The sequence below is a fragment of the Ranitomeya variabilis genome, chromosome 3, assembly GCF_051348905.1.
Source record: "Ranitomeya variabilis isolate aRanVar5 chromosome 3, aRanVar5.hap1, whole genome shotgun sequence".
In the NCBI taxonomy this organism is placed as follows: domain Eukaryota; kingdom Metazoa; phylum Chordata; class Amphibia; order Anura; family Dendrobatidae; genus Ranitomeya; species Ranitomeya variabilis.
Window position 1 is genome coordinate 423,546,053 of NC_135234.1, and position 242,228 is coordinate 423,788,280.

Genomic DNA, 242,228 nt, shown 5'->3' on the forward strand with positions numbered 1-242,228 from the left:
TCTTTAAGCTGCCTCATAGTGATTGCCTTTGTTATATGGAAACATTTGGGATGTTATATGCATCCCTATAGCCACCAAATCTCCATACGATACCTGCATACTTGCTGGTGCGCATGCGCGCTGACGCGCCGGATCCGATGCATCTGATGGTGTCTAATCACGTTGGCGCTCTGCCCACGGCCTGACTGCTCCACTCACGTGTCGTGGGTGGTGTCAGATGACATCGTAGCCGGTCTGCCCCGTTGATGCCCTTGGCTGTGTCTGGATTCAGGATGAAGTCGGCACTTCATGCGCTGCCACTACAGCAAGAAACAACACACCCTGATGACGTGAACAAATTAAATCGCAAACGACCCATATTGTAAAGACAGCTGTGACCTCCTCTGACGAAGGCACGTCGACGTAATGCGCGTTGAGGAAGTGGCACTATCGCTGTTACACAGTTAATTATGCATTCTGACTTTGCAGCATGGCGATATGCAGCAAAATATTCAGGCTTTCCCTGGTGCTTATGTAAGCAGGTTGCAGGATGCAGTGATGTAAGGGAGACAGAGCAGGGGTTAAGAATTTAACACAAAGGAGAAAAACTCCTCGCAGGGAGATAAACAGTTAAATTTGAAAAAAAAAGCAAATATAAGATGACAGCAGTCCAATTATCAAACTTATCGTGTCCTTATGGTTCTCCACCGCAGATGATTCGTTGAGGGTTGTAGTACGGGCAGCAACCGGAGTAGAGTCCATAAATGGGGCGCCACAGACGGCGATCCAGTTTCTGGCAGCAACGGGCAGTCTCCGGTTTTATCCGTTGAGCTCCTAGTCCATGATCCTGTACAGCCAAAGCAATGAGAGCTGCACCAATCCCAGAATCAAACGTGAGCTCAGGCGTGCTGTCCGGCATGCGGTACCGCGGCCTAATGTCATGCAACCAGTCCACACTTCTTTGCACGTGCATGGCCTTCACTGCCTCTGGGCGGGCAGCGCTCTCTATACGCACTGTCCCGCTGACATTACCCGGAGGTGTCGGCTGCCGTACGTCATAGCGCTGGGACTCGGGATGCGGAGTGTGCTTCTCACCTTGCTGCGCTGTCCCTGACGGCGGGAAACAGCTCACCACTTTGCAAGCTTTTCCCTTAACTTCCGGTTCACACGCACCCTCCCTTTCCGGGTCATGGGACTTGTCCGATCCCCTATTCCTTCCCCCGGGCAACATGGGACGCGGCCTCAACAGTTCTGGAGCTGGCTCACCGCAGGTACTGGCAGCCCGGTCTTCCTCCTTACAATTATAATATATGCACTTTTGCACTTTAGTGTAAGCATTGTAATACCAATTAGATACCAGATTTATAATGTCCTGAAATGTTACCTGTTCATTTCACATTATAATGTGCTTGCTGCTCCTGTAACGAAACTTTCTTGTAAAGCGGTGGTGCCACATTTCTGGCCCACCATTTGAATATTTTTGGCTCTCCTGCTTTTTAATGATTTTATGCTATATTTTTGTATGATATTTCAATAAAATATCCCCTTTTTGAATAGTTCCTGGTGCGCCCTCTTTTTTCCCCACGTTTCTCATTGTCCCTTTGGCGCTAAACTGTATACGCACAGCGGTCCTAACACTACTCCCTATGTGATATATTTTATACAGACTGTACTTATAATTTTGGTCATAGGGTAGATAAGATTTTAAGGGGTTAACTTGTGCTATGTCGGCTCATGAGAGACTCCTCCTCCCATCAGGCTACGTCTGCTGTCACTGATGACACTAATAGCTGGAGCCGCTGATGGGAGAAGTAGTCTTTCGGTAGATGGCGCCTGTGGTCAAACTTAAAAAAAAAGTAAAATAATTAAATACATATTCAAATAAAAATAAAAAACACATTATACACACCTAACACCAAATCCCCGATGCCCTTGTCTCCTATAAAAAAAAACAAAAAAAAAACACCTATATATATCCTAAATGGTAGCCATTGGATAGATAAATACACCTACAGAAAAAAGGCTCCACGCAAAAAATAAAAAAACTATATTTTATTATAAAAAAAGCAATAAAATGGGACCAAAGAATGGTCATAAAATACAATATAAATAACAGGTGAGGACCACATAAACAAAAACGAAGTGGATACGCCTGGACAAAATGTATATTGACAATCTAAATACAAAAGTTTGTACCAGGTAGTGAATGTTGGTTAATCATTCCCAAATAAGGGTGCTTTCACACTAGTGTCGTATGACGCACGTCGCACGTCGTCGTTTGGGAGAAAAAACGCATCCTGCAAAATTGCCCGCAGGATGCGTTTTTCTCCATAGAATTGCATTAGCGACGCATTGCGACGGATTGCCACACGTTGCATCCGTTGTGCGACGGATGCGTCGTGTTGTGGCGGACCGTTGCCACAAAAAAAGTTACATGTAACGGTTTTTGTGCGTCGTGCCTGGCATTTCCGACCGCGCATGCGCGGCCGAAACTCTGCCCCCTCTGCACCGCTGCATCTGCTGCCCCCGTTGTGTTTTTTTCACAGTATGCGTCGGTACGTCGGCACGTCGCATTGCGACGGCCCCGTACGACGCTAGTGTGAAAGTAGCCTAGCATAAACCAGCATAGTGCTGTTTATAGTGCAAGATAAACTCCTCAATAGAACAATGCACACCCATCTAGTACGCCTAAGCATGCATAATAAAATCATTTAGGCATACAAATACATAAAAATATGTGCATATAAAGGCCGATGGGGGAGTCCTACATAGTATATCTAGTCAAGAAATGAAGTACATGCGAAATAGTAAAGTATGATAAACATTCATTACCAATTGGAGTGATGGTCCAGGCGTCCACCACACCCGACGCGCATTTCGCAATGAAATGCATTTTTTTTTAAATTCACTGTTGCTGTTTGGTTACAGCCCATGTAGGTTCTTTCTGTTAATGTTCCTACATGTGTGTGTGTTTCATTACTAAGCCTAGGGCTTGGTGTCAATGACAGCTGCTGACACCAATCCCTATTCCATTACCCTGATGCTACTGAATCAGAATGAAAAAGGTGGTAGTGAACCAAGAAATTACATCACAAAACTTGAAAAAAAAAATAATTTTTTTTAGGTCAAAAAAGCCTTAATTCTTGTACAAAAACGCATGGAAAAATCGCATACAAAACCACGGCAAAAACACACCAAAGAAAGTGTCAAAACGCGTTTTTTTGCTGGAGCATTTTTGCTGTCAAGGGATGCAGATACCTTGCAGAAATTTCTGCAAGCAAATACTCAACTTGCGCACATACTCTTAGGCTAAGTGCACACGTTGCAGAATTGCCGCGGAAATTTCCACGGCAATACTGCAACTCCTGCCGCGGGTATATCGCATGTGGAATTGGCATGCATATTCCTGCTAAAAACTAGCGTTTTGCAAGCATAATTAGCTTGCAAAATGCTAGCGTTTTCCAAGCGATCTGTAGCATCGCTTGGAAAACTGATTGACAGGTTGGTCACATTTGTCAAACATAGTGTTTGACAAGTGTAACCAACTTTTTACTATTGATGCAGCCTATGCCGCATCAATAGTAAAAGATAGAATGTTAAAAATAATTTAAAAAAATGGTTATTCTCACCTTCGTCGGCTTCCGTTCCTATAGATGGTGTGTGTGCAGGACCTTCGATGACGTTGCGGTCACGTGACCGCGACGTCATCGCGGTCACGTGACCGCGACGTCATCGCAGGTCCTTCACACACACCATCTATAGGAACGGAAGCGGCCACGTGCACAGCTGAGAGGCGGGAAGACTCCGGGACCATCAGAAGGTGAGTATATCACGATTTTTTATTTTACTTCTTTTTTTTTTTAACAATTATATGGTGCCCAGTCCGTGGAGGAGAGTCTCCTCTCCTCCACCCTGGGTACCAAGCGCACATAATCTGCTTACTTCCCCACATGGTGTGCACAGCCCCGTGCGGGAAGTAAGCAGATCAATGCATTCCTAGGTGTGCGGAATCCCCGCGATTCCGCAAATTTAATGAACATGCTGCGTTTTTTTCTGGAATGCGATTCCGCTCAGGAAAACAGCGCATGTGCACAAAAAATGCAGCTTGCATTCTATTTAATGGGATGGACCGTTGCCACAAAAAAAGTTACATGTAACGGTTTTTGTGCGTCGTGCCTGGCATTTCCGACCGCGCATGCGCGGCCGAAACTCTGCCCCCTCTGCACCGCTGCATCTGCTGCCCCCGTTGTGTTTTTTTCACAGTATGCGTCGGTACGTCGGCACGTCGCATTGCGACGGCCCCGTACGACGCTAGTGTGAAAGTAGCCTAGCATAAACCAGCATAGTGCTGTTTATAGTGCAAGATAAACTCCTCAATAGAACAATGCACACCCATCTAGTACGCCTAAGCATGCATAATAAAATCATTTAGGCATACAAATACATAAAAATATGTGCATATAAAGGCCGATGGGGGAGTCCTACATAGTATATCTAGTCAAGAAATGAAGTACATGCGAAATAGTAAAGTATGATAAACATTCATTACCAATTGGAGTGATGGTCCAGGCGTCCACCACACCCGACGCGCATTTCGCAATGAAATGCATTTTTTTTTAAATTCACTGTTGCTGTTTGGTTACAGCCCATGTAGGTTCTTTCTGTTAATGTTCCTACATGTGTGTGTGTTTCATTACTAAGCCTAGGGCTTGGTGTCAATGACAGCTGCTGACACCAATCCCTATTCCATTACCCTGATGCTACTGAATCAGAATGAAAAAGGTGGTAGTGAATCAAGAAATTACATCACAAAACTTGAAAAAAAAAATAATTTTTTTTAGGTCAAAAAAGCCTTAATTCTTGTACAAAAACGCATGGAAAAATCGCATACAAAACCACGGCAAAAACACACCAAAGAAAGTGTCAAAACGCGTTTTTTTGCTGGAGCATTTTTGCTGTCAAGGGATGCAGATACCTTGCAGAAATTTCTGCAAGCAAATACTCAACTTGCGCACATACTCTTAGGCTAAGTGCACACGTTGCAGAATTGCCGCGGAAATTTCCACGGCAATACTGCAACTCCTGCCGCGGGTATATCGCATGTGGAATTGGCATGCATATTCCTGCTAAAAACTAGCGTTTTGCAAGCATAATTAGCTTGCAAAATGCTAGCGTTTTCCAAGCGATCTGTAGCATCGCTTGGAAAACTGATTGACAGGTTGGTCACATTTGTCAAACATAGTGTTTGACAAGTGTAACCAACTTTTTACTATTGATGCAGCCTATGCCGCATCAATAGTAAAAGATAGAATGTTAAAAATAATTTAAAAAAATGGTTATTCTCACCTTCGTCGGCTTCCGTTCCTATAGATGGTGTGTGTGCAGGACCTTCGATGACGTTGCGGTCACGTGACCGCGACGTCATCGCGGTCACGTGACCGCGACGTCATCGCAGGTCCTTCACACACACCATCTATAGGAACGGAAGCGGCCACGTGCACAGCTGAGAGGCGGGAAGACTCCGGGACCATCAGAAGGTGAGTATATCACGATTTTTTATTTTACTTCTTTTTTTTTTTAACAATTATATGGTGCCCAGTCCGTGGAGGAGAGTCTCCTCTCCTCCACCCTGGGTACCAAGCGCACATAATCTGCTTACTTCCCCACATGGTGTGCACAGCCCCGTGCGGGAAGTAAGCAGATCAATGCATTCCTAGGTGTGCGGAATCCCCGCGATTCCGCAAATTTAATGAACATGCTGCGTTTTTTTCTGGAATGCGATTCCGCTCAGGAAAACAGCGCATGTGCACAAAAAATGCGGCTTGCATTCTATTTAATAGGATGCTAAATGTGAGCATTTTTTTTCACGGTTTTATAGCGTTTTTATAGCGAAAAACCGCGAAAAAAAACGCTTAAAATCTGCTACGTGTGCACATAGCCTTAAGGTATGTGCAGATGATAAGTAAACGCTTCATGCTTGCGCAGGATCCAGATGTTACAGCATAGTGGATGGGATATCAAGAAATTCCATGACACCCACGGCTCACCCTCAGACATGGAAATGTGGTGCGTCTTTCCTGACCGCAGCATGTCTATTTAGCTTGCGGCAACGGGATTAATGTCACCCAAATAATGTATTGGATGTGGTGAATCCGCACGGTTCAGTGAACACATGCCGAATCACCTGCGTTCAGGGTATGTGCACACGCTGTGGATTTTGCAGCGGATCCGCAGCAGTTTCCCATGCATTTACAGTACCATGTAAAGTTATGGGAAAGAAATCCGCAGTGCACATGCTGCGGAAAAAACGCGCGGAAACGCAGCGGTTTATTTTCAGCAGCATGTCAATTCTTTGTGCGGAATCCGCAGCGGTTTTTCACCTGCTCCAATAGGAATCTGCAGGTGAAAACCCGCAGCGGAAACCACAATAAAAACCGTGATAAATCCGCAGTAAAAACCGCAGCGGTTTTGGACTGCGGATTTATCAAATCCGCTGCGGAAAATTCCGCAATGGAATCCGCAGCGTGTACACATGGCCTCAATAGCCACAGCGCTTTGGAGAGAGCGGACATGGGCTGCGTCCAAAACGTTGCCAATTCCTGACCGTCTGCACCTACCCTCATACTTCATTAGTAAAAATGCATTAAAGAAACTTGTAGACAAAAAAGTATGGTGTACTTAGCAAGAAAAAACTGCCAAACCCCTTTTCCCTTTAAAAGAAGAGTCCTGTCAGCAGCTGGCCTTACCTTGGGAAGAGCGAGGAGTAAAGGCGGGACGGAGGCAGTCCTAGCTGAGGACACATTAGTAAGACACTAAGGCGAAATATTCGGCATTGTGCGTGGACTCGTGTTCCCTGAATGTCCATACATGGCACCCAGGTGGCACTCTCACACAGCGGGTGGCACGCTGACACAGCGGCGGCCGCTCTCCTCCCCCTCCCTCGCTCTGCCCCTGTGCAGCCGGCTCCGTCTGCTGCAGCCAATCGCTTCAGTGCAGCCAGGACTCCGGCGCGGCTCGTGTGGCGCACACGGCTCGTCCCCTCCTGGCCGCCGGGGAGCGCGTCTCTGACGCCCGTACTAGCACCGCGCAAGACACGGGGCCCCAGGCCGAGCCGCAGCATGTCGGGCCCCGGGCTGCAAGGGGAGGATTCGGGGCTGCTGCTGGAGCTGCTGGGAGAGAAGCTGGTGACGGCGGAGCGGGAGGAGGTGGACGTCCAGTCTCTGGGCTCCAGGGTGTCTCTGGTCGGGCTGCTCTTCGGCTGCGGGATGAGCGCTCCCTGCCTGCAGCTGCTGCCCAGCCTCAGCGACTTCTACTGCAAGACCCGGGACCGCCTGGAGATTGTATTCATCTCTTCGGACCCCGAGCAGAAGAAATGGCAGCTCTTCCTCAAGGACATGCCCTGGCTGGCACTGCCGTACCAGGAGAAGCACAAGAAGGTGAGGGGAGGGTGACCTAGGGTGCAGTGAGCACCGCCTGACTCGCCCACCGTGCCAGGGGCACAGACGCTGCATGGCATTGTAGCTGACTTGTGCAGCAGATGGCATCAGGTACATGGCAGCCACCGAGAAACTTGCCAATACCTGGTCACACCACCAGTATCTGTACCTAACCCGCAAGTGCCCATACGCTTAGTCTATGTTCACACGTTGCGTTTTTGCTGCATTTTGTAATGCAAATTAAAAGCCTAGTTTTACAGTAGCAGCAAGGGCTGTGAGATGTCAGAAATTGAATTGAAAAACTGCTGTCTTTTAAAAATGGCGGCATTTCGCTTTCAGCGTTTTTGCAGCATTTCTTCACCCATAGAAAGCAATGAATGAGTCGGTGCAAAAATCAGCAAAATGCAGGTGTCAGGTTTTGCTGCATTTAGGCTATGTGCCCACGTTGCGGATTTGCCTGTGAATTTTCTGTGCTGATTCTGCATCTCTTTGCAGAAAACACAGTTGAAAATCTGCACTTTTTTTATGCGGATTTTGTGCGTTTTAGTTGCGGTTTTGCTGCGGATTTCTATTATGGAATGGGTGCAGAAACGCTGCAGATCTGCACAAATAAATTACATGCTCCTTCTTTTAATCGGCAGCGTTTTCCGTGCAGATTTTTCCGCACCATTAGCACAGCATTTTTTTGCCATTGATTTACATTGTACTGTAAATCACTTGCGGATCTGCAGCGTTTTTGCTCAGAAAAAACTTTGCGGATCTGCAGGAAATCTGCAACATGTGCACATAGCCTTATGGTGCAGAAAACTCAGGAATAGCACACTAAACTGTATCAGCATGAAAAACACAGCAAAAGCCTGCCTTTTTTTGTAAGCCATTTCTTTACTACCAAGAGCAGGTTTTGCCTGCAGAAAAAAACGTAACTTGTGAACATAGCTTAGGATGCCATCACAAATATTCTTCTGGCCAGTGGCATATAAAGCCGCTGTAACCAACAAGTGCTGGTGTACAGATGTGATGTGATGGCATATGCCGGAATATCTCCACGTGCCAGTGACATGGAGCAACACTTGAGGAGTTGGTGGCCCTGTGTGAAGGTTGCTTTACACAAACCTCCAGGCGGCACTTAATGGCTACCGATCAGATAATGTAAATGGACCACTATGCTTTTGCACTGAGGCCCAGGACCTACAAGCTACACTCCAATATATTGGAGTTTGTAATTCACCTATTATAGGGTCAGTCATTTTTTATTTATTTTTTTGCATTTGCTTGATAAACTAGGCTGGCAGCCGAGCTCCGGATGTCAATGAGTACACAGGTTTGCAGCAACACTTCTAGGCTACATAGCTTGAAAGAAGACATTTGATCCATCATATTAAAATTTTCTGGGCAGTTATCTTTCTGTAATATATTTATAACCTACAATGCCATTGGTTATTAGAAATGCAGCCAGCCCTTATTTTAAATCAGGGGTGGGGAACCTCAGGGCCATTTACGGCCCTCAATGACCTTTTATCAGGCCCTCGAGAAGATTCTCAGGGACCGCATTCTTGGGCAGGGAGCTGTATTTTGATTACAATCAGCTCATTAATTTCTTCTTGCTCTGTTAGCACACACACACACAGTGTTCACTGCTGAACATTGAAGGGCATGCAGTGAAAGATTACATCCTGACACCAGTGCCAGAGTCAGGATGTACTTTGTGGGCAGAGTTTGTACGGCCCCCGAAGGATGGTATAAATATCCAAATGGTCTTGGCAGAAAAAAGATTCATCACCCCTGTTTTAAATGATAGTACACAATCTGCTGCAGTGCAATCCACGGTCTGCCTACTCTAACTATAAAGACCAGGGTTGTCCAGCCGTAGGCTACAAGTCTGCAGTCAATTTGTGTGACTGCAGACTTGTGAATCTTCACATCGCACACCTTGCACACTATGAGGATTCTTCAGTGCCAGCAGCTGGTAGTCATGTGATTGCAAGTTTGTGATTTGCATGCTTTCGGCCACACTCCGAATAGACTGGGAGCGGCCTCTCTCAGTACATTTAGGCCGGCGTCACACTAGGCGTAAGACAATACGGTCCGTTTTTTACAGCCGTAATACGCAGAAAAGTCCCCAAAATAGTGATCCGTATGTCATCCGTAGGCAGGGTGTGTCAGCGTATTTTGCGCATGGCATCCTCCGTATGTAATCCGTATGGCATCCGTACTGCGATATTTTCTCGCAGGCTTGCAAAACCAACATCTAATGGATTTATGTGCTAAATGTTCGGTAAAACATATATACAGTGTATGTATATATGTATGTGTGTGTGTGTATATATATATATATATATATATATATATATATATATATATATATATATATATATATATATATATATATATATATATATATATATATATATATATATATATCCTTCTCAAAAAATTAGCATATAGTGTAAAATTTCATTATTTACCATAATGTAATGATTACAATTAAACTTTCATACTTTCATATATTATAGATTCATTATCCACCAACTGAAATTTGTCAGGTCTTTTATTGTTTTAATACTGATGATTTTGGCATACAACTCCTGATAACCCAAAAAACCTGTCTCAATAAATTAGCATATTTCACCCGTCCAATCAAATAAAAGTGTTTTTTAATAACAAACAAAAAAACCATCAAATAATAATGTTCAGTTATGCACTCAATACTTGGTCGGGAATCCTTTGGCAGAAATGACTGCTTCAATGCGGCGTGGCATGGAGGCAATCAGCCTGTGACACTGCTGAGATGTTATGGAGGCCCAGGATGCTTCAATAGCGGCCTTAAGCTCATCCAGAGTGTTGGGTCTTGCGTCTCTCAACTTTCTCTTCACAATATCCCACAGATTCTCTATGGGGTTCAGGTCAGGAGAGTTGGCAGGCCAATTGAGCACAGTAATACCATGGTCAGTAAACCATTTACCAGTGGTTTTGGCACTGTGAGCAGGTGCCAGGTCGTGCTGAAAAATGAAATCTTCATCTCCATAAAGCATTTCAGCCGATGGAAGCATGAAGTGCTCCAAAATCTCCTGATAGCTAGCTGCATTGACCCTGCCCTTGATGAAACACAGTGGACCAACACCAGCAGCTGACATGGCAGCCCACACCATCACTGACTGTGGGTACTTGACACTGGACTTCAGGCATTTTGGCATTTCCTTCTCCCCAGTCTTCCTCCAGACTCTGGCACCTTGATTTCCGAATGACATGCAAAATTTGCTTTCATCAGAAAAAAGTACTTGGGACCACTTAGCAACAGTCCAGTGCTGCTTCTCTGTAGCCCAGGTCAGGCACTTCTGCCGCTGTTTATGGTTCAAAAGTGGCTTGACCCGGGGAAATGCTGAAATGCTTTATGGAGATGAAGATTTCATTTTTCAGCACGACCTGGCACCTGCTCACAGTGCCAAAACCTCTGGTAAATGGTTTACTGACCATGGTATTACTGTGCTCAATTGGCCTGCCAACGCTCCTGACCTGAACCCCATAGAGAATCTGTGGGATATTGTGAAGAGAAAGTTGAGAGACGCAAGACCCAACACTCTGGATGAGCTTAAGGCCGCTATTGAAGCATCCTGGGCCTCCATAACATCTCAGCAGTGTCACAGGCTGATTGCCTCCATGCCACGCCGCATTGAAGCAGTCATTTCTGCCAAAGGATTCCCGACCAAGTATTGAGTGCATAACTGAACATTATTATTTGATGGTTTTTTTGTTTGTTATTAAAAAACACTTTTATTTGATTGGACGGGTGAAATATGCTAATTTATTGAGACAGGTTTTTTGGGTTATCAGGAGTTGTATGCCAAAATCATCAGTATTAAAACAATAAAAGACCTGACAAATTTCAGTTGGTGGATAATGAATCTATAATATATGAAAGTTTAATTGTAATCATTACATTATGGTAAATAATGAAATTTTACACTATATGCTAATTTTTTGAGAAGGACCTGCATGTATGTATGTATGTATGTATGTGTATATATATATATATATATATATATATATATATATATATATATATATATATATATATATATATATATATATATATATATATATATATATATATATTTTTTTTTTTTTTTCTGTATTTATATTTAATCCAGCGCGATATGTGAAAAGCCGGTAATTCAATTGCCGGCTTTTCATTTCTCCTTCCCAAACCCGACATGATATGAGACATGGTTTACATACAGTAAACCATCTCATATCCCCCTTTTTTTGCATATTCCACACTACTAATGTTAGTAGTGTGTATGTGCAAAATTTGGTTGCTGTAGCTGCTAAAATAAAGGGTTAAATGGCGGAAAAAATTGGCGTGGGCTCCCGCGCAATTTTCTCCGCCGGAGTGGTAAAGCCAGTGACTGAGGGCAGATATTAATAGCCTAGAGAGGGTCCATGGTTATTGGCACCCCCCCCCCCCCCCTTCCTGGCTACATCGCGGCTTCAGCACGATTCAGGGGACAGCGCTAAACTTTAGCGCTGTCTCCTGCACACTCCGTGTGGTACCCAGTCGGCACACGGGCGGCAACGTGTGCCGCACGTATGGCCTACGTGAGCTCACGGGCACACGGACACGGAAAACTCCGGTACCGATTTTTTCCGGTACCGGAATTATCTGGACGTGTGAGACTGCCCTAAGGGTAAGTTCACACAGGGCATTTTTGCTGCTTTTTTATGCTAATTTTCAGCTGCTTTTTACAGTACCAGCAAAGCCTATGAGATTTCAGAAATCTCATGCACACACATTGGTTTTTGTGTGATCAGTATTTTGTGCTTTGCTGTGTTTTTTGGACTTAGAGCATGTCACTTTCAGCGTTTTTGCTGCATTTTTTTCAGCGTTTTTCACCCATTGACTTGAATGGGTGATGAAAAAACGCAGCAAAAATGTAGGTATAATTATTTGCTGCGTTTTTGCTGCTGAAAATTCAAGCACATTAGCATGGACAAAGAAGAAAAAAACAAAACGCACCAAATACGCAACAAAAAACGCACCAAAACCTGCGTTTTTGATGCAGCTTCTTTCCTACCAAGAAAATCTGTTTTTGCTGCAGCAAAAACCCTGTGTGAACTTACTCTAATCCTAGTGCTTAGTAGTGATGAGCGAACGTGCTAGGATAAGGCCCTGCGCTTAGTAACCCGATGTTTACCCTGGTTACAAGCGAACGCATCGCTGGATCGCTGTCACACACAACGGTCCAGCGATGACAGCGGGAGATCCAGCGACGAAAGACAGTTCCAAACGATCTGCTACGACGTACGATTCTCAGCGGGGTCCCTGATCGCTGCTGCGTGTCAGACACTGCGATATCGTAACGATATCGCTAGAACGTCACGGATCGTACCGTCGTAGCGACAAAAGTGCCACTGTGAGACGGTACCCTAATTCTACTTGGTGTCTGCAGCTTTCTAATGTTTATTAGCTTGGCACACTGCGAGGGGTGTAATTTTGCTTGCGTAGGTTTTCCACTTTGGCTAAAAGAAAGTTACCGTACTGTTCCTTCTGTGCATTTAGCAAATCATCACTTGAGTCTTCACTACTTCACAAGGAGTAAGGGATTTTCTCCTCCTATACTGTGGCTATTGGTAATGTATTTACATCAAATGGCAACATGATTCAGAATAATGATCATAGGAAGTACAAAAATATATGTAGGGTTCCAGTTTGTAGGAATAGAAAATGTCATTAGCAGGGCGGTGTAAATTGTGGTTCTGTTACTGGATATTAGAATTTAATGTTTGCCCTTGATATTTATGCTGACAGTGCTTGCTACAAGAAGCATATACATCTCGCCACCGACACAACTGACAGTTGCCATACACAGAATATTGCACGGCCTGTTACACATCAGATTTTTTTTTTTTTTAGTCAACATCTATCTATCTATCTATCTATCTATCTAGAACTTAAATATATATATATTGTCATCTAGAACTTAAATATATATATTGTCATCTAGAACTTAAATATATATATATTGTCATCTAGAACTTAAATATATATATATATTGTCATCTAGAACTTAAATATATATATATATTGTCATCTAGAACTTAAATATATATATACTAGATGGCAGCCCGATTCTAAAGAATCGGGAGTCTAGAATCCATATATACTTTATTTATTCAAATGTAAGAATAATTTGGTGGGCGGGGACCCTCGGCCTCCGATTTGGTTGGCGGGGCCCCACGGCCTCCGATTTGGTGGGCGGGGTCCCTCTGCCTCCGCTTTGGTGGGCGGGGCCGCTCGGCCTTCGATTTGGTGGGCGGGGCTCCTCGGCCTCCGATTTGGTTGGTGGGGCCCCTCGGCCTCCGATTTGGTAGGCGGGGCCCCTTATCCTCCGATTTGGTGGGCGGGGACCCTCGGCCTCCGATTTGGTGGGCGGGGACCCTCGGCCTCCGATTTGGTTGGCGGGGCCCCTCGGCCTCCGATTTGGTTGGCGGGGCCCCTCGGACTCCGATTTGGTGGGCGGGGACTCTCGGCCTCCGATTTGGTGGGCGGGGACCCTCGGCCTCCGATTTGGTGGCAGGGACCCTCGGCCTCCGATTTGGTGGTCGGGGACCCTCGGCCTCCGCTTTGGTGGGCGGGGCCTCTCGGCCTCCGATTTGGTGGGCGGGGCCCCTCGGCCTCCGATTTGGTTGGTGTGGACCCTCGGCCTCCGATTTGGTGGGCGGGGACCCTCGGCCTCCGATTTGGTGGGCGGGGACCCTCGGCCTCCGATTTGGTGGGCGGGGACCCTCGGCCTCCGATTTGGTGGGCGGGGACCCTCGGCCTCCGATTTGGTGGTCGGGGACCCTCGGCCTCCGCTTTGGTGGGCGGGGCCCCTCGGCTTCCGATTTGGTGGGCGGGGTCCCTCTGCCTCCGATTTGGTGTGCGGGGACCCTCGGCCTCTGCTTTGGTGGGCGGGGCCCCTCGGCCTTCGATTTGGTGGGCGGGGCCCCTCGGCCTCCGATTTGGTGGGCGGGGACCCTCGGCCTCCGATTTGGTGGGCGGGGACCCTCGGCCTCCGATTTGGTGGGCGGGGACCCTCGGCCTCCGATTTGGTGGGCGGGGCCCATCGGCCTCCGATTTGGTGGGCGGGGACCCTCGGCCTCCGATTTGGTGGGCGGGGACCCTCGGCCTCCGATTTGGTGGGCGGGGCCCCTCGGCCTCCAGTGTGGTGGTCGGGGCCCCTCGGCCTCCTCTTTGGTGGGCGGGGCCGGGCCCCTCGGCCTCCGCTTTGGTGGGCGAGGCCGCTCGGCCTTCGATTTGTTGGGCGGGGCTCCTCGGCCTCCGATTTGGTGGGCGGGGCCCCTCGGCCTCCGATTTGGTTGGCGGGGCCCCTCGGCCTCCGATTTGTTGGGCGGGGCTCCTCGGCCTCCAATTTGGTTGGCGGGGCCCCTCGGCCTCCGATTTGGTTGGCGGGGCCCCTTATCCTCCGATTTGGTGGGCGGGGACTCTCCGCCTCCGATTTGGTGGGCGGGGACCCTCGGCCTCCGATTTGGTGGGCGGGGCCCCTCGGCCTCCGATTTGGTTGGCGGGGCCCCTCGGCCTCCGATTTGGTGGGCGGGGACCCTCAGCCCCCGATTTGGTGGGCGGGGCCCCTCGGCCTCCGATTTGGTTGGTGGGGCCCCTCGGCCTCCGATTTGGTGGGCGGGGACCCTCGGCCTCCGATTTGGTGGGCGGGGACCCTCGGCCTCCGATTTGGTGTGTGCTCTGCCTGGGGCCACTGTGCTCTGCCTGGGGCCCCATATGCTGCCTGGGGCCCCTGTGCTCTGCCTGGGGCCCCATATGCTGCCTGGGGCCCCTGTGCTCTGCCTGGGGCCCCATATGCTTCCTGGGGCCCCTGTGCTCTGCCTGGGGCCCCTGTGCTCTGCCTGGGGCCCCATGTTCTGCCTGGGTCCCCTGTGCTCTGCCTGGGGCCACTGTGCTCTGCCTGGGGCCCCATGTTCTGCCTGGGGCCACTGTGCTCTGCCTGGGGCCCCATAAGCTGCCTGGGGCCCCTGTGCTCTGCCTGGGACCACTGTGCTCTGCCTGGGGCCCCATATGCTGCCTGGGGCCCCTGTGCTCTGCCTGGGGCCACTGTGCTCTGCCTGGGGCCCCATATGCTGCCTGGGGCCACTGTGCTCTGCCTGGGGCCCCATATGCTGCCTGGGGCCCCTGTGCTCTGCCTGGGGCCCCATATGCTGCCTGGGGCCCCTTTGCTCTGCCTGGGGCCCCATGTTCTGCCTGGGGCCCCTGTGCTCTGCCTGGGGCCCCATATGCTGCCTGGGGCCCCTGTGCTCTGCCTGGGGCCCCTGTGCTCTGCCTGGGGCCCCATATGCTGCCTGGGGCCCCTGTGCTCTGCCTGGGGCCCCATGTTCTGCCTGGGGCCCCATGTTCTGCCTGGGGCCCCGTGCTCTGCCTGGGGCCACTGTGCTCTGCCTGGGGCCCCATATGCTGTCTGGGGCCACTGTGCTCTGCCTGGGGCCCCATAGGCTGCCTGGGGCCCCTGTGCTCTGCCTGGGACCACTGTGCTCTGCCTGGGGCCCCATATGCTGCCTGGGGCCCCTGTGCTCTGCCTGGGGCCACTGTGCTCTGCCTGGGGCCCCATAGGCTGCCTGGGGCCCCTGTGCTCTGCCTGGGACCACTGTGCTCTGCCTGGGGCCCCATATGCTGCCTGGGGCCCCTGTGCTCTGCCTGGGGCCACTGTGCTCTGCCTGGGGCCCCATATGCTGCCTGGGGCCCCTGTGCTCTGCCTGGGTGTAGGACACTGGTGACTTCACTTATCTCCGGACATTAGCTCCGGACATTATCTCCGGACATTAGCTCTGGACAAAGCCACGGAAGTTGGCACAAATTGCAGGAAGTAGTATTCTAGGCAATTATATATTAGATATATTGTCATCTAGAACTTAAATATATATATATATATTGTCATCTAGAACTTAAATATATATATATATATAGTCATCTAGAACTTAAATATATATATATATATAGTCATCTAGAACTTATATATATATATATATATATATATATATATATATATTGTCATCTAGAACTTAAATATATATATATATATATATATATATATATATTGTCATCTAGAACTTTATATATATATATATATATATATATTGTCATCTAGAACTTAAATATATATATATATATATATATATATTGTCATCTAGAACTTAAATATATATATATATATATATATTGTCATCTAGAACTTAAATATATATATATATTGTCATCTAGAACTTAAATATATATATATATATTGTCATCTAGAACTTAAAAATATATATATATATATATATATATATATATATATATATATATATATATATTGTCATCTAGAACTTAAATATATATATATATATATTGTCATCTAGAACTTAAATATATATATATATAGTCATCTAGAACTTAAATATATATATATATATATGTCATCTAGAACTTAAATATATATATATATATATATATTGTCATCTAGAACTTAAATATATATATATATATATATATTGTCATCTAGAACTTAAAAGATACTTCATGCCCCTAGGATAGGTGGGGATCTTGGGTGGCTGACTTTAACCCCTTCATGACCCAGCCTGTTTTGGCCTTAATGACCTTGCCGTTTTTTGCAATTCTGACCAGTGTCCCTTTATGAGGTAATAACTCAGGAACGCTTCAACGGATCCTAGCGATTCTGAGATTGTTTTTTCGTGACATATTGGGCTTCATGTTAGTGGTAAATTTAGGTCGATAATTTCTGAGTTTATTTGTGAAAAAAACGGAAATTTTCACATTTTGAATTTTTATTCTGTTAAACCAGAGAGTTATGTGACACAAAATAGTTAATAAATAACATTTCCCACATGTCTACTTTACATCAGCACAATTTTGGAAACAAATTTTTTTTTTTTGCTAGGAAGTTATAAGGGTTAAAATTTGACCAGTGATTTCTCATTTTTACAACAAAATTTACAAAACCATTTTTTTTTAGGGACCACCTCACATTTGAAGTCATTTTGAGGGTTCTATATGGCTGAAAATACCCCAAAGTGACACCATTCTAAAAACTGCACCCCTCAAGGTGCTCAAAACCACATTCAAGAAGTTTATTAACCCTTCAGGTGTTTCACAGCAGCAGAAGCAACATGGAAGGAAAAAATGAACATTTAACTTTTTAGTCACAAAAATGATCTTTTAGCAACAATTTTTTTATTTTCCCAAGGGTAAAAGGAGAAACTGGACCAGGGACATTTTCACATGGGCAACAGGATAAAATGGATCCTAAAATTTGTTGTCCAATTTGTCCTGAGTATGCTGATACCTCATATGTGGGGGTAAACCACTGTTTGTGCGCACGGCAGGGCTCGGAAGGGAAGGAGCGCCATTTGACTTTTTGAATGAAAAATTGGCTCCAATCTTTAGCGGACACCATGTCGCGTTTGGAGAGCCCCCGTGTGCCTAAACATTGGAGCTCCCCCACAAGTGACCCCATTTTGGAAGCTAGACCCCCCCAAGGAACTTATCTAGAAGCATAGTGAGCACTTATAACCCCCAGGTGCTTCACAGAAGTTTATAACGCAGAGCCGTGAAAATAAAAAATAATTTTTCTTTCCTCAAAAATTATTTTTAGCCCAGAATTTTTTATTTTCCCAAGGGTAATAGGAGAAATTGGACCCCAAATGTTGTTGTCCAGTTTATCCTGAGTACGATGATACCCCATATGTGGGGGTAAACCACTGTTTGGGCGCACGGCAGGGCTCGGAAGGGAAGGCACGCCATTTGGCTTTTTGAATGGAAAATTAGCTCCAATCATTAGCGGACACCATGTCGCATTTGGAGAGCCCCTGTGTGCCTAAACATTGGAGCTTCCCCATAAGTGACCCCATTTTGGAAACTAGACCTCCAAAGGAACTAATCTAGATGTGTGGTGAGCACTTTGAACCCCCAAGTGCTTCACAGAAGTTTATAATGCAGAGCCGTGAAAATAAAAAATCATTTTTCTTTCCTCAAAAAAGATGTTTTAGCAAGCAATTTTTTATTTTCACAAGGGTAACAGGAGAAATTGGACCCCAATATTTGTTGCCCAGTTTGTTGTGAGTACGCTGATACCCCATATGTGGGGGTAAACCACTGTTTGGGCACACGTCAGGGCTCGGAAGGGAAGTAGTGACATTTGAAATGCAGACTTTGATGGAATGGTCTGCGGGCGTCACATTGCATTTGCAGAGCCCCTGATGTGCCTAAACAGTAGAAACACCCCACAAGTGACCCCATTTTGGAAACTAGACCCCCCAAGGAACTTATCTAGATGTGTGATGAGCACGTTCAACCCCCAAGTGCTTCACAGAAGTTTACAACACAGAGCCGTGAAAATAAAAAATAATTGTTCTTTCCTCAAAAATTATGTTTTAGCAAGTAATTTTTTATTTTTGCAAGGGTAACAGGAGAAATTGGACCCCAACAGTTGTTGCCCAGTTTGTCCTGAGTACTGTCATGATCTCAATGGCAAGAGAACATAGCATAAGCATATATAGGAACTAGCTCTTGGAAGATGGGAACTAAGCTGACCATGAACTAAACCTAACGCACAACTAGCAGTGGCCGAGTAGCATGCCTACGTTGATTCTAGATGCCCAGCCGGAGGACTAAATAAAGCTAGCAGAGGAAAATATTAGTCCTAGCTCACCTCTAGAGAAATACCCCGAAAGGAGACAGAGGCCCCCCACATGTATTGGCGGTGAGTTGAGATGAAATAACAAACGTAGTATGAAAATAGGTTTAGCAAATTTGAGGTCCACTTACTACATAGCAGAAGACAGAAAGGACACTTTCATGGTCAGCTGAAAACCCTATCAAAAACACCATCCAGAAATTACTTTAAAACTCTGGCATTAACTCATAACATCAGAGTGGCAATTCCCGTTCACAAGAGCTTTCCAGACACAGTAACGAAACTACAGCTGTGAACTGGAACAAAATGCAAAAACAAACATGGACAAGAGTCCAACTTATCTAGTAGTTGTCTAGGAGCAGGAACAAGCACAGAGAGGCTTCTGATAACATTGTTGACCGGCAAGCAACTAACAGAGCAGCAAGGTTATATAGCGACTCCCACATCTTGATGGGAACAGGTGAACAGAGAAGATGAAGACACCAGTTCAATTCCACCAGTAGCCACCGGGGGAGCCCAGAATCCAAATTCACAACAGAGTACACTGGTACCCCAAATGTGGGGGTAAACCACTGTTTGGGCGCACGTTGGGGCTTGGAAGGGAGGGAGCACCATTTGACTTTTTGAACGCAAGATTGGCTGGAATCAATGGTGGCGCCATGTTGCGTTTGGAGACCCCTGATGTGCCTAAACAGTGGAAACCCCTCAATTCTAACTTCAACACTAACCCCAACACACCCCTAACCCTAATCCCAACTGTAGCCATAACCCTAACCACAACCCTAACCGCAACACACCCGTAACCCTAATTCCAACCCTAATCCTACCCCTAATCCCAACCCTAACCCTAATCCTAACCACAACTGTAACCCCAACACACCCCTAACCCTATCCGTAACCCTAACCACAAGCCTAATCTTAACCCTATTTCCAACCCTAGCCCTAATTCCAACCCTAACCCTAAGGCTATGTGCCCACGTTGCGGATTCGTGTGAGATTTTTTCCGCACGATTTTTGAAAAATCTGCAGGTAAAAGGCACTGCGTTTTACCTGCGGATTTACAGCAGATTTCCAGTGTTTTTTTTGTGCGGATTTCACCTGCGGATTCCTATTGAGGAACAGGTGTAAAACGCTGCGGAATCCGCACAAAGAATTGACATGCTGCGGAAAATACAACGCAGCGTTTCTGCACGGAATTTTTTGCACCATGGGCACAGCGGATGGAAAACTGCTACGAATTCGCAGCGGCCAATCCGCTGCGGATCCACGGCCAATCCGCTGCGGATCCGTGGCCAGTCCGCTGCGGATCCACAGCCAAATCCGCACTGTGTGCACATGCCATAACCCTAACCCTTCCCGTAACCCTAACCCTACCCCTAGTTCTAACCCTAGTTCTAACCCTAACCCTAGTGGAAAAAGAAAAAAAAATATTTTCTTTATTTTATTATTGTCCCTACCTATGGGGGTGATAAAGGGGGGGTTTATTTATTATTTTTTTTATTTTGATCGCTGTGATAGAACCTACCACAGCGATCAAAATGTACTTTGTAATGAATCTGCCGGCCGGCAGATTCGGCGGGCGCACTGAGCATGCGCCCGCCATTTTGGAAGATGGCGGCGCCCATGGAGAAGACGGACCGACACCGGGAGCCTCGGTAAGTATAAGGGGGGGAGATCGGGGCACGGGGGGGGGGGCGTCGGAGCACGGGGGGGTGACAGGAGCACGGGGGGAGCGGACAGGAGGACGGGGGAGCGGAGCACAGGACGGAGAGGACTACGGGACAGATCGGTGGCTTGGGGGGGTGATCGGTGGGGTGGGGGGGGGTGGTCACTTCAGTATTTCAGAGCGATCGTAGCCACGGGGGGGGTGAAGCCACCCCCCTGGGCTGAAGTACCACTCCCCCTGTCCCTGCAGATCGGGTGAAATTGGAGTTAACCCTTTCACCCGATCTGCAGGGACGCGATCATTCCATGACGCCACATAGGCGTCATGGGTCGGATTGGCACGGGTTTTCATGACGCCTACGTGGCGTCATGGGTCGGGAAGGGGTTAATTTGGTTGAGAAATATTAAGTTTGATTTTTAGTACTGGGAGTAATCTTCATCTAAGGCTATGTATGTAGGAAAAGAAGTGCAGAATTCTCTGCACAAAATCCGCATCTCCGGGCAGAATCCGCAGCCGCGGATTTGCCGCTGTTTATATGCGGATTTTGTGCATTTTTTTATGCAGAATTGATGCGGATTTTCTGCGGTTTTTGCCACTGCGGATTTTTAACATGGAAGGGTGCAGAAACTCTGCAGATCCGCACAAAAGTGACATGCATTTCTTTTAAATCCGCAGCAATTCTGCACTGATCTTTCCGCACCATCTGCAAAGCTTTTTTTTCCCCAATGAATAACATTGTGCTGTACTTCACAGTGCGGATCTGCAGCATTTCTGCACGGAAAAATCCGCTGCGGATCGATCCACAGCAAATCCGCATTGTGTGCACATAACCTAAAACCATTTTTTTGCTCATTCTGACATTGAGCTTGGACAACTTAAAGGCAACCTGTCATGTAAAATATTGACCTGCTGATATGGTGTTAATGTGCAGGTCAATAGCATTATGAATTCATGTGCGCCGACACAGAGCAAACTATCTTTATTTCCCCGGCAGCGTTCAGCCTCCATTCATAGGCGTGGCGCCAGCACAGCTAATTTTGACCTTAATGACCAATCCAAATTTTTTAAGTCTGACCAGTGTCCCTTTATGTGGTAATAACTCTGGAACACTTCACCATATCCATTTATTTTTAGATTTTTTTTTTTTTAGTAACACATTGTACTTTGTTAGTGGTACATTTTCAAACTTTAAATTTTTATATCTTCAAACCTGTTTATTCATGTGGTGCAAAATAATTAATATCATTTCCCATATATCTACAGTACTTTATATCTGCATCATTTTTAAACTGTCATTTTATTTTGGTAGGATGTTAGAAGGGCTAATAGTTTAGCAGCAATTCTCTTTTTTTTTTTTTTAAATTTGAAATTTACAAAATCTGTTTCTTAATGGACTTTGAGGGGCCTATATATTGGAAACTCCCCAAAATGAATAACATTTTAAAAACCACACCCCTCAAATATTTTAAAGCTGCTGTCAGGAAATGTTAACCCTTCAGATGCTACACAAATTAGTGGGATGAAAAAAAAAAAATCACATTTGACCTCTAAAATGTTGCTTTAGCTCCAATTTTCTTTTCACCTTAACAAGGCATAGCACAACAAAATGAACATCAAAATTTCGTACCCAGTTTCTTCTGCGCGCTCAGAGATCCGACATTTGGTTAGAAATCCTTTCCTTGGAAAAACAGCAGCACTCGGAAGAGAAGGAGCACTATTTAAATTTTTGAAATTTGTCTGAAATATATTGCGGGCGCCGTGTTGCATTTGCAGGGCACCTGTTAAGGTACCTAAGCAGCCAAAAAAAACCACAAGTGACCCCATTTTGGACATTTAACCCCTCAAGGATTTTATCTAGTTATAGTGATCATTTTGAATCCATAGGTACTATACAGAATTTGATAACATTAGGTTGTCATATTGTAAATTTTCATCTTGTTTACAAAAATTAGCCCCAAATCTATCTCTTTTGCAAGAGGTAACACCAGAAAGTAGACCCTACAGTTTGTTACCCACTTTCTTACGAGCGCAGTGACACCCCCACATGTAGTCAAAATGTTCTGTTTAGACAAACAGCAGGGCGTGGAAGGGGCACTATTTGAATTTCGGAACTCAAATTTGGCTCTATTTGTAATTGTCACGTTTGCAGAGCTCGGGTGGTTCAAGAATAACAGAAAGCCCCCATAAATGTCTTTTTGGTAGGTTATACCCTTTAATATATTTATCTATGGAGGTAGTGAGTAGTTTGATACCACCATTTTTTTGGTAGTTGATGTGTGTTTTTTTTTTTTGTTTTTTTACTGTCACTTTTATGAATCTTTTTTGTACTTTTTGAGAAACACGCCTCAAATGTTATTGCACTGGTTTTTCGGCGTTCCAAAATACATCCAATATGGCACCAATGTGAGTACTGGACACACGGCTGTGCTTGGTTGGGATACCACAATGGATGGGGTACTGCAGAACTTGGTCCTGCATCTGACATTTCAGGTGATGACTGAAACCAGTTCTGCTTCAAAAAGAGACCCTGTCCCAGAACTGCAGAGGCAAGCAGGGTGTACGCTTGCTCCACTGTAAACGTTCTGCAGACCATTATTTTATTTTATGCCTGCCTATCTATAAGAACCTAAACCTAATCTAACCTGTTTTTTTATTACTTAACTCTAACCCTAGCAAAGAAAGAAAAATGATTAAAAAATAATTATGAAGTGTGTGACACGGGGGGGGGGGGGGGGGGGAAGGCTGATCAGGTGGTTGATTAGGAAATCGGGGAAGGATTTATTGAAATTTATTTAAAAAAAAAAAAAAAAAAAAAAAAAAAAAAAATTACTGACAGGATAGCCCATATGGAAAAAGAGGAGGGCTGCCGGGGGATGGCGTCCCTGGAACCGATGTACTGTGGGGGGCTTGGGGATGCCATTTCTCTCTTCTCTGAAATGATAACAGGTCAGAAAAGAGAAAAATTATTTTTTCCTGCAAATCTTATTTTTTTTTACGTGACTGCTGTTATTCGTTGAATAATGGCGATCACGTGATCCGGGACTGTATAAACTGACCCAGATCAAGTCTTCCAGGGTCTTAGCATTCCCTGGTAGCTGACACCAAGGAAATTTTCCAAATCTGGGGGGCTGTACACTTGTTTCTCTCCCCATTTTAAAACGACATTGAGGAATAAGGTCTGTAACGACTGTTGTTTTTAATACATATTGGCAGTCATTAAGAGGTTAAAAAACTTACAGAACAACTCCCAGAAACATATTTGTTCCTTAGTCTGTTTGCAGTGTGCATGTGTTCAAATACTTATCAATTTCTGCTTTCTTCCATTCTCAGTAACATTCCGATCATCCTCGCAACAGCGCAGGGAATGGGAGATGGTAATCTGTAGAAATATGAACACATGCACAGATTGTACATACATTTTAGGGGTTTAGGAATAATAAAAAAAAAATCTAAATCTTTCTTTATCTTGAAAAATATTTAGAATTGAGAGTCCTCAGTGGTTGATACCTTTTAATGGCTAACTGAAAAGATGGTAACAAATTGCAAGCTTTTGAGACTACATACGTCTGTTCATTTTTCTATCTACTGGCTAACACGGTACCAAGATATATTTCTTTCCTGTATTCTTTATCTTGAACGTTTTTCACATATGAGAGAAAAAAAAGTTTGTGTGAAACTGTCTTTATTCTGTAAAATCCCCAAGCTTGACCTCAGCTGGTTTTCTTTGGAATGTGTGGTCAGTAAATATAGGCTGGTCTAAAGGTACCTTCACACGAAACGACATTATAACGATATCGCTAGCAATCCGTGACGTTGCAGCGTCCTCGCTAGCGATATCGTTTCGTTTGACACGCAGCAGCGATCAGGATCCTGCTGTGATGTCGCTGGTCGCTGAATAAAGTCCAGAACTTTATTTGGTCGTCCGATCGCTGTGTATCGTTGTGTTTGAAAGCAAAAGCAACGATACCAGCGATATTTTACACTGGTAACCAGGGTAAACATCGGGTTACTAAGCGCAGGGCCGCGCTTAGTAACCCGATGTTTACCCTGGTTACTAGCGTAAAATGTAAAAAAAACAAACAGCACATACTCACATTGCGTCCCCTGCAGTCTGCTTCCTCCTCTGACTCAGCGCCGCAAAGTGAAAGTGAAAGCAGCACAGCGGTGACGTCACCGCTCTGCTCTCACTGTACGGCGCTCAGTCAGTCAGGAAGTGGACGCAGGGGGACGTGAATGTAAGTATGTGCTGTTTGTTTTTTTTAGATTTTACGCTGGTAACCAGGGTAAACATCGGGTTACTAAGCGCGGCCCTGCGCTTAGTTACCCGATGTTTACCCTGGTTACCAGGGGACCTCGGCATAGTTGATCGCTGGAGAGCGGTCTGTGTGACAGCTCTCCAGCGACCAAACAGCGACGCTGCAGCGATCGACATCGTTGTCGCTATCGCTGCAGCGTCGCTTCGTGTGAAGGTACCTTTAAGCAATACATCATTGACACTGGCAAGTTATTGTCACAGGTGCTCGTTTTAAAGATAAGAATTAAAGGCATACAAATTAAGAAAACCAATAGGATGCATCACTTTGTTTTCTATTTGTTTTGGAAGAAATGTTTCAATTTTATACTGTAGCATGTGAATTCTTTTGGCGTTTTTGCTGCAGATTTTGCCCATACTAATGAGTGGGGAAAATCTGCACCAAACATGCAAGTAAAAAAACAAAACAAAACGCTGTTTTTTCCTGCCATGAGATGCAAGAATTTCTGCACCAAATACTTAACTTGTGCATGTACGCTTAAGGCACGTGCACACATTGATTATTTGGCAAGTTATTAACATCAGTATTTGTAAGCCAAAAGCAGGAGTGGGGGATAAATATAGAAGTGGTGCATATGTTTGTTATACTTTTCCTCTTTCCCCTTTCTTCTCCTGGTTTTGACTTTTAAATACTGAGGTAAAAAACTCACCAAATACCTAACGTGTTCACATGGCCTAAGGCTGTGCCCACGATCCGGAACTAGCAGCACTTTGGATGCAGTGTATCTTCGCTGCCTTCTATTGAACGCAGGTAAATTTGCGTGTGTTCACTGAACCATGCGGATATACCGCGTCCAGTACATTCTATTGATGTAATTTCTCTTGTGGAGACTAGCAGTCTGGAACGACGCACCTCATGTCAGTCTCTGCGTGTGAGCTGCCAGGCATCTGTGGACACATAGTTAAGGGAAAGCTCAAAAGAATTGAGATATGGAAATTGTGTCCAGTTTACCCAAAAATCCTCTAGTCAGCATAAACTATCAACTGGCAATTATAAAATGGGCTACATCTATCATAGCAGGTCTTACTTTGTGATAGATTTTGAGTACTTCATACCATCTCTTAATTTTACACAATTTTTGCTTTGGCGCGAATCAGTAAAATTGTGTAAGCTGATTTGCGTGAAAATATGGCACAGCTTACAACAGATTTCTGACGTGACCACCTAAGTAAATGTGTGCCAATAACTAAATGAGTGAGCCCTAAGGCAGGGTCACAGTGTAAGCTTTGACAGATGATGCAGTAGAATAGAAATGATTCTGTAGTGATACAATTCAGCCAGTGCTGTATTAGATCTATTTAGCACCAACCTGTTCTGATAAATTAGTCCGGCTTGTCTACCTAAATCAAAGACTGTCTGACGAAAAATTGCAATCAATAAGAACAATATTTTATTTAACCACAGAGCATGGTGCAGTTATTTTTCATCCCAATTTGCCATACCTTTTTGTGAAGAAAAATAAAGCATGCCTTAGGATTAACTCCTGTATTAACTTTTCTGCACTAAAATTCTGTGTTCACATACTCTGTCACATATTTGGAATTTCTTTCATGTCTAGTAGGCCTCTCCAATATAAACAGAGGCAGTGTACAGTAGCCATGGTGAAGCAAGTCTCCCTATGTGATTGCTGAACTGAAATCTATTGTCATCCACATTACAACATACACATAAAATAATAAGCAGCTTCACAAATACTCTTAATAAAAAATGTAACATTTTGTGTCTCCATGGTTACAGGCTATATAATAATTTTTTTAACTGTAGCATTAACCCCTTTCTGCCAGCTGACGGAATAGTACGTCAGCTGGCAGATCCCCTGCTTTAAGGTGGGCTCCGGCGGCGAGCCCACCTTAAAGCCGCGACATGTCAGCTGTTCTGTACAGCTGACATGTGCGCGCAATGAGCGCGAGCGGAATCGCGATCCGCCCGCGCCCATTAACTAGTTAAATGCCGCTGTCAAGCGCTGACAGCGGCATTTAACTAGCGCTCCCGGCCGGAAGTGCTCGCACTGCTGACCCCGTCACATGATCGAGGGTCAGCAGTGCATCGCCATAACAACCAGAGGTCTCCTTGAGACCTCTATGGTTGTTGATGGCCGATTGCTTTGAGCGCCACCCAGTGGTCGGCGCTCAAAGTACACCTGCCTTTCTGCTACATAGAGGTGATCTGTATGTCACCTCTATATGTAGCAGAGCCGATCGAGTTGTGCATGCTTCTAGCCTCCTATGGAGGCTATTGAAGCATGCCAAAATTAAAAAAAAAAATAAAAAAAAAAGTGTTTAACCCCTTCATGACCCAGCCTATTTTGGCCTTAATGACCTGGCCATTTTTTGCAATTCTGACCAGTGTCCCTTTATGAGGTAATAACTCGGGAACGCTTCAACGGATCCTAGCGATTCTGAGATTGTTTTTTCGTGACATATTGGGCTTCATGTTAGTGGTAAATTTAGGTCGATAGTTTCTGCGTTTATTTGTGGAAAAAATGGAAATTTGGCGAAAATTTTGAAAATTTTGCAATTTTCACATTTTGAATTTTTATTCTGTTAAATCAGAGTTATGTGACACAAAATAGTTAATAAATAACATTTCCCACATGTCCTCTTTACATCAGCACAATTTTGGAACCAACTTTTTTTTTGCTAGGAAGTTATAAGGGTTAAAATTTGACCAGTGATTTCTCATTTTTACAACAAAATTTACAAAACCATTTTTTTTTAGGGACCACCTCACATTTGAAGTCAATTTGAGGGTTCTATATGGCTGAAAATACCAAAAAGTGACACCATTCTAAAAACTGCACCCCTCAAGGTGCTCAAAACCACATTCAAGACGTTTATTAACCCTTCAGGTGTTTCACAGCAGCAGAAGCAACATGGAAGTAAAAAATGAACATTTAACTTTTTAGTCACAAAAATGATCTTTTAGCAACAATTTTTTTATTTTCCCAAGGGTAAAAGGAGAAACTGGACCACGAAAGTTGTTGTCCAATTTGTTCTGAGTACGCTGATACCTCATATATGGGGGTAAACCACTGTTTGGGCGCACGGCAGAACTCGGAAGGGAAGGAGCGCCATTTGACTTTTTGAATGAAAAATTGGCTCGGGAGTCTCCAGCCATGGCAGATGCAATTGCAGCATCGGTCATGGCTTGATTGTAATATTTCACCATTTTCATAGGTGAAATATTACAAATCGCTCTGATTGGCAGTTTCACTTTCAACAGCCAATCAGAGCGATCGTAGCCACGGGGGGGTGAAGCCACCCCCCCCCCTGGGCTGAAGTACCACTCCCCCTGTCTCTGCAGATCGGGTGAAATGGGAGTTAACCCTTTCACCCGATCTGCAGGGACGCGATCATTCTGTGACACAGCATATGCGTCACAGGTCGGATTGGCACCGACTTTCATGACGCATACGCTGTCACAGGTCGGGAAGGGGTTAAAAATATTTTAAAAAATAAAAAATATATAAAAGTTCAAATCACCCCCCTTTCGCCCCAATCAAAATAAAACTATAAAAAAAAAATCAAACCTACACATATTTGGTATTGCCGCGTTCAGAATCGCCCGATCTATCAATAAAAACAAAGGATTAACCTGACAGCTAAATGGCGTAGCGAGAAAATCAAACCGCCCAAATTACGTTTTTTTGGTCGCCGCGACATTGCATTAAAATGCAATAACGGGCGATCAAAAGAACGTATCTACACCAAAATGGTATAATTAAAAACGCCAGCTTGGCACGCAAAAAACAAGCCCTCACCCGACCCCAGATCATGAAAATTGGAGACGCTACGGGTATCGGAAAATCGCGCTATTTTTTTTTTTTTTTTTTTAGCAAACTTTGGAATTTTTTTTCACCACTTAGATAAAAAATAACCTAGACGTGTTAACTAGAACTCATAATGACCTGGAGAATCATAATGGCAGGTCAGTTTTAGCATTTGGTGAACCTAGCAAAAAAGCCAAACAAAAAGCAAGTGTGAGATTGCACTTTTTTTTTTCATCACACTTGGAATTTTTTTCCCGTTTTCTGTTACACGGCATGGTAAAACCAATGGTATCATTCAAAATTACATCTCGTCCCGCAAAAAATAAGCCCTCACATGGCCATATGGACGGAAAAATAAAAAAGTTATGGCTCTGGGAAGGAGGGGAGCGAAAAACGAAAAAACGGAAAAAGCTCCGGGGGTGAAAGGGTTAAGAATACACCGTTTTTGCTTGGCTGTTTTTGTGATTCTCACAAGGGTAATGGAGACCTGAATGGCGAGTTAGTATCTCTCCTTGATGTGGTGGCTATGGCTCTAGGCAGGACAGTAGTCACTGGAGTATTGGAGACAGGGCAAGGGCAGGTTCAAGAGGAAGGACTGACATTCATCAGATATTTACAGCATATCACTTTTGAATACTTTATTTAAAGGAGATGTCCAGTCTTGTAGTGACAGTGACTGCCGGCTTCTAAACCTTTAGGCTATATTCACCCTTTGCGGTTTTCTTTTGTTTTATTTTTTTTTATGCAAAGTTTTAGCTGCTTACAAAAGGCAGGTTTTGCTTAGCTTTTGCTGCGTTTTAATTGCTGCGTTTTTGTCAGGGTACATTTTGTCTCTTGTGCATAAAAAATATGATTCAACTTCATCATTTTTTTGGCACCCAAAACGCAGCAAAACGTGATACCTGCGTTTTCAATGGTTGAAAAATGTGACATGTTGCATTTTACAAAAATGCAGCTTTTCGACTAAACAGCAAAAAAACAAGGTGTGTGCTTGAGATTTCTGAAATATCGTTGACTTTGCTAGTACTATGAAAAGCAGCTGAAAATCTGCAAAAAACACATGTGAACATAGCCTTATAGCACATGCGCAACGCCTATGCCAATTCATGCTTACACAGTCATTTGTCTGCCAATGACTTGGATCACCATCCATTTTTTTTTTTTTTTTATTCTTTCTTTTCTAAGGTTTTCAAAGCAGTAACCTAAAAGTATACATACTTTGCAGGCAGTGCTTAACGTAATGCCAAATTTTGTGCGAACTTGCTGAAGTAAAGGAGGCTATGCCCTAGCTTGTCGCCATCCTGACCATACAATTTGCACATATCTGCTATATACAGGTGCATCTCACTAAATTAGAATATCATCAAAGTTAATTTCAGTTCCTCAATATAAAAAGTGAAACTCCTATATTAGTCATTACAAACAGTGATCTATTTCAAGTGTTTATTTCTGTTAATGTTGATGATTATGGCTTACAGCCTAACATTACAGCCAATGAAAACCCAAAAGTGATTACCTCAGTAAATTAGAATACTTTATAAAACCAGCTTGAAAAATGATTTTAACATCCAAAATGTTAGTCTACTGATGTTCAGTAAATGCACTCAATACTTGGTCGGGGCTCCTTTTGCATCAACTACTGCATCAATGCAGCGTGGCATGGTGGCGATCAGCCTGTGGCACTGCTGAGGTGTTATGGAAGCCCAGGTTGCTGTGATAGCAGCCTTCAGCCAATCTGCATTGTTGGGTCTGGTGTCTCTCATCTTCCTCTTGACAATGCCCCATAGATTCTCTATGGGGTTAAGGTCAGGCGATTTTGGTGGCCAATAAAGCACAGTGATACTGTTGTTTTTAAACCAGGTATTGGTACTTTTGGCAGTATGGACAGGTGCCAATTTCCTTCTGGAGAATGAATTTTCCATCTCCAAAAAGCTTGTCGGTAGAGGGAAGCATGAAGTGCTCTAAAATTTCCTGGTAGACGGCTGCGCTGACTTTGGTTTTGATAAAACACAGTGGACCTACACCAGCAGATGACATGGCTCCCAAAACCATAATTGATTGTGGATTTTGATTGAGAAATTTAATGAATTAAAATACTTCCCATTCATTTGATTTGGGTTGTTTCCTATGTTTGGGACAGTTGCGCAAGTGTCTGCAACAAAATCTGTAGCATATGCGTTCTCCCTTAATACAAGGTCAGGAAAATGCTCTACAAGTCAGTTAGGCCATGTGCACACGTTCAGGATTTTTCAAGTTTTTTCGCTATAAAAACGCGAAAAAAAACACTCACATATGCCTCCTATTATTTACAGGGTATTCCGCAATTTTTGTGCAAATGTTGGGATTTTTTCCGCGAAAAAATCGCATCGCAGAAAAACAAGCAACATGTTCATTAAAAATGCGGATTGCGGGGATTCCGCACACCTAGGAGTGCATTGATCTGCTTACTTCCCGCACGGGGCTGTGCACACCATGCGGGAAGTAAGCAGATTATGTGCGGTTGGTACCCAGGGAGGAGGAGAGGAGACTATCCTCCACGGACTAGGCACCATATAATTGGTCAAAAAAAAGAATTAAAATAAAAAATAGTCCTATACTCACCCTCTGATGGCCCCCGAAGTGTTCCCACCTCTCCGGTGCATGCTCTCTCTTCGGTTCCTATAGATGGTGTGGTTCAGGACCTGTGATGACGTCACTGTCTTGTGATTGGTCGCGTGACCGCTCATGTGACTCACGCGACCAATCACAAGCCACGACATCATCACAGGTCCTGAACCACAACGGCATCTATAGGAACGGACGCCGCTGAGGAGATCGTCTGGGTGAGTATAACCATTTTTTTTTATTTTTTATTATTATTATTATTATTATTTTTAAACATTCTATCTTTTACTATAGATGCTGCATAAGCAGCATCTATAGTAACAAGTTGGTCACACTTGTCAAACAGTATGTTTGACAAGTGTGACCAACTTGTCAGTCAGTTTTCCAAGCGATGCTACAGATCGCTTGTAAAACTTTAGCATTCTGCAAGCTAATTACGCTTGCAGAATGCTAAAAAAACCGGAAAAAAACGCAAAAAAAAAATGCGGATTTCTTGCAGAAAATTTCTGGTTTTCTTCAGGAAATTTCTGCAAGAAATCCGGACGTGTGCACATACCCTTAGTCTGGTAATAGCTTACAAAGTCTTGATAAACTGACAGCTAGACTGGAAAACTTCAGAAAACGTTTTAATTCTGCAGAACAAAGATTAAGATTAATTTAAAGTCTGAGTAGCCAAACACTTATATGATCTAAAGATATGTTGCAACACTATCAATATATTCATTATACCGTATATACTCGAGTATAAGCCGACCCGAGTATAAGCCGACCCCCCTAATTTTGCCACAAAAAACTGGGAAAACTTATTGACTCGAGTATAAGCCTAGGGTGGAAAATGCAGCAGCTACCGGTGAATTTCAAAAATAAAAATAGATGCTCCATACCGTTCATTATGGCCCCATAGCTGTGCCATATAGTGCTCTACACCGTTCATTATTGCCCCATAGCTGTGCCATATAGTGCTCTGCACCATTATTGCCCCATAGCTGTTCCATATAGTGCTCTGCACCGTTCATAATTGCCCCATAGCTGTGCCATATAGTGCTCTGCACCGTTCATAATTGCCCCATAGCTGTGCCATATAGTGCTCTGCACCATTATTGTCCCATAGCTGTGCCATATAGTGCTCTGCACCATTATTGCCCCATAGCTGTGCCATATAGTGCTCTGCACCATTATTGTCCCATAGCTGTGCCATACAGTGCTCTGCACCATTATTGCCCCATAGCTGTGCCATATAGTGCTCTGCACCATTATTGCCCCATAGCTGTGCCATATAGTGCTCTGTACCATTATTGCCCCATAGCTGTGCCATATAGTGCTCTGCACCATTATTGTCCCATAGCTGTGCCATATAGTGCTCTGCACCATTATTGTCCCATAGCTGTGCCATACAGTGCTCTGCACCATTATTGCCCCATAGCTGTGCCATATAGTGCTCTGCACCATTCATTATTGCCCCATAGCTGTGCCATACAGTGCTCTGCACCATTCATTATTGCCCCATAGCTGTGCCATATAGTGCACTGCACCATTATTGCCCCATAGCTGTGCCATATAGTGCTCTGCACCATTATTGTCCCATAGCTGTGCCATATAGTGCTCTGCACCATTATTGCCCCATAGCTGTGCCATATAGTGCTCTGCACCATTATTGTCCCATAGCTGTGCCATACAGTGCTCTGCACCATTATTGCCCCATAGCTGTGCCATATAGTGCTCTGCACCATTATTGCCCCATAGCTGTGCCATATAGTGCTCTGTACCATTATTGCCCCATAGCTGTGCCATATAGTGCTCTGCACCATTATTGTCCCATAGCTGTGCCATATAGTGCTCTGCACCATTATTGTCCCATAGCTGTGCCATATAGTGCTCTGCACCATTATTGTCCCATAGCTGTGCCATACAGTGCTCTGCACCATTATTGCCCCATAGCTGTGCCATACAGTGCTCTGCACCATTCATTATTGCCCCATAGCTGTGCCATACAGTGCTCTGCACCATTACTGCCCCATAGCTGTGCCATACAGTGCTCTGCACCATTATTGCCCCATAGCTGTGCCATATAGTGCACTGCACCATTATTGCCCCATAGCTGTGCCATATAGTGCTCTGCACCATTATTGCCCCATAGCTGTGCCATATAGTGCTCTGCACAATTATTGCCCCATAGCTGTGCCATATAGTGCTCTGCACCATTATTGCCCCATAGCTGTGCCATATAGTGCTCTGCACCATTGCCCCATAGCTGTGCCATATAGTGCTCTGCACCGTCCATTATTGCCCCATAGCTGTGCCATATAGTGCTCTGCACCGTCCATTATTGCCCCATAGCTGTGCTGCTGCAATAAAAATAATAAAACACATACTCACCTCTCTTGCAGCTCCTCGGCGCCATCTTCCCGGCGTCTCTCCGCACTGACTGATCAGGCAGAGGGCGGCGCGCACACTATATGCGTCATCGCGCCCTCTGACCTGCACAGTCAGTGAGGAGAGACGCCGGGAAGATGGAGACAGCGCCCGGCGTGTGGAACGAGGGAAGGTAAATATGTAATACTTACCTGCTCCCGGCGTCCCGCTCCTTCCCCCGGACAGCTGGTCTTCGGTGCCGCAGCTCTTCCTCTGTCAGCGGTCACCGGCACCGCTTCATTAGAGAAATGAATAGGCGGCTCCACCCCTATGGGGGGTGGAGCAGCCTATTCATTTCTCTAATGAGCGGTCCCACGTGACCGCTCAGGGGAAGAGGCTGCGGCACCCGGAGACCGTGGGACGTGTAGGGGGGGCGACAGGAGCCCCGGAAGCAGGTGAGTATATGACAGTCCTCACCCGCCGACCCCACCACCGATCATGACTCGAGTATAAGCCGAGGGGGCACTTTCAGCCCAAAAATTTGGGCTGAAAATCTCGGCTTATACTCGAGTATATACGGTACTTCACAATTGTATGATGTTTGATAATGGTGGCTTTGGTAGGAAATGCTCAGTTTGTGGACGGAGATTAACCTTTTTTTTTTTTTTTCTTCTCCTATTTTGATTTAAAAAATTGTAGTTACTTACCGATAACGGTATTTCTCTGATCCCATGAGGGCACCACAGAGAGAGGGGTCCGCCCCCAGGGACAGGAAACCTACAGGTGAAAAAGGGCGTACCTCTCTCCCACATCAGTTGGTTTACAGAGCCTTATACAGAACTTCAGCTGCAACTCAACGTTTGTACAAATTAAACTTAATCAAATTAACTTAACAGAGGCACCGTGACTAAAGCTAATTATTAATACACTATAATGTGCACACCTGTGTGTGAAAGGGAGGGAATATACGGGTGCCATCATGGGATCAGAGAAATACTGTTATCGGTAAGTAACTACAATTTTCTCTATCCCCATGATGGCACCACGGAGAGATTTGCATAGATTGTAACTCTTAGGGAGGGACCACTGCCTCTAGAACCCTTCGCCCAAAGGTGAGATCAGAGGAGGTCAGGTCTAAACGGTAATGTTTGAAAAATGTAGACTGGGAAGACCAAGTGGCCGCTCTACATTGAAGCGCCAGCTCTCTCCGCCCAGGATGATGCCACTGCTCTGCTTGAATGAGCCTTTATATTCTCCGGTATGGCCGTCACGCCAGATGAGTAGGATAGGGCGATGGCATCTCTTATCCACCTCGCTAACGTGGCTTTCGATGCTTTTTGTCCCTTCCGTGGACCCTGGAAGCAGACAAACAGAGCCCTATCCTTCCTGTACTCCCTAGTGGCTGATAGATATTGGACCAGACACCTTTTTACATCTAGGGTATGTAGTGCTTTTTCTCCCTCATTTTTGGGGCTGGGACAAAAGGAGGGCAAGGAGATTTCTTGTGTCCTATGAAATTGTGACGCAATTTTAGGGAGGTAAGCTGGGTCAGTTTTAAGAACAACTCTGTCTTCAAGTATTTGAGTAAAGGGTGGACATGCAGATAATGCTTGTATATCGCTGACGCGACGGGCCGAGGTTAGGGCCACTAGGAGTGCGGTATTTAGAGATAAGATCTTAAAAGGGACGTCCGCCAGGGGCTCAAAGGGAGGTTTGGTTAGAGCATTTAAAACAAGGTTTAGATCCCATGGAGGAGCATTATGAAGAGGAATAGGCCTGGACCTACCTGAGGCTTTAATGAATCTCATGACCCAGCGATTTTTGGCTAGATCATGATTATACAAAGCTCCCAAGGCCGCTACCTGAACCTTTAGAGTACTTTGTAGCTAGGCCTTTTTCCAGCCCCTTCTGTAGGAACTCAAGAATCTTCCCTATTGGGATTTCCCTGGATGAATCCGCGCCCGATACTGACATGAATTTTTTCCACACTTTCCCATATATTTTAGTGGTTACGAGTTTTCTACTCTGTAATAAAGAGGACACTAGGTTGGGTGAGAACCCTTTATCACTTAGCAGCTTCCTTTCAAAAGCCAAGCTGTCATGTGTAGGCTCTTTACACTGGGGTGAAAAACTGGACCCTGGGATAAAAGATTCGGAGTGTCTGGTAGAACCCAAGGGCTTGCTATGGACATTTTTCTTAGCCAAGAAAACCATATTCTGCGGGGCCAGAATGGAGCTATTATTATCACTGTTGCTCCCTCCTGCCGAATTTTCCTCAGTACTAAGGGGATAAGGGATATCTGAGGGAACGCGTAGGCAAGGCGATAGTTCCAGGGAATTGTAAGAGCATCCAGAGCTACTGGGCCCCCCGGGGATCGATTGAGCAGAATGTTTTTACTTTCTGGATTCGACTGTTCGCAAATAGGTCTATTTCTGGCTGTCCCCAACGTTTTACGATCTGGTTGAATACCGCTTGTTTTAGCTCCCACTCCCCCTGTTTTAAGCGTGTCCTGCTCAAGAAGTCTGCCGTTTGGTTTTCTGAGCCTTTTATGTAGAGAGCTGTTAAGGACTTCAGATTGTGTTCTGCTATGTGGAAGATGGATCGGGTCACCTCCATCAGTGCTCGAGACCTGGTGCCTCCTTGGTGGTTTAGATATGCTACCACTACCTGGTTGTCTGAAAAGACTTTTACGTGATGGGAGTGAAGGAGATTTAGAAAGTGCATTAGGGCCACTTTTACCGCTAACAGTTCTTTCATGTTTGAAGAGACTAGCTCTCGACTTTTGCTCCAATTCCCTTGTGCCACTTGATCGTCTATGTGTGCCCCCCCACCCCCAGGGGCTTGCATCCGTCGTTAGGATTTTCTCCGTCGGTATTGCCCAAGCAACCCCCTTAATTAAATTGACTGGGTTTGCCCACCACCCTAGGGAGTGTATCGTGCTTGATGAAATGTTTAACTGCCCGTCTAAATTTCCACGCAGAGATAGGCTTGAATCTAAAGTCTCCCATTGTAAGTCCCGGGTATGACACTGTGCCCACTGCACGGCCGGGATACAGGCTGTCATGGAGCCCAGCAGGGACATTGCCTTTCTGAGAGTGGTGACTGGAGACATCATCAACTGTAACACAGCCTGTGTCATTTTTTGAATCTTCCCCTGAGGAAGGTAGCACGTCTGCGCGGTCGAGTCCAGGACTATCCCTAAGTACTCCTGTACCTGGGTGGGCACTACCCTGGATTTGGGCATGTTCAGTAGCCAACCTAGACTCGACAGTGAAGCCATGACCAAATCCAACTGTTGTTTGCAATGTTGGATTGAGGTCCCTACCACCAGGAGGTCGTCCAGATAGGGAACTATTAGAACATTTTGTTCTCGTATGTGGGCCATCACTTCTGACATTATCTTCGTGAATACCCGAGGTGCGATAGCTAACCCGAAGCGGAGAGCCTGGAATTGGTAATGTTTTACTTCCCCCTGGATATTCACTGCCAGTCTGAGATACTTTTGATGATCCCTGTGAATAGGCACATGGTAATATGCATCTCGTAAATCTAGAACAGTCATGAAACACAAGGGAAAGAGTATTTTCACGCAAGATTTTATTGTCTCCATTTTGAAGTGTGGAATCTCGAGGAAACTGTTTAATCTTTTGAGATTTATGATCGTCCTGTACGATCCGTCCGGTTTCTTCCGAAGGAAGAGGGGTGAGTAGAAGCCCATGCCTCTTTCCTGATATGGGACTTCTTGTAAGACTCCCTTCTGGATTAAGTTCAAAATTTCTCCCTGGAGAGCCGACTGTTCGTGTGCTTGTCTCTGTGGTGTTACCATGAAGAAATTGCCAGGTGAAATGCGGAATTTTAGTTTGAGACCTTCTCGTATTATGCCTAATATCCAGGGACTGCTTGAAATTCCTTCCCAGGCTGGAAGAAAACCGGCTAGTCTCCCTCCGACCTGGGGAACACCTTCATTGTGTTTTCTTATTATCGGGGGGAGTTTTGTTAAACAAAAATCTTCTGTTTTTATTTCTTTTGTCTTCCCATGCCTCCTTGTTCCCTTTTGGGGGTCTCCTCCGCATGAACTTTCTGTTCCGAAAGGGACGCCTGTAAGACTGGTTGGGGAACCCAGGAAAGGATTTCTTTTTATCCCCGGCTTTGTCGAGGATGTCATCTAATGTTGATCCGAACAGAAATTCGCCTTCGCAAGGTATTGAGCATAGTTTCGTTTTTGTTTGCAAATCCCCCGGCCAACACTTTAGCCACAGGGCACGTCTTGCGGCGTTCGAGAAGGAGGCTGACATGGCTGCTAATCTGACCGAATCTACCGATGCGTCAGCCAAAAAGGCTGCCGCACCTTTCATCACAGACACTGATTTTTGAATTCTCTCTCTTGCAACTTTTCCCTTTAATTGAGAATCCAAGTGCTCGAGCCATACCATCAGGGCGCGGGCCGTGCAGGTGGCCGCGATGGCTGGTTTTAGTCCCCCCCCCCCCCCCCCCCCCCGCCGCTTCCCAGGAGCTTTTCAAGAAAATCTCAGCTTTCTTATCCATTGGGTCTTTTAAGGTACCCATGTCCTCGAAGGGCAAGGTGAACTTTTTACAGGCCTTTGCTATGGCCACATCTAATTTTGGTGCCTTACTCCAGGATGAGCAGGCCGGGTCATCGAAAGGGTACTTTCTCTTGGGAGTCGAGAACTTTTTTGTCTGTTTTTTTCCACTCTCTTAGAGTGAATTTTCTCATTTATTGGGAACGCTCTTTTCCATTACGTCCCTCAGGACAGCACAATGGAGGATGTCCTTCCTTTGACCTATAGCGGGACAGGATCATAGAGAGGTTAAAAGGACCCTCCCACCTCCACCCTCCAGTGTTTTTCCTGTCCCTACAGGGGACGGTTGTATGAGAGGTTGCTCCTAGAGCGAAGATAGCCTGTGGATTCTCTCACCCCTGTCAAGTGGACCGTGGCTGACTCCTCTTTGAGAGGTTCCTCAGCCAACAGTCAGCCTGTGCAATGGGCTCAGGGGGATCGTGCGGCTGGTCCAATCCTTCCCCCTGTCAAGTAGCCCAGGGTGTAAACTCCCCGGTGGGGAGTCCCTCAGCCCCAGAGACCAGTCGAGCGGACGGGCTCCTGGGTAGAGCCGCTTCCTCCCGGTGGGGGGCTCTCGGCTCGGACGCCAACCGGCAAAACACCTCTATGTCCGAAAGTCGTGTGGTGGAGAAGGCCGTGGCGCTTACAGTGATGCCAGAGAGGAGCGCCGGCACATAGGTTTGGCGTGCGTTCCACGATGGAACACGGAAGGGGGCACAGGAGAAGAGTAATGGGGACGCCGCTTCCTTCTACGGTAGGCTTTCGGCGTTACAAGCTCCCCCTGTCTTCTAGCAGGTATGGAGCCAGCACAGGTAAGTGCATGGTTTAAATGTTGCATTGATGGCCTGGGCCTCTGGGCTGACTCTAGTCTCATGCCTTTGTGTCAAAGCTGTACCTGGAACCCATTTGCAGCTAGGCCTTGGACCTCTAGGCTATGGTAGGGCCATATGTCCAGGCTACATCTCATGACTGGACTTCAGTTAGTTGCAGGTTTTGTCTGCACAGAGCCTTATGATTGGGCTTCAGAGTGATTTTTTTTTTTTTTTGGAAGCATGCTTTCCATTTTTTGGTTCAATAAACAAGTGTTTCACTTTTCTTTGCAACTTAACTACTCCATCCGTAGGAGGACACCAGGTGTTTATTCAGCACATTGTCTTCATCAAGTCTGCCCTCCAGCTGCGGCTCATTAATTAGCTCCTTCGGGTGGAGTCAGTCTGACAAATGAGAGGTACTGTTCAGAGTGGAGATTTATCTGGACCTCTGATAGATTGCTCTTTTGCTTAAAAGTGTAGGCCTGGTCTCTTGTTTGGCACCTTCAAGCATGGCCTAGTCTTTCTGTGCATCATATCAAGTGCCTCCGTGCATAATACTGCATCATACTGCTTTTATGCATCATATGGAGGGTCTCTGTGCATGATACTGAATCATAGTACATCTATGCAACATATTGAGTGCCTCTGGGTTATCATACGGCATCATATTGCTTTATAGTTCCTATATGCATCATAGCGCTTCATAGTTACTTCGTGTATCATATTGCATCATATTGCTTCATGGTTCCTTTATGCATCAGAGTGCTTCATATTGCCTTTCTGCATCATATATTGCATCTCTGTTCCTATATGCATCATAGTGCTCATATTGCCTTTGTGTATCATATTGCTTCATGGTTCCTATATGCATCATAGCGCTTCATAGTGACTTTGTGTATTATATTACAGCATATTGCTTCATTGTTCCTATATGCACCATAGTGCTTCATATTGCCTTTGTGCATTATATTACAGCATATTGCTTCATTGTTCCTATATGCACCATTGTGCTTTATAGTTACTTCATGCATCATATTGCTTCATAGTTCCTATATGCATTATAGTGCTTCATTGTTCCTATATGCACCATAGTGCTTCATAGTTACTTCATGCATCATACTGCTTCATTATTCCTATATGCATCATATTGCTTCATTGTTCGTGTATGCATCATAGTGCTTCAGATTGCCTTTGTGCATCATATTTCTTCATAGTTGCTATATGCATTATAGCGCTTCATAGTGACTTTGCATCATATTGCATCGTATTGAATCAGATTACTTAATAGTGCCTTTGGACATCATATTGCATTATATTGCTTCATAGTTCCTATATGCATCATTTTGCATCATAGGGTTTTGGTGCCCTTTGCCTCAGGGGGTATCATTAGTGTGTCAGGCTTGGTGCTTTTTTCGCCTCTGGCGGTGAACCACTGTGTTAGACCTTCTGTCTTGTGCCTTGTGTGGCTGCACATTGTATCATCGGCCTACCACTTCACATTTTGTCTTGGGCCGCAACTCTGGATATGGAGTCCTTGTGTTTTTGGACCCAGATCCAGCTTCTGTTACTTCATTCTTTACAACAGGGCTTAGTCAAGCAAACAGATATGCTTGAATTGTCTTAGTAGAATTTGCATTTCTTCTGTTTGGAACAGATCTGTCAGGTAGATTCTACCTTGAGTGCTAAAGGCAAGTCTATTACATAATTAGCTTTAAAAGATGACATGTCATTTTGGTACATCCTATAATCCTATAAAAGGACATACTACTGTCCTGGGAATGGGAAAAATCCCACGAGTTGAAAGGAAGGATTCCTTCCTCCTTGGAATGATTTGCCCTAAAATATTAGGACCATCTACAATTTGCATAGTTTTGGGCACTCCCTCAAAACACATTTGTTCTGAGCGGCCTATCACGCTCCCTAATCAGTCATTTTGTGTGTGTGTGTGTGTGTGTGTGTGTGTGTGTGTGTGTGTGTGTGTAGCCCATTCACTATCTCCATCTATCCCCCACCCCCTAAAGATGGCTGTGCCATCATGGTTATACAACATTGTTAATACTTGTACATTGTATCTTCCCCGCCTCATTGTAGATTGAACTCTCACGAGCAGGGTCGTCTTATTTTGCTTTAATTATTATGGTTGTTTCTTATGACTGTTGCGTTTGAAACTGTCAAGCTGTAAAGCGCTGCGGAATATGTTGACTTTATACAAAGTTTATTGTTGTTGTTATTATTGATCCTTCCCAAACTCTACATTCGGCAATCAGACAGATTCTTGTCCCATAAGTCTGTTGCGTTATGTTTGCCAGGGACATCAGCACTGCCTTCTTGTACCTTGTGGTGAAGTAGCAGTACTGTCGTGTGGCAGAGGATCTCATACTCGCGGCTCTTACAGCAGTCACGGCTCCTAAGATAAATGAAACTGGATCCAGGGCTCTTACCGTTAAGACCCCATAGTCCCACTGCCTCACAGTAGATAATCTCCCTCCGTAATGGGGAAGAGACCTACTTTTTCTGTAGCCATGGAATATGGTTACTCCCACAATGGCAGTCTGGGTGTATAAAGATTCCTGAGAAGATTGCCTCTTGGGATATGTATGAGCGTAATATGCATATATGGACAAATAGTCGACATACTTATAATGTCTGGACTAATGACTCGTATAAATGCAGTTTCAAATAATTTCAAGTGTCGGAAGATTTTTAATAGCACCACCACATTTATTGATTCAGAGTCCGGACTCCCTGTGTCTAACATCAAGGAAAACAGGAGTGATGATCCACGTTTCTCTTTCAGCGCTTCTAATGAGAAGCCCGACATTGGTAATGGCAGGAGATATTACCTGCCGGATGGTGTATCCCTTAGTTTCAATAATATCCAACCCTTACTTGGGATTAGACATCTAAGGATTTGGAATAGACGTGATCTCCTTGATGAGTAATGTGCGTACATCTCAATGCTGTGCCATTATCCATGTACTAACTGTTATTGGTTTGATCTTTCCGCAGTCCAGGATCTCTGTCCTGCATGTCTCCTTGTGGTACGGTAAGCTGGTCTGTAACCAAGGCTTAACCTGAGCCCAGAAGATCTGATGAAGGAACAGTCCTGTTATAAGCACATGCAGGTTATTATTGGTCGGTAGAGTCCTCATTGTGTGGTGGCTGTGACTTTCACCATATTTTGCTGGGCAGTAAGGTTCTCTAACCATATTCTGGGGCGGTGATGTCTATAAGTATCTATCACAATAAATAACTTGCTGTGGTTCATTATTGGTATTGGAGTACAATGGGTGAATTTCCCTCTCTGTTTCTGATGCTTATTTCGTTTACCACATTCATACTGAAATTGGCCATTATAGATGTATATCAGACACTCACTACGGTGATTTTCTTTATGGATCTCTTTAGATATCTATGGTTTTTCTGATCTTTCATATCATTTATACATCTAGTCTGGTTTTAGCCTGGGACTTTGATTCCTGGGCTACTGTACCCACCCTGGGAGAGTTTCTTTGGTATTCTCCATTGTGCTGTCCTGAGGGACGTAATGGAAAAAGGGAATTAGACCTACCGGTAATTCGGTTTCCAGGTAGTCCCTCAGGACAGCACCCTTAGTTCCCTCCCTTATGTTTCTCTTTTTAGGCTTGTACGGGATTAATCTACCGGCAGATCGTTCGTCCTTTGAGTCACCATGGCTCAAAATTAAGATGAAGCCGTTAAATGGATTATAACACACGTGTTTGTAAGGGCATGTTTAGACCATTTATTTCCATCCTTCTGTGGTACTTTGAAAAAACACTGGAGGGTGGAGGTGGGAGGGTCCTTTTAACCTCTCTATGATCCTGTCCCGCTATAGGTCAAAGGAAGGACATCCTCCATTGTGCTGTCCTGAGGGACTACCTGGAAACCGAATTACCGGTAGGTCTAATTCCCTTTTTCTTTTGTTCCAACCCGCTGAACATTATATCCTGCGCCGTTTTTTTAGGACGTTCATCTACCAGACCCATTGTTTTCCTGACGGCCTTTACCAAGGCGTCTGTCTCTTCGATTGGGAAGCAACTGTGTCCCCCTTCGGAGGATAGTGAAGAGGTGTCAGAGGATGATGAATCACTAGAATCGGATATTTCGCTTTCCGACTCATCTGCACTAGATTCAGGGGATCTATGACTTGTTTTGCGTTTTTTTCTTTGACGTTTTAATGCCTTTGAGGGCACTCTCCACCTGACTCTTTATTAATGATTTTAGGTCTGAGGCAAATGCCGGAGACTCTTCCTGAATTGTCTTCTCTATGCAGGTGCTGCATAGCTTTTTTTCCCATGAGGAAGGTAACTCTTCCGGGCATATAGCACATATCCTGTGCTTTGATTTGGTTAGACATTTCTTTCCCTAGAAGAAAAGAGTGACCCTATATCAAAATCCGAACTTTCACGTAGATCACTCACCCTCCTGTGAACAAGAGATACCGTCTCGGGCCTGGGAACTATATCCACCGCTGGGTTCGTCACAGGCCGCGTAGTTTTCGCAGAAGCTCGGCTGCGTTGTGACCCTGAGCGTCCGCTGCTGCTGCGCTGCTGAGAGGAAGTACTCTTGCGCTGATGCTGTGTGCGCTGATGCTGTTGTGCTTGCGCTTGCTCAGGAGATAGCTGTATAACCTCCTGCGCATCCTGCTGCTCCTGGTCGCTCATGGTCCCGCACTGTTTAGTGAGGGTAGCCGAGCAGCGAATCCAGGCTGCTCAGCTGTTTAAATTTCCCGCTCGCAGTGTCTCACTTCCGGTTTCTGCGCTGAACCGGAAGTGCTCCCGCCGTGCCTGCGCCTTAACCTGCTGTCAGGCGCACGCGCGAGCCATGCTGGTCACCGGCTCCCGGGGTGTCGGACCTGCTGCCGCAGCCGCCGCTGTTTTGAACCGGTAATCTTTTCGGTGGCCGCTGCCGCCGTCCCCAGTGCCCCAGCCGCAGCTTCTTCTAGGGCAGGAATTTCCTGCCGGCGCCCGCCCGTACACCTACTTGGCTCCGGCGACGATGGCGCCGGCGTTCCCTCCTGTTTGGGACTCCATGGGTTGGTAGCCGCCGCTGCCCCCATGCGCTGTCGAGCAGCGGTACGGAGGCTATCTCGGTGACTGCCGTCACCTCCTCCTTCCTCCCCCACTTTTTTTTTTTTTTTTAATCTTTTGGGGAAGGCAGGCTCAATCCTCTTCACTGCCTCCCCCTCCTCACTCACCCTCTAGGTCCGCCGACCCCAGCGGTGGTGCTTCAGGGAAGGAGAAAAAACGGGGGAGAAAAAACCCGCTCAACCCAGCCGTGACAGGGCGCCCCCTGCCAGGAACCGAACTGGATCAGCCCCTGGATCTTCAGGTACATGCTGTAGGTTCCCCGTCAGGGACAGGAAACCAACTGATGTGGGAGAGAGGTACGCCCTTTTTCACCTGTAGGTTTCCTGTCCCTGGGGGCGGACCCCTCTCTCCGTGGTGCCATCATGGGGATAGAGAAAAATGGAATGCATCTTAAAGAAAGAAGTTATGCTACTAGAATTCAAAAGTGTGTACTTTTCATAGATTATGCCCCTTCTTCATGGTGGTGGAATTTTCCACTTGACTTTTTGATAACCCTAGTGGTGGCTGGCCATTGTTTCTCTAGTTACCTTCTAGGACAATCACCTTGGAGGTTGTCTCCCTGCCCTAGTGGGGGACAGGAAACACAAAGAGGTTAAATAACCCTCCCCTTCCTGTTATCTCCAGTGTTTTTCCTGTCCCCCAGTGGGGCATGAAGAGGTTCCTTCAGGTGCTGCTGTGGCCGGCGAACAGAGCACCTGGAAAAGTTCTTACCAGCTGGGCAGCCGAGGTTGGGCGGTGCTACCTCTCCTCCTCCATGCGGCTGCTCCCGTCTCCATCTGCTATGGACTCGGGACCCCCTTTCTCTCGCATCTCCACGGAAGTAAAGCGGGGCGGTGATGTGCTGCTGGGGTCCTCTGAGCTCCTCGGCGTCCTTCTCCCAGCTGCATGTAGTGGAGTTCCGGGTTTGCGCACGCCAGATGTGATGTCAGTGGCGCACTTCCGGTTCGCAGCCTGGGGCTCCACACCATCTCCTGCATTCCATGTGGGTCTAAATCGCCTGCACTATAGGGTCGTCATGGGCCTCCCTACGGACCAAGGGGAAGAGGAGCACATGATTGACGCTGGACCTCGATACCTTCATATCCTGGTTAGGAGCCTCCAGGTAAGACGCTGTGTCTCTGTGACTGTGACAGTTTGACCATGGACAGCGACAAACCCTCTGCTACATCTGCAGATCCCAGCGATCACCCTCCTACCGTGAGTAGCTGGGCTGGTCCCTTCACTGTTCGGACGTGTTAGTATGGGTCATTTAGTATACCTCTCATTTAGGGAGAAAAGGTCTCTGCCCCAAAGAACAAACCCAAGTGTGGTGTTTGTGGCTCCCAGCTACCTTCTGCATACAAGAAGACACTGTGTCAACCCTGTACGGATGACATATTACGTGCTGAACAGCCATCCCTCCTGGACAGCATTAAAACTCTGATTAAACAGGAGGTACAAACCTCCACGGCAGCCTTTTCCCAGCCCCAGGTGTCGCATCCTCCCCCCCCCCCCCCCCCCCTATAAAAAGGAAAATGGCACCGGCTGAATGTGATTCTGACTCGGTTGAGGGTCATACCTCATAGTCAGACAATAATTGGGAAAATGAGGGCTCTACATCCACCGCGGACAGAAAAAATATTATTTTTCTTCTGAGTATATGGATGAGCTTGTTTCTATAGTAAGAAGCACCATGGGGGTTGAGGAATTGGAAGAATAACATTCCGTTCAGGATGAAATGTTTGGGGGTCTGAAACCCAAAAGCAAAAAAGGGTTTCCTATTCATGAAAATGTTCAGAACCTTATTTTTAAAGAGTGGGCTTCCCCAGAGAAGGGCCTTAGCGTACCTTCAGATTTTAAGAACCGTTTTCCCCTAGAAGGTGACAATTCTAATTTGGGAGGTCCCCAGGGTGGACGTCCAGGTCTCTAAAGTTACTAAAAAGACGTCTATCCCATTTGAGGATTCCTCTCAATTAAAAGATCCAATGGATCGGAAAATAGAAAGCCACCTAAAGAAGTCCTGGGAATCCTCTACAAATTTGCTTAAAGCCAATATTGTGTCTACCTGTGTCACCAGGGCCCTAGTCCTCTGGCTTCACAAATTAGAGGAACATCTCTCCCAGGGTTCTTCCAGATGGAAATCCTGGACTCCCTACCCCTTCTTCAAAAGGCAACAGGGTTCTTAGCCGATGCCTCAGGGGAATCCGTTCGTGTGGCTGCTCTGTCCCTAGTCCTCTCTAAGGCTAGGTTCACATTGCGTTAGGGCAATCCATTTAGCGCTAGCGGATTGCGCTAACGCAATGTATTTGTAGGGGCCGCGTTTAGGGGTCGCGCTAACGTCCCCGCTCTCGCAGATCCCCGATCTGCGAGAGCGGGGAACGGACCTCGGGCGCGCCGCAGACGCTGCAAGCAGCGTCCGAGGCGCGCTCCAAAAGAACGGCACATCGCTAGCGCGAGCCGAAAAAGGCACGCGCTAGCGATGCGCTGCATGCGAAATTTACATTGCTGTCAATGGGTGCGCTAACGGACCCGTTGCACGGCGTTAATTGCGACATTTTCGCCGTGCAACGCTATCCGTTAGCGACCACCCACTAACGCAATGTGAACCTAGCCTAACTCAGCCAGGAGAGCCCTTTGGCTGAAGTCTTGAGGAGGCGACATCACCTCTAAAATCAAACTCTGCGCCATCCCTTTTCAGGGACACCATGTCTTCGGGCTAGTCTTGGATGATATCCTTGAAAAGGCATCTGATAGGGAAAAATCGCTTCCCAAACAAAAAATTGCTAGGAAGCGTTTTTTTTTCGGCCCCCTCGTGACCAGTCCTCCCAGAAGGACTTCAGGGGGTAAAGCAAAATGGGTCGATGGAGCTACCCGAAGGGGGGTAGAGGCAGGAATATCCTCGTGCCTCAACAGCAACAGACCATTGATAAACAGTGACTCTCTGGTGGGGGGGTCGACTCTCGCAGTTTCTCGCCCGATGACAGTCCATATCCACAAACCAGTGGATCCGCCACACCATACAATTCGGACTGAAATTGGAATTCGAGAGCCCCCCTCCAATGCCTAAGAATTACCCCGGAACAGTCCCCAGACTTCCAGGACTCTCTTCTCCATCAAATTCAGTATCTCTTGCAAGAAAAAGTGATCTCTCATGTACCTCAGCAGGACTTAGGCAGAGGTCATTACTCTCATCTATTCCTCATAAGAAAACCCTCCGGGAAATGCATAGTGATCATAAACTTAAAACCCCTGAACCAATTCATCAAATACCGGAGATTCAAGATGGAGTCCATCAGAACAGCAATCCCACTTATTGGGCAAAACTGGGTAATGGCCACAATAGACCTGAGAGACGCCTATTGTCATGTTCCGATCCATCCTTATCACAGGAGATTCCTCAGGTTCGCGGTCTCCCACAACCGCAGGATCACTCACTTTCAATTAAATGTGCTTCCCTTCGGAGTATCCTCAGCCCCGAGGGTATTCTCAAAAATCATGAGAGAAGCAGTCATCTTCGTTCGTCTTTAGGGAATTTGCCTTACTTAGACGACCTTCTCATCATTGCTCCATCAACATCTCGGTTGAACCAAGATGTGTCAAAGACTCTTAAGTATACTCGAGTCCCTAGGCTGGATCCCAAATCTCCAGAAGTCGGACCTACAACCGTCTACAAGGAAAAAGTTCCTGGGGATCCTCTTAGACTTGGAGGAAAGAACGTCCTTCCTTCCCGAAGATCGTCAGCGCGACCTTTGTCAAAGAATCTCTACATTCAGACAACAAAGGTCTCCAACCCTGAAAGAGTCCATGTCCATTCTGGGATCCCCAACTTCGTGTATTCAGGCGGTATCCTGGGCCCGGGCACATAAACGAACCCTCCAGACTCACATCCTCCTATACTCACGGAGGTATCGGAACACACTATCCAGGAGAATTCCACTTCCCGGACGCGTTAAGTCGGCCCTCTCGTGGTGGCCGGAATCTTCGGCGGGGGGTAAGCTGAGACCAGCCTCCCGTGAAGGTGCTTCATACAGATGCCAGCCTAAGAGGTTGGGGCGCCGTGGAGGAAGAAGCATATTTTCAGGGACTATGGTCCCCAGACATAGGCTCCAGATCTTCCAACCTGAGGGAATTGAAGCAGTGATAGCCGCTTCATCTCTCATCCAAGGCCATCATGTCCGTGTCTACTCTGACAACGTAACGACGGTGGCTTATCTTCGGCATCAAGGGGGCTCGAAGTATGCCAGTCTGAAGCTAGTTGCAGCACGGTATTTCTCTGGGCAGAGAAACACCTGCTTTCAATCTCTGTAGTACATCTGAAGGGCTCGGACAACAGCCAGGCAGATTTCCTCAGCAGGAGGGACGTCCGTCTCGGGCAATGGTGCCTGAACCCGGAGGTCTTCCTATCCCTAACCTCAAGATGGGGAAGCCCGGAGGTCAACTTATTTGCAAATGCCCAAAACGCAAAATCAAAAACACATTTCTCCCTCAGCCCCATGTGTGGGGCTCTGGGGATAGATGCTTTCGTTCATCCATGGACCTTCAACCTGGCTTATGCTTTCCCACCAATTCTGATGCTATCAAAGACTCTGCAGAAGATCCGGTCGGACAAAGTCACGACAATCCTAATTGCCCCAATGTGGCCGGGTCGGAGCTGGTACAGCGCCTTGAGGGACATGGCCGAAGAAGGTCCTATACTTCTTCCTCAAAGAACCGATCTCCTTCAAGGTCCACTAATTTACCCAGGATTCAAAAAGTTGAACCTGGCGGCCTGGCCACTGAGACCGGCATCTTAAATGCCAGGGGTCTCTCAGACAGGGTTATTCAAACTCTCCAAAAGGGTAGAAAACCCGTGACCAATGCTATCTATGGCAAAGTGTGGAAGAAGTTCTCTTCCTGGTGTCTTCCCAGTGTCCCTGACCCCTTCCATCGCAACATTGCTCAAATCCTAGACTTCCTCCAAAAGGGTTTAGATCTAGGGCTCACCCCGAGTACACTAAAGGTTCAGGTATCGGCCCTTAGTTCTTTTTTTGACCAAGACCTGGCTGGCCACCGCTGGATCAAAAAATTTATAACTTCTGCAAGCAGATTACGTCCTAGACTCCCTAGTCTGGTTCCCCCCTGGGATCTAAATTTAGTGCTCAATAGTCTAACTCTGCCACCCTTTGAGCCCTTGTCTTCATTACCCCTTTAAATCCTAACGCTTAAAACTGTATTCCTTGTGGCAATTACCACAGCTAGGCGCATAGGAGAATTGCAGGCACTGTCTGTTCAAGATCCTTTCCTATCCTTAAATTCAGATAGTATAGTCCTGTGTCTAGACCCCGCCTTTATGCCCAAAGTCGTCTTGGATTTTCATAGGGGTCAGGATGTCGTATTGCCCTCATTTTGCCCAAATCCTTCCAACACGAAGGAAGAAAGCTTCCACACCCTGGATGTCCGCAGGGTAGTCCTCCACTACCTGGAGCAATCCATGGGTTGGAGGATCGACCAGAATCTTTATCCAGTTCTAAGGACAGAATAAAGGAAGGAAAACAGCTAAGAGCACAATCGCAAACTGGATTAAGCAGGCCACCTGCCTTGCATACTTGGCAAAAGATCTCCCTCCGCCGATCTCGCTGAAAGCCCATTCTACCCAGTCAGTATCCACATCATGGGCAGCAAGAGGGAACGCCTCATCTGAGCAGATATGCAGAGCTGCCACCTGGTCTTCTGTACATTGTTTCATCCGACAGTTTACACAGTTAAATTATTTAACAAAAACTCAGCCACAATCCATAGTGCTGCTAATCAAAGGATCTTGATTAACAAACTTTTTGATTCACCAAATTTGTGTATATGTATTGTGTGTTCAGCGAATGTTCGGAATCTGTCGCCGAATCTGAATTTGCCATATTGGTACTCTATTTGTGCCGAGTTTGTTTGATCGGATCTGAACATATTCTTTAATTTCTACTCCCATTGTCTCAATGACGTTTAGCGAGTATTGAAAATACAATATTCGCCACCTATCATAATCGGAACCGAATTTTGAAAAATTCGCTCAACTCTAGTTAACCCCTTTCTGTCATCGGACATACTATTCCGTCCATGTGGGGTGGGCCCTACTTCCCAAGGACGGAATAGTACGTCCAGCGCGATCGGCCGCGCTCACGGGGGGAGCGTGGCCGATCGTGGCCGGGTGTCAGCTGACTATCGCAGCTGACATCCGGCACTATGTGCCAGGAGCGGTCCCGGACTGACCCCGGCACATTAACCCCCGGCACACTGCGATCAAGCATGATCGCAGTGTGCCGGCGGTATAGGAAAGCATCGCGCAGGGAGTTGGCTCCCTGCGGGCTTCCCTGAGACGATCGGTACAAGGCGATGTGCTCACCTTTTACCGAGCGTCTCCTCCCTGCAGTCCCCGGATCCAAAATGGCCACGGTGCTGCATCCGGGTCCTGCAGGGAGGTGGCTTCACAGCGCCTGCACAGCCTCCCTTCTGAGCTGTGTGATCGCCGATATGACACAGTGCACAGCAAAGTGTCAGATCGGCGATCTGTCACTTTACTGTGATGTCCCCCCCCCCCCCCCCCCCCGGGGCAAAGTAAAAATGTAAAAAAAAAAAATATTGTTCCACTAAATACATTCCCTTAGCTAAATAAAAAAACAATAAAAGTGGACATATTTAGTATCGCCGCGTCCGTAACGACCCGACCTATAAAACTGTCCCACTAGTTAAGCCCTTCAGTGAACACCACAAAAAAAGGCAAAAAACAACGCTTTATTATCATACCGCCGAACAAAAAGTGGAATAACATGCGATCAAAAAGATGGAAATAAATAACCATGGTACCGCTGAAAACGTCATCTTGTCCCGCATAAAACGAGCTGCCATACAGAATCAGCGAAAAAATTAAAAAGTTAGTCCTCAGAATAAAGCGATGCAAAAATAATAATTTTTTCTATAAAATAGTGTTTATCGTATAAAAGCGCCAAAACATAAAAAATGATATAAATGAGGTATCGCTGTAATCGTACTGACCCCAAGAATAAAACTGCTTTATCCATTTTACCAAACGCGGAAGCGCCCCCCCAAAAGAAATTCATGAATAGCTGGTTTTTCGTCATTCTGCCTCACAAAAATCGGAATAAAAAGTGATCAAAAAATGTCACGTGCCCGAAAATGTTACCAATAACGTCAACTCGTCCCGCAAAAAACAAGACCTCACATGACTCTGTGGACCAAAATATGGAAAAATTATAGGTCTCAAAATGTGGAGACTCAAAAACTTTTTTGCTATAAAAAGCGTCTGTGTGTGACAGCTGCCAATCATAAAAAGCCGATATAAAATAACGCTATAAAAGTAAATCAAATCACCCCCTTAGTTAGGGAAAAATAATAAAATTAAAAAAATGTATTTATTTCCATTTTCCCATTAGGGTTAAGGTTGGGGCTAAAGTTAGGGTTAGGGTTTGGATTACATTTACGGTTGGGATTAGGGTTAGGGGTGTGTCAGGGTTAGGGGTGTGGTTAGGGTTACCCTTGGGATTAGGGGTGTGTTTGGATTAGGGTTTCAGGTAGAATTGGGAAGTTTCCACTATTCAGGCACATCAGGGGCTCTCCAAACGCGACATGGCGTCCGATCTCAATTCCAGCCAATTCTGCGTTGAAAAAGTAAAACAGTGCTCCTTCCCTTCAGAGCTCTCCCGTGCACCCAAACGGGTTTACCCCAACATATGGGGTATCAGCGTACTCGGGACAAATTGGACATCAACTTTTAGGGTCCACGTTCTCTTGTTATCCTTGGGAAAATAAAAATTTGGGGGGCTAAAAATCATTTTTGTGGGGAAAAAAAAGGATTTTTTATTTTTACGGCTCTGCGTTGTAAACTGTAGTGAAACACTTGGTTCAAAGTTCTCACAACACATCTAGATAAGTTCCTTGGGAGGTCTAGTTTCTAATATGGAGTCACTTCTTGGGGGTTTCTACTGTTTGGGTACATCAGGGGCTCTGCAAATGCAACGTGACGCCTGCAGACCAATCCATCTAAGTCTGCATTCCAAATGGCGCTCCTTCCCTTCCGAGCTTTGCCATGCGCCCAAACAGTGGTTCCCTCCCACATACGGGGTATCAGCGTACTCAGGACAAATTGGACAACAACTTTTGAGGTCCAATTTCTCCTGTTACCCTTTGGAAAATACAAAACTGGGGGTTAACAAATCATTTTTGTTAAAAATAATAATAATTTTTATATTCACGTCTCTGCGTTATAAACTGTAGTGAAACACTTTGGGGTTCAAAGCTCTCAAAACACATCTAGATAAGTTCCATAGGGGGTCTACTTTCCAAAATGGTGTCAATTGTGAGGGGTTTTAATATTTAGGCACATCAGGGGCTCTCCAAACGCGACATGGTGTCCCATCTCAATTCCAGGCAATTTTGCATTGAAAACCAAACAGCGCTCCTTCCCTTCCAAGCTCTGCCATGCGCACAAACAGTTGTTTACCCCCACATATGGGGTATCAGCGTACTCGGGACAAATTGCACAACAACTTTTGGGGTCCAATTTCTTCTCTTACCCTTGGGAAAATAAAAAAAATGGGGGCGAAAAGATCATTTTTGTGAAAAAATATGATTTTTTTATTTTTACGGCTCTGCATTATAAACTTCTGTGAAGCACTTGTTGGGTCAAAGTGCTCACCACACATCTAGATAAGTTCCTTAAGGGGTCTACTTTCCAAAATGGTGTCACTTGTGGGGGGTTTCAATGTTTAGGCACATCAGGGGCTCTCCAAACGCAACATGGTGTCCCATCTCAATTCCAGTCAATTTTGCATTGAAAAGTAAAATGGCGCTCCTTCCCTTCCGAGCTCTGCTATGCGCCGAAACCGTGGTTTACCCCCACATATGGGGTATCGTCGTACTCAGGACAAATTGCACAACAATTTTTGGGGTTCATTTTCTCCTGTTACCCTTGGTAAAATAAGACAAATTGGAGCTGAAATAAATTTTGTGTGAAAAAGTTAAATGTTCATTTTTATTTAAACATTCCAAAAATTCCTGTGAAACACCAGAAGGGTTAATAAACTTATTGAATGTGGTTTTGAGCACCTTGAGGGGTGCAGTTTTTAGAATGGTGTCAAACTTGGGTATTTTCCATCATATAGACCACTCAAAATGACTTCAAAGGAGATGTGGTCCCTAAAATAAAAATGGTGTTGTAAAAATGAGAAATTGCTGGTCAACTTTTAACCCTTATAACTCCCTAACAAAAAAAAATTTGGGTTCTAAAATTGTGCTGATGTAAAGTAGACATGTGGGAATTGTTACTTAAGTATTTTGCGTGACATATCCCTGTGATTTAAGGGCATAAAAATTCAAAGTTGGAAAATTGAGAATTTTTCAAAATTCTCGCCAAATTTCCATTTTTTTCACAAATAAAAGCAAGTTATATCAAAGAATTTTTACCACTATCATGAAGTACAATATGTCACGAGAAAACAATGTCAGAATCACCAGGATCCGTTGAAGCGTTCCAGAGTTATAACCTCATAAAGGGACAGTGGTCAGAATTGTAAAAATTGGCCCTGTCATTAATGTGCAAACCACCCTCGGGGCTTAAGGGGTTAATAATCTTTATTACATTACGTACACAAATTATACGGAAAGACCTGCCAACCCCTTTAACAAATGAGCGAGCAGCCTGTTTACACTATATTATGCTGCGCTCAGTTGAAGTAGCAAAAACATAGGCTATATGCACACGTTGCAGATTTGACTGTGGAATTTTCTGTGCAGATTCTGCTTTTCTTGGCCGAAAACGCAGGTCAGAATCTGCACCTTATTTTGGTCTGTGCACACGTTGCAGATTTTTGTGCGGATTTCTTCCTTTTTTATACCTCTGCAGATTTCTATTATGGAGTGGGTGCAGAAACGCAGCAGATCTGCACAAAGAATTGACATGGTCCTTTTTTGAATCTGCTGCGTTTTCCATGCAGATTTTTCTGCACCATTAGCACAGCATTTTTTTTTTTTTTGCCATTGATTTACATTGTACTGTTAATCACTTGCAGATCTGCAGCGTTTCTGCGTGGAAAATAAAGCTGCAGATCTGCAGGAAATCTGCAACGTGTGCACATGCCCTAAATGCTTGCCTTTAAGGCAGTTGTGCATAAATGAACACAAATGTCAATGAAGATAAGGCTATATGCACATGCAGATTTTTTTTGCAGATTTCTCCTTTTTTTTAAGGGTATGTGCACATGTTGCGGTTTTCCTGCGGATCTGGAGCGTTTTTTGTGGTGCAGAAACGCTGCAGATCCGCAAGTGACTTACAGTACAATGTAAATCAATGAGAAAAAAAAAAGCTGTGCTAATGGTGCGGAAAATTCCGTGCGGAAGCGCTTCGGATTAAAAGAAGTAGCATGTCACTTATTTTTTGCAGATCTGCAGCATTTTTGTACTCCTTCGATTATAGAAATATGCAGGGGTAAAAAACGCAGTAAATCCGCAAAAAAACCACAGTGAATCTGCAGCAAATCCGCACAAAAAACGCGTCAAAACCGCACCTGCGTTTTCTGCCAATAGATGCAGAATCCGCACCAAAAATTCCTAAGCCTAATCCGCAACGTGTGCACATAGCCTTACTCCTGCAGATTTCTATTATGGAATGGGTGCAGAAGCGCAGCAGATCTGCACAGTCATGGTCCTTTTTTTAATCTGCTGCGTTTTCCGTGCAGATTTTTCCGCACCTTTAGCACTGCATTTTTTTTGCCATTACTTTACATTGTACTGTAAATCACTTGCAGATCTGCAACGTTTCTGCGCGGAAAAAAAGAAGTGATAGTACATCGAAATGATAGGGGGTAATTTTCTGATTGCTGGGTGTCTGACCCGCAGAATCCCAGGAACAGGGCTCTGCAGTCCCTTCCTGAATGGTTCTGAAGTCTCGGTCTTGCTGGGGGTCCCAGCGGTTAGACCCAAATTAGCAAGATATCCCCATCAATGGTGAATATTTTTTTTCTTTTTGGGTTGGGGGAATAAACATTTAAGAAACATTTTAGAGTTGTCCAAAATTTCTCCAGAACAGTGTGTGTGTAATATATAATATGTTATGTATTTCACATCATGACATATGGTGGTCAAAGGCTGAATAGACTTCAAGCAGCAGCATATCTACCGTATATACTCGAGTATAAGCCGAGATTTTCAGCCCACTTTTTGGGCTGAAATTGCCCCTCTCGGCTTATACTCGAGTCATACCTGGGAGTCGGCAGGGGAGGGGGAGCGGGGGCTGTCTAAAAATACTCACCTAGTCCAGGCGCGGTCCCTGGCTTCCCCGGCGCCGGCAGCAGCAGCTTCAGCGTCTTCCTGCACTGAGCGGTCACATGGTACCGCTGATTACAGTAAATGAATATGCGGCTCCACCTCCTATAGGGGTGGAGCCGCATATTCATTACTGTAATCAGCGGTACCATGTGACCGCTGAGTACAGGATGAAGCGCTGCGGCGTCGGGGAAGCAGGGACTACACAGCGCCAGGACTAGGTGAGTATAGTGGGGAGGGGAGCGCTGCGCTGCGCGATAGTCACCTGCTCCTCGTTCCGGGCGCCGCTGTCTCCAGCAGTGACGTTCAGCAGAGGGCGCGGTGACGTGGTTAGTGCGCGCCCTCTGCTGAACGTCAGTGCTGGAGACAGCGGCGCCCGGAACGAGGAGCAGGTGACTATTGAAAGTGCCGGGGGCCTGAGCCACGGAGAGGTGAGTATGTGATTTTTTTTTTTTTTTTTTTTTTTTTTTATCGCAGCAAATGGGGCAAGTGTCTGTATGGGGCATCTCTAACGTTTGAGCAGCACTATATGGGACCATAATGTTAGTGCAGCACTATATGGGGGCCATAACGTTTGAGCAGCACTATATGGGGCCATAATGTTAGTGCAGCACTATATGGGGGCCATAACGTTTGTGCAGCACTATATGGGGCCATAATGTTAGTGCAGCACTATATGGGGCCATAATGTTAGTGCAGCACTATATGGGGGCCATAATGTTAGTGCAGCACTATATGGGGGCCATAAGGGTTGTGCAGCACTATATGGGGCCATAATGTTAGTGCAGCACTATATGGGGCCATAATGTTAGTGCAGCACTATATGGGGCCCATAATGTTAGTGCAGCACTATATGGGGCCCATAACGTTTGTGCAGCACTATATGGGGCCCATAACGTTTGTGCAGCACTATATGGGGCCCATAACGTTTGTGCAGCACTATATGGGGCCATAACGTTTGTGCAGCACTATATGGGGCCATAACGTTTGTGCAGCACTATATGCGGCCATAACGTTTGTGCAGCACTATATGGGGCAAATATCTTTATAGAGCATCTTATGGGGACATAATCAGCATTTGTGCAGCATTATATTGGGCAAATGTGTCTATGGAGCATCTTATGGGGCCTTTATTAACCTTTATGCAGGATTATATGGGGCATATTTTAATATGGAGCATCTTATGGGGCCATCATGAACTGTATGGAGCATTATATGGGGCTCCTGATTCAATATGGATATTCAAAAACACTTAACCTACTGATGTCTCAATTAATTTTACTTTTATTGGTATCTATTTTTACTTTTGACATTTACCGGTAGCTGCAGCATTTTCCCCCCTAGGCTTATACTCGAGTCAATAAGTTTTCCCAGTTTTTTGTGGCAAAATTAGGGGGGTCGGCTTATACTCGGGTCGGCTTATGCTCGAGTATATACGGTAAATAATACAACTCCACGTTTTTGAAAAGGGAAAGGAAATCTTTTCTCCCACGGCAGCATCTCAAAATATATTTTATTTGATTCCTTTTTTGAAGATAAATATTACTACTTGAAATAATAGCATGTTACACTACACCACAAGTGGTTGTATGTTCTTTCTGATGTAAAATGAAGAGTAAATGGGTGCAATTTGTACTTGTGGTTGAAAATTGCACTTAAATATATTTTATTTCAGATTCCTGGTAATCTAAAAGGAGCTCATGTCTTGTTTCTTTCACTCCAGCTAACCCCTTGATTTCTGAGACAAATGACTGAGAAGCATGGTAAAAGCATTACTAGTTCTAGGAAACTAAGAAAAGCAGTCACAACCCATTTGTAATGGCTAAAGAACTCATCGTGGCTTGTTCAGCATTTTTTCTTTGGATTTTTCTTTCACTGACCGAAACTGCGTGTGAAACAAATTGCAGCATGCACAAGTTTTTTTTTCATAGTATTCCATTTTTACAGACACATTGCAATTCTACAGCATAGGAAACTGTAAATGGTCTTGCAAATGATTAATAGCGGCTGGTGTAAAAAAAAAAAAAAAGCTGTATATGGACTGCATACAGATGACAAGTGGGAAACAAATCGTCCCACTTTTCTGTATGAAACGCTGAATGATTTTTATAAGTCCTGTGAACCTACCCTTATACTGAGCTTTGTTCTATGAGAATAAGCCATGTTTATGACTAAATATGACTGAATGAATTGGGTATAAAAAAAGGTTTTTTTTTACTAAATACAAGGTCAGTAACGCAAGAGGCTTGATACATAAAGTGACCGGTTTGATTATTACTCTTCATGCGGGCACACTAACGTTGCCACAATGGTCTTGTGGCTGGAGAGAGGTCAAGTGTACAGTTTGCAGACCTGAAAATGGACATCCATCCATCCAGACTTGTTGCTTTATTGCTTCCGATGTGCTATTAATCATCTTTGTAACTGGTTTATGTGCCTCCGTATTACCTTATTATAAGAGCACATTTCTGTTTAATGAGCAGGAATGTATTTATCACAGCGTGTTGAGCACAAAGAGCACCGTGCTTTCTTCTTTCCCTTTGACTAGCCGTGACAGGACTTAATGCTGTTGACTGGAAGATGACCTATCCCATCACTCTGACTTGGGGGACAGCTGTCCAATCTGGAACTTTTGGCCAGGCAGTTGACTTCATTTTCTTCTCAGCTCGGAGAACAACAGATGGCTACCTTACAAAGATCTGGTGCCCATCTGAAACATGCCATATGTTATACAGTAGTACATTTTTGTGGGTGCTCTCACCAAAATAGACAGTTTTAATTGCTTAAAACATGAAGCAGAGAACTTTTTAATCATACATATACTAATAAAGCACAGCCTGGTAAACGTGGTTAGTGGCTCACTTGTGGATTTTGTCCCATTATTTTTATATGAATAATTTCTGGGCGTCTTTAGTCTTTTTTTTTTTTTTTCTTTACTACTTCAAAGAGGAAAGAAGCAGATGCTATCATTAACATACCCTGCTTTCACTCCTGCAAATTGCTTGAAGTGTATTGAAGTCCTTCTTGCTGTACCCAAGATGTGCGCGTAGAGATGATGATTCTACTGTTGCTAGCTATGTGATTTGTTTGCACGTTCATCTGTCCTTTAGTTTGTTGTATGTGTCTCGGTGCTTCCCTGTATCCAGCACTTTTGGTTTTTTTTTATTTGTGGAAAATAACTGTGGTGAAATGGTATAATATGACATCGTCTTTGTTCCTCATGGGACAGACACCCTTGCTTTACTGCCTGCACATCACTTTTACTAAGTCCATTTTGTGTTTCAACTCTTTTTTAATTTTTTTTTCTTTTCCAAATAGTCTTTATTATAATTTTTAGACATTTAAAGGGAACATGTCACCCCGTTTTTTCAGTATGAGATAAAAATACCGTTAAATAGGGCCTGAGCTATGCTTTACAATAGTATATTTTTTGTCCCCTGATTCCCCACCTATGCTGCCGAAATACCTTACCAAAGTCGCCGTTTTCGCCTGTCAATCACGCTGGTCTGGTCAAAAGGGCGTGGTGAAATGGCTGTTTCTCCCCCACCTCTTGCTTATCTTCCCGGCGTTGGCGTAGTGTTTTGTGCATGCGCAACTGCCGAATGCACTGCGCAGCGGCAGACAAAGAGCGCGATCTGCGCTATTCATCGGCTTTTCCATGGCGGCGGCCATCTTCCTGAGGCCGCGCGTGCGCAGATGGAGTGCTCTGCTGCCCTGGGCTTCAGGAAAATGGCCGCGGGATGCCGCGCTTGCGCAGAGGGAGATCGCGGTGGCCATTTTTCTGAAACAGAGATGTGAACTTGGCTTCAGGAAAATGGCCGCCACGATCTCCATCTGCGCACCCAGGAAGACCCCACTTCTTACCCCGAGACACAAAAAAGCCAGGCTGGAGTTTTCCAAAACTTACCTGAAAAAGCCTAAAACGTTTTGGAAAAATGTTCTCTGGTCAGATGAGACAAAAGTAGAGCTTTTTGGGCAAAGGCATCAACATAGAGTTTACAGGAGAAAAAAAGAGGCATTCAAAGAAAAGAACACGGTCCCTACAGTCAAACATGGCAGAGGTTCCCTGATGTTTTGGGGTTGCTTTGCTGCCTCTGGCACTGGACTGCTTGACCGTGTGCATGGCATTATGAAGTCTGAAGACTACTAACAAATTTTGCAGCATAATAGGGCCCAGTGTGAGAAAGCTGGGTCTCCCTCAGAGGTCATGGGTCTTCCAGCAGGACAATGACCCAAAACACACTTCAAAAAGCACTAGAAAATGGTTTGAGAGAAAGCACTGGAGACTTCTAATGTGGCCAGCAATGAGTGCAGACCTGAATCCCATAGAACACCTGTGGAGAGATCTAAAAATAGCAGCTTGGAGAAGGCACCCTTCAAATATCAGGGACCTGGAGCAGTTTGCCAAAGAAGAATGGTCTAAAATTCCAGCAGAGCATTGTAAGAAACTCATTGATGGTTACCGGAAGCGGTTGGTCGCAGTTATTTTGGCTAAAAGTTGTGCAACCAAGCATTAGGCTGAGGGTGCCAATACTTTTGTCTGGCCCATTTTTGGAGTTTTGTGTGAAATGATCAATGTTTTGCTTTTTGTTTCATTCTCTTTTGTATTTTTTCATTTAAGACAAGTTAAATGAAGATAATACAAAAGAATTTGTGTTTGCAATCATTTTCAGGAAGAAACTGAGTATTATCTGACAGAACTGCAGGGGGTGTCAATACTTTTGACCATGACTGTAGCAGCTATATTCTTAAAGGGGTGGTCCCACGAATGATATCACCAAATTATAAGTTAAAGGTCTGATCGCTGGAACCTTGATCACTAGGACTCTCTCCAATCTTTCTCACTGTATGACCCCAATAACAAGGCGATTTCATAAAGAGAGGTCGAGTATGTGCGCTGCTGCTTCATTTGGTGTTAACTGGGTTTGTGGAACCAGTGAGCGGGTGTTTGGTTCAATGGATGAGCATGTGTGTTGTTTCACCCAGTGTCCATTGGGATTCCTTGAGGCCGCTAAGCATTTTACTCTTTCACCTATCAGTCCCTTTAAAAATAGAATGGTCATGCTGTATGGAGGAATAAGGGGCTGGGGACATCCGTTCTGGTCGTGGTGGTGCCCACAGCAATCCTGTTACTAGGTGATAATTGTCATTTTTGGATATAACCCTTTTACGGGCAGATGCAGACCAAGCGTATCTTTGGTGTAAGGCTACTTTCACACTAGCGTCGTTTGTAATACGTCGCAATGCGTCGTTTATGAGAAAAAACGCATCCTTCAAAGTTGTCTGCAGGATGCGTTTTTTACCCATAGACTTTCATTAGCGACGTATGGCCACACGTCGCAACGGTCGTGCGACGGTTGCGTCGTGTTTTGGCGGACCGTCGGCACAAAAAAAGTTACATGGAACTTTTTTTGCGCGTCGTTTTCGCCATTTTCGACCGCGCATGCGTGGCCGAAACTCCACCCCCTCCTCCTCGGACCTTACAATGGGGCAGCGGAAGCGTCGTAAGACTGCTTCCGCTGCCCACATCGGGCATTACTTTCACAACGCGTGTCGGGCCGACACATAGCGACGGCCCCGTACCGACGCTAGTGTGAAAGAAGCCTAAGTGAGATCCAACAAAAACATCGGATCGCACTCTGATCAATGCTGTGCTATGGGGCTATGCACATGTCTGATGATTTTTCTGGGACAGAGCTGGTTCAGGGAAATAATTGCAGCATGCCCACGTTTGATTCAGCATTTGGATTGCATTAGGCCATGTGAGTCTGTGGAAAACATGAGACTGCATTTGAACTACATCAGAGTGGAGTCAGCTTTTCATGGACTAACACAATAGAGAACATGGATACATTTATTCTCCATATACTCATCTTCCGAGAGAATCGGATCACAATCTTCTCAAACTCTGCTATAGGCCGGAGACACACTGGTGCGAGATACGGCCGAGTCTCGCTGGTTAAAAGCAAGCTGTGGCACCTGCATTCCGTAGCGGAGCGTGCAGCTGCATAGCAATACATGGAGCCGCACGCTCCGCTCCGGAGTGCCGGTGCCACAGCTTGCTTTTAACCAGCGAGACTCGGTCGTATCTCGCACCAGTGTGTCTCCGGCCATAGTGTGATTTTCACAATCAGCCCAAATCTCTCGATCGGATGAGAGAATACATGATCGTCTGCACCTGCTCTCAGACCTGTTCATCTGCAGATCTACCTTTGTTTAATAGTCTCTTCATAGTGGTGTTTTGTGGATCCAAATTACCATCCTATCTGTGAGCACAGATAATGTACATCTACGCATGTTACATGTTGGATAGTATGTAGGGACTGATGTGATGGGTGATTTTTAAACCACCTAAAAGATGCATTTCATATGTCAAGTAAGTGTTATAGTAAGGCTCCTGCTATACACTTTATACGTGCTGGACCAGAAAACTCAGAAATAGTAAGTTAGCTATTAAAACTATTTTCTAATTTTCTTGTAAACTCTAGTCTATATATTTTTTTTTTCTGGGAGCTCTTTAAAAAATTTTTTATAGAATGCGAGACATATGTTTCTCTTGTGTTTTTATACAGTCAAATGAAATAATCTGAGTGTGGTCTCTGTTAATTATTGTCCTCTATTTCTATTAACTTGTACCACTAGAGAGATACCAATGTGCTTCCACCTCTGCCATGAAACTGCTCTTAAGGTACCGTCACACTAGGCGATATCGCCAGCGATCCGTGACGTTGCAGCGTCCTGCATAGCGATATCGCTATGTTTGGCACGCAGCAGCGATCTGGATCCTGCTGGGATATCGCTGGTTGCAGGGAGAGTGGACGAACTTTCTTTCGTCGCAACTCTCCCGCTGACACCGCTGGATCGCCGTGTGTGACGCCGATCCAGCGATGTCTTCACTGGTATCCATGGTAAACATCGGGTTACTAAGCGCAGGGCCGCGCTTAGTAACCCGATATTTACCATGGATACCATGGTAAAAGTAAAAAAAAAACACTACATACTCACCGTCTGTTGTCCGTCACGTCCCCTGGAGCTTGCCGCACTGACTGTCTCAGCGCCGTCCGGCCGTAAAGCAGAGCCCAGCGGTGAACCTGCAGTAACAGCGGTTCACCGCTGGGCACCGCTGTTAGGGCCGGACGGCGCTGAGACAGTCAGTGCGGCAAGCGCCGAGGGACATGAAGGACGACAGAAGGTGCGTATGTAGTGTTTTTTTTTTTTTTTTTACATGGGGACTTTGGCATCGCTGAAGACAGTTTCAGCGATGCCGAAGTCACTTGGTCGCTGGAGAGAGCTGTCTGTGTGACAGCTCCCCAGCGACCACGCAGCAACTTACCAGCGATCACGTCGCTGGTCGCGATCGCTGGTAAGTTGCTTAACGGTACCTTTAGCTTCCTGAAGAGTAAAACTAATTTACATAGATTAACAAACCAGTATTCCCTTTTTTTTTTTTTGTTCTTTTGTAGTACTAAACCTAACTTAACACTCGTATTTAAGTTAAGGCCCCGTCTCACACAGCGACGCTGCAGCGATACAGACAACGATGCTGATCGCTGCAGCGTCGCTGTGTGGTCGCTGGGGAGCTGTCACACAGACAGCTCTCTCCAGCGACCAACGATCAGGGGAACGACTTCGGCATCGTTGAAACTGTCTTCAACGATGCCGAAGTCCCCCTGCAGCACCCGGGTAACCAGGGTAAACATCGGGTTACTAAGCGCAGGGCCGCGCTTAGTAACCCGATGTTTACCCTGGTTACCAAAAAAAACAAACACTACATACTCACCATCTGTTGCCCGTCAGGTCCCTTGGCGTCTGCTTCCTGCTCTGACTGAGCCGCCGTACAGTGAGAGCAGAGCGCAGCGGTGACGTCACTGCTGTGCTCTCACTGTACGGCCGGATCTCAGTCAGAGCAGGAAGCAGACGCCAAGGGACCTGACGGGCAACAGATGGTGAGTATGTAGTGTTTGGTTTTTTTTACATTTACGCTGGTAACCAGGGTAAACATCGGGTTACTAAGCGCGGCCCTGCGCTTAGTAACCCGATGTTTACCCTGGTTACCAGTGAAGACATCGCTGGATCGGTGTCACACACACCGATTCAGCGATGTCAGCGGGACCTCAACGACCAAAAAAAGGTCCAGGCCATTCCGACACGACCAGCGATCTCACAGCAGGGGCCTGATCGCTGGTACGTGTCACACATAGCGAGATCGCTACTGAGGTCGCTGTTGCGTCACAAAACTAGTGACTCAGCAGCGATCTCGCTAGCGATCTCGCTATGTGAGACGGGGCCTTTATAGTAAAACGTCTAACAAAAAGCCTATTAAGCATGGACATTAAAAAAAATAAAATAAACCTCTTTGTCATGCCTTATTCTTTATAGGATTCTATAGTTGTCATGAGACCATATCTTGCTGTGAAAATCCTCTTTACAGGCTTATGGCGAGGGTCTGGAATTTGGGACTACAGTCAAGGTTGTGAACTAGGCTTACAGATGGAACACTTGCTCATCATATCGGGGTTTGGTTAGCACTGATTTTTACCTATGTTTCATGTTTGCCTACGGTTGTCAAGTGCTTGACTGCAATTCTTTGAAAAATCACTTTATAAAAACATCTGTTTGCCTGCAATCTACTATCGGGTGCCTATTTTATGTGACTTGCTGCATTTTACTTCCTTGGCAAGTGAGTCAATTGTGGCAGACAATCAAAGATATAAACATTTGTGATCCTATGTCGAAAGTGACAATATGTCGCCATGGGGATCATTAGATGTGATGTCACAATGCGTCATTTCATCATGCAGTCCTAGTCTTACTGAAAGTATGTATTTGTAGTTTAGAGTTGTGGATTACGATTTGTACTGCCATCTTGAAATCCACTTTTTGAGTGTTTTTATGTTCATTTTTTGCTATGCTACAGTGTTTGTGTTTAAAGATGGATCAGTCTTCTTGAAACAGTACAGTGCGAAGTGCTTCAGCCATTAGTGTGAATAAGAAACTGAATTTGTGAGGCAGTAAGGTTGTGATTCACATTAGATTACATGGCTCTATTTGGCGCATATATGGGAAAAATCCATAGACGTATATATTGAATGGAGATCTCAGATTTATCCTATGCTGTCATCCATCACCCATAACTCCAATATTTAAAAAAAAAAAAAGGCTGATCTGTATACATTTTTTTTTTTTCTTTACTGGATATCATTGTATGCTATCCCATAGGATACTGGCTGAAGACAAGAAAGACAAAGTTTTGCCTCTGTCAGATTAAAGCAGTTTTCCAGGCATGGGGCTCCAGTCTGCAGTCACTCTCTGCGAGACCTGTCTGGATATCCGGTATCCTATAGTTACTGCAGACTTGTGTTGTGAATCCTCACAGTGTGCACGGCTGTCTGTCAGGATACTCTGGTATCGCATAGTGACTGCAGACTTGTGTTGTGAATCCTCAGTGTGCATGCCTGTCAGGATACTCCGGTATCACATAGTGACTGCAGACTAGTGTTGTGAATCCTCACAGTGTGCACACCTGTCTGGATACTCCAGTATCACATAGTGACTGCACACTTGTGCTGCGAATCCTCAGTGTGCACACCTGTCTGGATACTCCGGTATCACATAGTGACTGCAGACTTGTGTTGTAAATCCTCACAGTGTGCACGCCTGTCTGGATACTCCAGTATCACATAGTGACTGCAGACTTGTGTTGTAAATCCTCAGTGTGCACGCCTGTCTGTATACTCCGGTATCACATAGTGACTGCAGACTAGTGTTGTGAATCCTCAGTGTGCACACCTGTCTGGATACTCCGGTATCACATAGTGACTGCACACTTGTGTTGCGAATCCTCAGTGTGCACACCTGTCTGGATACTCCGGTATCACATAGTGACTGCAGACTAGTGTTGTGAATCCTCACAGTGTGCACACCTGTCTGGATACTCCAGTATCACATAGTGACTGCAGACTTGTGTTGTAAATCCTCAGTGTGCACGCCTGTCTGTATACTCCGGTATCACATAGTGACTGCAGACTAGTGTTGTGAATCCTCAGTGTGCACACCTGTCTGGATACTCCGGTATCACATAGTGACTGCACACTTGTGTTGCGAATCCTCAGTGTGCACACCTGTCTGGATACTCCGGTATCACATAGTGACTGCAGACTAGTGTTGTGAATCCTCACAGTGTGCACACCTGTCTGGATACTCCAGTATCACATAGTGACTGCACACTTGTGCTGCGAATCCTCAGTGTGCACACCTGTCTGGATACTCCGGTATCACATAGTGACTGCAGACTTGTGTTGTAAATCCTCAGTGTGCACGCCTGTCTGGATACTCCGGAATCACATAGTGACTGCAGACTTGTGTTATAAATCCTCAGTGTGCACGCCTGTCTGGATACTCCGGTATCACATAGTGACTGCAGACTTTTGTTGTGAATCCTCAGTGTGCACGCCTGTCTGGATACTCCGGAATCACATAGTGACTGCAGACTTGTGTTGTGAATCCTCAGTGTGCACGCCTGTCTGGATACTCCAGTATCACATAGTGACTGCAGACTTGTGTTGTAAATCCTCACAGTGTGCACACTTGTCTGCATACTCCGGTATCACATAGGCGTGCACACTGTGAGGATTTACAACACAAGTCTGCAGTCACTGTGATACCGGAGTATGCAGACAAGTGTGCACACTGTGAGGATTTACAACACAAGTCTGCAGTCACTATGTGATACTGGAGTATCCAGACAGGCGTGCACACTGTGAGGATTTACAACACAAGTCTGCAGTCACTGTCTGGATACTCCGTTATCACATAGTGACTGCAGACTCCGGTATCACATAGAGTGACTGCAGAATTGAGCCCTAAGCCTGGATAACCCCTTTGAGGCTGGCTTCAACCATCTGTATTTTTTTAATGAATGCTTGGACAGGACATGTGAATAAAATATTACCCTGGATGGCGGCAAGATTTACTACAAGACCAATATTTCTATTGATACCAGTGGCCAGCTGGGGTAATTGACGGATTTAGCGACTTTGTGCTTCGTCACAGCTCTTAACAGTATGGGTGTCTTGAGAACACCGATTCTGATAACAACATAGCAGACAAGGCAGCCCATGACCAGACAGGCCCTTCTGGCATTTGCCAGAATTGCCAGATGGCCAGTCCGGCCCTGCCTGTCAGGATACTCTGGTATCACATAGTGACTGCAGACTTGTGTTGTGAAACCTCAGTGTGCACGCCTGTCAGGATACTCCGGTATCACATAGTGACTGCAGACTTGTGTTGTAAATCCTCAGTGTGCACACCTGTCTGGATACTCCAGTATCACATAGTGACTGCAGACTTGTGTTATAAATCCTCAGTGTGCACGCCTGTCTGGATACTCCGGAATCACATAGTGACTGCAGACTTGTGTTATAAATCCTCAGTGTGCATGCCTGTCTGGATACTCCTGTATCACATAGTGACTGCAGACTTGTGTTGAGAATCCTCACAGTGTGCACGCCTGTCTGGATATCCGGTATCACATAGTGACTACAGACTTGTGTTGTAAATCCTCAGTGTGCACGCCTGTCTGGATACTCCAGTATCACATAGTGACTGCAGACTTGTGTTATAAATCCTCAGTGTGCACGCCTGTCTGGATACTCCGGTATCACATAGTGACTGCAGACTCTGGTATCACATAGTGCCTGCAGACTTGTGTTGAGAATCCACAGTGTGCACGCCTGTCTGGATATCCGGTATCACAGAGTCACTGCAGACTTGAGCCCTAAGCCTGGATAACCCCTTTGAGGCTGGCTTCAACATCTGTATTTTTTTAATGAATGCTTGGACAGGACATGTGTATAAAAATCAGATGTGTGATTAGGGCCTAATGGAACCCTGTTGATACTCTTGCCTTGTATGCTGTTGTGCCTGCATAAAGGTTATTCTGACATCGTAAACCATGATGTGAACAAGGGACTAAGTTATTTGCTTTGTAGGGCTACTGTGCTTAATAGGATAGTGAGCATAGCATGTTAAAGACACTTGACCTCTTGTCATTAGTTAAGCTGCTTGGCATTTCATAGTGTGAACTTGCAAATGACCCCAAATTCTGACGTCAATAAAAGAGACGTATTGCAATATATTTACAAGGCTTCTGAGATGTGTTTGTAGATTATAGATGTACATAATGCGCATAATGTTGTAGTATTTTATATTGTATTTTCAGGCTAGTATTTATGAAGAAACTGCTTTTGTTTCCAAAGTTTTTTTTTTTGGCTGGAAATACTTTTTTTGTTTATAATTCAATATGTTTAAATAATGTAAATTAATCCAGTCACATATTTCTGTTATAAATAAAGTCACATGTCCTATTTACCATGATGTAAGGTGTATCCAGTCCACGCATGAAAAAGTTCCACTAAAAATTGTATTTTATTTTTTAGCTGAATGCGGTTTGCACATAGATTTCTGCAGTCCACAGTCAAATAGACCTGTCTGCAACCAAACTAGTATGTGTGATTATTCCATTAGGGTAGTTTCAAAAAGTGCAAGAATTACCCAACAGTTTTGGACTTGATTTTGGTCCAAAATCCAAACAAGCTTTTACTACTAAAATAAGCTTTTTAGATCAATGAGAAAACTCTTGAAGTGCACATGTGGTGGTGGGGTTTTCATTTTTTTTTTTTAACTTGAAAAAAGCAACTTGTTAATTTTTGAGGTGTGCAAGATAAATAGACATGCTGCAGTCTGGAAAGACGCACCTCATGTTCGTCTCCGCAGGTAAGCCGCGGGTGCCGGTGCACGCATAGTGGACATGGGATTTCTTGAACTCCTGTCCACTATGCTGTAACATCTGGCCCACAGCATTTACTGACCATGGGAATGTACCCTTATAGTTAATGTGAAATAATTGAGTGCATTCTTTGTGTATAAATCAATGTGATTCTTTAAACATGTGGACAACTCAGTTGTGCGTACAAAATGTGTGTGACATTTTAGATGGTTCCACCTTACCTGCTGGAACACTTACATTTTAATTCCGGGCTTTACGTTGCAGTCATAGGAGAGAAGCTCATTACATTGAAAACTGTTCAGTGTAACTCTGGGCTCAAACGAAGACAGATGTTCTACTACATTGGAACATTGTTTCAGGATATCCTCCTCAGTTCAGAACTCAAATTTGTATCCTTCTATCCTGGCTTGCTCCTAAATGGTTACAATTACATGTGAACTAACTTATTTTTGTGTTTTTTTTGTTTTTTTTTGTTTTTTTTTGTTTCCTAAACTTGCAAAATAAGTTATAGGTCAGATTACTAGAGGAGATATAGAAGAAAACCAAACAAAAAAGGCATTTATGGCATGTGTCACAAAAAAGAGAAACAGTAGTTATTGGAGCATTAGGTGGGACAAATGCTGCTGTTGTCCAGGTCCGTGTATCTCCAGTAGCCATGCTCAGTTAAGGAGGAAAGATAAATGAGATTTTCTGAAAGAAGCTCCACAGAGTGATACCGGACTTCAGATAGAGGCACAAATGGATCCCATATGGAGGATAATGGTGGCCAGGAAAATAAGTCTCAAAATGTGTTTTGTGGCTCAAAGTTAAGCAGAATAAAGATGAAAATCTTGATATTTTGTCTTGTTCCCAAATTGATGCAATTACTATGTTCTCTATCTTATTTTTGTAAGGTATGGTGTTTGATTTCCTTTAAATAAGTTATACTTGAAGTGTCAGTATAAGAAACTTGTAAAGGTAAATTGTAAAAGCTGTGCTATTCTAAATGAAAAGAAATTAAGCTTAAATACAGATTTTAGCCATTCAGTATTGATCTATCATGTCAGTATGCCCTTATTTCTGTACCATTTCTCTTAGGCCTCTTTCACACTAGCGTCATGCACTGCACGTCGCTATGCGTCGTTTTGCAGAAAAAACGTGCTTGCAGGATGCGTTTTTTTCTCCATAGACTTTTATTAGCGACTCAGTGCGACGCATTGCCACACGTCGCAACTGTCGTGCGACGGTTGCGTCGGACCGTCGCCACCAAAAAACGTTGCTTGTAACGTTTTTTGGTGCGTCGTCTGCAGCATTTCCGACCGCATGTGCATGGCCGGAACTCCGCCCCCGCCTCCCCGCACCTCACAATGGGGCAGCGGATGCGTTTGAAAACTGCATCCGCTGCCCCCGTTGTGCGGCGCTTTCACAGCTAGCGTCGGTGCGCCGCAACTTCGCATAGCGACGTGCAGTGCACGACGCTAGTGTGAAAGTAGACTTAATTGTGTACTGTCTCCAAGGAGTGTATTTTTTGTACATAATGTACCACTCTTTACAGTAGGGAAGGTGTGAGCTCTTTTAACCCTTTTTTGTAAATTTTCATCACCTATCAAAGTTTGATAAAAAAATACATTTTCAAGAAAGGGGCAAATTTCAAGGAAAGAATTGTGAAAGAGAGACAAGAAAGAATAGCTAGAGAGGAAAAGGTGGTGTTGCAGCGTAGTCTTCTTCTGATGAAGTAGATACAGAAGACTATGAAACATCAGAGGTACTGTCATCAGCAAAACAAGCCAAATGAGGAAGAGTCAGTGTAGTTGATGAAAATCTGTCAGCAATCCTTGACGTGGCTAAAGTTAGTGACAAAAATGCAGCAATAATTCTCGCACAAACCCTTCAGCACCTTGGCCATGATCCTGCAGATTTCTATGTAAAACGTTTGTAGATATAGAATAAAATGCCATTAAACATTTGCTCTAAACCTGAAACAGGAGTTTCAGCCAACGGTACCTTTTAACAATTCACCAGAATGGAAAGCTCTTAGAAGACCTCATCGGCAGGAAAGCTGTAGACGGTCTTCCCATTCTGGTATCAGGAACTGGCATTGATAAGTTAGTGGTTTGGAGTTCCAAAGCTTGCCGTATCAAAAATTGAAAATATAATTATTTGCTTGCGTTAAGGACCACCCTAATGCAGTAGGGTCATCATACTGTGTGTGTGTGGGTATCATATTGTGTTTAAAGCGAACCTGTCACCAGGTGTGGCCGATAAAAGTTATGGCCACCGCCTTTCAGGGCTTATATGCAGCATTCTATAATGCTGTATATAAGCCCCCGATCCGACCTGCAAGAGAAGAAAAATTTATTTTATTATACTCACCTGGTGGCCAGTCCGGTCCAGTGGGTGTCGTAGGTCGTGGTCCAGCACTTCCCATCTTCTTGCGATGCCACCTTCCTTCTTACTTCATGTGGTGACGCATCCATGCGCAGACATACTTCTCTGCCCTGTTGAGGACAGAGCAAAGTGCTGCAGTGCGCAGGCGCCGGGAAATGTCAGAGGCCCAGCGCCTGCGCACTGCCGTACTTTGGTCTGCCCTCAACAGGTCAGAGCGTGATGCCGGGGAGCCTGTGAAGCAAGCAGGAGGGCGGCATCGCAAGAAGATGGTAGGCGCCGGACCAGGACCTGCAATACCACTCAGACCGTACCCGCCCCCAGGTGAGTATAAGTTATTTTTCTTCTCTTTCAGGTTGGATCGGGCGCTTATATACAGCATTATAGAATGCTGTAGATAAGCCCTGAAAGGTGATGGCCGTAACACGTATCCCTTTAACCCATTAATGTCTGCCAATAGGTCTTTTAACGGCATGAATTAAGGGTATTTTTGCCTCAGCGTTGCTTTTTAACGGCGCTGAGAAATAAGCGTATAGCACCCCACAGAGTCAGAATTTTTCCAGGATCTCGGCTACCGGGGGTAGCTGAGACCCCAGAGAATATGATTGGGGTCGGCTTTTACCGACCCCCCCTCCCCAGTACCTCCGGTGTCCCTGCATCCCTCCCGTGAAGTCCCCATGCTTCAGGCGTCTTCCAGGAAGAAAATGGCTCGCGTATGCGCAGTACGCCCACCGAGATCTGCCTGCCGACGCCCGGCAACAATAGGAAATTTTTCCTATTGGTTCATTTTGTTCATTGTGATAGACCTTATCACAGTGATCAAAATAAAAAAAAATAAAAGTAAATCAAACCCCCCTTTATCATCCCCTTAGTTAGATTAAAATATTAAAATGTATTTCTTTACATTTATCCATTAGGGTTGGGCCAAAGTTAAGTGTACGGTTAGGGTTAGGTTTGTGTTTAGGGTTGGAGTTAGAATTGGGGTGGTTCCACTGTTTAGGTAGATCAGGGGGTCTCACGACAGGGCGCCACCATTGATTTCAGCCAATTTTGTGTTCAGAAAGTCAAACGGTGCTCACTCCCTTCGGAGCCCTGCCATGCACCCAAACAGTGGCGTTTCACCACATATGGAGTATCGGCGTACTCAGGAGAAATTGCGCAAGACATTTGTGGTCCATTTTCTCCTAATACCTTGTGAAAATAAAAAAAAAATTGGTTCCAAAGTAAATTTTTTTGTGAATAAACTAAAATGTTCATTTTTTCCTTCCACGTTACTTTAGTTCTTGTGAAGCGCTTGAAGGGTTAATAAACTTCTCAAATGTGGTTTTGTGCATGTTGAGGGGTGCAGATTTTAAAATGGTGTCACTTTTGGATATTTTCTGTCATATTGACCCCCCCCCCCCCAAACTCACTTCAAATGTGAGGTAGTCCCTAAAAAAAAATTGTTCTTTAAATTTTTGTTGGAAAAATGAGAAATCGCTCATTGTTTCCAAAATTGTGCTGCTGTAAAGTAGACATGTGGTAAATGTTATTTATTAACTATTTTGTGTGATACCACTCTTTGATTTAAGGGTAAAAAATGTAAAAGTTTGAAAATTCCAAAATTTTCAAATTTTTTGCCAAATTTCTGTTTCTCATTAAATAAACACAAGTTATATTGTGAAGAAATTTTACCACTAACATGAAGTACAACATGTCATGAAAAAATAGTCAGTCAGTGGGAGAGGTTGTAGCGTTCTAGAGCTATAATTTCATAAAGTGACAGTGGTCAGAATTGTAAAAAATTGGCTCTGTCACTAAGGTGTTAACCCCTTCCCGACCCATGACGCCACATAGGCGTCATGAAAACCCGTGCCAATCCGACCCATGACGCCTATGTGGCGTCATGGAATGATCGCGTCCCTGCAGATCGGGTGAAGGGGTTAACTCCTATTTTACCCGATCTGCAGGGAGAGGGGGAGTGGTGCTTCAGCCCAGGGGGGGTGGCTTCACCCCCCCGTGGCTACGATCGCTCTGATTGGCTGTTGAAAGTGAAACTGCCAATCAGAGCGATTTGTAATATTTCACCTAAAAAACAGGTGAAATATTACAATCCAGCCATGGCCGATGCTGCAATATCATCGGCCATGGCTGGAAAACCTGAAGTGACCACCCCCCACCCCACCGATCGCCCCCCCACCGCTCCGTTATGGGGTCCGGTCCCCTCCGTCCTGTGCTCCGCTGCCCCGTGCTCCTGCCCGCTCCCCCGTCCTGCTGTCCGCTCCCCCCGTCCTCCGATCACCCCCCCCTGTGCTCAGATCCACCCCCCCACCCCCCCTTCATACTTACCGATCCTCCCGGTGTCCGGCCGTCTCCTCGCTGGGCGCCGCCATCTTCCAAAATGGCGGGCGCATGCTCAGTACGCCCGCCGGCCGGCAGATTCCTTACAGGTACATTTTGATCGCTGTGGTAGGTTCTACCACAGCGATCAAAATAAAAAAAATAATAAATAAACCCCCCCCTTTATCACCCCCATAGATAGGGACAATAATAAAATAAAGAAAATATATATTTTTTTTTTCCCCACTGTGGTTAGGGTTAGAACTAGGGTTAGGGTTAGAACTAGGGTTAGGGTTACGGGTAGGGTTAGGGTTATGGCATGTGCGGATTTGGCAGCGGATCGGCCGCGGATCTGCAGCGGATCGGCGGCGGATCCGCCGCGGATCGGCCGCGGATCGGCCGCGGATCCGCAGCGGATCGGCCGCGGATCCGCAGCGGATTGGCCGCTGCGAATTCGTAGCAGTTTTCCATCAGGTTTACAGTACCGTGTACACCTATGGAAAACCAAATCCGCTGTGCCCATGGTGCGGAAAATTCCGTGCAGAAACGCTGCGTTGTATTTTCCACAGCATGTCAATTCTTTGTGCGGATTCCGCAGCGTTTTACACCTGTTCCTCAATAGGAATCCGCAGGTGAAATCCGCACAAAAAAACACTGGAAATCTGCTGTAAATCCGCAGGTAAAACGCAGTGCCTTTTACTTGCAGATTTTTCAAAAGTCGTGCGGAAAAATCTCACACGAATCCGCTACGTGGGCACATACCCTTAGGGTTAGGGTTGGAATTAGGGCTAGGGTTGGAATTAGGGTTACGGGTGTGTTGGGGTTAGGGTTGTGGTTAGGGGTGTGTTGGGGTTAGGGTTGGGATTAGGGTTATGGCTACAGTTGGGATTAGGATTAGGGGTGTGTTGGGGTTAGTGTTGAAGTTAGAAATGAGGGGTTTCCACTGTTAGGGCACATCAGGGGTCTCCAAACGCAACATGGCGCCACCATTGATTCCAGCCAATCTTGCATTCAAAAAGTCAAATGGTGCTCCCTCCCTTCCAAGCCCCGACGTGTGCCCAAACAGTGGTTTACCCCCACATTTGGGGTACCAGCGTACTCAGGACAAACTGGGCAACAACTGTTGGGGTCCAATTTCTCCTGTTACCCTTGCAAAAATAAAAAATTACTTGCTAAGACATAATTTTTGAGGAAAGAAGAATTATTTTTTATTTTCACGGCTCTGCGTTGTAAACTTCTGTGAAGCACTTGGAGGTTGAACGTGCTCATCACACATCTAGATAAGTTCCTTGGGGGGTCTAGTTTCCAAAATGGGGTCACTTGTGGGGTGTTTCTACTGTTTAGGCACATCAGGGGCTCTGCAAATGCAACGTGACGCCCGCAGACCATTCCATCAAAGTCTGCATTTCAAATGTCACTACTTCCCTTCCGAGCCCTGACGTGCGCCCAAACAGTGGTTTACCCCCACATATGGGGTATCACTGTACTCACAACAAACTGGGCAACAAACATTGGGGCCCAATTTCTCCTGTTACCCTTGTGAAAATAAAAAATTGCTTGCTAAAACATCTTTTTTGAGGAAAGAAAAATGATTTTTTATTTTCACGGCTCTGCGTTGTAAACTTCTGTGAAGCACTTGGGGGTTGAATGTGCTCATCACACATCTAGATAAGTTCCTTGGGGGGTCTAGTTTCCAAAATGGGGTCACTTGTGGGGTGTTTCTACTGTTTAGGCACATCAGGGGCTCTGCAAATGCAACGTGACGCCAGCAGACCATTCCATCAAAGTCTGCATTCCAAAACGTCACTACTTCCCTTCCGAGCCCCGGCATGTGCCCAAGTGGTTTACCCCCACATATGGGGTATCAGCGTACTCAGGAGAAACTGGACAACAACTTTTGGGGTCCAATTTCTCCTGTTACCCTTGCAAAAATAAAAAATTCTGGGCTAAAAAAATATTTTTGAGGAAAGGAAACACATTTATTATTTTCACGGCTCTGCGTTATAAACTTCTGCGAAGCACTTGGGGGTTCAAAGTGCTCACCACACATCTAGATTAGTTCCTTGGGAGGTCTAGTTTCCAAAATGGGGTCACTTGTTAGGGAGCTCCAATGTTTAGGCACACAGGGGCTCTCCAAACGTGACATGGTGTCCGCTAATGATTGGAGCTAATTTTCCATTCAAAAAGCCAAATGGCGTGCCTTCCCTTCCGAGCCCTGCCGTGTGCCCAAACAGTGGTTTACCCCCACATATGGGGTATCATCGTACTCAGGACAAACTGGACAACAACATTTGGGGTCCAATTTCTCCTATTACCCTTGGAAAATTAAAAAATCCTGGGCTAAAACTCATTTTTGAGGAAAGAAAAATTATTTTTTTATTTTCACGGCTCTGCGTTATAAACTTCTGTGAAGCACCTGGGGGTTATAAGTGCTCACTATGCATCTAGATAAGTTCCTTGGGGGGTCTAGTTTCCAAAATGGGGTCACGTGTAGGGGAGCTCCAATGTTTAGGCACACAGGGGCTCTCCAAACGCGACATGGTGTTCGCTAACGATTGGAGCTAATTTTCCATTCAAAAAGTCAAATGGCACGCCTCCCCTTCCGAGCCTTGCCGTGCACCCAAACAGTGGTTTACCCCCACATATGAGGTATCGGCATACTCAGCAGAAATTGCCCAACAAATTTTAGGATCCATTTTATCCTGTTGCCCATGTGAAAATGAAAAAATTGAGGCTAAAAGAAATTTTGTGTGAAAAAAAAAAGTACTTTTTAATTTTTACGGATCAATTTGTGAAGCACCTGAGAGTTTAAAGTGCTCACTATGCTTCTAGATAAGTTCCTTGGGGGGTCTACTTTCCAAAATGGGGTCACTTGTGGGAGCGCTCCAATGTTTAGGCACACAGGGGCTCTCCAAACGTGACATGGTCTCTGCTAGCGATGGAGATCATTTTTCATTCAAAAAGTCAAATGGCGCTCCTTCCCTTCCGAGCCTTACCATGTGCCCAAACAGTGGTTTACCCCCACATGTGAGGTATCAGTGTACTCAGGAGAAATTGTCCAACAAATTTTAGGATCCATTTTATCCTGTTGCCCATGTGAAAATGAAAAAATTGAGGCTAAAATAATTTTTTTGTGAAAAAAAAGTACTGTTTAATTTTTACGGATCAATTTGTGAAGCACCTGGGGGTTTAAAGTGCTCACTATGCTTCTAGATAAGTTCCTTGGGGGGTCTAGTTTCCAAAATGGGGTCACTTGTGGGGGAGCTCCAATGTTTAGGCACACGGGGGCTCTCCAAACGCGACATGGTGTCCGCTAAAGATTGGAGCCAATTTTTCATTCAAAAAGTCAAATGGCGCTCCTTTCCTTCCAAGCCCTGCCGTATGCCCAAACAGTGGTTTACCCCCACATATGAGGTATCAGCGTACTCAGGACAAATTGGACAACATCGTTCGTGGTCCAGTTTTTCCTTTTACCCTTGGGAAAATAAAAAAAATGTTGCTAAAAGATCATTTTTGTGACTAAAAAGTTAAATGTTCATTTTTTCCTTCCATGTTGCTTCTGCTGCTGTGAAACACCTGAAGGGTTAATAAACTTCTTGAATGTGGTTTTGAGCACCTTGAGGGGTGCAGTTTTTAGAATGGTGTCACTTTGGGGTATTTTCAGCCATATAGAACCCTCAAACTGACTTCAAATGTGAGGTGGTCCCTAAAAAAAATGGTTTTGTAAATTTTGTTGTAAAAATGAGAAATCACTGGTCAAATTTTAACCCTTATAACTTCCTAGCAAAAAAAAAATTTGTTTCCAAAATTGTGCTGATGTAAAGTAGACATGTGGGAAATGTTATTTATTAACTATTTTGTATCACATAACTCTCTGGTTTAACAGAATAAAAATTCAAAATGTGAAAATTGCGAAATTTTCAAAATTTTCGCCAAATTTCCGTTTTTTTCACAAATAAACTCAGAAATTATCGACCTAAATTTACCACTAACATGAAGCCCAATATGTCACGAAAAAACAATCTCAGAATCGCTAGGATCCGTTGAAGCGTTCCTGAGTTATTACCTCATAAAGGGACACTGGTCAGAATTGCAAAAAACGGCAAGGTCATTAAGGCCAAAATAGGCTGGGTCATGAAGGGGTTAAGGGCACTTTTCTTTGAATAATACAGATATTAAAGAATGATGCAAAGTTTGTTTTATAATTTTTTTTTTTAATTTTTTTTTTATACTTTTTCTTTAAATTGGGCCATATGCTTTTTAGTGCTCATACATAACACTATATTATTCCAATATTTTATACTACGATCTGTTAATTACAATGTACTTTGTTTCCATATGAAAAAGTTGATGTTATATTTGATGAAAAGTAAAAACTTCCTCAATTGTAGACCTTTTTATAACAAATATCAGGGTTGGGCCTGAACTTCGTCCAAGCTTTTATGTAGGCCCTCTGTGGAGCTGTGTATCTGAGTTTGACATCCCTGGTCTAAAGGGACCTGAAAACATGTTGTCAATTGCGGTGTACTGTATAAGACAATGTAACATTAAAGGGAACCTGTCACCCTCAAAATCGATGGTGAGGTAAGCTCACCATCATCAGGAGCTGATCTACAGCATTCTGTAATGCTGTAGATAAGCCCCCGATGTTACATGAAAGAGGAGAAAAAGAGGTTAGATTATACTCACCCAGGGGCGGTCCGGTCCGATGGGTGTCTCAGGTCCGCTCCGACGCCTCCTATCTACATTCCATGACGTCCTCTTCTGGTCTTCACGCCGCGGTTCCGGCACAGGCGTACTTTGTCTGCCCTGTTAAGGGCAGTGCAAAGTACTGCAGTGCGCAGGCGCCGGGAAAAGTCAGAGAGGCCAAGCGTCTGCGCACTGCAGTACTTTGCTCCACCCTCAACAGGGCAGACAAAGTACGCCTGCGCCGGAGCTGCGGCATGAAGACCACAAGAGGACGTCATGGAATGAAGATGGGAGGCGCTGTACCGGACCTGAGACACCCATCGGAGCGGGACCGCCCCTGGGGGAGTATAATCTAACATCCTTTTCTCCTCTTTCAGGTAACATTGGCGGCTTATCTACAGCATTACAGAATGCTGTAGATAAGCCCCTGATGATGGTGAGCTTACCTCACCATCAATTTTGGGGATGACAGGGTTACCTTTAATAAGCCCTATAAAGTAGAATTGTCTGCTCAGACACATAACATTTGCCGCCAGCGACTTCCTATGAGCGCCTGACTAATGAAACGAGGTTGAAATATTACTGCCTTCTTGAGAGGTATGCAAGCTTGGTCACAAGTGTTTTGCCATGTTTTAATCATGTGGAATAAAAGCAGCATGTAACAGTAGTAGCAAAGTGAATGATATTTCTGACATCTCATGCATATGCTGCTTTATTTTTTTTCCTTGCAGATTTGAAGCTTCAACATGTTTTTTCAGATCTGCAGTATGTCAATTCTTTCAGCATTTTTGCAGCATTTTTCACCTATTCAATTGAATGGGGCAAAAATGCAAATACATTTTCTGATACATTTTCCTGCCAACACTGTTTATTTGCAGCAGAAAAATCTGCAAATCCTAAATGTGTGCTCACCCTTGTGTTGTATACAAAAACACTGTAGATGTAAAAATGTGTAAATATTTTAAAAGGATTTTTTTGCTTGATCTACCCCTCATCGGATTATATGATTATGTTGTGCTCTGAAAGATAATGTTGTGTGTCTTGCGTACCTTTATTTATGCAATCTGTTGCTCCATGACTGAAAAATTGTTGTTTTAATAACAAATGTAATTTCTCTTGCTGAGACGAGCATCTACGCACGTGAAATTGACATGCTGCAGTTTGGAAAGACGTGCAGCATGTCCGTCTCCGCAGGCGTGTATAGTGGATATGAAATTTCTTGAAATCTCGCCCACAATGCTATCACAGCTGGCCGCTGCGGGTTTGGTGCTGCATAAGTACACAGTGTCCAACCCGCAGCAATTGCTGAGCGTGTTCACAAAATTAGTTTTTGAGGCTGCATTTTTTTTTGTCTGTTGGTATGTTGGGTTTTAAACAAAGCTTTTTTTTTTGTTTTTCCTGGTATTTGATTATGACAAAATGTTAGTGATATAGTCATGTGTGGATTACTTGCCTTTCTAATGCCTTTTTTTACCTGAGGATTATCTAATGCAAGTCTGTGTGAAAAATTTGCACATATAACTGTGTAGCCGCAGGAGAAATTGACATGCTGCAGATTTGAAACACGCACCAAAGGTCAATTTACTCAGAGTGAAAGAAAAAAAACAATGGCTAAGAGAGTTCTAAACCTCCCATCCATTGTGTTGGAGCTGCAAGACGCTGTCTTTCTGACTCTGAATATACGCATAGTTGAAAACCTTATTATGGCCACACAGTATTAATGTGCTTTCACATTGTGTTCTGTCTCCCCATACATCTGGACTTATGCGCCTACGAGGCCATAGACAGCGAACGTGTGCTCTGACGTGCATCATTTTCGGGAGTGTACGCCTACAGGAGGCGAGCACTCACACAGTCCACTACATCTTAGTGGCCACCTCCAGTAGGCGTTCACTTAAGAAAATTGTGCACGTCAGAGCTCATGTTCGCTGTGCCATCGCCATTACAGTCTATTTCCCTGGCAATACATACGTCTAGACCCCATTTTGTTGCAGATTCCTTACGTAAGCCCCAATGGGGACACAGAACACAATGTGAAAGCACCCTAGAGTTTTCTTTGGGGTTGTGCTCCTTCATCTCTCCCTTAAAGATGCTGATTGGCATTGTGTTGGAGGGTAGGGTGAAAGAAGCATACACCCCAGAGAAACCTGAAGAAATGACAAGTTGCACAACAAGCAGAGGTTTCACATATTGCAATCTAAAAGCAACAAATGAGTAACTTTGCAATAGAGTAAAAAGTAAAGTAGTGCCAGAATCAGGGGAGTTCATGGATTTATGCAAGGTACATGCCTACAATTTTTTTCAAGCAAGTGACGGGTCCTCGTTAAATTTTAGTAATAGCAGAAATTTAAAATTACCTGGAAGACTTTACATTATAGGGGTTTTCTGGGCTCAATAACACGCCCCCCAGCCACAGTATAAAGGAAAAAAAAAAAGATAGGGTTTTTTTCTCACTCACACTCCTCAGGGTACGTGCCCACGATCAAGAATAACAGCTGTTTGGAAGCAGCACAGTTGCGCTGCATTCAAGCCTCTACATTAGAGGTTTAGTGGATGGGACTTACCAAAATCCCATGCCCACTGTGCTTCGATTTGCGTAAACTCACCCGCAGGTTTTACGAGCCGCAGCAGAAATGTCCACTTTAGGAATGTATTGGATGCTGTAAATCCGCATTGTTCAGTGAACACATACGCGGATTTACCTGCGTGATTAGAGCGCAGCACTTTATACTCAGCAAAAATACGCTATGTCCAAAGCTGATATTTCCTGATCTTGGGTGCGTAGCCTCATGCCCAGCGCTAAGTCTCTGACGTGGTTCCCGATGTCTTTCGGTGTTTGCAGCACTGCAGCCAATAACTGAGCTCAGCGACATTTGCCCAAGTTGACAGCACAAGCTGCTCACAGCCACTTCTACGCTGGACCTGGGGAGAATGAGTAAAACACAGTTTGTTTCTTTTCTAAAACAGACTGTAGCTGGAGACCAGAGGTAGTAGAGGTGAAGTAGGAAATTTGTTTAGTAAAAAAAAAAAAATCAACATTGAGGTACATCACCCTAAAATGTAAGATATTCAGTGTAATCTTTTTTTTTAATGACTAATGTTCTCTGCATACAGTGTAATATCTTACAGGAATAAAATATTTGTAAAAAATAATCTAAATGGGGAGCAAGTGATAGTCACAGATTTTACTTTTTCTCCAATGTAAGTCTTGTGCTTGTAAATGCAGCATTTCCGTCCACTTTCTGAGGTATATTGCGCTTACAAAGAATGCCATTTTGTTTTGCTCACTGGCCTCTCTGTGAAGGTTAAGGTTTATAAACACAGCATTTGCAGTATGCATCCAATATAGACTGTGCTCAGTGGTGCTTGCCTGACAACACTTTACCCGGAAAGCAAATGACACGGCTCTTGTGGTTTGTTGTCAAGTAAATGGATGGTTGTGGAACACACTGAAGAATGCACCGCCAACCTTTTACTTTCCACTGTGAAAATAATTTTCAGAATAAAACTGCTTTTTGGAGGAAACTAAGCCACAATCACGTCATAGAAAATGCCTTTTGTTAAGCTCTGGTTTTCCAGAGGCTCAGAGTGAGATCTCAGGTCTAACTTTGACAGCAAAAGAGTTAAGCCCTGGAAATTTTTCCTCTTCCATATTTTATTTTCTTAAATAAAAATATCTTGTTCTGACATGTAAAAAAAAAGCAACATTGATGGTTTTAATTAGGCGGCTGCAGCTGTGCGGCATTTAGCAGTGAAGAAGGGAGAGCGGTAGATTCTGCTGTATATAGCTACATGGTAATGAAGGGAGTTTAGAAGAAAACCCAAAGACCCATGATGAAAACTAGAGATGAGCAAATGTGATCGGATTGCTATAGCGTTTACCGAATAAGCTGCAGAAGAAACCAGGCTTCCTGGATCTCTCTGGCTGATCAGCTGTTCAGCCTGTGTGTTGGGCTCTCCATGCTTGGGTTGTGACTGTCACATAGCAGCGACACGTGCAGCTGCGGAGCCAAACCGTTCATCAGCAGGAGCGATCCAGGTATACGGGCTCCTTCTACAGCTTCTTCTGCAAGCGCTATAGCTTGCTGAATAAGCCCTGACCCGATCAACTTCACTCATCTCTAATAAAAAAAATATATATATATATATATATATATATATATATATATATATATATATATATATATATATATATATATATATATATATATATATATAGTTTGTGTTTATAGTTTTGGCTATAAAGGATGGTAGTCAGTGTTTGGAGAAAAAAAGAATTCACGAATTCACCTGTAACAGGTGCTTCAACTATTGTGGCCACTGGCCAGTCACAGAAAATTAGCCTTGATCACGCCACATGTATGTTCCATTTCATCTATATATCTAATTGTCTAAGGGGTACTTCTGTCTGTCCCGGATATTCATTGGTCGCGGCCTCTGTCTGTCATGGAATCCAAGTCGCTGAATAGTCGCGCCATCTGCCTGTCATGGCTGCCGCAACCAATCAGCGACGGCCACAGTCCGATTAGTCTCTCCCTACTCCCCTGCAGTTACTGCCCGGCGCCCGCATACTCCCCTCCGGTCTCCCCCCGCAGACCCCGGCAGTGCCAGTCTCCTGCCCGCAAACAGCTCAGGTGGTGGGCTCCACACTCCCACCAGCTAGGCACACCGCCCTCAGCCTCCCAGGACCGTCCCCTGCTTACTGTCACCCCGTACTTGAGAGCGACGCCCTGCAGGGTGTCCCCGGGGCAGACCGGGTGCTCTATGTACCTCTCGGCCCAGGGCGCCGTCACGCTGGCCACGGCTGTAGCTCCGGGCACAGTCCCGCCATCTCCTGCGGAGGAATACACGCTCCGGTAACGGTAAGAGCACTACATGTACTGAACTGGAGCCTCCTTCCAGCAGCCGCCGGTAGGGGGCGCTCCTCTCATCCAGCACAGGGAAGCGCGGCCGTGTTATCCCGGGACCCCGGGTGTGGAGCACGTGTCCGGGAACGCTCCGCCCCTGGCGTCATCTCCAGGCTGCACGGTGTGCACGGCGGACATGCTGCGACCTCAGGACACAGTAGCATTCATCTTATTTACTCTATCAGTGCTGTTAGTATTTTATGGGCAGTATACTACGTGTGTGTGCTGTATACTACGTGATTGGGCAATATACTTTGTGTCTGGGCAATATACTACGTGTCTGTGCTGTATACTACGTAGCTGGGCAATACACTACGTGGCTGGTCAATATACTACGTTACTGGGCAATATACTACGTCGCTCTGCTGTATACTACGTCGCTGTGCAATATACTACGTGGCTGGGCAGTATACTACGTGGCTGGGCAGTATACTACGTGGCTGGGCAGTATACTACGTGGCTGGGCAATATACTACGTGGCTGGGCAATATACTACGTGGCTGGGCAATATACTACGTGGCTGGGCAATATACTACGTGGCTGGGCAATATACTACGTGGCTGGGCAATATACTACGTGGCTGGGCAATATACTACGTGGCTGGGCAATATACTACGTGGCTGGGCAATATACTACGTGGCTGGGCAATATACTACGTGGACATGCATATTCTACATGGACATGCATATTGTCACAGATATTCATTGGTCGCGGCCTCTGTCTGTCATGGAAATCCAAGTCGCTGATTGGTCGCAGCAAAACGGCCATGACCAATCAGCGATGGCCACAGTCCGGCGGCAAAATGGCCGCTCCATACTCCCCTCCAGTCAGCGCTCACACAGGGTTAATGGCAGCGGTAACGGGCCGCGGTGTAACGCACTCCGTTACCGCTGCTATTAACCCTGTGTGACCAACTTTTTACTATTGATGCTGCCTATGCGGCATCAATAGTTAAAAGATCTAATGTTAAAAATAATTTTAAAAAAATAAAAAATCGTTATATACTCACATCCGTCGCCACCTCGGATCCAGAACCGGCCTTTCCCGCTCCTCGCGACGCCTCTGTGACCGCTCCATGCATTGCGGTCTCGCGAGACGATGACGTAGCGGTCTCGTGAGATCACTATGTCATCATCTCGCGAGACCGCAATGCACTCTTGGGACCGGAGCGCGCGAGGAGTGTCGGTAACCACTTCGCCTGGATCCAGGGGCCAACGGAAGGTGAGTATATAACTATTTTTTATTTTGATTCTTTTTTTTTTTTTTAACAGGGATATTATGCCCACATTGCAATATACTGCGTGGGCTGTGCAATGTACTGCGTGGGCTGTGCAATGTACTGCGTGGGCTGTGCAATGTACTGCGTGGGCTGTGCAATGTACTGCGTGGGCTGTGCAATGTACTGCGTGGGCTGTGCAATGTACTGCGTGGGCTGTGCAATGTACTGCGTGGGCTGTGCAATGTACTGCGTGGGCTGTGCAATGTACTGCGTGGGCTGTGCAATGTACTGCGTGGGCTGTTATACACTGTGGGCTGTGTTATACACTGTGGGCTGTGTTATACACTGTGGGCTGTGTTATACACTGTGGGCTGTGTTATACACTGTGGGCTGTGTTATACACTGTGGGCTGTGTTATACACTGTGGGCTGTGTTATACACTGTGGGCTGTGTTATACACTGTGGGCTGTGTTATACACTGTGGGCTGTGTTATACACTGTGGGCTGTGTTATACACTGTGGGCTGTGTTATACACTGTGGGCTGTGTTATACACTGTGGGCTGTGTTATACACTGTGGGCTGTGTTATACACTGTGGGCTGTGTTATACACTGTGGGCTGTGTTATACACTGTGGGCTGTGTTATACACTGTGGGCTGTGTTATACACTATGTGGGCTGTGTTATACACTATGTGGGCTGTGTTATACACTATGTGGGCTGTTATATACTGCATAGCCGGCCGCAAACAATCAGCGACAGGCGCATTCCGGCCGCGAATTGGCGCGGGATTTGAACCACGCTTCGCTAATTGATCGCTGTGAAGAAACCAGAGTGTATCTTAATTTCCCAGACAACCATGTTTTTGTAAAAACCTAAATAACTGGCTTTTTATCTGTATATTGGCTTGTGAATTTAAGTGTTTGTCTGGTGGGTCAAGAAGACAGACTTGCCAACTGATATACTATCTAACATACTGAGTAAGGGTATGTGCACTCTTCAGGATTTCTTGCAGAAATTTCCTGAAGAAAACCGGAAATTTTCTGCAAGAAATCCGCTTTTTTTTTTTTTGCGTTTTTTTTCCCGTTTTTTTCATGTTTTTTTTTAGCATTTTGCAAGCGAAATTAGCTTGCAGAATGCTAAAGTTTTCCAAGCGATCTGTAGCATCGCTTGGAAAACTGACTGACAGGTTGGTCGCACTTGTCAAACATTCTGTTTGACAAGTGTGACCAACTTTTTACTATAGATGCTGCTTATGCAGCATCAATAGTAAAAAGATATCATGTTAAAAATAATAAAAAAATAAAAAAATGGTTATACTCACCCTCTGCAGACAGCCGATCTCCTCAGCGGCATCCGTTCCAATAGATGGTGTGGTGCAGGACCTTCGATGACGTCGCGGTCACGTGACCGCGACGTCATCGCAGGTCCTTCACACACACCAGCTATAGGAACGGAAGCGGCAGCATGCACCGCTGAGAGGCGGGAAGACTCCGGGGGCCATCGAAGGTGAGTATATGACTAATTTTTATTTTAATTCTTTTTTTTTTTGACCAATTATATGGTGCCCAGTCCGTGGAGGAGAGTCTCCTCTCCTCCACCCTGGGTACCAACCGCACATGATCTGCTTACTTCCCGCATGGTGGGCACAGCCACATGCAGAAAGTAAGCAGATCAATGCATTCCTAGGTGTGCGGAATCCCCGCAATTCCGCAAATTTAATGAACATGTTGCTTTTTTTTTCCGCAATGCGATTTTTTTTCACGGAAAAAAATGCAACATTTGCACATGAAATGCGGAATACACTTAAAATAATGGGAGGCATATGTAAGCGTTTTTTTCGCGTTTTTATAGCGAAAAATACTGAACGTGTGCACATGGCCTAAGTCTGTAATAGTGACTGTACATTGAGTGGGTTAAGCTTTGTTTATTGATGTGTGCTTATATGCTAAAGGTACCGTCACACTGAGCAACTTTCCAACGAGAGCGACCGCGATCCGTGATGTTGCAGCGTCCTGGATAGCGATCTCGTCGTGTTTGACACACAGCAGTGATCTGGATCCCCGCTGTGATATCGCTGGTCAGAGCTAGAAGTCCAGGACTTTATTTGGTCGTCAGGTCGGCGTGTATCGTCATGTTTGACAGCAAAAGCAACGATGTCAGCAATGTTTTACATGGAGCTAACGACCTGTGAGAACGATAAGTGAGTCACCGTTACGTCACAGGATCGCTCCTGCATCGTTGTGGAGCTGCTGTGTTTGACGTCTCTACAGCGACCTAAACAGCGACGCTGCAGCGATCGGCTCGTTGTCTATATCGCTGCAGCGTCGCTGAGTGTGACGGTACCTTAACTCCAATCAGAATGTAAATACCCTCAAATTAAAACTGAGAGTCTGCATTTTAAGCCCACATTGATTATATTACTGTATCTTGAAAGTTTTGGTACACAGCTAAAATGCCAAAACTTATGTTACTGTTCAAATATTTCTGGACCCGTAGCTGTAGATGGTTAATCACTGCAGTCCTTACTTTGAGTGTCTTGAAGTCACAAAAGCTACTGGCTGTGAAAGTCAGCAATTAGAAGCACATGGCTTCTGTGGGGTCATTGTGGAGAGCCTGGTGGTATACAATCTAGCATGGTAACATTATATGAGAAGTTTACTCCATTTTCCCCGGAGATGAATTTTACTGTCCATAATATAGGTTGGCATTTGCTTCCTGACGCAGCAGTACTTGCTTTGCCTCTGGACACTAATAAATAACTGGATTTAATGACTTGCAATTTGCACCTAGAAGAGCAGCATTCTTCCCTGCTGGTATTACTTTTGTGCATTCCATTCCTACTGTTATTGAGGCAAAATGAACATGCCTGTTTTATTTGTAAATACTATTTTTTTTTTTTTTTTTTTAACCTCTTTATGCTGCAGCCCTTTTTCGTTTTTGCGTTGGTTTTTCCCTCCCCTTCTTAGAGCCATAACTTTTTTATATTTTTCTGTCAATATGGCCATGTGAGGGCCATGTTTTTTTGCAGGACTAGTTGTACTTTTGATCAACATAATTGGTTTTACCATATCGTGTACTGGATAACGGGAAAAAAATTCCAAGTGCGGTGAAAATGCTAAATAAGTGAAATTCCACAACTGTTTTTTGAAATGTGTTTTTTTTTTTTTTTTTCCTACCATATTCACCAAGTGCTAAAACTGACCTGCCATTATGATTCTCAAGGTCATTATTACAAGTTCGTAGATGCCAAACATGTGCAAACTGTTTTTTATTTAACTGGTGAAAAAAAAATCCTAAGTTTGTTAAAAAAGAAATTGTGCCACTTTCCAAGACCCGTAGCGTCTCCATTTTTCGTGATCTGGGACTGCACGAGGGCTTATTTTTTTTCCTTGCCGAGCTGACAATTTTAATGATATCATATTGGTGTGGATACAATCTTTTTTGTTCGGCCGTTATTGCATTTTGATGCAATGTTACGGCGACCTAAAAACGTAATTCTAGGGTTTTGACTTTTTTCGCCATGCCGTTTACTGATCAGATTAATTATTCTTATAGCTTGATAGATCGGGCGATTCTGAACACGGCGATACCAAATATGTTAATTTTTTTTTTCTTTTGAATGGGGGGTTATTTGAACTTTCATTTATTTATTTTTTTATCTTATTTTTTTTTACATTTGCATGACTTAATGGTCTCCATGGGAGACTAGAAGCTGCAGTTGTCTAATCAGATCGCCTGTGTGTAGCAGAAATGCCCACTTGCTATGAGTGCCGACTGCTGGGCGGTGCTCATAGCAATCCAGCAATGACAACCACAGGGGTCTCCTGCAGACCCCGGGTTGTCATGCCAACCCATTGGTGACCCATGGCCTTGTGGCACAGGTGCAATGAACGTGATTAGTGACGCGTTTCCGGCGCAATCACATTAAATACCGCTGACAGCACGGTGGCTTAGTGGTTTGCACTGCAGCCTTGCAGCTCTGGAGTCCTGGGTTCAAATCCCACCAAGGACAACATCTGCAAGGAGTTTATATGTTCTCCCCGTGTTTGTTTGGGTTTCCTCCGCGCACTCCGGTTTCCTCCCACATTCCAAAGACATAGTGATAGGGAATTTAGATTGTGAGCCCCATCAGGGACAATGCTGATAATGTATGCAGAACTGTTAAGCGCTGCAGAATTTGTTGGTGCTATATAAATAAAAAGATTAACAGCCGCGGGTAGATCATGATTCCACCCACGGCTGTTAAGAGCACATGTTAGCTATTCAAAACAATTGACATGTGCTGGGAAATATGTGGGCTTAGCGATCAAAGGGAGGGACACGATGCGTTTTTCAGCAAGCATTTTTGATGCATTTTTTCATTGCATGCATTTTTTTGTCAGTTGAAATAAAGCTAATTCAAAGTTGGCTTCTGGGAAGGAAAAAAAAAGTGAATATATATTGGGGTATGTTCCCACAGTTAGGCTGGTTTCACACTTGCGGTTTTATCTGCATGCGTTTTTTAAAAAAACGCATGTGTGAAAAACGCATGTAAACGCGGTAAAACGCATGCGTTTTTTAGACGCATGCGTTTTTATAGAAAAACACAAGAAAACACAAGAAAACCCTAACCCTACCCCTAACCCTAAACGTGACTGAAATACGTGGCACTGAAATACGTGCAACTGAAATACGTGGTACTTAAATACGTGGCACTTAAATACGTGGCACGTGGCACTTAAATACGTGGCACTTAAATACGTGGCACGTGGCACTTAAATACGTGGCACGTGGCACTTAAATATGTGGTACTTAAATACGTGGCACTTAAATACGTGGCACGTGGCACTTTAATACGTGGCACGTGGCACTTAAATATGTGGCACGTGGCACTTAAATACGTGGCACGTGGCATACGTGGCACTGAAATACGTGATACGTGGCACTTAAATACGTGGCAATATGACTGTCAGAAAATGTTCATTAAACGGTTAGGGGTGAGGTTAGGGGTAGAGTTAGGGTTAGGGTTTGGATCCCTTTATCACCTTGATGGTGGTGGGTGGCTTTTCAGTGTGTTTTCTGGTTTTTTTCTATAAAAACGCATGCGTTTTTAGCGCAAACGCATGTGCTTAAAAACGCATGCGTTTACATAGACAGCAATGCATTTTTTTGCCGCGAAAAAACGCATGCGTTTTTTCGCGGCAAAAAAACGCGCAAGAAAATACTGCAGGTAGCATTTTTGAAAATGAACGCATGCAGACAAAAAACGCATGCGTTTGAAAACGCGACCAAACGCATGTGCAAAAAAAGCATGCGTTTTCAATGTTAAATATAGGGGAAAAAAACGCATGCGTTTTTTGTGCAAAAAACGCTGCAGACAAAAACGCAAGTGTGAAACCAGCCTTAGTAAACTCTGCGGGTTGGACGCTGCGTATATCCACAGCGTCCAACCTGCAGCGTCCAGCTGTTACAGCATAGTGGATGGGATTTCACAAAATCCCGTGCCCACTACGTGTGCACTGATGCCCGCAACTCACCCGCAGAGACGGACATGCGGCGCGTCTTTCCAGATCGCAGCATGTCAATTTATGTAGCGGAGACGCTCAGTCTCTGCTGCGTAAATTACTTAAAGACTTTCATTAGATTCGGTAAAACCGTATTATCTTCCGAATGACATGCGTATTAAGTGCGGGAACGCAGCTTACTTACGCATGTGTCCTAATTTTACTAATGGCTACAAGTACATGACACAGAAAGTGGAGCAAAGCACAGAGAGAGGTCCCCTCATTTTTTAATAAATAAATATTTTTTTTTTTTTAAATAGCGTGTGGTCCCCCTGTAGTTGTTAACCTGCCAGAGTAAAGCAGACTACTGAGACTGGTATTTCAAGCTGGAAATGATCCATTATCCATGAACCTTACCAGCCTGATAATACCAGGCCACAGCAGTCTGCTTACCTTGGATGGTTACCAAAATTAGTTGGAACCCCTACAAAAAAAAATAGCATGAATCCCCCTATCTTTGTTAACCAGCCAAGGAAAAAGCAGACAGCTGCGGCCTGGTATTCTCATGTTGGCGAGGTCCACGGATTTTGACCCTCACAAGCCTAAAAATAGCAGCCCACAGCCACCCCACAATTGGCACATCCCACTTGCCCTGTAGCGGTGGCAAGTAGGGTTCATTTTTGTGGGGTTGATGTGACCTTTGTATTGTCAGGTGACATCAAGCCCACGGCTTAGTAATGGAGAGGTGTCTATAAGACATCTACCCATTACTAATCCTATATTTATAAGGTAAATAAACACGCAGGCACCCAGAATAAAGTATTTTAATTGAAATAATGACACAAATCTTGATTAAACCATACTTACTGCATCACCTATTCCACCGATGCCCTTGTCTCATGGAAGAGAATTAAAATAAAAAAGCAACAATATTCTTACCTGTCCACCGAGAAGATATACATACAGTCCCACGATGAGTTCAGCTTTGCTACATCTGGATGCCTTTGGCTGAACGGTGGTATTATGCCACCATTCAGCCTGACATCCAGAACACAACTGTGCTGAGATGATGACCGGAGATAACTCTGTCCTCGGCCGTCACGTGCACTGCAGTTCTCGCCACCATTATTATCTGTACACCATTATTTAAATTGGTACACATGCGTAGTTAGCTGCGTTCCTGCACTTAATACGCATATGACCAGGAAGATAATGTGGTTTTACTAATACTTTACTTTACTAATGAAAGTCTATGGGTAATTTATGCAGCGGAGACGGAGCGTCTCCGCTACATAAATTGACATGCTGTGGTCTGGAAAGTCATGATGCATGTCCACCTGCGCAGGTGAGCCGGAGGTGTCTCAGCGCGCATAGTGGGCATGGGATTTCTCCAAATCCCATCCACTATGCTGTAACATCTGGCCGCTGTGGATGTACGCAGCGTCCAACCCGCTGCGTTTACTGACCATGGGAACATACCCTTACATTTGAGTTGCTGTAACTAGTGCAATACTGTAGATGCTGCTACACACATCAGAAAAAGTCTCCACGTGTGGCTATATTTGTATGAAAGCAACAGGGGGCCATTTGTTGGGTGCAGTAACACCTACACACGTGGTCAAAATTGTTGGTACCCGTCGTTTAATGACAGAAAAAACCTTCAATGGTCACAGAAATATCTTGAATCTGACAAAAGTAATAATAAATAAAAATTATGAAAATGAACAAATGAAAGTTAGACATTGCTTTTCAATCATGCTTCCATAGAATTAAAGAATAAAAAAATAAAATAAAACTCATGAAATAGGCCTGGACAGTAATGCTGGTACCCCTAAAAATGTGACAAAAGGGACATGTTAAATCAAGGTGTGTTTACTAGCTAGCATCATAGGTGTCTACAATCTTAGAATCAGTGAATGGGCCTGTATATAGGGCTACAGATACTCACTGTGCTGTTTGGTGACATGGTGTGTTATCACACTCAACATGGACCAGAGGAAGCCAAGGAAAGAGTCTCAGGAGATTAGAAAGAATATTATAGACAAACATGTTAAAGGTAAAAGTTATAAGACCATCTCCAAGCAGCTTGATGTTCCTGTGACTACAGTTGCACATATTATTCAGAAATTTAAGATCCATGGGACTGTAGCCAACCTCCCTAGACGTGGCTACAGGAGGAAAATTGATGACAAATCAAAGATATGGATAATACGAATGGTAACAAAAGAGCCCAGTAAGACTTCTAAACAGACTAAAGGTGAACTTCAAGCTCAAGGAACATCAGTGTCAGATCGTACCATCCGTCGTTGTGTAAGCCAAAGTGGACGTCATGGGAGACGACCAAGGAGGAACTCATTGTTGAAAAAAATCATAAAAAAGCCAGACTGGACTTTGCGATCCTACATGTTGACAAGCCACAAAGCTTCTGGGAGAATGTCCTATGGACATATGAGACAAATGTTGAACTTTTTGGCAAGGCACATCAGCAATATGTTCACAGATGGAAAAATGAAGCATATCAAGAAAAGAACACTGTCCCTACTGTGAAACATGGAGGAGGTTCTTTTATTTTCTGGGGCTGCTTTTCTGCATCTGGCACAGGGTGTCTAGCTTCTGTGCAGGGTACAATGAAATTTCAAGACTATCAATGGATTCTAGAGAGAATTGTGCTGCCCAGTGTCAGAAAGCTTGGTCTTAGTCGAAGGTCATGGGTCTCAACAGGATAGTGACCCAAAACCCACAGGTAAAAACACCCAAGAATGTCTAAGAGGAAACATTGGACTATTCTGAAGTGGCCTTCTATGAGCCCTGACCTAAATCCTATTGAGCATCTTTGGAAAGAGCTGAAACATGCTGTCTGCAAAAGTCAACCATCAAACAGGAGACAACTAGAGCAGTTTGCTCTTGAGGAGTGGGCCAAAATACCTTTCCAGAGGTGCAGAAGTCTCATTGACAGTTACAGGAATCGTTTGATTGCCTCAAAAGGTTGTGCAACAAAATATTAAGTTAAGGGTATCAGCATTTTTGTCCAGGCCTATTTCATGAGTTTTATTTTTTTTTAAATTCTGTGGAAGCATGGTTGAAAAGCAATGTCTGACTTTCAATTGTTCATTTTCATAGATCTTTTATTTATTATTACTTTTGTCAGATTGAAGTTACCATTGTGGGTTTTTCGGTCATTAAATGAGGGGTACCAACAATTTTGACCACGTGCGTATATGGTTATATTTGTTTGGGAATCTTAGAATGCCTAAGGCTAGGTTCACATTGCGTTAGTGGGTGGTCGCTAACGGACAACGTTGCACGGCGAAAATGTCGCAATTAAGGCCGTGCAACGGGTCCGTTAGCGCACCCATTGACAGCAATGTAAAGTTCGCCTGCAGCGCATCGCTAGCGCGTGCCTTTTTCGGCTCGCGCTAGTGATGTGCCGTTCTTTTGTAGCGCGCCTCGGACGCTGCTTGCAGCGTCCGCGGCGCGCCCAAGGTCCGTTCCCCGCTCTCGCAGATCAGGGATCTGCGAGAGCGGGGACGTTAGCTCGACCCCTAAACGCGGCCCCTACAAATGTATTGCGTTAGCGCAATCCGCTAGCGCTAAACGGATTGCCCTAACGCAATGTGAACCTAGCCTAACTGTGGGTCAAAGATATCTGGTAACAAATGCCCTTTAGGTAAGGACTCAATTTGCTTTGATCTTGGGATATTGAATTTCTTAAAAAAAAAAAAAAGAAAAGTTAAGCAGCTTAAGGCTACGTTCACACGATCCGTTTTTTGCTGCGGATCCGTAGCGGAATTGCAGCTACGGATCCGCAGCCGTTTTCCATGCAGGGTACAGTACAATGTTACCCTATGGAAAACAAAACCCGCTGTGCCGACGATCCTTTTTTTCGCTGGAAAATCCGCGCGGATTTGCCAACGGAAAAAAGAAGTACCATGTCAATTCTTTCAGCGGATTCCGCTGCGGGTTTCCAACAGCACCAATAGGAAACTGCAGTTGGAAACCCGCAGTGGAATCCGCAGAAGAAAAAGGACACAAATCCGCCGAGAGAAGCACCGCCGTTTTCCACTGCGGATTTCCCCGAAAAAGGACCGGAAAAATCCGCAGTGAAAAACGGATCATGTGAACGTAGCCTTAAGTGTGTAGGGAAGTTGGGAGAGATGTCTGTCATCTGACAGCTATATCTAATGTGAGCTTACAGTAAAGGCTCATTCAGAAGTCTGATTTTTTTTTGCGTACGAATGCTATCCATGTTTTTCTCAGATGGCACTTGTACCTGTAATAGTCTATGGGGCCATTCAAAAGTACGGTATACAGTAAGCAATGCACAAAAAAATCGGATGTCTGAATGAGCCCAGTGTGTGTCTTGGAATAGCTTATGTACCTCTGACTTATCAAATATCTGGGGATTTGTTTCATCTATTAAATATTTTTGGATTATCTTTACTTGAACCAGTTAAAAAAAACCCTACTTCTAACACTTTATATGTAGGGTAATTTGCCAGATAGTTGTATAATTTGGTTCCAAAGTAAGTAAAATAGAATACTCTCATTTAACGTTGGACCTAATGAATTTGTTGAACACGTGTTCTGGCTTGGCTGTATTTTAACTGGAGCTTAGAAAGTTATTTTAAATACTTGTTTGACCTAGTCATGCCAGAAACTAATCTTTTGTTGAATAATGCAGTTCAGGCCATTTTTGGACTCAAGTTTTTACATTGTGCTTTTTATGAGCTATTTTAGTTATGTAATTTTTTTTTTTTTTTCTTTTCTTTTGGACTTGACTTTGCTAAAAATGGTGAATCAGTCTATTTTTATAGCTGGCTAGCTTATTAATACAGATCCTATTATATATTATATCAATCTCCCAATTATGTAAATTGTAATGGTAAATTGATTAAAAAAATTTATTTTGGGAGAGTTGTTTACATAATTACGAAAATTGACTGGTTGCTTTGGAATGTAAATCTGTAGCTCGTCATATTTGAATGAGCCCTTAAAAAAATCTGCAAAGTGTACATTTACCCTAAGCATTTTCACTGTATTTTTGCGTCAAATGTGCAGTTTAAGCATTATAAATAAATTATTTAAACTATAAAATAAAACTGGCTGGATGTTTAACTCCCACCAGCCACACATTGGAGATGGAGATAAGGTGGGTAGGCGTCCCGACCATCTCTGACCTACCCACCATGAATGCCAGACCCATATAGCGACTGTATTGCTCTCAGCACATATCATGCTGGAGAAAACACTATGGCTTTCACATCACGCAGGAAAACAACTTTGCGACCCATATCTCCCCTTATGTACTGCACTAGTGACCCTGTCACATATCCCCCCTCTGCCAAAATTCGGGGGCTTTGGCACCTTCGGACACCAAACTGGAAATTCGGGAGAGGCAATCTGCGTTCCCGTGTAGCTTCCCGGGCCTATGTTCTAAGTGGAACCTCAAATCCTGGAGGCCTAAGAACCGAGGCCTAAGAACCACAAAGTCACCCGGGCATTCATACCGTTTCTCCCTTAACCATCTCAGAGGGGCATGATCAGATACTAATTTGAACCTTCGGCCTAGTAGATAATACCGCAATGTATCTACTGCCAAATTTATGGCTAGACATTATTTCTCCTCAATGGCGTAATTTGTCTCTCAAGCTGAGAGCTTCCAACTCAGATATAAGATGGGATGCTATTCCCCATTCATCTGCTGAGACAGCACGGCTCCCAAACCGACTTCTGAGGCATCCGTCTGGACCACAAACTCCCTGCTGAAGTCTGTTGGGACCAGCTCATGGAACGCCATCTTTGTGTCAGCAGTCCATTTAACTATGGTCGACTTGGTACCTTTAAGAAGATCTGTCAATGATGCAGCGATTATAGCAAAACTTGGGATGAACTGCCGGTAATAGCCCACAATTCAAAGAAATGGCCTCACTTGCTTCGTGGAAAGCGGTGGCGGCCACTTCTGAATCACCTCAATCTTATTTATCTGCGGTTTAATTTTGCGCCTTCCGACGACATAGCCTAGTACTTGGCCTCTTCTTTCCCTATAGCATTCAGATTTATGGTGAACCCCGCACTTCTTAAATCATCGAGAACCAACAGTACCTTTGGCAGATGACTAGCCCAGTCAGGGCTAAAGACCACAATGTCACCGAGGTACATTGCGGCATACTTCTTAGGCCTGTCCCACACGTCCAGATAATTCCGGTACCGGAGTTATCCATGTCCGTGTGTCCGTGAGCTCACGTAGGCCATCCGTGTGGCACACGTGCGGCAGCCGTGTGCCGCATGGGTACCACACGGACCGTGCAGGAGAGACAGCGCTACAGTAAGCGCTGTCCCCCCAGCATGGTGCGGAAGCCGCCATTCATCCGTTCTCTCCAGCACTCGCTGGGGAGAAGGGATGAAAAATCTTTTTTTTTTTTGTTTTTATGTGTTAAAAAAAACTTTAGGGCATCCTCCCCCCTCCCACCCCCTGGGCGCCCGGCCGCCAGCATTAAAATACTCACCCGCCTCCCTCGACGCTTGCTCTCCGCCCCGCAGCTTCTCCTGCACTGAGCGGTCACGTGGTGCCGCCCATTACAGTTGATGAATATGCGGCTCCACCTCCCATAGGTGTCACCTCACGTACCGGAGCCACTGAAGTGTGAAACCGGCCTTAGGTGGAGCCAGGATCCGATCCATCACCCTCTGGAAGGTGGTCGGGGCCCCTTACAGACCGAAAGGCATCCTGGTGTATTGAAAACACCCATCAGGCGTCGAGAAGGCTGTCCTCTCCTCCGGGACATGGGTATCTGCCAATAGCCCTTCGTCGGGTCCAGGGTTGTACTGTACCTCGCGGGTCCCAGTTTCTCAATGAGTTTGTCCACACGAGTCATCGGGTAAGAATCAAAACTTGAGACTTCATTCAGCCTGTGGTAGTCGATAGAAAACCACCACTCCCCATTGGGCTTTGACACTAGGACGATGGGACCCGGACCATCCACTTTTCGACTCTTCTTTCACCCCCGGGGTCTAGCAAACTCTTCAACCCTTTTGATAACACCTCTCTTCGTGCTTGAGGTTCAGCCTTACATGTGGTTCTGTCAACACGTCATGCTCCACCACCTGCGTATGCCCCGGCAATTCTGAGAATAGGTCACGGTTCCGCTGCAACAGCTCCCGACAATATTGTCTCTAGGCTAGCGTCAGAGTCTCTGCAATAATGACATCGTCCACTGTGACTTTGGGACTGGCTCCCAGGCAAGGGGTGTTTTGAGATTCTTGGTCTCGCCAGAATTTGAGCAAATTCACATGATAGACCTGGTGCGGCTTCCTTCGCCCCAGCTGGTGTACCTTGTAATTAACTTTGCCCAGTTTTTCCACCAACTCATATAGGCCTTGCTACTAGACTAGGAACTTGCTCTCCACCCTGGCGAAAAGCATTAGCACACGTTCTCTGGGATGCAACTGCCTCAACCTCACTGATCGGTTATACACACTTGCCTGTGCCTCCTTTGCATGGAAGATGATCCTTCACGATAGGCATCACTTTTTTGCCATTCTCCTGCAGCTGGGCAACATGCTTTATGATGCTCTGATGTGGCATGACCTCAGCTTCCCACATTTCCATGGCAATGTCCAGAAGCTCTCGCGGATGTCGACCATACAGGAGCTCGAATGGCGAGAAACCAGTAGAGACCTGAGGTACTTCCCTGATGGAGAAGAGCAAATAAGGAAGCAGCTAGTCCCAGTCTCGACCGTCCTTCTCAATGACCTTTCTGAGCATGGCTTTCAAGGTTTTTTATTGAAGCGTTCTACTAGGCCGTCGGTCTGTGGTTGGTACACTAAGGTTCGCAGCTGGGCAATCTGGAGGATCCTACACACTTCCTACCCACTTCTTTCATTACCTTGCTCATGAAGGGGGTTCCCTGATCTGTCAAAATCTCCTTTGGCAGGCCTGTCCTAGCAAAAATATGGCCAAGTTCCCGGGCATTACTGTTAGCCGAAGAGTTCCTTAGGGGTACTGCTTCAGGGTACTGGGTCTCGTAGTCCATTACCACTAGAATATATTGGTGCCATCATGCAGACTTAACTAAAGGACCTGCTAGGTCCATGACAATTCGCTCGAGCGGGGTCTCTATTACTAGTAACGGGACTAGAGGACTTCGGAAGTGGGAGCGTGGGGCAGGACCTACAATAATTCAGGATCTCCCGGTAACATCTCAGCCAATAGAACCTCTGCAATATTCTCTCCTGCATTTTCTCCACCCCCAGATGTCCCCCCAAAACATGCGAATGGGCCATGTCTAGAACCCTCTGCCGGTATGGCCCTGGAACCAACAGCTGCTCCACTATTTCACCTCCCCTCAATGTAGTTACCCAATACAAATATTCGCTATTGACTGCAAAGTGTGGGTACCTGGTGTCAGCTCCCGGCTCTTGAGCAACCCTGTCAATCACAGCCATATTTTCAAAGGCACCTTTTGTACGCAGCATCCATTCCGCAGCAAATATGCCATGTGGAAACATACTCTGAAGGAAGTGATGTGCTGCAGTTTTTAATAACGCAGCAGTTTTCCAAATCTGTCAGGAAAGAAGAAAGTGTATGTGCATGAGTCTCCTAGATATTACTGGTACTGTAAAATACAGCTTCAAATTTGCACTAAAAACACAACAAAAACAGTGTGTGAACATAGCCCCATGCCAGTTTTTGCTTACAATAGGCAGCTTTGTCCAAAACCCAGGAAAAAAAATATGGCTAGAGTATACTAGTCTATAGAGTAGTATCCAGAAACAGATACATTGCAGAAATTTGTTATATAATACCTTAGAAGATATGTATCTTACAGTATGCTTATATACTGTAACAACTTATGCACTCCATGTGCGCTGTTCTTCATCTTTCGTCATTGTATATGTCAAAAATAGGGCGTTAATTTGATGTAAATAGGGTCTTATATTTGCTGGAAATGAAGTCTAAGGGTATGTGCACACGATGCGGATTTGCCTGCGGATTCGCAGCAGTTTTCCATCCTGTTTACAGTACCATGTAAACCTATGGAAAACAAAATCCCCAGTGCACATGCTGCGGAAAATACTGCGTGAAGACGCTGCAGTGTATTTTCTGCAGCATGTCAATTCTTTGCACGGGTTCCGCAGCGTTTTACACCTGTTAATAGGAATCCGCAGATGTAAAAACGCATGTGAAATCTGCACAAATAACGCAGGTAATCCGCAGGTAAAACGCAGGGCGGATTTTTAAGATTCTGCGCAGAAAAATCCGCACACGAATCCGCAACGTGTGCACATATCCTTGTGTCCAGGATGCTGCTGTCTAGCTTTCACGTACAAGCAAAGCTTTATTCATGTGCTGCCTTCTTCCACAGCACTCTCCCTTCTTGGGCTGACAGACATTGATGATAAGTTTGTGATTTTACATCCCCTTTCTTTCCCTGCAGAGATTGCCATGGCTGCTCTGCATTTTTACAATTTCCTCACAGCCTGTGTGTGTTCCCTCCTTCCACTGTAAAGTGCTACTTACTGTGTGCTTTCCTCCCTATCTCCTACACCTGTGTTGTATCCTCTCCCTGATAGCTTGGGGTTTTTTCTCATTCTCCATGTTTAGATTAGTCATGTACAAGCTCCCATTTCTGAAGACTGAGAAAAGGGGGTGGTAAAACAGACTTATTTAGAAACCGAGTGCTGTCAAATCTAAGTCTGGAGCAGCAGGACAGCAAACTATGTGAAAGAATTACACAGACTGTGGCAGTAAAGTATTATGCTTTTTCTATGAGACATTTAGAAAATTGCTTTATTTTGCATATAGGAAGCAAATAATCAATAAAAGATAATCCTTGGTCAACAACTTAACAAATAAATGTACCTACAAAATTCAAGGTTTTCCAACACTAAGCTGTGAAATTTGGCTTGTGAGATCTTCAAGATGTGCAGGTTGAGAAAGATTGGAACTGCTGGGTCATATGCTGTTCTGATTTGGTTCTTGAGATCCGCTTTATAAATTTTGTTTGTCCAGTATGAAGCAAGTTATATTGAAAGAAAGGCCTATGGAAATTTGATGGCAGTCAGCATGCATGCTATGTTACATGGTCTGAATCCATTGCAATACTGTCACACAGTTGGATTTAGATGCAACCATATTGATTTACAGAAAACCTACCAGTTTGTCCTTGAAAAAATAAATCTAGATGTTATAAACCTGTCTGTCCAGTTTACTATGTAGGAAACCCTAAACAAAGTTTCTATACCCAGTCAACCCTATTCAGATTTATACTTTTTAAAGACGTGTATCGTAGCCTGTGCATACTAGAAAAGTAGCATTCTAGTATATTTTGAAATGAGCATGATTAATTTGTGTTGAGATTTACATAAAAAGTGTGATGTATAAAATAAGTTCCAAAATGTAGGAAGATGTGAAAAAGGTTATTTTATGTAATCCAGATCATTTTATACTATGTAATTGTTAGGGTATGTGCACACGTTTAGGTTTTTTCGCGATAAAAACTCATTAAAAACGCATACATTATGCATCCTATCATTTAGAATGCATTCTGCATGTTTTGTGCACGAAAAAAACGCATCGCGGTAAAAAAAAGCAGCATGTTCATTATTTTACGGATTTTCCGCGTTTTTTACGCAATTCTATGCATTTGGAAAAGACGCGTCAAAAAATTGACGTGTGCACATGTCCAAAAAAAACCTTTACCTTAAGGCCATGTGCACACGTTCAGTATTTTTCGCGTTTTTTTCGCGTTTTTTCGCTATAAAAACGCGAAAAAAACGCTAACCTATGCCTCCCATTATTTTCAGTGTATTCCGCATTTTTTGTGCAAATGTAGCCTTTTTTTCCGCGAAAAAATCGCATTGCGGAAAAAAAAGCAACATGTTCATTAAAATGCGGAATTGCAGGGGATTCCGCACACCTAGGAGTGCATTGATCTACTTACTTTCTGCATGTGGCTGTTCACACCATGCGGGAAGTAAGCAGACTGTGTGCGATTGGTACCCAGGGTGGAGGAGAGGAGACTCTCCTCCACGGACTGGGCACCATATAACTGGTCAAAAAATAAGAATTAAAATAAAAAATAGTCCTATACTCACCCTCGATGTCTTCCCGCCTCTCCACTGCACACTGTCGCTTCGGTTCCTGTAGCTGATGTGCGGCGAAGGACCTGCCGATGACGTCACTGTCTTGTGATTGGTCGTGAGCGGTCATGTGACCGCTCACGTGACCGCGACGTCATGGAAGGTCCTGCGCGCACACGCCAGCTATAGGAAGAGGAACGGACGTCGCTGAGGAGATCGTCTGGGTGAGTATAAGCATTTTTTTATTTTTTTTATTATTTTTAAACATTCTCTCTTTTACTATAGATGCTGCATAAGCTGCATCTATAGTAAAAAGATGGTCACACTTGTCAAACACTATGTTTGACAAGTGTGACCAACCTGTCAGTCAGTTTTCCAAGCGATGCTACAGATCGCTTGGAAAACTTTAGCATTCTGCAAGCTAATTACGCTTGCAGAATGCTAAAAAAAACGCAAAAAAACCGCAAAAAAAAAAAATGCCGATTTCTTGCAGAAAATTTCCGGTTTTCTTCAGGAAATTTCTGCAAGAAATCCGGACGTGTGCACATACCCTAAGGCTATGTCAAGCACTTTGAAGGCTAGACTGCCAGGCAGATTGTAGCTTCATGTCTCTAAGGGCAGCGTAGACCCCAGCTTGAGGATAGTCTAATGGATCCTACATCTGTTTTAGCTTTGGCTGATGAAGAAGATTTGAAACAGCTGCTTAGGAGAGCGCTTCAGTCATTGACACAACAGGCAGAAAGCAGAGCATTACATACATATAATGTTGGAAAATAATAGCGCTTCTTCTAAATATTGTTTTCACTATTCTTTTGTGATGAACCAAATGTTCTTGACCCCGCACTAACTACAAAAGGGGATTTAACCATTTAGTTTTTACTTTAAAACAATTTCTGAATGCTTTGCTGTTGTCATGGCACAGGACTTATGATGGCGCTCATTCTTACAGATGTCCCAAACAGTCTGAAGTGGCTTGCTTAGAGTAAATACAATAATTTTAGGAAGTACAGAATTGGACTGCAGAGTACTGGGGTAAGGTTATTGTCTCTGAAGTCAGTGCAGACTCTGTCTATGACATAGGGAACAATGATTGTTCAGAGAAGAAAAGGCGAGCACTACCATGAGTCCTGTGTCATGCCGATAGTTAAGTATCTTAAGATCATTCATGAGAAATTTTACATAGTTATATAGTTATTAAGGTTGAAGGAAGACTGTAAGTCCATCTGGTTCAACCCATAGCCTAACCTAACATGCCCTAACATGTTGATCCAGAGGAAGGCAAAAAAAAACCACGTGGCAAACAGTAAGCTCCACATTGCGGAAAAAAATTCCTTCCTGACTCCACATACGGTAGTCAGACTAGTTCCCTGGATCAACACCCTATCAAGGAATCTAGTATATATAACCTCTAACATTATACTTGAAGAAAGAAAGGCATCCAAGTCCCCTCTTAAATTTAAGTAATGAATCACTCATTACAACATCATACGGCAGAGAGTTCCATAGTCTCACTGCTCTTACAGTAAAGAATCTGCGTCTTATTATGCTTAAACCTTCTTTCCTCCAGACGTGGAGGATGCCCCCTTGTCCCTGTCTCAGGTCTATGATTAAAAAGATCATCAGGAAGGTCTTTGTACTGTCCCCTCATATATTTATACATTAACATAAGATCACCCCTTAGCCTTCATTTTTCCAAACTAAATAGCCCCAAGTGTAATAATCTATCTTGGTATTGCAGACCCCCCAGTCCTCTAATAACCTTGGTCGCTCTTCTCTGCACCCGCTCTAGTTCAGCTATGTCTTTCTTATACACCGGAGACCAGAACTGTACACAGTATTCTAAGTGTGGTCGAACTAGTGACTTGTATAGAGGTAAAGTTATGTTCTCCTCATGAGCATCTATGCCTCTTTTAATGCATCCCATTATTTTATTTGCCTTTGTAGCAGCTGCCTGACACTGGCCACTAAATGTGAGTTTGTCATCCACCCATACTCCCAGGTCTTTTTCATTGACGGTTTTGCCCAGCGTTTTAGAATTAAGCTCATAGTTATACTTCTTATTAATTCTACCCAAGTGCATGACCTTACATTTATCCCCATTAAAGCTCATTTGCCATTTATCAGCCCAAGCTTCTAGTTTACATAAATCATCCTGTAATATAAAATTGTCCTCCCCTGTATTTATTACCCTGCAGAGTTTAGTGTCATCTGCAAATATTGAAATTCTGCTCTGTATGCCCCCTACAAGGTCATTAAAGGGAACCTGTCACCCCCAAAATGGCTGGTGAGGTAAGCTCACCAGCATCAGGGGCTTATCTACAGCATTCTGTAATGCTGTAGATAAGCCGCCGATGTTACCTGAAAGAGGAGAAAAAGACGTTAGATTATACTCACCCAGGGGCGGTCCCGCTGCGGTCCGGTCGGATGGGTGTCTCCGGTCCGCTCCGGCGCCTCCCATCTTCATTCCATGACGTCCTCTTCGGGTCTTTACGCCGCGGCTCCGGCGCAGGCGTACTTTGTCTGCCCTGTTGAGGGCAGAGCAAAGTACTGCAGTACGCAGGCGCCGGGCCTCTCTGACCTTTCCGGCGGCGTAAAGACCCGAAGAGGACGTCATGGAATGAAGATGAGAGGCGCCGGAGCTGATCTGGGATGCCCATCGTAGCGGGACCGCCCCTGGGTGAGTATAATCTAACGTCTTTTTCTCCTCTTTCAGGTAACATCGGCGGCTTATCTACAGGTTCCCTTTAATAAATTTTGATAATCTCCAAGCAGTGATTAGACAAAAATGGGTTGTCATCAGTCAGGAATTGGCCCAGAAACTGATATCCAGTAAGCCAACAAGAAGTCTTGTTCAAATACGGATCAGTACTGTAAATATTGAGTCTTTGCATACACTCATGTATTTATCAATTTATGAAATCCTTATAATTGTACTTCATTAATCAGAGAAACATCTGATGAAAAGATCTAAAAACACTGAAGCAGCAAACTTTGTAAAAACATAAATTTGTGCCACTCTCAACTTTTGGCCACGGCTGTACATGTAATATATATGCCATACTTGCCAGTTCCCCCTTGAGTTTATATATACACTGTAGACCATAAGCTCACTTAAACGGTTGTTTGAAATTTGGGCTAACAGCAGGAAATTTGATCCACCATAGTTGTAGACTCCCAGAAATCCCAGGCATAGCGCTCTGAATCCCCGGATCCTTTCCCTGCAGAGTCCAGTCTCAAATGAAATGGAGGTGGCCTGGCATGTGACCTAAAATGTTATTTTACTTTGTAACTGACACATGATATCCCATAATGCACTACTTTTTAATCACAAACTAGCTGAGTTCTACATTTAGCTTTAGACATACAGTTTTGTTATGAAAGTGTTTGCCCCTTCCTGATTTCTTATTCTTGTGCATGTTTGTCACACTTAAATTTTTCGGGTCAACAAACAAATTTAAATATTTTTAAATATTATACAAACACAACAGAAGTAAACACAAAATGCAGTTTTTAAATTAAGCTCTTTATTATTAAGGGAGAAAGATATCCAAACATACAGGGACCTGTGTGAAAAAGTTTTTGCCCCCTAAACCTAATTACTTGTTGGGCTACCCTTAGCAGCAACAACTTCAAGCGTTTGCGATAACTGGCAATGTCTTTTACAACGCTCTAGAGGAATTTTGGCCCGCTCATCCATGCAGAATTGTTGTAGTTCAGCCACATTGGTGAGGTTCTGAGCATGAACCACTTTATTAAAGTCATACCACAGCATCTCAATTGAATAAAGGTCAGTACTTTGACTAGGCCACTCCAAAGTCTTAATTTTGTTTTTCTTAAACCATTCAGAGGTGGATTTGCTGGTCTGTTTTCGATCATTGTCCTGCTCCATAACTCAAATGTGCTTCAGTCTGAAGTCATAAACAGATGGCCAGACATTCTCTTTCAGGATTTTTTGGTAGACAGCAGAATTCATGGTTCCATTTACTACAGCAAGTCTTCCAGGTCCTGAAGCAGCAAAACACCACTACCATATTTTACTGTTATGATGATCCTTTTTTTAAAAAAAATGCTATTAGTTCTACGCCAGATGTAATGGGAAATACACCTTCCAAAAAGTTCATCTTTTGTCTAGTCAGTCCACAGAGTATTCTTCCAAAAGTCTTGAGACAAGCCTTTATGTTCTTATTGCCCAGCACTGTGGTTTTCATCTTGGAGCTCTGCCATACAGGCCATTTTTGCTCAATCTTTCTTATGGTGAAGTCATAAACGCTGACCTTAAAGGGAACCGGTCACCCCGTTTTTTGAAGATGAGCTAAAAATACCGTTAAATAGGGGCAGAGCTGGGCGTTACATTAGTGTCTTTGTGTGCCTTTATAACTTGCCTAAGCTGCCGAAATACCTTTGTAAAGTCGCCGTTTTCTGCTGTCACTCACGCTGGTCTGGTCATATGGGCGTGGTGACAGCGCTGTTTCTCCCCCAGAAACCTGCTCATCATTACGTTGGTGGCGTAGTGGTGTGCGCATGTCCAAAGCGAAGATCCACTGCCCAGGAGATTCAAAACAGCGCGGTCTTCGCTATTCGCCGTTTACCGGTGGGCGCCGCCATCTTTCCTGTGGCCGCGCGTGCGCAGATGGAGCGCTCTGCTGCCCGGGGCTTCAGGAAAATGGCCGCGGGATTCCGCGCGTGCGCTGATGGAGATCGCGGCGGCCATTTTCCTGAAGCCCCGGGCAGCAGAGCGCTCCATCTGCGCACGCGCGGCCACAGGAAAGATGGCCGCGCCCACCGGTAAACGGCGAATAGCGAAGACCGCGCTGTTTTGAATCTCCTGGGCAGTGGATCTTCGCTTTGGACATGCGCACACCACTACGCCACCAACGTAATGATGAGCAGGTTTCTGGGGGAGAAACAGCGCTGTCACCACACCCATATGACCAGACCAGCGTGAGTGACAGCAGAAAACGGCGACTTTACAAAGGTATTTCGGCAGCTTAGGTAGGTTATAAAGGCACACAAAGACACTAATGTAACGCCCAGCTCTGCCCCTATTTAACTCTATTTTTAGCTCATCTTCAAAAAACGGGGTGACAGGTGCCCTTTAACTGAGGCAAGGAAGGCCTGCAGTTCTTTGGATGTTGTCGTGTAGTCTTTTGTGACCTTTTTAATGAGTTGTCGCTGTGCTCTTGGGGTAATTTTGGTTGGCTGGACACTACTGGAAAGGGTCACCATTTTTCCATCTTTTTGCCATTTGTGTTTAATGGATCTCACTGTGGTTCACTGGAGTCTCAAAGCTTGAAAAATGACTTACGCTACGTTCACATTTGCGTTGTGCGCCGCAGCGTCGGCGCCGCAGCGCACAACGCAAACAAAAACGCGGCAAAACGCACGCTAAAACGCTGCGTTTTGCGCCGCATGCGTTGTTTTTGGCCGAAAGTTGGACGCAAAAAAAATGCAACTTGATGCGTTTCTTGCGTCCAACGCTTGCGGCCATGCGGCGCAAAACGCAGCACAACGCATGTCCATGCGCCCCCATGTTAAATATAGGGGCGCATGACGCATGCGGCGCCCGACGCTGCGGCGCTGACCGCAAATGTGAACGTAGCCTTAGTCAGGCAGGTCCTATGTAGCGATTTCTTGATTGAGAACCGGTGTGGCAGTAATCAGGCTTGGGTGTGGCTATGGAATTTTAACTCCGCTTCCCAACGATGTGATGAACCACAGTTAATTTATGTTTTAAGGAAGTGCAATCCCTTTTTCACACAGGGCCCTGTAGGACTAGATTTCTTTTTTCCTTTACTAATAAATGCCTTCATTTAAAAACTGGATTTTGTGTTATTTTTAAATTTGTTTGGTGAGCTGAAACCTTTACGTATGACACACATGCAAAAGAATAGGAAATCAGGAAGGGGCAAACGCTTTTTCACTGATCTGTAAATGGAGATGAAAACATGAAATATTTGCCCAGAGCATTTTCTGATTTATTTTATTAGCCAAAGGAGGCCCCTAAATAGTCTGATGAAAGATCAGTTTTATAACCTTGATACCACATGTTTTGGACATTAAAGACTAAACAACTTTTAATTTCTTAATTTTCAGTGGTGATCATTTGATCACCTCTATTATGCTTTAAAATACATGACATGCTTAAAGCATTTTTCAGGCACTTTGTTTTTTAGATGCCTGCTCAGTGGACACGCTTTTCTGGCGTGATACCAGTGATGTTGACTGTCCCACTTTTCCTCCCTACTTATACTGTGCAGTTGCACAGAAAGTGAGAGTGCGGCTGCAATACACCTTTCCTATCTTTACTGTCCTACAGAGAATTTTCTGTAGTCTGGGGAGATATGTAAAGATTTGCAGGCAGCCAGTGGAAGGTGAGAAGGGTGCCACTTACATCTAATAAGATATTACAGAGATTCATGTTTTCACCTGTACAGAAGATTTGGGGTGTGGTTTGTATATGTGATTTTAGCTCAGATTTTATAGTGGTAATAAATGCTTTTCTTACTTTACATTACCAGTGTGGTAACAAGTCTAAACATTGGTTACCATAAACATCATGAAGGAAGTCTCTACATGTAGAAAGGATACGATTTTCATGTCTGTCATATTGTATGAATACATGTATAAAAAGTGTACAGTATTGAAATGTATTGATCGTCTGTAGCCTTTTTTTATTGTACCCTTTTTTTTTTTATTTGCTCCTTGACTCACTAACTCATGTTATATACTTTTTTTTTTTTATTCCAAGCTCTCAGACTCTGCGTGACCATGTATTACATTGCACTAATTTATACATGTGAATGGCTTTACAGAGCTACCTCCAGAGGCAACATCTGTGAGTCGGTAGAGCTGGACCTTAGACAATCAGTTGAGCACCAGACTTCAATAGCTTTAGGCCTAAGGGCTCATTCAGATGTCAGTTTTATGAGTTATAGCCATGGTTTTCTTAGTCCATGGGGTTGTTCACATGTTCGTGTATTTTTGCAAACTGAGCAAAAGCACAGAGATGTGCAATTTTCACCAGAGTTTTGGATCAAACTTTCCAATGCAAGTCTGAGTCTGTGAAAAAAAAAGTCTGCATTTGGTTCCTATTGATTGGAGACGTTTCAGAGTTTTTACCATCAATGTTTGACACTGACTAAACTCTGAATAAACTGTGATAAAATTAAACGATGAAACATGGACTCATTTTTGATCAGGAGCATAATCACTAATGTCTAAATGAGTCCCTTGTCAGATGACCATTTTTGCAAAAGCAAAAAGGCCATGTGAACATGCTCACATACTGTAATGGGTGCGTGCAGTGTGAATCTGAATTCTAGCTGTGAAAAATGAAACAGACCAGGTACGTGAAAAATAGACGTCTTAATCACTTTTTATTGTCTTGCAATTCATAAGATCCAGACTTTTATAAGGTGTATGTCTGAGAGTTTGCTTCAGTGTATCCCCTGTTGTCAACCCACTTTGAGCCAAATAGTGTAAACGTTAAGGGTAAATTCACACATATTTGGTGTGGATTCCGTGATTGGGATTTGTGGAATATCCATAGGGTAATACAGTACCAGCTAAATTACTGAGATTTCAACAAATTTCATCTACGCATACTAGAATTTTTTTTTTTTTTTCAGTTGGAAATTAACCTTCAGGGAGACTTTTAACCCCTCAATTACCTCCGATACGATACGTCTTTTTACTGACCTGAGGTATGAGACCAGCATCCTCATACAGGTTGGCAATCCAGCTGTCGGCTGTACACTATAGCTGACATCTTGCTGCATCAGCCACGATCAGTGTTGGCACCGTCCATATCTGTTTAACCCATTAGATGTGACTACATATAAATGGTTAACCGAGTGTGGGGGCTTCCTCTTTATCCTCAGTCACACTGAGATCTTGATCATGTAGTCCTGATGTTTGCCATAGGAGTTCCCGGCCAAATAAGGGCCTTAAGGCCCCGTCTCACATAGCGAGATCGCTAGCGAGATCGCTGCTGAGTCACAAGTTTTGTGACGCAACAGCGACCTCCATAGCGATCTCGCTATGTGTGACACGTACCAGCGATCAGGCCCCTGCTGCGAGATCGCTGGTCGTGTCGGAATGGCCTGGACCTTTTTTTGGTCGTTGAGGCCCCGCTGACATCGCTGAATCGGTGTGTGTGACACCGATCCAGCGATGTCTTCACTGGTAACCAGGGTAAACATCGGGTTACTAAGCGCAGGGCCGCGCTTAGTAACCCGATGTTTACCCTGGTTACCAAAAAAAACAAACAGTACATACTCGCCTTTCGGTGTCCAGGTCCCTTGCCATCTGCTTCCTGCTCTCACTGAGATCCGGCCGTACAGTGAGAAGTGAGAGCAGCAGTGACGTCACCGCTGCGCTCTGCTCTCAGTGTACGGCCGGATCTCAGTCAGAGCAGGAAGCAGACGGCAAGGGACCTGGACACCGAAAGGCGAGTATGTAGTGTTTGTTTTTTTTGGTAACCAGGGTAAACATCGGGTTACTAAGCGCGGCCCTGCACTTAGTAACCCGATGTTTACCCTGGTTACCCGGGTGCTGCAGGGGGACTTCGGCATCGTTGAAGACAGTTTCAACGATGCCGAAGTCGTTCCCCTGATCGATGGTCGCTGGAGAGAGCTGTCTGTGTGACAGCTCCCCAGCGACCACACAGCGACTTACCAACGATCACGGCCAGGTCGTATCGCTGGTCGTGATCGTTGGTAAATCGCTTAGTGAGACGGGGCCTTTAGTCTGCCGGTTACAGTAGCTTGTTCAAAAGTTAGCGACATTTAGGTGGTAAAAATACACTTTTCCCTTTCCTGTCATGATCCTTTGCATTAATACCTTAAAATCACTTGAGGAGTAAATAAACTACCTGACAGCAGTTTTCAATATGTCAGGGGGTGCCGTTTTTAAAATAGTATCACTTTTGGGGAAGGGGGTTCCAATATATAGGACCCCAAAAGTCACTTCAAACCTGGATAGGTCCCTAAAAAAATTAGTTTTGTAAATTTCCTTGGAAAAAAGGAACAAATACTGCTACATTTTTAAACATCCTAAAATAATAACAAAATAAAATAACATTTTACAAGTGGTGCTGATTTAAAGCAGTGATTGAAATGTTTTTTATTAATGTTTTGAATGGTATGACTGTTTGGATTAAAGGGATAATCATTTAGAGTTTGAAAATTGCAATATTTTTACATTTTTGTCAAATTTCTGATATTGTTTTGTAAATAAACAAAGAACATATCGACTTAAATTTACCATTATCGTAAAGTGCAATGTGTCACGAAAAAACATTCTCCAAACCAATGGGATATGTTGAAGCGTTCCAGAGTTGTTACCACATAAAGTGACACTGGTCAGATTTAAAAAATTTGCCTAGGTCACATAAAGGATTTCCAGCATGTTAGTTGTTTGGACAGAATTCAGCAGATTTCACCTTTGTAATGGAAAGAGTGCTAATTATGCAAATTGTCTCTTCAGGATAATAGCCAAACCAGAATCTCAATTAGCATCTCCACTTTGCACTGACGAGGGGCAGTACCCCGAAACAGTGTCTGCAAATTGAGATTCTGGTTTGGCTATTATCCTAAGTCATGTGACAAGGCTTGTTATAGGGTAGACATTGACTTGTAGGATTGCTACCTTCCAATAGGTGGCACTAGAGTTCTAGTTCTCTTCCTCTCTGAAGAGACAATTTGCATAATTAGCATATTTCCCGGAGGAGCATTGCAGCTTTAAGTCTTCTTAACTTGACATGCTTAGCATGTCAATCACTGCAAGGAGAATCAATTCTTCTTGGATAATGGAAGATTAAAATTTGACCTCAGTCTGCATCAAAATCCTACAACATGCTCTGATTTTGTTACACCAGATAAGTAACGTCTGTGGCCTGACCTCATTTATGCCTATGAGGCTTAAGGGTTGTCTTGGAAGATCAGTGGTTGGTCCGTGCATTGCAGCTCGTAAACCGCTAAGGCGCTAACCATGGACGGCTGAGGGCCTATCTAGCCTAAGGATCCATGGCCACATGAGTTTTTGTAGTAACTGTTCTGACTTATTTATATAAGCAGAACATGGAAATATAAATTGCAATCGGTATAATCACGTCCTTTTTGGTTCCCATTTGCAAATTAAAGTTGCCAAAACTTCTGTTGTAAAACAGAGAGCGCTCGGATGCCATCTGTATGTCATCATAGTGCTGTCATTTTTCACTAAGTGTTTGATAGGAGACGCTTTGATTTTTTTTTTTTCTTTTTGTCATATGAGAAATCTGCATGACACATGGATTATAAAAACTGAACAAAAATAGATCCAGCAGACTGAAATAAAAATTATTCAACAACCGTTCCATCATCCTCTGTACAGATGTCGTTAAGAGAGGTTTTACTCACATCTGACATATATGGCAGATACTTCAAATGACGACCCCCCCCCCACCAGGCAGCATGTGGTTTGGAGGATACATCCCGTTTATGGCCTAAAAGCTGCACAATTGTTCTTTATACCAAAATACGAAAAAAAAATTATTATTCTGTAAGCCCCATTGTAAATGATTCTGGGTTTTGTTCAGATGCTATAAATACCTATCTGGTTTTAGTAGAGAATAAAAAGGTTGTAAGCACTTTTCCTGTTTATTTAGGTACAGTGTGATTGTTAGAGAAAGCGATTGTGTATTCAGATATTTCTGCCCATGGATTTTAATATACAGTTATTTTGTCCGTTTAGAAAGAAGTTTGGATTTGCACGTCTTTGAGGCGCGCGTTCCCAACAATCTGTTATGGAGGCACAAGCAGACACTTAGCTTAGATGATGTGCTTGCGGCCATAGAGGTCATGTCTGCTAGATTTTCCACTTCAGTTTGCTCTAATATCCTACTCATGTTTGTATAAAATTCCCAGCTGTGCTCACACTCCGCACCTCAATGCTTTACTTAACAGGCCTTTCAGCCACCTGCTTAGATCTACTTCAGTGATTTTTTTTTTCTATTATGCCTGTACAACCCCTTCAAGTCGCGGCCCTTTTTCGTTTTTGCGTTTTCGTTTTTCGCTCCCCTCCTTCCCAGAGCCATAACTTTTTTATTTTTCCGTCAATATGGCCATGTGAGGGCTTATTTTTTGCGGGACGAGTTGTACTTTTGAACGACACCATTGGTTTTACCATGTCTTTTACTAGAAAACGGGAAAAAAATTCCAAGTGCGGTGAAATTGCAAAAAAAGTGCAATCCCACACTTGTTTTTTGTTTGGCTTTTTTGCTAGGTTCACTAAATGCTAAAACTGACCTGCCATTGTGATTCACTAGGTCATTACGAGTTCATAGACACCTAACATGACTAGTTTTTTTTTTTATCCAAGTGGTGAAAAAAAATTCTAAACTTTGCTTAAAAAAAAAAGTGCCATTTTCCGATACCCGAAGCGTCTCCATTTTTCGTGATCTGGGGTCGGATGAGGGCTTATTTTTTGCGTGTCGAGCTTACGTTTTTAATAATATCACTTTTGTGCAGATACGTTCTTTTGATCGCCCGTTATTGCATTTTAATGCAATGTCGTGGCAACCAAAAAAACATAATTCTGGCGTTTCGAATTTTTTTCTCGCTACGCTGTTTAGTGATCAGGTTAATGCTTTTTTCTCCAGTCACCTTCCACGACAGCAGTATCGGAGGATGTCTCCCCGCCCTAATAGGGGACAGGAACAAAGAGGTTAAATACCCCTCCCCTTCCTGCAACCACCAGTGTTTTTCCTGTCCCCTATGGGGCATGAAGAGGTCCTCTGATAGTGCTGCCGTGGCCGGCGATCGGGAGCACTGTTACCTTTAGCCGGGCAGTCGAGGTCGGGGGCTCCGCTCTCCTCCTCCATCCAGACTGCTCCCATCTCCGTGTCCCTTCACGTGACTTGGGACCCCTGCCCGCCCTACCCGCGCCTCTTTCGGGAGGCAAAGCAGGGCGGTGCGGTGCTCCGGGGTCCTTCTCAAGCTCCCCGGCTTCCTCCTCCCTCCACGCTGCTGCTGGAGCTGGCGCGCGCGCACCGGAAGTGACGTTCTGCCGAACTTCCGGTTTTTTCGCCGGCTCCTTGCGCCGCAGCTCCCGCGCGCGCCGTACAGCGTCCTGACCCAGGACTTGCAGCGGCGGCATGGACGGGGCATTCCTGACCCCCCCCCCCCATCAAACGGACACCACGAGGGGGAGGAGCACCACTAATCTCGCTGGGAGCCTCGGTAACAACCTATTTATTCCTGGCTAAGGAAGCCTCCAGGTAAGACCTCGTGTCTATACTCCCTATAGTCAGATCTCTGATATGGATGGCGACAAAACCATTCACTCTGCTTCTGCAGAGCCCAGCGCTCACCCCCCTGCCGTAAGTAGTGGGATGATGTCCCTTGCTGTCCATTTTTCCTAGAATTCATTTGACTTAGTCCGTCTTTCTCTCTCTTTTAGGGAGACAAAGTTTCTGCCTCTAAGAAGGTGCCCAGTCGCAAGTGTGTTGCATGTGCGTCCAAGCTTCCCCCCACACATAAAAAGAAGCTCTGCCAGCCATGCACAGACGAGGTTCTGCGTGCTGAACAGCCCTCTCTTATGGACAGCATCAGGACTCTCATCAGGCAGGAAGTTCAATCTTCCATGGCGACCTTCTCCCAACCCCCGACACCACAGCCTCCTCCTGCTAAGAAAAGGAAAATAGCCCCTGTAGTCTCTGACTCTGACTCAGGAGAAGTGCATACTTCTGACTCAGGGGACCATTGGGAGAATGAGAGTTCTGCCTCTACCTCTGCTCCCAAATCTGACAACAAAAAATACCTCTTTTCCTCCGAGGATTTGGAGGAATTGGTGTCTATGGTGAGGGGCACCATGGGGGTGGAGGAGGAGGTGGAGGGCCATTCTGTACAGGATGACATGTTCGGGGGGTTAAAGCCCAAAACTGTAAAGGGATTCCCCATACACGAGAATATAGAAAGCCTCATCCTCCATGAGTGGGGCCTTCCAGAGAAAGGGTTAAACGTCCCATCTGAACTCAAAAACCGTTTTCCATTGGAGGGAGACTGTTCTCTTTTCGAAATGCCCAAGGTTGATGTCCAGGTTTCAAGGGTAACCAAAAAAACGGCTCTGCCCTTTGAAGATTCCTCCCAGCTAAAAGATCCCATGGATCGCAAAACTGAAAGTTTATTAAGAAAATCCTGGGAGACTTCAACTAACCTACTGAGGTCCAACGTGGCATCAACCTGTGTAGCCAGATCCCTGTTCCTCTGGCTGCGTACATTGGAAAATCACCTGGTACAGGGTACACCCAGAGAGGAGATTCTTAATTCTCTTCCTCTGCTCCAAAGAGCAACTGGATTCCTCGCGGACGCCTCCGCAGAATCAGTACGGGTTGCCGCTAAATCAGCGGTTCTCACTAATTCCGCTAGAAGAGCTTTGTGGCTTAAATCCTGGGGAGCTGATATTACCTCAAAGTCTAAGCTTTGTGGTATACCTTTCCAGGGTCATTATGTATTTGGGCCGGTCCTGGACGAGATCTTGGACAAAGCTTCGGATAAAAAGAAGGTCCTTCCGGAACAAAAGAACCCTAAGAAGCGGTTTTTTCGTCCCCCCCGTGACCAAACCCCCCAGCAGAATTACAGGGGTAAGGGCAAATCAGGACGATGGAGTTACCCCAAGGGAGGAAAGGCCAGAAACATCCTGGTCCCCCAACCGACCCAGGTCTCTGAAAAACAATGACTGCCCTCCGGTCGGGGGTCGACTCTCGGGATTCCTCTCCCAGTGGCAGGTGATTACCACAAACCAGTGGGTCCTACGTACCATTCGGGAGGGACTAAGATTGGAGTTCGAGAGTCCTCCTCCCCATCGTCTGTCTATCACTTCCCTACAATCCCCAGGACTTCGGGAAATTTTGATGCCGGATATCCTAGACCTGCTTCGAGCGAAGGTGATCTCCCATGTACCACATCGGGAAATAGGAGAAGGTCACTATTCCCACCTCTTCATGGTGAAAAAACCCTCAGGGAAACATCGCATCATTATCAACCTGAAACCTCTGAATCAAGTAATAAAATACCGAAGATTCAAAATGGAATCAATCAGATCAGCAATCCCGCTGATCGGTCAGAACTGGGTGATGGCAACGCTGGACCTGAGGGACGCATATTATCATGTGCCAATACACCCAGACCACAGAAGATTCCTCAGGTTCGCGATCTCCCAAAACAAACGGGTCAGCCATTACCAATTCAACGTCCTCCCGTTCGGAGTCTCGTCGGCTCCACGAGTCTTCTCCAAAATCATGACAGAAGCGGTAATCTTTATCCGTCAACAGGGGATCTGTGTCATACCATACCTGGACGATTTTCTTATCGCTCCATCCGCTTCACGTCTCAATCAGGATGTGACAAGAGTCCTCGACATTCTGGAATCTCTCGGGTGGATCCCGAACCTGGAGAAGTCAGACCTCCAACCTTCGCCACAGAAGAAATTCCTAGGAATCCTTCTGGATTCAGAGAAGAGAATGTCTTTTCTACCCGAGGACCGTCAGACCGATCTTGTTCGCAGGATCTCCAGGTTCAGAGATCAAAGAGCCCCGACTCTAAGAGACTCTATGTCAGTCCTGGGTTCTTTGACATCCTGCATTCAAGGAGTCTCCTGGGCGCAAGCCCATACGAGAATACTTCAGTCACACATCCTGGCATACTCAAGAGGACATCAGATGGCCTTAACCAGGAAGATTCCCCTTCCCTCGCATGTGAGATCCTCTCTGTTATGGTGGCTGAACCCCCAGAATCTACACCGGGGAGTCAGCTGGGATCAGCTTCCCCTCAGAGTTCTCACAACAGACGCAAGTCAGAGAGGTTGGGGTGCCGTGATAGAAGGCTTCCACTTCCAGGGGTTGTGGGCCCCAGATGTGAGACGCAGTTCCTCTAATCTAAGGGAATTGAAAGCGGTGGAAGAGGCGCTAAAAGCCGCATCTGCCATCATCCAGGGCTACCATGTCCGGGTGATGTCCGACAATATGACCACCGTGGCATATCTCCGACACCAAGGGGGCACAGGACACTCGAACCTGAAGCTGACTGCTGGAAGGATTTTTTCCTGGGCAGAAAACCACCTGATGTCAATCTCGGCAGTTCATATAAGGGGATTGGACAATTCCCAGGCGGACTATCTCAGCCGGAGAGACTTCCATCCAGGGGAATGGTCTCTAAACCAGGAGGTATTCCTAGCCCTGGTCCAGAGGTGGGGAACTCCCGATGTGGACCTTTTTGCCAGCATTCAGAACAAGAAATCAGACACCTTCTTCTCCCTGACCCCCTCAAGCGGGACACTAGGACTGGACGCGTTCTCCCACCCCTGGGAGTTTACCCTGGCATACGCTTTTCCACCAATACCATTGCTACCCAGGACGTTGCAGAAGATCCGGACGGATCAGGTCACAACGATTTTGGTGGCCCCATTATGGCCAGGAAGGAGCTGGTTCAGCGCTCTAACAAGCATGTGTCTAGAAGGCCCGTTTCCACTTCCACAGAGACTCGACCTTCTTCAACAGGGTCCCCTGATCCATCCAGACTTACACAAACTAAAGTTGACAGCCTGGTTACTGAAGCCGAGATCCTGAGAGCCAGAGGACTCTCGCAGGAGGTAATCGAGACCCTACAAAAAAGTAGGAAACCAATAACAAACGCCATTTATGGCAAGATATGGAAGAGATTTTCGTCCTGGTGTGCCCCGAACAGACCGGATCCCTTTAACCCAAATATTGCACAGATTCTTCAATTCCTACAAAAGGGCTTGGAGCTGGGTCTGTCACCTAGTACCCTAAAGGTTCAGGTGTCAGCTCTTGGTGCTTTCTTTGACCAGGATCTAGCATGTCATCGATGGGTGAAACGTTTCATATCATCGGCAACCAGAATCCGTCCAAGACTCCAGATCCATACCCCTCCTTGGGACTTAAACCTGGTGCTAAAAGGTCTGACCGGGGAACCCTTTGAACCCCTTTCAACATCTAGCTTAAAAATCTTAACCCTCAAGACGGTCTTTCTGGTAGCTATCACTACTGCCAGGCGTATAGGGGAATTACAGGCCTTATCAATTCAGGAACCATTCCTGACTATAACTACGGATTGTATAATTCTCAAATTAGACCCGTCCTTTACACCTAAGGTAGCTTCAAGCTTTCACAGAGATCAGGACATCATATTACCTTCTTTCTGCCCCAATCCCCCTAATCCTAAAGAGGAAGCCTTTCACACCCTGGACGTCCGCAGGGTAGTCCTGTTCTACCTCCAACAAACGGGAGGTTGGACCAAAACATGTTCATCCTGTGGTCGGGGCGTAATAAGGGCAAGAAGGCAGCCAAAAGCACAATCGCTAATTGGATTAAGCAGGCCATTAGCTTAGCATACTCCTCTCAGAAGCTCTCACCTCCAGCTTCACTGAAGGCCCATTCTACCCGCTCAGTCTCAACCTCCTGGGCAGGAAGGGGAAGCGCATCAGCAGAGCAGATTTGCAGAGCCGCCACCTGGTCGTCAATACACACGTTCACCAGGCACTACAGGCTCAACTTCAACAGGGATCTAACGTTCGGCAGACGTGTTCTGCAGGCGGTTGTCCCTCCCTAAAGAAATTAGCGGTTGGTATCACTCCGATACTGCTGTCGTGGAAGGTGACTGGAGAAAATAGAATTAGTTCTTACCGGTAATTCGGTTTCTAGGAACCTTCCACGACAGCACTAATTTCCCTCCCTATCTGTTTTATAAATTTATGATTCCTGCACTTAAATGGTAACTATACATGCTACTGTGTCCAGAAAAAACACTGGTGGTTGCAGGAAGGGGAGGGGTATTTAACCTCTTTGTTCCTGTCCCCTATTAGGGCGGGGAGACATCCTCCGATACTGCTGTCGTGGAAGGTTCCTAGAAACCGAATTACCGGTAAGAACTAATTCTATTTTTTGATAGATCGGGCGATTCTGAACGCGGCGATACCAAATATGTGTAGGTTTGTGGGGTTTTTTAATTGTTTTATTTAGGATGGGGCAAAGGGGGGTGATTTAAACTTTTATGTTTTTATATTTTTTTCATATTTTTAAAAACATTTTTTTTTTTTTATCTGTGCCATGCTTCAATAGTTTCCATGGGAGGCTAGAAGCAGGCACAACTCGATCGGCTCAGCTACATATCAGCGATCATCAGATCGCTGCTATGTAGCTGAAATGCAGGTGTGCTATGAGCGCTGACCACAGGGGGGCGCTCACAGCAGGCCGACATCAGTAACCATAGAGGTCTCAAGGACCTCTATGGTTACTGTCCTGACACAACGCCGACCCCTGTCACATGATCGTCATTTCCGGCCGCCCAGCCGGAACCTTTAGTTAAATGCCGCTGTCTGCGTTTGACAGCGGCATTTAACAGGTTAATAGCGGCGGGTGAATAGCGATTTCACCCGCCGCTATTGCGCGCACATGTCAGCTGTACAAAACAGCTGACATGTAGCGACTTTGATGTGGGCTCAGCGCCGGAGCCCACATCAAAGGGGGATTCACGGCATGTGCAGTACATGTACGGCGCATGTCGTGAAGGGGTTAAAGACCCCCTTTGGGGACAACCTTTTTTTTTTTTTTTTTTTTCCACTTAATTAAATTCATCTAATTTGGGCTAAAAAATAATTTTTGCCATTGGGTTCCTTTAGCTTCTGTGTTGCTTTGTCTATTTCTGGATGCAGAATGAGATAGTTGAAGATCTACGAGTCAGCCCTCTATGATGGCCTGGCAATTAAATTGTAGCTCTTTTTAGGCTATGTGCACACATTGCGGATTTGCTTGTGTAAAATTCTGCGCGGTTTCTGCCTCTCGGCAGAAAACGCAGTTGAAAATTACGCACGATTTTTATGTGGCTTTTCATGCGTCTTTGTAAATCCATAGAGTTAAATAAAAATATATTAATAAAAAAATAAGAATTATGATGTAATTTCCTTGTTCAACCTCTTCAGCCAGATACCCTCATTAATATTAAATACACACTCACCAGCCTATGTAGGAGCATTAACATAATTAATCTACATATGCTGTAGCAAAAAAGCAACTGTCAGAAATCTGTGTGAAATGCAATATCTGTCTTATTTAAAAAAAAAAAAAAAATTGTGTGGGCTCCCGCATGATTTTAATAACCAGCAGAGGGAAAGACAACGGCTGAGGACAGATGTTAATATTCTGGAAAGGAGCCAATAGCCATAAAGGTTTCCAGGCTATTAACCCCTTCACCCCCGGAGCTTTTTTCGTTTTCGTTTTTCGCTCCCCTCCTTCCCAGAGCCATAACTTTTTTATTTTTCCGTCCATATGGCCATGTGAGGGCTTATTTTTTGCGGGACAAGATGTACTTTTGAACGATACCATTGGTTTTACCATGCCGTGTAACAGAAAACGGGGAAAAAAATTCCAAGTGTGATGAAATTGCAAAAAAAGTGCAATCTCACACTTGTTTTTTGTTTGGCTTTTTTGCTAGGTTCACCAAATGCTAAAACTGACCTGCCATTATGATTCTCCAGGTCATTACGAGTTCTTAGACACCTAACATGTCTAGGTTATTTCTAAGTAGTGAAAAAATTTTCCAAAGTTTGCTAAAAAAAAAAAAAATTGCGCGATTTTCCGATACCCATAGCGTCTCCAATTTTCATGATCTGGGGTCGGGTGAGGGCTTATTTTTTGCGTACCAAGCTGGCGTTTTTAATGATACAATTTTGGTGTAGATACGTTCTTTTGATCGCCCGTTATTGCATTTTAATGCAATGTCGCGGCGACCAAAAAAAACGTTTTCTCGCTACGCCATTTAGCGGTCAGGTTAATCCTTTGTTTTTATTGATAGATCGGGCGATTCTGAACGCGGCGATACCAAATATGTGTAGGTTTGATTTTTTTTTAATAGTTTTATTTTGATTGGGGCGAAAGGGGGGTGATTTGAACTTTTTATATATATTTTTTTTATATATTTTTAACCACTTATTTTTTTTTTAATTTTGGCATGCTTCAATAGCCTCCATAGGAGGCTAGAAGCATGCACAACTCGATCGGCTCTGCTACATAGAGGTGACATACAGATCACCTCTATGTAGCAGAAAGGCAGGTGTACTTTGAGCGCCGACCACTGGGTGGCGCTCTAAGCAATCGGCCATCAACAACCATAGAGGTCTCAAGGAGACCTCTGGTTGTTATGGCGATGCACTGCTGACCCCCGATCATGTGACGGGGGTCAGCAGTGCGAGTACTTCCGGCCGCGCGGCCAGTTAAATGCCGCTGTCAGCGCTTGACGGCGGCATTTAACTAGTTAATGGGCGCGGGCGGATCGCGATTCCGCTCGCGCTCATTGCGCGCACATGTCAGCTGTACAAAACAGCTGACATGTCGCGGCTTTAAGGTGGGCTCGCCACCGGAGCCCACCTTAAAGCAGGGGATCTGCCAGCTGAAGTACTATTCCGTCAACTGGCAGAAAGGGGTTAATATCAGCTCACACTATTTGCTCAGCCTTTACTGGCTAGTTTACAGGGGAACCCCAGAAAAAAATGGACATGGGATCCCCCTATAAAAAAGAACAATCAAAGGCTAGGCACCCCCCCCCCAGGCTAAAAACTTGAGCTCTGTCATCCCAGAAATGGCGCACCTTATAGATGTGCCAATTCTGGCATTTAGCTTTGCTCTTCCCACTTGCCCTGTAGCGGTGGCAAGTGGGGTTCATATTTGTGGGATTGATATCAACTTTGTATTGTCAGCTGACATCAAGCCAATAGGTTAGTAATGGAGAGGCGTCTGTAAGACACCTATCCATTACTAATCCTATAGTTACATCGTAAATAAAGACACGGCCAGAAGAAAGTCCTTTATTTGAAATAATCACATAGACTCATTTATTGAATCTTAGTTTAACATACTTACTGAACGCCTAATCCCTGACGCCCTCGTATCCCGCAACAAAAATAAAATAATGAACCAACATATAATACTCTTTGTCCGCCATAGTCCATTGAATAACGAGTGTGCCATGACGATCTCGCGTGTAGACATCATTTCCTTTCTGCAGCATTTTTGGCACGCAAATCCGCAAATATTTTAACACCTGTGGTTTGGCTGTGGATTTGACTGACTCTCAATGTAAGTCAGTGGGTGCAGAAACGCTGCAGATCCACAAAAAGAATTTACGTGCTGCGGAAAATAAAACACTGCGAATCAGGACTGAATTTTCCGCAGCATGTGCACACCAATTTTGGTTCCCATTGATTAACCTTGCTTGAGAAATCCTTTGCAGATTTGGTGCAACTCCATGCAGAAAAAATGCTGCAGACCAATCCGCAATGTGTTCACATAGCCTTAGGGTAGGTATGTGCACACATTGCAGATTTCCTGCGGATCTGCAGCGTTTCTGCATGGAAAAAAATGCTGCAGATCCGCAAGTGATTTACAGTACAATGTAAATCAATGGCAAAAAAAAATGTGCTAATGGTGCGGAAATATCCGCACGGAAAACGCAGCAGTTTCAAAAAAGGACCATGTCAATTCTTTTTGCAGATCTGCTGTGTTTCTGCAACCATTCCATAATAGAAATGCGCAGGGGTATAAAAAGGAAGAAATCCGCAAAAAAATCTGCAACATGTGCACATACCAAAATAAATGCGCAGATTCTGACCTGCGTTTTCTGCCAAGAAATGCAGAATCTGCACAGAAAATTCCACAGTCAAATCTGTAGCGTGTGCATATAGCCTAGACTACATTTCCACAATAAGCTTTTGGTGAGTTTTTGATGTTTAAGTAAGCAAATCACATACAGTATATGGTACATTAATATATCGTAGTTCTTTTTAATTGTATGGCGCACATACCATAGTACATAGTGCCCGTATGTGTAGTTCTCTTCTGACACTAAGGCTACAATTCCCACAATTAGTGTTTTTGATGTTGTAGATTTTCTGCACCTATTAAGTAAATTAGGATATTTGCGTTTTTGTTTTTCATTGTTGTTTTTAAATTTGTTTCTATTGCGGTTTGGACTGTTTTTTTTTTGTTGTTTTTTTTTCTCTCTTCTTGGTTTGTCAGGTTTTAAGTAAAGCTGCTTTGTTTTTGATACTTCCTGGTATTTGGTTTTGACAACTTTATTGATCTAGTCACGTATGGATTACATGTGAGTGTTTTTTTATGCGTTTCTGCTGCAGAAACTCACTAAATTGAATATATGTTTTTTACCTGCATCTAATGGAAGTCTTTGGGGAAATTCCGTGCAGAAAACTCATCATACCCGCAAGAGAAATTGAAATGTTCCCACCAAGAACAACATCTGCAAGGATTTTGTATGTTCTTCCTGTATTTGCGTGCTTTTCCTCTGGGTACTTGGATTTACTCCCACACTCCAAAGACATACTGATAGGCAATCTAAATTGTGAGCCCCTTTGGGATGATAATGTCTGTAAAGCGCTGTGGAATCTGATGGCACTATATAAGCAAAGCATAATAAATAAATGTTATGGATGTGAAATACACACTGCAGGTCCATTTATTCTGGATTAAAAAATAAAGCACAGTGGGTGTGAGATTTCTATAAATCTTGTCCACTTTGCTGGAGCTGTAAGACGATGCGTTTTTAAAGCAGCGAACACACACAATGTCAAAAAGTCTCCAAACACTTTTCATGTGCACACAGCATAATACATCCTTATCACACAGAGAAGTAATATTGTGATGTCAAAAAGAACAGTATGCTGAAAACAATAGTTTTAAGCATTAACCTCTTAATGATCACTGAGACGCCTTTTAACGGTGCTGAGGAATTAGAGTATACCGCCGCCCGGCAGCTTATCTGCCCCAGCCGGTTGTGCGACTGATTGATTGGGGCTGATTAACCCCTAAAATACCACTGTCAATCGCAACAGCAGTATTTAACTTGTTACAAGGGAGTCACAAGACCCCCTTAGTAACCATCGGACCCCGCGATGAGAATCACGGGTCCTGATGGTTACCATGGTACCCTGAGGTCATGTGATCGCTCCAGGTTATGGTGGCCTGTGAGATCCAGTGACTCACTGACACTCATGCACTGCAGTACACGAGTACTGCAGTGTAGGAGACCAGACCAAAATAAAAATTATACTTGTCCCACAGTGGGACTAAGTGAAAATGTGAAAAAAGAAAAGTAAAATATAATGTGAAAAAGTAAAAAAAAAAACCACAAAGTACACACAAATCACGAAAATCCGTTCTGTCACTCAAAACGCAGCATTTGTGATAAAACAAAAATAGACAAAAAAAAGTACACATAATGGGTATCGCCGAATCCGGACTAACCCGCTCTATAAAACTAGCATGTTATTTATTCCGTATGGTGAACGCCATAAAACAAATAAAAAAAAAAACCTCCAAAAATGCTGGTTTTTCATCATAATTAGTGATGAGCGAGTATACTTGTTGCTTGGGTTTTCCAGAGCATGCTCGGGTGATCTCCGAGTATTTGTTATTGCTCGGAGATATAGTTTTCATAACCTCAGCAGCATGATTTACCACTGCTGGACAGGCTGAATACATGTGGGAATTCCTCACATGTATTCGGCGTATCTGGCAGCCGTAAATGATGTAACTGAGGCGATGAAAACTATAACAAAGCAATAACAAATACTCGGAGGTCACCCGAGCGTGCTCAGGAAAACCCGAGCAACGAGTACACTCGCTCATCACTAATCATAATGACTCGCAAAAAAAAGTGAATAAAAAGCGATCAAAAATTAATATGAAAAAAATGGTATAAATGAAAATGCCAAGCCCTAATATGTTCCATTCCGCAAAAAATAAAATGTTACAGCTCACAGAATATAATGATGCAAAAACAAATTCATTTTGCTAAAATATTGTATTAAGTCTGTAAAAATGGCAAAGCATTAAAAACCCAATATTAATCTGGTATCTCTGTAATCGTACGGACCCGACTAACAAATCGGTCTTTTTACCTTTTACTGCACGGTGAATGGCGCAAAAAATAAAAACCGTAACGGATATGCTGTTTTTTTGCTCATTCTGTGTTTTGAAAAATCTGAATAAAACAAGATCAAAGCCTATTATGAACTCCAAAATGATACCAAATAAATCTGCAAAAAACAAGCCCTTATACAGCTGTAGTCGCTAAAAAATAATTTACTGCTCTCAGAATATGGCAATGAAAAAAACTACTTTTTTTTTTTTTAGAAAAGCATTTTTACTGATAGCAGCAAAACCTACAAAAAAATCCGATATAAATCTGGTATAGCTGAAATTGCACCAATCCGAAGAATATAACCGCCTTATCATTTATACCGCATGGTGAACCACACAAAACTAAGAACTATTCTTGTACTGCTGCTTATTTGTTCATTCTACCTCCCAAAAATCGGAAGTGGAGGGGCTATACACTGTATGGGGCCGCAATGCATGTATACTAGACTGGCAGATATGCAGTTCTTCAGAAAAAAGCCTGGTGTGGATGTTACAAAATAGTCACTGCAACCACAGATGAATTCATTGAGAGGTGCAGTTTCTACAGTAGGATAACTTTAGTTTTTTTTCTAATGTTATGGCACCTTCGGGGCTCCACAAATGTCACATGCAAACTATTCTAGCAAAATCTGTTCTTCAGAAGTCAAATGGCGCTCCTTCCTTCTCAGCTCTGAGGTGTGGCCTAAGGCCGGAGTCACACTACCGCATAACAAGGCAGAGTGCTATTCGATAAAACATAGCATAACACTCTGCCCAGTGTTATTCTATGGGGCAGCTCAGATCTGTGATTATTTTCTCATGCCGATTCGGGCTTGTGCATCGGATGCCATACGCTGGTGTGATTTCAGCCTTACAGTAATTATTGACAACATATGAGCCATCACCGTGTTCTGGAGAAATTGCACATTTATTTTACCACTAAAATCTGATATTTCCACATATCAATGGTATAAAATTCTGTGAGGCACCTATGGGTTTAAAATAATCACTTCGCCCCTAGATGAATTCCTGGAGGGGTCTAGTTTCCAATATGAGAACACTTGTGGGGGGCTTCTGCTGTTTTTAAATGTGGTGGGGGGGGGGCTTTTCAAATGCAACATGGCATTCACAATCTATCCCAGGCAAATAGCACTTTCTCTTTTCATAGCCCTTCCATGTGCCCAAGTGGAAGTTTTTGACCGCGTATGGGATATCGTCATGTTCGGGGCAAATTGAACAACAAATTATGGGGTCTGTTTTCACATATTATCCAATGTGAAAATTACAAATTTGGAGCTAGAACAACATTTTTGTGAAAAAAAAATAAATAAAAAAAATGGAAATTTTCAATATGACGACATAATGTTATAAAATTCTTTGTAGTACTTGTGAGTTCAAAATGCTCACTATACCTCTGGCTAAAATCCTTGACGGATGTAGTTTCAAAAATTACCTAACTCGTGGGTTTTTTTTCACTGTTTAGGCACATCAGGGGCTCTCCAAATGCGCCCTGACACCTGCAGACCATTCCATCAGTCCGCAGTCCAAAACGTCACTCCTTCCTGTCCGAGCCCTGCTGTGCGCCCTAACTGTAGTTTTCCTTCACATATGGAGTATCGATTCATACTTGGGAGAATTTTCACAACAAATTTTGGGGTCCATTTTCTCCTGTTACCCTTGTGAAAATTAAAAAAAAATTGGGGCCAAAAGTACATTTTTGTGGGTAAAATGAGATTTCTAATTTTCACAGGTCTACGTTATAAATTTCTGTGGAGGCAGATAAATCCGAACAAAACACATCACACTAAGTGTGAATAGGGGCCTAATAGCCACATTAGAAAAAGTCATAGATAACAGAACAACACCAAGAGTTGAATACTGAGAAAATGGAGGCAAGAATCTAACTACGGTACTAAACAAAAAAATCTGTTTATTGTAGTATCATTAACAATATTTAGTTACAAAAAATAAATAAAAAACATAATGCTTAACCCCTTTCTGTCATTAGACGTACTATTCCGTCCATGTGGGGTGGGCCCTACTTCCCAAGGACGGAATAGTACGTCATACGCGATCGGCCGCGCTCACGGGGGGAGCGCGGCCGATCGCGGCCGGGTGTCAGCTGACTATCGCAGCTGACATCCGGCACTGTGTGCCAGGAGCGGTCACGGACCGCCCCCGGCACATTAACCCCCGGCACACCGCGATCAAACATGATCGCGGTGTGCCGGCGGTATAGGGAAGCATCGCGCAGGGAGGGGGCTCCCTGCGGGCTTCCCTGAGACCCCCGGAGCAACGCGATGTGATCGCGTTGCTCTGAGGGTCTCCTACCTCCCTCCTCGCCGCAGGTCCCGGATCCAAGATGGCCGCGGCATCCGGGTCCTGCAGGGAGGGAGGTGGCTTACCGAGTGTCTGCTCAGAGCAGACACTTGGTAAGCCTGCAGCCCTGCACAGCAGATCGCAGATCTGGCAGAGTGCTGTGCACACTGCCAGATCAATGATCTGTAATGTCCCCCCCGGGACAAAGTAAAAAAGTTTAAAAAAAATGTCCACATGTGTAAAAAAAAATAAAAAAAAAATTCCTAAATAAATAAATTAAAAAAAAATATTATTCCCATAAATACATTTCTTTATCTAAATAAAAAAAAAATCAAACAATAAAAGTACACATATTTAGTATCGCCACGTCCGTAACGACCCCACCTATAAAACTATATCACTAGTTAACCCCTTCAGTGAACACCGTAAAAAAAAAAAAAAGAGGCAAAAAACAACGCTTTATTCTCATACCGCCAAACAAAAAGTGGAATAGCACGCGATCAAAAAGACGCATATAAATAACCATGGTACCGCTGAAAACATCATCTTGTCCCGCAAAAAACGAGCCGCCATACACCATCATGTGCGAAAAAATAAAAAAGTTATAGTCCTCAGAATAAAGCGATGCCAAAATAATTATTTTTTCTATAAAATAGCTTTTATCGTATAAAAGCGCCAAAACAAAAAAAAATTATATAAATGAGATATCGCTGTAATCGTACTGACCCGAAGAATAAAACTGCTTTATCAATTTTACCAAACGCGGAACGGTATAAACGCCTCCCCCAAAAGAAATTCATGAATAGCTGGTTTTTGGTCATTCTGCCTCACAAAAATCGGAATAAAAAGCGATCAAAAAAATATCCCGTGCCCGAACATGTTACCAATAAAAACGTCAACTCGTCCCACAAAAAACAAGACTTCACGTGACTCTGTGGTCCCAAATATGGAAAAATTATAGCTCTCAAAATGTGGTAACGCAAAAAATATTTTTTGCAATAAAAAGCGTCTTTCATGTGTGATGGCTGCCAATCATAAAAATCCACTAAATAACCCGCTATAAAAGTAAATCAAACCCCCCTTCATCACCCGCTTAGTTAGGGAAAAATTAAAAAAATGTAAAAAATGTATTTATTTCCATTTTCCCATTAGGGTTAGGGCTAGGGTTAGGGTTAGGGCTAGAGTTGGGGCTAAAGTTAGGGTTAGGGTTTGGATTACATTTACGGTTGGGATTAGGGTTGGGATTAGGGTTAGGGGTGTGTCTGGGTTAGAGGTGTGGTTAGGGTTACCGTTAGGGTTAGGGGTGTGTTTGGATTAGGGTTTCAGTTATAATTGGGGGGTTTCCACTGTTTAGGCACATCAGGGGCTCTCCAAACGTGACATGGCGTCCGATTTCAATTCCAGCCAATTCTGCGTTGAAAAAGTAAAACAGTGCTTCTTCCCTTCCAAGCTCTCCCGTGCGCCCAAACAGGGGTTTACCCCAACATATGGGGTATCAGCGTACTCGGAACACATTGGAGAACAACTTTTGGGGTCCAATTTCTCCTGTTACCCTTGGGAAAATACAAAACTAGGGGCTAAAAAATAATTTTTGTGGAAAAAAAAAAGTTTTATTTGCATGGATCTGCGTTATAAACTGTAGTGAAACACTTGGGGGTTCAAAGCTCTCACAACACATCTAGATGAGTTCCTTAGGGGTTCTACTTTCCAAAATGGTGTCACTTGTGGGGGGGTTTTACTGTTTAGGTACATTAGGGGCTCTGCAAACGCAATGTGACGCCTGCAGACCATTCCATCTGTCTGCATTCCAAATGGCGCTCCTTCCTTTCCGAGCCCTCCCATGCGCCCAAACGGTGGTTCCCCCCCACATATGGGGTATCAGCGTACTCAAGACAAATTGGACAACAACTTTTGGGGTCCAATTTCTCCTGTTACCATTGGGAAAATACAAAACTGGGGGCTAAAAAATAATTTTTTGGGGAAATTTTTTATTTTTTTTATCTTCACGGCTCTGCGTTCTAAACTGTAGTGAAACACTTGGGGGTTCAAAGTTCTCAAAACACAACTAGATAAGTTCCTTGGGGGGTCTAGTTTCCAATATTGGGTCACTTGTGGGGGGTTTATACTGTTTAGGTACATTAGGGGCTCTGCAAACGCAATGTGACGCCTGTAGACCAATCCATCTAAGTCTGCATTGCAAATGATGATCCTTCCCTTCCAAGCTCTGCCATGCGCTCAAACGGTGGTTCACCCCCAGATATCAGGTATCAGCGTACTCAGGACAAATTGGACAACAATATATAGGGTCTAATTTCTCCTGTTACCCTTGGAAAAATACAAAACTGGGGGCTAAAAAATAATTTTTGTGGAAAAAAAATATTTTTTATTTGCACGGCTCTGCGTTATAAACTGTAGTGAAACACTTGGGGGTTCAAAGCTCTCACAACACATCTAGATGAGTTCCTTAGGGGGTCTACTTTCCAAAATGGTGTCACTTGTGGGGGGGTTTTACTGTTTAGGTACATTAGAGGCTCTGCAAACGCAATGTGATGCCTGCAGACCATTCCATCTAAGTCTGCATTCCAAATGGCGCTCCATCCCTTCCGAGCCCTCCCATGCGCCCAAACGGTGGTTCCCCCCCACATATGGGGTATCAGCGTACTCAGGACAAATTGGACAACAACTATTGCGGTCCAATTTCTCCTGTTACCCTTGGGAAAATACAAAACTGGGGGCTAAAAAATAATTTTTGTGGGAAAAAAATTTTGTTTTATTTTTACGGCTCTGCATTATAAACTTCTGTGAAGCACTTGGTGGGTCAAAGTGCTCACCACACATCTAGATAAGTTCCTTAGGGGGTCTACTTTCCAAAATGATGTCACTTGTGGGGGGTTTCAATGTTTAGGCACATCAGTGGCTCTCCAAACGCAACATGGCGTCCCATCTCAATTCCTGTCAATTTTGCAGTGAAAAGTCAAACGGCGCTCCTTCCCTTCCGAGCTCTCCCATGCGCCCAAACAATGGTTTACACCCACATATGGGGTATCAGCGTACTCAGGACAAATTGTACAACAACTTTTGGGGTCCAATTTCTTCTCTTACCCTTGGGAAAATAAAAAATTGGGGGCGAAAAGATCATTTTTGTGAAAAAATATGATTTTTTATTTTTACGGTTCTGCATTATAAACTTCTGTGAAGCACTTGGTGGGTCAAAGTGCTCACCACACATCTAGATAAGTTCCTTAGGGGGTCTACTTTCCAAAATGGTGTCACTTGTGGGGGGTTTCAATGTTTAGGCACATCAGTGGCTCTCCAAACGCAACATGGCGTCCCATCTCAATTCCAGTCAATTTTGCATTGAAAAGTCAAATGGCGCTCCTTCGCTTCCGAGCTCTGTCATGCGCCCAAACAGTGGTTTACCCCTACATATGGAGTATCGGCGTACTCAGGACAAATTGTATAACAACTTTTGGTGTCCATTTTCTCCTGTTACCCTTGGTAAAATAAAACAAATTGGAGCTGAAGTAAATTTTGTGTGAAAAAAAGTTAAATGTTCATTTTTATTTAAACATTCCAAAAATTCCTGTGAAACACCTGAAGGGTTAATAAACTTTTTGAATGTGGTTTTGAGCACCTTGAGGGGTGCAGTTTTTAGAATGGTGTCACACTTGGGTATTTTCTATCATATAGACCCCTCAAAATGACTTCAAATGAGATGTGGTCCCTAAAAACAAATGGTGTTGTAAAAATGAGAAATTGCTGGTCAACTTTTAACCCTTATAACTCCCTAACAAAAAAAAATGTTGGTTCCAAAATGGTGCTGATGTAAAGTAGACATGTGGGAAATGTTACTTATTAGGTATTTTGTGTGACATATCACTGTGATTTAATTGCATAAAAATTCAAATTTGGAAAATTGCGAAATTTTCAAAATTTTCGCCAAATTTCCATTTTTTTCACAAATAAACGCAGGTAATATCAAAGAAATTTTACCACTATCATGAAGTACAATATGTCACGAGAAAACAATGTCCGAATCACCAGGATCCGTTGAAGCGTTCCAGAGTTATAACCTCATAAAGGGACAGTGGTCAGAATTGTAAAAATTGGCCCGGTCCATAACGTGCAAACCACCCTTGGGGGTGAAGGGGTTAAAGAGCAAGATTAGTCAAAGTACTCTGGTAAAGAAGTCTGGAGTCAATAGTTCATAGTATATAGATTGCGGGAATCATATTCCTGATCGGAAAGCATACCATTTGTATCTATAGTTATGGATATGGACAGTTGTCATTAGGAGCCCAGAAAGTTACGATGCCACGACAAGTGTCAAACTCCATCTATCTATATAATTGTGTAAGGGTCACTTCCATCTTTCTGTCTGTCTGTCACGGATATTCATTGGTCGCGGCCTCTGTCTGTCATGGAAATCCAAGTCGCTGATTGGTCGCGGCAAAACGGCCACGCACAATCAGCGACGGGCACAGTCCGGCGGCAAAATGGCCGCTCCTTACTCCCCGCAGTCAGTGCCAGCTCCATAATCCCCTCCAGTAAGCGCTCACACAGGGTTAATGGCAACGGTAACGGACCGCGTTATGCCGCGGGTAACACTCTGTTACCGCTGCTATTAACTTACCAACTTTTTACTATTGATGCTGCCTATGCGGCATCAATAGTTAAAAGATCTAATGTTAAAAATAATTTAAAAAAATTAAAAATCGTTATATACTCACCGTCCGTTGGCCCCTCGGATCCAGAACCGGCCTTTCCGGCCGGATCCAGAACCGCTCCTCGCGACGCTTCGGTGACCGCTCCATGCATTGCGGTCTCGTGAGATGATGACGTAGCAGTCTCGCGAGACCGCTATGTCATCATCTCGCGAGACCGCAATGCACTCTTGGGACCGCAGCACGCGAGGAGCTTCGGTAACCACTTCGCCTGGATCCGGGGCTAACGGAAGATGAGTATATAACTATTTTTTATTTGAATTCTTTTTTTTTTTTTTTTTAACAGGGATATGATGCACACATTGCTATATACTGCTTGGGCTGTGCAATATAATACGTGGGCTGCGCAATGTACTGCGTGGACTGTGCAATATACTGCGTGGGCTGTGCAGTATACTGCGTGGGCTGTGCAGTATACTGCGTGGGCTGTGCAGTATACTGCGTGGGCTGTGCAGTATACTGCGTGGGCTGTGCAGTATACTGCGTGGGCTGTGCAGTATACTGCGTGGGCTGTGCAGTATACTGCGTGGGCTGTGCAGTATACTGCGTGGGCTGTGCAGTATACTGCGTGGGCTGTGCAGTATACTGCGTGGGCTGTGCAGTATACTGCGTGGGCTGTGCAGTATACTGCGTGGGCTGTGCAGTATACCCTGCGTGGGCTGTGCAGTATACCCTGCGTGGGCTGTGCAGTATACCCTGCGTGGGCTGTGCAGTATACCCTGCGTGGGCTGTGCAGTATACCCTGCGTGGGCTGTGCAGTATACCCTGCGTGGGCTGTGCAGTATACCCTGCGTGGGCTGTGCAGTATACCCTGCGTGGGCTGTGCAGTATACCCTGCGTGGGCTGTGCAGTATACCCTGCGTGGGCTGTGCAGTATACCCTGCGTGGGCTGTGCAGTATACCCTGCGTGGGCTGTGCAGTATACCCTGCGTGGGCTGTGCAGTATACCCTGCGTGGGCTGTGCAGTATACCCTGCGTGGGCTGTGCAGTATACCCTGCGTGGGCTGTGCAGTATACCCTACGTGGGCTGTGATATACTGCGTGGCTATGTAGTATAAAGCACAGCCCACGCAGTGTATAGCACAGCCCACGCAGTGTATAGCACAGCCCACGCAGTGTATAGCACAGCCCACGCAGTGTATAGCACAGCCCACGCAGTGTATAGCACAGCCCACGCAGTGTATAGCACAGCCCACGCAGTGTATAGCACAGCCCACGCAGTGTATAGCACAGCCCACGCAGTGTATAGCACAGCCCACGCAGTGTATAGCACAGCCCACGCAGTGTATAGCACAGCCCACGCAGTGTATAGCACAGCGGGCACCATATCCCTGTTAAAAAAATAATTAAAATAAAAAATAGTTATATACTCACCTTCCGATGGCCCCCGGATCCAGCCCAGGCCTTTAGCGATGCTCCTTGCGACGCTCCGTTCCCAGTAATGCCTAGTGGTCTCGCGAGACAGCTACGTCATCTGGGGTTATTGCCGCAATGCATTCTTGGGATCGGAGCATCGCGAGGAGCAGGAAAGGCTGCCGCGGACACCGGAATGTGAAAATATAATGTGGTTTTTTTTTATTATTATTATTATTTTTAACATATGTTTTTACTATTGATGCTGCATAGAAGGTCCTGCACACACACACCATCTATAGGAACGGACGCCGCTGAGGAGATCGGCTGTCTGCAGGTGAGTATAAGCATTTTTTTTATTTTTTTTATTATTTTTAAACATTCTATCTTTTACTATTGATGCTGCATAGGCAGCATCTATAGTAAAAAGTTGGTCACACTTGTCAAACACTGATGCTACAGATCGCTTGGAAAACTTTAGCATTCTGCAAGCTAATTTCGCTTGCAAAATGCTAAAAAAACGCAAAAAAAAAAATGCGGATTTCTTGCAGAAAATTTCCGGTTTTCTTCAGGAAATTTCTGCAAGAAATCCTGACGTGTGCACATACCCTTGCTGAATCTTGCTCTTTGCTGAAGCTGTGTATTGCACCAAACCGGATTGGCTGCATTTATTGGTTTTTAGAGAAGGTTTTCACTCATTTTGACTTGTGTCTCAACTGTTTATTGCTCACTCTCCATTCGCTTTCATAAATTTTTCATACTCTATTTTTTTTTCCTCCACTCTCTTGCTTACCTTCCTCTGCCGCAGCAATGATGTCCACGACTACCTATGTGGCCGCTGGAGACCATCACTGGCCTCAGCCATGTACTGTTGTGTCCAATGATTGCCTGAAGCAGTTACGTGGGGAGACCTTGACCTATTTGTTTCACTATAGTATTGTTAGGTTTATGATTGTATTCAATATTTTCATTTGGCGCACTTTATGATTAAATTTGCTCAGCCTTTTTCAGATTACTTTAGCCTTGCGAGGGCTTGTTTTCTGTGAAAAGAGCTGTAATTTTTTATGCTTTCATGCACTTTAATTCCTTTCTGACCTCATCCGAGGTCAGATCCCCCCGCTTTGATGTGGGCTTCAGCGGTGAGCCCGCATCAAAGCTGGGATATGTCAGCTGTTTTGAACAGCTGACATGTGCCCGCAATAGCGAATCCACCCGCAGCTATTAACTAATTAAATGCCGCTGTCAAACGCTGACAGTGGCATTTAACGAGCGCTTCCGGCCATCGGGCCGAAAATGAGCGCATCGCTGACCTCTGTCACGTGATCGGGGGTCAGCTAAGCATTACATCAAAGAGGTCTATTGAAGACCTCTGTGGTTGTAGATTCCGGATTGCTGTGAGCACCATCCTGTGGTCGGTGCTCATAGCAATGCTGTAATTCTGCTACATAGGAGCGATCTGACCTTCGCTCCTAGGTAGCTGAGCCGATCGAGTTGTGCCAGCTTCTAGCCTCCCATGGAGGCTATTGAAGCATGGCAAATGTAAAAAAAAAAAAAAAAAAGTAAAAAAAAAAAAAAGTATGAAAAAATAAAAGTTTAAATCACCCCCCTTTCGCCCCATTCAAAATAAAACAATAAAAAAATCAAACCTACACATTTGGTATCGCCGCGTTCAGAATTGCCCAATCTATCAATATAAAAAAGGATTAACCTGATTGCTAAACGGCGTAGCGATAAAAAAAAAAAATTAAACGCCAGAATTACTTTTTTTTGGTCGCTGCGACATTGCATTAAAATGCGATAACGGGCAATCAAAAGAACGTATCTGCACTGAAATGGTATCATTAAAAACGTCAATTCGGCACGCAAAAAATAAGCTCTACCCGACCAAAGATCATGAAAAATGGAGATGCTGCGGGTATTGGAAAATTGCGCTATTTCTTTTTTACATTTTTAGCAAAGTTTGGAATTTTTTTTTTTACCACTTAGATAAAAAAGCAACATAGACATGTTTGTCTATGAACTCGTAATGACCTGGAGAATCAAAACGGCAGGTCAGTTTTAGCATTTAGTGAACCTAGCAAAAAAAGACAAACAAAAAACAAGTGTGGGATTGCACTTTTTTGCAATTTCACCGCACTTGGAATTTATTTCCCGTTTTCTAGTACACGGCATGATAAAACCAATGATGTCGTTCAAAAGTACAACTCGTCCCGCAAAAAATAAGCCCTCACATGGCCATATTGATGGAAAAATAAAGAAAGTTATGGCTGTGGGAAGGAGGGGAGTTAAAAACGAAAACGGAAAAAACGAAAAAAGCTGGGGTCATGAAGGGGTTAATTTACTAAGTGTTTAAAAGGGTGAATTAAAAAAAAACAACAAAGTTGCCAGGATACAAGCATTCTCTGATCCCAGTCATTAGAGAGGAGTGATGACTGTATTAGTCTAGTGCCTGTTCCGTGACTATCATATGCTATTATTACATCCATTTGTGGGTAATATTATGTCATTATGTTGAGAAGGGGGTGATGAGATTTTCTGGTTAAAATTTTTTTTTTTTTTTTTGTAATGTTCTTATTCTTGAGTAAAAATTTGCAGTCATAATAAATCTCTGGATCAAGGTCCCATCTTCAGCAATTTACACATAATCCATAACTTGAAATATTATATTTTTCAGGACAAGCATCCAGGCCTTATGTAAAATCTTTCAACAAATGAATTATGATCGCTTCTCTGGCAGTTTTATTGCCTGGCGGTCCTTACAGTAGACTGATGTCTGTACCGTCCATTTATAACATTGTTCATAGGGTTAGGTCAATTTTTTACACTCTAAATAGCTATAGCTGTAAGTTTGATAATATTTTTAATGATACAGTCCACCTATTAATTTAAGCCCTTAAAGAGAACGTGTCAGCGCTATGTTGTAATGTAAAGTAAAGACCTCACAGACCGGGAGGAATAAATCAATGTGGAAAGTTATAAAAAAAATTAAATTTGTGGAATAAATGAAATGGTCACACACACACCACAAAAAAGAAGCGTTGATAGCTTTGTCAAAAATAATCGCACTCATTATATAGTGATGTAAATACAATTTATTTTGTATTAAAAAAAAGTGTGCAAAAGTAGCAAAAGAATAATAAAACTGGTATCACTATATTCTATCAGACCTAAAGAATATTGTTGTCTTTATCACTTTAACTGAACGATGAGTGATATAAAAAAGAAAAACCATTTCTTAATTGCTGGTTGTTTTTTTTTTTGTTTATTGTACCCCTGAAAAATTGGAGTAGAACAAGTGCTCACACAGCTCTGTTGGCCGTGAAAAATAAAAATATAAAAAAATAAAAATAAAGTTCATCTCTCAAAATATAGTGATGTAGAAGCATTTATTTATTTCAAAGGTGCTCCTAGTGTGAAAAACTAGTAAAACATAAAAAATGTAAATCTGGTATCTTTGTAATCATACTGAACCAAAGAATAAAATTGTCTCCTCATTTATACCATCTAGTAAAAGGCATACAAACATAAATAAAAATCCTTGCCTGCTGTCTTTGTCAGTTCTACCTAGGTTCACTGTTATCCTAGCCTCTGCGCTGATCATTTTAATTTAAATTTGCAAAATCATTTGAGAAATGCTTAATGGGAACCATTCACTATTGATTTTTATAATCTTTTCCAGCTGTAATTGTCTATTTCTTAGAATCATAGAATGTTACAGTTGGAAGGGACTTCCAGTATCATTGTGTCCAAACCCCTGCTCAATGCATGATTCACTGACTAAACTATTTAAGACAGATGTCTGTCCGGCCTCTGTTTGAAGACTTCCATTGAAGGAGAACTCGCCACCTCTCTGGGTAGCCTGCTCCACTCATTGATCACCCTCACTGTAAAAAAAAAAAAAAAAAAAAAATGTTTTTCTAATATCTAACATGTATCTTCTCCCTTTCAGTTTCATTCCATTGCTTATCGTTTTTCCATATGCAAATGAGAATTAGGATGGTTCCCCTCTATATTGTGACATCCTTCAGATATTTGTAGACAGCTATTAAGTCTCCTCTTAGCCTTCTTTTTTTTAAATCTAAACATTCCTAGATGCTTTAAACGTTCCTCGTAGGCTATAGTTTGCAGTCCACTCCCCATCCTGGTAGCTCTTCTCTGAACTTGCTCCAGTTTTTCAATGTCTTTTTTTTTTTTTTTTTTTTTTTAATGTGCCTAGAACTAGACACAGTATTGCAGATGAGGTCTGACCAAGGAAGAGAAGAGAGGGATAATTACTAGTGATGATCGAGTGTACTCTTTGCTCGGGTGACCTCTGAGTATTTATGACTGCTCGGAGATTTAGTTTTCGTCGCTGCAGCTGAATGATTTACAGCAACTAGACAGCTTGATTACATGTGGGGATTCCCTAGCAACCAGGCAACCCCCACATGTACTCTGCCTGGCTAGTAGCTGTAAATCATTCAGCTGCCGGGATGAAAACTAAATCTCAGAGAAGTCCTAAATACTCGGAGGTCACCCGAGCAACGAGTACACTCACTGATCACTAATAATTACATCACGTGATCTAGACTCTATTCTTTTCTTAATACATCCTAGAGCTGTGTTTGCCTTTTTTGCTGCTGCATCACACTGTTGATTCATGTGCAGTCTATGATCGCTAAGTATACCCAAGTTTTTTTCCCACATGTTGCTTAGTTCTATGGCTCCCACTCTGTAGATGTAATTTTCGTTTTTGTTGCCCAGATGTAGAATCTTGCATTTCTCCTTGTTAAATACCATTGTTAGTTGCTGACCATTGCTCAAGCTTATCTAGATCCTTCTGAATCCTTCCTGCCTTCTCTAGCATTAGCTATCTCTCCTAGCTTTGCATTGTCTGCAAATTTTGATTAGTTTACCTTCAGTTCCTGTTTTGAAGATTGTGACAACATTTGCCCTTTTCCAATCTTCTGGGACTTCTCCTGTTCTCCATGAATTTTGAAAGATTCTGCCTAGTGGTTCTGCAATTTCCTCCGCTAACTCTATCAATACCCTAGGATGTAATTCATCTGGACCATAAGATTAAAGGTACCTTCACACTAAGCGACTTTGCAGCGAGAACGACGACGATCCGTGACGTTGCAGCGTCCTGGATAGCGATCTCGTTGTGTTTGACACGCAGCAGCGATCTGGATCCCGCTGTGATATCGCTGGTCGGAGCTAGAAGTCCAGAACTTTATTTTGTCGCTGATCACCCGCTGTCCATTGCTGGATCGGCGTGTGTGACGCCGATCCAGCGATGTGTTCACTTGTAACCAGGGTAAATATCGGGTTACTAAGCGCAGGGCTGCGCTTAGTAACCCGATATTTACCCTGGTTACCATTGTAAAAGTAAAAAAAAAAAAAACACTACATACTCACATTCTGATGTCTGTCACGTCCCCCGGCGTCCACAGGGTTACGCGCTGCTGCTCAGAGCTTCCTGCACTGACTGTGTCAGTGCTGGCCGTAAAGCCGAGCACAGCGGTGACGTCACCGCTGTGCTCTGCTTTACTGCCGGTGCTGACACATTCAGTGCAGGAAGCTCTGAGCAGCAGCGCGTAACCCTGTGGACGCCGGGGGACGTGACAGACATCAGAATGTGAGTATGTAGTGTTTGTTTTGTTTTTTTTTACTTTTACAATGGTAACCAGGGTAAATATCGGGTTACTAAGCGTGGCCCTGCACTTAGTAACCCGATGTTTACCCTGGTTACCCGGGTGCTGCAGGGGGACTTCGGCATCGTTGAAGACAGTTTCAACGATGCCGAAGTTGTTCCCCTGATCGTTGGTCGCTGGAGAGAGCTGTCTGTGTGACAGCTCCCCAGCGACCACACAACGACTTACCAACGATCACGGCCAGGTCGTATCGCTGGTCGTGATCGTTCGTAAGTCGTTTAGTGTAACGGTACCTTAAGGCTATGTGCACACGTCAGGATTTCTGGCAGAAATTTTCCTGACAAAAACCGGACATTTCTGCCAGAAATCCGCATGCGTTTTTACCGCGATTTTACCGTGTTTTTGACGCGTTTTTTGTGCGTTTTTCCCCAGTGCATAGAATAGCAGGAAAAACGCGAAAAAAACGCAAAATTAATGAACATGCTGCTTTATTTACCGCAATGCGTTTTTTTCGCGGAAAAAAACCCACCATGTGCACAAAACATGCAGAATGCATTCTAAATGATAGAATGCATGCGTTTTTAATGAGTTTTTATAGCGTTATCGCGAAAAAACCTGAACGTGTGCACATACCCGAAAACTCCATTTAAATTAGCTGAGTGTTCCCTCACCATCTTTGTTTACAGATAGTGTGGATTATTTTATTCCTCCGCACTGAAGTTTAGTTAGTTACATTTGTTTTCTTAAAGAGCACAGATATACGGTATGTGTGTGTATGTATATACGTGTGTGTGTGTGTGAAATTAAGAGACCACTGCAACATTTTTAGTGTGTCTGATTTTTCTCTTTATAGATATATTTTTGAGTAAAATGTAAATTGTTCTTTTATTCTATAGACTACTGACAACATGTCTCCAAAGTTCCAAGCAATAAATTTTGTATTTATTTTATGAAAATGATAAATGGTCAAAATAACAAAAAAGATGCATTGCTTGCAGACCTCAAATAATGCAAAAAAAAAAAAGTTCATCATTTAGAAACAACAATACTAATGTTTTAACTTGGGAAGAGTTCAGAAATCAATATTTTATGGAATAACCATGATTTTTTTTCACAGCTTTCATGCGTCTTGGCATGCTTGCCACCAGTCTTTCACACTGCTTTTGGGTGACCTTATGCCATTCCTGGTACAAAAATTTGAGCAGTTCTTTGTTTGATGGCTTTTGACAATCCATCTTCCTCTTGATTTACTTTCTAGAGGTTTTCAATGGGGTTCAGGTCTAGAGAAAACCAGTCCTCAGTCGGTCGATTTTTCCAGTGGTCCGACTCTGCAGGGCGATGATCTCGCTCCCATCCCAACCTGGTGCAGCAGGTTCGGCGGTGCGGGGGGCTCCGGTGACATTTTGTGAAAGCCTGCAGGCGCCGATTGAGATCTCGGCTCCTGAGATCTCAATCTGCGCCTGGGGAATCAATCTGGCCTCTGGGAAAATGGCCGCCAGAGGCGGCGCATGCGCAGACTGAGATCTCTGCTCCAAGATCTTGGCTCCCGAGATCTCGGGATGAGATCTTGTTGCCGAGATCTCAATCTGCGCATGCGCCGCCTTTGGTGGCCATTTTACCGAATGCTACAGCATCAAGGCAATAGAAGTGTGGGGGCTTCGGGCTTTAACAAAATGTTGCCGTAGCCCACACACCACCGAGCATCGCCAAACCTGCAGCACTGGGATGGGATTTCCCAGAGACTACCGCATCGCAACAATGGATGTGCGGGGGCCCCGGGCTTTCACAAAATGTTGCCGTAGCCCCCTCGCACCGCCGAACCTGCGCACCAGTTTGGGTCATATTGCCGGACCATCGAACACCCCCTGTGACTTCGCTCCACCAGCGCTGCCTATCCCCCCACCCCGGGTAAGCTGAATTCAGGACCATAAGACAGACCCCTATTTGATGCTTTCATTTTTTTTCCCCATTTTCCTTCTGAAAATTTGGAGTGTGTCTTATGGTCCAGTGAGTCTTATAGTTGGAAAAATACAGTACATTATGCTCGGTACTTGAGTCTAGCACCCGAGCAGTCCAACGTGCTTGATTCGAGACCTGAGCATTTTCCTGCTTGCTCATCACTAGCCAATGCCTCCTTGCTAAACATAATTGCTCTGATGACACATCGTTTTAGTGAAGTATAAACCTATTTATGCGCTTCTCGGCAAGAGGTTATGTTGAAAGTACCCAACATAAAGCCTTTAACAGGGCTAAGATCACAAACGGGGATTCACTTATTAGTTCAAATATGATTATACCACAGAAAAGGATAATCACATGTATATCCCTTTAATATTTAAAACTAATATATTTGATGGTGCCCTCTTCTATAATTTAATATATAGTTCAGAGACGTGGCAGTGTACATATAGTGTGAATTCCACACTATACACAGCGCCATACTATGTAAACTTCTCTACACTAATATATATAATATTACCCTGATTAATTGTGCAAAAAGTGTCGGACTCTGTATTGGCCCATGTGGCAACGTTTTGGATCTACAACAGAACATTTCTCTGATATGGAAGTGAAATGTTGCCACATGGACTAATAGAGTATGAAAAAATCGGTTCCATTTTCATCCTGAAAAGTGGTACGATATTCTTCTCACTTGCTATCCGTGTGCAGTTTGTTTTTTTTTCTCAGCAGTTGTTGCAGTCAGATACACGTCGAGTCAGACCATTGAGGAGATGGAGAAATTAATTTCTCCATGCCAAGAATGCCAAGAGTGTGCAAAGCAGTCATCAAAGCAAAAGGTGGCTACTTTGAAGAACCTGGAATATAACACATACGAGTATTTTCAGTTGTTTCACACTTTTTGTTAAGTATATAATTCCACATGTGTTAATTCATAGTTTTGATGCCTTCAGTGTGAATGTACATTTTCATAGTAATGAAAATACAGAAAAATCTTTGAGTGAGAAGGTGTGTCCAAACTTTTGGTCTGTACTGTATACTGAACAGTACCACTTGACCTGTCCGGTATATGTACTCTGCACAGTTCCACTTCTCCTGTCCTGTATATATACACTGCACAGTACCACTTCTCCTGTCCTGTATATAGACACTGCACAGTACCACTCCTCCTGTCCTGTATATATACACTGCACAGTACCACTCCTCCTGTCCTGTATATACACTGCACAGTACCACTTCTCCTGTCCTGTATATATACACTGCACAGTACCACTTCTCCTGTCCTGTATATAGACACTGCACAGTACCACTTCTCCTGTCCTGTATATATACACTGCACAGTACCACTTCTCCTGTCCTGTATATAGACACTGCACAGTACCACTCCTCCTGTCCTGTATATATATTCACTGCACAGTACCACTCCTCCTGTCCTGTATATATATATATATATACACTGCACAGTACCACTTCTCCTGTACTGTATATATACACTGCACAGTACACTTCTCCTGTACTGTATATATACACTGCACAGTACCACTTCTCCTGTACTGTATATATACACTACACAGTACCACTTCTCCTGTCCTGTATATATACACTGCACAGTACCACTTCACCTGTCCTGTATATATACACTCCACAGTACCACTTCTCCTGTCCTGTATATACCCTGCACAGTACCACTCCTCCTGTCCTGTATATATACACTACACAGTACCACTTCTCCTGTCCTGTATATATACACTGCACAGTACCACTTCACCTGTCCTGTATATATACACTGCACAGTACCACTTCACCTGTCCTGTATATATACACTGTACAGTACCACTCCTATCCTGTATATTTACACTGCACAGTACTACTCCTCCTGTCCTGTATATATACACTGCACAGTACCACTTCTCCTGTCCTGTATATATACACTGCACAAGTACCACTTCACCTGTCCTGTATATATACACTGCACAGTACCACTCCTCCTGTCCTGTATATATACATAATATAAACAAATTGAGTGGTTGCATGTGTGTGCTCTCATCGGCCCCTACACAACCTTATCACAAGACACAAATGGCTAGCATGACAGTCAGAGTTCTGCAGAAAGCCCACTGACTGAGCTTCGTAGGAGACCTCCATTCTCACGATGTGCTGCAATACTTTGATATTGCAGTATATAAGCGATCAGAAAATCACAGGTCAAGTTTAGTGATGAGCGAGTATACTCGTTACTCTGGTTTCCCCGAGCATGCTTGGGTGGTCTCCGAGTATTTTGGCATTCTTGGAGATTTAATTTTCGTCGCAGCAGCTGCATGATTTGCAACTGCCAGACAACCTGAATACATGTGAGGAATGCCTGTTTGTTAGGGAATTCCCACATGTACAAAGCCTGTCTAGCAGCCGCAAATCATGCGGCTATGGCGACGAAAACTAAATTTCCGAGCACGCCAAAATACTCGGAGACCACCCGAGTAACGAGTATACTTGCTCATCACTAGTCAAGTCCCCTAAGGAAAATATAACATACTAGCTGAAGATCCCGGCGTTGCCTGGGCATAGTAAATATCTGTGGTTAGTTATAGCACCTCACTTCTCTTATTTTCCTATCACGCCTCTCATTTTCCCCCTCACATCTCTCATTTTTTCCCTTACACCTCTTATTTTCCCCCTCACTCCTCTTATTTTCCCCCTCACTCCTCTTATTTTCCCCCTCACTCCTCTTATTTTCCCCCTCAGTCCTCTCATTCCCCCCTAACACTTGTCATTTCGACCTCACATCTGTAATATTTTCCCTGACTCCTCTCATTTTGCACTCACACCTTTTCATTTTCACCTCACACCCCTCATTTTCACCTCACACCTCTCATTTTCCCCTCAGTATATACATGTTTGTCATCTCCCTTATATATAGTATATACCTGTATGTCATCTCCCCTGTAAATAGTATATACCTGCTGTATGTCATATCCTTCTGTATATTGTATATACCTATGTGTCATCTCCTCCTGTATATAGTATATACCTGTATGTCATCTCTTCTGTATATACTATATACCTGTATGTCATCTCCTCCTATATATAGTATATACCTGTATGTCATCTCCTGTATATAGTATATACCTGTATGTCATCTCCCCTGTATATAGTATATACCTGCTGTATGTCATCTCCTCTATATACCTATGTGTCATCTCCTCTTATATAGTATATACCTGTGTCATCTCATCCTGTATGTAGTATATACCTGTAAGTCATCTCCTGTATATAGTATGTACCTGTATGTCATCTCCTCCTGTATATAGTATATAGCTGTCATCTGCTCCTGTATATAGTATATACCTGTCATCTCCTCCTGTATATAGTATGTACCTGTATGTCATCTCCTCCTGTATATAGTATATACCTGTCATCTCCTCCTGTATATAGTATATACCTGTATGTCATCTCCTGTATATAGTATGTACGTGTGTCGTCTCCTCCTGTATATACCTGTATGTCATCTCCTTCTGTATATAGTATGTACCTGTGTGTCATCTGCCCCTGTATATAGTATATATCGGTGTGTCATCTCCTCTTGTATATAGTATATACGTGTGTCATCTCCCCTGTATATAGTATATACCTGTGTCATCTCCTGTATATAGTATATACCTGTGTCATCTCCTCCTGTATATAGTATATATCTGTGTCATCTCCCCTGAATATAGTATGTGCCTGTATGTCATCTCCTGTTTATAGTTTATACTTGTGTCATCTCTTCCTGTATATAACTGTATGTCATCTCCTCCTGTATATAGTATATACGTGTGTCATCTCCTGTATATAGTATATACGTGTGTCATCTCCTGTATATAGTATATACGTGTGTCATCTCCCCTGTATATAGTATATACGTGTGTCATCTATATATAGTATATACGTGTGTCATCTCCTCCTGTATATAGTGTATATACCTGTGTCATCTCCTCCTGTATATAGTATATCTGTGTGTCATCTCCTCCTGTATTAGACCTCGTTCACACGTTATTTGTTCAGTATTTTTACCCCAGTATTTGTAAGCTAAATTGGCCGCCTGATAAATCCCCAGCCAATAGGAAGCCCTCCCCCCTGGCAGTATATATTAGCTCACACATACACATAATAGACTGGTCATGTGACTGACAGCTGCCGGATTCCTATATGGTACATTTGTTGCTCTTGTAGTTTGTCTGCTTATTAATCAGATTTTTATTTTTGAAGGATAATACCAGACTTGTGTGTGTTTTAGCGCGAGTTTCATGTGTCAAGTTGTGTGTGCTGAGTTGCGTGTGGCGACATGCATGTAGCGACTTTTGTGAGATGAGTTTTGTGTGGCGACATGCGTGTAGCAACTTTTTGTGTGTCGAGTTGCATGTGACAGGTTAGTGTAGCAAGTTGTGTGCAGCAAGTTTTACGTATGGCGAGTTTTATGTGTGGTGTGTTTTGAGTATGTGCAAGTTTTGTGTGAGGCAACTTTTGCATGTGTTGCAACTTTTGTGCATGTGGCAATTTTTCCGCGTGTGCAAGTTTTGCGTGTGGTGAGTTTTCCATAAGGTGAGTTTTGCACGTGTGGCGAGTTTTGTGTGAGCCTAGTTTTGCGTGTGGCGAGTTTTGAGCGGCGACTTTTGTGTTTGGACTTTTATGTGGCAAGGTTGGTGTATGTGTGGTGAAATGTGTGCTGAGGGTGGTATATGTGTTCAAACACGTGCTAGTGTGTATCCCATGTCGGGGCCCCACCTTAGCAACTGTACAGTATATACTCTTTGGCGCCATCACTCTCACTCTTTAAGTCCCCCTTGTTCACATCTGGCAGCTGTCAATTTGCCTCCAACACTTTTCCTTTCACTTTTTCCCCATTATGTAGATAGGGGCAAAATTGTTTGGTGAATTGGAACGCGCGGGGGTTAAAATTTCGCCTCACAACATAGCCTATGATGCTCTCAGGGTCCAGACGTGTGACTGTGCAACATTTTGTGGCTGTAGCTGCGACGGTGCAGATGCCAATCCCGGACACACACACACACACACACACACACACACACACACACACACACACACACACACATTCAGCTTTATATATTAGATAAAGTTAAGAAAAATAAAATAAAATTTTTACGTAGTATAAAATAAAAATTTGTTAAATATAAAAATGTACAGTATATCAACCCGACATTCCACCCCCCCATTAAAAATAAATAAATATGTATTTAAAAAAAAAAACAAAACACATTTTTGGCATATCCACGTCTGGAAAATTCCAGTCTATTAAAATATAAAATTAACATACTGTAAATGCCTGAAAGACGAAAAAAATCAACTGCCAGAAATGTGGTTTTTTTTAATAACTAAACCTCCCTTAAAAATGCAATAAAAAAGAGCAAAACCTTTTATGTACTCTAAATTGGGGTAAATAAAACCATCAGCTCGCCACTAAAAAAAACTAAGTTTTAACATGGCCCTATTGATGTAAAAATAATAATGTTACAGTTCTCGGAAAATGGTGACACAAAACCAAATTCCCCATTATTTTTTTTATTTACTCTAAGTGTGGTATTGCCATAATTGACTGACCTGAAGAATCAAGTTTTCAGGTTATTTTTTACCATACAATGAATAATGTAAAAACAAAACACTTAAAAATATGATGGTGGAATTGAATTTTTTTCTACCAGTTTCATTCCACTTAGAATTTTTTGCCACATTTCAGCCCATTGTATGGTAAAATCGATGGTGTCCTTCAAAACTGCACAACTAGTCTCTCAAAAAAATTAATCTCTCTTGCTGCTATGTAAACTGAAACAAACTAGATATAGCAGTTGTAAAAATTAAACTGCATATGTAATATATCTGTCTCACTAAGCTTCTGGTCATATCCTATGGCCTCTTTAATCCTTTGGTTTTATTTTGCTTTTTTTGCTTTGGTTGCTGTGGGCATTTTCTTATTACATTTGATCTGTAGTGATGTCTATTGATCTGGAAATCATCTTGAGTTGGTCTGGTGTTTGTTTTTTTTTGTTGTTTTTTGCTTTAAGCTTTGTAGAGAAAAAATTAGTTTAACAGCCACCAGCAAAGTATGGAAAGTATAATTAGATCTAAAGAAATGCTTATTGGGTGGGCAAATCCTACTTGGAATAACTTGCTTTAGTTAGTATTGATTAAGCATATCCTTGCTTTTCAGAAATACATTTGTGTACTTAAAGGGAACCTGTCACCTCCAGATATACCATTTACCTAGAGATTACCATCATTTCAATGGCACATTTGTAGATGAAAAGTTTCTTTTTATTTCTTCTAGTACATGTAATTAAAATTGTTGTTTTTTTTGTTTTTTTTTACAGTTAAAACTTTGGAACAGGTACAGAATTTCCAACATTCCCTCACTTATCTTTATCGAAGCATCTACAGGGAAGATTGTGTGTAGAAATGGCCTCTTATTAATAAGGGATGATCCAGAAGGTTGGTATAACTACTAATCTATATGCATCATCTCCTTCTCTACTCCTCTCTAATCTCTTCCTCCCACAACCGCATCCAAGACTTCTCCCGTGCTTCCCTTATACTGTGCAACTCTCTACCCCAACACATCAGACTCTCGCCTACCACGGAAACCTTCAAACAGAACCTGAAGACTCACCTCTTCCGACAAGCCTACACCCGGCAGTGATCCTCTGTCTGCTGAACAGCCGCACGACCAGCTCTACCCTCTCGTAGTGTATCCTCACCCCTCCCCTGTAGACTGTGAGCCCTCGCGGGCAGGGTCCTCTCTCCTCCTGTACTTGTGTGTGCCTTGATTTACTCATGTTTGTTGTACTTGTCTATATTTGCCCCGTTCACATGTAAAGCGCCATGGAATAAATGCTGCTATAAAAATGTATAATAATAATAATGATTGCACACCAAGTTGAGACCCCTTTTTTAAAAAAAAAAAAAAAAAAAGTATATGTGTGATCACTTGGCCTAAAATAAGCTAGTACAGTATATTACCGCAGTACATTTCACTGTACAAAGCAACTCCTAATACAGATAAACCAAGGAAATAACTTATTTCCTTACTGTAATTGAAATGGACATGCATTTGAGGATCAGCCTAGTAGGCATGGTTATGATATTATCAGTTTATGAAAAGTATAACCACCTTAAAGGTGTTTTTTAACATCCTACATATACTTTTTCTTTCATTCTTTTTCCCTTTATTTTTCCTTTCTGTTTCTTTCTTTTTCTTCCTTTCTATAACTTTATTTCTTTCTCCCTGTTAATTTCCTGCTGCACCCATGTCTATGCTCCCCTGATCCTCAGTGATCTCGGTTTACCAGACTTTAGAGATGACTTCATGACTGGTTGTAGTAGTGACCACTGTAGACAGTGATTGCATGCAGCAGCCACATTTTTGTGCCGAATCACCACTTGGATTGGAAGCACAGACATAGGTGGGGGAACAGTAAAACTCGGGGAAAGGGAATAGTAGAAAGTTGGTAAGGTGAGTATTACGTCTTTTTGTCTGCTTTTTGTATTGAAGTTTGTTTAATTCGGCAACACTTTAATTATCCATCTCAAGGCAGACAACTGCTGTGTCTTGGCGTAACCCTATGACAATATTGACGCATGGCATGGTGGTTGGGGATCTACAAATTTGAATCCGGCAAGATACACGTTTTCTTACCTATGCTTTACAGTAATAAATAAACATTTGGCAGCATAATTTAGGATTTTTTAGCAAAGAAGCAGTATCTTTTAGCTTGTCCATTACATGGGTGGTTAATGTCTGCTGAAATAAGGGAACTTTTTGCATAATTTATACTTAGAAGAGGTATATTTTATGTGGCTCTGGGTACTTGAATGTTGTTAACTGGTTCCACCTCTGTAAAGGTAAACTGTAAAGGTTGTTTCATGAAGCGCAATCCTGTTATAAAATATTATATTATAATATTATAACAATAATAATTATATAACATTATAAATAATGGTGGTGTGGGGGAAGTTGAATCTGGGTGGTCATTTATCCAGTCGTAGTCACATCAGTGGAAATGTAGCATTACTTGGCTCCTATTTATTGAAGGTTTAATACATGAATGAGCCATGTTCACCAGAGCAGGTGCAGCTTTTGCAAAGTATTTGTCCTTTCTTGCACATAGAGGGGATAGGGGTCTTGGAGTAGGTTTCCCCCTATATGAGGGCAAATGAGCACCATACAGGTTGTCTAGAACCTATTTTGAATGCAAATTTGACCATATTAGTAATGCAGCTCTTAAAGAAACGTTCTAGAGAACCATTTACATGTAACCTGTACTTTATAGAAGAATGATTATAACATAGGACTTTATTATTTTATACAGGTCTAGAGTTCCCATGGGGCCCAAAGCCCTTTAGTGAAGTAATTGCAGGTCCTTTGCTCAGGAACAATGGCCAGTCTCAGGATAGTAGTACCCTGGAAGGCTCCTATGTCGGTGTATACTTTTCTGCACATTGGGTAAGTGCACACTCCTACTGTACTGTTATTTGTATGATAGCTGTTATTGTGTAACCATGGTCCCAACCATCTCAGCCGTTGCCTTTTGCTTAACCTCTCCCCGACATTGCATGTATCCATACCTTTGACGTATGGATACGTCATGGCGATCTCCCGCGCACAACGGCTGTGCGCGGGTGATCGCCACCTGGTGTCAGCTGATTCTGACAGCTGACACCCAGCTCTCAGTACAGGAGAGGTGCCTGCACCGTTCCCAGCACTTTAACCCCCCCTAAATTCTGCATTCGATAATGATTACAGTATTTAGCAGGCAAGATGAGTGAGGGAGCCTCCTCTGTTCTCCGATCGGCACCCCCTCGACGTCATTGCGAGGGGCTGATCATTGCCTCTGGTGACATCTGGGTCACCAGAGCTAGCAAACTTGATAGATCATGCTCAGAGCATGCTGTAGCAAGTTTGTCTGTCAGTGCAGTGCTGACCGTTTGTGACGCATAGCAAAGCTCCTGCATTGCAACACTTTATAAGCGATCAGACTGCAATAAGTGATAGTCCCATAGTGGGACAAAGTAAAAAGAAAAAAAATCACTAAATAATTAAAAAAATAAATATATTGTACCCATAAATTAAATATTTTTATGAAACAAAAAAAAATACACGCATTTGGTATCACCGTGTCCGGAACGAACTGACCTATAAGGGTATGTGCACACGTTGCGGATTCTCTGCGGATCCGCAGCGTTTTTTGCAGTGCAGAAATGCTGCAGATCCGCAATTGATTTACAGTACAATGTAAATCAATGAAAAAAAAATGCTGTGCACACTTTGCGGAAAATCCGCTGCGGAAACGCTGCGGTTTAAAAGAAGTAGCATGTCACTTCTTTTTTGTGAATCTGTAGCGTTTTTGTACCCCTTCCATTACAGAAAACCGCAGGGGTAAAAACGCACAAAAAACGCAACAAATCCGCAGGTGCGTTCTGCCAGGAGAGGCAGAATCCGCACCAGAAATTCGTAAGCCTAATCCGCAACATGTGCACATAGCCTTAAACTGTCCCACTAGTTAATCCATTTAGTAAACACCGCCCAAGGCTGTGGAGTCGGTAAGGGTACCGTCACACAGTGGCATTTTTATCGCTACGACGGCACGATTCGTGACGTTCTAGCAATATCGTTACGATCTCGCAGTGTCTGACACGCTACTGCGATCAGACACCCTGCTGAGAATCGTACGTCGTAGCACATCGTTTGAAACTTTCTTTCGTCGCTGGATCTCCCGCTGTCATAGCTGGATCGTTGTGTGTGACAGCGATCCAGCGATGCGTTCGCTGGTAACCAGGGTAAACATCGGGTTACTAAGCGCAGGGCCGCGCTTAGTAACCCGATGTTTACCGTGGTTACCAGCGTAAAAGTAAAAAAAAAAACAAACAGTACATACTGACCATCTGATGTCCGTCAGGTCCCTTGCCGTCTGCTTCCCGCTCTGTCTGTCTGCCGGCTGGAAAGTGAGAGCAGATCACAGCGGTGACGTCACCGCTGCGCTCTGCTCTCACTGTACGGCTGCACTCAGTCAGAGCAGGAAGCAGACGGCAAGGGACCTGACGGACATCAGATGGTCAGTATGTACTGTTTGGTTTTTTTTTACTTTTACGCTGGTAACCAGGGTAAACATCGGGTTACTAAGCGCGGCCCTGCGCTTAGTAACCCGATGTTTACCCTGGTTACCAGCGAACCTCGGCATCGCTCCAGCGCCGTGATTGCAAAGTGTGACCGCAGTCTACGACGCTGGAGCGATGCTCATACGACGCTGCGACGTCACGGATCGTGCCGTCGTAGCGACGAAAATTGCACGGTGTGACGGTACCCTTAGCCAAACCTCCGACACCTCATATTTCCATGACATTGCAACTCCGACTCCCTCGTACATGGCTCATGTTTAAGTGATAAATTTACTGTAGTAAAATGGTAACATCAGGCTTTTAATCATTATTATGATACAATAATCAAGCCATTTACATAGAACATAAAAATATATTTATTGGAATATAACTTTAGAACAAAAAAAACATTTGCATATTTACAATTTATTATACACTCTGCAGTAAGCGGCGAAAAACAGTTTTCAACAAAAACATACTGATTAACATTTGTGCAGGCTATGAATTTGTCCTGAGAAATAGTATCGCCTCCATCAGATTCTCCTTCATAGATGACCTGAAAACTGACCTAATAATTTTAAGGCTAGACAACAACCTCTCCACACTTGGGTTGGTGGCAAAGCAGTAACTGCATGGGCAACATCTCTTAATAATTTCAGGGTATAAAGGAATTGCCTCGTGCACAGGCAGTTTTGATTAACACTCTTCTACTCTGAGAGCTAGTGAAAAATTTTGCTGAAATATGGTCAATCTTTCTATGGAAGTTGAATTTTTTTCCCTGCGGCAACTCTTTGCTTGCTCCATGTCGTCCAAAATCAAACTCCTCATCTGATGAGGCTGGAGAAACTGTAGCAGCAACACTGGCAAGATCCGAGTCCTCTTGCTCTTGGCTGTCCTATAGCCCACTCATCCTAACTGCTACCTCAATCAAAGCTTCTTTTACTTTCGTAAGCTGTTGATCATCCAGCAATACACAATGACTCGGGTCCACATAAACAGCTGCCAGAATAATTTTATTTTCTAATAGCAGTGTCTCTCTCCGTTTCATTGACGCAGCAATGCCATCTGCTATTAAACCTCATCTTTGGGACAGGCAAAACAACAAGTTCCACTCCTTTATAAAAATGCCAGGAGTTAAATCCTCAGCAAGTAACTTTTTAGTCACTGTAAATGGGTGATGAAGCAATTCCTTCAATTCAGCCACCTGTGTCTATTGACCTTCATGTAGTGTTATCTGAGGGTTGGCCATATCTACAAGGAAGGTTTTCAGCTCAAGCAATCGCTCAATCATTAAATAAGTGCTTCCCCACCGAGTGTTTTGATTCACAATTGCCCATTTTCCAGCACGTCTCTTCAAGATGGAATCAATTTTTGGGGTTCTGGCAGCAATAGCCAATTTCCTCACTTTGCTAATCAGAGTTCCTCTTGCAGACTATCTCTTATTGGCAGCTGCAGTGTGTGCACAACGCAGCGCATGTTGAATAGGAAAGAGGTGTGAAGCAGCTTCAACAAGATCATCTAATTGTAAATAATAATTTTGATGTTCTTCTGTAGTAATATCTGTTTGTTCCTCAGTTATAGGAATAAGACTGTGGCCTTCCATCTCCAATATACTGAATGTGAAATGTTCTTCTAGCTGCTGTTCACCTTGATTATTCTCATTCATCAGTTTAGGCCTCTTTTACACTTCCGTCTTTCTTTTTCCGTCACAATGCGTCGTTTTGAGAAAAAAAACTGATCCAGCAAATTTTTCTGCTGGATCCGTTTTTTTCTCATAGGCTTGTATTAGCGACGGATTGTGACGGATGGCCTTCCGTTTCATCCGTCGTGCACTGGATCCATCGTAAAAATGCTGTTCGTAGTGCGGAGACAACGCACAGAGGAACGTTTTTCCTGTACATCGGAAAATCGCTCAGTGACTGATCCTGCGCTGCCCGTCGTTGGCTATAATGGAAGCTTATGGACGCAGGATCAGTCGCTGACCGTCAAAAGTAGAAATCCAGCGACGGATGCCGTGTTTTGAAACTGAGCATGCGAGGAAGAATTTCCCGTCAGGGAAATTCTCTCTCGCTCTCTCTTTTTTTTTTTACTATTGATGCTGCCTATGCAGCATCAATAGTAAAAAGATATAATGTTAAAAATAATTATAATAAAAAAAATCGTGATATTCTTACCTTCCGGCGTCCCCAGTAGCCTTCCCGATGCTCTCGATGCTGCCGGCAGCTCCCGTACATAACCTAGCAATACAGGTTTGGCAAGAAAGTAAATGCATTCTGAAATTTACTGATCAAATTGGGGAAGTTCAGATATGGGATAATCCCGAATTCCCGCATCTTCTGGATTTACAGGATCCGGTTTTCTGGAAGCAAAATGGAGTAACATCGCTTCATCATAACATCACTCGCTCAGCTATTTGACAATGAAATTATATTATCATTTGAACAAATCCATGTCAGGTTCGGAATTCCCCATAAAGATTTTTATAGATATTTGCAACTAAGACATGCCATAATGTACCAGTTCCCGTACCCTAGAATGAGAATATCTAAATACCCTCTAATAGGAATACTATCGACCCAGGGAACCACAGGAGTAATATCCTCCCTTTTTACATTTTTGTTAAACTCTAAAATCGCTTCCACTCAGCTTGCTGTGGAGAGACATTTAATTCCATCTATTACTGATGATCAATGGAGTGATATCCTAGAAGCACATACGTTGGTATCACCTGCTGTGAATAATAAATTAATACAGTTGTATATTCTTCACCAATCCTACATGACCCCAAGTAGACTACATAAATTTGGGCGACTGATAATTGTCACAGATGTGGGGAATCCAGGGCTGACTTCTGGCACCTCATTTGGAACTGTAGGATTATACGGAGATATTGGTGTGAGGTTGTAGATACATTGGAGCGGATAATGGGGATACCGATCGAATCTGGACCGGAATTGTGTATTCTAGGGGCCGTGGATGAAGAGATGTGGGCCCATCATGATAGAATATTTCTTAGGTAGGCTCTATTTTTAGCTAGGAAAGTGATAGTATTGAGGTGGATGGGAGGGAAATCTCCCTCGATTAATCAATGGAAGAAGCTTGTGAATGATATTATTCCTTCTGAAAACATACTATACAGAAACAGAGGATGTCCTCAGAAATTTCAGAAGATTTGGGAAAGGTGGTGTGACTCGCCGTTGACGCACTTGGCCCCTGGCGCTATAGCCTCTTCAATCTCGCGATATAGTCCCCCCTGATGTGTAGACCTATACTAGCTAGGTTGGGAATGTGGTGATCTATGTGGGATTACTAACAAATGTCTATAATAACCTGACTTTATGAGAATTTAAAACACTTGTTGAAGACCTGTTGATTAGGAAGTGCAGTTCTTGGTAAAATGTATTATACTGAATGTTATGTTTTATTTTTTTGTTTGCTTATATATTTTATTATTGAAGGTATTCTGTCATATTAATGCCAATTTAATTTTGAGATGTGGATTACTTTGATGCTATGTTATGATATCATATGTTTGTTATCTTATATTGTGGAATCCTTCAATAAAACGAGTTTAAAAAAAAAAATAATAAATTTGCAAAACCATTTTTTTTAGGGACCACCTCACACTTGAAGTGACTTTGAGGGGCCTATATGACAGAAAATACCCAAAGTGACACCATTCTAAAAACTGCACCCCTCAAGATGCTCAAAACACAATCAAGAAGTTTATTAACTCTCCAGGTGCTGCACAGGAATTTTTGGAATGTGGAAGGAAAAAAATAAACATTTACTTTTCTTTAAAAAAAAATTTCCTTTAGGCCTAATTTTTTTTTTTTTTAACTTTCGAAAGGGTAACAGAAGAAAATGGACAATACATTCTGCTGTGCAATTACTTCTGAGCATGCCGATACCCCATATGTGGGAGAAATCTACTGTTTGGGCACACGGCAGGGCTGGGAAGGGAAGGAGCGCCATTTGACTTTTTGAATGCAAAATATGCTGGAATAATTAGCAGTTGCCATGTCGTGTTTAGCGAGCTCCTGATGTGCCTAAACATTGGAAACCCTCCACAAGTGACACCATTTTTGGAAACTAGACCCCTTAGGGCTTGGGTCACATTTAACGTATGAAAAATCAGTTCGAGTCTTCCCTGCTGAGAGTTGCACAAGTGTAATGCGAGTACAATCCGATTTTTCACACCTAGCGTCCGGTTTGCATCCGAATGCAGTGTGATTGCTATCTGATTGCAATGCGATTTTAACAGGAGCTTTTATATACAGCAATTCTGTCATTTACACATCGTTTTCAAAGGAAATATTTGTCAAAACATATTTATATTTTGGACAGAAGAAAAGCCGGCAATTCATGTGCGTGTACAGTAAAATCACACTGACAGGATAGAATAGAGAGAGTAGACATATACACATAGAGTACATAGATATATAAATGTCAGTGATAGAGATATATATATATATTAGTACAGACCAAAAGTTTGGACACACCTTCTCATTTAAAGATTATTCTGTATCTTCATGACTATGAAAATTGTACATTCACACTGAAGGCATCAAAACTATGAATTAACACATGTGGAATTATATACTTAACAAAAAAGTGTGAAACAACTGAAATTATGTCTTATATTATAGGTTCTTCAAAGTAGCCACCTTTTGCTTTGATTACTGCTTTGCACACTCTTGGCATTCTCTTGATGAGCTTCAAGAGGTAGTCATCGGGAATGGTTTTCACTTCACAGGTGTGCCCTGTCAGGTTTAATAAGTGGGATTTCTTGCCTTATAAATGGGGTTGGGACCATCAGTTGTGTTGTGCAGAAGTCTGGTGGATACACAGCTGATAGTCCTACTGAATAGACTGTTAGAATTTGTATTATGGCAAGAAAAAAGCAGCTAAGTAAAGAAAAACAAGTGGCCATCATTTACTTTAAGAAATGAAGGTCAGTCAGTCCAAAATATTGGGAAAACTTTGAAAGTGTCCCCAAGTGCAGTGGCAAAAACCATCAAGCGCTACAAAGAAACTGGCTCACATGAGGACCGCCCCAGGAAAGGAAGACCAATAGTCACCTCTGCTTCTGAGGAAAAGTTTTAGTCACCAGCCAGCCTCAGAAATCACAGGTTAACAGCAGCTCAGATTAGAGACCAGGTCAATGCCACACACAGTTCTAGCAGCACACACATCTCTACAACAACTGATAGGAGACTTTGTGCAGCAGGCCTTCATGGTAAAATAGCTCCTAGGAAACCACTGCTAAGGACAGGCAACAAGCAGAAGAGACTTGTTTGGGCTAAAGAACACAGGGAATGGACATTAGACCAGTGGAAATCTGTGCTTTGGTCTGATGAGTCCAAATTTGAGATCTTTGGTTCAAACCACCGCATCTTTTTGCAATGCAGAAAAGGTAAACGGATGGACTCTACATGCTTGGTTCCCACCGTGAACCATGGTGGAGGAGGTGTGATGGTGTGGGGGTGCTTTGCTGGTGACACTGTTGGGGCTTTATTTAAAATTGAAGGCATACTGAACCAGCATGGCTACCACAGCATCTTGCAGCGACATGCTGTTCCATCCGATTTGCGTTTAGTTGGACCATCATTTATTTTCCAACAGGACAATGACCCCAAACACACCTCCAGGCTGTGTAAGGGCTATTTGACCAAGAAGGTGTCCAAACTTTTGGTCTGTACTGTATGTATGTGTATATATATATATATATATATATATATATATATATATATATATATATATATATATATATATATATATATATATATATATATATATATATATATATATATATATATATATATATATATACATATATATATACACACACACACACACACACACACACACACACACACACACACACACACACACACACACACACACACACACATATATATATATATATATATATATATATATATATATATATATATATATATATATATATATATATATATATATATATATATGTGTGTGTGTGTGTGTGTGTGTGTGTGTGTGTATATATATATATATATATATATATATATTGTATATTATATAGATAGAAGAAGAACCGGTAAATCAGATGCGACCGTCTAGGCTGAGAACCACTGGTGAATGAGCTGCTGCAAGCGCAGCCTCAGTGACTAGCAGTGATGTCACTGAAGCTGCGTTCCCAGCCGGGCTGAACTGCGGTGACTTCGGTGAGATCCCCGCTAGTACCATGAGAAAGTCGCACAGTGCAGAGGCGAATTCACCGCAGTTGAAATTCACCGCAGTGAAATTTTCCCTTTGAACTCAATTAAAGGACCTTATTCTTGGTGTGTGTGTGTTTTTATGCAATGTGACTATGGGTTTAGTAATGGGGGCATCTTATTGATGTCTTTCCATTACTAACTTCGGGCTTGATGTCACCTGACAATTCAAAGGTGACATCAACCCCCCAACTACCTCAACAGGGTAAGTGGGAAGAGCGAGGCTAAGTGCTAGAATTGGCGCATCTTAGAGATGTGCCTTTTCTGGGACGATTGAGAGCTGATGTTTTTAGCCTGGGGAGGGGGGCAGTACCATGGCCCCTCGTTCTCCTGTAATAAACCAAAAATAATAATAACAACAATATCCCACACCTCTCCGTCGTGATAACTGATCTCAAGCGTTATGTAAAATGTTCCCAATAAAAGCTTCCACTCAATCCACAAAAAAAGCAAGTTCCTACTAAGATCTGTCATCTGTTGATGGAAATATAGGGTGCTTCCACTATACTGGTAGCACAAGGGCTCTGAAAATGCGAAATGGCTCCCTGCTCCCCAAAAGAAATTCAGCAAATTCTGCGCTCCCAAATACCCTCTCCCTTCTGAGCCCCACAGTGTACTTAAACCACATTTGGCATCCAAACGGTTGGCATTTCTGTAGTGCTGAGAGCCCGCCTAATTTACAGGTGCATGTCTCCAGAAGCATGAGCTGTTCTCTAAAACGTACTGGGCACTACAACGGCAGTTTTCACTCAGCAACATCCACTGCTGCTTGTTTCTGGAAAACCCCCATGGAGTCCAAATAGTCACTACAGCGGTAGATAAATTCCAAGAGGGGTATAATTTCCATAATGGGGTCACTTTAGGGGGATTCTGCTCTTCTAGCACTTAGGGGCTCTGTATATGGAGTCCACAAACTATTCTAGGAAAATCTATGCTTCAGAAGGCAAATGGCGCCCTGTCCCTCATTAGTCTTGCCGTGTGGCTAAGCATTACTGTACAGTCAGCAGAAGTTTTGGTGCCGTTTTTAACCATTTCCCAGCGTGAAAATGTAAAATTTGGGGCTAAAAATGTAATTATTTTTTTCTTCACTGTCCAATGGTATCAAATTCTGTGTTCTTCCTGTGGTGTCAATATGATCACTGCACCCATGGATGAATTGAGAGGTGTAGTTTGTAAAATGGTCTCTTATAGGGGGTCTGCTCTTATGGTATCTCGGGCTCTGCCAATGTGACATGACACCTTCAAATCAGTCCAGCAAAACGTGAACTCCAATATGGTGTTTCCTCCTTTCTGAGCTTTGCACTGTTCCTCAAAAGTAGTTTTCAACCACATGGGGGCTTACTCAGGAGAAATTGCACAACAAATTTTGAATTCCATTTTCTCCTGTTACCCTTGTGAAAATAAAAAATTGGGGCTAAAATGACATTATTGTGGGAAAACATAAACTTCTATGATGCATTTTGGGAGTTCAATGTGCTCAACATACATCTAGATATATTCCTTGAGGGGTCTAGTTTCCAAAACGAGGTCACTTGTGTGGGGTTTCCACTGTTTAGGTACATCACGTACTCTTCAAACGCAACTTGACACCTGCAGTCCATTCCATTAAAATCTGCTTTCCAAAATGTCACACCTTCCTTTCTGAGCCCTGCCGTGCTCCCAAACAGTAGTTTTTCACCACATATGGGGCATCTGCATATTCAGGAGAAATTGCATAACAAATGTTAGGGTCCTATTTCGCACAATAAATGTTGGGGTCCTATTTTTTCTGTTACCTTATAAAAATAAAAAAAATTAGACTAAAAGAGCTTTTTGTGTGAAATAATTTTTTTTTTTTATTTTCACAGCTCTGTGAAGCACATGTGGATTCAAGGTGCTTAGCTCACATCTACAACTCCTGGCAAAAATTATGGAATCACCGGCCTTGGAGGATGTTCATTCAGTTGTTTAATTTTGTAGAAAAAAAAGCAGATCACCGATATGGCACAAAACTAAAGTCATTTAAAATGGCAACTTTCTGGCTTTAAGAAACACTAAAAGAAATCAAGAACAAAAAATGTGGAAGTCAGTAATGGTTACTTTTTTTAACCAGGCAGAGGGGAAAAATTATGGAATCACTCAATTCTGAGGAAAAAATTATGGAATCGCCCTGTAAATCTTCATACCCAAAAATAACACCTGCATCAAAATAGATCCGCTCGTTAGTCTGTATCTAAAAAGGAGTGATCACACCTTGGAGAGCTGTGGCACCAAGTGGACTGACATCAATCATGGCTCCAACAAGAGAGATGTCAATTGAAACAAAGGAGAAGATTATCAAACTCTTATAAGAGGGTAAATCATCATGCAATGTTGCAAAAGATGTTGGTTGTTCGCAGTCAGCTGTGTCTAAAATCTGGACCAAATACAAACAACATGGGAAGGTTGTTAAAGGCAAACATACTGGTATACCAAGGAAGACATCAAAGCATCAAGACCGGAAACTTAAAGCAATATGTCTCCAAAACAGGAAATGCACAACACAACAAATGAGGAACGAATAGGTGGAAACTGGAGTCAACGTCTGTGACCAAACTGTAAGAAACTGCCTATAGGAAATGGGATTTACATACAGAAAAGCTAAACGAAAGCGATCATTAACACAATTTCCTAAACAGAAAAAAACAAGGGCTAAGGGAAAGCAATCGTGGACTGTGGATGACTGGATGAAAGTCATATTCAGTGATGAATTGCGAAACCGCATTGGACAAGGTGATGATGCTGGAACTTTTGTTTGGTGCCATTCCAATGAGATTTATAAAGATGACAGCCTGAAGAGAACATGCAAATTTCCACAGTCATTGATGATATGGGGCTGCATGTCAGGTAAAGGCACTGGGGAGATGACTGTCATTACATCTTCAATAAATGCACAAGTTTATGTTGATATTTTGGACACTTTTCTTATCCCATCAATTGAAAGGATGTTTGGGGATGATGAAATAATTTTTCAAGATAATACATCCTGCCATAGAGCAAAAACTGTGCAAACATTCCTTGAAAAAAGACACATTAGGTCAATGTCATGGCCTGCAAATAGTCCGGATCGCAATCCAATTGAAAATCTTTGGTGGAAGTTGAAGAAAATGGTCCATGACAAGGCTCCAACCTGCAAAGCTGATCTGGCAACAGCAATCCGAGAAAGTTAGAGCCAGATTGATGAAGAGTACTGTTTGACACCCATTAAGTCCATGCTTCAGAGACTGCAAGATGTTATAGAAGCCAGAGGTGGTGCAACAAAATACTAGTGATGTTTTGGAGTTTTTTTTTGTTGTTTGTTTTTCATGATTCCATAATTTTTTCCTCAGAATTGAGTGATTCCATAATTTTTTCCCTATTTTTGGTTAAAAAAAAGTAACCATTACTGACTACCACATTTTTTGTTCTTGATTTCTTTTAGTGTTTCTTAAAGCCAGGAAGTTGCCATTTGAAATGACTTTAGTTTTGTGCCATGTCTCTGAAAATTAAACAACTGAATGAACATCCTCCAAGGCGGGTGATTCCATAATTTTTGTCAGGGGTTGTAGATAGGTTTCCTAATGGGTCTAGTTTCCGAAACTTTTCGGGGTTTCCACTTTTTAGGCATATCAGGGACTCTCCAAATGGCATCCGCTAATTAATCCAGCAAATTTTGCAACCATAAAGTCAAATTGCGCTCCTTCCTTGCCAAGTCCTGCCATGCACCTAAACAGTGGTTTCCCTCACTTATGGGGTATCGTCACGCTCAGGAGAAATTGCGCAACAAATTTTGGTGGGTCTAAGTAAAATTTTTGTGGGGAAAAAAAAAGTGAATGTTCATTTTTTTCTTTCCACTTTCTAAACATTCCGGTGCAGCACCTGAAGGCTTAATAAACTTTTTGAATGTTATTTTGAGCACCTTGAAGGGTGCAGTTCTTAGAATGGTGTCAATTTTGGGTATTTTCTGTCATATAGGTTTCTCAAAGTTACTTCAAACGTAATTGTGGTCGTCCCAGAAAAAAAATAAGTTTTTGGGAAATTTTGTTGAAATAATGAGAAATCGCTCGAAATCTTTTAACGCTTTTAACTACCTAGCCAAAAAAAAAAAAAAAGATTGTGTCAAAATTTGTACTGATGTAGACATGTGGTAAATGTTATTTATTAACTATTGTGTGACATAACACTCTGATTTAAGGGCATAAAGGCATGAAAATTAAGTTGGAAAATTGCTAAATTTTCGCCAAATTTCCTTCCCCCCCACATATTGAAGAAATTTTACCACGATCCTAAAGTACAATGTGTCACTCGAAAAAACTATCTTCGAATCAATGGGATCTGTTGAAACGTTCCAGAGTTATTGCCACATAAAGTGACACTCGTCAAAATTGTAAAATTTGGCCTGGTCATGAAGACAGGCTTGGGGGCTGAAAGGGTTAATATTGATATAATAGAAATGTGATACGTGTAAATACGCTCTTAAAGAAGACCTGTCATTAAGTCTCACATTTTTGCTTGTTTTACTCTAGCTGCTTCTCTGAGTTTTGTCTTTGTTTTTTTGTTTTGTTCCAAATCCTACATGCAGCTCTAAAGATATGGTCATTTTCTTTTGTGCCAATTTTCTGGTTTTTACCAAGGGGGGCATGGCCAAAAAATAAAAAGGCCCCTAACTCTGGATCCGCATGACAAATTAAAATAATGGAATACTTGGGAGCATCAGGAATAAAATGCCAACCTGGACACTTATGACCTGGTGACAGTCCCTTCCTCATCTCTTAGGGCAACATTTAGTTTTGCTGACATCACTCTTCAACTGAAAAATATGGACATTTGTGTTTCATTTTCAGTGTCCACCATGTCGAAGCCTAACCAGAGTGTTGGTGGAATCTTACCGGAAAATTAAGGAGTTGGGGCAAAAGTTTGAAATTGTTCTAGTTAGTGCTGACAGGTAAGTGCCTAGCGTGAATCGTGTGTATGGTGCAGAGGATTAACCATCAAGAATTCTAGGAAGACATTACTGATAACTTTCTGGAAATATTGCCTAAATATTATATAGAAAATAACACCTCCCCCAAAGGAATGTAATATAGGGAAAAAAAGAGGGTCCATTCAAAAGAACTAAAATATCAATATTTATTCAAATTATTAAAACAGATTAAAAATTCAAGCAGAACTAACATATAGTGGCCCACACCAATCAGAAAAAATATTAATCAAGTATTGTATATAGTCAATCCCAAATGAATTTTGGCTCATAGGGTTTCATGAAATATGTCCCTCAAAAACAGTCCTCATTTATAGCTGCCAGGATAACGCCCACCATTATCATATTAAATGCACGTGCAAACAAATAGTAGTAGGACTTCCTATTCCTAACCTTGCATAAAGCTGGAGAGATTTCACCCTTAGCAGATAGAACAAAAGTGATACATATAATCCTTATACGGTAAATAAATACTCACATAGAGTGCCTGAGAGCCAAAGAAATGGCACCTACACCTTTATATCTCCATTTCTTTGGCTCTCATGCACTCTATGTGAGTATTTATTTATAAGGATTATATGTATCACTTTTGTTCTATCTGCTAAGGGTGAAATCTCTCCAGCTTTATGCAAGGTTAGGAATAGGAAGTCCTACTACTATTTGTTTGCACGTGCATTTAATATGATAATGGTGGGCGTTATCCTGGCAGCTATAAATGAGGACTGTTTTTGAGGGACATATTTCATGAAACCCTATGAGCCAAAATCCATTTGGGATTGACTATATACAATACTTGATTAATATTTTTTCCTGATTGGTGTGGGCCACTAGATGTTAGTTCTTCTTGAATTTTTAATCTGTTTTAATAATTTGAATAAATATTGATATTTTAGTTCTTTTGAATGGACCCTCTTTTTTTCCCTATATTACATTCCTTTGGGGGAGGTGTTATTTTCTATGTAATTTGAGGATATATTCGTATATAATAATTGAAGACCGTGTCTATAAATCTAAATATTATATAGGCAACACAAGTTCCCATCTAAAGAGCATGTGTAGCTGAAGAGTATATTTTCAGATAAGTGGCATACATTTTTGTTTTTGTTGCAGCATTTACTTTCTGCATTAGCAGATGCCCCATGAGAGTATTTACAATAATTCATGATTCCTAGTTTAGCCCTGCAGATTGTGATGTGGACTGGGTTTGCTTTGGCTCCGTTTTCACCTGCTTGCTTATAGCCGGCTAATTATTTATTACATGGTAGAATATTGCAATTGAGTCGTGATGCAACTATCTGGTCAATCATGAACAGACATTTGTAGTTTGTGGAAACTGCTTGTGAAGCTCTAGTTGGTCTTTGTGTTAGATTTTTTTCCTGCAAATTATGTCTCCTGGCTAACCGATTTTGGAAATCAGACACATACACAATATGCCGCAGGGTAGTATGCAGCCTGCAACTCATGCACAAAACTTTTCATCTATAAGTATGAGCAGACAATACTGGGCAGACACAATTGTGAGCACACTCATAATTATATATAAGTATATATGAGTGTGCGCACATTTGTGTCTGCCCATACATATTATGATTCTTAATGGCTGTTCGTGAATAAAAATTAATATCTTTCTTGGCTTCTATGTTTTTCATTAACCGAGGGGCAGTGACTGTACACGTGAAGTCAGCCTACTTCTGAGAACAGGAATCAAGTTGCCCTCCTTGCGGAATAGGTAGAGGTTTATCTGTTGGGATCACACCTTTATGACACTTTGACAGAAATGAGAAGTAAATAAGAAAAATACCTGGTCAAACAGTTGCCAGAAAGCAGATAGTAACTATAGCAGAAAGATGAATGTTGGTTTCTATCTATTGATAGCTGTCTCCTTCCATGATCCACGCTCTCTATTGCACAGTGGCTAGGTTGAGATGAACGGTTTTATTTCACAACCTCAGCTCCGTGTACTTGTTCACCTAGTTGGTGGTTACAGGAGCTGCCTTCCTCGTAAACAAGCTTTCTAATCCCTATAAAGGTCTAGTGCATGTTGCGACCGTGTGTAAAATTGCTTGTGTACATGCACATGGACAGCAGACTGACCAAAAATAGTTTTGTCTGGACATAGCTCAGTGTTTTTTCTGCTCCTGATACTAGAACTTGGCAGTTGATCTCATAAGTGAAAAGTAGGAGAATTGTTCAGCGCTTTAGAATAATTTGTTGATTACTTTAAAAATTTGTTCCATTTTTTCAGTAATTGTACTCCAACATAAAATAAACAACTTAAATGAACTCCTCTGACAGCTAATTACCTAGAAAACCAGTGGGAAGCATGGAAATAACCCTTTGCCAAGTTATTTCATAAATCAGGAGACAGTAGATACAACAGTTGATGATATTTATTGGCAATAGCTACCGTAAATAGCGTTGGAATGAGTAAACATTGAGGTTATTCCTTAAGTGAAATGAGATTCGGTGCAAATATTTGGATTGTTGTCTGGAAATTACCTAACTGTACAAGTTCACATATTTTATTCTTCTAACATATTTGTTTTATTGAACAAAACCTAAAAATCAATAGTGTACAACACAAGCTGCTGTAACTGGCCGTGCTGGTAGTAGTATACAAAAATTGTAGCTCATTTATGGGGTGTAGACTTTGGTAGAGATGGTTGCCACTATTTAGAATGGGAGCAGTTGATATGGTCCAGGGGTGCATGCTTCCATTTATCAGATCCCTGCCTATTTGTTATCTCTGGAAGAGGTTACAGGTTTGCATTAATCAGTAAAGTCCTCCACACTTACTAAATCATATATGTCAAACTCTGGCCAAATCTGGCCTACAGGGTGAGTATATTCGACCTACAACACCGGGCGTGTCCCCCGAGCATATTTGGTTGCCGGCCAGGAATCGCACTTTCAACTATATAAGCATCCTAGATACCCATACAGTTGAAAGCAGTGATGGAGGAGAGGGTGCAGCAGGCACGATTACGTCATTACAATGCACCAGCTGTACTGAGATGTGCAGAGGATCTGAAGACACGATGAAGAGATGGAGCAGCGGGGGAACGGGCAGAGATGAGTGTTCATTTATTTTAATGTGGGGCTTTTATACTGTATGGAGCACTATGTACGCCTATTATACTATATGGAGTATGATGTGGGCACATTATACTGTATGGAGCACTATGTGTGACCATTATACTGTATAAAGCACTATGCAAGGCTATTATACTGTATGGAGCACTATGTCAGGCTATTATACTGTATGAAGCACTGCCGGGCCCATTATACTCTGTGGAGCACTATGTGTTGCCATTATACTGTATAAAGCACAATGCGAGGCTATTAAACTGTATGGAGCACTGTCAGGCTCCTTATACTGTATGGAGCACTAAGTGAAGCCATTATACTGTATAAAGCACTATTTGTGGCAGGGTGGATTTGATTTAAATCACGATTTAAATCACGATTTAAATCACTAGTCAGTAAGGCTTGATTTAAATCAGTGATTTAAATCAAAGTTTCTACCTAAACTAGGTCTTGCTACTTTAACATGCAAGTAGATGAAGATTTTTAGAATCACTTTTTATATTACTTTTTTCTCCCCAGTTTAATGGGTTAATCATTCATATTTGGACACCACTGTTCTGTTGTACTTAGGAAGGAGAAAAATAATCCTGACCTTAATAACAATTTAAATAGATTTATTCAACTGAAACAATAACAACATTACAGCATAAGTTATTTGCTTAAACAAACATCCATGTTTGTTAAAGGGAACCTGTCACCACGTTTTTGGAAGATGGGATAAAAATAGCGTTAAATAGGGGCAGAGGTGGGCGTTACATTAGTGTGTGTGTTATGCGTTTATTACCCACCTAAGTTGCCGAAATAACTTTGCAAAGTCTCCGTTTTCGCCTGTCAATCAGGCTGGTCAGGTCGCATGGGCGTTGTCTTCCCCCAGATTTGGCGTAGTTTTCCGTTGGTGGCGTAGTGGTGTGCGCATGCCCAAAGTCCGGAATCCTCTTCCAGGGGATTTAAAATAGCGCGGTGTTCGTTATTGCATTGGTGATCGGTGGGCGCGGCCATCTTCCTTTGGCCGCGCGTGCGCAGAAGCGGCGCTCTGCTGGCCGCGGCTTCAGGAAAATGGCCGCCGCGATATCTATCTGCGCACGCGCGGCATCCCGCGGCCATTTTCCTGAAGCCGCGGCCAGCAGAGCGCCGCTTCTGCGCACGCGCGGCCAAAGGAAGATGGCCGCGCCCACCGATCACCAATGCAATAACGAACACCGCGCTATTTTAAATCCCCTGGAAGAGGATTCCGGACTTTGGGCATGCGCACACCACTACGCCACCAACGGAAAACTACGCCAAATCTGGGTGAAGACACCACGCCCATGTGACCTGACCAGCCTGATTGACAGGCGAAAACGGAGACTTTGCAAAGTTATTTCGGCAACTTAGGTGGGTAATAAACGCATAACAAACACACTAATGTAATGCCCACCTCTGCCCCTATTTAACGCTATTTTTATCCCATCTTCCAAAAACGTGGTGACAGGTTCCCTTTAACTAATTTGGCTAAACAAAATATATATATATTTTAAGAAACTTAGACTGTCAGCCCAGCCGACACATGAAAAACTTAAATACTACTGTCCCTGCTGTCCTCTGTAGCTCACTTGTCGTCATCTTCATCATCATCTTCTTCTTTGTTCCTATTCATAATCTGGAAAAGAAAAACAAGCTTTCCTGCTTTATTGGGTCCCAACCGATTTCTCAATTTAGAATGAATGAGTCCAAAGGAAGAGAATATTCTTTCAATGCCTGCAGAAGAAGCTACTGCTGTTAAAAGTGAAATCATTACTTGAACAGTCTCTAAATCCAAGCGCTTAAGTGACTTCCACCAGTTTACTGGTGTGACCTTCCTTAAAATATCTTCAGCAAACATATATTTCTTGAATGGTTCCCCCTTAGCTCTGAAGTTTATTATAGTTGGCATTAAAGATGGATGATTGCTGGATACCCATGTCATAGCTAACTCCTCTTCCTCAGCACTTAGGTTTTGACCCTGATATTGGATATTAACAATATTTGCCAAAAAATGAGCTGGAGTCAGTGATTGTCCCATTCGTTTGTTTACTGCTTGTAATTTAATTCTGTCCATGTGTAGTTCTGTTTTTAAGTGTTCACTCAGTTCCTTCCAAATTTCAACAGCATCCGCAATAAAACAGCTATTTTTCTGTATTTTGTTTAAAGCTTGAGAGATGGGTTTCAGGAAGCTCAGCATATGTTCAACATTTCTCTTAAGCCCAATGTTGAGGATTTTGGCCGTGACAGTGCCATCTATTTTATCTCGATTTTCTTCGCAAAGTGTCATCAGAATAGGCCAGTTTTTGATATACTGCTCAAAACAGTCCACCACAGAGTTCCATCTAACATCTTGTGGGAGCGTTAGCTTGGTTCCACCCATCCTTTTCAGAGCTGTTGCAGCAAAATGATTATTACGGAAGTATTTAGCAATTTCAACAATATTAGCCTTTATTTCTGGAACACTTAAGTCTTTGGCTAAGAGGTGCAGCAAATGAGCACTGCAACCATATGTTATTAGCAGCTTTGTATTCCCTCCCTGCTCTTCTAAATCTCTTCTCATCTTGGATACGTTTGCAGCATTGTCAGTGACCAAACTGCGTACTAGACATTTGAATTTTTGTTCACATGTCGTTATAGCTTTTACTGCCACTTCTTGTAAGTATTCTGCTGTGTGTGCATTTCCTGACGTATCAGTTGTTTGTGCAAGGAAGGCTTTACCTTCTTCTGTTGTTATACAAGCACATACAATAGGATCATTGTGGACATTACTCCACCCATCAATACTTAGGTTAACAATTTTACCCTCCAGAGCTATTGAACATTGCTCCATTTCTCTGTCATACACTTGATCCAGCAGTTTCCCTGCAACATCAGCTCTGCTGGGTGGACTGTATCCTGGTCTCAGTGACTGAACCATTTTAATGAAATGTGGGTTCTCAGTCAGACGGAAAGAAGAGTTTGTTGCATAAATAAACTGGGCAATTTTTTCATCAATCAACTCTTTTTCTAATCTGCTAGTTCTTATCACAAACCTATCTATGGTGGTTCCAGGAGGTAAAGGTTTTTTCTTCCTTTTGGGTGATGGTGATATGTGGCTGTGGGTGTCTGATGATGATGCTGCTGCTAATGAAGCACTATCCTGGATGGATAACTCTGAAACTGTAGCACAGGATGATGGTGATCTTGGAGGTGGATAGTTTCCAGAATCCATGAATTCCCCTAAACAAAAAAAGTCAATGCTGTTATTTTATTGTTTATACAATTTCTGCTTATTGTACACAACACATCACTGCCCCTGCCCCAAAAGGAATATTTGTTTTTCTTCATAACTGTACCAAATGACAGTAACATGCAGTAATAATAAGAAATATAATTTTTCTCACACATGACAGTTCAGTCTTTAGAAATAGGATTCAATAAAAATGTTTACCAACCTGAAGATCCTGCCTGTTCAGAAGTGTTTCTTTGGTCATCTTCATCACCACACTTCTCATGATGTTGCCTCATTCGCGCCACCAGGCCTTGCATCTCTTTGTTGCATCATTTGCATTTTGCACGCATGCCTGCCTTACCGATAGGCGAAGGAGCTTCATTAAAATATTCCCAAACTGGGTCTCTTTTACGGCCTGCTGCCATTATAAGGAAAGAATGTAATAAACCTCAGATCGTATCGTACACACAAACAGATCCAGACTTGTCTGTCTGTGGCTATGCTACAGTATTGTGCTCAAAGTTTCACTTTCATTTTCTTGTCTGCTTGCCCTTCCTCCTCCTCACACTTAGATTCACATTCTTCTTGTGTTGTGCAGATCTATTCCACTCCATATTGTCTAACTTCTTGGACTTGGCACTGAAGGGGTTGATTCTGTATTCATAGGTTTGTAGAACAATAGGATTAAGGTCTTTTTCTCAACTCTGTTCATGTTGTAACATTTTTGCCGTGAAGAAGAGGCTGGGACCTCTGCGGAGTCAAATTCAGTTTTGAGAACTGCGTAAGTAAAGCGAGCGTCTGTGATAATATAGGAGAGAAACTGCCCACTAATCCTACAGAAACCTCTGGAAGAGCATGGCATTGTGAATGTTACACATATACAGCCTTTATTCTACTGAGTTAAACAACTCAGCTTTATCTCATGATGGAAGAACCTTTGGATGGTAAAATATTTTCCTCAAAAAGCAGTTTATTGAAAAAAATCCGATTTTAATCAAAAAAATCCGATTTAAATAAAAAAAATCCGATTTTTTTTTTTTGATTTTTTTTTTTAAAAAACATTGATTTTTATCCACCCTGATTTGTGGCTATCATACTGTATGGAGCACTATGTCAGGCTCATTATACTGTATGGAGCACTATGTGAAGCCATTGTACTTTATAAAGCACTGTGCAAGGCTATTATACTGTAAGGAGCAGTATGTTGGGCCCATTATGCTGTATGGAGCACTATGTGGGGCCGTTATACTGTATGGAGCATTATGTGAGGCCATTATACTGTATGGAGCATTATGTGAGGCCATTATACTGTATGGATCACTATGTGAGGCTATTATACTGTTCAAACACTTTTTATGGCAATACTGTATGGAACACTATCTGGGGACATTATATTGTGTGGAGTACTTTTTGTGGCCATAATACTGTAGGGAGCACTATGTGGGCCTATTATACTGTATGGAAGGCAATATGGGGCCCCTTTATACTGTGTGGTGGAGTATGTGGGGCCCATTATACTGTATGGTGCACTTTTTGTGGCCATTATACTGTATAGAGGGCTGTGTAGGGATTACAGTTGGAGAATCATACCGTGATGGGGTCACCATTCTTTGTCGGGCGGTATTGAGTAGGGTCATCATACGGTCAATTTGGAGGGTACTATGGAGGAATTCACTGTTGGGGTATATGTTGTGAATTCTGCTCTTGGGTTCCCTCCGGTGGTTGTTGATAGTAATGCAGTTGTCCCTGGGTTGCAATCCTGGACAGGTGTCCCTGCTGATTGCAGCTCTGACTGGGATATTTAGGTGTGCAGTATTCATTAGCCCTTGCCAGTTGTCCATTGTTCTTGGAGGTTTACATCTGTCTGGTTCCTCCTGCCCTGCTACCAAATCAGCAAAGATAAGTGTCTGGTTCTGTTTCTACAGCACACATGCAGTGTGCTTTACAATTCAGTACTATTCAATGTTTTTTCTGGTCCAGCTTAGACTGTGTTTGGATATTTTAGTCAAGTTGGATTCTCATGAGATGCAGATATACATTCCATGTCTTTAGTTAGATGGGGGAATTTTTGTATTATCTGCTGTGGATATTTTTAGTGTTTTAATACTGACCGCTTAGTATTCTGTCCTATCCTTTCCTATTTAGCTAGTGTGGCCTCTTTTGCTAAATTCTGATTTCTGCCTGCGTTTGTCTTTCCTCTAATACTCACAGTCAATATTTGTAGGGGGCTGCCTACCCTTTGGGGTTCTGCTCTGAAGCAAGATAGAATTCCCATTTCCATCTATAGGGGTATTTAGTCCTCCGGCTGTGTCGAGGTGTCTAGGATGTGTTAGGTACACCCCACGGCTACTTCTAGTTGCGGTGACAGTTTAGGGTTTGTGGTCAGTACAGGTTCCACCTACTCCTGAGAAAGTCTCATGCGGCTCCAAGGTCACCGGATCATAACAGGTATAATACTGTTTGGGGGCACTTATGTTTGCATTATAGTTTATTATCTGTATTATTCAAGGCATTTTATCCTTTGTTATTACATATTTAAATTGAGCCATTGCTTGTTTTACTGCTTTTACATAGCATATTATAATATTCCAATATTTTATTCTAATATCTATTACCATTTAGTATAAACCGAGATTTTCAGCCCATTTTTTTAAGCTGAAAGTGCCCCTATCGGCTTATATTCCAGTCATTCCCAGGGGGTCGGCGGAGGAGGGGGTGGCAGCTGTCACATCATACTCACCTGCTCCCGATTCGGTCCCTGTTTCTCTGATGCGATGTGATGGTCTCCTGGCGTCGGCAGCTCTTCCTGTGTTCAGCGGTCACGTGGTACCGCTCATTAAAGTAATGAATATGGAAGGGACTCCACTCCCACAGCAGGGGTGGAGTGCATATTCATTACTTTAATGAGCGGTACCAGTGACCACTGAACACAGGAACAAGCTGCCGGCCCAGGACGACGGAGAAGCAGGGACCGCCTCAGGAGGGGGTGAGTATAACCGGGGAGGGTGAGCATTGCAATATTCGCCTGTCCCCGTGCCACCGCCGTGCTCCATCTTCCACGTTCTCTGGCTGTGACGTTCAGGTCAGAGGGCGCAATGACGTGTTAGTGCGCGCCCTATGCCTGAACAGTCACTGCAGAGAGATGGAAGACACAGCGGCGCGCAGCAGTGGAACGGGGACAGGTGAATATTGCAAGTGCCGCAGCAGCAGCATATGGGGCATAACCTATGGAGCATCTTAAGGAGCCATCATTAACCTTTTGTGCAGCATTATATGGGGCATAATCTATGGAGCATCTTATGGGGCCATCAACCTTTGTGCATTATTATATGGGGCATATTTAATATGGAGCATCTTATGGGGCCCATTATGAACTTTATGGAGCATTATATGGGGCATATTTTGTATGGAGCATCTTATGGGGCCCATCATGAACTTTATGGAGCATTATATGGGGCTCCTCATTCAATATGGATATTCCAAAACACTTAACCTACTGATGTCTCAATAAGTTTTACTTTTATTGATATCTATTTTTATTTTTGAAATTTACCAGTAGCTGCTGCATTTCCCACCCTAGGCTTATACTCGAGTCAATAAGTTTCCCATTTTTTGTGGCAAAATTATGGGTCTCGGCTTATACTCGGTTCGGCTTATACTCGAGTATATACTGTAATTAAAATGTACTGTACTTTGTTCATGGGTCAACCACAATTAGACTTTTTTTTTTTATATATATATAAATATCAAGGTTGACCCGCGACTTTGTCCATGCTTTTAATTTTGGCCATCTGTGTATTTGGGTATGACATCCCTGCACTAGATGAAAGAAAGCCAGTTTACTGAGTGCAGCAATCGTGACACAATCAGCTAGCCCCACCCACACCACAGCTTTCTATGTACATTGTCTATAGACATTAAGCTGCTAATCACTGCTGGGGGTGGAGTTGGGCTAGGTCTCGAGCAGTGCTAACCACCTGCTGCTAAAACACCAATTGTATTGAAACTACAGCACACAGCCTAATAAGTGATACATCCCTGAAATTGGTGTCTTAGCCCCTATATAAGCTATTTCCTGTCCTACAGTGAGATGACAAGAGAAGACTGCACTTTCAGGCTTACTGTTATGTTATTATTTGTCACAAATATTACACCTTAAACCAGCATTTTCTGCTATTGTAATGTTGTAGTTCATATATGATCCACTATTAATTTCTTGTAAATGGTTTTGCTTGAATGTTCTAAAGCGGTAATCTGGGACTATTTTATTTTTCTTTTATGGGACTAGCTACCTGCCTGTTAGGCTAGGTTCACATTGCGTTAGCAGCAGCCCGTTCAGCACATACGCTAACGGGCTGCTGTTAACGCAAGTGCCGACGTTCCATTGCGCTAGCGCAGATAGAGCATCTGCTAGCTCCATCTGCGCTAGCAGTGACGGACCTGGAAACGCTGCAGCCCGCTTCTCGGGTCCGTCACTCAATGACGGCACATCGCTAGCGCACGCCAATTGTGGGCATGCGCTAGCGATGCGTCCGACATTGCATTCAATGGCGGCGTTAACGGACTACGTTACACCGCGTTATTCCACGGTGTAGCGTAGTCCGTCTAACGGAGTCACTGAACGCAATGTGAACCAAGCCTTATGCTTAACGCCAGTCTGGGCTGGATCCTGCTTGTGATTCTGCTGTTTTTATTGATGTCATGTCAACGGAGCAGCTGCTGCTTTTTCACTCTAACTGCAGGGAATCATCATGATGTTGGCTATACCACCCTGTCGACAGAGCAGCCTGGAGGAGGAAGAGCTGCTCTGTTGATGTGAAGCAGGAGCTCAGCCCAAAATGGAAACATTGGATAAAATAGTCTTTCTTTTAAACCAACAGTGGACCCTAAACATAATTCTAGACACTGTGTGAACAAGTATTGTGCATTGCTGGCAGATAGGCTGAAAATATGCAGTCTCGAGAAACGTGAATAAAGAATGGCAAGTTTTTTTATCTCTCGTTTTGTTTGTTTTTGTTTTTTTATTTCTGTTCTCCAATCTAAGATCAGCATCCTAAAGTGCCATGCCAGTGATTTTTTTCCCCAGACAACTATAGTAAATGCATATTAAGCCTTGTTTTTTGTCATAAGCACTCACGGCACGTTACAGAACATTGGGCACAGATTTTATTGCTGCAGTTCTTTAGAATTTCTTTGCTACGCATATATTAAACTTCTGTTCCTTTCTGCTTTCTCAGATCTGAAGAATCATTTAAACAGTATTTCAGTGAAATGCCTTGGGTGGCTGTTCCATATAGTGATGAGGCAAGAAGGTCACGACTGAACCGATTATATGGAATACAAGGTCAGCACATTAGTTATATTCTACGTAAGGAAGTTTACAAACATGACCCGTGTTGGGAATTTCAAATGCATTGCTAATTAATTTCCACCTTTTTCAAGTATAGAGCATATCCTATCAAGAGGGAATATCCCTGCTGGAACAAAATCTTTGAAACAAGTATTTAGGCAATATAATATAATTTAGTGACAAAAACTGCTATGACATAAAAGAATACTTAATTTGTATAAACTTAAACATCCTCTTGAATTGTGTGAGGAGCGGGCCATAGACTTTATACAGCATGGAGCACTGGTACGTCTATCTTATTGTTGCGTTTATTAGAGATTTGTTTTCTCGTCCATTCAAGGTGCACAAATCTCAAATCTCTTCTGGAAAGTGTTGAGCCTCACGAATCAATGTTTCCATTCAGTGACATTAAGCAGAGGAAGTCATGTGGGCTGGATCTCATGTATACATGAGGCCTACATTAGAATTTCAGCCCTGCATCTGGTGTGGGCATGTGTGTTTTTGTTCCTCTCTGTTGGGGCCTCCCTAATACACAACCCTACAGACAGGCTGGAGACTGGTCTTCTGTAACACTAAACTTTCTTTGAGCTAAAAGCAAATGATGAAGGGGAAAGCAAATGTTGTCCCTATCTTCAAAAAAAGGAAAGATGGAGCTAGGCAATTACAGGCCAGTGAGCCTTACTCCTATACTAGGAAAGATCTTTGAACAAGTAGTAAACAGCATGTATTTGGATAAGAATACAGTAATTAACCAGAGTCAGCATGGGTTTGTAGCAAACAAGTCATGCCAGACTAATCTAACTTCCTTCTATGATGGAATCACTGACTAGGTGGATCAGGGAAATGAGGTAGATATAGTATATCTCGACTTCAGCATAGCATTTGATAAAGTATCTCATACTATCTTTATTGAAAAAGTAACCAAGTATGGGATTGACAAGGCTACGGTTAGGTGGATTCATAACTGGCTTAGTGATGGTACTCAAAGAGTCGTAAATGGTTGCACATCCAATTGGAAGAGTGTTTCAAGTGGGGTAACACAAGGCTTTTTCATGGCCCCACTGTTTAATATTTTTATAATTGATCTAGATAAGGGAACTAAAGGTAAACTAATCAAGTTTGCAGACGATGCAAAGTTAGTAGATGCTCGTGGCCGGTGTTCATAGGAGATTGTGATTTTTTTGCTATGTATAGCACAGGCGATCGGACAATTGCAGCTTCAAGTCTCTTAAGGGGACTATTAAATACAGTAAAAAAATGTAAAAAAAAGTTTTTAAAAATATGAAAAAAAAAATAGAACAAGTTCAAATCACTCCTCTTATGCCCTATTGAAAATAATAAAAAAACCCGACATATTTGGGATTGCTGCGTTTAGAAATATCCGATCTATCATAATCTAAAATAAATTAATCCGATCGGTGAATGGCATAGCGAGAAAAAAATCGAAATGTGGGTTTTTGCATTGCAAAAAACATTGCTATAAGAGGCCATCAAGACATCGGATCTACCCGAAAATAGTAATGGCAAAAACCTCAGTTAGCTCTTGCACACTCCCATATCCCAAGAAAAGTAAAATTCTGGGAAAACGGCAGCAAAAGCAAAGTTTGTTTTTTTTTTTCATGCAAATTTCAGGTTTTATTTTCACCACTTACCGTATATACTCGTGTATAAGCTGAGGCACCTAATTTTGCCATAAAAACTGGGAAAATGTATTTACTCGAGTATAAGCCGGGTATGCATTGTCCCCTCATTCCCATCCTTGTCTTCATGGCTCCTTATTCCCATCCTCGTCTGCATGGCTCCTTATTCCTTTCCTTGTCTACATGGCTCCTTATCCCAATCCTTGCATGCGTGGACCTCATGAGAAAAGCTTAAAAAAACCCATCCTACTTACATTCCCTGCGCGCCCTCGCAGCATCTTGTTCCTGTGACACCAGCTTCTGCAGTCGAGCGATCAGGTGTCCCCGCTCATTAAGGAATTGAATATTCACCTTTCTCCAAGCTTATGGGAGTGGAGAGAGGTGAATATTCATTACCTTAATGAGCGGGCACCCGTGACAGCCCGGCAGCGGCTGGAAGCCAGCAGCTGTTACTGTGCACGCTATAAGAGAAATGAATATTCATTGTCCATGCAGTGAATATTCATTTCACTTTGGCATCGGGCACAGGCTTTAGCCGCCTGCTCCTGCCTCCTGTGACCCGTTGCTCCGCCGCTCCCCCTCCTCCGCTGCCTTCTGGGACAATGACTTGTGTATTAGCCGAAGGGGTGGGGGGCGTTTTCAACACAATGTGCTGGAAAACTTGGCTTATACATGAGAATATAAGGTAACTAAAAGCAAAATATATGTTTGATATCTGTGTACTCAGACTTGGGCCCTCTTCACACATCCATTTAAAAATTGTTCACATGAGACAGTCTGTTTTTACTATCCATGTGGTTTTCGTTTGGCCGTCCGTGTCATCCTTGTTTACCGCCCGTGTGAGTCATATCGGAATAGAAATGACTAATTTTTAGGTGTTAAAGATGTGCAAAGATGTAGGTAGATATTATGGAATAGAAATTAGAACAGCACACTACATATATTTGAGATGATGGGTGCAAAGCCTCCCTAGCAAAAATATCCATAAAATTTCCGAAGTATACAAAAGTCCCTTGTACTTTTTGGTAAATATTGGAGTGCTACCTGCTTTTTTTATTTTTAGATAGATATCCGTGAGATATATAATTAGTGCCTTGCGTGTGTATCTTGCTGTACATGTATTAACCTAGTATGTAAATAAATGGAAAAAAATGACATGAGGTCCCACCCCCTTTATTGGTAACCAGAAACAAAAAAGCTGACTGCTGTGAGTTGATCTAATCATGCTGGGAAGGTGCATGGTTATTGGGCCCTTCCCAGCCTTAAAATACCAGACTGCAGCCGCCTCACAAGTGGCGCTTCACATTAGATGCGCCAATTCTTGCGCTATGCCTCTGCTTCTCCTGACTGCCCGTGTGCGTTTGCAGTCGGGCTAATGGTAGTTGGGGTTGATGTCATCTGTGAATTGTCCAAAAACACAGCTGGCATCAATCCCTGCTGTTAGTAATGGTGAAGTGTCTATCAGTAATATATAAAAAAAAAGACCAAAAATTACTTTATTTAAATAAACACTCCCCAACCCTTTCCCTGGTTCTCCAATTTATTAACCCCTTTCCAACATCAGGCATAATAGTACGCGTTGTGGACTCCCTCCCTTTGATGTGGGCTCCGATGCTGAGCCCACATCTTTTCTAGCACATGTCAGCTGTTTTGAACAGCTGACATGTGCCTGTAACAGTCTCGGGTGGAATCGCGATCCACCCGTGGCTATTAACTAGTTATGCTGCTGTCAATCTCTAACAGCGGCATTTAACTCGCGCTTCTGGCAAGAACGCCAGAAATCCCGCCCATTGGTAACCCCGTCACATGATCGCGGGTCACCGATGGGTTGGCATGACAACCAGAGGTCTCCAGCAGACCTCTATGGTTGCCACTGCCAGATTGCTATGAGCTTTTAGCTAGTGAACAATTCTGCTACATAGGCCGGGATCACACGTGAGAAATACGGCCAAGTCTCGCTTGTTAATACCCGGCATTGCCACCGTCAGGAGCGGAACGTGCGGCTGCATGTATTGCTATGCGGCCACATGCTCCGCTCCTGAGTGACTGCGGCAATGCCGGGTATTAACATGCGAGACTCTGCCGTATTTCTCGCATGTGTGATCCCGGCCTTACGGGCGATCTGATCATTGCCTTATGTTGCAGAGCCGATCGGATTATGGCAGCTTCTAGTCTCCCATGGAGACTATTGAAGCATACCAAAAGTAAGAAAAATAAATGTTTTTAAAAATATTTAAAAAAATATATCAAAGTTCAAATCACCCCCTTTCGTCCCATTTAAAGTTAAACAGTTAAAAAAAATCAAACCTACACATATGTGGTATCACCGCTTTCAGAATTGCCCGATCTATCAATATAAAAAAAAAGAATCAACCCAATTGCTAAAAGGTGTAACAAGGAAAAAAGAGTCAAAACTCCAGAAATACGTTTTTTTGGTCGCCGCAACATTGCATTAAAATGCAATAACGGGAGATCAAAAGATCATATCTGCACAAAAATGGTATCATTAAAAATCTCAACTCAAAAAGTAAGCACTCTCCCAACCCGAGATCATGAAAAATGGAGACGCTACGGGTATCGGAAAATGGCGCTTTTTTTTTTTTTTTAAACAAAATTTGGAATTTTTTTTCAACACTTGAGTAAAAACGAACCTACACATGATTGGCGTCCATGAACTCGTAATGTCCTGTAGAATAATAATGGCAAGTCAGTTTTAGCATTTAGTGAACGTGGTAAATAAAAAAAAAAAAAAAAAAAAGGGATTGCACTTTGTTTGCAATTTCACCGTGCTTGGAAATTTTTTTAACCCGTTTTTGCCAGTACACGATATGTTAAAACCTATGGTGTCGTTCAAAAGTAAAACTCGTCCCACAAAAAAACAAGAATTCACATGGCCATTTTGACTAAAAAATTATGGGCCTGGGAAGAAGGGGAGCAAAATATGAAAATGCAAAACCAAAAATACTTCTGGTCGTTAAAGGGTTAAAAAAAAAAAAAAAGGCTATCCCCCAGTCCTGATGTTTCCCCCAGTTTACTACGTTCAAGTATTGGCTATATATTCATGTTTTCTTTGGTATGTTAAAAATTCATAAAAATTTTGATTAAAAAACGCACACATTGGTCTGACTAGTCTATAAACAAGACACAGTCCCTTGTTTACCAGTTTATTAGAAAAAGAGTTCCCAATCAGCACTGACGTAGTAAAGCGCTTCCCACGATGTTCCCCGAATCCAGCTCATACTGCGCTCTGCGAGACCCGGCAACACTGAATAGTACGTGTCTCCTGTACATGTGCAAACGGATGCCACACATGCCAGAAACTCAGATGTATGAAGATAGCCTTAGCTGGAGAATCATATTGCTAGGTCAGTTTTACCATGTAGTGTACATGGTAAATGAAAAAAAATAAAACTAAAAAAAACAATTTTGGAATTGCACTCTCTTTTTTGCAATTTTACCCCATATGGAATTTGTTTGTCCCCTTTTCCAGTAAACTATATGGCAAAATCAATGGTCTCATTCAAAAGTACAACTGTTTTCACAAAAAAACAAACGCTCGTACAGCTATATTGACGTAAAAATAAAGTTTTGGCTCTTGGAAGAAGGGGAGAAAAAAACAAAAATAAAATGGAGAATGACTCCAGGTTAAAAGGGTTAACATGACCATATTGCTGGTCTGAACTGTCTAATCATCTGGAGTGCAATGTCAAGCAGCAAGCCGAGAGGCAGAGAAACAGTATGCTCCTGAAGAAATGGGAATAGACAACCCCTTTAATTTTGTACTTGGTGTAAGATAAACCTTCCTTCCTCCCAGGGCAAGCTGGGGAGTTCATGAAATCAGTTGGTCTGAAAACGGCAGTGACTTTCAGAGCAGCAGATTTCATTAACATAAGCCTGTGGCTATATGGTGACTTTGGCCATGCGACATGCGCAGTAGGGAGAAATGCGACAAAGCAGACTTGGGCGTGGGAGTGCCTCTTCTCCACTCTGTGCCAAGCGACGACGTGGACAAGACCCAAGAAGGGTCAAATCATTTACTGTCAATGTCACATTTCTGCCTGCCCCTTGCTGGCCATTTCCGTATCCACTACACGTCTGCATTTGGAGTAAAATTAAAGTGTTTGCATCCTTCATCATGTGTGGTGAGTTTTTCCATATATTTAGTCCATATATAGTCTGATTTCAATACATTGTCAAAAAAACACATCCCCAGAATGAAGTCCACGATTTATGTAGATCCATTGGAAGGTGGCTTTTTTTTTTCATGAATGTATGATGCCTTTCCTTGGAGGGAAGTTTTGTAGTGGGTTCTTCTCGAAGAGCATATCTTGCAGACACGCTCACTCAATGTTCTGTGCTGGCTGTGTGCTTTTGTTTGCCATGTGGTCATGTACAATGTTTTATGTTTGTAAGGTTTATTTTACGGGGATTAGAGCCTGTTCCTAAAATCACAGATTAGAGGTTGTAGATTTATATGAGATCACACACCAGCATAAAAGAAGTCTCGGAGATCTGCTGTAAGCACTGTGCCCTACATGCTTGAGCACAGACCCGTCTGCTCTGAATCAAAGCTGTATATGTGGATTTCCCATGTGTTTATATTCAGACCTAGCTTTTGTGGCATTCCAACACACTATGTAAACCTTTTTCTTTGCAGAGTTGTAACTAAACACTGCATGATATCTACAGTCATTTATTGTTAATCCAGAGCAAGCAATTTCTACACGTAGTTTATATACTTTCTGAATTCACTGCAGTTTGGCTGCTATTACCACGCACTGACACTTAGTTATTAGTTATCAACTTTTTCTGTAGGAGCCATATTTAGGCTATGTGCACACGTAGGAAAAGAGGTGCAGAATTTTCTGCACAAAATCCGCATCTCCTGGCAGAATCCGCAGCCACGGTTTTGCCACGGAATTTGTGCTGTTTTTATGCCGAATTGATGCAGATTTTGTGCAGATTTTCAGCGGTTTTTGCCACTGCGGATTTTTATCATGAAGGGTTGCAGAAACGCTGCAGATCTGCACAAAAGAAGTGACATGTACTTCTTTGAAATTCGCAGCAATTCCGCACTGATTTTTCCTCACCATCTGCACAGCTTTTTTTTCCCCATTGAATAACATTGTAATGTACATCACAGTGCGGATCTGCAGCGTTTCTGCGTGGAAAAATCCGCTGCGGATCCGAAGCAAATCCGAATCGTGTGCACATAACCTAAGTATGTAAACTAATCAATGTGTTCTTGTGATAGGGTGGAAGCAGCGATCTTGACTTTATTGTAGTAATAATAATAAAGTTAATAGTGGCTTTTTGACCAGTCCTTTCCAAATCTGTTTATTTTACTCACTTATTTAACATCATTAATTCCACAGCGATTTACAGACACCATCATCGCTGTCCCCACTGAGGCTAACAATATACATTCCCTATCAGTATGTCTTTTGAGAGTGGGAGAAGCCGGGGTACTCCAAGGAAACCCACGCAAACACGGGGAGAACATACAAACTCCTTGCAGATGTTGTCCTTGGTGGGGTTTGAACCCAGGACTCCAGGGCTGCAAGGCTGCTGTGCTAACCACTGAACCACCGCAAACATATGGAGTATTCTCATACATGTTACACTAACTATATATAGAGCATAATTTGTGCCACCATTCTCATTTTTGTTGGTATTTTAATAAACACAATGTGATTATTTTTGCAGGCATTCCAAATCTTATCATATTGGATCCTAAGGGAGAGGTCATCACACGACAAGGGCGAGTGGAAGTTCTTCATGATATTGACTGCAAAGAGTTCCCATGGCACCCTAAACCTGTCGTGGAACTGACAGAACTAAATGCTGTTCAGCTGAACGAGGGTCCCTGCCTTGTTCTTTTTGTAGGTATGGAAATCAAATCGTGGGCTAATCACAGGATTGAATTGCAATACATCATACCCAGTGCAGAAAGGAATCTGTTGACTCCACCAAAAATGTCCGATTTGGAAGCGACTGAATTTCATTTGTTTGAGACCAATGACGAAGCCCTGCAGAGTGCAGCTCTGGAAGCATGAGGATCAGCAGCTGTGACTGCAATGTAAAGCGCGCTGTATAAACGATAGTATTGATGATGAGCGAGACAATGAATACGTTTCAGGTTATGGAAAAGAGGATAAAATGTGATTTGTAGGAAAAAAAAGATATATTTTACAGTTATGTAGGCAAGAATGCAAGTAGTACAAGTACAGAAGATAAAGTATAAATTGCTAAAATCTGTTTTTGTAGTTCCATTCAGGTTTTAAACAAAATCTGTCACCTGGGTTTTTTGTATCCCAACTGAGAGTAGCTAATGTAGGGGCAGAGACTTTGATTCCAGTGATATGTCACTTACTGAGCTGCTTGCTGTCATTTTGATAAAAACTTTTATCTGCAGCAGATCTACCAGTTCTCGAACTGCTGATCCCCTTTATAACCCCACCCTCACCACTGATTGGCAGATTCTGTGTACATGGGCAAAAAGCTGCCAATCAGTGGTTGGGGCGGGGTTATACAGAGCTTATGAATATGGTGGACTACCTGAGAGCAGGTTTACTAGTCCTGCAATGACAAACTACTGCTGATAAAAGTGATTATGCCAAGTAGCCCAGAAAGTGACATATCGCTGGAATAAGGGTATGATTTTTATTTTCAAAATATTCATGATCTAGATTTATAATATAATCTGACAAATATTAAAAGGAGCAGAATTACTTGTCTCCTGACCAGGACTACTTATACTTTTGGAAGAAGAGTTGATTAGTCATAGGTAATATTTATATCACACTCTGAATACACAGTGATCTTAGATGTGACCTTTGATGTAGCACATTGCTGTGAATGTCTGTTTACATGTTACTTGTAAATTAAATAAATGCCTGATGTTTACGTTTAACTTGGGCCACTTCAGAGAGATACAGTGGCAAATATCCCTCATTTACTCCCATTATAAGGAAAAAAACCCATTTGTGGTATACGGTCTTCATGGGAAATCTCAGCATTGACTATACTATTCTATGCAGAAAAAAAGATGTCCAAGAAAGGTAGCCTGCTTCCAGTATGTATGCTATATATATGTATGTATGTATGTATGTATGTGTGTGTGTGTGTGTGTGTGTGTGTGTGTGTGTGTATGTGTGTGTATATATATATATATATATATATATATATATATATATATATATATATATATATATATATATATATATATATATATATATATATATATATATATATATATATATAATGTGTGTGTATACTAGATGGTGGCCCGATTTGAACGCATCGGGTATTCTAGAATATGTATGTAGTATATAACACAGTTCACGCAGTATATAACACAGTTCACGCAGTATATAACACAGTTCACGCAGTATATAACACAGTTCACGCAGTGTATAACACAGTTCACGCAGTGTATAACACAGTTCACGCAGTATATAACACAGTTCACGCAGTATATAACACAGTTCACGCAGTATATAACACAGTTCACGCAGTATATAACACAGTTCACGCAGTATATAGCACAGCCCACGTAGTATATAGCACAGCCCACGTAGTATATAGCACAGCCCACGTAGTATATAGCACAGCCCACGTAGTATATAACACAGCCCACGTAGTATATAGCACAGCCCACGTAGTATATAGCAGTGTGGGCACCATATCCCTGTTGAAAAAAAAACTATTAAAATAAAAAACAAATAGTTATATACTCACCTTCCGGCGGCCCCCGGATCTAGCCCAGGCCTTTAGCGATGCTCCTTACGACGCTCCGTTCCCAGTAATGCCTTGCGGCAATAACCCGTGATCATGTAGTGGTCTCACGAGACCGCTACGTCATCATCTCACGAGACCGCTACGTGTTCGCAAGTCATTGCCGCAATGCATCCTTGGGACCGCTGTGTCGCGCGGAGCGGGAAAGGGTGCCGCGGACGCCGGAAGGTGAGAATATAATGTTGTTTTTTTATTATTATTTTTAACATTATATGTTTTTACTATTGATGCTGCATATGCAGCATCAATAGTAAAAAGTGAAGCGGTGTTTAAATCCTGCCCCAATATCGCTGATTGGTCGCGGCCGGCCGCGACCAATCAGCGACCCGGGATTTCCATTACGGAAGTTACAGACAAACAGATGGAAGTACCCCTTAGACAATTATATATATAGAACCAAAACAAGAAAAAACGGAAGTAAAACGTCCTATTTCTTTCAAAAGCAGGTATACTTTATTAAATGTTTAAAATTACCATGAAACACAAGTTAAAAAATGGAGACAGCATTTACAAAAAAACGCACATAACCTTCACATGAAACACATGTTATATATATGTTTAGGTGTATACAGGCATATGGGGAACATATACATACCCCCGGACGAAGCTAACGCGAAACGCGCGTTGGGGCTCAGGATCGCACAAAACAGGTCATGTAACAGAACTTGAATTACTAACTAAGCTATGTAACATGTGTGTATGCAGATTTATGGGGCCAAATAGGCTATATGCAATAATAGAATTCCCCATTGGTGACTGTGATGTTGCTGTGGAGGTGAGGTATGGATAAAAAGTTTAGCACAATGCACTAAAGCACTTTACTTTATCATATATACCACTGCCTCTCATCCGCAGGAATAATCGCCTTCACCGAATATTGGGGCAGCTCCACATATGTGAATTAGGCATTGTAAAAGGTTCAGCCATCTAACAAAGGAGCATTAATATTGTCTCAAGAGGTTCCCCATATGCCTGTATACACCTAAACATATATATAACATGTGTTTCATGTGAAGGTTATGTGCGTTTTTTTGTAAATGCTGTCTCCATTTTTTAACTTGTGTTTCATGGTAATTTTAAACATTTAATAAAGTATACCTGCTTTTGAAAGAAATAGGACGTTTTACTTCCGTTTTTTCTTGTTTTGGATTTGTTGACCTTTTGGAAGTGTCACTTATATAGGCCTGCAGTTTTCTATATATGCAAATATTAAATTATATATATAGATATATATATATATAAACATCAAATTTTGCTTACCGTAATCCATTTAAAAATAGAAAAAGGTATGCATACTTGGCAAAAGGTTAAAGTGAATACCTCCATAAAAACCAATGTGTTTCAAACGCTATAGCGTTCTTAATCCTGACGGAGGTTTAAAAGACACTTTCTTGGCCTTATGACGAATACTCCAGGTGCTTTCCCAGACATATGTAGAGTTCAAAAGTAACAATAATTATAGTAATGACAGTGTATGAATTATTTTAACATTTGCGAATATTTTTCGTATAACTACCGTATTTTCCGGCGTATAAGACGACTTTTTAACCCCCGAAAATCTTCTTAAAAGTCGGGGGTCGTCTTATACGCCAGGAATCGACTTGTACGCCGGTGTATATGGTGGGTGGGGAGGGGGAGTGATCCTGATGACGAGGGGGCGTCTCACAGGAAAGTGAGTAATCCCCATTACCTTATCCTAGCGGTGCAGCGTGGGGGTGTCAGTGCTGGGAGCGGCGGCGGCTGCTGTGTTCTGGTGCGGCGGCTCCTCTTCTGTGTGGGGCCTCTGTGCTGTGAGGTGGCGGCGGCAGCGGCGTATCTTTATCCAGTTGGGGCTCCTCCGGCATCTCCTTAGCCCTGGAGGCCCCGCCGCAACTCCATCGGTGCAATGTGGTGGCCTCCGGGAAAATGGCCGCTGCTCAGATTCAGATCTCGTGTCCCGAGATTTCGGGACGAGATCTGAATCTGAGCAGCGGCCATTTTCCCGGAGGCCACCGCATCGCACCTATTGAGCTGCCTCCGGGAAAATGGCCGCTGCATTGCACCGATGGAGTTGCGGCGGGGCCTCCAGGGCTAAGGAGATGCCGGAGGAGCCCCAACTGGATAAAGATATGCCGCCGCCACCGCCACCGCACAGCACAGAGGCCCCACACAGAAGAGGAGCCGCCGCACCAGAGCACAGCAGCCGCCGCACCAGAGCACAGCAGCCGCCGCCGCCGCCACTCCCAGCACTGAGACCCCCACGCTGCACCGCTACGATAAGGTAATGGGGGATACTCACTTTCCTGTGAGACGCCCCCTCGTCATCAGGATCACTCCCCCCCCCCCCCCAAAAGGCACATATTCACCGGCCCTATAAGACGACATAGGGTGTATAAGAAGACCCCCGACTTTTAAGAAGATTTTATATTTTAACTGGTAAAGTTGGGGGGTCGTCTTATACGCCCAGTCGTCTTATACGCCGGAAAATACGGTACCAATTTGTCAACTGCCCTCTCGCAATTGCACGAGAGCCTGAATCATTCCCTTACAAGGAAGGGACCCATTATATCATTGAGTTTGTTTTTTTCCAGCTAGGAAGAGCACATTTGCCATAGACGGTGTCTGGTTTTGCAGTTCTGCCCCATTCAGTTGATTTGTGATAATCTATAATACTGCGCATAACCCATGAATAGATGTGATGACACTTTCTTTTTCAAATTCTACTCTAAAATTCAAATAAAAAAAACTTAATTTTTTTTGTTAACATGCTTCATATTGATTTAAGTGGAAAAAATGCTCTGAGGGTATGTGCACAAAAAGACCCCAACTCATCAAACAGAAAACTGATGTAAAAAGCTTTGAAAAATTGCTACATTTTTGCACAGTGTGATGCAGTACAAACATTTTACGCATTTTCGCCCTGCTGCAACAAAGTTGTTTTATCTGGAGGGTGGCGACAAGCGGTGGCATCTCTTAATAAATGATGCGCCTCACTCTCCATTCTTCCCTGTCATAAAGTCTGCATGAAAAACGCCACTCTTCATGAATCTGGGCCAAAGTCTTGCTTTAGGTAAGCAAACCCAGGTAGTTTTTCAAGAGGAAAGCTCTTTCTTCAGGAAACAGCAGCGTTTTCCCTGAAATGTTTTTTTGGTCATTTCTAGAGTGCTTTATTGTCATTTTTTGTGCTTTTTGGTTGTTTTTTTAAGCATTTTTCCAATGTTTTTTGGGGTGTCATTTTTTTACTTATAATTTCCTTTTTTTTAAAAATTCCATTTAACAATGAATAAACCACTAGTGGTATTTCAAGCAAAAATGCTGCTGCAAACTCTCAAAAAGATGCACGGCATCTTTCGGATGGATTTTGAGCCTTCCCATTAACTTCTATTATAAAGTATTGCGCACCTTCAGAACGGAAAAAAAACTGAAAAATTGTCAGCTCACTTCGAACCGCGTGGAGTCTTTGGCTCCTGAAGTGGTTAAAAGATGCTCAGAAAGCTAAGCGTATGAACAGCAAGTCGATTTGACATAGAAATTCATAGGTTCATAAATTTGAGCATTTAAACAGTGCTTTCAGAGGCCGTTTCCAGAGCAGAAGCTGCCTGAAAAAGATGTCTTGTGCACATACTCTTGTAGTTCGTGCACATGTTCTATTTTCGACATTTTTTTTTTCAGTATGAAAAAATGCAAGTTCTTGAGACATTTCTGCTTGAAAAAAAACAGCTTCATGCATACGCTCTTAATAAATTGTCCTCATGCACAAAAAAGCAAGAAAAACTGGTTCAGAGGCAGATTTTCTAGCCAAAAAACGTTCTGCAAATATATCCTTATACTAATAATGGTATCCTTTAAGTGGCTACAAAATATTTTTCTGATTTATCATTAGTGATGAGCGAGTATACTCGGTACTCGAGATTTCCCGAGCCTGCTCGGGTGTCCTCCGAGTATTTGTAAAAACTCGGAGATTTAGTTTTCATCGCCGCAGCTGGATGATTTACATCTCTTAGCCAGCTTGATTACATGTGGGGGTTCCCTAGCAACCAGGCAACCCCCACATGTACTTATGCTGGCTAATAGCTGTAAATCATTGAGCTGCGGCGCAGAAAACTAAATCTCCGGGTAATTACAAAAACTCGGAGGACACCCAAGCGTGCTCGGGAAATCTCGAGTACCGAGTATACTTGCTCATCACTATTCATCATCTGTCGCCGATGACCCGGAAATGAAGCCTGCACATGCATATTACGGTACTTGCTCTGTCCCCGGTAGGACAGAGAGAAGTGCGCCTGTGCAGTAGAGCGGTTGGGGGGCAGTATGGATTATGTACAACAAACCATATGGAAACCTCAGTCTGTGGGTATAATAAAAGGTCTCTATGCAGAAGGTATTGGAGGACATACATACAGCCTACTCAATGCTGTAAAAGAGGCCTTAAATTTGGTGGTCGTACTTTATATTGAGGAAAAACCTGGTGACGGGTTCCCTTTAAGGAAGCAGCTGGGTCACAGCCTCAGAAAGACAGCTTCTTCTATGTATATGGGTGTTGCTTTCAATAAATTTACTTACGTCCTCACGTCCTTAATATTAAAATCCCTTTTACTGAATGTGGTAATGTTATAAATATACAGATGCTATAGCAGCAGCGCTCCATAATAAGTAGTGTTGTCCTAGAAATTGCTGACATGGAGATTTTCAGCTGCTTGAACTTCTTCTGTGAACTCTGATGCAGCAGACATGGGAAAAGTTCCCTCATGATGAACATGTGTGAACCTGAACACAAAGACTTTACATGTAGGGGATGGAAGGACTAGTTGACAACTGTATCGGGAAAGTTCTTTTGACGTTCCACAACATCCTGGATCTCCCTGAGCGCTTGTCACAGACAGAATCCCGTGTGACACTGATCTGGTTATGGAAATGGTCACACAGAATTAGACCTGTAAAGCTCCCGCTATGGCAGAGATCGTGGCAAAGTGCTTTGTACAGACAGTTTCCTTTTTCCCTATCGGAATAGTGCTGGTTTCCATCGTTACAAAGTGTTTTTCACACTAAACAGGGCAAAAGGGAGTCACATTTTCTTTCCTTTGTACAGTCAGTTATTAATTCATGGAAGGCAATGGGTGTTTTGCCTGGGAAGGGAAACGATTCCCTTGTTTCCTGTTTCCCTGCTGAGTGCAAGGACCGACACTATAAAGTATTGTTTATGTATAACTTCTGTCTGACGTGTGTGGCTGTTGTTCCATGAAAATGTTTAGAATTGAGCTTCATTATACATTTATGTACGTTTTCTTTTATTTATTTTTTTCTGCTAAACATGAGCTTGAAATTTAGCAAACTTTCCTGTAAGAAAATGAATGCTTTTTTTTCTTCCTGTGATTTTTCACATTTCAGATTATCTTGTAGATTCACAGCATGAGCGAGAGAGATATAAAATATAAATATAAAAGCTATAAAGTAGCTTTTTAATCCTGCATGAATGACTACAGATAGAATTTTATCTGCTTATAGTTCATGCTACCATTACTTATTATTTGTAATCAAATTTGTATTTTGATCTTTGAAAATGTCATTAGAGTCCTTTAAAGGGCTGAGCCGGCTGTTGGTGAGTGCGCGGCTACAGCCACCGCTCTCTATACACAGAGCGGTGACAGAAGTTGTGCCTTTGCTGCCCTCGTGACTGAAACGCGAACGCTACCGGTAGGAATAAAGTTAATTTACTCCCGGTGCGGGGCTCTAAGTGTGGGCGCCAGGCAGGCTAATCGCGTTTTTTCAGGTGATCGGTTCCCTTTAACCGATTGTGCAACTCAGATCCTTGTGGCCACATGACATTAGATTGTTCTATTTGTGCTTGTAGCATTTTCATCGTTTTGCGTAGGATACATTTGCACCACTCCTATAAAGGGGATGTCTCAATCTATACTTGGGTCAGTTTACCCTAGTCAGCCTGCAGCACTAAATGACTGCCGATATACTACTTGTTTGCTGATCAGCAGTTGTTTAATAGTCTACACAGCCTGACCCCACTTTATGTGCACAATGAACAATCTAGATAAGATTGTTAAAGGAAATCAGCAGTTTTTCGCTACCCCATCTGAAAGCAGCATTATGCTTGCTGCAGATTTGATAAAATCACTGTTTTATCTGCTGCAGGTCTATGGGTTCTCTGAATGCTGAGCTCTGTATAACCCCGCCCACACCACTGATTGGCAGCTTTCTGTGTGTACACTGTGCATAGACAGAAAGCTGCCAATCAGTGGTAGGGGCATGGTTACACAGCGCTCATGAATATGTAGGTATGTAGGACTGCTTGGCAGGAGGTTTACTAGTCTTTTAGTGATAAAATCACTCTTGTCAGCAGGAGATTATCAATACTACAGTAAGCATCCTAGTAAAGGTACCGTCACACTCAGTGACGCTGCAGTGATATAGACAACGAGTCGATCGCTGCAGCGTCGCTGTTTAGGTCGCTGGGGAGCTGTCACACAGACAGCTCTCTCCAGCAACCAACGATCAGGGGAACGACTTCGGCATCGTTGAAACTGTCTTCAACGATGCCGAAGTCCCCCTGCAGCACCCGGGTAACCAGGGTAAACATCGGGTTACTAAGTGCAGGGCCGCGCTTAGTAACCCTATATTTACCCTGGTTACCATTGTAAAAGTCTATCACGTCCCTCGGCGTCCACAGGGTTACGCGCTGCTGCTCAGAGCTTCCTGCACTGAATGTGTCAGCGCCGGCAGTAAAGCAGAGCACAGCGGTGACGTCACCGCTGTGCTCTGCTTTGACACAATCAGTGCAGAAAGCTCTCGGCAGCAGCGCAGCATTAGCAAGTGCTCCTGCCGAAAGCAGTTTTAACCCTGTGGACGCCGGGGGACGTGACAGACATCAGAATGTGAGTATGTACTGTTTTTTTTTTTTTACTTTTACAATGGTAACCAGGGTAAATATCGGGTTACTAAGCGCGGCCCTGCACTTAGTAACCCGATGTTTACCCTGGTTACAAGTGAACACATCGTTGGATCGGCGCCACACGCTGATCCAACGATGGACAGCGGGTGATCAGCGACAAAATAAAGTTCTGGACTTCTAGCTCCGACCAGCGATATCACAGCGGGATCCAGATCGCTGCTGCGTGTCAAACACAACGAGATCGCTATCCAGGACGCTGCAACGTCACGGATCGCTATCGTTATCGCTGCAAAGTCGTTTAGTGTGAAGGTACCTTTAGTGACACATCAATGGAATCAGGACTCTGTCTCTACATTATGTTTGTCACAGATTAGGTGGCAAAAACAGTCTCAGATTCCATTTAAGTGTGCATAGGTTGCAGTTCTCAGCAATGCAGGTGTTATTTACACAGGACAATGCGCTGTTGAGAACATTGATCTTTTGGGCAATTCATAAGATCATTTCACTTAAAGAAGCACTCCTGTCAGTGTTTATCCTCTGAATATATTGCAGTCATCATTTTGCCTTTCTACCCCGTTAAGTCTTGTCTTTTCCATTAGGTCTATGGCTTTACATGATTAACCCCTTTCCGACCTTTGACGCATACGCTGCGTCATGAAAGTCTGTGGCAATCCGACCTATGACGCAGCGTATGCGTCATGGAATGATCGCGTCCCTGCAGATCGGGTGAAGGGGTTAACTCCCATTTTACCCGATCTGCAGGAACAGGGGGAGTGGTGCTTCAGCCCAGGGGGGGTGGCTTCACCCCCCCCCGTGGCTACGATCGCTCTGATTGGCTGTTGAAAGTGAAACTGCCAATCAGAGCGATTTGTAATATTTCACCTAAAAAACTGGTGAAATATTACAATCCGGCCATGGCTGGAAATACTTAAGTGACCCCCCCACACCCACCGATCGCCCCCCCAGTCCTCCGTTATGGGGTCCGGTCCCCTCTGTCCGCCTGCCGGCTCCCCCGTCCTCCTGACCGCTCCCTCCTTGTTTGTATTCACCCCCCCTGTGGTCCGATCACCCCCCCGTGCTCCAATCCACCCCCCCACCACCCCTTCATACTTACCGATCCTCCCGGTGTCCGTACGTCTCCTCGCTGGGCGCCGCCATCTTCCAATATGGAGGGCGCATGCTCAGTGCGCCCGCCGAATCTGCCAGCCGGCAGATTCCTTACAAGTACATTTTGATGGCTGTGATAGGTTCTATCACAGCGATCAAAATAAAAAAAATAATAAATAACCCCCCCCCCTTTATCACCCCCATAGGTAGGGACAATAATAAAATAAAGAAAATATTTTTTTTTTTTTTTTTTTCGTTTTCCACTAGGGTTAGGGTTAGAACTAGGGGTAGGGTTAGGGTTAGGGGTAGGGTTAGGGTTATGGCATGTGCGGATTTGGCTGCGGATCCGCAGCGGATTGGCCGCGGATCTGCAGCGGATTGGCCGCTGCGAATTCGTTGCAGTTTTCCATCAGGTTTACAGTACCATGTACACCTATGGAAAACCAAATCCGCTGTGCCCATGGTGCGGAAAATTCCGTGCAGAAACGCTGCGTTGTATTTTCCGCAGCATGTCAATTCTTTGTGCGGATTCCGCAGCGTTTTACACCTGTTCCTCAATAGGAATCCGCAGGTGAAATCCGCACAAAAAAACACTGGAAATCTGCTGTAAATCTGCAGGTAAAACGCAGTGCCTTTTACCTGCAGATTTTTCAAAAATCGTGCGGAAAAATCTCACACGAATCCGCAACGTGGGCACATAGCCTTAGGGTTAGGGTTGGAATTAGGGTTAAGATTAGGCTTGTGGTTAGGGTTACGGATAGGGTTAGGGGTGTGTTGGGGTTACAGTTGTGGTTAGGGTTGGGATTAGGGTTAGGGTTGGGATTAGGGTTAGGATTATGGTTAGGGTTGGAATTAGGGTTACGGGTGTGTTGCGGTTAGGGTTGTGGTTAGGGGTGTGTTGGGGTTAGGGTTGTGATTAGGGTTATGGCTACGGTTGGGATTAGGATTAGGGGTGTGTTGGGGTTAGTGTTGAAGTTAGAATTGAGGGGTTTCCACTGTTTAGGCACATCAGGGGTCTCCAAACGCAACATGGCGCCACCATTGATTCCAGCCAATCTTGCGTTCAAAAAGTCAAATGGTGCTCCCTCCCTTCCAAGCCCCAACGTGCGCCCAAACAGTGGTTTACCCCCACATTTGGGGTACCAGCGTACTCAGGACAAACTGGGCAACAACTGTTGGGGTCCAATTTCTCCTGCTACCCTTGCAAAAATAAAAAATTACTTGCTAAAACATAATTTTTGAGGAAAGAACAATTATTTTTTGTTTTCAGGGCTCTGCGTTATAAACTTCTGTGAAGCACTTGGGGGTTGAAAGTGCTCACCACACATCTAGATAAGTTCCATCGGGGGTCTAGTTTCCAACATGGGGTCACTTGTGGGGTGTTTCTACTGTTTAGGCACATCAGGGGCTCTGCAAATGCAACGTGATGCCCGCAGACCATTCCATCAAAGTCTGCATTTCAAATGTCACTACTTCCCTTCCGAGCCCTGACATGCGCCCAAACAGTGGTTTACCCCCACATATGGGGTACCAGCACACTCACAACAAACTGGGCAACAAATATTGGGGTCCAATTTCTCCTGTTACCCTTGTGAAAATAAAAAATTGCTTGCTAAAACATCTTTTTTGAGGAAAGAAAAATGATTTTTTATTTTCACGGCTCTGCGTTGTAAACTTCTGTGAAGCACTTGGGGGTTGAATGTGCTCACCACACATCTAGATAAGTTCCTTGGGGGGTCTAGTTTCCAAAATGGGGTCACTTGTGGGGTGTTTCTACTGTTTAGGCACATCAGGGGCTCTGCAAATGCAACGTGATGCCCGCAGACCATTCCATCAAAGTCTGCATTTCAAATGTCACTACTTCCCTTCCGAGCCCTGACATGCGCCCAAACAGTGTTTTACCCCCACATATGGGGTACCAGCACACTCACAACAAACTGGGCAACAAATATTGGGGTCCAATTTCTCCTGTTACCCTTGTGAAAATAAAAAATTGCTTGCTAAAACATCTTTTTTGAGGAAAGAAAAATGATTTTTTATTTTCACGGCTCTGCGTTGTAAACTTCTGTGAAGCACTTGGGGTTTGAATGTGCTCACCACACATCTAGATAAGTTCCTTGGGGGGTCTAGTTTCCAAAATGGGGTCACTTGTGGGGTGTTTCTACTGTTTAGGCACATCAGGGGCTCTGCAAATGCAACGTGATGCCCGCAGACCATTCCATCAAAGTCTGCATTTCAAATGTCACTACTTCCCTTCCGAGCCCTGACATGCGCCCAAACAGTGGTTTACCCCCACATATGGGGTACCAGCACACTCACAACAAACTGGGCAACAAATATTGGGGTCCAATTTCTCCTGTTACCCTTGTGAAAATAAAAAATTGCTTGCTAAAACATCTTTTTTGAGGAAAGAAAAATGATTTTTTATTTTCACGGCTCTGCGTTGTAAACTTGTGAAGCACTTGGGGGTTGAATGTGCTCACCACACATCTAGATAAGTTCCTTGGGGGGTCTAGTTTCCAAAATGGGGTCAATTGTGGGGGGTTTCTACTGTTTAGGCATATCAGGGGCTCTGCAAACGTAACATGATGCCCGCAGACCATTCCATCAAAGTCTGCATTCCAAAACGTCACTACTTCCCTTCCGAGCCCCGGCATATGCCCAAACAGTGGTTTACCCCCACATATGGGGTATCAGCGTACTAAGGAGAAACTGGACAACAACTTTTGGGGTCCAATTTCTCCTGTTACCCTTAAAAAAATAAAAAATTCTGGGCTAAAAAATCATTTTTGAGAAAAGAAAAATTATTTTTTATTTTCATGGCTCTGCGTTATAAACTTCTGTGAAGCACTTGGGGGTTCAAAGTGCTCACCACACATCTAGATTAGTTCCTTGGGAGGTCTAGTTTCCAAAATGGGGTCAGTTGTGCGGGAGCTCCAATGTTTAGGCACACAGGGGCTCTCCAAACGTGACATGGTGTCCGCTAATGATTGGAGCTAATTTTCCATTCAAAAAGCCAAATGGCGTGCCTTCCCTTCCGAGCCCTGCCGTGCGCCCAAACAGTGGTTTACCCCCACATATGGGGTATCATCGTACTCAGGACAAACTGGACAACAACATTTGGGGTCCAATTTCTCCTATTACCCTTGGGAAAATAAAAAATTCTGGACTAAAAATCATTTTTGAGGAAAGAAAAATTATTTTTTATTTTCACGGCTCTGCGTTATAAACTTCTGTGAAGCACCTGGGGGTTATAAGTGCTCACTATGCATCTAGATAAGTTCCTTGGGGGGTCTAGTTTCCAAAATGGGGTCACTTGTGCGGGAGCTCCAATGTTTAGGCACACAGGGGCTCTCCAAACGCGACATGGTGTCCGCTAACGATTGGAGCTAATTTTCCATTCAAAAAGTCAAATGGCACGCCTCCCCTTCCGAGCCTTGCAGTGCACCCAAACAGTGGTTTACCCCCACATATGAGGTATCGGCGTACTCAGGAGAAATTGCCCAACAAATTTTAGGATCCATTTTATCCTGTTGCCCATGTGAAAATGAAAGAATTGAGGCTAAAAGAAATTTTGTGTGAAAAAAAAGTACTTTTTCATTTTTGCGGATCAATTTGTGAAGTACCTGGGGGTTTAAAGTGCTCACTATGCCTCTAGATAAGTTCCTTGGGGGGTCTAGTTTCCAAAATGGGGTCACTTGTGGAGGAGCTCCAATGTTTAGGCACACGGGGGCTCTCCAAACGCGACATGGTGTCCGCTAAAGATTGGAGCCAATTTTTCATTGAAAAAGTCAAATGGCGCTCCTTCCCTTCCGAGCCCTGTCGTGCGCCCAAACAGTGGTTTACCCCCACATATGAGGTATCAGCGTACTCAGGACAAATTGGACAACAACGTCCATGGTCCAGTTTCTCCTTTTACCCTTGGAAAAATAAAAAAATTGTTGCTAAAAGATCATTTTTGTGACTAAAAAGTTAAATGTTCATTTTTTCCTTCCATGTTGCTTCTGCTGCTGTGAAACACCTGAAGGGTTAATAAACTTCTTGAATGTGGTTTTGAGCACCTTGAGGGGTGCAGTTTTTAGAATGGTGTCACTTTTGGGTATTTTCAGCCATATAGAACCCTCAAACTGACTTCAAATGTGAGGTGGTCCCTAAAAAAAAAATGGTTTTGTAAATTTTGTTGTAAAAACGAGAAATCACTGGTCAAATTTTAACCCTTATAACTTCCTAGCAAAAAAAAAATTTGTTTCCAAAATTGTGCTGAATGTAAAGTAGACATGTGGGAAATGTTATTTATTAACTATTTTGTGTCACATAACTCTCTGGTTTAACAGAATAAAAATTCAAAATGTGAAAATTGCGAAATTTTCAAAATTTTCGCCAAATTTCCGTTTTTTTCACAAATAAACTCAGAAATTATCGACCTAAATTTACCACTAACATGAAGCCCAATATGTCACGAAAAAAAACAATCTCAGAATCGCTAGGATCCGTTGAAGCGTTCCGGAGTTATTACCTCATAAAGGGACACTGGTCAGAATTGCAAAAAACGGCAAGGTCATTAAGGCCAAAATAGGCTGGGTCATGAAGGGGTTAAAAGCAGAATAGCTGACTAAGTTCTATGTAGAAAAAAAATCTTGTTTCCCTGCATGAGTCATCACTGTAAAAGTCTCTGGCAGAGGGAGGAGCTGAACAGCTGGGTCAGGAGTTGAAGAGGGGGGATGACTCATGCAGGGAAGAGATACTTCCTTTTTCTACATAGAGCAGAGAAAAGAGAAGAATTAGCTGGGTAGAAAGGCACAATGAGTAATTGTAAATACACAGTGCCATATAATATGATGACTGCAATATATTAATATAAAAGCTTAGATGGGAACAAACTAGCAAGCCGCCTGTTTAGACTGCACAATTATCGTGCATGTGAGTGCTGGTTCATGATAATCCTGTAGTGTAAAAGCACTTTTAAGGAGGATGTCTTGACAATTTGACTGAACTCCATGTGTCCCCCTGTTGCCTAACCCCAGAGGTCAGCTGTTATGTGTAAAGAAAATCTGGCAGTAAGTTTCTCAGCTGTGTGACCGCTCTGGCAAAATTCCGTAATTTGTATTCTTTTAGAAACCAAACTTTTTATTTTTCTAAATTCGACAACACAATTAAAATGTTAGTGTAGTCATCATATCCTATTAACTCTGTGAATGTAATGTCTATGGAAGGTGCTAGATGCTGAATGGATAAGTCAGGACTCTAGTTACCATGCTGTAAAAGTATGTGGTGATCATTACACACAATATTCCAACAAGACAGAATATTATATGTATTCTCCTAGTTAATAAAAGTCTCAATCAAACATTCTTACCATGAGTAGAAAATCACGATTCCAATACTTGTGTGTCTGCAGGTTAATGTGCTTGTCAGAATTTTTATTTATATATTATATTTTTTAGACTCTGAGGATGAAGGCGAGTCAGAAGCAGCAAAACAGCTTGTTCAGCCCATAGCAGAGAAAATTATAGCACAATATAAAGCCAAAGATGAGGAAGCACCACTACTGTTCTTTGTGGCTAGTGAGGTGAGTACGGGGAAAAGTATGTTGAGGTTTCTCCACAATAATCTGGTAAAATGTAAATCGATAAAGAAGAAAAAGAAGTATTTATTTTTTAGAGATGTGATGACTTTGAGAAACTTAAAGCAATACTGTAACAAATGTTTCCTTATATATGACACTGCAGACTAGTAAATTATAAATTGAGGAGGCTGTTGTGTATTCTTTGTGCATACCTGTTTTAGACATTGTGCCTTGTATGAGATGACAGAATCCTTGTTCCTTCTTCCTCTTTAATCTGGTTCTCCGAATACAGTTTTTGGGAGCAAAAGATAGGACTCCGAATAGAGCAAATGCTATGTGACGAGACTCAATCACTTCTGCAAAACCAAACTCACAATACAGAGTTGGTGTCTTCAACCTGTTTCCCCTGCCTTTTATTTTTTTTGGTAAGAAAATGGCCCTAGTGTGTGTATGTCTGAGAAATTAAATTGTGATCCCAATTAGGGACTAGGACTTGTGTGAAGATCTGTGTACAAGGTTATGGAATATATTGCTGTTTATGTAAGCAGTGGAAACGAACAAAAGTAGGCAATTTCTTTGTAACTGAAAAGCTTTCCCTGCTCCCCACATGGTAGGTGTTCATATTCCTTACTAATGATAATAGATCCCAAATCCTTTTCTCTCTTATCCTTTCCTCATGAAGCCAATACTTGGGCATTTCTTGTCCAATAATTGCAATATGTGGCCTTTTTTGCACAATATCGTTTCTATCTGGTATGCCGTCACTTTTATGTAGGAAAAGGAAGCCGAACATAATGCTAGGTTCCCCTCTCAAAGTTTAGTTACATATTATGTAGTTTGCTTTCTTTTACGTGGTGGGAAAATAGAGTTTACATGAGAAAGTGATGATTTTTGCTTGGCTGACTAATCGGGAAAGGAAATACCTAGAAGGTTAATCTAATACAGACTCTGTCCTTTCATATATAGTGTGATGGTTTATGGGAACTTTATTAGAGAAACATTTATTACTTGGCTTACAAGGAATACCACTGAGCACTCTTACTGGTGTGCATTCTAATTCTTCCCTATAGTAAAGAGGAACTACAAGTGACTTGTGAAATTCCATCAATATATCATATTTTGTGTACGGAATTCTTGTCTACATGTACAAGGGGAAAGCATTACCTTTTACTTTACCATCTAGAATGCCTATGCTAGTGTTTAATGCTCTATTCAAATTTTCTGGAATATTTGGCACCTAGAATAGCACATTCTGAAAGATTATTCTTACCATTATACTAAGTAAAGATATGTTTTTTATTTTTTTAAAGACCCAAACAAGCATTGGCCTCTGTTCTTAATGTGTAAGCCACTATGCTAGAGTGACCACGTACGGTATATCAGTGTATCCACAGACCTCACTGAAGTAAGACGAATGCTCTAGAGCAAAGTTTTCTCATACTGTACAATTTCTAGGAAGAGAAATCTCCGAATGATCGTTAGCTCCATTTTTGACAGTTTAACTGGACAATTGCAAATGCCAAGATAGTGAAGCAATAGAAAAATATTTAGAAGATGAAGAAAACCTTCTGAGCATTCACGTCTCTGATGTCTTGTCCAAACTAACATCAATCATTTATGCTTGGGGGGAGGGGGAAGACAAATGAGGTTTAGTGGTTTCAGATTCCGGGTGTGGAAAGTGAATTGTGTAAAAGTACACAGCACATCTGCGGGGAGTTAGCCCTGGCTGTGTGATCACACCTCATTTTACAAGTTGGTAAAGCCTAGAAGATCCTTGCTACTCATCGGTGTGGCAGCCCTGTGAATCATGCACGCAGTCACAATACGGATTACCCTTACCTTGTGATGTTTCTGTGGATTGAGCAGTATGTGAGTGCAGCATCTGGTTGGTACTGTAATTCATTACTATGCTTCAAATAAGGACTTGCAGGATTTTTGTTTGCAGCCGATCCAAAAATGTATGACTCCTAAAACCTTGTGAAGCACTACTTGTAGTGCGAAGTGATTGGATCTTCAATCAAGAACAATGTATTCTTCTAAATCACCTGCCACCTAAAAAGTACATTGTATTTCACGATTTTTAAAGAACAAAGACAATGAATACAAATCTGAAGGTAGAGGAAAATATTGAGGCTCTTTAACTTGTTTCATAATTTTTGTCTTTAACTTTCAGAAAATATAAACTTGTGGGAGTAAAGGAAGACCAGAGCAATAATAAGCTTTTACTTCATATAGAAATGGAATATAGTCAATAAAAGATGTAACATGTATAAGAAACCCGGAGCACACCGCAAGAAGGATGCAATTGCCATCTTTGAGCATCAAATTATTTTCAATCTGCATCTCATTCCATCTTTCTGTTCTGTGGTAGGAACAGAAAAATGAGAATGCTTGACAAACTGTGCCTGACAGACTCCACTTACTATAACGGGGTCTGGAATGCACAATGATGTGCTGAGCGTTTCTCCAATTTATGAAGGAATCTGCGACTTAAAATGCCTAGCCTTACAATGGCTTTAGCCACTTTTGCTACTTGATATTGTTGCAGTATGCATAGATAATCCTGCTGCTCTATTTTACCTCTTCACACCAAATTCAGCATTATAAATCTAGTGTTTTACTTTTAAGGAAGTCAGTGTACTACAATCCTTGTTTTAATACCGGTTTGTACTTGTTTAACGTGTGCCGCAACATTATATCCAATGCAATCTAATCAATCCTTCGTTAAAATAGATTTGTCCTGTCTTGTAATTCAGTGTCTTTAGTACGTCACAAAGACATTTTTATGGCCTTTTTTGAGTGTAGTGTTTCTAAAAAGAAGGAAATGTGTATCGAAATTATTTATCTTTTCTTTTTTTTTTTTTTTTTAATCCATATTCTTTAGTGGATCAAAAGATAACTACATTTTTTTTTAATGTATATTTAATGATTTCGCCAGATTTCTTTGACATACGGTTATATAACACATTTTTTTAATTGTACCATCAGCATTTGAATAAATTATAAATAAATATTGGGTTAGCTGTAAAGGTCAGGGGGAGGAAATTAATTGTTCACTCCAAACATTGTGTTCTGTTCAGAAAGCCTGTCAACTTTCCTGAAGAACACAAAATTAGCCTTGCCTTTTAACCCCTTTACCCCCAGCAATTTTCTTTTTTTTTTCGTTTTTGTTTTTTGCTTCCCTTCTTCAAAGGGTCATAACTTGTTTTATTTTTCAATCAATATGGCCATGTGAGGGCTTGGTTTTTGCGGGACGTGTTATATATTTGAACAACACCATTGATTTTACCATATAGTAAACTGTAAAACACAAAAAAATTCCAAGTGCAATGAAATTGCAAAAAAATAGCAATTCCACAATTGTTTTTTTGGGTTGTTTTTATCTTTACCATGCTCACTAAATACTAAAGGTACCTTCACACTAAGCGACTTTGCAGCGAGAACGACGGCGATCCGTGACGTTGCAGCGTCCTGGATAGCGATCTCGTTGTGTGTGACACGCAGCAGCGATCTGGATCCCGCTGTGATATCGCTGGTCGGAGCTAGAAGTCCAGAACTTTATTTCGTCGCTGATCACCCACTGTCATCGCTGGATCGGTGTGTGTGACACCGATCCAGCGATGTTTTCACTTGTAACCAGGGTAAATATCTGGTTACTAAGTGCAGGGCTGTGCTTAGTAACCCGATATTTACCCTGGTTACCATTGTAAAAGTAAAAAAAAAAAAAACACTACATACTCACCTTCTGATGTCTGTCACGTCCCCCGCCGGCGGCTTCCCTGCATTGAATGTGTCAGCGCCGGCCGTAAAGCTGAGCCGTCTTGGACATGGTGGAGAGGATGGAGTGTGATTGATTTGAGTGCAAGGACAGATGTCTTTTAAACAGGTAACGAGTTCAAACAGGTGTAATTAATACAGGTAATTAGTGCAGAGTAGGAGGAGGGCTTCGTAAAGAAAAACTAACCAGTCGGTGAGAGCCAGAATTCTTGCTGGTTGGTAGGTGATAAAATACTTATTTCATGCATGCAATAAAATGTAATTTCTATTTATTTAATTGCCTTGTAGTGTTTTAATTTCCTGTTCTGTCCAGAAGTCACCGTATCCCAGAATTCCAAGCGGAGGACGTTCACCGACCGCCATATTCGGACACCCAAGTGATGGGTGTCTCAATATGGAAACTGCTGCTGGTACCAACCTATTGCGCGGTACCACCAGTGGAGCACCAGTGCACCACACACACACACTCTATGCCGTACGCACCACACACACACACTCACACACTCACATTTACACACTCATATTCACACACACATTCACACGCTCACTTACATTCACACGCTCATTCACATGCTCACTCACATTCACACTCACACTCATGCAGCCTCTTGTGCGAAACCACGAGTGGAACACCATTGTGAACACGCTGCTGGGATAAGCCGAATGATTCACTGACTGCCTCCATCTTTGTACAGGAGGAGTGCATGCGCAGTTTTAGGCTGCCGTCACACTAGCAGTATTTGGTCAGAATTTTACATCAGTATTTGTAAGCCAAAACCAGGAGTAGAACAAATAGAGGAAAAGTATAATAGAAACATATCACCACTTCTGCATTTATCACCCAGTCCTGGTTTTGGCTTACAAATACTGATGTAAAATACTGAACAAATACTGCTAGTGTGATGGCAGCCTTAATGTGACAGCCGCTATTTGTCTGCACAAAGATGGCGGCGTTCTGATTTACTGCGCCTTCGCAAATTCCGCACAGGCGTGGTGAATCATTCGGCTGATCCCGGCGGCAGATGCGCGACGTGTCTACAGGCAGAGGAAGCCAGTCACATTAAAGGGGTTTTCCCACGAACGAAAGTTCATTTTAAAAATTGACTGTGTCTGACCGTGTACAGAGCATACCACATCTCCTGGGCAGGGGAGGAAGCAAAAGACAATACTAACATTACAGCAGGGGATCACAGTGGATTCATTTTGTGAGGTAAAATATTTAATTGACTGTTTTTAAATAATATTTTACCTCACAAAATGTATCCTCTGTGATCCCCTGCTGTAATATCAGTATTGTCTTTTGCTTCTTCCCCTGCGCAGGAGCTGTGGAATGTTCGGTACACGGTCAGACACAGACAATTTTTTAAATGAACTTTGTTCGTGGGAAAACCCCTTTAAAAAGCAAATATCAACGCCAACGTGGTTCCTCATAAAAAGTACACCAATGACAATGAAAGGAAAGCAGCAAAGGGCAAATTAAACTCTTGAAGAACAGCAGCATTTCTGGGACAAAAACAATGCATATAAGCGTAGGCATCAAGCACGAGTCCCCTGATGCAAAAGTCATTAGATTATCACAGGATGCGATTAGGCAACATCAGCGCCGCATGCCTGCCCCCATCGGGACATTACCGCCCTCCCGATCCATCTAGTAATTATATCAAAGTAATCCAATGTGATTTTCTGGTTTTTTTTTTTTTGTTTTTTTGTTTAGATTCTGTTTCTCACAATTGAAGTATGATTACGATAAAAATTGCAGACTTCTAAATTCTTTTTTAGTGGGAAAACTTGCGAAATCTGCAGTGTATCAAATACACTTTAATTTAAATGGTGAAAAAAGAATCTAAATCGCCATATTCAGAGACCAATAGCATCTCCATTTTTGGGACCTGAGGCTGGGTGAGGACTTATTTTTTGTGCGCCAAGCTAAAGTTTTTACTGATTCCATGTTGGGGTGAATACGATATTTTGATAGCCTGTTATTACATTTTATTGCAATGTTGCACAAACCAAAAAATGTAATTTTGGCGGTTTTAATATTCTCATTACGCAGTTTGCTAATCGGATTAATTCTTTTTAGATTTTGAAACATCGGGCGATTCTGAACGCAGAAATGCCAAATGTGTGAATTTATGATTTTTTTTATTATTATTGCTTTATTTTGAATGGGGCAAACGAGGGATGATTTTAAAATATTTTTAAAAACATTTTTTTCTACTTTTTATTTCCTTGAATAGCCTCGTTAGGAGACTTGAAGCTGCAATCCATAGCAAGATTTCAGCCCTGCTATGTGTTACAGAAATGTTCATGTGCTATGAATACTGGCCACTGGGCAGCGCTCCTAGCAGATCAGCAATGACAAGCTGTAAAAGGACAGGGTTTTCCTCCTAAAACTTATAGTATCAAAAGAGGAATCCTCTTTGCACCTCTAAGGAGGTCCGATATCAACTATTATTGCCAAACTTGACTATTAATTAATATCCACTTAATATGCCTCAACGTTATCTTTTCCTTATGCTATATACTAACTGTGTAACAATAAAGGGTATTTATTACTCACACACAAGTCTGCAGTCTATAACATGCATATAGATTTGTACCCAAATGTATTTATATATGTATGTGTGTGTATGTATGTATGTATGTATATATATATATATATATATATATATATATATATATATATATATATACACATACATACAATTATACAGATATACAGCTCTAATGCAGTAATATCACTACAGTTTATAGTGATATCCCAACAATATCACACAGTAATATCCCACAATAACCAGTAATATCACAACAATCAATTAACTGCCCGATTACCCAAATCACACATACAATATCAGCCCTCCCACCTATGGCTGGCTAACCCTAATGAATAGTACTGGCTTATGTATACAGAGTATACATAAGCCATGTGGGTCCATCATCATTCCAGGCAATGCAGGCACAGCAAAAGAGCCAGAGCACATGTGTCTTGTGCCTTTTATGTCCAGCTAGAAGAGGTGTGTCCAGCCCCAGGTGTGTGGGGATGAGGTCACAATTCTATTGTCCACTGGCCTAAGTCCTAAATGAAACCTCATATACAAGCTCATGGCAGCTTTGTTTTACAGCAGGCTGGAGGGGGGGCTTTGCTCCATGTGGTATACATGTGGGGGATATATCCAAAACATGCACTAAACACATCTCTATGTAAAGATATACATTTTGGGTGCACTTCCCTTCTACATTCCCCCTGTTGTCGAGAACACGATAATGAAATTTGAGGGACATTTTGTGCTGGGATTTATTTGCCTAATCAACCCCATTTATAACTAGTGACAGTTCAGGATGGAAAGAAGCATAATTCTGCACTTAGTTACCTAGACATCATCGACACGGCCATCAGCTCTTCCCTGCCGTTCACCGTAACCCACATCTCTATCCACATATTACACCTTCTTCTTCTTTCTTGGAGTCTTATTGCAGTCTTCAGTCTCTGTTCTGGTCTTTAATTGTCAATCTTCAGGTATCGGCCCATCCCAAAGCCATCTTTCTCCAGTTGTGACTGGTCAGACTCTGGAACGGCTTCACCCTCACAGTCCATAGTCAGTCAACATCATCCTGTGTGCACCCATCACCTTGCCAGACTTCATGTTACTCTCCTATAGCTTGATTCAGCAGGATTTTGAGTGTGTCTGGCATGATGAGACTGCTGGTTGTCACAGGTTTTTGGGGTTTTTTTTGGTTTTTTTTCTCTGGGTCTCACGGACTCTGGCACTGGAAACGACTCGACTCTGGCACTGGAAATGACTGGACTCAGGCACTGGAAACGACTTTCATCAGACATGCATCAGACACGATTTCCATCAGGCACTTCTCCTGTAATCTTGCGTTGATGAGGTTCCTCCATAGATGGATACGCAGATCTTTACTAGACAGGTCAGAATTTCTGGAGTAGGGAGTGATGTCACAGTACCTAAGTTGGCTGTGGGAAAAAACACCCTCTAATTCTAACCGACATTCAATCCATCCCTTACGAACTTCCCCATTGCTAGGGTTAAAGTGGCAAATAACTTAGAAGCTGTTGGGGCCTGTCCCTAGAGAACCTCACTCTTTTTCCCCATTCACACAAAATACATATTACAATTCCATAATGCATATAGAGACTTAAGCTAAAATAGCATGGCTGCTACTGATCCATAATGCACATGAAGATCATTGATCCACGTACAGTTGAAGTTATCTACTGGCTGTAAATGCATGAACACCTTCACATGAACGCACTTACTGAGTATGTCAATGTACAGGTAGCCCTGGACTTACACCTAGAGTGTCTATATGCGCACACGGAATTACTACATCAACAAAACAATGAATATAACATCATTATCATAATATGTATATATATATATATATATTGGATTCAGGGTAAAGGCCTGACTTCCATGCAGGTGGGTGTCTAATCTTTTGGTCCTCCTGCAGATCATAAACAGTCCAATATATAAAATAATGACCAGGAGGAAAATGACAGGACGAAGTGGCGTTGGGTTTTATTAGTCTCCTCCTCATGACTGGAATCTGAGAGGAGATGTTTCAGCTCTGCACCAAACGTAAGAGGGGTGTTCTGGAGTCTCTCAGGGGCATCTGGGCAAAGGTCAAGAATTCTCTGGAGTGATAGGTTCTCTTCTACATAGATACCTAAAATGGGACAAAAGGAACAATACGCTTTGGGAGATCTCCCAGTGCAGTTAATAAACATCCTTATTCGGAGCCCGCATCAAAGGGGGATACATGACATACAGTACAGACCAAAAGATTGGACACACCTTCTCATTTAAAGATTTTTCTGTATTTTCATGACTATGAAAATTGTACATTCACACTGAAGGCATAAAAACTATGAATTAACACATGTGGAATTATATACTTAACAAAAAAGTGTGAAACAACTGAAATTATGTCTTATATTCTAGGTTCTTCAAAGTAGCCACCTTTTGCTTTGACTGCTTTGCACACTCTTGGCATTCTCTTGATGAGCTTCAAGAGGTAGTCACCGGGAATGGTTTTCACTTCACAGGTGTGCCCTGTCAGGTTTAATAAGTGGGATTTCTTGCCTTATAAATGGGGTTGGGACCATCAGTTGTGTTGTGCAGAAGTCTGGTGGATACACAGCTGATAGTCCTACTGAATAGACTGTTAGAATTTGTATTATGGCAAGAAAAAAGCAGCTAAGAAAAACGAGTGGCCATCATTACTTTAGGAAATGAAGGTCAGTCAGTCTGAAAAATTGGGAAAACTTTGAAAGTGTCCCCAAGTGCAGTGGCAAAAACCATCAAGCACTACAAAGAAACTGGCTCACACGAGGACCACCCCAGGAAAGGAAGACCAAGAGTCACCTCTGCTTCTGAGAAAAAGTTTATCAGAGTCACCAGCCTCAGAAATCGCAGGTTAACAGCAGGTCAGATTAGAGACCAGGTCAATGCCACACAGAGTTCTAGCAGCAGACATATCTATCTCTACAACAACTGTTAAGCGGAGACTTTGTGCAGCAGGCCTTCATGGTAAAATAGCTGCAAGGAAACCACTGCTAAGGACAGGCAACAAGCAGAAGAGACTTGTTTGGGCTAAAGAACATGAGGAATGGACATATTAGACCAGTGGAAATCTGTGCTTTGGTCTGATGAGCCCAAATTTGAGATCTTTCCATCCACCGTGTCTTTGTGCGACGCAGAAAAGGTGAACGGATGGACTCTACATGCCTGGTTCCCACCGTGAAGCATGGAGGAGGAGGTGTGATGGTGCTTTGCTGGTGACACTGTTGAGGATTTATTCAAAATTGAAGGCATACTGAACCAGCATGGGTACCACAGCATCTTGCAGCGGCATGCTATTCCATCCGGTTTGCGTTTAGTTGGACCATCATTTATTTTTCAACAGGACAATGACCCCAAACACACCTCCAGGCTGTGTAAGGGCTATTTGACCAAGAAGGAGAGTGATGGGGTGCTATGCCAGATGATCTGGCCTCCACTGTCACCAGACCTGAACCAAATCGAGATGGTTTGGGGTGAGCTGGCCCGCAGAGTGAAGGCAAAAGGGCCAACAAGTGCTAAGCATCTCTGGGAACTCCTTCAAGATTGTTGGAAGACCATTCCCGGTGACTACCTCTTGAAGCTCATCAAGAGAATGCCAAGAGTGTGCAAAGCAGTCATCAAAGCAAAAGGTGGCTACTTTGAAGAACCTAGAATATAAGACATATTTTCAGTTTTTCACACCTTTTTGTTAAGTATATAATTCCACATGTGCTAATTCATAGTTTTGATGCCTTCAGTGTGAATTTACAATTTTCATAGTCATGAAAATACAGAAAAATCTTAAAATTAGAAGGTGCCAAACTTTTGCACTGTACTGTATATACCGTATCGCTCTTTTTTTTTTTATAGTCTTATTTCTACTTGTACCAACTACTTTTTAGTGGATATGTTAACCTAAAGGTTGGAGGTTCAGTAATTGTCTATGAATACTGATTTTAGAAATTATCTAATTTATTTAGAAGTGACTGAATTACTGGTATTATATTTGAGCAAGTCTTTGTGCAGTAAAGGATTCTCCAAGTTACAAAGCACAGACAAATCTCTACATTCCTTAAACCAGATGTACACTCTTATGGTCAGTTATCTATTCTGCCTTTGCCTTGTCTTGACAGCTCTCTGTTCTGCCCATACTCTAGATTAAGATTCCTGAGCCAGAAGCTGAAAGAGCCATTTACAATTCTCTAGATGTTAAATCCTTATTCTATCTGTGTTGTTCTATTTATTTTATTCTGCTTAATTCTTGTCTGACAACCTGTTACTACAAATTTGTGATTACCGTTCAACTGTTTCAAGTTCCATGACTAATCATATAAACGTTAAGAAAATCATTCTGCTTGTCACTAACACAAGGGTAGGGAAGGCACCAGAAATGTTTAATTTCCCAGGCACACCTTGCACTCGATCACCTCTGCTGCTTTCCATAATATAGATCTTTTCTCTAAATATTGTGAACTTTTTTTTATTTTCCTAAATAACTGGCTTTAGTACTGTAACTGTATCCCTTTTAGATCATTACTGAATTGCCGTGGACTTGGAAGAGAAACTAAAACAGAATGTCAGTGATTTTGGGTGTTGGAGATTATGTTGCCATGCAGGAAATGTATTGGAAAGCTGTTTGTTTATTAAGTGATGTTATGTCTGTAGACAGGTACAGACCAATGTATTCATATTACAGGATGTCAATGTGATTGGCTTGATCGCCTGTGATTCTGAAGAACCTGTGTATACAGATACATTGGTCATTTGCAGCCTTCTACCAATCTAAGTTTATAGTAGGATTATAAAATAAGTACTAATAATTAAGGCCCTTTTGGATAAGCCGATCCAGGCTGTTAAACCGCAGTTTGACCGTATAAGACAATTGGCTGTCTTTTACACTCTACTCGCACAAAACTATCGTACATATGCACATAGAATATCATATTATTGGTCACAAATAACACAGGATGAGGGTGCTGCCAATGAGAGTGATTTTTATGCTTGTCTAAAAATCATCTCACCCTACCAGCTAGTGTTTTGCTGGTTCGTCAGGTGATTGGCAGCCTGTTTACATGGGCTGATAGTCAAGAACGAGCATTCCTATAAACGCCCATTCGCCTAATGGTTGGCTCTAAATAGGCTAGTTTTATGATAGCTGACATCTTTCAATACATACATCTTAAAATTGTCATGGTGCATATGCAATACTATAATACATTGTTTGGCTTGTGTATAGTGCTGATTTTCTTTATAAAATGACAATTAGCAGACAAGAAGTGGCGTGTATAGATCTGGATGAGCTTCTAAACCTGTTCTGCTCAGTAGAAGTCTCTTCCATTTCCATGTCTGTGATCTATCACATTATTCCGCTTAGGAATGATTTTGTATTGGAGTTCACATCTGGTTCTCTTCAGCCATATATTCCAACTTTAGAGAAACTCATTTGTAAAACGAGGCGCACATGATGGGTCACTTCAGGGTTACACAGTCAGGCTGCTAGACAATACTGTGACTAACAGAGCAAGCCTCTTCTTTAGTGTCCTCACATCATCTCCATCCAAGCTAGAGCTCTCACTTGTCTTCAGTGATTGCTTATCTGTGCTTCTATGCTAGGTCTTCCATTGTGGTATGATATCACTGATCCTGAAAATTCAAAATGCAGGAGACATATTAGAAATAATAAAGGGGGTAATAAAGATTAGTTACAGGTCTAAGCTACTGCACCGTTATAGTCCCATTCCTTGTTCTGATGGCTTTACAATTCAAGGTTGGCAAAACTAATGAAAAAATAAAATTTTGATAAAAATATGATGCAATTTTCTGCTTTAAAGGAAACCTGTCAGCAGGTTTTTGCTGTGTAATCTGAGAGCAGCATAAAATAGGAGCAGATATCCTAATTCCAGCTATATGTTATGCACTGGGCTGCTGGCTATATTTTTTATAAAATCCGTTTTATCAGAGGACTAGTAAACCTGCAGCCATATAGTCCTCTATATTCATGAGTTCTGTATAACCCCACCTTCACCACTGATTGGCAGCTTTTTGTGTACACTGTGTATAGGTAGGAAGTTGCCAATCAGTGGTGTGGACGGGATTATACAGAGCTCTGCATTCAGAGAACTGGTGGGTCTGCAGCAGATAATACAGATTTTATCAAAATGACACCAAGCAACAAAAGAAAATGATATATCTCTGGAATGAGGGTCTCAGCCCTTACAGCATGCTGCTCTCGGATGGGGGGAGCAAAGACCCGGAGGCAAATTCCTTTTATTTGGTTAGACGACATCACCGTTTTCCAAACGTTTTTAGAAATCCAGTGTATCATATGGATCCAAATTCCTGTTCACATTACTGTCCACATACAAATTGGTACAGACTAGTATGCCCATATTCACGAAGACTGGAGTTTTTTTAGACTAGCTTTGATGAACAGTGCGCTAGAGTAAGATAAACCAAATTCGTTAAATATGCTCACCTCTTAATGAATTTGGCACAGACTTCATCTGCCTTGTGCCACCGCAGAAATGCACACCAGTACTGCAGAACACTTATGCAATTTGTGCCACATTTGTGGCATGGATTATGGTGAAATTGCCCAACTTGCTTGGCCATGCACCTCCATGCGACTGCTTACGAATCAAACCCTAAATGTGCACGTTAAATAAAATAATGCCCCTACACAATAGAGGGTTTTCATTAACCTTGTCCTAGGGATGCATCAGTATAGACAGTGTAGGCCACCTTATGGATGCGGGAACATTTGTGTTGATACAGCACATTTACAAAGTAATTCTGCTACATATAGCACAATAAATTTTCCTGTTTATATCTGAACCTGAAAAATTCACGCTAGAATAAGAACTGTGAAGCCGAGGCTGCTGGGCTTTGGAGATCTCAACATACTATCAATAACTCATTATATTACATATGTCATGGAAAGTATAGTGGCATGTAAAAGTTTGGACACCCCTGGCTAAAATTACTGTTGTTGTGAACAGTTAAGCAAGTTGAAGATGAAATGATCTCTTAAAGGCCTAAAGTTATAGATGACACATTTCCTTTGTGTTGTAGGCAAAAAAAATAATATATTGTTATTTTTTATATTTTAGAGATTGCAAAAAGGAAAACAGGCCAATGCAAAAGTTGGTGCACCCTTGGAGATTTGTTGTGCTTTGACCAAGGTTTCAGACCTTAATTAGCCTGTTAGGGTTATGGCTTGTTCACCATCATTGTTAGGAAAGCTTTATAAAACCCATCCTCCTCAAACCCTGTGCCAAAAACAGCAGTCATGGGTTCTTCTAAGCAGCTGGCTAGCACTCTGAAAATGAAAATAGTGGAGGCCCACAAAGCAGAAGAATGCTATAAGAAGATAGCAAAGCATTTTCAAGTTGCCCTTTCCTAAGTTCGAAATGTAATTAAGAAATGGCAGTTAACAGGAACAGTGGAAGTTAAGATAAGGTCTTCCAAAGCAAATTTTCAGTGAGATCTGCTTGTAGGATTACTAGAGAAGCAAATCCGAACCCCCGCTTGACTGCAAAACACCTTCAGAAAGATTTAGCAGACTTTGAACAGTAAAACAATGTACCACAACTCCAGAGACCCCTGTGCAAATATGGCCTTCGTGGAAGAGTCATCAGAAGAAAACCTCTCCTGCGTCCTCACCATAAAATACAGCGTCAGAATTATGCAAAATAACATGTAGACAAGCCTGATGCATTTTGGAAACAAGTCCTGTGGACAGATAAGGTTAAAATAGAACTCTTTGGCCACAATAGTTAGGTGTGTGGAGAAAAAAGGGCAGAGAATTTTAGAAGAACAGCTCTCCAACCATTAAGCATTTGGGTGGATCAATCATACTTTGGGGGTTATGTTGCAGCCAGTGACATGGGAAACATTTACCGGTGTGACAAAGTAACTGGTTGGGCCACCCTTAGCAACAACAGCTGCAATCAAGCGTTTCCGATAACTGACAATGAGTCTTTTACAAAGCTCTGGAGGAATTTTGGCCCACTCATCTTTGCAGAATTGTTGTAATTCAGTCATATTGGAGTGTTTCCAAGCATGAACTGCCTTTTTTAAGGTTATGCCACAGCATCTCAATCGGATGAAGGTCAGGACTTTGACTAGGCCACTCCAAAGTCTAAATTTTTTTTAATTAAGCCATTCAGAGGTGAATTTGCTGGTGTGTTTTGCATCAGTGTCATGCTGCATAACCCAAATGAGCTTCAACTTAAGGTCACGTACAGATGGCCTGATAATCTCCTTCAGGATTTTTTGGTAGACAGCAGAATTCATGCATCCATTTACCACAGGAAGTCTTCCAGGTCCTAAAGGAGCAAAACAACCCCAGAACATCACATTACCTCCACCATATTTTACTGTTGGTATGATGTTCCTTTTGTGAAATGCTGTGTTTCTTCTACACCAGATGAAATGGGACATATACCTTCCAAAAAGTTCAACTTTTGTCTCGTCAGTCCACAGAGTATTCTCCCAAAAGTCTTTAAGATCATCAAGATGCTTTCTGGCAAAACTGAGATGAGCCTTTATGTTCTTATTGCTCAACAGTGGTTTTCGCCTTTGCACTCTGCCATGCAGGCCATTTTTGCCCAGTCTTTCTTATGGTGGAGCCATCAACACTGACCTTAACTGAGGCAATTAAGGCCTGCAGTTCTTTAAATGTTGTGGGGTCATTTGTGACCCCTTGGATGAGACCTAGCTGCACTTTGGAGGTAATTTTGGTTGGCCGGCCAATCCTGGAAAGATTCACCACTGTTACATGTTTTCGGCATTTGTCGGTACTGTGGTTCACTGAAGTTCCAAAGCTTTAGAAATTACTTTGCTACTTTTTCCAGACAGATCTCAATTACCGTATTTTCCGGCGTATAAGACGACTTTTTAACCCCTAAAAATTGTCCCAAAAGTCGGGGGTCGTCTTATACGCCGGGTACGGGTGCACAGAGCGATCCTGGATGGTTCCCTGGGTCTGAAGGAGAGGAGACTCTCCTTCAGGCCCTGGGATCCATATTTATGTAAAAAATAAAGAATAAAAATAAAAAATATGGATATACTCACCCCTCCGACGGACCCTGGACCTCAGCGGTGCAAGCGTCTGCCTCCGTTCCTAAGAATGCAGTGAGTGAAGGACCTTCGGCGACATCACGGTCACATTGAGCTGTCATGTGAGCATTCTTAGGAACGGAGGCAGACGCTTGCACCGCTGTGGTCCAGGGTCCGTCGGAGGGGTGAGTATATCCATATTTTTATTCTTTATTTTTTACATGAATATGGATCCCAGGGCCTGAAGGAGAGTCTCCTCTCCTCCAGACCCTGGGAACCACACGCCGTATAAGATGACTGGGCGTATAAGATGACCCCCATCTTATACGATGGGTCTATCCCAAATTCCATATTTTATATGGAAAAGTTGGGGGTCGTCTTATACGCCTAGTCGTCTTATACACCAGAAAATATGGTACTTAGTTTCTCATCTGTTCCAGAATTTCTTTAGATCGTGGCATGGTGTCTAGGTTTTGATTTGATTTTGGTCTACTTCACTTTGTCAGGCAGGTCCTATGTAAGGTGTAGCAGTAGTCAGGCTTGGTTGTGGCTAGGTAATTTGAACTCTGCTTCCCAAAGATTTGATAAACCACAGTTAAGTTATACTTTAGGGGGGCAATCACTTTTTCACACAAAGCCCTGTAGTTTTCATTTCTTTTTCCCTTAATAATAAAGACCTTCATTTATAAACTGCATTTTGTGTTTACTTGTGTTATCTTTCTCTAATATTACTTGTTCACACAACTGTAGCGGTGCATGCAAGACGATCCAGGAATCTCACACAACTGGAAGAATTTTCCATGGAAGAATGGATGAAAATCCCTCACACAAGAATTGAAAGACTCTTGTCTGGCTATAAAAATCGTTTACAAGCTCTGATACTTTCAAAAGGGGGTGCTACAAGGTACTAACCATGTAGGGCAGAGGTGTCAAACTGCATTCCTCGAGGGCCGCCAACAGGTCATGTTTTCAGGATTTCCTTGTATTGCACAGGTGATAATTTAATCACCTGCACAGAATGATTCCAGCACCTTGTGGAATGCTAAGGAAATCCTGAAAACATGACCTGTTGGTGGCCCTCGAGGAATGCAGTTTGACACCTCTGATGTAGGGTGCCCACACATTTGCATGAGTCCGTTTTCCTTTTTGTTATTTTGAAAGTGTAAAAGAAAAAAAAAAATTGCCTAAAGGACAGTGGAAATGTGTCATCTTTAACTTTAGGCCTTTTTAGAGATCAGTTTGTCTTTAACTTGTTTAACTGTTCACAATAACAGTAATTTTGACCAGGGGTGCCCAAACTTTTACATGCCACTGTATATACCGTATGTATTATTCTGGAAGTCTACCCGAAGTAGAGATATTACAGACAGATATTTAATTACCATTTGTTTCCCAGTTCTCTTCATTTTAATAAGTCATCTGACACCTTGTCATAACCACAGTACAGAGCTAAGAGTACAGACTGTTCTATATTGTCATTTTTACTGTGCTTGTGCTAGAACAGAGCAATTTTTGTCTTCACAGAACAATGTCATCTTGTTGCAGTAGAAAATTCAGAGGGAATAGATCTGAATGCATGTAACAGGATAGGGCTTTTCAGTTGTATTACCTAGTTAATATTCTAATATAATTGGCACATAATAAGAATGAGATATTAGCAAGGTGGCCTATTGGCACTATGAGGCTACGTTCACACGATCCGGATTTTGATCCGGATCCGTAGCGGATTTTCAGCTGCGGATCCGGATCAGTTTTCCATGTTGGTTACAGTACAATGTAACCCAATGGAAAACCAAAACCGCTGTGCTAACGATCCGTTTTTCCGCTGGAAAATCCGCGCGGATTTTCCAGCGGAAAAAAGAAGTAGCATGTCAATTCTTTCAGCGGATTCCGCACCGGTTTTCCAGCAGCTCCAATAGGAAACTGCTAGTGGAAACCCGCAGTGGAAAACGCTGAAGAAAAAGGATCAGAAAACGCAGCTCAAATTCACTGCGGAATTTAGCTGCCGTTTTCCAAAAACGGGCAGGAAAAAAAAAGGATGGAAATCCTGATCGTGTGAACGTAGCCTGAATGTTGTATGACAAGATGCAGCAGGTGGATGAGTACAGTTGGATAAGGGTGGTGACAAACCAGAGCAGCTGAGTGCGTTTCACACATGGTACAAGTGTTCGTGTGAACTCTTCAAGTGCTGCATTTGTCATTTTTATCCAGTCATGTTGTTTTCTGAAAAGGAAAGCTTAAAGGGGTTGTTCATAATTACATATTATTATTAACTAGCCACCCTATGCAATACGGATGACATGGCAGTGGACAGGACACCCATTTTTATGTGGTACAGAAGATCTCGGCACAAGGAGAATCATGCTGTAAGGCCTTCTCCCATCTCTTTTATAAACTGTTTGACGCATGTGAAAAGTTAAAAAGGCAGTTACATTGCTATTAAATATATATGTATAACCTGTGCCATATTATGGTGGTTTGCTTCATGTAGCTAAGGCTATGTTCATACCACATGTGTATTGAATGTGTCCAGAGGCTTTAAGCCGAGTGTATGCTAAAAGTGCCGTTTTTAACATAGTTAAAGGGGGTAGAACAGTCAACCATGCCTTCAATGTCATGGTATATGGCACGGTTTACTATTTTGTTTATTTTCATTTATTATTTTTTTTTTAAGTCTGTGAGTTCCTGAGTAATGTATATGTAACCTCATGACTTACGGTATGTCACAACCATGGTGAATTTCCAGATGCTGTTCCTCCCCTGTAACAGCTAGCAAAGCTTGCACAAAACTCTTTTACGCCGGTATGGTTATTGAATGGAGTCTCACGTGCCAACACTGGGCATAGACAAAGGGTGCAAGACAGAGGATTAGTGATGTCAAATGATTCTTACTTTGCTATGGCATTGTAGCTAAAATAAATGGGTATATAGATCAGGGGACATGTACAAAGTTTTGTAAACACCAACAGTGAGGGTTAATCACAATATGAGGAAAGGAAGGTAAGTCCACCTTAACAGAAAAGTTTTAACCTGTCACCCGTTTGTATTGCATTTTAAATAAATGAAGGATGCTTTTCTGTAACGCTGGACTACCTTCCTTTTCTCTGACTGGCGTACAGGGGAACGCACCGTCCCTGCTCCAGATCGCATTTGTGCAACGGTGAGCTGGATTTTTTCCTTTATTAATTCACAATATAACATGGGGCATGGAGATGCTCTTTTAGATGTTACAAAAGAAAAAAAAAATCTTAATGCTTTTTTTTTTTCTTTTTCTTTTTGACATTATATGCAGAACAGTGTGTGCCCTCCATGATAAAAACCTGCTGTATACAATGCTGAATAAACAGTGTATTCTCTGGTGAGATCTAATAATCCCCTGGCATTGACCTAGCCTAACAAGAGCGGCGGAGCTTTCTAGAAAAGCAGCATTGTTGGCCCTGTTGCTATGTCCCTGATAATGCAGATGGCACTAGGTTGTGTGTGCGGCCATTGTTTAGAAGACGCAGTAAACAAATCTGATGCTTTTCACAGTTTGCTGCTGGAAAAACACATTGCTACACAAGGTTTATTATTGCGTTCAAGTGATGAATCCTGTAACTAATTTGGCGGAAAGCTGACCATCCATCTTGTTTTGGAGGGCAGACAGGATAAAACACATAGCTTGTGCAAAACAATCCTTACTAAAATATGGCATTTAAACTGGCATACATCCCATTACATCCCCCATAGAGGTGTTGTCTGTATATCTACGTACTTTATTCTGGAATTTCCTGTTCTTTCTCTTGCCATGTTCTCGGCTTTCAGAGTACTGTCCTGGCACTGCCCCTTGTCTAGTCAGGGAAAAGTGGCTGCTGATACCCTCTAGTGAAAAGAAGCATGATTGCAACTTCAGCATTGTTATTATCCTGTTCCAGACAGCATTGCCAGAGGCTAATGTTTAATGACACCCACGTCCATCAGTAGTCATGTCACCAAATAGATCGGGCACTTTTTAAAACTAAATCTAAATAGCCATATCTGCCAAATTGTGCTTTCTAGATATTCAAAACTGCCGAGAGGAAAAAACTAAAAAATGTCTTACCAGGTTGACAGATGTCAGGAATCCTAGTATATGCAGACCTGATCCAGGGTTGCTGTAGATCTACGGGTGATATTACCAAAAACACTTAAAAAACAAGGAGAGTTTTTGGTCTATGTCCGTGCTGACATATGGTGAAGAAACGTCAGACGCCAGAGATAATATAAAAATAACGGTTTATTTTATTTATACTACGTGTTTTAAAGTGTATCCCACTAATTCAGGCATAAAAACCATAAGTTATAATCAACTATTAGTGGTCCCCAGTATAAGTATGCTAATAACAATATCGAATTCCGTCCGTATCCTGAATAGCTCTCATGAGCAATGAAACAGAAAACACACTTTTAACTATATTAAAAAATTCAATCTTTTTATTAAATATATTAAAAAATCAATTACAACCAAATATTATATCAAGAAAAGTATCTCAAAGTGTAAGGGACCGACAGGCTACTAAATCAACCACAGCAAGTACGTAAAGACAAAAATCTAGATGAACTGCATATGCAATGTTTACAAGTTCCCTCCAATATCACCAGTGCTAGATAGCATCTTATAGATAGGGGAAACTGTATCTAGTGCTTTAGCTCATTATATAGATATTCAAGTTACCACAGTCCACATCATAATAGTATAACTAACCCATGCAATAATCATATGGGTTTGCTATGTGCTGTGGATTTCAATATCTTATGTCACTGATAAGATATGCTGGTATCGTACTTACACGGCTGTGTGAAGAGTGCCCGGTCCCTCTTACCCCGACGCGCGTTTCGTGCCACAACTTCTTCAGGGGGCGTGTCGGGGAAGAGGGAGATGGAATCTATTATAGTACCCTGCAACCAATAATAGGTCTGCTTAAGTTCCATGTGATCGCTAGTTGTCATAATATACCGGCGCGCTGTGACGTTTCCCCGCCGCTACTACATGACTCATCTCCCTCGGTCAGGCGAGCAGCCGATGACGCAAGCTAGAGCTGACATAGCTCACGTGCCCATCAGCTGATTCTGAAGACCGAGGGTTTCCGAGTCTGCGGCCGACAGGACCCTATCCAGCGCGCACCACATGAACACCACCGAGAACAGGATTAGGAACTACGAAGTATCGGACAGGCTAACAGTCTATATTTATAGAATCTCATAAATCCTGTCGTTGTAATTACCAGCAATACAACTAGCAATAATAATAATATACACATAATCAATTTTAGGGTAGTTATTAGTGGGATAATTAGAATCTAAAAACGGTGAAATATTTTAATAAATTAATATACTAATTATATCATATAAAAATCAAGTAACACACTAATTGTACTCAAAAATAATAGTGAAAGATTATATTGCAAAAAACTACCTGTACCAATTACTTAAATCAGTATTTATAAAGTGACAATAGTGCTAATTACTACATAGTACGTTAGTTGGTGACAAATTCATTTTTATAAATAAGTGAAAAAATCATTTATATAAATAATCCACAAATCGTGTGTACAGTGACCAATATTATAAAAACAATACTAACCCCTAGGAGTCTAATTACCCACAGATATAATTATTAAAACAACTATAAATTAACCATATATATATTATAGTCAGTGTATTGATTATACAACGAAACAGTCTGTGATAATGAAATCACATCTACATCATGAATATAGACGTCCTTGCAGGATTCCCTTTAGCTTTAGTCGATCTATGTTCTCCATATTGGTCACATCCTGTAGACGGTATCACGAACAATTAAGTAGACATATTCTTCACAATCAAATAGAGCAAATTCTATTCTACAAAAAAACCATAAGGAATAAGAAATAATAAGAAATAGAAATGTGCATTTACTTGTTTTGTATTAGTATGACTTTACATCTTCTGTTTCTTAGCAACAAATCATAGGGAGGGTGATTCATGAAATAATACGGATGATATGCATGGCACAAATGGTCATCTTTCTAGCCCTACTTTATCTCCCAGTAATCACTTTAAACTAGTTTCACTGCTCATACATACACTCATCAATATTGAAATTGCAGCACCAAGAAGGAAAAGTCGTGGACTTATGGAAATCACAGGATTTGTAGACATGTTGATGATGTGCAAATGATTAAAAAAAATGGAAACATCTTTCAAAACTTCTGATTATTTAGTATCAAGTATGAGCTCCATGTGCCTTTCGCATGCTGTTATTGAGGTTATGAATGGTTGAGAAATGTTCTACCATGCTGAATGCAATTGGGCACAGAAATCGTCAAGATCCTCTGATCACAGCTACCATTGCAAATGACAACCAATGAGGTCCCAGAAGTGCTCAATGGGATACAAATCTAGAAATGCCGCTGGCCATGGCGGCATGTTTAGGCTACACAGGCTGTTCATAGTAGCACAAGCAACATGCAATGTGGCGTCATGCTAAAAAAAACAGCTCTTGAGACACTTTGGTAAATGGCCATACCACTGGTTCCATGATTGGTCCATTCTGGACTGCATGTGAAGTTGGATGTCAAACAGTGTATAGTGTATACAAACCATCAGAAGGTATTTGCATGACATTGGGCTACGAGCCAGATGTCCAGCTACTGGTGTTCCATCGACCTCATGCCTTAATTCTCAAAGGCTACCATGGTGCAGAGCAAGACTGCAATGGAGGCTAGAATGGAGGTCTGTCATCTTCAGCAATGAGTTCCACTCTTATAGCCGAAGATTAGTCTGGAGACCCCTACAAGAGGGAGCGTCAAACTGGTCCTATGCCTGGGGTTATAGTGTTGGATGGCATAAGGTACAATATCCAGTCCCTTTAGTCTTTATTCCAGGTACTTTAAACAGATTGTCTTAACATTAATTTGGTCCTGTAATCAGTGGTACAACCATTTTCTCTAAATTGTCCCAGGAGCAATTTGTCAACACGAAATGCCAGGCCGCAGGTTGTTTGCTCTACTGTATGCAGCCTGCGTGGCCTGAATGTGCTGCCATGGCCTGCAGCATCTCTAAACTTGTCTCCCATCAAGCACATCTGGAATATCACTAGTCTGCAATTGCAAATACTTGATACTTAATGGGGTTTTACCATGAACAAAGTACATACCACAGCTCCTGAGCAGGGGTATACAGACAGAATAGCATGGGATCACAAATTATTTCTAATCATTTTTTGTAAACAATTTACCTCACAGAAATAATAAACAGTAAAAATGTTTTACCTTGCAGAAGCAGCTGTGATCACCACTGTAATGTCTGTATCCTCTCCTGCGTCTACCCTTGCCCAGGAGATGTTGTGCGGTCAGACTTTGTCATTACACAGTACACAGCAGGGGCACGTTTATAAGATTATCTCAGCACAGGGACATTTTTTAACATGTCCAATTGTGGAACTTAAATTTATTCAATAGATCTTAGAATAAAAATATTTTGTTCATTGAAAACCCCCATTAAATATTCAATGTGTTTTGAAAGTGTTTTTATTTTTTGATCATTTGTATATGATAAACCTCTCCGATTTCCATGATTACACAACTTTTCTCCTGGTGTTGCAGTTTGTGTTGTGGGGTGTAAAAGATATTTGATCATGGCAACAATATTAAAAGATTAATCTCCTGGTTCTGTGTTATATATATAGGCGAATGAGTTGGGAGGCAGAAAGTGCACAAGTGAAAGCACAAAAAAAGTATAGTCCTTTACAGTTCTATATCCCTATGGACTGTGTCCCAGTGACCCTAGCAGTGTGATGCAAAAACCTTTGTTCAGGTTCTCACCCCAACTGCATCTTCCAGGAAGAGCGGATAATGACCCTCTCTACTTCAGGGATGAGAGGATGATCAGTTGCTCATGTAATCTCTTTGGTAACCTGATCTGGACATTTGTCAACTTTTGTCATTAATTTGTGATGATCTGTGTATGCCCATATGAGTGGCATATATATTTTTTATATATCTTGAACTATTATGTTGAGTGTCTCAGATTGTGCTTAGGTCAGACTTTTAGCCACAAACCTTATTCTTTTGTGAAAATTGCATGAAGGCTATGATGGGTAATAAAGCTTTGGGTGGCATTTCCAAAAAGGGCCAGGTGTCTACTTTTAGAAAATGATATGTACAGAGGTGATTATGGCATAGGTAGCAAAAAAACACAGTGGCCATGAGATTTAGCGAAATCTCATCCATGTTGCTTGAACTGTAATAATTAGTCTAATATTTTTTGTTAAAATTGCAGAGAATCCTTTTCAGCTAGGCCCCATTCACAAGTTTTGTATTACATAATCTTAGTGGTACCATGTTTTGTCTCTAATTTTTACTTCCCATGGATTCCATGCGAATATGTGTGAATCATTGTATGTTTGTATTATTGATGTTAAGAAGCAAAGCGGAGTGCATGGAACATCTGTAAGTTTTTACTGTTTTCAGTTGGTTTAGTGTTTACAGTTACCCTTTAGTATCTACAAAGGTTGAATTTATGTACCGAGAGGTGGACAGTTTATTGATTAGTCCCATCATCTAAAATGGATAGAGTGCAAAGTGGCTTGTAAAATCAAGCAACCTTGTAATCGTTTTAAAAAATGCTCTGATTTATTAGTTTCAACTTGTTGCCTATGTTTTTCAGAACATGTGCAAGTGCGTACAAGCTTTAGTAGAAAGAGCTTGTAAGCACTGAAGCTAGCCTGGATCATTGTAGCGCAACTGCACTTCTCAAATTTTGCCGAGGCAAAGCTGTTTCTGCTTGTAGTATCGGAGAGCGCACAGTTTAAGGCAATGGCATGATGATGATGCTTGTCCAAACAAGCAATCAAGCAGTAGCACACCTCCCGTTCCCAGGAAAGCAGGGGAGGGGATGGGTGCACTTCTCCTTTAGAGCATGAAACAACCACCAGAGTGCTCTTGTGATAATTAGCGAGGCCGTGTTTGAAATATTGAACTTGAGGGATGAAAATAATTGTTTTTACTCTTTATATTTTCAGGATGACATGACAGATTCCTTACGAGATTTCACTAACCTCCCAGAAGCTGCACCTCTGCTGACTATACTGGACATGTCTGCCCGAGCAAAGTATGTCATGGATGTGGAAGAGATAACACCAGATATTGTTCAGAATTTCGTCAACGACTACCTAGCAGAAAAACTAAAACCAGAGCCAATTTAACAAGATCAGTATTCATGCCTTGCATAAAGAATTATTATTTAAGAACACAACTGCTTACTCTCTTGCCATAAGGATTTTAACATAGTATCTCTCCAGAGACCGCCTTGTCAAGGTGCCTTTTGTGTCTTCGTTTTAAAAACTGATCGTCTACCAGAACTGTTTGTTGCCAAATGCCTCTTCTGAAATCTCCACCACAGCGACATCATCACTTTGTATTGTGAGCCTGGATTTGTATCTGCCACTGCTCTAAACCTTTGTCATTGACAGTTCCCCATATTTAGTTTTGATATGGTAACTGGGTTTGTGGTAAATGTATTTTTTAGAATCGGATTTGTTACCTATTCATACTATAACACTCCCATTACCTTTTAATATGCATTCTCCAATTTTTGTTGTTCACATGCAGTTTAGTACAGTTTCCTTTGCTTGACAGCTGTGCACATGACTCATTGCCTGGCTTTTAGCCCTCCTACCAATTTATCACTGGCTTGCCATATTCCTTACTTGTGATATCACTTTGAACCAAGTGTTAACCTCTTTATGTAAATTCCAAGTAAACCTTCTGTGTTTGAACAGAACTGGAGATCTATATAATCTCATACATTCATGCTCTTCTACCACAAACTGGCACTATTTATATCTTGCACTGAGCAAAGTAGGCAAGTAAATGTAACCTGGTAAATGGAATGGTTTCTTATAAGTCTAGTCTGCTGTGGATACACAAGGTTGTGATGTGACACTACTAGAAGTGATGTGTCCGACTGCTCAACCAGTCCCCTGATTTACATGCCATATTGACTGATGATTCCAGATATTGGTTATTGTTTCCTAGACAAACAGATAAAATGGTTTCAATAAAGTGATCCTATGTGTATTTATTTTCATGCTTCTTTCTATTACATCTCAAATTTGCAGTTCCTGCATTGTTCATATTGTTGACAATCCCATATGTGTAATTCTAGAAAATGGGTATCTGAAGTTGGAGGCACACCTACAATTGTCCTGTTTGCAGAAGTATAATTGGAAAGTCGAACATCAAAGCATATACTTGGAGAAACATTAGTTTGACACAGGAAAAAAAAAATGTTTCCTGAAACACTTAATAGTTAGTCTTATGGGAATCTGCTAACAAGGATTGCTCATCACTTCATTATTTCTATGGTTTTCAAAAGCATAAAAAGGGATAAAACTTAATTTTGCCAAAATGGAATGTGAAAATAAAAAAATCAACATTCATTAAATAAAAAAAGATTCTTAAAAAAAAGTTTCAAGTGATGAAGTTTAAATATAATAAACTAATAAAGGTGATATACTGTATTTTGCAAACTATAAGATGCACCCCAAATTTTGGGGAGGAAAATACAATTTAATTTTTTTTAAATAAAATGGTAGTGCGTCTTATAGTCCGCTTTTACAGTAGCTTACCAGGGAGGGCAGCTGAGGTGGAGTGGGGTCCCAGGAGGCGGGTTCACTGCTGCAGGAAGCTGGCAAGGGCAGGAGTAGGGACATGCTGTGGGCCTGCACTCGGTGGTGGGGGGTGTTTGACAATGCCAGGTTGCGGCGGGACCAAGGCCTTTATAAAATGTGATTCCCCGCATTTCCCTTCTATTTCATAGTTACATAGTTACATATAGTTACATAGTTATTAAGGTTGAAGGAAGACTGTAAGTCCATCTAGTTCAACCCATAGCCTAACCTAACATGCCCTAACATGTTGATCCAGGGGAAGGCAAAAAAAACCCCATGTGGCAAAGAGTAACTCCACCATGGGGAAAAAAATTCCTTCCCGACTCCACATACGGCAATCAGACTAGTTCCCTGGATCAACGCCTTATCAAGGAATCTAGTGTATATACCCTGTAACATTATACTTTTCCAGAAAGGTATCCAGTCCCCTCTTAAATTTAATTAATGAATCACTCATTACAACATCATACGGCAGAGAGTTCCATAGTCTCACTGCTCTTACAGTAAAGAATCCGCGTCTGTTATTATGCTTAAACCTTCTTTCCTCCAGACGTAGAGGATGCCCCCTTGTCCCTGTCTCAGGTCTATGATTAAAAAGATCATCAGAAAGGTCTTTGTACTGTCCCCTCATATATTTATACATTAAAATAAGATCACCCCTTAGTCCTCGTTTTTCCAAACTAAATAGCCCCAAGTGTAATAACCTATCTTGGTATTGCAGACCCCCCAGTCCTCTAATAACCTTAGTCGCTCTTCTCTGCACCCGCTCCAGTTCAGCTATGTCTTTCTTTTACACCGGAGACCAGAACTGTGCACAGTATTCTAAGTGTGGTCGCACTAGTGACTTGTATAGAGGTAAAATTATGTTCTCCTCATGAGCATATATGCCTCTTTTAATACATCCCATTATTTTATTTGCCTTTGTAGCAGCTGCCTGACACTGGCCACTGAATATGAGTTTGTCATCCACCCATACACCCAGGTCTTTTTCATTGACGGTTTTGCCCAGAGTTTTAGAATTAAGCACATAGTTATACATCTTATTACTTCTACCCAAGTGCATGACCTTACATTTATCCCCATTAAAGCTCATTTGCCATTTATCAGCCCAAGCTTCTAGTTTACATAAATCATCCTGTAATATAAAATTGTCCTCCTCTGTATTGATTACCCTGCAGAGTTTAGTGTCATCTGCAAATATTGAAATTCTACTCTGAATGCCCCCTACAAGGTCATTAATAAATATGTTAAAAAGAAGAGGGCCCAATACTGACCCCTGTGGTACCCCACTGCTAACCGTGACCCAGTCCGAGTGTGCTCCATTAATAACCACCCTTTGTTTCCTATCCCTGAGCCAGCTCTCAACCCACTTACACATATTTTCCCCTATCCCCATTACTCTCATTTTATGTAACAACCTTTTGTGTGGCACCGTATCAAAAGCTTTGGAAAAGTCCATATATACTACGTCCACTGGGTTCCCTTGGTCCAGTCCGGAACTTACCTCTTCATAGAAGCTGATCAACTTAGTCTGACATGAACGGTCCCTAGTAAACCCGTGCTGATACTGGGTCATGAGGTTATTCCTCTTCAGATACTCCAGCATAGCATCCCTTAGAATGCCCTCCAGGATTTTACCCACAGTAGAGGTTAAGCTTACTGGCCTATAATTACCGAGTTCAGTTTTTGCCCCTTTTTTGAATATTGGCACCACATTTGCTATACGCCAGTCCTGTGGTACAGACCCTGTTATTATGGAGTCTTTAAAGATTAAAAATAATGGTCTATCAATGACTGTACTTAGTTCCTGCAGTACTCGGGGGTGTATCCCATCCGGGCCCGGAGATTTGTCAATTTTAGTTATTTTTAGACGCCGCCGTACTTCCTGCTGGGTTAAGCAGGTGACATTTAATGGGGAATTTTTATCACTAGTCATTTTGTCTGCCATGGGATTTTCTTTTGTAAATACTGATGATAAAAAGTCATTTAGCATATTGGCTTTTTCCTCATCCTCATCCACCATTTCACCCAGACTATTTTTAAGGGGGCCAACACTGTCATTTTTTAGTTTCTTACTATTTATATAGTTAAAGAATATTTTGGGATTGTTTTTACTCTCTCTGGCAATGAGTCTCTCTGTCTCAATCTTTGCTGCCTTGATTTGCTTTTTACAGAATTTATTTAATTTTCTGTATTTATTTAATGCCTCCTCACTACCTACTTCCTTTAATTCTCTAAATGCTTTCTTTTTGTCCCTTATTGCGCCCCTTACAGCTCTATTTAGCCATATTGGTTTCCTCCTATTTCTAGTATGTTTATTCCCATACGGTATATACTGTGCACAGGTCCTATCCAGGATGCTAATAAATGTCTCCCATTTTCTTTGTGTATTTTTGTGTCTCAGGATATCGTCCCAGTTAATTGCACCAAGATCCTCTCTCATCCGTTGGAAATTTGCCCTCCTGAAGTTTAGTGTCCTTGTCACCCCCCTACTACCCATCTTATTAAAGGTTACATGAAAACTTATTATTTTGTGATCACTATTCCCCAAGTGACCCCCAACCCTTATATTTGATATGCGGTCTGGCCTGTTTGTTAATATTAGGTCTAGCAGTGCCCCCCTCCTTGTTGGGTCCTGAACCAGTTGTGAAAGGTAATTGTCTCTCATAGTTGTCAAAAACCGATTACCTTTGCTGGAACTGCAGGTTTCTGTTCCCCAATCTATTTCAGGGTAGTTGAAGTCCCCCATAATAATGACTTCTCCTTGAGTCGCAGCTTCATCTATTTGCTTTACGAGGATATTCTCCATTGCTTCCATTAGTTTTGGAGATTTATAACAAACCCCTATCAGTAATTTATAATTTTTTCCCCCTCCCCTTATCTCCACCCACAGGGACTCTACATTTTCATTAAATTCACCTATATTATCACGCAGGATGGGTTTTAAGGAAGATTTTACATATAGACACACCCCTCCCCCTCGCTTATCTGTACGGTCATTTCTGAACAGGCTATAGCCCTAAAAGTTAACAGCCCAGTCATGGCTCTCATCCAGCCACGTCTCAGATATCCCCACCATGTCATAATTATGCTCCAACAACATTAGTTCTAATTCATCCATTTTGTTGGCGAGGCTTCTGGCATTAGTATACATGCACTTGATGTTACTCTCTGTACCTCTATTCTTTCTTAAATTACCAACTGTTCTAACCCCACCCCCCATGCCACCGCCACCCCCAACTTCCTTATTTGTGCCCAGGTCTCTATCTGCACTATCTTCCCCTCCTATAAAATGAATACCCTCCCCCCCCAATCCCTAGTTTAAACACTCCTCCAACCTTCTAGCCATTTTCTCCCTCAGCACAGCTGCACCTTCCCCATTGAGGTGCAGCCCGTCCCTAGCGTAGAGCTTGTAGCCAACTGAGAAGTCGGCCCAGTTCTGCAGGAACCCAAACCCCTCCTTCCTACACCAATTCTTGAGCCACTTATTAACCTCCCTAATCTCCCGTTGCCTCTCTGGCGTGGCACGTGGTACAGGCAGTATTTCGGAAAATACCACGTTGGAGGTCCTTGCTTTCAGCTTGCAGCCTAATTCCCTGAAATCATCTTTAAGGACCTTCCACCTACCTCTAACTTTGTCATTTGTGCCAATGTGCACCATGACCGCTGGGTCCTCACCAGCCCCTCCCAGTAATCTGTCCACCCGATCAGCGATGTGTCGGACTCGAGCGCCAGGTAGGCAGCACACCGTCCGACGATCCCTGTCTTTGTGACAGATTGCCCTATCTGTTCCTCTAATAATTGAGTCCCCCACTACCAGCACCTGTCTGGCCTGCCCTGCTCTCCTTTTTCTCTCCTTACTGGAGCAGTCACTCCTCCGGCTTTCAGAGGACATGCCTGGCTGCAGCAGTGCTACACCTGTACTGGCACCCCCCTCATCTGCCAACTTAGCAAACTTATTGGGGTGTGCCAGATCAGGACTAGCCTCCCTGGCACTCTTCCCTCTACCCCGCCTTCTATCTGTCACCCAGCTAACTGCCACGGAGGTGGACTTCGGGAAAATGGCCACTGGAGGCGGCGCATGCGCAGATTGAGGATAATTCATACAATTGTATTTTACAGTCCGTGTTGAAGGGAATGTCCCCTTGGACGATTTTGATCTATTACTGTGGGCATACAGGTAATAGAATGGTTAAACCAGTCTTACCTGTCTGCCTCATAGCTGCCTTGTAGATCTTAAGAAATGTATTTAGAATGTTATATGCTAATGATTTCTTCCAGGCCTTGGGGTGTGCTGTGCTTGAAAGAAATCACTGACTCCTGACTTCATTATACTGGTACCCTCCTCCTATCAGCGTCAAACTGACCTGTTCGGCGCTGTAATTCCGTGCATGCGCTATGTACGCACGTGGTTACACGAACCCTGTCCGCCCTCCTATGGACCGTATCTGCATTTAACATCTACGCAGGCGCCAGTGAGTCTCTGCTACTGTGCAGTAACTCACCACGCTTGAAAAGAAGATCAATGCTGACAATGCCCGTAGCAGGGCGGACAGGGTTCGTGTAACCGCTCACGTACATAGCGCATGCACGGAATTACAGCGCCAAACAGGTCAGTGTGACACTGATAGGAGGAGGGTACCAGTATAATGAAGTCAGGAGACAGTGATTTCACCCAAGCACCGCACTCCCCGGAGCCTGAAGAGTTCACAACACTTATGAATAAGAGTCCTCGATGTGAATTAACAGGAAATTATTGATTTACTAACATGAACGTTAATATGGCCAGGTGCCCAGTAGTAAGATGAAAGTGAAAGCCCAAACTCAAATAATCAGCATACTTATCCAACCTGAAAGTGTAAGGAGAACAATCCCAACTCTCGTTTCCTTCTTCGTAGGGGCATGTGTGGCACTTACAGTACAGACCAAAAGTATATACACACCTTCTCATTTAAAGATTTTTCTGTATTTTCTTGACTACGTACATTCACACTGAAGGCATCAAAACTATGAATTAACACATGTGGAATTATATACTTAACAAAAAAGTGTGAAACAACGAAAATATGTCTTATATTCTAGGTTCTTCAAAGTAGCCACCATTTGCTTTGATGACTGCTTTGCACACTCTTGGCATTCTCTTGATGAGCTTCAAGAGGTAGTCACCGGGAATGGTCTTCCAACAATCTTGAAGAAGTTCCCAGAGATGCTTAGCACTTGTTGGCCCTTTTGCCTTCACTCTGCGGGCCAGCTCACCCCAAACCATCTTTATTGGGTTCAGGTCTCGTGACTGTGGAGGCCAGGTCATCTGGTGTAGCACCCCATCACTCTCCTTCTTGGTCAAATAGCCCTTACACAGCCTGGAGGTGTGTTTGGGGTCATTGTCCTGTTGAAAAATAAATGATGGTCCAACTAAACGCAAACCGGAAAGAATAGCATGCCGCTGCAAGATGCTGTGGTAGCCATGGTGGTTCAGTATGCCTTCAATTTTGAATAAATCCCCAACAGTGTCACCAGCAAAGCACCCCCACACCATCACACCTCCTCCTCCATGCTTCACGGTGGGAACCAGGCATATAGAGTCCATCCGTTCACCTTTTTTGCGTCGCACAAAGACACAATGGTTGGAACCAAAGATCTCAAATTTGGACTCATCAGACCAAAGCACAGATTTCCACTCATCTAATGTCCATTCCTTGTGTTCTTTAGCCCAAACATGTCTCTTCTACTTGTTGCCTGTCCTTAGCAATGGTTTCCTAGCAGCTATTTTACCATGAAGGCCTGCTGAACAAAGTCTCCTCTTAACAGTTGTTGTAGAGATGTGTCTGCTGCTAGAACTCTGTGTGGCATTGATCTGGTCTCTAATCTGAGCTGCTGTTAACATGCGATTTCTGAGGCTGGTGACTCGGATAAACCTATCCTCAGAAGCAGAGGTGACTCTTGGTCTTCCTCTCCTGGGGCGGTCCTCATGTGAGCCAGTTTCTTTGTAGCGCTTGATGGTTTTTGCCACTGCACTTGGGGACACTTTCAAAGTTTTCCCAATTTTTCGGACTGACTGACCGGTCTTCATTTCTTAAAGTAATGATGGCCACTCATTTTTCTTTACTTAGCTGCTTTTTTCGTTCCATAATACAAATTCTAACAGTCTATTCAGTAGGACTATCAGCTGTGTGTCCACCAGACTTCTGCTCAACACAACTGATGGTCCCAAACCCATTTATAAGGAAAAGAATCCCACTTATTAAACCTGACAGGGCACACCTGTGAAGTGAAAACCATTCCCGGTGACTACCTCTAGAAGCTCATCAAGAGAATGCCAAGAGAGTGCAAAGCAGTCATCAAAGCAAAAGGTGGCTACTTGGAAGAACCTAGAATATAAGACATAATTTCAGTTGTTTCACACTTTTTTTGTTACGTATATATTTCCACATGTGTTAATTCAAAGTTTTGATGCCTTCAGTGTGAATGTACAATTTTCATAGTCATGAAAATACAGAAATCTCTTTAAATGAGGTGTGTCCAAACTTTTGCTCTGTACTGTATATGCCATAGTAGTTACTGACTATAGCATCTAAAATTAGAATCATCACATATAAAAAAGAAATTAAAGGAAATCTGTCAATAGGTTTTTGCTATTTAATCTAAGTAGGCACAGAGCCCCTGATTTCATTAATTGGTTACTTATTGGGCTACTTGTTGTAGTTTTAATAAAATCTGTGTTTTTTATCAGCAGGAGATTATCACTTAAGAACTAGTTGTCTCCTGCTATATAGTCCTGCTCTGGGTAACCACACCCCCACTGATTGGCAGCTTTCTGCCAATGTAAACAATACGCAGAAAGCTGCCAATCAGTGGTGGGTGGGGTTATACTGCTAGATTTGCAGCAGAGAAAACGCAGAATATCCAGGAGCTATTAGCTATAAACTATAACACACACCCTGCTGCATCAGTCACGACTGAGGCACCGACCTTGGTTATTTAATCCCTTATATGATGCCGTCAATGATGACTTCGGCATCTAGATGATTAACAGTGTGTGGGGGCTCCCTCTTTAAACCTGTGAGCATTCTGAGAACTTGATCAATCATGTGGCTGTGATGTTTGCCATGACAATTCATGACCAAATAAGAGCCTTCTGCCAGCTATAGTGATCTGTTTAGAGGTTAGCAACATTTAAAGGGAACCTGTCAGCAGGATCGTGCACCGTAACCTACACACAGTGTCAGGTCTGCGCCGTTATACCGATTCAAATTATACCTTGGTTGTTGAAATGTCTTGTGATTGTTAAATCTTTATTTTCAGTTTTTAGTTAATGATATGCCTGTGCTCCGGGGCGGTCTACATGTGGTGCTCTGCTTAGGTATTCATCAGTATGGCTTCTGACAGGTCACTGAGCGATCAGTGACCTGCCCCCTAGTTTAGATACTGAATATTTATATGTATTGAAAAAAATTAAAAATCACATTCAGGCGCCAATGGCGGCACCTGTGATGTAGCATGATCACATCTATCATATGCATTAAATTGTTTTATTTATTGTGAAGAAAAAAAAATGTAAATGGCACCGCCTGCGCAGGAGCGTCTATTGGTGATCTGATAAATGCTACTGCGCAGGCACCGCTATCTTGGTGGAGACATTTTTTTTTTCCTCTGGCAAAATGGTGCCTGCGCAGTAGTATTTATGGATCGCCGATAGATGCTACTGCGCAGGTGCCATCTTGGTGGAGACCATTTTTTTCCCTAATCTAGCAAAATGGCGCCTGCGCAGTAGCATCTATCGGATCACCGTGACCTGTGCCATTTTGAGAAAGATATATATTTTTTTTTTTTAGAATAAAGGTATAAGACTAAATAAAACATTTTTAATGCATCTGCATCTCTTCACTGGCTCCCATTCCCTCAGCGTATCCAGTTCAATTGACTAATACTGACCTACAACACCATCCATAACCTGTCTCCTCCATATATCTCTGACCTAATCTCCCGATATCTTCCCTCACGTAATCTCTGGTCCTCCCAAGACCTCCTTCTCTCCTCCACACTTATTCGCTCCTCACCCAACCACCTCCAAGACTTCTCCCGAATATCCCCATCCTCTGGAATTCTTTGCCCCAACACGTCAGACTATCAACCACATTCGGATCCTTCAGACGGAACCTGAAAACCCACCTCTTCAGGAAAGCCTACAGCCTGCACTGACCCCGCTGCCTCCTCATCACTACCACAGCTACCGCCTCACCAACACCGGAGCTCCTACAACCCTCAACCTATTGTCTCCTTCCCCACCATCCTGTAGAATGTAAGCCTGCAAGGGCAGGGTCCTCGCCCCTCTGTATCAGTCTGTCATTGTTAGTTTACTGTAAGTGATATCTGTCATTTGTATGTAATCCTTCTCATGTACAGCACCATGGAATCAATGGTGCTATATAAATAAATAATAATATAATAGATGCGATCAAGCTACATACAGCACAGGCACCTGCCTGCTGAATGTAATTTTTATTCTTTTTAAAACATATAATATTCAGTATGTGAAATAGGGGGCAGGTCAGTGAGGGGTCAGTGACCTGGCAGAAGCCATACTGATGAATACCTAATCAGAGCAGCACATGTAGACCCACCACAGGCCGCCCCGGAGCACGAGCTTATCATTAACTCAAAACTGAAAATAATGATTAACAACCACACAATGGATTTCATCAACCAATGTATCATTGTAATCAGTATAACGGCGCCGACCTGACACTGCCTGTAGGTTACTGTGCACAATCCTGAATATTATATTTATTGAAAAAAATAAAAACTACATTCAGCAGGCCGGCGCCTGTTCTGTAGCATGATCACATCTATTATATACATTAAATTGTTTTATTTAGTCATATACATTTATTCTGAAAAAAAAACTCAAAATGGCTCTGACCGCGCCTACACAGTAGCATCTATCTGCAGCAGATAAAGCTGATTTTCTAAAAACTGCAGCAAGCAGCCCAGTAGGTGAAATGTATCAGTAGAAACATGATGCTCTCAGATGGGGTACCGAAACCCTGATGACTGATTGCCTTGAACACTTGGACCTAATTAGTAGGATTAATCCACCCATTAACATTGATGGCTATTTTGAGTTATTATGCACATGTGCCACCTAGTGGGTAATAGCTGCAATTGTATGGTTTAAAGTTTACAAGATTACTCCACCCAAAAAGATGAAAGAGAAGCTAAAGAAATAATTGCATTGTATTCATGGTTTTCTAACATGTTCATTTAGGCTTCCCTAATGTTACTGTGTGATCATAATGCTCCACTTCAAAGACCATCAGAAATTAATGGTAGTGTAGCATGTTGATGCTTGTACCAATGAACAAGATTGCAATACAAAAAATCCTCAAACTGTGGCACAATTCCGTTACTGTAGTATTTCCAATTTGTGAATTTGAAACAATTCTTATTTAATTTGAAATGAAAGAAATATAACTTTTTTCAAGGTGTGGTCCAGGTTTGGGATGAAAGTCCGCAGTTACTCTTTGTGACTGCCGTCTTCTGAATCTGCACAGCATGCGATCAGTATTCTCTGGTGCCAACTAGAGATGAGCGGATTTGCTCTGGTTCCCTCTTATTCGGCAGCTACAGCGCTTGCCGAATGAGCTGCAGAGGGAGCCTGGCTTCGTGGGTCGCGCCGGGCGATCAGCTGTTCGGCTCTGCATCTGCATGTGTCGCCGCTCTGTCACAGTCACAACACACAGGCTAATTACCCCACAGAGGAAGAGTTTGAAAGCCAGTGAACAGAAGACCCTGCGCGGCAGGTTGTAGATAGTATGGAGCACCCACAGTGTGGGTGAACAAACTAGATTGAGGCAAAAAAAGCATAATCATGATCAGTAACATGAAAGGAAGGAGCAGATGAAGCAATTTCCAATTTCATCAAAATGTCACTTTAACATCTCCCGAAGGAACATACAGCAAGTAGCCCTGTTCTTCTTGCAATTATACGGGCTGGGCCTACCCCAGAGAAGACGCCCAGGTTACCAACAGTGCTAACGCAGACAATATAACACTGCAGTGAGTCTTACTACATGCCTAAAATGTTACTACAGTGTTAAATTTAATATTTAGAACTTTTGCTTCATTGTAACCGCCAGTTTGTTGATGCATTTCCCAAAACAGGAATTTGGCTGGTGTTTTGTATACCAGAATAATGCAAGCCATATGTAGGAGGAAAAATGTGTCGCATGGAAAATGAAAAATGTAATTTTCTGGTGTCACAACGGTAGTCTGTAATTTATTGTAGCAAATGAAAGATAAGGTAAGTAAACATATCTGGTACATACAGCGTGGTAAATATTTTCCGCTCCTCTTTATCTGTAGTTCTGTTATTAAAGGCAACTGTCAGATTTATGCTGCTTGAACCACGGGTAGCATGTTTCACAGCCTGGCACTGGCATTACCCCATATCCCACCGCTACACTGGAGTGGGAAGAGAGTGGCCAAGTGCCAGAATAGGCGCATCTTCCAGATGTGCCTTTTCTGGGGTGGCTGGGGGCAGATGTTTTTAGCCACGGGGGGGCCAATAACCATGGACCCTCTCCTGGCTATTAATATCTGCCGTCAGTCACTGGCTTTACCACTCTGGCAGAGAAAATTGCGCGGGAGCCCACGCCAATTTTTTTCCACCATTTAACCCTTTATTTTAGCAGCTACAGCGCCCAAATTTTGCACATACACACTACTAACATTAGTAGTGTGGAATATGCAAAAAAAAAAGGGATATGAGATGGTTTACTGTATGTAAACCATGTCTCATATCCTGTCGGGTTTGGGAAGGAGAAATGAAAAGCCGGCAATTGAATTACCGGCTTTTCACATATCTCGCGCTGAATTAAATATAAATACAGAATACATATATATGTGTCTCAATGACATATATATATATATATACTGTATATATGTTTTAACGAACATTTGAGCCCAAAAATCCATTAGATGTCGGTTTTGCAAGCCTGCGAGAAAATATCGCAGTACGGATGCCATACGGATTACATACGGAGGATGCCATGCGCAAAATACGCTGACACACCCTGACTACGGATGACATACGGATCACTATTTTGGGGACTTTTCTGCGTATTACGGCCGTAATAAACAGACCGTATTTTTATACGCTGAGTGTGAGGCCGGCCTTACCCTTATGTATGTATTCTGAATCTAGCGGCAGGTTCAGCTTAAAAGGCGTTGTTAACGTTTAAAATTGTGGTCCGCAAACATCACATAGAAAATATATAAATGCCAGCTTTCAGTTCTTGTTAAATAGTTTATTATGCTTTATAAATAGTATATAATTAAAAATGCTCACAGGCATAGAAACATATTCAAAGTATCCTACCAATGTATTAGAAGCACCGTATATTACATACTACATATAGTGAAGAGCGAGCATGCTCGTGAGGTAATGGTGTCTTTTGGGCGTTCTCGAGTCCCCGTGGCTGTCCGACAACCGCAACACATGCAAGGATTGCCTAACAGGTTATTAACCTGCATCTACGGGGTTAATCTGCAGGTTAATAGTGCTCTTAACCTCCCCAGCACAGACACTTCTCCTTCTACTGGCAAGAAATAAAATGTATTCTCCAGTAACTTTCAGGTTTCAGTCATGGAAGCGCTGCCCAGTAACCGTGTTCCCAGCAGTGGCTGACAGCCGACCCTAAATGCCATGAATTTTATTCATGAAGCAGTGCAGATTTTCTCAACTGTATTGTGTGTGAAGAAAAACATTTCATTCTGCTATTTACCTCTGTAATCCGATGGGTGCGAGAAAAAAAATCACATGCCATACAGTATAACGTCTGATTTTTACAGATACTACATGTCTATAATATTGGAAACTGTAAATGGTCCTGTAAAAGATTAACAGCTGAGAAAACGGATTGTACACGGATGACTAGTGAGAAACAATCATCCAAGTTTTCTAGATGAGAATGGGACTGTTTTTTTTGTTTTTTTTTCTTTCTTCGATCACAAGTGTGACCCCAGCCTTCGTCTTGATTACATATTCTGCTGCCCCTCGTGCTCACTTGCAGTCTGAGTACACTTCTATCTCTTGCCACAGATGAAGCTGCGTGGTCTTGTCGCCAACCATGAAATCATGAACCATGAGTACCCAACAACAGTAATGCTTGCAACCATGAAATATTGAGTTGATATCAACTACTACCTATATGGAGTAGTCAACCATATTTGTTGTGAAATATACACCATGTTCCCAATTATTATGCAAATTATATTTTTCTCTGATTTTCCTAAATGGTTGGTGCAAATGACAGTCTAATAAAAATCATCACCCGATATAGTGTACATCGAATTTTATTGGAGAAACCTCCCAATGATAACAGTATAATCTCCAAAATGAATAAAAACTGAAAATGCACTGTTCCAAATTATTATGCACAGTAGAATTTCTAAACATTTGATATGTTTTAAAGAACTGAAAATGCTCATTTGTGGAATTTGCAGCATTAGGAGGTCACATTCACTGAACAAAAAAAGCTATTTAACTCCAAAATATCCTAACAGGCCAAGTTACATGTTAACATAGGAGCCCTTGTTTGATATCACCTTCACAATTCTTGCATCCATTGAACTAGTGAGTTAATGGAGAGGTTCTGCTTGTATTTCTTTGCATGAAGTCAGAATAGCCTCCCAGAGCTGCTGTTTTGATGTGAACTGCCTCCCACCCTCATAGATCTTTTGGTTGATGATCCTCTAAGGCTATGTGCACACTTTGCGGCGAGCTCTGCGGGTTCTCCCGCAGCGGAATTGATAAATCTGCAAGGCAAAACCGCTGCGGTTATCCCTGCAGATTTATCACGGTTTGTTTTGCAATTTCCGCTGCGGGATTACTCCTATACTATTGATGCTGCATATGCAGCATCAATAGTAATGATAAAAATAATAAAAATTGGTTATACTCACCCTCTGATTTCCGGATCTCCTCTGCGCTGCACGCGGCGGTCCGGTTCCAATGATGCTGTGCCGAGAAGGACCTTCATGACGTCACGGTCATGTGACCGCGACGTCATCTCAGGCCCTGCTCGCACAGCAACTGAGACCGGACGTCCGCGTGCAGCGCTGAGAGGTGAGTATATCATTATTTTTTATTTTAATTCTTTTTTTTTTTTACACTATTTATGCTTCCCAGGGCCTGGAGGAGAGTCTCCTCTCCTCCACCCCGGGTAGCAACCGCACATTATCCGCTTACTTCCCGCATCGTGGGCACAGCCCCATGCGGGAAGTAAGCGGATCAATGCATTTCTATGGGTGCAGAATCGCTGCGATTCTGCACAAATAAGTGACATGCTGCGGGCTGTAAACCGCTGCGTTTCTGCGTGGTTTTTCCTGCAGCATGTGCACAGCGGTTTGCGGTTTCCATAGGGTTTACATGTTAATGTAAACGCTATGGAAACTGCTGCGGACCCGCAGCATCAAAATCGCAGCGGATCCGCGGTAAAACCCGCAAAGTGTGAACATGGCCTAAAGGTTCTCTATAGGGCTGAGGTCAGGGGAAGATGGTGGCCACACCATGAGTTTATCTCCTTTTATGCCCATAGCAGCCAATGACTCAGAGGTATTCTTTGCAGCATGAGATGGTGCATTGTCATGCATGAAGATGATTTTGCTCCTGAAGGCACGTTTCTACTTTTTATACCACGGAAGAAAGTTGTCAGTCAGAAACACTATATACTTTGCAGAGGTCATTTTCACACCTTCAGGAACCTTAAAGGGCCCTACCAGCTGTTTCCCCATGATTCCAGCCCAAAACATGACTCCTCCACCTCCTTGCTGACGTCGCAGCCTTGTTGGGAAATGGTGGCCATCCACCAACCATCCACTACTCCATCCATCTGGGCCATCCAGAGTTGCTCGACACTCATCAGTAAACAAGACTGTTTGGAAATTAGTGTTCATGTATGTCTGGGCCCACTGCAACCGTTTCTGCTTGTGAACACTGTTTAGGGGTGGCCAAATAGTAGGTTTATGCACCACAGCAAGCCTTTGAAGGATCCTACACCTTGAGGTTCGAGGGACTCCAGAGGCACCAGCAGCTTCAAATAACTGTTTGCGGCTTTGTAATGGTATTTTGGCAACTGCTCTCTTAATCCAATGAATTTGTCTGGCAGAAACCTTCAACATTATGCCTTTATCTGCATGAACTCTGTATGTGCTCTGTTTCAGTCACAAACCTCTTCACAGTATGATGATCACTTAAGTTTTTGGGAAATATCTAATGTTTTCATACCTTGTCCAAGGCATTGCACTATTTAACGCTTTTCAGCAGCAGAGAGATCCTTTTTATTTTTTTCATTTCCCATATTGCTTGAAACCCGTGGCCTGCTTAATAATGTGGAACATCATTTTTAAGTAGTTTTCTTTTAATTAGAATCACCTGGAAAACTAATTATTACATGTGGTTAAGATTGATTTCAGTGATCCATTGAGCCCTGAGACACAATACCATCCACAAGTTTATTTGAAAACCAAAACAATTAAATCTTTATGACACTTAAATCCAATTTGGAATGTAGATTGGTTTCAAGGCCAATAAGAGACTCATTTAACCCCTTCATGACCGTGGGATTTTTCGTTTTTCCGTGTTCGTTTTTCACTCCCCTCCTTCCCAGAGCCATAACTTTTTTATTTTTCCGTCAATTTGGCCATGTGAGGGCTTGTTTTTTGCGGGACGAGTTTTACTTTTGAACAACATCATTGGTTTTACCATGTCGTGTACTAGAAAACGGGAAAAAAATTCCAAGTGCGGTGAAATTGCAAAAAAAGTGCAATCCCACACTTGTTTTTTGCTTGGCTTTTTTGCTAGGTTCACTAAATGCTAAAACTGACCTGCCATTATGATTCTCCAGGTCATTACGAGTTCATAGACACCTAACATGTCTAGGTTATTTTTTACCTAAGTGGTGAAAAAAAATTCCAAACTTTGCTAAAAAAAAAAAAAATTGCGCCATTTTCCGATACTTGTAGCGTCTCTATTTTTCATGATCTGGGGTCGGGTGAGGGCTTATTTTTTTGCGTGCCGAGCTGGCGTTTTTAATGATTCCAATTCGGTGCATATACGTTCTTTTGATCGCCCGTTATTGCATTTTAATGCAATGTCACGGCGACCAAAAAAACTTAATTCTGGCGTTTCGAATTTTTTTCTTGTTACGCCGTTTAGCGATCAGGTTAATGCTTTTTTTTATAGATAGATCGGGCGATTCTGAACGTGGCGATACCAAATATGTGTAGATTTGAATTTTTTTTTATTGATTTATTTTGATTGGGGCGAAAGGAGGGTGATTTAAACTTTTATATTTTTTTTATTTTTTTTAACTTTTTTTTTTTAACTTTTGCCATGCTTCAATAGCCTCCATGGGAGGCTAGAAGCTGGCACAACTCGATCGGCTCAGCTACATAGCAGTGATCATCAGATCGCTGCTATGTAGCTGAAATGCAGGTGTGCTGTGAGCGCCGACCACAGGGCGGCGCTCACAGCTACCGGCGATCAGTAACCATAGAGGTCTCAAGGACCTCTATGGTTACTGTCCTGACACATCGCCGACCCCCGATCATGTGACGGGGGTCGGCGATAACGTCATTTCCGGCCACCCGGCCGGATGCGGTAGTTAAATGCCGCTGTCTGCGTTTGACAGCGGCATTTAACTAGTTAATAGCGGCGGGTGAATCGCGATTTCACCCGCCGCTATTGCGGGCACATGTCAGCTGTACAAAACAGCTGACATGTCCCGGCTTTGATGCGGGCTCACCGCGGAGCCCTGCATCAAAGCAGGGGAGCCGATATCGGACGGGATGGTACATCCGATGTCGGTAAGGGGTTAATTACATGTTTAATTCCTTAAACTTAGGGTTTTTTTTCATATGTGATCTTTTAACCCATCCACTTTCCTGACCAGAACAAAATTTTACAATTCTGACCACTGTCCCATTATGTGGTAATAATGCTGGTGACACATTGTTCTCTACATTAGTGGTAAATTTAGGCCCATATTTTTTGCATCTATTTTGTGAAAATATTGGAATTCTGGCAAAAATTTCACAATTTTCTAACTTAATTTTTATGCCCCTAAACCAGACAGTTATACCAGTTAAAAGTTCATAAATAATATTCACCATGTCTACTTTACATCTGCATCATTTTTTAAACAGAATTTTTTTTTGTTAGGAAGTTAAGGTTTAAAAGCTGAACAGCAATTTCTCAAGTTTCCAATAAAACTTAAAAGCTGCAACCCTGACAGAGCTCAAAACCACATTTAACCCCTTTACCCCCTTTACCCCCAAGGGTGGTTTGCACGTTAATGACCGGGCCAATTTTTACAATTCTGACCACTGTCCCTTTATGAGGTTATAACTCTGGAACACTTCAACGGATCTTGGCGATTCTGACAATGTTTTCTCATGACCTATTTTACTTCAGGATAGTGGTAACATTTATTTGATATTACCTGCGTTTATTTGTGAAAAAAATGGAAATTTGGCAAAAATTTTGAAAATTTTGCAATTTTCCAACTTTGAATTTTTATACAATTAAATCAGAGATATATCACACAAAATACTTAATAAGTAACATTTCCCACATGTCTACTTTACATCAGCACAATTTTGGAACCAAATTTTTTTTTGTTAGGGAGTTATAAAGGTTAAAAGTTGACCAGCAATTTCTCATTTTTACAGCACCATTTTTTTTTTAGGGACCACATCTCATTTGAAGTCATTTTGAGGGGTCTATTTGATAGAAAATAACCAAGTGTGACACCATTCTAAAAACTGCACCCCTCAAGGTGCTCAAAACCACATTCAAGAAGTTTATTAACCCTTCTGGTGTTTCACAGGAATTTTTGGAATGTTTAAATAAAAATGAACATTTAACTTTTTTTCACAAAAAATTTACTTCAGCTCCAATTTGTTTTATTTTACCAAGGGTAACAGGAGAAAATGGACCCCAAAAGTTGTTGTACAATTTGTTCTGAGTACGCTGATACCCCATATGTGGGGGTAAACCACTGTTTGGGCGCATGGCAGAGCTCGGAAGCGAAGGAGCGCCATTTGACTTTTCAATGCAAAATTGACTGGAACCGAGATGGGACGCCATGTTGCGTTTGGAGAGCCCCTGATGTGCCTAAACATTGAAACCCCCCCACAAGTGACACCATTTTGGAAAGTAGACCCCCTAAGGAACTCATCTAGATGTGTTGTGAGAGCTTTGAACCCCCAAGTGTTTCACTACAGTTTATAACGCAGAGCCGTGAAAATAAAGTCCTTTTTTTTTTTTCCACAAAAATTATTTTTTAGCCCCCAGTTTTGTATTTTTCCAAGGGTAACAGTTGAAATTGGACCTCAAATGTTGTTGTCCAATTTGTCCTGAGTACACTGATACCCCATATATTGGGGTAAACCCCTGTTTGGGTGCATGGGAGAGCTCGGAAGGGAAGGAGCACTGTTTTACTTTTTCAACGCAGAATTGGCTGGAATTGAGATCGGACGCCATGTCGCGTTTGGAGAGCCCCTGATGTGCCTAAACAGTGGAAACCCCCCATTTATAACTGAAACCCTAATCCAAACACATCCCTAATCCCAACGGTAAGCCTAACCACACCCCTAACACACCCCTAATCCAAACCCTATTCCCAACCGTAAATGTAATCCAAACCCTAACCTTAGCCTTAACCCTAGCCCTAACCCTAATGGGAAAATGGAAATAAATGCATTTTTTTTTTATTTTTCCCTAACTAAGGGGGTGATGAAAGGGGGTTTGATTTGCTTTTATAGCGGATTTTTATGATTGGCAGCCATCACACACTGAAAGACGCTTTTTATTGCAAAAAATATTTTTTGCGTTACCACATTTTGAGAGCTATAATTTTTCCATATTTTGGTCCACAGAGTCATATGAGGTCTTGTTTTTTATGGGACGAGTTGACATTTTTATTGGTAACATTTTCGGGTACGTGACATTTTTTGATCGCTTTTTATTCCGATTTTTGTGAGGCAGAATGACCAAAAACCAGCTATTCATGAATTTCTTTTGGGGGAGGCGTTTATACTGTTCCGCGTTTGGTAAAATTGATAAAGCAGTTTTATTCTTCGGGTCAGTACGATTACAGCGATACCTCATTTATATCATTTTTTATGTTTTGGCGCTTTTATACGATAAAAACTATTGTATAAAAAAAAAATCATTTTTGCATCGCTTTATTCTGAGGACTATAACTTTTTTATTTTTACGCTGATGATGCTGTATGGCGGCTCATTTTTTGCGAGACAAGATGACGTTTTTAGTGGTACCATGGATATTTATATCTGTCTTTTTGATCGCGTGTTATTCCACTTTTTGTTTAGCGGTATGATAATAAAGCATTGGTTTTTTTTACGGTGTTCACTGAAGGGGTTAATTAGTGGGACAGTTTTATAGGTCGTGTCGTTATGGACGCGGCGATACTAAATGTGTACTTTTATTGTTTTTTTTTTTATTTAGATAAAGGAATGTATTGGAACAATATATTTTTTTTTTTAGGAATTTTTTTTTATTTTTTTTTTACAAATGCGTGGGGGGCATCATGTTATAGTGTAAGATCGCTGATCTGACACTTTGCTGTGCACTGTGTCAGATCAGCGATCTAACGTGCACTCCTGGAGGCTTCCTGGCACCTGCTCTGGCGCCACCTCCCTGCAGGACCCGGAAGGCCCCCCGCGGCCATTTTGGATCCGGGTCTGTTGCAGGGAGGAGGTAAGAGACCCTCGGAGCAACGCGACCACATCGCGTTGCTCCGGGGGTCTCAGGGAAGCACGCAGGGAGCCTCCTCCCTGCGCGATGCTTCCCTATACTGCCAGAACACTGCGATCATGCAATCATGTTTGATCGCAGTGTGCCGGGGGTTAATGTGCCGTGGGCGGTCAGTGAACGCTCCTGGCACATAGTGCCGGGTGTCAAATGCGATAGCTGACACCCAGCCGCGCTCCCCCCCGTGAGCGCGGCTGATCGCTATGACGTACTATCCCATCGGTGGTCATACGGGTCCACCCCACCCCGACGGGATAGTACGTCTAATGTCAGAAAGGGGTTACGTTTATTAACCCTTCAGGTGCTTCACAGGAACTAAAGCAATGTAGAAGGAAAAAATAAAAATTTTACTTTTTCCCCACAAAAATGTTGATTTAGCCCTAAATTTTGCATTTTCACAAGGGTAACCAGAGAAAATGCACAGTTTAATTTGTTATGCAATTTCTCCCCAGTAAGTAGATACTCCAAATGTGGTGGAAAGCTACTGTTTGGGGACACAGCCAGACTCAGAATGGAAAGTGCACTATTTTGACTTTTGGAATCGATGATGGACATCATAGCGTGTTTGCAGAGCCCCTGATGTGCCTAAACAGAGGAAACCCCCTACCAGTAACCCCATTTTGAAAACTGCACCCCTCAAGGACCTTGTCTAGAGCTTTGGTGAGCACCTTGAACCCACAGTTGCTTCCCTGAAATTTATAAAGTTGAGCCGTGAAAATGAAAAAAGAAACTTTTTCCCCAAAATGTTTCATTTTCACAAGGCTAACAGGAAAAAATTAACCATACAATTTGTTGTGTAATATCTCCTGCGTACACAGATACCCATATGTGGTGGAATGGAAGGAGCGCCTACTGAATTTTGGAGCTCAATTTTGGCTGGAATAGATTGCGGATGCCATGTCACATTTGAAGCGCCCCCAACATGCCAAAACAGCAGAAACCCCACAAAAATGACCCCATTTTGGAAACTACACCTCTCAAGGAATTTATTTGAGGTTTAGTGATCACATTTAACCTTCTGCCAATTCACAGAATTGCATAACATTAGCCAGAATAAATGGAAATTTTTTTTTTTTTCACTAAAATCTTGCTTTGGTCCCAAGTTTTCAATTTTCAAAAGGGATAATAGGAGAAAATGAATAGTAGAATGGAAGAAGCGCCATATAGGAGTTCAGATTTTGTTGTTTTAGTGTGCAGGTGGCATATCGCATTGGCAGAGCCCATGCGGGGCCAGAACTGCAGAAACTACCCATAAGGGTATGTGCCCACGTTGCGGATTTGCCTGTGGAATTTTCTGAGCGGATTCTGCATCTCTTGGCAGAAAACGCAGGTCAAAACAGCACAAAGAATTGACATGCTCCTTCTTTTAATTTGCTGCGTTTTCCGTTGTTTATTTTCCGCACCATTAGCACAGCATTTTTTTTTTTTTTTTTTGCCATTGATTTACATTGTACTGTAAATCACTTGCGGATCTGCAGCGTTTCTGTGCGGGAAAAAACGCTGCGGATCCGCAGGAAATCTGCAACATGTGCACATACCCTAAGTGACCCCATTTTACAAACTACATGTCTCAATAAATTCATCTACTGGTGCAGTGATCATACTGACACCACGACTGTGTCACAGAATTTTATACCAGTGAAGAATTTTTTTTACATTTTTACCACAAAAATTGTTTTAGCCCCAAATTTTACATATTAACATGCTATGAACCCTGACACCATCTGTCATGGGATATTTTTTTTATTTGTATAGCCATTTCTACCTGTTCTTGTATACATGTGGTTGTGTTCCTGAGGTAGAAGTCACTTGAACTTCGAAACGCGTTGAAATAAAAGCCACTTTCCTTTATTTGGATATCTGGTCCTGCATTTT

The 242,228-nt window shown here is 42.9% G+C and overlaps 1 protein-coding gene across 1 annotated transcript; it reads left to right on the top strand.

The window, feature by feature from the left end:
• Window positions 1-6,721: 6,721 nt before the first annotated feature.
• Window positions 6,722-220,922, top strand: NXN (nucleoredoxin). The gene is made up of 8 exons (XM_077296371.1): window positions 6,722-7,415; window positions 145,777-145,894; window positions 147,772-147,905; window positions 160,659-160,759; window positions 172,334-172,440; window positions 179,793-179,972; window positions 195,318-195,442; window positions 219,866-220,922. Exons 1-8 carry the CDS (start codon window positions 6,837-6,839, stop codon window positions 220,046-220,048), a joined length of 1,527 nt encoding a protein of 508 aa, XP_077152486.1. The 5' UTR covers window positions 6,722-6,836; the 3' UTR covers window positions 220,049-220,922.
• The last annotated feature ends 21,306 nt before the right edge of the window (window positions 220,923-242,228 follow it).

What these genes read in the sequence shown, in the direction of transcription:
- NXN (XM_077296371.1), top strand. Translation starts at nt 6,837, where the DNA reads ATGTCCATACATGGCACCCAGGTGGCACTCTCACACAGCGGGTGGCAC. An exon ending in AATAAGGGATGATCCAGAAG is followed by an intron (nt 145,895 to 147,771) that starts GTTGGTATAACT and finishes TATTTTATACAG; the next exon opens with GTCTAGAGTTCCCATGGGGC. An exon ending in CTGCCTTGTTCTTTTTGTAG is followed by an intron (nt 179,973 to 195,317) that starts GTATGGAAATCA and finishes TATATTTTTTAG; the next exon opens with ACTCTGAGGATGAAGGCGAG.